Source organism: Salvelinus fontinalis, chromosome 9, assembly GCF_029448725.1.
Source record: "Salvelinus fontinalis isolate EN_2023a chromosome 9, ASM2944872v1, whole genome shotgun sequence".
Lineage (NCBI taxonomy): Eukaryota > Metazoa > Chordata > Actinopteri > Salmoniformes > Salmonidae > Salvelinus > Salvelinus fontinalis.
The window spans coordinates 9,397,515-9,602,112 of NC_074673.1; the positions used below are offsets into that span (position 1 = coordinate 9,397,515).

Below are 204,598 nucleotides of genomic sequence, written 5' to 3' on the forward strand. Positions count from 1 at the left end.
TGAATCAGGCCTTCATGGTCGAATTGCTGCAAAGACCCCTACTGAAGGACACCAATAATAAGAAGAGACTTGCTTGGGCCAAGAAACACGAGCAACGGACATTAGACCGGTGGAAATCTGTCCTTTTGTCTGATGAGTCGATATTTTAGATTTTTGGTTCCAACAGCCATGTCTATGTGAGACGCAGAGTAGGTGAACGGATGATCTCTGCATGTGTGGTTCCCACTGTGAAGCATGGAGGAGGTATGATGGTGTTTGCTGGTGACATTGTGATTTATTTAGAATTCAAGGCACACTTAACCAGCATGGCTACCATAGCATTCTGCAGCGACATGCCATCCCATGTGGTTTGAGCTTAGTGGGACTATCATTTGTTTTTCAGCAGGACAATGACCCAAAACACACCTCCAGTCTATGTGAGGGCTATTTGACCAAGGAGAGTGATGAATGTCGTGGGAATATTGGTTCAAATATTTCTCAGATACCGGAACTTGTGAATTCAAATAGACTTCATTACAAAAGTAACAAAGCCGAGCAATTCCATGGAAGAACTGATCTCTCCGGTCTCAGCACTCCCCTTTAATACAGTTTTACCCTTACATAACATAGTCACTCATGACGTGGCCCTTTCCGGGTATAGATCATGGCTTCCCACTCTCTCCTACACCCAGGTTCTGTTATCTCAGGTCGTAAATTCCTGGCGGAGACTCTCTCTCCCTGACCATGCAGAAAGACAGACAAATGGCGATTTCACATGGCCAACTCCTAAATCCCCAAATTGGGAATTTGAAACAAAATGTCCACTTGTGAGAAGGTGGGAATGGTCCGTGGACACTTAACCTGTTGGGGATGGGGGCGCTGTTTAGACTATTTATGCTAATGTGGCTAATTTTTTAAACGGCTTCCCACAAAATCCTTGATCGTACAATATGCATATTATTATTATTATTGGATAGAAAACAGTCTATAGTTTCTATAGGAGTTGAAATTTTGTCTCTAAGTGGAACAGAGCCCATTCTACAGCAATTTCCCTGACATGGAGTCAGATTTGAGAAACGTTGGCCACTTTTCTGAAGTCATTTAAACGGGCACTGTCGTTGCTATGACTATACGGACACTTCTTACGTCTTCCCCTGGATGCCTTTACGTGATGACGATTCCAACGGGCTCGATTGCTCGTTCACAGGCCCTACAAATGAAAAAAACCTTTAGCTAGCAAGTCTTTTCTTGCTGCGTAACGCGCGTGGAAGACACCGACCCTCTCCTGTTCCAAGCATTAGTTTAGCCTGTTATATTTCTCCGGTCATCTTTTCACTCGTTATAGGAGTTACAAACATCACAAAGTAGTTAATTTAAAGCGTTTTATAGCAATTTATATCCGTTTAGTGCGATTTTGGGACATTTATTTTTGCAACGATGTGAAAAGTTGGTCACGCTTTTCAGTTCATCCCGAACGTAGTTGACATTTCCACATGGCAAGAGGACAGCTTTCCACCAAAAGACGATTTCTCCCAAGAAAGGATCCTTTGCCCAAGATACTGATGGAAGAACAGCTCAAGGTAGGACATTTTTATTATGATAAATCGTGTTTCTGTCGAAACATTTTAGTGGCTTAGGACGCCATGTTTTTTGACGTAGCTTCGCTTGGCGCAAACTGTATTGAAAAGTAAGGATAAATTAAAAAATGTAATAACGCAATTGTATTAAGAATTAAATTGTCTATCAATCCCTGTCCACCCTATATTTTTTAGTCACGTTTATGAGTATTTATGTATAAGAGTAGATCACTGTCTAAGTGGCGCAAGGACGTTTTCTTTACCAGCTTGTCTACATTTCACATTGTCTAACCATGATTTTGGTGGCTAAATATAAACATTTTCGATCAAACTGTATATGCATGTTGTAATGTGATGTTACAGGAGTGTCATCGGAAGAATTCTGAGAAGGTTAGTGAAAAAATTAATATCTTTTGGCGATGTTGACTTTTATCGCTCACTTTGGCTAGAATCAATGCTGGGCTGCTAATTGCTATGTGCTAAGCTAATATAACGATTTATTGTGTTTTCGCTGTAAGACACTTAGAAAATCTGAAATATTGTCTGTATTCACAGGATCTGTGTCTTTCGATTCGTGTATGCTGTGTATTTTTACGAAATGTTTGATGATTAGTAGTTAGGTAAACACGTTGCTCATTGTAATTATTCTAGTCCATTTGTGATGGTGGGTGCAATTGTAAACTATGCCATCTACCTGAAATATGCACTTTTTTCTAACAAAACCTATCCCATACCATAAATATGTTATCAGACTGTCATCTAATGAGTTTTTTTGTTGGTTAGGGGCTATAAATATCTTAGTTTAGCCGAATTGGTGATGGCTACTGGTGTTGGTGGACAAATAAAAGATGGTGGAATATGCTAATGTGTTTTTAGGTAATAGATGTACATCTTTACATATTGTGTCTTCCCTGTAAAACATTTTAAAAATCGGAAATGTTGACTGGATTCATAAGATCTGTGTCTTTCATTAGCTGTATTGGACTTTAATGTGTGAAAGTTAAATATTTTAAAAAAATATTTTTTTTGAATTTCGCGGCACTGGTTTTTCAGTGGGGGGGGGGGGGGGAGTGCCGCTAGCGGCACGCTGATCCTAGACAGGTTAAGGGATGGGGATGACGAGTGTGTTTCATTTGGTGACCTCAGACAGGACAGGAAACACACATAACTATGTCTCTGAATGTGTACATTTCTCAATTATGAGGTTTGCATCTAATTCTTGTATAAAATGAATGAGTAAAGATGAAACTATTTGTGAAATTATGTAATGTGAGAGAATTGTATTCCCTTTAAAGTTTAACTAAGTCATTGGCCCGCCCCCGTGAGCACAGACATGATCTGGCGACATGGAACAGCCCTTTCCTATTGTTACAAATAAAAAACCCTCCTGAGGAAATCCTCTTCAGACCACGCATACCTCGTTGTCAGCTGGGGTGGCACAGGTTTGAGTACCAAGACTAAGCAAACCCACAGTGTGAGCTGCGATTGCGAATAGTTATTGAATTCTTAACCATACCACGTGGAGCATTGGCTACACGGCTGGAAATTGTTAAAGTCTGAGACTATCGATCCCTACAGGATAAGAGCAAATCTTAGATACTAATTACTAGTCCTCAGCTAGAAATTATGTAAACCTGGGATACGATTTTCCGACAACTGCCGAAACATCTTTTCTATTAAAACATATCTGAATGGTACTCTGAAGTATCCATTCTAACCATGAAACACTTTGATCTTCAGGGAAACAGAAAGAGACTCGGATGAACATTCCAGCAGACGGACTGACGATTCCAACAGAGATGATGATGACACACGGGCATAAATATATATCGATTGCGATTATTCCCGAATGAGTGATAGTTCATGTGCAAAGGATTAGCATTTAAATTAATATAATTATCAACTGTGTAGTGATCCCGTATGTCTTTCCCGCCTGTTCTCAGTCCACACCCACTTCTCTTTGTCCACCCAGCCTTCATGGGCTTAGCCCACTAGGGAATCTTCCCTATCCTTGTTAGTAAAATATATCTACTGTTTGTTTATGCATTTCTGTGATTATTTACTTAGTTAGTAAGTAAATAATTAAGACAATTGGTGTATGGATGATTCATAGTAAAGGTTGGATTCGTGCAGATAAACAACAATTTCCCACATTTGGAATGAGACTTACGTGAAATAAAGAATAATTAATTAATTAGAAGACTAATGATCAGATATTAAAATATCTGAAGAGTTATATTAGGAAAATTATAACTTTAATCTGAAGATTTTCCTTGGTGCCCCGACTTCCTAGTTAATTACATTTACATGATTAGTTCAAACACGTAATAATAATTACAGAGAATTGATTTGATAAAATAACAGTCTTCACTTTTAACCTCTCTGGGATAATCGGGACGCTAGCATCCCACCTCAACAACAGCCAGTGAAATTGCAGGGCGCCAAATTCAAAACAACAGAAATCCCATTCCTCAAACATACAAGTATTTTACACCATTTTAAAATGTAAACTTGTTGTAAATCCAGCCGTTTTATCCAAGCTACTCAATACTGCCCCCCAGTCCCAAATATGTTAATGACGCTAAAGACACGACACTCCACTTTATGTAAATGATTAATACCTTTTAGCCTTGGCCAGCCTTATCTTGTTGCCTTGCATAGTTTCCATTCTCTTATTGGCTCAGATATTAGGGCATAGATTCTATTAGTGGCGTGACATTGCAATGACACAAAAATAAACAGACATAAACACTCCTGCTGCAGGTGCATGTCTGATGGTGCCTATAACGGATTAACTAATGTTCCTGTCCAAAGGTCTTCACAAGTTCAGGCTGATGTTGTCTATGTATGATTAACCCATGTGCATGTTCAATAGTTTTCACAAGTTCAGATATGGCCCAGAACAGTCAAGTCTGTGTTGGTCTAGCTTGCCACATTCACATGGATTCTGCTTATGTTCTGTTATTACATGTCTAATGGCTAACTCTATGTTGATCCAGCTTTGTACATTCACATGGGCTCAGCCTTCATTCTGCTTACACATGTCTAATATTTAATCCCATATTGAGTCTGTTTCACTACTTCTGGGAAAACAGTATTGATACTGGAAAATCACTAAATCACGAGAAATGATCCTACATGGCATGCATCAGATGACAAGGCCTCCACAATCACCCGACCTCAACCCAATTGAGATGGTTTGGGATGCGTTGGACCGAAAGAGTGAAGGAAAAGCAGCAAACAAGTGCCCTGCATATGTGGGAACTCCTTCAAGACTGTGGGAAAAGCATTCCTCATGAAGCTGGTTGAGAGAATGCCAAGATTGTGCAAAGCTGTCATCAAGGCAAAGAGTGGCTACTTTGAAGAATCTAAAATTGAAAATATATTTTGATTGTACACTTTTTTGGTTACGACATGATTCCATATGTGTTATTTCATAGTATTGATGTCTTCACTATAATTCTAAAATGTAGAAAATAGTAAAAATAAAGAAAAACCTTTGAATGAGTAGGTGTGTGCAAACCTTTGACTGGTACTTTATATATATATACAAAATATGTTTAGAACCTATCAAATATGCTTCTTTAGAGGTTCCTACACAAGTACATATTTTTTATTGTCAAGTTATCTCCATTTAAAAAATGTATCTTACCCTTCACTCACACCATGCGCTCAGGTTGCTCTGCTTCTTGAAAGATAATATGGGGTGGGGGAGTGAGGGGCAAAACATTTTCTGTTGCCTGAGGGCAAGGGTTTGCAGTAGAGAGTTAAAGGGTCATTTTCCTCAAAAAAGCATTTTTCGCATCCACTGTTTATATGGTCTCAGAATATAATATTTTGCAAGTAATCCTCATAGCTATCCTGCTAGCAAGCCTCTGTTAACTTCCAGGTAAAATATCAACATAAAGGAACAAGATAATACAGTCATGGTGGCTCTCGTAATCACTGTGTGTGTGTCTCTCACACACTGAACACACACACGTCCCATGTGGATTGGGATTTGGAAACGGGAGGGAGACACCTTCACAACACCGCCCCTCCCCTGGTTACACAATCCTTCTCTTCCACTTCTTCACTCTGTCTCTCTCTCTCCCTTTCAATGTCTCTCCCATCTCACCCACTCTCTCTCTCTGTCTCTCTTTCTCTTAATTAAAGTCAATTTCAATTTAAGGGCTTCATTGGTATTGGAAACATTTGTTTACATTGCCAAAGCAAGTGAAGTAGATAATAAACAAAAGTGAAATAAACAATATTAACAGTTAACATTACACTCACAAAAGTACCAAGAGAATAAAGACAGATCATCAGCAAACAGTAGACATTTGACTTCAGATTCTAGTAGGGTGAGGCCGGGTGCTGCAGACTGTTCTAGTGCCCTCGCCAATTTGTTGATATATATGTTGAAGAGGGCGGGGCTTAAGCTGCATCCCTGTCTCACCCCATGGTCATGTGAAAATAAATGTGTGTTTTTTTTGCCAATTTTGCCAGCACACTTGTTGTTTGTGTACATCAATTTTATAATGTTGTATGTTTTTTCCCCCAACACCACTTTCTATCAATTTGTATAGCAGACCCTCATGCCAAATTGAGTCAAAAGCTTTTTTGAAATCAACAAAGCATGAGAAGACTTTGCCTTTGTTTGGTTTGTTTCTTTGTCAATTAGGGTGTGCAGGGTGAATACGTGGTCTGTCGCTCTCTCTCTCTCTCTCTCTCTCCCTCTCGCTCTCTACAGGACCACTACATGTGACAATCGACTATTGCTCACCATTGATTATTAGGATTTGATATATCGAGACAAGACATTTTTTTTCAATGTGACTGGGATGGAATGCAGCGAAGACGCTTGTCTGTGTCCACAGCAGCCCAGCGCCTCCTCATAGGTAGCCTGCCCTTGTGTGTTTTTTTAGTTACTCGTGACCTCTGCTAATCTTGATTTGGTATGTGACAGTCTGCATGACGACATGTGTGTCACATGCCGCATTCAAAAGAACTGTGAACCCTAAAAATTAAGAGGTAAAATCATGACGTCAGTGATTGTCACGACTTCCGCCGAAGTCGGCCCTTCTCCTTGTTCGGGTGGTGTTCGGCGGTCGACGTCACCGGCTTTCTAGTCGCCATCGATCCACTTTTCAGTTTCGTTTTGTTTTGTCTGTATTATCCACACCTGTTTTCAATTCCCCCATCTTGTTCCCTATTTAACCCTCTTGCTTTCATTTCTGTTTGTCTGTGATTGTTTGTTACGTTAGTGGTTGTTGTTATTTCTGTTTTTTTCCCTTTGTGGATTTTTGCTGTGATTTTGAGTAAACGTTTTATGTTTCGCTCAAACACCTGTGTCCTGCATTTGACTCTGCTACTTCGCTGCACACAACCCTGACAGAATCACGGACCAAACTTCAAATGGAGTCAGCAGGCACAGCCAGCCCCTCTCTCCAAGTCGAGGAGCAAGTTCAACAGCACGCGACCATGTTACACAGTTTAGGGACTGCCATGGATCGCGTGCTGCAGACAATGGACCGATGGGAGAGAGGAGGTCTCCCGGTAAATCAGACCCCATCAACACCACCCGCGCCTATCCCTACTCCACCGGTCATCCCTCCATCGTCAGGACCCAGTGGGATTCGGCTCTCGCTCCCAGGAGCGTATGACGGTACAGCAGCCGGGTGTCAGGGGTTCCTCCTACAGTTGGAGTTATACCTGGCAACTGTTCATCCGACCCCTTCAGGACGAGAGAAAGTGGGCGCCCTCATCTCCTGTCTGACTGGTAAGGCCCTGGAGTGGGCCAACGCCATCTGGGGAAGAGAGGGACAAACCCTGGATGACTATGATGACTTCTCTCGCCGCTTCCGGGCGGTCTTTGATCATCCACCTGAAGGGAGAGCGGCGGGAGAGCGTTTGTTCCATCTCAGACAGGGGATGAGGAGCGCTCAAGATTTCGCCTTGGAATTTCGTACTCTGGCCGCTGGTGCGGGATGGAATGAGCGGGCTCTGATCGATCACTACAGGTGTAGTCTACGAGAGGACGTTCGTAGGGAGTTAGCCTGCAGGGACACCACTCTTAACCTGGACCAGCTGGTGGACTTATCTATCCGGCTGGATAACCTGTTGGCCTCCCGCGGACGTCTAGATCGGGGTCCGCCCGTTCCATTACCCAGCCCCTTGGATCCTACACCGATGGAGTTAGGAGGGGCTGCTAGTAGGGAGACCGGAGGGAGGACCACTCCATGCACCAGCTGTGGACGCAGAGGACACACTGCTGTCCGGTGCTGGGGTGTTTCTCCTGGAAGTCGAGGTAGCAGGCGGAGCACTGATGGGTCATCTCCGGTGAGTAGGCACATAACTCACCCAGAGTCTTCTGTTGCGCACATGTGGTTACATATAGAATTTCCTGAGTTTTCCTCGCATCCTCAGCATAAGGCGCTAGTAGATTCAGGCGCAGCTGGGAACTTTATTGATCGCTCTTTAGCACATAGATTAGGGATCCCTATTATTCCTGTTGATGTTCCCTTCCCTGTACATGCCTTAGATAGTCGTCCTTTGGGGTCGGGGCTGATTGGGGAGGTCACAGCGCCCATCGCTATGAGAACGCAGGGGGATCACGAGGAGAGAATTAGTCTCTTTTTGATCGACTCTCCTGCGTTTCCTGTTGTATTGGGTCTTCCCTGGTTGGCCTCTCATGATCCGATTATTTCGTGGCAACACAGGACTCTCAAGGGATGGTCCTGTCAGTGTTCAGGTAGATGTGTAGGTGTTTCCTTAGGTGCCACTACGGTGGAGAGTCCAAACCAGGTTTACAACATGCACATTCCTCCCGAATATGCCGATTTGGCACTCGCCTTCTGTAAGAAGAAGGCGACTCAATTACCACCCCATCGACCGGGGGATTGTGCGATAGATCTCTTGGTAGACGCTAAACTTCCCAGGAGTCATGTGTATCCTCTGTCACAGGAGGAGACGGTGGCTATGGAGACATATCTCACCGAATCTCTGGGACAGGGATACATTCGGCCTTCCATCTCACCTGTCTCCTCGAGTTTCTTTTTTGTGAAGAAGAAGGATGGAGGTTTGCGCCCATGTATTGATTATCGAGGATTAAATAAGATCACGAAAAAATACAGTTACCCGCTACCACTCATAGCCAGTATGACCGAGTCATTACACGGGGCGCGCTTCTTCACAAAATTGGACCTCAGGAGCACTTACAGCCTGGTGCGTATTAAGGGGGGGGGTGAGTGGAAGACAGCATTTGGCACCACTTCTGGGCATTATGAGTACCTCGTCATGTCGTACGGGTTAATGAATGCTCCATCAGTCTTCCAATCATTTGTGGATGAGATATTCAGGGACCTGCATGGGCAGGGTGTAGTGGTGTATATAGATGACATTCTAATATACTCCGCTACACGCGCCGAGCATGTGTCCCTGGTGCGTAAGGTGCTTGGTCGACTGTTGGAGCATGACCTGTACGTCAAGGCTGAGAAATGTCTGTTCTTCCAACAGTCCATCTCCTTCCTAGGGTACCGCTTTTCAGCATCAGGGGTAGAGATGGAGAATGACCGCATTTCAGCCGTGCGTAATTGGCCGACTCCAACCACGGTAAAGGAAGTGCAGCGGTTTTTAGGGTTTGCCAACTACTACCGGAGATTCATCCGGGGTTTTGGTCAGGTAGCGGCTCCCATTACCTCACTGCTGAAGGGGGGACCGATGAGACTGCAGTGGACAGCTGGAGCGGACAGGGCGTTTGGTCACCTGAAGGCTCTGTTTACTTCAGCTCCCGTGCTGGCTCATCCTGATCCTTCCTTAGCATTCATAGTTGAGGTGGACGCGTCCGAGGCGGGGATAGGGGCTGTGCTGTCTCAGCGTTCGGGTACGCCACTAAAGCTTCGCCCCTGTGCATTCTTTTCGAAGAAGCTCAGCCCGGCGGAGCGAAACTATGATGTGGGGGACCGGGAGTTGCTGGCTGTTGTTATGGCTCTGAAAGCGTGGAGACACTGGCTTGAGGGGGCTAGACACCCTTTTCTCATTTGGACTGACCACCGCAATCTGGAGTACATACGGGCAGCGAGGAGAATGAACCCTCGTCAGGCAAGGTGGGCCATGTTTTTCACCCGTTTTGATTTCACCCTTTCCTACAAACCAGGTTCCCAGAACGTTAAGGCAGACGCACTGTCCCGGCTGTATGATACAGAGGAGAGGTCCTCAGATCCCACTCCCATCATTCCAGCCTCTCGCCTGGTGGCACCGGTGGTATGGGAGGTGGACGCGGACATCGAACGGGCGTCACGTTCAGAGCCCATTCCACCTGACTGTCCAGCTGGGCGTATGTACGTTCCGTTTGATGTCCGCGATCGTTTGATCTGTTGGGCTCATACGTCACCCTCCTCTGGTCATCCTGGTATCGGTCGGACGGTGCGCTGCCTTTCTGGGAAGTACTGGTGGCCCACTTTAGCTAAGGACGTGCGGGTTTATGTTTCCTCCTGTTCGGTATGTGCACAGTGCAAGGCACCTAGACATCTGCCCAGAGGGAAATTACAACCCCTTCCCGTTCCACAGCGACCATGGTCACACCTATCGGTGGATTTTGTGACGGATCTTCCCCCGTCGCGGGGTAACACCACGATCCTGGTTGTTGTGGATCGGTTTTCTAAGTCCTGCCGTCTCCTTCCTTTGCCCGGTCTCCCTACGGCTCTACAAACTGCGTAGGCTCTGTTCACCCATGTATTCCGGCACTACGGGGTGCCTGAGGATATAGTTTCTGATCGGGGTCCCCAATTTACGTCTAGAGTCTGGAGGGCGTTTATGGAACGCCTGGGGATCTCGGTCAGCCTTACCTCAGGTTTCCACCCCGAGAGCAACGGGCAGGTGGAAAGAGTAAACCAGGATGTGGGTAGGTTTCTGAGGTCCTATTGCCAGGACCGGCCGGGGGAGTGGGCAGCTTACATCCCCTGGGCCGAGATGGCCCAAAACTCCCTCCGCCACTCCTCTACCAACCTATCACCTTTTCAGTGTGTGCTAGGTTACCAGCCGGTCCTGGCACCATGGCATCAGAGCCAGATTGACGCTCCTGCGGTGGATGAATGGTTTCGGCACTCAGAGGAGACTTGGAACGCTGCCCACGTACGGCTACAACGGGCCATCAGGAGACAAAAGGCGAGTGCCGACCGCCACCGCAGTGAGGCCCCCGTGTATGCACCGGGGGATCGGGTCTGGCTCTCGACCCGAAACCTACCCCTTCACCTGCCCTGCCGGAAGCTGGGTCCGCGGTTTGTGGGGCCATTTAAAGTCCTGAGGAGACTGAACGAGGTTTGTTATAGGTTACAACTCCCCCCTGATTATCGTATTAATCCCTCGTTCCATGTGTCTCTCCTCAGGCCGGTGGTGGCTGGTCCGCTCCAGCAGTCTGAGGTGCGGGAGGTCCCTCCGCCCCCTCTTGACATCGAGGGGGTCCCGGCGTATACCGTAAGGGCCATCATGGATTCTAGACGTCGGGCGAGGGGCCTTCAGTACATCGTGGAGTGGGAGGGGTACGGTCCGGAGGAGAGATGCTGGGTACCGGTGGAGGACATCCTAGATCCATCCATGTTACAAGAGTTTCACCGTCTCCACCCGGATCGCCATGCACCTCGCCCTCCGGGTCGTCCCGAGGCCGGTGTCGTCGCGCTGCTGGAGCCGCGCGTCAGGGGAGGGGTACTGTCACGACTTCCGCCAAAGTCGGCCCTTCTCCTTGTTCGGGTAGTGTTCGGCGGTCGACGTCACCGGCTTTCTAGTCGCCATCGATCCACTTTTCAGTTTCGTTTTGTCTGTATTATCCACACCTGTTTTCAATTCCCCCATCATGTTCCCTATTTAACCCTCTTGCTTTCATTTCTGTTTGTCCGTGATTGTTTGTTACGTTAGTGGTTGTTGTTATTTCTGTTTTCTTCCCTTTGTGGATTTTTGCTGTGATTTTGAGTAAACGTTTTATGTTTCGCTCAAACACCTGTGTCCTGCATTTGACTCTGCTACTTCGCTGCACACAACCCTGACAGTGATCTTCAGGTTGGAAAGTCGGAGCTCTAGAATGAGGCCCGGGTTCCCGAGTTGGAATTCAGATTTGGAATCACTAGCACAGAGAGGCTGCTGCCTACATACAGACTTGAAATCATTGGCCACTTTAATAAATGGAACACTAGTCACTTTAATAATGTTTATATATCTTGCATTACTCATCTCATATGTATAATGTACACTGTATTCTGTTCTATACTATCTTTTGCATCTTAGCCTATGCTCTAAATTGTTCATCCATATAAATATATATATATATATATATATATATATGTTTTTTATTCCATTCCTTTACTTAGATTTGTGTGTATTAGGTATTTGTTGTGAAATTGTTAGACATTACTTGTTAGATATTGCTGCACTGTCGAACTAGAAGGACAAACATTTTGCTACACTTGAAATGGCATCTGCTAAACACTTATATGTGACCAATAACATTTGATTCGATTTTTTTTCAGAGGTCGCAGTTGTTTTGAACGCAATGACGTCGGAAGTTTGAGATTCCCCGAGTTACCAGTCCCCGAGTTCCGAGTTCCCAGTGGTTTTAAATGCGACACAAGGCGATTCACTTTATCTGAGAGCATAATGCTGTAGCGGAGCCATAGCACGTCCATCTCTTCTCTTCAATCAGGTAGACTGCTTCAGGCAACGCCATTCTCAAATATAATAGGCTAATGCATAGCCTACACAACACTTTCTCATTGAAGTGTTGCTATCCTCTAACCTAGACGACAGATAATGCTGAAACTAAAAGATATGATGATCACAGTGCAGAATAACTAAAACAACACTCAGCTATGAGTCCGCCACGTCGTTTGTTATGAAACGGACACATTTTGGACTGGATTGCTTCTCTGGTCGCCCAATGAAATAGCGCAACCCCGTCCCGCCCCCCATGTCCTAATGTCATAGCCCTCCATCCAATCGAAGAGGACGCGGCAGAGACTCGGCTGCCTGTCAGTTTCTCCCCGGCTCTGAGCTCCTGAGCGCCCGGCGATGCAGTGCTGTTGATCCAGGTGTGAGTCTTGAAGGTTAATCGGACGGACAGATCGTCTGCTATTGCTGGTAAGAAGATGAACAGCTTCATTGATTCTATGTATTATTGTATTATTTCTAGAAAATCCGGGTCTATGCAGCAATGGGCAAAAGCGAGGGAATCAGTGCTGTTTCCAGTGATTGAGATGGGAATGTAGTGATGGAACCTACCGCAATGCAGAATCGTAGACAATTTTGACAAGTTTGTGCAACATCTCGTTCTATTCTGCCCAACTGCAAAACTGACATTTTAGAGATGATCTTCAAGGGATGCTGTTTTCACGTAGATTGAAAACGTCATTCTGGGTGAAATGTTTTTCTTCAACAGACAGACAGCGCGCTGGCTGCATGGTTTTTGAGGGGAGGGATAGTGTGATTGTATTTGATCCACATTACGGATGATTAAACACCTGTGTGCTTAATTAATTATGTCATTCATAAATCCTTGAACGTATAAAATTGCCTACCGGTGGCATAATATCGATACCGTCAGGTGTGGTTATAGGTGGTTAATCTAGGGGCTATTTGCTTGTCCTTTCCGGATAATTTATGAAGCTAACATAACAGCCGACTACCCACTTCCAACAGTCCAATCCCTGCAAGATGAATATGGGTTTCATGATTATTCATTGCGTACGGCAGGAGATATAGGTCGCTGGGAAACCACCTCATTCCGCTATAATGTCAGACAGGTTGTCAGCAAAGGTACCATGGGCGCGTCCTGCCTGGCTTTTCTCGGTTTTCTAGCTACTGGAGGTGTACTGTATGCGTTATAAACGATACATTATAACTGGACACGCTGGACTATAAAATAATTATAATTCTGAATTCCTGCTTTAGTTAATTGCAGCTAGAATGTCTTTCTGCATGACGTGTACAGGTGCATCCAAGATCAAAGTCGTTACTGCAACCCATAGCAACACTGTTACACAGTAGCTGTAGTGAAGCCTTCTCCAGTCAACAGTGGCAGTGCTTAGCTGTCTATTAGCTAACTTAGCGTTCGTACAGTATTTGTTACATCTGAAAGAACTGAAAGACTGACATCTGAGATAACTGAAAGACTGACATCTGAGGTAACTGAAAGACTGACATCTGAGGTAACTGAAAGACTGACATCTGAGGTAACTGAAAGACTGACATCTGAGGTAACTGAAAGACTGACATCTGAGGTAACTGAAAGACTGACATCTGAGGTAACTGAAAGACTGACATCTGAGATAACTGAAAGACTGACATCTGAGATAACTGAACGACTGACATCTGAGATAACTGAAAGACTGACAACTGAAGGACCTGGGCAGTGTGTCAACATTGAACCTGTAGCAGATACATTGGCTTGTTTTGTAGGGGCTGAATTGTATTAACTGGACTACTAATGCATCTCCAGCTGTCCTATGACCTGCGAAGTAAGGCTCCTCCTGGCTCATGCTGCTGTTGTATACCATAGCAGACCTGGGTTCAAATAGTAGTTGTTTTCTTTCAGATAATTCAGCTACTCGATTGAGCTTTCTTGGCACTATGGAACCAATGTAATAGTTCCACGAGTACAAACCACGCCCATCCAGCGCTCCAGGCAGTCTCAATAAAACTCTCAAAAACATTTGAAATAAATCAATTACTCCTTGAACCCAGCCCATGTCTGCATCTTGGGCTTTACATTGCCAGGCAGAGCTGGATGGAGATGAAGTTTGGATATTTTACATAAGTTCTTCCCTCAGTGCTTTGGAACAGGGTCAGCCCGAGCAGTCTGTCAGCCAGGCTAGATGAGGAACACTTTAAATAACAGTCACTGGCCCTCCAAGACATGGCTGGCTCGGCCCAGGCAGCGCTGTGTGTCCTATCATGCATTTCAAATTGGCAACCTCAGTGGGATTGGAGCGGTCATTGGGTTTGAGGTGTCCTCTGTCAGTGTTACTGTGATTCAACTGAACCCAGAGATATGGTCAGATAGGACATCCCGTGAGAAAGGCTCAGCAACCCGAAATGCCAGGGCTGGCTAATTTTGAATTCAATAAATAAAAAAGTTGGCTAGGAAGAAAAAACCCAAATCCTGTGTGCATCGGCACCCTATCCGTTTTCACAGAGATGGGACAACAGAAACACCTCTCTCTTTCATTGGCAGTAGGGTCTGATTTTCATGATGAATTATAGGGATGAAACCCACGCAGAAGTAGAAGTGTTTGGTACGTGCAGAAGCAGAAGTGTTTGGTACTTGCAGAAGCAGAAGTGACTGGTGTTTGGTACTTGCAGAAGCAGAAGTGACTGGTGTTTGGTACGTGCAGAAGCAGAAGTGTTTGGTATGTGCAGAAGCAGAAGTGTTTGGTGTTTGGTGCGTGCAGAAGCAGAAGTGACTGGTGTTTGGTATGTGCAGAAGCAGAAGTGACTGGTGTTTGGTACGTGCAGAAGCAGAAGTGACTGGTGTTTGGTATGTGCAAAAGCAGAAGTGACTGGTGTTTGGTACGTGCAGAAGCAGAAGTGACTGGTGTTTGGTACGTGCAGAAGCAGAAGTGACTGGTGTTTGGTATGTGCAAAAGCAGAAGTGTTTGGGACGTGCAGAAGCAGAAGTGTTTGGTACATCACATCTATGCCTGTGGCATGGTTTCTGTCAACCTGTTGAGTAGAAGATACCACACTGCTACGAAGGGACCACACTCATTGGCTACGAAGAGACCACAGTCATTGGCTATGAAGGGACTACACTCATTGGCTACGAAGAGACCACACTCATTGGCTACGAAGAGACCACACTCATTGGCTACGAAGAGACCACACACATTGGCTACGAAGAGACCACACACATTGGCTACGAAGAGACCACACACATTGGCTACGAAGAGACCACACACATTGGCTACGAAGAGACCACACTCATTGGCTACGAAGAGACCACACTCATTGGCTACGAAGAGACCACACACATTGGCTACGAAGAGACCACACTCATTGGCTACGAAGAGACCACACACATTGGCTATGAAGAGACCACACTCATTGGCTACGAAGAGACCACACACATTGGCTACGAAGAGACCACACACATTGGCTACGAAGAGACCACACACATTGGCTACGAAGAGACCACACACATTGGCTACGAAGAGACCACACACATTGGCTATGAAGAGACCACACTCATTGGCTATGAAGAGACCACACACATTGGCTACGAAGGGACCACACTCATTGGTTACGAAGAGACCACAGTCATTGGCTACGAAGAGACCACAGTCATTGGCTACGAAGAGACCACACACATTGGCTATGAAGAGACCACACTCATTGGCTATGAAGAGACCACACACATTGGCTACGAAGGGACCACACTCATTGGCTACGAAGAGACCACACTCATTGGCTATGAAGGGACCACACTCATTGGCTACGAAGAGACCACACTCATTGGCTACGAAGAGACCACACTCATTGGCTACGAAGAGACCACACTCATTGGCTACGAAGAGACCACACACATTGGCTACGAAGAGACCACACACATTGGCTACGAAGAGACCACACTCATTGGCTACGAAGAGACCACACACATTGGCTACGAAGAGACCACACACATTGGCTACACCATAGATCTTGGCCCTGCTACATGGTTGTCACGTTCCTGACCTTATTTCCTTTGTTCAGTATTGTTTAGTTGGTCAGGACGTGAGCTGGGTGGGCATTCTATGTTATGTGTTTCTATGTTGGGTTCATTTGTTTGGCCTAATATGGTTCTCAATCAGGGGCAGGTGTTTGTCATTGTCTCTGATTGGGAACCATATTAAGGTTGACTGTTTTCACTGTTTGTTTGTGGGTCATTGTTGCCATGTCTGTGTTTGTTCGCCACACGGTACTGTTTCGTTCGTTTGTTCCTGTTCGTGCGTTCATGTTTTATGTGTTCTCAAGTTCAGGTCTGTTCACGTCGTTTTGTATTTTGTCAGTGTTCTGTTTTGTTGGATCATCATTAAAATTCAGCATCATGAACATTTACCACGCTGCGCCTTGGTCCTCCTCTCTTCCACCTAACGACGAGTGTTACAATGGTCCAACCAACCACACAATGGCAGAGTCATCAAAACATGGACCGTAAGTGTATTTTCAGACTGATATAGTTGGAGTGTTGCTGTTTTTTGTTGGACTCTTTCAGGTCCACAGCCCAGCACAGTTGACTTTATGTAATGATACTCACTAGAGACATGTTGTTGGTGTAATATTACTGAATTGGTACAGATTCCTAACAAACTGACTAACCCTCTTAGTTCTTAATCAGTGATTTCCAAAGCAGGAAAGTTGAGGTCCTGGACGGCTGCCATTTAAGATCAAGGTACTCTCTAAGGACTTTCTGTGAGATTAGATTTGTCCCAAGATGTTCCTTCCCAAATCCAAATTTTCCAAAGCTCTTTGGCAGAGAGTCAATGCATTAGCTGAGAGACAGCTAAGATAGCCAGTCTGGAGATTTGGGTTTGATAATGAAGGTACTCTGGGACTCCAAGTGGCTGGCACGCCTGGCATTTGGCATCAGAGGGGGTAAATTGTTAGGCAATGTTTGTTTGGTCACATGGAAGTAAATGTTGGCCATTCAAGAAGAAAGACGTCTCCAGATTTGTTGTTATTGAGAATGAACACACTTACTCAAGGGAGGTCTCTAATTGTGCTGAACGATCGTGCTGAACACAGCGTGCTGAACGATCGTGCTGAACACCGCGTGCAGAACGAAGGCAGACGAACGCTATATCCACATTCGGTGTGATTTGTGAGAGCCTTAATAAGGCTAAATTCATGGTGGTGGAGTGAACTCTCGGATCTCTTTAGATTGATGCTCTTGTCTTGATGATCTCTTTAGATTGATGCTCTTGTCTCGATGGTCTCCTTAGGTTGATGCTCTTGTCTCGATGGTCTCTTTAGATTGATGCTCTTGTCTTGATGGTCTCCTTAGATTGATGCTCTTGTATCGATGGTCTCTTTAGATTGATGCTCTTGTCTTGATGGTCTCCTTAGATTGATGCTCTTGTCTTGATGGTCTCCTTAGATTGATGCTCTTGTCTCGATGGTCTCCTTAGATTGATGCTCTTGTCTCAATGGTCTCTTTAGATTGATGCTCTTGTCTTGATGATCTCTTTAGATTGATGCTCTTGTCTCGATGGTCTCCTTAGGTTGATGCTCTTGTCTCGATGGTCTCCTTAGATTGATGCTCTTGTCTCAATGGTCTCTTTAGATTGATGCTCTTGTCTTGATGATCTCTTTAGATTGATGCTCTTGTCTCGATGGTCTCCTTAGGTTGATGCTCTTGTCTCGATGGTCTCCTTAGATTGATGCTCTTGTCTCGATGGTCTCCTTAGATTGATGCTCTTGTATCGATGGTTTCTTTAGAATGATGCTCTTGTATCGATGGTCTTTTTAGATTGATGCTCTTGTCTCAATGGTCTCTTTAGATTGATGCTCTTGTCTCCAAGGTCTCTTTAGATTGATGCTCTTGTCTTGATGGTCTCTTTAGATTGATGCTCTTGTCTCGATGGTCTCTTTAGATTGATGTTCTTGTCTCGATGGTCTCCTTAGATTGATGCTCTTGTCTCGATGGTCTCTTTAGATTGATGCTCTTGTCTCGATGATCTCCTTAGATTGATGCTCTTATATCAATGGTCTTTAGATTGATGCTCTTGTATCGATGGTCTCTTTAGATTGATGCTCTTGTCTCGATGGTCTCTTTAGATTGATGCTCTTGTCTCGATGGTCTCTTTAGATTGATGCTCTTGTCTCGATGGTCTCTTTAGATTGATGCTCTTGTCTCGATGATCTCCTTAGATTGATGCTCTTATATCGATGATCTCCTTAGATTGATGCTCTTATATCAATGGTCTCTTTAGATTGATGCTCTTGTATCGATGGTCTCTTTAGATTGATGCTCTTGTCTCGATGGTCTCTTTAGATTGATGCTCTTGTATCGATGGTCTCTTTAGATTGATGCTCTTGTCTCGATGATCTCTTTAGATTGTCCAGCTATTGAACAAAAGTCTCGATCAATAGAGAGAGGATCACTAATGGTACGGCTAGCTGTCTCGCTGTGAGACACACAGAGACATGACGTCTTCTTCTTCTTCTTCTCTGTTTGCTCAGACACAGACCCCTCCTCTGTTCAATTCAGAGCAAGAGAAAGACCCTCAGTCTCTTCTGCCATCTCTGTGCTCTGTGCTCTGGCTTATCTCTGAATGTGTATAGTCCCTCCCCCCCTGCCAATATCTGTCTGTGCTGCAGGCCTGTCATTATCTCTGTTTGTGGGTTATTCTTCACTCTCCTGTCTCAGAAGGGTTGGTCCCACTGGGCCACTGGGCCTCTGTTCAACCCTAGAGGGGTTGAAAAGGGACCCTCAGTGTCACGTCCTGACTTTAGTTATATTTGTTTTCTTTATTTTTTGGTTAGGTCAGGGTGTGACAAGGGTGGTTTGTTTAGTTATTGTATTGTCTAGGTTTTTTTCTTGTCTAGGGTTTTTGTTTATCTATGGGGATTTTGTATGGTCTAGGGGTTTGTAGGTTTATGGTGGCCTGAGTTGGTTCCCAATCAGAGACAGCTGTTTCTCGTTGTCTCTGATTGGGGAGCCTATTTAGGTTGCCATTTTCCATGTTGGTTTTGTTGGTAGTTGTTTTCAGTTTTGTGTGAGTACCTGACAGAACTGTTGCGTTTTGTTCCACTTTTGTTTTTGTTTCAGTGTTCATGTGATAATAAACATCATGAACACGTACCACGCTGCGCTTTGGTCTAATCTTTCTTCCTCAGACGAACATCGTTACACTCAGTCAGTTCCCAGTGCCTTATTTGTATCTGTATAGTCCCTACTGCCAATATATGTATCTATAGTCCCTACTGCCAGTTGCTGTATCTATAGTCCCTACTGCCAGTTGCTGTATCTATAGTCCCTACTGCCAGTTGCTGTATCTATAGTCCCTACTGCCAGTAGCTGTATCTATTGTCCCTACTGCCAATATCTGTATCTATAGTCCCTACTGCCAATATCTGTATCTATAGTCCCTACTGCCAATATCTGTATCTATATACCGTACTGCCAATATCTGTATCTATAGTCCCTACTGCCAGTAGCTGTATCTATAGTCCCTACTGCCAATATCTTTTTCTATTGTCCCTACTGCCAATATCTGTATCTATATACCCTACTGCCAATATCTGTATCTATTGTCCCTACTGCCAATATCTGTATCTATAGTCCCTACTGAAAATATCTGTATCTATTGTCCCTACTGCCAATATCTGTATCTATAGTCCCTACTGACAATATCTGTATCTATTGTCCCTACTGCCAATATCTGTATCTATTGTCCCTACTGCCAATATCTGTATCTATTGTCCCTACTGCCAATATCTGTATCTATAGTCCCTACTGCCAATATCTGTATCTACAGTCCCTACTGCCAATATCTGTATCTATTGTCCCTACTGCCAATATCTGTATCTATAGTCCCTACTGCCAATATCTGTATCTATAGTCCCTACTGCCAATATCTGTATCTATAGTCCCTACTGCCAATATCTGTATCTATAGTCCCTACTGCCAATATCTGTATGTGCCACAGGCTTGTTATTCTCTGTCTCCCACGGTTCTCCTCCACCCTCTGTCTCTCAGGGTTCTCCTCCACCCTCTGTCTCTCCCAGGGTCTCCTCCACCCTCTGTCTCTCAGGGTTCTCCTCCACCCTCTGCCTCTCCCAGGGTCTCCTCCACCCTCTGTCTCTCAGGGTTCTCCTCCACCCTCTGTCTCTCAGGGTTCTCCTCCACCCTCTGTCTCTCAGGGTTCTCCTCCACCCTCTGTCTCTCAGGGTTCTCCTCCACCCTCTGTCTCTCACGGTTCTCCTCCACCCTCTGTCTCTCACGGTTCTCCTCCCCCCTCTGTCTCTCACGGTTCTCCTCCACCCTCTGTCTCTCACGGTTCTCCTCAACCCTCTGTCTCTCACGGTTCTCCTCAACCCTCTGTCTCTCACGGTTCTCCTCCACCCTCTGTCTCTCACGGTTCTACTCCACCCTCTCTCTCTCACGGTTCTCCTCCACCCTCTGTCTCTCACGGTTCTACTCCACCCTCTGTCTCTCACGGTTCTCCTCCACCCTCTGTCTCTCACGGTTCTCCTCCACCCTCTGTCTCTCCCAGGGTTCTCCTCCACCCTCTGTCTCCCACGGTTCTCCTCCACCCTCTGTCTCTCACGGTTCTCCTCAACCCTCTGTCTCTCACGGTTCTCCTCCACTATCTGTCTCTCACGGTTCTCCTCCATTCTCTGTCTCTCACGGTTCTCCTCCACCCTCTGTCTCTCCCAGGGTTCTCCTCCACCCTCTGTCTCTCCCAGGGTTCTCCTCCACCCTCTGTCTCTCAGGGTTCTCCTCCACCTTCTGCCTCTCAGGGTTCTCCTCCACCCTCTGTCTCCCAGGGTTCTCCTCCATCCTCTGTCTCACGGTTCTCCTCCACCCTCTGTCTCCCAGGGTTCTCCTCCACCCTCTGTTTCTCACGGTTCTCCTCCACCCTCTGTTTCTCACGGTTCTCCTCCACCCTCTGTCTCTCCGGGTTCTCCTTCACCCTCTGTCTCTCAGGGTTCTCCTCCACCCTCTGTCTCTCAGGGTTCTCCTCCACCCTCTGTCTCCCACGGTTCTCCTCCACCCTCTGTCTCTCCCACGGTTCTCCTCCACCCTCTGTCTCTCCCAGGGTTCTCCTCCACCCTCTGTCTCTCCCAGGGTTCTCCTCCATCCTCTGTCTCTCACGGTTCTCCTCCACCCTCTGTCTCTCCCAGGGTTCTCCTCCACCCTCTGTCTCCCACGGTTCTCCTCCACCCTCTGTCTCTCACGGTTCTCCTCCACCCTCTGTCTCTCACGGTTCTACTCCACCCTCTGTCTCTCACGGTTCTACTCCACCCTCTGTCTCTCCCAGGGTTCTCCTCCACCCTCTGTCTCTCACGGTTCTCCTCCACCCTCTGTCTCTCACGGTTCTCCTCCACCCTCCACCTGGTTTGCGGCTTGAATTCAGATTCTATTTCTGGTGCCATTGTTGTGTTGCCTAGTGCCTACCAGTTTCCAATGACTTCAAATGCTTGAGTTTGTTGCTGGGACTTAGAAGGGCTAGTTATTGTTGCTGGGACTTAGAAGGGCTAGTTATTGTTGCTGGGACTTAGAAGGGCTAGTTATTTTTTAAGGTCCAATGCAACCGTTTTTATCTCAATATCCAATCATTTCTGGGTAACAATTGAGTACCATACTGTGATTGTTTTACATAAAAATTCTTTCAAAAATTGCATTTTTAGCAAAGAGCAATTTCTCAAGCAAGAATTTTGCTAAGTTTGTGGGGAGGGGAAAACTGAAAACTATCTGTTATTGGCAGAGAGGTTTGAAACTCTCTTTCTTATTTGTCTATTAACTAATTTACTGCCTGGTAATGTCACCAAGCAGTGCAAAACTTTCAGTTTCAGGAGGACTTTTCAAACAGCTCTTACACTAAAAAGGAATTATCATAATTGTCACAATTTCACAGTATTGTGAATATCTCATAGTATCTCATAGTGTGAAAATATATATATAATACAGAAACATCTAGTTTTTGACTGCACTGGACCTTTAAGGACTGTTATCAAGGCACTCAACTTGAAGAGTTAAACGGATGCATTTAGTGTGTTTTTCTGTAGTGTGTACTTCGGTATGATGTGTGTGTGCGCGTGCGTGTGTAGTGCACGTGTGACTCATCGAGCTGTGAAGCCCTGCATTCCATAATTTGTGTCCACACCATCTATATCTACACTATGATACAGACTACCATACCCCTGCAGAGACCTTTACACTATGATACAGACTACCATACCCCTGCAGAGACCTTTACACTATGATACAGACTACCATACCCCTGCAGAGGCCTTTACACTATGATACAGACTACCATACCCCTGCAGAGACCTTTACACTATGATACAGACTACCATACCCCTGCAGAGACCTTTACACGATGATACAGACTACCACCCCTGCAGAGACCTTTACACGATGATACAGACTACCATACCCCTGCAGAGACCTTTACACTATGATACAGACTACCATACCCCTGCAGAGACCTTTACACTATGATACAGACTACCATACCCCTGCAGAGGCCTTTACACGATGATACAGACTACCATACCCCTGCAGAGACCTTTAAACTATGATACAGACTACCATACCCCTGCAGAGACCTTTACACTATGATACAGACTACCATACCCCTGCAGAGACCTTTACACTATGATACAGACTACCACCCCTGCAGAGACCTTTACACTATGATACAGACTACCACCCCTGCAGAGACCTTTACACTATGATACAGACTACCACCCCTGCAGAGACCTTTACACTATGATACAGACTACCATACCCCTGCAGAGACCTTTACACTATGATACAGACTACCATACCCCTGCAGAGACCTTTACACTATGATACAGACTACCATACCCCTGCAGAGACCTTTATACTATGATACAGACTACCATACCCCTGCAGAGACCTTTACACTATGATACAGACTACCATACCCCTGCAGAGACCTTTACACGGTGATATAGATTACCATACCCATGCAGAGACCTTTACACGATGATACAGACTACCATACCCCTGCAGAGGCCTTTACACTATGATACAGACTACCATACTCCTGCAGAGACCTTTACACTATGATACAGACTACCACCCCTGCAGAGACCTTTACACGATGATACAGACTACCATACCCCTGCAGAGACCTTTACACGATGATACAGACTACCACCCCTGCAGAGAACTTTACACTATGATACAGACTACCATACCCCTGCAGAGACCTTTACACGATGATACAGACTACCATACCCCTGCAGAGACCTTTACACTATGATACAGACTACCATACCCCTGCAGAGACCTTTACACTATGATACAGACTACCATACCCTTGCAGAGACCTTTACACTATGATACAGACTACCATACCCCTGCAGAGACCTTTACACTATGATACAGGCTACCATACCCCTGCAGAGACCTTTACACTATGATACAGACTACCATACCCCTGCAGAGACCTTTACACGATGATACAGACTACCATACCCCTGCAGAGACCTTTACACTATGATACAGACTACCATACCCCTACAGAGACCTTTACACTATGCTACAGACTACCATACCCCTGCAGAGACCTTTACACGATGATACAGACTACCATACCCCTGCAGAGACCTTTACACTATGCTACAGACTACCATACCCCTGCAGAGACCTTTACACGATGATACAGACTACCATACCCCTGCAGAGACCTTTACACGATGATACAGACTACCACCCCTGCAGAGACCTTTAAACCTATGATACAGACTACCACCCCTGCAGAGACCTTTACACTATGATACAGACTACCATACCCCTGCAGAGACCTTTACACTATGATACAGACGACCATACCCCTGCAGAGACCTTTACACGATGATACAGACTACCATACCCCTGCAGAGACCTTTACACTATGATACAGACTACCATACCCCTGCAGAGACCTTTACACTATGATACAGACTACCATACCCCTGCAGAGACCTTTACACTATGATACAGACTACCATACCCCTGCAGAGACCTTTACACTATGATACAGACTACCACCCCTGCAGAGGCCTTTACACTATGCTACAGACTACCATACCCCTGCAGAGACCTTTACACGATGATACAGACTACCACGCCCCTGCAGAGACCTTTACACTATGATACAGACTACCACCCCTGCAGAGACCTTTACACTATGATACAGACTACCACCCCTGCAGAGACCTTTACACTATGATACAGACTACCATACCCCTGCAGAGACCTTTACACTATGATACAGACTACCATACCCCTGCAGAGACCTTTACACTATGATACAGACTACCATACCCCTGCAGAGACCTTTACACTATGATACAGACTACCACCCCTGCAGAGACCTTTACACTATGATACAGACTACCACCCCTGCAGAGACCTTTACACTATGATACAGACTACCACCCCTGCAGAGACCTTTACACTATGATACAGACTACCATACCCCTGCAGAGACCTTTACACTATGATACAGACTACCATACCCCTGCAGAGACCTTTACACTATGATACAGACTACCATACCCCTGCAGAGACCTTTACACTATGATACAGACTACCATACCCCTGCAGAGACCTTTACACTATGATACAGACTACCATACCCCTGCAGAGACCTTTACACGATGATACAGACTACCATACCCCTGCAGAGGCCTTTACACTATGCTACAGACTACCATACCCCTGCAGAGACCTTTACACGATGATACAGACTACCATACCCCTGCAGAGACCTTTACACTATGATACAGACTACCACCCCTGCAGAGACCTTTACACTATGATACAGACTACCACCCCTGCAGAGACCTTTACACTATGATACAGACTACCATACCCCTGCAGAGACCTTTACACTATGATACAGACTACCATACCCCTGCAGAGACCTTTACACTATGATACAGACTACCATACCCCTGCAGAGACCTTTACACTATGATACAGACTACCACCCCTGCAGAGACCTTTACACTATGATACAGACTACCACCCCTGCAGAGACCTTTACACTATGATACAGACTACCACCCCTGCAGAGACCTTTACACTATGATACAGACTACCACCCCTGCAGAGACCTTTACACTATGATACAGACTACCATACCCCTGCAGAGACCTTTACACTATGATACAGACTACCATACCCCTGCAGAGACCTTTACACTATGATACAGACTACCATACCCCTGCAGAGACCTTTACACGATGATACAGACTACCATACCCCTGCAGAGACCTTTACACGATGATACAGACTACCACCCCTGCAGAGACCTTTACACTATGATACAGACTACCATACCCCTGCTGAGACCTTTACACGATGATACAGACTACCATACCCCTGCAGAGACCTTTATACTATGATACAGACTACCATACCCCTGCAGAGACCTTTACACTATGATACAGACTACCATACCCCTGCAGAGACCTTTACACGATGATACAGACTACCATACCCCTGCAGAGACCTTTACACTATGATACAGACTACCATACCCCTGCAGAGACCTTTACACTATGATACAGACTACCATACCCCTGCAGAGACCTTTACACTATGATACAGACTACCATACCCCTGCAGAGACCTTTACACTATGATACAGACTACCACCCCTGCAGAGACCTTTACACTATGATACAGACTACCATACCCCTGCAGAGACCTTTACACTATGATACAGACTACCATACCCCTGCAGAGACCTTTACACTATGATACAGACTACCACCCCTGCAGAGACCTTTACACTATGATACAGACTACCACCCCTGCAGAGACCTTTACACTATGATACAGACTACCATACCCCTGCAGAGACCTTTACACTATGATACAGACTACCACCCCTGCAGAGACCTTTACACGATGATACAGACTACCATACTCCTGCAGAGACCTTTACACTATGATACAGACTACCATACCCCTGCAGAGACCTTTACACGATGATACAGACTACCATACCCCTGCAGAGGCCTTTACACTATGATACAGACTACCATACCCCTGCAGAGACCTTTACACTATGATACAGACTACCATACCCCTGCAGAGACCTTTACACGATGATACAGACTACCATACCCCTGCAGAGGCCTTTACACTATGATACAGACTACCATACCCCTGCAGAGACCTTTACACTATGATACAGACTACCATACCCCTGCAGAGACCTTTACACGATGATACAGACTACCATACCCCTGCAGAGGCCTTTACACTATGATACAGACTACCACCCCTGCAGAGGTGTGGAACATTAAACGCTGAATATCTTCCTCCAGTCGGGAAGTAGATTTTTATTTAGATCAGCTATTTTTACAATATCAAAGTCCCATTGCAATTTATATCCTTAATTCTCAATATCACAACAAGGCTATTTGATATTGATATTTGCAATTTACTGGTAAAAGACTGATGACTTAATGGATAACCGTTTTGCTGTTGTTGATGAAACGGCTTAATAGAGGAATATGCATCATAATCAGAATACCCGAGGAAGATTTGTTGCTAAGTCATGTGATGTTATGCATTTGTGTGCGCGTATGCTGCATCCCCCAGTCTTATCAGTGTGATTCTGTTTTCTGTGACTTCCTCAGTCATATGGAGGTAGTCCCTCCAAGTTGTCTTTCTGCCAACGAGACGTCTCATTCTAATAAAGTGATAATGCCAGAGAAGCCGGTGTTTGGAGGATTATCGTCGAGGGCCGTTAAGCCGTGCCAATACAGTATATCCTCCAAACACCGGCATTGGGGGCATTATCACATTTATACAACGGGTTACCAACAAATTCAAATAATGATTGACATAGTTTCATTAAACGTTATTTTGATTAATTTATTCATACTATTTCATCCTTCCACAAGATATAGTCCCGACACAAATCTAGGGTTGCTACCCAAAACGGCTGGTCATTCGTTCTATCGGTTCGGTTGCCAGAGACGCGACCCAGTAATTCAGTCTTTATGTTCTGTATCTTTGGACGCGACCCAGTCATTCAGTCTTTATGTTCTGTACCCAGTCGTTTGTTCTATGTGTGCCATTTCCATAGAGGCTGGCAACGTTCTTATCCCTTGCTTGCTAGCTAGCCAACTATGGCTAACTTACAGTCACGTCAAACAGGGCAGCTAGAATAACAACAGTAGCTGCATTTACATGTGTTTAAGCAGTTTTCTAGTGACATTTATTTAGATACATCCATAACAATGAGCTAATCAGGCGCCATTTATCCTGGTATAGAAAATGTGCTCTCTCGTCAGGACACTGTTGTTCAGAGGAGCTAGCCAACAACACAGCTAACACAATCACTTCAAACTGAAGCTGGAGAGACTGCAAACTAGCTGCACTTCATTTCATTTTTTTCTTTTTTCAATTGATGCCAGCTGATTCATGATTTCGACAGGCTGAGCAACACTTCTTGACTGTCTGTTTCGTCCCAACTCCCAACACGTTCATTACAACAGAACAGCTGGAGATCAAATTTGAATATTGATTCAATGTTGCAAATGTCGGAGAGACAGACAGCAACGTTTATACAAATCTCCACTGTTGAAAACGAAATGTTAGTCTAAAAGAAATTTGAAATAATGTCTATATGCTTTTTATAGAAGAGATCAAGTTTATAAATTGCCTGGCTGGGCTGAGGAGACAGTGGATTGCGCAGTAAATAGGCATTTTAATGTCATAGATTTAGCCAGTGGTAACTTGTGGAATAGACACCGTCTGGAATGCGGTTTTAACCAATCAGCATTCAGGATTAGAACCACCCGTTGTATGAATCAGATTACTGCCTTTCTATTAAGACAAAGAGGACTTTTAGGAAATGGACTCGTTATCTACCTCCATTGCTGCTCTCACAGGGTAAAGAAGATGACATTGACAGATGTCAGATACGTCTGGTGCCACATTGGCTGAAAGTATTAACTGGTAGTGATGAGGTTGATGGTAAATGGGAATTGTCTTTGTCCAGTAAGCCTATATCACTCATAGGATGAGTCCCACATGTCATCAAATCTAGTGCACTGTATAGGGAATAGGGGTACATCTGGGACGCGACAATATACAAGTAGTGATGTATGAAATGTTACAATCATTACTTTACATTTTGGTTTGTAACTGAGTGTTGGTTGTACAATTACTAAAATAGCCTTGCTTTCCATAACACTTGATGCAAACATAATCAGATTTGGACTGTTGGTTAGTACATTACTTTCTATGGGTCTGTTACTGGGTTAAATTTGACAGAGGATTGAACCTTTCTATGGTTCGTCTCTTGACTTCCAATCTGCCTCTGAGATATTTTTAGTTTTTACAATACAAAGTACATCTTTGGGGAGATGTGCACCTAATTTAGAAGTAGATTACAAAGGGTGGCCCTTCCACTGCTAATTTAAATTGTAGAGATTGCTCTCTCTCTCTCTCTCTCTCTCTCTCTCTCTCTCTCTCTCTCTCGCTCTCTAACATGTTATGTTCTGTACTCTTTCTCTCTCTCTTTCCCTTCTCTCGCTCTCTCTCATAATATTGGTCTGTGACCGCTAAATCCACATCAATGACAGCGTGAGTGCCAACTACTTTGGTGGCTTAGCATCTTACCCTTATCAGTCCTGGCTCCAATATTTTCAATTTCGTTCCCTGACAATATCAAAACCAATTTTGTTCCTTCTAATAGCTAATTCTATTTTGGTGGCTACATACTGGATGCTAAAGAGGTTACTCCATAACGATGATAAGAAGGAAACTCTGACCAAGTCAACAGGGAAAGGGGAGTTTTGACTAATTAGTAAGTCAATTTTAAGTCTCTTAATGTGGATGGTGTGGACATGTTAAATAACGTGGGTGCTTAAAGTGTCATGTTTACCCATGTGTACCAGCTTAGTAGCAGAAAGATTATTTTACATTACTCATTGTGTGGGCTGTATTCTCACTGGGGAGGCTAGAACCATCTGTTTAGCTGGATATTATAGGCCTAGATTTTGACCAATACATTGTCCAAACTGAATTTATTTGAAAAATGCACATATAGGTTATGTATATCAAGGTAGAGAAACTATATTCCTATGTCGTTTCCCCCCAAAACAAGTGTACCCTTACGGAAAAAACACGGGAATTTCACATGCTAACACGTAAAGTGTCCTAAAAAAACACGTGAATTTCACATGCTAACACGTAAAGTGTCCTAAAAAAACACGTTTTCATGTGATCACATGTGAAGTTAATGTAATAGCATGTGACAACATGAAACTACACCTTGAAGTGTTCCAAAAACACATTTTCACATGTGAACTTTCATGTGAAATAATGCGATTTTCCACATGTGAAAGGGTAGGGGTAAGACACTGGAGAGAGATGTTCTATTTTCTTACTCGAGAAAGAGTAAGCATGGATTGTTGACTGAGGTACAGTGCACAAAAAGCGACATACAGTGAGCTCCAACAGTACTGGGACAGGGACACATGCGTTGTTGTTTTGCTCTGTACTCCTGCACTTTGGATGTGAAATGATTCAATGACTATGAGGTTAAAGTTCAGACTGTCAGCTATAATTGGAGGGTTTTTTCAACCATATTGGGTGAATCGTTTAGAACATGCGTCAAACTCATTCCACAGAGGGCTGAGTGTCTGAGGGGTTTTGCTCCAACCTTGTACTTGATGGATGAATTAAGGTCACTAATTAGTAAGGAATTCCCCTCACCTGGTTGTCTTGCTCTTAATTGAAAGGAAAAAACAAAAACCAGCAGACACTCTCCCCTCCGTGGAATGAGTTTGACACCCCTGATTTAGAAATTACAACACTTATTTTTACATAGTCCCTCCGTTTTAGGGGACCAAAAGACAAATTCACTTATATGTGTTTTAAAGTAGTACAATTTTACTATTTGGTCCCATATTCTTAGCACACAATGATTACATCAAGCTTGTGACTCTACACACTTGTTGAATGCATTTGCTGTTTGTTTTGGTTGTGTTTCAGATGAATTTGTGCCCTATAGAAATGGTAAATAATGTATTTTCATTATGGAGTCACTTTTATTGGAAATAAGTATAAAATATGTTTCTCAACACTTCTACATTAATGTAGATGCTACCATGATTACAAATAGTCCTAAATTAATCGTGGATAATGATGAGTGAGAAAATTACAGAGGCAAAAATTGCTAATCTCCCCTGTTATCGCAATTGTGAGAGGTTAGCATATCTTGGGGGCATGACATTTGTGCATCTGTAACTTTTTGGGGGGAGCTCACTGTAAATGCTAATGAGTAGTGGACCTCTTGTCTAATCAAACTGTTTATATTCTCATCCTGGCAGTCACAGTGTAACAAAAAGGTTATAAACAACATGCAGATAAACTGTTGAATGTTGATTACTTGTCCAAATATTATGTGGCTAACCTAGAAGGAGTCCCTTTCTCACGCCCGAACAGAGAGGATTTTGTCTGATTAGTGGTTTGTGGGTTTCTGTTTGCTATTGCCTTCTCTATTCAAACAGCCACATCTGTCATCTCAGCTGTTGAGATATGATAAGAATTCAGACACCCTATTCCACCAGAAGCATGGTTTCTGAGCTCAGACTAGCTCCCTCTGAGAGGCTTTGTGAATACAGGCTCTGATGTGTTGCTGTGCATTTGATGAAGCTGTTAGTTAAATACTCATTCTCAGCAATGTTTAATCCTATTTAGATAAACCCTAATCCTTCTTTACTAATCTGCCCTCATTGTCATGATATCTGTACATGTATACGCACACCCTTATTCAGCGGTAGTTTATATTCCCGTATTCAGCGGTAGTTTATATTCCCTTATTCAGTGGTAGTTTATATTCCCTTATTCAGTGGTAGTTTATATTCCCTTATTCAGCGGTAGTTTATATTCCCGTATTCAGCGGTAGTTTATATTCCCTTATTCAGCGGTAGTTTATATTCCCTTATTCAGCGGTAGTTTATTTTCCCTTATTCAGTGGTAGTTTATATTCCCTTATTCAGTGGTAGTTTATATTCCTCTATCCAGTGGTAGTTTATATTCCCTTATTCAGCGGTAGTTTATATTCCCTTATTCAGTGGTAGTTTATATTCCCTTATCCAGCGGTAGTTTATATTCCCTTATTCAGCGGTAGTTTATATTCCCTTATTCAGTGGTAGTTTATATTCCCTTATCCAGCCGTAGTTTATATTCCCTTATTCAGCGGTAGTTTATATTCCCTTATTCAGTGGTAGTTTATATTCCCTTATTCAGTGGTAGTTTATATTCCTCTATCCAGCGGTAGTTTATATTCCCTTATCCAGCGGTAGTTTATATTCCCTTATTCAGCGGTAGTTTATATTCCCGTATTCAGCGGTAGTTTATATTCCCTTATTCAGTGGTAGTTTATATTCCCTTATTCAGCGGTAGTTTATATTCCCTTATTCAGCGGTAGTTTATATTCCCTTATTCAGCGGTAGTTTATATTCCCTTATTCAGTGGTAGTTTATATTCCCTTACTCAGTGGTAGTTTATATTCCCTTATTCAGTGGTAGTTTATATTCCCTTATTCAGCGGTAGTTTATATTCCCTTATTCAGCGGTAGTTTATATTCCCTTATTCAGCGGTAGTTTATATTCCCTTATCCAGCGGTAGTTTATATTCCCTTATCCAGCGGTAGTTTATATTCCCTTATCCAGCGGTAGTTTATATTCCCTTATCCAGCGGTAGTTTATATTCCCTTATTCAGTGGTAGTTTATATTCCCTTATTCAGTGGTAGTTTATATTCCCTTATTCAGCGGTAGTTTATATTCCCTTATCCAGCGGTAGTTTATATTCCCTTATTCAGCGGTAGTTTATATTCCCTTATTCAGTGGTAGTTTATATTCCCTTATCCAGCCGTAGTTTATATTCCCTTATTCAGCGGTAGTTTATATTCCCTTATTCAGTGGTAGTTTATATTCCCTTATTCAGTGGTAGTTTATATTCCTCTATCCAGCGGTAGTTTATATTCCCTTATTCAGTGGTAGTTTATATTCCCTTATTCAGTGGTAGTTTATATTCCCTTATTCAGTGGTAGTTTATATTCCCTTATCCAGCGGTAGTTTATATTCCCTTATTCAGTGGTAGTTTATATTCCCTTATTCAGCGGTAGTTTATATTCCCGTATTCAGCGGTAGTTTATATTCCCTTATTCAGTGGTAGTTTATATTCCCTTATTCAGCGGTAGTTTATATTCCCTTATTCAGCGGTAGTTTATATTCCCTTATTCAGCGGTAGTTTATATTCCCTTATTCAGTGGTAGTTTATATTCCCTTACTCAGTGGTAGTTTATATTCCCTTATTCAGTGGTAGTTTATATTCCCTTATTCAGCGGTAGTTTATATTCCCTTATTCAGCGGTAGTTTATATTCCCTTATTCAGCGGTAGTTTATATTCCCTTATCCAGCGGTAGTTTATATTCCCTTATCCAGCGGTAGTTTATATTCCCTTATCCAGCGGTAGTTTATATTCCCTTATCCAGCGGTAGTTTATATTCCCTTATTCAGTGGTAGTTTATATTCCCTTATTCAGCGGTAGTTTATATTCCTCTATCCAGCGGTAGTTTATTTTCCCTTATTCAGCGGTAGTTTATTTTCCCTTATTCAGCGGTAGTTTATATTCCCTTATTCAGCGGTAGTTTATATTCCCTTATTCAGCGGTAGTTTATATTCCCTTATCCAGCGGTAGTTTATATTCCCTTATCCAGAGATAGAAAAGCTGTAAGAGATCCATTAGGAACACAAGTCATCATCATGATATCTGTACATTTTGTACATTTCCTGGAATCCTATTCGACGCTATAGAATCACTGTGATTCCAATTAAGAACACAGCACTATTCCTGGGGCCTCTGCCTCTCTCTCTGTTGCCTGTTGCTATGGTGCCTGGAGGGAGCAGGACAGGGACATGACTAAGTCCCCCTCAACACCTCCACCACTTCGTCCATCATTTTCACATCTAGCCTACCTATGTTTTGAATCATTTCAGTCGTGTAAATCGTCCGAAACCAGTGTTAGGAACGTGCTGTGCCGTTAAGGATAAGTGATGATTGCTCACAAGGCGTGAGTGATCGGCTAGGTCGGGGGCAGATTGCAGAGCCGTGAGGCTGGAGTGCATTTGATTGAATGTTGAATGTGTGTTTGTTGAAAGAGGCAGGCATATGGGCTATATTGGATAACACCAACCCCTCCTGCATGACAGATGACAGGCCCTGCTGCATTTTAACTAGATGGTAATAAAGTCTGTAGTAGCTGTCTTGGTGAGGGGTTGAATAACTGACGGACTGGAAGGCTGCTCTAACTGTAATCAGGAATTAGTTGCTTCTTAAAGCCACCTTTCCCCCTATATACTGTATTACTTTTGACCAGCGTCCATAGGCTACAGAGTGGCATTTGGGATGTATCCGTAGACTAGCTGTATTGCTGTGTGACCTCGAGCCTCTTGTGGGGGAGGGTCTGTGATTGGGAAGCTGCTGCAGATGAAAGGCTAATAGCAGTGCCAGCCCTGCAGCCAACAGGCGAAGGTGTCACGTTCGTCGTAACGTGGAAGAGAGGAGGACCAAGGCGCAGCGTGATAACAATACATCTTCTTTTATTGAAAGCGAAACGAAGAACACTAATACAAACTAAACAAAACAACAAACCGACGAACGTGAAGCTATATAAACAATAAGTGCAGACACAAGCAACTTACACAGACAATCACCCACGAACTACCTAATGAATATGGCTGCCTAAATATGGTTCCCAATCAGAGACAACGATAGACAGCTGTCTCTAATTGAGAACCAATCTAGGCAACCATAGACATACAAACACCTAGACTGAACACTGCCCCATAAACATACAAAAAACCCTAGACAATACAAAACACATACATCCCCCATGTCACACCCTGACCTAACTAAAATAATAAAGAAAACAAAGACAACTAAGGCCAGGGTGTGACAGAAGGTGTGTGTGTGTGTGTGTGTGTGTGTGTGTGTGTGTGTGTGTGTGTGTGTGTGTGTGTTTGTGTGGAACACAGAGATGGACAGAATACTGCTCTTGGAGGAAGCCTCATTATACATTTAAAGCATCCTGTGTTCCCTTTCTTGTTTATGGATCAATGGTTTACCTTCCTACTGGCTCCAGACAGACTGAAGTGCATTTAAAACCCAGAAATCCCATTATTCCTGGCAAGGATGAGAAGCTAACACTAACACCGCTCACTCTCAGACAGAGAAATGGGCCTCACTCAGAAACGGTCATGGGTTCAAATACTATTTAAAATCTTTCAAATACTCCGAGGGCTCTATTTTCTGCTGGAGCTAATTAAGGTAGCGCTAGTGTCAAACGCAATTTCGTCACGTAAAAACTGCCGCATTGACATGTTGTTGTTTTGTTTAGAATTTGATTAGAATTATTCACTCTATTTTTAGGTATTATCAATAATTAATTTAATCTTGCTTATTGACAAAGTCTGGCATGTCCCTGCTCAGCCATAATGTACAGTACGCCCAGCCCCTATATCAGTGTGAATGCTATTGAAGACATACAATTACTTAGAACAATGTGGAATGCAAATGGATTCAAGTTAACGCAAAGGTATATATGTTTTTTTGTTTCTGTAAGCCTTTTTGTTTATTCATCAAAGCCCAAAGTGGAGCAGAAGGGCAAAAGCTCGCTTGATCTTGATTTTCAGTATGAATACAGACCGTGAAAGTGGGGGCCTCACGATCCTTCTGACTTTTTGGGTTTTAAGCAGGAGGTGTCAGAAAAGTTACAGGGGCACACGCACCAATTCCAGCGTGTGTGCCTATAATTGTAATAGTGAAAATAGCAAAGCTATTTCTGACAAACCCCTGAACCTATAGAGCTACCTCCTGCGCTTTGATTGACCATTGCGTTAGGTTCGTTAAAAATATAGCCAGGTGTGTTTGCTTTAGCCCAGCCTGGAGTGCCAGGTGGTTGGGGCTTGCACTTTTGGGACTTTTCTATTGGTTCCATTGCAACAGGCAGCTAAATCAAGCACAGATAAAGTACAGTTGAAGTCGGAAGTTTACATACACCTTAGCCAAATACATTTAAACTCAGTTTTTCACAATTAATCCTAGTAAAAATTCCCTGTCTTAGGTCGGTTAGGATCACCACTTTATTTTAAGAATGTGAAATGTCAGAATAATAGTAGAGAGAATGATTTATTTCAGCTTTTATTTCTTTCATCACATTCCCAGTGGGTCAGAAGTTTACATACACTGAATTAGTATTTGGTAGCATTGCCTTTAAATTGTTTAACTTTGGTCAAACGTTTTGGGTAGCCTTCCACAAATTTCCCACAATAAGTTGGGTGAATTTGGCCTATTCCTCCTGACAGAGCTGGTGTAACTGAGTCAGGTTTGTAGGCCTCCTTGCTCGCACAGTTCTGCCCAAACATTTTCTATAGGATGGAGGACAGGGCTTTGTGATGGCCTCTCCAATACCTTGACTTTGTTGTCCTTAAGCCATTTTGCCACAACTTTGGAAGTATGCTTGGAGTCATTGTCCATTTGGAAGACCCATTTGCGACCAAGCTTTAACTTCCTGACTGATGTCTTGAGATGTTGCTTCAATATATCCATATAATTTTCCTTTCCTCATGATGCCATCTATTTTGTGAAATGCACCAGTCCCTCCTGCAGCAAAGCACCCACACAACATGATGCTGCCACCCCCGTGCTTCACGGTTGGGATGGTGTTCTTCGGCTTGCAAGCCTCCCCCTTTTTCCTCCAAACATAACGATGGTCATTATTGCCAAACACTTCTATTTTTGTTTCATCAGACCAGAGGACATTTCTCCAAAAAGTACAATCTTCGTCCCCATATGCAGTTACAAACCATAGTCTGGCTTTTTTTATGGCGGTTTTGGAGCAGTGGCTTCTTCCTTGCTGAGTGGCCTTTCAGGTTATGTCGATATAGGACTCGTTTTACTGTGGATATAGATACTTTTGTACCTGTTTCCTCCAGGTATCTTCACAAGGTCCTTTGCTGTTGTTCTGGGATTGATTTGCACTTTTCGCACCAAAGTACGTTGATCTCTAGGAGACAGAACGCGTCTCCTTCCTGAGCGTCATGACGGCTGCGTGATCCCGTGGTGTTCATACTTGCATACTATTGTTTGTATGTATGAACGTGGTACCTTCAGGCATTTGGAAATTGCTCCCAAGGATGAACTAGACTTGTGGAGGTCTAAAAAAATAATTCTGAGGTCTTGGCTGATTTCTTTTGATTTTCCCATAATGTCAAGCAAAGAGGCACTGAGTTTGAAGGTAGGCCTTGAAATACATCTACAGGTACACCTCCAATTGACTCAGATTATGTCAATTAACCTATCAGAAGCTTCTAAAGCCATGACATCATTTTCTGGAATTTTCCAAGATGTTTAAAGGCACAGACAACTTAGTATATGTAAACTTCTGACCCACTGGAATTGTGATACAGTGAATTATAAGTGAAATAATCTGTCTGTAAACAATTGTTGTAAAAATGACTTGTGTCATGCACGAAGTAGATGTCCTAACCGACTTGCCAAAACTATAGTTTATTACCAAGAAATTTGTGGAGTGGCTGAAAAATGAGTTTTAATGAGTGTATGTAACCTTCTGACTTCAACTCTATATGAAATAATGTTCAAATAGTATTTGAACTCAGGTTCTGCTCTGCGAGTCCCTCTGCTATCCCCATGTTTCATAAAAGCCTGTGTGGTGTTCTACCATGGTCATTTGCTCCCTCCATCTGGAGCCAGCCGTGCATTATTAGATTCCCCATCTTAACAAGATTATTTGGATCATTTGGAGAGGTGTTTGTACACTGTGCTATTGGATCATTTGGAGAGGTGTTCGTACACTGTGCTATTGGATCATTTGGAGAGGTGTTCGTACACTGTGCTATTGGATCATTTGGAGAGGTGTTCGTACACTGTGCTATTGGATCATTTGGAGAGGCGTTCGTACACTGTGCTATTGGATCATTTGGAGAGGTGTTTGTACACTGTGCTATTGGATCATTTGGAGAGGTGTTCGTACACTGTGCTATTGGATCATTTGGAGAGGTGTTCGTACACTGTGCTATTGGATCATTTGGAGAGGTGTTCGTACACTGTGCTATTGGATCATTTGGAGAGGTGTTCGTACACTGTGCTATTGAATCATTTGGAGAGGTGTTTGTACACTGTGCTATTGGATCATTTGGAGAGGTGTTCGTACACTGCTATTGGATCATTCTGAAAAGGTTCAGCATTCAATCACATCGTTCTTCAGTGAGAGGTTGTTGTGGTGCTCAGTTGAATGGATGTGATGGAGGTTGTGATCACATTGTGTACGACAAATCACCAGGCCAGAGCTAATGTTTAATACTGGCATTTTGAATTACGAAAGTCACGACCAACATTGGGTGGTTATTGAGTTAACACTTATTTACATTTCACCGGTGTTCCTTTAAATGAGCTATGATGTTGTACAAAAGTGTGGCTGAGAAGAAACAGACAGGGAGAGAAAGAACAGAGCAGCAGAGAGAGAGATTGAGTTTGCAAAAGATGATCAGGCCCAGAGAGAGAGAGAGAGAGAGAGAGAGAAAGGGAGCGAGAAAGGAAGAGAGTGAGCAGATAGAGAGAGAGGGGGGCTTGAAAAAGAGAGAGCGAGTGAGGGAGTGAGAGAAAGAGAGAGAGAGAGAGCGAGTGAGGGAGTGAGAGAAAGAGAGAGAGAGAGAGAGGGGATGAGGGCCAGAAAGAGTGTTAATGACTAAGATAGAACAACTTAACCATGAGTAAAACCCCCGATCAATAGCTTAACCATGAGTAAAACCCCCGATCAACAACTTAACCATGAGTAAAACCCCCGATCAACAGCTTACCCATGAGTAAAACCACAGATCAACAGCTTAACCATGAGTAAAACCCCCGATCAATAGCTTAACCATGAGTAAAACCCCCGATCAATAGCTTACCCATGAGTAAAACCACCGATCAATAGCTTAACCATGAGTAAAACCCCCGATCAATAGCTTAACCATGAGTAAAACCCCCGATCAACAGCTTAACCATGAGTAAAACCACCGATCAACAGCTTAACCATAAGTAAAACCACCGATCAACAGCTTAACCATGAGTAAAACCACCGATCAACAGCTTAACCATGAGTAAAACCCCTGATCAACAGCTTAACCATGAGTAAAACCACCGATCAACAGCTTAACCATGAGTAAAACCCCCGATCAATAGCTTAACCATGAGTAAAACCCCCGATCAATAGCTTACCCATGAGTAAAACCACCGATCAATAGCTTAACCATGAGTAAAACCCCCGATCAATAGCTTAACCATGAGTAAAACCCCTGATCAACAGCTTAACCATGAGTAAAACCCCCGATCAACAGCTTAACCATAAGTAAAACCACCGATCAACAGCTTAACCATGAGTAAAACCTCCGATCAACAGCTTAACCATGAGTAAAACCTCCGATCAACAGCTTAACCATAAGTAAAACCACCAATCCAGCCCCTGTCCTGTGGCTGCTGTCCCAGTGCTGAAGGGCTGTGCACTGTGTTGTGCTGCTGCTGTGTGTTTGTGAAGTGCTTGTTGCTGGCTGCTACTTGGTATCCCGGACCCGGCCGTGGGCTGTGTGGGCCTGCACTGTGTTGCTGCTGCTTTGTGTTTGTGTAGAGCTTGTCTCTCTGCTGGCTGCTACTTGATGTCCCTGGCCCGCGGGGCCCCCTGGTAGAATTGGGCCTTAGAAGAGCCTATTGATGTGTGCCGCATTAGCATTCGATGTAGGCGAGCCTCCGCAAACAGTTCGGGCTCCAGTTTCACGCTACCTACCCTAAGAGTTTCCCACTGGATCCACTCTCAAGGGTCTGAAATGCCACCACCAGTCTCTCACTGCATACTCAATGAGAGTGGATAAAGGAAGGTAAAGAAGTGTTTGTCCTTGACTAAATAGCAGAGCCATTTGGATTGATGTGGCCCCCTGGATGCAAACAGGCTGGGTCACAACAGAACAACAGGACATTAGCTAGAGTGATGGAGTCAGGCCGGGTCACAACAGAACAACAGGATATTAGCTAGAGTGATGGAGTCAGGCCGGGTCACAACAGAACAACAGGACATTAGCTGGAGTGATGGAGTCAGGCCGGGTCACAACAGAACAACAGGACATTAGCTAGAATGTTGAGTCAGGCCGGGTCACAACAGAACAACAGGATATTAGCTAGAATGATGAGTCAGGCCGGGTCACAACAGAACAACAGGATATTAGCTAGAGTGATGGAGTCAGGCCGGGTCACAACAGAACAACAGGACATTAGCTGGAGTGATGGAGTCAGGCCGGGTCACAACAGAACAACAGGACATTAGCTAGAATGATGAGTCAGGCCGGGTCACAACAGAACAACAGGATATTAGCTAGAATGATGAGTCAGGCCGGGTCACAACAGAACAACAGGATATTAGCTAGAATGATGAGTCAGGCCGGGTCACAACAGAACAACAGGATATTAACTAGAATGATGAGTCAGGCTGGGTCACAACAGAACAACAGGACATTAGCTAGAGTCATGGAGTCAGGCCGGGTCACAACAGAACAACAGGACATTAGCTAGAATGATGAGTCAGGCCGGGTCACAACAGAACAACAGGATATTAGCTAGAATGATGAGTCAGGCCGGGTCACAACAGAACAACAGGATATTAGCTAGAGTCATGGAGTCAGGCCGGGTCACAACAGAACAACAGGACATTAGCTGGAGTGATGGAGTCAGGCCGGGTCACAACAGAACAACAGGACATTAGCTAGAATGATGAGTCAGGCCGGGTCACAACAGAACAACAGGATATTAGCTAGAATGATGAGTCAGGCCGGGTCACAACAGAACAACAGGATATTAGCTAGAATGATGAGTCAGGCTGGGTCACAACAGAACAACAGGATATTAGCTAGAATGATGAGTCAGGCCGGGTCACAACAGAACAACAGGATATTAGCTAGAATGATGAGTCAGGCCGGGTCACAACAGAACAACAGGATATTAGCTAGAATGATGAGTCAGGCCGGGTCACAACAGAACAACAGGATATTAGCTAGAATGATGAGTCAGGCTGGGTCACAACAGAACAACAGGACATTAGCTAGAGTCATGGAGTCAGGCCGGGTCACAACAGAACAACAGGACATTAGCTAGAATGATGAGTCAGGCCGGGTCACAACAGAACAACAGGATATTAACTAGAATGATGAGTCAGGCCGGGTCACAACAGAACAACAGGACATTAGCTAGAATGATGAGTCAGGCCGGGTCACAACAGAACAACAGGATATTAGCTAGAATGATGAGTCAGGCCGGGTCACAACAGAACAACAGGATATTAGCTAGAATGATGAGTCAGGCCGGGTCACAACAGAACAACAGGATATTAGCTAGAATGATGAGTCAGGCCGGGTCACAACAGAACAACAGGATATTAACTAGAATGATGAGTCAGGCTGGGTCACAACAGAACAACAGGACATTAGCTAGAGTCATGGAGTCAGGCCGGGTCACAACAGAACAACAGGACATTAGCTAGAATGATGAGTCAGGCCGGGTCACAACAGAACAACAGGATATTAGCTAGAATGATGAGTCAGGCCGGGTCACAACAGAACAACAGGATATTAGCTAGAGTCATGGAGTCAGGCCGGGTCACAACAGAACAACAGGACATTAGCTGGAGTGATGGAGTCAGGCCGGGTCACAACAGAACAACAGGACATTAGCTAGAATGATGAGTCAGGCCGGGTCACAACAGAACAACAGGATATTAGCTAGAATGATGAGTCAGGCCGGGTCACAACAGAACAACAGGATATTAGCTAGAATGATGAGTCAGGCTGGGTCACAACAGAACAACAGGATATTAGCTAGAATGATGAGTCAGGCCGGGTCACAACAGAACAACAGGATATTAGCTAGAATGATGAGTCAGGCCGGGTCACAACAGAACAACAGGATATTAGCTAGAATGATGAGTCAGGCCGGGTCACAACAGAACAACAGGATATTAGCTAGAATGATGAGTCAGGCTGGGTCACAACAGAACAACAGGACATTAGCTAGAGTCATGGAGTCAGGCCGGGTCACAACAGAACAACAGGACATTAGCTAGAATGATGAGTCAGGCCGGGTCACAACAGAACAACAGGATATTAACTAGAATGATGAGTCAGGCCGGGTCACAACAGAACAACAGGACATTAGCTAGAATGATGAGTCAGGCCGGGTCACAACAGAACAACAGGATATTAGCTAGAATGATGAGTCAGGCCGGGTCACAACAGAACAACAGGACATTAGCTAGAGTCATGGAGTCACATCTGGGCCAGGATTGGTCGGCCGTCGGTGATGTAATCTTACTGTGTCATAATGCCATAGCACATCTTCACAAATCCCCACTGAAACACTACAGCACATGAATGCCCCTTCCACAGAGAGACATTTTATATGTTTCTCTCTCCATCTAACTATATCACCATACAGTTCATCTGTGCTGCCCACATTGTTCAAAGTGAGTTATTCTGACATTACTACGATGCAATGCTCAAAGACCTATTCATTACTGCCTAAAGACATTTCCTTTCTTCCGTTTTGGAGCCGGAAAAAGCGTCTTTTGAATTCTGCAAATGCATGCTGCTGTTCATATTAATTGCATATTTAGTTAGCAACGGCAAGTTGCCTAGAGATGAAGTTCTAACATTACAGCCATGCAACATCAAACAACATCAAACATCCTTGTCTGCTATGAGTCCGTTTCAATAATGATGAGTCAGACTTATAGTTGAGTGAAACATCATACTGACATTCAGAGATGTTGTTATGTTTATGCGATTGAGGAAGTGGGTGTGTTTGCACATATTAACGTGTGTGTGTGCTTGTGTGTGTGCTTGTGTGTGTGTTTGTGTGATGCAGTACTCTTCGCTGTGTCCTTCTAACTTGCTGTAAGGACCTGTGTGACTGTGTGTATGCTACAGTGTGACTGTGTGTATGCTACAGTGTGACTGTGTGTATGCTACAGTGTGACTGTGTGTATGCTACAGTGTGACTGTGTGTATGCTACAGTGTGACTGTGTGTATGCTACAGTGTGACTGTGTGTATGCTACAGTGTGACTGTGTGTATGCTACAGTGTGACTGTGGAGATGTGTGTAGGAGATAACAGCCAGTGTGGATTCACCCGTCTCCTCCCCCGTCTCTACCAATCTACCTCCCTGTCTCCTCCCCAGTCTCCTCCTCCGTCTCCTCCCCCCGTCTCTACCCAATCTACCTCCCCGTCTCCTCCCCAGTCTCCTCCCCCCGTCTCTACCCAATCTACCTCCCCGTCTCCTCCCCAGTCTCCTCCCCCCGTCTCTACCAATCTACCTCCCCGTCTCCTCTCCCGTCTCCCCCCGTCTCTACCGATCTACCTCCCCGTCTCCTCCCCGTCTCCTCCTCCGTCTCCTCCCCCCGTCTCTACCCAATCTACCTCCCCGTCTCCTCCCCAGTCTCCTCCCCCGTCTCTACCAATCTACCTCCCCGTCTCCTCCTCCGTCTCCTCCCCCCGTCTCTACCAATCTACCTCCCCGTCTCCTCCCCGTCTCCTCCCCGTCTCCTCTCCCGTCTCCCCCCGTCTCTACCAATCTTCCTCTCCCGTCTCCCCCCGTCTCTACAAATCTACCTCCCCTTCTCCTCCCCCATCTCTACAAATCTACCTCCCCTTCTCCTCCCCCTTCTCTACTGGTCTCCTCCTCCGTCTCCCCCCCGTCTCTACCAGTCTCCTCCTCCGTCTCCCCCCCCGTCTCTACAAATCTACCTCCCCGTCTCCTCCCCGTCTCCTCCCCGTCTCCTCTCCCGTCTCCACCCGTCTTTACCAATCTACCTCCCCGTCTCCTCCCCCATCTCTACCACTCTCCTCCCCGTCTCCTTCCCCTGCCTCTACAAATCTACCTCCCCTTCTCCTCCCCCTTCTCTACCAGTCTCCTCCTCCATCTCCTCCCCCCGTCTCCTCCCCAGTCTCCTCCTCTGTCTCCTCCCCAGTCTCCTCCCCAGTCTCCTCCTCCGTCTCCTCCCCAGTCTCCTTCCCCCGTCTCTACAAATCTCCATCCCTGTCTCCTCTCCCCATCTCTCCCCGTCTCTTCCCCCGTCTCCTCCTCCCGTCTCCCCCCGTCTCTACCCCACCCGCCTCACCTCTCTGTGCCCTCTCCTCCATTCACTGTCATTACAGGTCTTATAGTTAGAAATAACCCAGCCAGTCTGTCATACAGCCTGAACCCCTTCACTACAGATACTGTGTGCTTCACCATCCTTTGGGAGGCATCCAATTCTCTGCCCACCCGTTTCACTTTCCCTCACAAATTAGAATCAAATATGTATCACTGTGTAGACTGCAGTATGTACTGACTCACTGTGTATCACTATGTAGACTACATAATGTACTGACTCACTATTTATCACTATGTAGACTACAGTATGTAATGACTCACTATGTATCACTATGTAGACTACAGTATGTACTGACTCACTATGTAGACTACAGTATGTACTGACTCAATGTGTATCACTATGTAGACTACGGTGTGTACTGACTCACTGTGTATCACTATGTAGACTACGGTGTGTACTGACTCTCTGTGTAACACTATGTAGACTACGGTGTGTACTGACTCACTATGTAGACTACAGTATGTACTGACTCACTGTGTATCACTATGTAGACTACAGTGTGTACTGACTCTCTGTGTAACACTATGTAGACTACGGTGTGTACTGACTCACTATGTAGACTACAGTATGTACTGACTCACTGTGTAACACTATGTAGACTACGGTGTGTACTGACTCACTATGTAGACTACAGTATGTACTGACTCACTGTGTATCACTATGTAGACTACAGTGTGTACTGACTCTCTGTGTAACACTATGTAGACTACGGTGTGTACTGACTCACTATGTAGACTACAGTATGTACTGACTCACTGTGTAACACTATGTAGACTACGGTGTGTACTGACTCACTATGTAGACTACAGTATGTACTGACTCACTGTGTAACACTATGTAGACTACGGTGTGTACCGACTCACTATGTAGACTACGGTGTGTACCGACTCACTATGTAGACTACGGTGTGTACTGACTCACTGTACTGTAAGCGGTATAATGATGTTGAATGCTGGCGCCGGAGGGGATGGCTGCCGGCTTATCGGGAGTGCGTGCTCAGTCCCCTCCTGTACTCCCTGTTCACTCATGACTGCATGGCCAGGCACAACTCTAACACAATCATTAAGTTTGCTGATGACACAACAGTGGGATCACCGACAACGATAAGACAGCCTATGGGGAGGAGGTCAGAGACTTGACCATGTGGTGCAAGGACAACAACTTATTCCTCAACGTGATCAAGACTAAGTAGATGATTGTGGACTACAGGAAAAGGAGGACCGAGCACACCCCCATTCTCATCGACTGGGCTGCAGTGGAGCCGGTTGAGAGCTTCAAGTTCCTTGGCGTCCACATCACCAACAAACTAACATGGTCCAAGCACACCAAGACAGTCGTGAAGAGGGCACTACAAAGTCTATTCCCCCTCAGGAGACTGAAAAGATTTGGCATGGGTCCTCAGATCCTCAAAAGGTTTTACAGCATCACCATCGAGAGCATCCTGACGGGTTGCATCACTGCCTGGTACGGCAACTGCTCAGCCTCCGACCGCACTACAGAGTAGAGGTTGACCGATTATGATTTTTCAATGCTGATACCGATACCGATTATTGAAGGACCAAAAAAAGTCGATAAAGATTAATCGGACGATTTTATATATATATATTTGTAATAATGACAATTACAAGAATACTGAATGAACAATGAACACTTTTATTTTAACTTAATATAATACATGAATAAAATCAATTTAGTCTCAAATATGTGTTGATGTTGATCTCTGATGCTGGATTATTCTGGTGGAGATGTGTGTGTGTGTGTGTGTGGTGGAGACTAGACTGTTGGTAGTGAGATGGGTATCTTCTCTGACATCATTATCTGTTCACTTCCTGATGATGCCTCTCTCTAATATCACACAGCATGGGGACAGGAAATCCTAATGGCAATATGGGGACCTGCACTATTGGATAGAGAGCGAGAGAGTGAGAGACTGAGAGAGCTAGACAGACAGACAGACAGACAGACAGACAGACAGACAGATAGATAGATGTGAGAGTGTAGCAGTGTATCTGACTGGAACCCATGCTGCAGCAGTATATAGTATGTGTCTCAGAGGAAAGGTCCTAGACACTCAACAAAACCCCATCTGTCTTTCATGATGCAGAATAGTGTGTAAAACATCCCTTAACCTACTTTAGCGTGGTTCTATTTCAACTGCAGGAATCAGAAGGATGGTGAATTGACACAGTTTGTGTATCCCAAATGGCTCTTTATTCCCTATATAGTGCACTACCTTCGACCAGAGCCCTGTATAGTGCACTACCTTCGACCAGAGCCCTGTATAGTGCACTACCTTCGACCAGAGCCCTGTATAGTGCACTACCTTCGACCAGAGCCCTGTATAGTGCACTACCTTCGACCAGAGCCCTGTATAGTGCACTACCTTCGACCAGAGCCCTGTATAGTGCACTACCTTCGACCAGAGCCCTGTATAGTGCACTACCTTCGACCAGAGCCCTGTATAGTGCACTACCTTCGACCAGAGCCCTGTATAGTGCACTACCTTCGGCCAGAGCCCTGTATAGTGCACTACTTTCGACCAGAGCCCTGTATAGTGCACTACTTTCGATCAGAGCCTTGTATAGTGCACTACTTTCGACCAGAGCCCTGAATAGTGCACTACCTTTGACCAGAGCCCTGTATAATGCACTACTTTTGGCTGCCATTTTGGACGCAGGCAGTGTACAGCATGGTTGGTGCAACTCAGGTTTTATTTTAGAAATAGACCCATACAGTTGGAAGATTACACTGTTATATAAAATAGTAATCTGGTGATCAGGATGTCCAACATTTCTGTTTATCTTCAATATGGTGCAAGGGAGGTGTTTTTCATATTTTCATGTGTTACAATACCTGCGCCCAAGATATATCTCATATCAGCTTTTCAGCTTTCCAAGTTTTCCATATGATGTAGGTGATTAAATTGATGTTATATCACCATGCATTCATACACACTGTTGTGTTGGATAACCCTGGTCTGACATGATGTCATCTATTTTCACAGGACTCTTTTAGCATCTACCTTTACACATACTGTATTCCTGTGTGAGTCAGACTAGCGCTGTAGTGGAAAGTGTTCTAACAATACACCTACACAGTATGGTGAGCCGTGGGTCCAACACTGTGACTGTGTGACTGGGCCAGAAACAGCTAGTGGACGGATGTTGACTCAGGTCTCATAGGCCTGGTCCCAGCCAGAGCTAATTGCGCATTGCTATTCTGAACACACACTGTTTTTAAAGATGGGGGGGGGGGGACTAAGGCCATGTATCAGCAGTGAATAGAAACAGCCTAAGAACAAGGCTCTGTCTCTATTGCTTGAAAACCTGTCCTTTCCTCGTCTCCTTCCCTTAATCTGCCTTCTCCTCATTCCCTTAATCTGCCCTTTCCTCATCTCCTTCCCTTAATCTGCATTAATTAGGAAAGACATGACAGTTGAAAACAATCTGGTGGACACTCATGATGGAAACCAAGCCTAGCTATCAATAACTAGCCTAAAATTGGAATTCGACTTGGAATTTCAGTTTACTTCCTGTCTGAATTGCCTGAGTTAAAATTGAACTGACCCCGAGCCTGGTTGCTGAACTGAGGAGGATTTGTGGTTCAATGTCTCAAAGAGACTGCACAGGATGAGAGGAATGTCATCATGGGGATGGATCCACATGAATATACATGTTGCCACTTCAGAGGGTTTTGGTCAGGCACTCAGTAGTCAATACAAACACAAGGCAGTCTTTGTCTTGTTCCCTTCAGAGCCTTGGGGAGGAAGACAGTTGCTCTTTTACCATTTTATCACAAAATAAAATACTGTAACAACCTCAGACACAGGTCTTAAAAATGTTAATTACGTAAAAACTAGGCCAGACAAGAACACAAGTCCACAAAGTGGAACCTCTTAGGAGGTCTACTAATCTGATCTGAAGAGCTTGTTAGAACTTGTTTTTGATATTATTTATTTATTGGTGTAATTTTCTCCATATTTAACCCGTTACGGGAGTAACACTGACTGTGATTTATTGAGTTGGAGTTGGTTTAATTAATAGTTAAAGAGGTTCAGATGTAAATTGAGATTTAATAGATTTAATAGAGAGAAAACAACTCAGCTTGATGCCCGTTTTCGAGATGCTCATTATAATATCTATCAACGTTTTAGAGATGCTCATTATAGTATCTATCACCGTTTTAGAGATGCCCATTATAATATCTATCACCGTTTTAGAGATGCCCGTTATAATATCTATCATCGTTATAGAGATGTCCATTATAATATCTATCATCATTTTAGAGATGTCCATTCTAATATCTATCATCGTTTTAGAGATGTTCATTATAATATCTATCATCGTTTTAGAGATGTTCATTATAATATCTATCATCGTTTTGAGATGCTCATTATAATATCTATCATCGTTTTAGAGATGTTCATTATAATATCTATCACCGTTATAGAGATGTCCATTATAATATCTATCACCGTTATAGAGATGTCCATTATAATATCTATCACCGTTATAGAGATGTCCATTATAATATCTATCATCGTTTTAGAGATGTCCATTCTAATATCTATCACTGTTATAGAGATGTCCATTATAATATCTATCATCGTTTTAGAGATGTCCATTATAATATCTATCACCGTTATAGAGATGTCCATTATAATATCTATCACTGTTTTAGAGATGTCCATTCTAATATCTATCACCCTCCCTGCTGCCGGTGGTCCAGTGGTATCCTAGACAGACCCACCACCCCCTCCCATCCTACTGTCTGATCTAATTCTAATGATCAAAGAAGATCATGATTCCTCCCTTATGGTTAGAGATCAGTTTATTTCCCCTTAGACTTGTCAAAGAATAATCTCCCACCCAGCTGACGTGGTGTCTGTTTGTTGTGTTGCTGCTGCTGCGTGTCTGGGTTGTGGAAAATCACCATATCACTTTAGCTATGAAGGCTTTGGGAGACCAGTTCCTGTTTGGTTCCTCCTATAGTTTCTAAGAATCATCTGAGATCCAGCTGCTTGAAAAATGTAGGATAAATACAACGTTAAAAGTGGTTCCTTCAAACCTGCTGCTCCTCAACTCTCCAGTGGTTCCTTCCATCCTGCTGCTCCTCAACCCTCCAGTGGTTCCTTCCATCCTGCTGCTCCTCAACCCTCCAGTGGTTCCTTCCATCCTGCTGCTCCTCAACCCTCCAGTCGTTCCTTCCATCCTGCTGCTCCTCAACCCTCCAGTCGTTCCTTCCATCCTGCTGCTCCTCAACTCTCCAGTGGTTCCTTCCATCCTGCTGCTCCTCAACCCTCCAGTCGTTCCTTCCATCCTGCTGCTCCTCAACTCTCCAGTGGTTCCTTCCATCCTGCTGCTCCTCAACCCTCCAGTCGTTCCTTCCATCCTGCTGCTCCTCAACCCTCCAGTCGTTCCTTCCATCCTGCTGCTCCTCAACTCTCCAGTGGTTCCTTCCATCCTGCTGCTCCTCAACCCTCCAGTCGTTCCTTCCATCCTGCTGCTCCTCAACCCTCCAGTCGTTCCTTCCATCCTGCTGCTCCTCAACCCTCCAGTCGTTCCTTCCATCCTGCTGCTCCTCAACCCTCCAGTCGTTCCTTCCATCCTGCTGTTCTTCAACCCTCCAGTCGTTCCTTCAACCCTGCTGTTCTTCAACCCTCCAGTCGTTCCTTCCATCCTGCTGTTCTTCAACCCTCCAGTCGTTCCTTCAACCCTGCTGTTCTTCAATCCTCCATTCGTTCCTTCAAACCTGCTTCTCCTCAAACCTCCAGTCGTTCCTTCCATCCTGCTGTTCTTCAACCCTCCAGTCGTTCCTCCCATCCTGCTGTTCTTCACCCTCCAGTGGTTCCTTCAACCCTGCTGTTCTTCAATCCTCCAGTTGTTCCTTCAACCCTGCTGTTCCTCAACCCTCCAGTGGTTCCTTAAAGCCTGCTGTTCCTCAAACCTCCAGTGGTGCCTTCAACCCTGCTGTTCTTCACTCCTCCAGTGGTTCCGTCCATCCTGCTGTTCCTCAACACTCCAGTGGTGCCTTCAAACTTGCTGTTCATCAACTCTCCAGTGGGTCCTTCCATCCTGCTCTTCTTCAACCCTCCAGTCGTCCCTTCAACTCTGCTGTTCCTCAACCCTCCAGTGGGACCTTCCATCCTGCCCTTCTTCAATCCTCCAGTGGTGCCTTCAACCCTGCTGTTCCTCAACCCTCCAGTGGTGCCTTCAACCCTGCTGTTCCTCAAACCTCCAGTGGCTCCTTCAACCCTGCTGTTCTTCAATCCTCCAGTGGTTCCTTCAACCCTGCTGTTCCTCAAACCTCCAGTGGCTCCTTCAACCCTGCTGTTCCTCAAACCTCCAGTGGTGCCTTCAACCCTGCTGTTCCTCAAAACTCCAGTGGTGCCTTCAACCCTGCTGTTCCTCAACCCTCCAGTCGTTCCTTCAACACTGCTGTTCCTCAAACCCCCAGTCGTTCCTTCAACCCTACTGTTCTTCAACCCTCCAGTCGTTACTTCCATCCTGCTGTTCCTTTCTTTATCTCTTACTTTCCCATTATCCTGTTGCTGCCTTCTGTCTGCTTGCTCCTGGCCTAGCCTGGTCTGTGTGAAAAGTGTATTGTTGTGCCTGGGCGGTGCCAGTCACAGAGTTAGGTCTTCTGGTTAGCCTGCTAGCTACTGTGATGTGATGTGTGTGTGTCTACAGTAGATCTTGGAGTGACATGCCCCATTCCTCACGACTCATGGTGTGTCTGGAAGGGGGAAAGGACCACTCTGCTGCAGGGATGGAGAGGCTGTCCTCATCTCCTCTTTACACTCCAGCCGACTGGCACTTACTGCACACACACACACGCACAAACTGCGTCTGCTCATGTCTCTCTCTCTCTCTCTTTCTCTTTCTCTTTCTCTTTCTCTCTCTCAGATCTGTTGTTATTATGTGGAGCAGTAGAAGAGACACACAGGGTATCTGGGTCCAGGCCCTGTGTGTGTGTGTGTGTGTGTGTGTGTGTGTGTGTGTGTGTGTGTGTGTGTGTGTGTGTGTGTGTGTGTGTGTGTGTGTGTGTGTGTGTGTGTGTGTGTGTGTGTGTGTGTATGTGTTAAGGGACGTGTCCAGACTCTGACCTTGTTTGCTAATTAAGTGTCAGACCTATTTTTCCACTTGAGAAAAAAAAACATATCTTAGAGATCGCCAGAAGGCTCTTGAAGCCTCTCGTTACTCAACCCTCTCAGCCTGACTGTTTGTGTGTGTTTGTTTGTGTGTGTACTCATATCATTAAGTAAAGATAACCATATGAAGGTTATTCTACGTACACCGTTCCTCTAAAACAACACATTGGACAATTCATATCACAGTACAGTACACAGCTTCTCACAGTTATTTCAATTCTTCTTTAGCCATATTTACAGTTGTTGCATCGCATTTAGCAGAAGGCTTTACATTGTAAGTGTGTTGTTCACCCAGCATGAACATTGCCCTATTTAACCACTAGCCTCCCATGCGGTTAACCATACACAACACGGCCCAGGGTTTTTTCGAAAGACCTATTCTACTCCACTGTACACTCTATAAAAGGTATTACAGTAAATAAAGAAATGAACTGTCAATTATTCAGCCATTGTGCTCATTTCTGTGAGTTTCCCCCCACCAGACATGTTATGTGTAGGCTATGACATAGATCTGTCAGTCTAATGTCAACCGTGACCTATATATGGGGACCTCGGTCAGAGGAGAGGCAGACAGGCTACAACACACTGTAGTAGATACCCTCAGTAATGACCTGAGAGTAGGACATACAGCACGTATACCACAGACAACAGAGAGTTCAGGGCCAGTGGGAACCAATGATGTAGTGTAGTGTATTGCTAGACTCTATGGTGGAAACCAATGGGGATGGGATTTCTAGGTTAGTGGGATGCTGAGGAGAACCCCTGGGGTTAAATGTTGTGGTTTATGTTTTGTGTACAATTTTACAGTGCTGCAGTGACAGACTGGCAGCAGGACTCACTATAGTAGTGTAGTGACAGACTGGCAGCAGGACTCACTATAGTAGTGTAGTGACAGACTGGCAGCAGGACTCACTATAGTAGTGTAGTGACAGACTGGCAGCAGGACTCACTATTGTAGTGTAGTGACAGACTGGCAGCAGGACACACTATAGTAGTGTAGTGACAGACTGGCAGCAGGACTCACTATAGTAGTGTTGTGACAGACTGGCAGCAGGACTCACTATAGTAGTGTAGTGACAGACTGGCAGCTGCTCTGGCTGGTAATGCTGTTTTAAAATCAGAGATGAAATGGAACCTCCTCCATGAGACAGTCTTGTCGGTACATTCTTGTCTATATCTCCATCACCTCTCTTTATTCCTCTGTTCTCCTCCTCTGATATCTCCATTCCTCTGATCTCCCCATTCCTCTGATCTCTCCATTCCTCCCATCTCTCCATTCCTCCCATCTCTCCATTCCTCTGGTATCTCCATTCCTCTGATCTCTCCATTCCTCTTGAGCTATCTCTCCCCACCTCTCTTGTCAAACCCCCTACCCCCGTTACCCCCTCTCTGACCGTGAACCGTCTCCCTCTTTCCCGCTCCCTCTCTCTCTCTCTCTCTCTCTTTTGCTCTCTCTCTCTCTCTCTCTCTCTCTCTCGGTGGAGAGCTCTGTGATTTGTTGACTGCTGTTCGGTGTGTGTGTGTGTGTGTGTGTGTATGTGTGTGGGGTGGTGATGGACTCCACAGTGAGAGAGGGGCCATTGTTCGTGGCAGCTCTCCACCGGGCGTAGTAAGTAGAGGGATATTGTCCTGGCCACACAGACGGGACCGGCTCCCATTCTGAGAGACAGAGGAGCAGTCTGTTGTGTCGGTGTGAGGCCTCAGGGGTGTGTGAGGTAGGTGGGACGGCTGGCTTGGTGTGTGTGTGTGTCTGGTGAGGTGGGATGAGATGAAAGAGGGCTAGTGGAGGGTATGGTAGGTGAGATGGCTGTCTGGATGCCTCTCTGTTTGGGATGAAGGTTGGCTCTGTTGGGAAGATAACCGTAAATGATCGACACTGACTATACCGATAACTTACCTAAGGCATTTTGCTGATATGGTTCATTAGGATAAGTAGCCTATACTAGAGAAATGTGAAGTTTTCAATGAAAGAAGTTTGCTAATATAGGTGATTGTTAATGGGACAATTGATGGTAGTACAACCATCACACTAGCAGTAGTAGTTTAAAGGATAATAAAATAACTGTGGTGCAGATTAATATTATAAACTAATCGTTCTGTTTATCGTTATCGCATCAATTCAGGTCATTTATTGTGGTATGGATTTATATCCATATGGTCCAGTTCTAGTTTGTGTGCTCCAGCCTACTGGCTCCAGCCTACTGGCTTCAGCCTACTGGCTTCAGTCTACTGGCTTCAGTCTACTGGCTTCAGTACAGCTCCAGCCTACTGGCTTCAGTCTACTGGCTTCAGTCTACTGGCTTCAGTACAGCTCCAGCCTACTGGCTTCAGTCTACTGGCTCCAGTCTACTGGCTTCAGTCTACTGGCTTCAGTCTACTGGCTTCAGTACAGCTCCAGCCTACTGGCTTCAGTCTACTGGCTTCAGGCTACTGGCTCCAGCCTACTGGCTCCAGCCTACTGGCTTCAGTCTACTGGCTTCAGTACAGCTCCAGCCTACTGGCTTCAGTCTACTGGCTTCAGTACAGCTCCAGCCTACTGGCTTCAGTCTACTGGCTTCAGTCTAATGGCTTCAGCCTACTGGCTTCAGTCTACTGGCTTCAGTACAGCTCCAGCCTACTGGCTTCAGTCTACTGGCTTCAGTCTAATGGCTTCAGCCTACTGGCTTCAGTACAGCTCCAGCCTACTGGCTTCAGTCTACTGGCTTCAGTCTAATGGCTTCAGTCTACTGGCTTCAGTCTACTGAATTCAGTCTACTGGCTCCAGCCTACTGGCTTCAGCCTGCTGGCTCCAGCCTACTGGCTTCAGTACAGCTCCAGCCTACTGGCTTCAGTGTACTGGCTTCAGCCTACTGGCTTCAGTACAGCTCCAGCCTACTGGCTTCAGTCTACTGGCTTCAGTCTACTGGCTTCAGAACAGCTCCAGCCTACTGGCTTCTGTCTACTGGCTTCAGTCTACTGGCTTCAGCCTACTGGCTCCAGCCTACTGGCTTCAGCCTACTGGCTTCAGTTTACTGGCTTCAGAACAGCTCCAGCCTACTGGCTTCAGTCTACTGGCTTCTGTTTACTGGCTTCTGTTTACTGGCTTCAGTCTACTGGCTTCAGTCTACTGGCTCCAGCCTACTGGCTTCAGTACAGCTCCAGCCTACTGGCTTCAGTCTACTGGCTTCAGCCTACTGGCTTCAGTACAGCTCCAGCCTACTGGCTTCAGTCTACTGGCTTCAGTCTACTGGCTTCAGAACAGCTCCAGCCTACTGGCTTCAGTTTACTGGCTTCAGTCTACTGGCTCCAGCCTACTGGCTTCAGCCTGCTGGCTTCAGTCTACTGGCTTCAGTACAGCTCCAGCCTACTGGCTTCAGTCTAATGGCTTCTATTTACTGGCTTCAGTCTACTGGCTTCAGTCTACTGGCTCCAGCCTACTGGCTTCAGTAGAGCTCCAGCCTACTGGCTTCAGTGTACTGGCTTCAGCCTACTGGCTTCAGTACAGCTCCAGCCTACTGGCTTCAGTCTACTGGCTTCAGTCTACTGGCTTCAGAACAGCTCCAGCCTACTGGCTTCAGTCTACTGGCTTCAGTCTACTGGCTTCTGTTTACTGGCTTCAGTCAACTGGCTTCAGTCAACTGGCTTCTGTTTACTGGCTTCAGTCTACTGGCTTCAGTCTACTGGCTTCAGTCTACTGGCTCCAGCCTACTGACTTCAGCCTACTGGCTTCAGTCTACTGGCTTCAGAAGAAGCTCCAGCCTACTGGCTTCAGTCTACTGGCTTCAGTCTAATGGCTTCTGTTTACTGGCTTCAGTCTACTGGCTCCAGCCTACTGGCTTCAGTGCAGCTCCAGCCTACTGGCTTCAGTCTACTAGCTTCAGCCTACTGGCTTCAGTACAGCTCCAGCCTACTGGCTCCAGCCTACTGGCTTCAGTCTACTGGCTTCAGTCTACTGGCATCAGAACAGCTCCAGCCTACTGGCTTCAGTCTACTGGCTTCTGTTTACTGGCTTCAGTCTACTGGCTTCAGTCAACTGGCTTCAGCCTACTGGCTTCAGTACAGCTCCAGCCTACTGGATTCAGTCTACTGGCTTCAGAACAGCTCCAGCCTGCTGGCTTCAGTCTACTGGCTTCAGTACAGCTCCAGCCTGCTGGCTTCAGTCTACTGGCTTCAGTCTACTTGCTTCAGCTTACTGGCTTCCATCTACTGGCTTCAGTACAGCTCCAGCCTACTGGCTTCAGTACTGCTCCATTCTGCTGGTTTCAGTACAGCTCCAGCCTACTGGCTTCAGTTCAGCTCCAGCCTACTGGCTTCAGGCTACTGGTTTCTGTACACCTCCAGCTTACTGGTTTCAGTGCAGCTCCAGCCTACTGGCTTCAATGTACTGGTTTCAGTGCAGCTCCAGCCTACTGGCTTCAGTGTACTGGTTTCAGTACAGCTCCAGCCTACTGGCTTCAGTCTACTGGTTTCAGTACAGCTCCAGCCTACTGGCTTCAGTACAGCTCCAGCTTACTGGCTTCAGTACAGCTCCAGCCTACAGGTTTCAGTACAGCTCCAGCCTGCTGGTTTCAGTACAGCTCCAGCCTGCTGGTTTCAGTGCAGCTCCAGTCTACTGGTTTCAGTGCAGCTCCAGTGTACTGGTTTCAGTGCAGCTCCAGCGTACTGGTTTCAGTGCAGCTCCAGCCTACTGGTTTCAGTACAGCTCCAGCCTGCTGGTTTCAGTACAGCTCCAGCCTGCTGGTTTCAGTGCAGCTCCAGCCTGCTGGCTTCAGTACAGCTCCAGCCTACTGGTTTCAGTACAGCTCCAGCCTACTGGTTTCAGTACAGCTCCAGCCTGCTGGTTTCAGTGCAGCTCCAGCCTGCTGGCTTCAGTACAGCTCCAGCCTGCTGGTTTCAGTACAGCTCCAGCCTGCTGGTTTCAGTACAGCTCCAGCCTGCTGGTTTCAGTACAGCTCCAGCCTGCTGGTTTCAGTACAGCTCCAGCCTACTGGTTTCAGTCTACTGGTTTCAGTACAGCTCCAGTCTACAGGTTTCAGTACAGCTCCAGCCTACAGGTTTCAGTACAGCTCCAGCTTACTGGTTTCAGTACAGCTCCAGCCTACAGGTTTCAGTACAGCTCCAGCCTACAGGTTTCAGTACAGCTCCAGCCTACAGGTTTCAGTACAGCTCCAGCCTACAGGTTTCAGTACAGCTCCAGCCTACAGGTTTCAGTACAGCTCCAGTCTACAGGTTTCAGTACAGCTCCAGCCTACAGGTTTCAGTGCAGCTCCAGCCTACAGGTTTCAGTACAGCTCCAGCTTACTGGTTTCAGTACAGCTCCAGCTACTGGCTTCAGTACAGCTCCAGCCTACAGGTTTCAGTACAGCTCCAGCCTACAGGTTTCAGTACAGCTCCAGCCTGCTGGCTTCAGTACAGCTCCAGACTACTGGTTTCAGTACAGCTCCAGCCTGCTGGTTTCAGTGCTGTGTGTCTTTTCTTCTGCAGATGCGCTGCCTCATTACCAGACAGACAGAGTGGACCGGTTTGCCTCTGCTGTATACTGTAGGGATGAGCCTGTTTTCTCTCTCTGTGTGTGTGTGTGTGTGTGTGTGTGTGTGTGAAGCCCATTAATCACCTGTTTATATTATAATTGCTCTTTAGTATTGATTACATGTTTTACTTGTTTAGGGGATACCTCAATAACTTTTCATATTCAGTGTTTTGTCTTCACATATTAGTCTGCCACACATAGCACTATGTATTATTAATGTAGAGTAAACCAATGATGCCAGTGAGAACCAATGATGCCAGTGAGAACCAATGATGCCAGTGGGAACCAATGATGCCAGTGGGAACCAATGATGCCAGTGGGAACCAATGATGCCAGTGGGAACCAATGATGCCAGTGAGAACCAATGATGCCAGTGAGAACCAATGATGCCAGTGAGAACCAATGATGCCAGTGAGAACCAATGATGCCAGTGGGAACCAATGATGCCAGTGGGAACCAATGATGCCAGTGGGAACCAATGATGCCAGTGGGAACCAATGATGCCAGTGAGAACCAGTGATGCCAGTGAGAACCAGTGATGCCAGTGGGAGACTAATGATGCCAGTAGGAACCAATGATGCCAGTAAGAACCAATGATGCCAGTAAGAACCAGTGATGCCAGTGGGATCCAATGATGCCAGTGAGAACCAATGATGCCAGTTGAAACCAATGATGCCAGTGAGAACCAATGATGCCAGTGGGAACCAATGATGCCAGTGGGAACCAATGATGCCAGTGGGAACCAATGATGCCAGTGAGAACCAGTGATGCCAGTGGGAGACTAATGATGCCAGTAGGAACCAATGATGCCAGTAAGAACCAATGATGCCAGTGGGAATCAATGATGCCAGTGGGAACCAATGATGCCAGTGGGAACCAATGATGCCAGTGGGAACCAATGATGCCAGTGGGAACCAATGATGCCAGTGGGAACCAATGATGCCAGTGAGAACCAGTGATGCCAGTGAGAACCAGTGATGCCAGTGGGAGACTAATGATGCCAGTAGGAACCAATGATGCCAGTAAGAACCAATGATGCCAGTGGGAATCAATGATGCCAGTGGGAACCAATGATGCCAGTGCATCCTTGTTCATTATCATATTTATTTATTTATTTATTTTATTTTATTTATTTTACCTTTATTTAATTTGGCAAGTCAGTTAAGAACAAATTCCTATTTTCAATGACGGCCTAGGAACAGGGTTAACTGCCTTGTTCAGGGGCAGGACGACAGGTTCCAGGTTGTGTGTAAGTGCTCCCTATATGTACTCAATGTTCATCCATGTGCTGTAACTATTAACAGTCAGAGAATTCATAGCCATAGAGAGTTGAATGTATTGCCTGCTAAGGGTGATGTATTTTCAATCCAGGTTTAAAACTGTAGAAAGGATTTTTCCACCTCAGAGGGTCCAGAGGCACTGCCACAGAAGCACCGTATGGGGTACGTCCCAAAAGGCACCCTATTCCCTATTTAGTGCACTTCTTTGGACCACTGCCCATAGATAGGGCTCTGGTACAATGTAGTGCACTATATATGGACTAGGGTGCCATTTGCGATGCAGACATGATGTGTTGTACTGTAGTGACATTTTATAATGAGTCTGTATGCATGAATCAAGTACTGTTATTTGATTAGCCATGTATGAATAGCAGCTGGCAGGGAAATGCTTCTTCTTTGGGGCCCTTGGGTTAGGCAGGTTCTTCTACTCCCTTCTCTCTCTGCTCCTTGAGATATCCATGAAAAAACAGCCATGTGTTACTAGGTCATATTAATGTTCCTATAGAAGGACATACCTCAATGCAAGTAAAGAACTGTGAATATTATTCATTGTTGATGAGCATAATAAAGGTTAATGTATGACCCTGAATGTTCTAGTCTGGATTTCACAGGTTGTTTTTTGTATACCAGCGTCGGTTTATTTAGTTTTTTAAATATTATTCAGAATATTATGAATGGGTGTTTGTTCGGTCTCTCCGAGCAGCCACTAATCCAATTATAACATAATCTGGTACCTCTAGCATCAAAAGACACATTTAAATAATGCACACAGATGGCACTTCATTATCCCACCAGACAAACTGGTTTGGCAGCAAAAGATCCCAGTGGTCAAATCTTGGCAATCATGGATAACGTTCCTGCTTTTGGCTTAAGCTAAATTCAAGGCTCTTGTCTGAGAGCTGAGGCCCAATGTTTTATTATCCATAAACAGCTACTCAATTACCCAGGATTGAATTAAAGTTAAGTCCCTGCATGCATACACTCTGATTAATTGGCTTGATTGTCTTAATGGTCGGAGGGAAGTGTTTTGGTCAATGTGGTTTCTGACTTGATACAGATATCAGATCATAATTTGATCACCCTGTTGCAGTAGAACTTTCCTTCTATGCAGACCATTTTACACTTGTAGTGTATTTGAGGTTTAAAAAGGGTTCTGAAGTTCAGACTTGATTTTCCCTTACGAAAAATGTATCAACCCCTCCAAAAATGTCCATGAAAACCTAAAATTGAACTACATTTAATCCAAAATGTAATCTACTTAATCCCTGAAAGTAATTATTTATCATGAGAGGACTGTAAACAAAAACTAGTAATACTCTAAGAAAGGTTCAAATCTCACCTTTTTGGTAAAACATTTTTATAAATTGCTTAGGTGTAGCCACTTCTGAGGACACAAGCTCAGGAACACAGTACAAATATGATGACAAAACTGTATGAATAAGGCTTAAAATTACTTATATGCTTTATAAATATTCTATAATCAAATTATAAGATTTCATCTTCCTTATGACTGTTAAATACATGTTTGTATGTTTTGTTAATATTTTCTAAAGGTCTCTCTTGATCAAACCATATGTCCCGGCCGCTGTGAATGTCACACAGAGCTCTAGCTTGGCTTCCTTGTCACGCCCTGACCTTAGAGATCCTTTTTATTCTCTATTTGGTAGGTCAGGGTGTGACTAGGGTGGGAAATCTATGTTTATATTTCTTTGTTGGCCGAGTATGGTTCCCAATTAGTGTAACTGAATTCTTCGTCCTCCTCTGACGAGGAGTAAGAAATGTCGGACCAAGATGCAGCGTGGTGAGTATCCATTTTAATATGAATACTTGAAACAAACAAACAAAATAACGAATAAACGAACGAAGACAAAACAGTCCCGTAAAGTGACAATACAAACACAGGATACAGGAACACAGTAACAGGAACAATCACCCACAACCCACAATACAAAACAGGCTACCTAAATATGGTTCCCAATCAGAGACAATGACTAACACCTGCCTCTGATTGAGAACCATATCAGGCCAACCACATAGAAATAGACAAACTAGACATACAACATAGAATGCCCACTCAGATCACACCCTGACCAAACAAAACATAGAAACATACAAAGCAAACTATGGTCAGGGCGTGACAATTAGAGTCAGCTGTCTATCGTTGTTCCTGATTGGGAATCATACTTAGGCAGCCCTTTTTCCCACTTTCTGTTGTGGGATCTTGTCTTTTTGTGTTGCAGGTTGTTGCACTCCTAGCTTTACGTTCGTTGAGTTGTTTATTGTTTTTTTTGGTGGAACATTTAATTTAATAAAGAAAATGTACGCCTACCACGCTGCACCTTGGTTCATTTATGACAGGGAGTTTGAGGACAGTGAGCGTAACATTCCTGAACTTGTTAGGAACTCGCCCTTTCATCTCATTTCAATATTGTCAATCTATGATAAACAGAAAGGGTTTTTGGTTTATTAACATCTATGAATTATTTATATTAATGGCTATAAATCCATCTCTGAATGTGCTATAGTGCTGAAACCCCTCTCTCCTGCTGCGCTACGATGTAAGGATTGCAGGCAAGTGCTTTGTCATCGGCTGTGATTTATGGTTCAGCCAAGAGTTGATTGACAGTCAGAAGAGAAAATGAAATGGTAGGAGGTACATCCCAGCTTCGAGTGGTTTCAGATTTCACTTCAAGTGGTTTCAGATTTCACGTCCTACGTCACACAGGCACAAGAAAAGATACTACTGTGTCTGTGGGAACCGGGGCTATTGCTCAATGCAAGCCATTTCGATCTGCGGTGTCCACGGATCAATTTATAAGCGAAAATGTCAATCGGAATCGGAACCGGTACCAGAACCACGCAGGTCCCGTTAAACAGGGGAATTTACATCTTAAGCTTTTCATTATAATCCACATAATAATTCACATTTCCTGTTGCTGCAGGATTATTCCCCAGCTGTAGAAAACTGTCTCAAATTAACCTTTTACTGCAGTGGGCTAAATCAAGGTCACAGAGTGATTATTGGCAGTCTTATTGTCACGTCTACACCCCCGCTCCTCTTTGGTGTCACGAGTTGTCTCATCATTACGCACACCTGTCACCATCGTTACGCGCACCTGTGCCTCATGAGACTCACCTGGACTCCATCACCTTCCTGATTACCTCCCTTATATATGTCACTCCCTTTGGTTCTTTTCCCAGGTGTTATTGACTTTCTGTTCCTATGTTTTATGTCTGTAAACTATGTGTGTTTCTTGTCTTGTTTAATTTATTATTAAATTCCCTACCTGTCCTTGCTTTCCGACTGCATGTGTGTGTATGCGCGTGCCTGCGTCCGTGTGTGTGTGTGTGTGTCTCTGTGTGTGCATGTGCATGCGTGCATGCATGAGTGTGTGTGTGTGTGTGTGTGGAGTACAGGGAAAGGATCCTCTTGTATTCCTGTCAGTGTAACGACTACATGGTACTGAGTCAGATAAAGCACCTCAGAGCAGTGTGTGTGTGATTGTGTGTGCAGCGTACTCAACACAAACCCTATGCTCAGCTATTATACATTACTACTACACTATGTGCTCTGCATAGAGAGAGGGTGTGTTGGAGGATTTCTGACTATGATTAGCTGGCATGGCAGCCTTGGTTTGTCAATGGGGCACCGCATAGTTAGAAACGTAATGAGTCTCAGAATGTTTACATGGCCACTCATTGGAACTCACTATGTAGTCTCAGGGAACATGCTAGATTCTGTTGACCATCATGCTCATGAGCTTTTCAATTATGATATTTAGTGGACTAGGTATAAGATGTTAGAGATTACAGTTGGTGGCTTTGACTGATGCACTTTTACTGAGTTGCATTTTCCTGTGAGAAAGAGACCGGTGACATAACTGGTGATGACTGGGGAGGATGATTGATGACAAACCTGTGGCTAATTGACATACTTAGATAATACAACATGAATAATAACGAAGGATTTCTTCCTGAGTCTGTCTTCAAAATAGTTACCTTCCTGTTGTTAACAGACATAGATTACTGGAATAACAATGATTATATCTTCCTGCTCTGTAGGATAGTCTGTGTCAATGTAATTCCTTCCAGACATGTTTTAAGGATTCTGGAATGAGCTAAGATCAATTAAGGTCCATTTCCTCATCTCACAGCGTACATTGCCTTGTTAAGATGGATGGTTGTGTGTGTGTGTGTGTGTGTGTGTGTGTGTGTGTGTGTGTGTGTGTTCAGTTAAGATGGATGATTTTGTGTTTGTGTGTGTGTTCAGTTAAGATGGATGGTGATGGGACACACAGACAGAGAGAACAACAAGGCTGGGAGCTAAGGCAATTATGGATGATTATGCAGACCATGACCAATAAATCCAATCATGTGTGTGTGTGTTGACTCAAAACACAAGGTGAGTTTTATCTCTAGACTGATTGCGTTATTTATCACCATGTCAGAGTAATCTGGCGAGGTCTTACGTCTGAAAGGAACAAATAAATTGCAAGGAATAATGCATTTAATACTGTAGTAATGGTAGTGAGGGAATAGCCTACAGCCTGTACTGTAGTAACGGTAGTGAGGGAATAGCCTACAGCCTGTACTGTAGTAATGGTAGTGAGGCAGTAGCCTACAGCCTGTACTGTAGTAATGGTAGTGAGGGAATAGCCTACAGCCTGTACTGTAGTAATGGTAGTGAGGGAATAGCCTACAGCCTGTACTGTAGTAATGGTAGTGAGGGAATAGCCTACAGCCTGTACTGTAGTAATGGTAGTGAGGGAATAGCCTACAGCCTGTACTGTAGTAATGGTAGTGAGGGAATAGCCTACAGCCAGTACTGTAGTAACGGTAGTGAGGGAATAGCCTACAGCCAGTACTGTAGTAACGGTAGTGAGGGAATAGCCTACAGCCAGTACTGTAGTAATGGTAGTGAGGGAATAGCCTACAGCCAGTACTGTAGTAACGGTAGTGAGGGAATAGCCTACAGCCAGTACTGTAGTAACGGTAGTGAGGGAATAGACAGTATCTATAGTATGTCTATGTTGAAGAGACTATAGTAATGTGGACTCACAGTCACACCGTACCCATTATCCACTAGTCTATTTAGCTCATACTGACCTAAGCAAGTTCACTGGAAATATATGTTCACAGTATTATCTCTCTCGCGTCGGAGTGCATGCTGGGAGCGAGTCGGGAAGCACGAGCGATTGTGGGAGCGAGTCGGGAAGCACGAGCGATTGTGGGAGCGAGTCGGGAAGCACGAGCGATTGTGGGAGCACCTGGAATTCTTTTCACTCTATTAGGTTTCAGTGTGTATACATATTTATATAAATGGAGTTGTTTTATGGTTGTATTGTCTCACTAACACTAAGTATGTATAGGGGTGGTAGGATCGTTGAGGTTGGTTATGTCGAGGGTGGAAGCAGCGGGAGGGCCTGGTTGTATTGTCTCACTAACACTAAGTATGTATAGGGGTGGTAGGATCGTTGAGGTTGGTTATGTCGAGGGTGGAAGCAGCGGGAGGGCCTGGTTGTATTAACCGCTGGTGGAGGTGTGGAGTTTGAAAAGCTTTGGGGTGAAGATTCCCGCTGCGACAGGTTGTTCTGTGGAAGAATGTAGTTTAGCAGTGGGCACTATCATTGGGTATGATAGCATAAAATCAGCCTCAATGATGAATAGTGCTGTGGTCATTTTCGTAGATTCCTTTGAAAAGGGGAATACGATAGGTTTGAGAGTTGTGTTGCGGGAGACATAGACATCGGTATTCCCTTTTATGAATCCGGCGAAGAAAGTTCTACTTTCTAATTTGCCTCCATTGGTTAGAGATTAAGTGTTGGAGTGACAGTGATCTCGTCATGGACAACTTGTATCTACAATAAAGTAATTTTTGGATGCAAATCTGAACTCAGAAAACACATCTCTTTACAGAGTTAAGACTGAAACTGATCTCAGAAAACACATCTCTTTACAGAGTTAAGACTGAGACTGATCTCAGAAAACACATCTCTTTACAGAGTTAAGACTGAAACTGATCTCAGAAAACACATCTCTTTACAGAGTTAAGACTGAGACTGATCTCAGAAAACACATCTCTTTACAGAGTTAAGACTGAGACTGATCTCAGAAAACACATCTAATTAACGGGGTTAAGACAGGTTAGATAGGTTTTATTGTTGTGAGCATCTCAGGTCTGTAAATCCAGTGTGATAAAACCCCAGTGTTCTGATCATTGTTTAGTAACAGAGGTGGTGGACATTAACACTGTAAAACCCCAGTGTTCTGATCATTGTTTAGTAACAGAGATGGTGGACATTAACACTGTAAAACCCCAGTGTTCTGATCATTGTTTAGTAACAGAGGTGGTGAACATTAACACTGTAAAACCCCAGTGGGATGTTCTGATCATTGTTTAGTAACAGAGGTGGTGGACATTAACACTGTAAAACCCCAGTGTTCTGATCATTGTTTAGTAACAGAGGTGGTGAACATTAACACTGTAAAACCCCAGTGTTCTGATCATTGTTTAGTAACAGAGGTGGTGAACATTAACACTGTAAAACCCCAGTGTTCTGATCATTGTTTAGTAACAGAGGTGGTGGACATTAACACTGTAAAACCCCAGTGTTCTGATCATTGTTTAGTAACAGAGTTGGTGGACATTAACACTGTAAAACCCCAGTGTTCTGATCATTGTTTAGTAACAGAGGTGGTGAACATTAACACTGTAAAACCCCAGTGTTCTGATCATTGTTTAGTAACAGAGGTGGTGGACATTAACACTGTAAAACCCCAGTGTTCTGATCATTGTTTAGTAACAGAGGTGGTGGACATTAACACTGTAAAACCCCAGTGTTCTGATCATTGTTTAGTAACAGAGGTGGTGAACATTAACACTGTAAAACCCCAGTGTTCTGATCATTGTTTAGTAACAGAGGTGGTGGACATTAACACTGTAAAACCCCAGTGTTCTGATCATTGTTTAGTAACAGAGGTGGTGGACATTAACACTGTAAAACCCCAGTGTTCTGATCATTGTTTAGTAACAGAGGTGGTGGACATTAACACTGTAAAACCCCAGTGGGATGTTCTGATCATTGTTTAGTAACAGAGGTGGTGGACATTAACACTGTAAAACCCCAGTGTTCTGATCATTGTTTAGTAACAGAGGTGGTGAACATTAACACTGTAAAACCCCAGTGTTCTGATCATTGTTTAGTAACAGAGGTGGTGAACATTAACACTGTAAAACCCCAGTGTTCTGATCATTGTTTAGTAACAGAGGTGGTGGACATTAACACTGTAAAACCCCAGTGTTCTGATCATTGTTTAGTAACAGAGTTGGTGGACATTAACACTGTAAAACCCCAGTGTTCTGATCATTGTTTAGTAACAGAGGTGGTGAACATTAACACTGTAAAACCCCAGTGTTCTGATCATTGTTTAGTAACAGAGGTGGTGGACATTAACACTGTAAAACCCCAGTGTTCTGATCATTGTTTAGTAACAGAGGTGGTGGACATTAACACTGTAAAACCCCAGTGTTCTGATCATTGTTTAGTAACTGTAACAGTCCTGACCTGTTTTATGTTGTTTTTATGTGTTTATGGTCAGGGCGTTAGTTTTGGGTGGGCAGTCTATGTTATCTGTTTCTATGTTGGTTTTGGTTTGCCTGGTATGGCTCTTGATTAGAGGCAGGTGGTTTGCGTTTTCCTCTAATTAAGAGTCATATTTAGGTAGGGCATTCTCACTGTTTGTTGGTGGGTGATTGTCTCCTGTGTCTGTATGTATGTTCGTACCACACTGGACTGTAGCGTTTGTTTGTTTCGTTTCGTTTCGATGTCGTCTGTTTCCTGTACGTGAGTTTATGTTTAGTTATGTAAGTTTATGTTCAGGTTTCGTCTACGTCGTTTTCTTGTTTTGTAGTTTTGAAAGTGTTTTGTTTTGTTTCGTGTTGCCGTCGTATTTATAATAAAGATGGCTTATTTCCCTGAAGCTGCGTTTTGGTCTGAAGATCCTTCTCTCCTCACCTCATCTGAGGATGAGGAGAGCACCAGCCGTTACAGAATCACCCACCACGCTAAGACCAAGCGGCAAGGGAAAACTAAACGGAGTAAGGGACAGGAGAGAAAGGAGCAATGGACATGGGACGATGTATTGGACGGAAAGGGTTGCTACACTTGGGAGGAGATCCTGGCTGGTAGGGATCGCCTCCCATGGGAACAGGTGGAGGCACTGAGGAGAGCAGAGGCTACCGGGGAGAGGAACCGGAGCTATGAGGGAACGCGTCTGGCACGGAAGCCAAAAAAGCCCGTAAGTAATTCCCAAAAATTTCTTGGGGGGAGGCTAGGAGGTAGTGGGCCAAGGGCAGGTAGGAGACCTGCGCCCACTTCCCAGGCTTACCGTGGAGAGCGGGAGTACGGGCAGGCGCCGTGTTACGCAGTAGAGCGCACGGTGTCTCCTGTACGAGTGCATAGCCCAGTGCGGGTTATTCCACCTCCCCGCACTGGGAGGGCTAGATTGGGTATTGAGCCAGGTGTCATGAGGCCGGCTCAACGCGTCTGGTCTCCAGTGCGTCTCCTCGGGCCGGCATACATGGCACCTGCCTTACGCATGGTTTCCCCGGTTCGCCTACATAGGCCGGTGCGGGTTATTCCACCTCCCCGCACTGGTCGGGCGACCGGGAGCATTCAACCAGGTAAGGTTGGGCGGGTTCAATGCTCAAGAGTGCCAGTACGCCTCCACGGTCCGGTATTTCCGGCACCACCTCCCCGCCCCAGCCTAGTACCTACAGTGTCTACACTACGCACTAGGCTACCAGTGCGTATCCTGAGCCCTGTTCCTCCTCCACGCACTCTCCCTGTAGTGCGTGTATCTAGCCCGGTGCCTCCAGTTCCGGCACCACGCACTAAGCCACCTGTGCGTCTCCAGAGCCCTGTACAAACTGTATCTTCTCCCCCTACTAATCCTGATGTGCTTGTCCTCAGCCCGGCGTCACCAGTGCCGGTGCCGCGCATCAGTTGTGGAGTAGGCTTTGAGAATACAGTGTGCCCTGTTCCTGCTCCCCGCACTAGTAGGAAGGTGCTTATCATTAGCACGGTGCCTCCAGTTCCGGCACCACGCACCAGGTCTACAGTGCGCCGTATCCGGCCAGAGCCATCCGTCTCACCAGTGCCATCTGAGCCATCCGTCTCCCCAGCGCCATCTGAGCCATCCGTCTCCCCAGCGCCATCTGAGCCATCCGTCTCCCCAGCGCCATCTGAGCCATCCGTCTCCCCAGCGCCATCTGAGTCATCCGTCTGCCAGGAGCCTGCAAAGCCGCCCGTCTGCCATGAGCCTGCAAAGCCGCCCGTCTGCCATGAGCCTACAGAGCCATCCGCCAGACAGGAGCCGCAAGAGCCGTCAGCCAGACAGGAGCCGCTAGAGCCGCCCGCCAGACAGGATCTGCCAGAGCCGCCAACCAGACAGGATCTGCCAGAGCCGCCAACCAGACAGGATCTGCCAGAGCCGCCAACCAGACAGGATCTGCCAGAGCCGCCAACCAGACAGGATCTGCCAGAGCCGCCAGCGAGCCATGAGCAGCCAGAGCCGTCAGAGAGCCATGAGCAGCCAGAGCCGTCAGAGAGCCATGAGCAGCCAGAGCCGTCAGCCTGCCATGAGCGTCGAGAGCCGTCAGCCTGCCATGAGCGTCGAGAGCCGTCAGCCTGCCATGAGCGTCGAGAGCCGTCAGCCTGCCATGAGCGTCGAGAGCCGTCAGCCTGCCATGAGCGTCGAGAGCCGTCAGCCTGCCATGAGCGTAGAGAGCCGTCAGTCTGCCATGAGCGTCGAGAGCCGTCAGCCTGCATGGACCTGCCAGAGCCGTCCAGCCAGGACCTGCCAGAGCCGTCCAAACAGGACCTGCCAGAGTCCTTCAGCCGGGATCTGCCCCTTGTCCCGGTGTTGCCCCTTGTCCCGGTACTGCCCCTTGTCCCGGTGCTGCCCCTTGTCCCGGTGCTGCCCCTTGTCCCGGTGCTGCCCCTTATTCCGGTGCTGGTCCTTATCCTGGTGCTGCCCCTTGTCCCGGTGCTGCCCCTTGTTCCGGTGCTGCCCCTTGTCCCGGTGCTACCCCTTGTCCCGGTGCTGGCTGTTTATTTAGGGGAAGGTAGTTTTAGGGTGGTCAGTGGAAGGGGTAGACAGAAGAGGGGAGTGACTATGGTGGTGTGGGGAGAGCGTCCTGAGCCGGAGCCACCACCGTGGTCAACTGCCCACCCGGACCCTCCCCTGGACTTTGTGCTGGTGCGCCCGGCGTTCGCACCTTGAGGGGGGGGTACTGTAACAGTCCTAACCTGTTTTATGTTGTTTTTATGTGTTTATGGTCAGGGCGTTAGTTTTGGGTGGGCAGTCTATGTTATCTGTTTCTATGTTGGTTTTGGTTTGCCTGGTATGGCTCTTGATTAGAGGCAGGTGGTTTGCGTTTTCCTCTAATTAAGAGTCATATTTAGGTAGGGCATTCTCACTGTTTGTTGGTGGGTGATTGTCTCCTGTGTCTGTATGTATGTTCGTACCACACTGGACTGTAGCGTTTGTTTGTTTCGTTTCGTTTCGATGTCGTCTGTTTCCTGTACGTGAGTTTATGTTTAGTTATGTAAGTTTATGTTCAGGTTTCGTCTACGTCGTTTTCTTGTTTTGTAGTTTTGAAAGTGTTTTGTTTTGTTTCGTGTTGCCGTCGTATTTATAATAAAGATGGCTTATTTCCCTGAAGCTGCGTTTTGGTCTGAAGATCCTTCTCTCCTCACCTCATCTGAGGATGAGGAGAGCACCAGCCGTTACAGTAACAGAGGTGGTGGACATTAACACTGTAAAACCCCAGTGTTCTGATCATTGTTTAGTAACAGAGGTGGTGGACATTAACACTGTAAAACCCCAGTGTTCTGATCATTGTTTAGTAACAGAGGTGGTGGACATTAACACTGTAAAACCCCAGTGTTCTGATCATTGTTTAGTAACAGAGGTGGTGGACATTAACGCTGTAAAACCCCAGTGGGATGTTCTGATCATTGTTTAGTAACAGAGGTGGTGGACATTAACACTGTAAAACCCCAGTGTTCTGATCATTGTTTAGTAACAGAGGTGGTGGACATTAACACTGTAAAACCCCAGTGTTCTGATCATTGTTTAGTAACAGAGGTGGTGGACATTAACACTGTAAAACCCCAGTGTTCTGATCATTGTTTAGTAACAGAGGTGGTGAACATTAACACTGTAAAACCCCAGTGTTCTGATCATTGTTTAGTAACAGAGGTGGTGGACATTAACACTGTAAAACCCCAGTATTCTGATCATTGTTTAGTAACAGAGGTGGTGGACATTAACACTGTAAAACCCCAGTGTTCTGATCATTGTTTAGTAACAGAGGTGGTGGACATTAACGCTGTAAAACCCACAAGTACATACTGGCATGTTAATATACCTTTTTTGAGTGATGCTCACTTCAGTAAATGTTTTAGATTTTCTCTGTGAGAGGTGGAGGTCTGAAAAGGCTAGTTTTATATCTCTTCAACAGTGGTGGGATATAGGGAAAATCCAGAATCAACAATTCTGTAATCAATACACGATGAATATCACCAGAGATATCACCAGATCAATGAACGCCCTAGAGTCTGAGATAGTGGAACGCCTGACGTTGGTTGAGACCACAGGAGATCGATGCCATATTCAGGCACTCAAGAGAAAAAAAGCCGCTTTGGCAGACCTGTTGGGTATCAGAGCACAGGGGGCATTGGTGAGAAGTACATTTCAGGGAATATCTGAAATGAATGCCTCATCCAATTTTTTCTTTGGTTTAGAGAAACAGAATGGACAAAGAAGAATTATTCATTGCCTCAAATCAGCTGTTGGACAGGAGCTCACTAGCTCAAGTGAAATTAGAATGAGGGCAGAATAGTTCTATGCTGAGCTCTACAAGAGTGAGTACAAAGAGGATAAAACAGTGACACAGCAGTTCCTTGGTGGGCTCCTACAGGTGGCTGCAGAAGCTCAGGTTGAGCTAGAGCAACCATTGTCTTTGCAGGAGCTAAACCCTGCATTAAAAGGCATAGAAAATGGAAAGGCACCGGGTATTGATGAGCTTCATGTTGACTTAAGTCTATTTGGGCTATGTTGGGAGAGGATTGGCTAGCAGTTGTTAACGTTAGTTTGACCGGAGCGTTACTACCGATAAGCTGCAGAAGGGCTGTCCTCACCTTACTGCCAAAAAATGGTGACCGTATGGAGGTGAAGAACTGGAGGCCGGTGGCCTTAATGTGCACTGATTATAAGATTCCTGTCCAAGGCTTTGTCCAACAGGCTGAGGGAGGTGATAGGGTAAATCATACACACGGACCAGTCCTGCTGTGTTCCCGGCAGGCAGATAGGGGATAACATTTCCCTGATTCTGGATTTTTTGGACGTCTCTAGGGCTGTTGGGTTGGATGCTGGTCTAATTTCAATTGATCAGGAAAAGGCATTTGACCGAGTTGAACATCAATACCTATGGGGCCACTTTGGAGGCTTTTGGTTTCAGCTCTGGTTTTATTGACGGTGGCTTGAGTGCTACTTTTAAAGTGTGTAGAGGAATTAGGCAGGGGTGTTCGTTGTATGGAATGGTGTATGTCATCGCTATAGAGACACTACTAAAACGAATTAGAAGTTGCATTGAAGGGGGGAACCTTTCAGAGGAAATTCCTCCTATTCGTCTCTCAGTCTATGCTGATGATGTCGTGAAAAATCAAGCGGAGGTGGATAGTTTGAGTCTCATGGTTGATCGGTTTAAGGGAATAACCTCTACAAAGGTAAACTGGGGAAAAAGTTGTGCTTTACAGATTGGGAAATGATCTGGAGGGATCATGGCTTTGCCAGGGGGTTGGAATGATGTGAGGGGGGGGGGGGGGTTCAAGTATCTTGGAGTGTACTTAGGGGATGAGGGGACAATGGAAATAAATTGGAATGCGGTGGTTGAAATGTTGGAAGGAGGATGAGGAGATGGCGTTGATTGTTATCTAGAATGTCATACAGGGGGCGTACTATTATTGTTAACAATGTGTTTGCTTCTGCACTGTGGCATCGGTTGTCATGTTTAGAGCCACTATCTGTCCTTCTGGCTAAGATACAGGCAATTATTGTAGATTGTATTTGGAATAAATATCACTGGGTTCCACAAAGTATTTTGTAGTTGTCAAACGAGAAGGGGGGGACAAGGTCTTGTACATCTGCTGCTTTCCGGGTTTAGTTTATTCAAAGGTTGCTCTATGGACCGAAAAATGTGGTGTGGAGAGGGGTGGCAGGTCTGGTATTACAGCAGGTTGGGGGATTAGAGTTAAATAAGGCTTTATTTTTGGTTGATAGTAGCCAGATTTCTAGGGATGGAGTACCTCCGTTTTACAGAGGCCTTCTTAGGGTTTGGAGTATAATGAAGGTGTCCAGACACACTAAGGCTGAGTCAGTGCATTGGCTGTTGTAGGAACCTCTGGTCTATGGGGCAAGACTGGATTGTACAGCTGAAGCTGTTCCACATTTCTCCAAGATGTTGGTGAAAGGAAAAATCATCACCCTAAGGATGTTAATGGACATGGCTGGGCCTAAGGCATCACCCTTAGGAAGTTAATGTACATGGCTGGGCCCACATTAATGGATGGAGGACGGGTGGCTGAACATTTGGGGGTGAGGTCAGAAAGGATTGTCGGACAACTGCTGGGAAGTTGCAGGAAGGCTCTGTCAACAGAAGAGGGGATTATGCTCAAGAGTTACAAGAAAAAGGCACAAGATTTCCCAGACTAGGGATTACACCAAGTACTCCAGTCCTACCGAAAGGCTTTATTAGTGGATTTGAGAGGGTTGGAAGAGGTGGGTTTGGATGAGGTGAATGGGAAGGAGTTATATAGGGGGTGTGTCAAGGTTTTAAATAAAGATAAATAGAAAATATACTACTTGGAGGGTAAAACTGGGCCTTGATGACAAGATAAAGCCAGCATGGAGAGCACTGTACAAGCCACCGTTACTAAAGGGGACTGGTGATATGTAATGGAGGGTGATGATGACAAGGTAAAGCCAGCATGGAGAGCACTGTACAAGCCACCGTTACTAAAGGGGACTGGTGATATGTAATGGAGGGTGATGATGACAAGGTAAAGCCAGCATGGAGAGCACTGTACAAGCCACCGTTACTAAAGGGGACTGGTGATATGTAATGGAGGGTGATGATGACAAGGTAAAGCCAGCATGGAGAGCACTGTACAAGCCACCGTTACAAAAGGGGACTGGTGATATGCAATGGAGGGTGTTGCATGGCATCATTGCAGTTAATGCTTTTTATCTGTTATTAATTCAGATGTTGGAGATGGATGTCATTTTTGTAACATAAGATCAACTATTTTTGACTGTTTTATGGAGTGTGAGAGGATAAAGCCTCTTTTTGAAATGTTCAAGTTTTTGTGATTTTCAATAACACTGTTTTTATTTTGGGGTTTCAATATAGTAAGCAACAGAAAAGAAAAAGTCAACTGTTAAATTTTATTTTTGGACAAGCTAGGATGTCAATTTTTACATTTTTCTGAGTTTGAAAAACAAGATAGACAAGAGATATGGTAAGGATGTAAGATGTTTTTTAAAGGATTAGTTAAAGCGAGAATAAAAGTGGATTTTGAGTTCTTCTCGGTTGTAAAAAATCTCCCATTGTTTGAGGAGAAGTGGATTTATGAAGGAGCGGTATGTTTTGTGGAGGAGGGGAAACTATTTTTTGTTGATGAAATTAGTTGAATGTAAATTATTTTTTATTTTATTGATTTGTTACTTTTATGTTTATTTAAGAATCACACATTTGTTGTGTAATTTCTGAAAAGGCAGTGTGACAATATTTGTGTTAATACTTGAGTATAAAATAAAGGGTTTTATAAAAACTCGCTCTCTCTTTTTTCTTCCCCTATTCCCTATCCAATCCCACTCCAGAGGTCTCGTGAGTGGGGAGTTCCCTAACAAGCATTGTGCACTTCCAGAAGATACTGTGTATCGTCACACCCTACCCATTATCTGCTAAACTATTCTCTTGCAAATCTTTATAGCTCTTGCTCAGCATTTTTATCATAAATGGTGACTGGATTATATCCCCAATGGAGAGCAAAGGCTGCGTCTACTTAGCTTGGGATTCTGGGCTGCAACATCTTGTATTCTATTTCAATGAAGTATTTTTTCCTTTTAATGCTTTTGCTTCTGCTTTCCCCTTAAGTATCATGTCACTGAGACTTGTTAGAGAAACTCAGGATATGACCTTCAAATCAGGGCAACACTCTCCAGACAGATAACTGATATGGGATGAAGGGAATACTTTACCACTGTGTGTGAGTGTGTGAGTGAGTGAAAAGATGGCACCACTGAATGTGTTTGACAGACTAAGTATCTCGAGGAGGTATTGAATTAGAACAACCCCAGGGAGTAAGGCTTAATGGCAGTGATTTAGTGAGATACCCATACTAATTACATCGTCTTTCACATCCTGTCCTCTCATGTTTAATGCTTGAAGGATGTTTACAAGTTGCTGAGTCTTGTTCTCTTGCTCATGTTTTTCATTCTCCAGGCCTTTATACTCTTGGACTTATAGTCAAATATCTTCAGTCAAAAATATTTGTGTCACAGCGAGCATGATGATGGGGATGGTGACGATGGTGATGGTGACGATGGTGATGATGATGATTATTTGACCCTGCTGGTCATCTATGAATATTTGAACTTCTTGGCCATGTTCTGTTATAATCTCCACCCTACACAGCCAGAAGAGGACTGGCCACCCCTCATAGCCTGGTTCCTCACTAGGTTTCTTCCTAGGTTCTGGCCTTTCTAGAGACTTTTTCTAGCCACTGTGCTTCTACACCTGCATTGCATGCTGTTTGGGGTTTTAGGCTGGGTTTCTGTACAGCGCTTTGTGACATCAGCTGATGTAAGAAGGGCTTTAAAAATACATTTGATTGAAATACATTTGATTGATGATGGCGATGATGATAATGATGGTGGTGGTGGTGATAATGATGGTGGTGGTGGTGATAATGATAATGATGGTGGTGGTGGTGATGATGATATTGATTGTGGTGGTGATGATGATAATGATTGTGGTGGTGGTGATGATGATAATGATGGTGGTGGTGATGATGATAATGATTTTGGTGATGATGATGATGATAATGATGGTGGTGGTGGTGGTTATGATGATGATAATGATTGTGGTGGTGGTGATGATGATGATAATGATGGTGGTGGTGATGATGATAATGATGGTGGTGGTGGTGGTGGTGGTGATGATGATAATGATTGTGGTGGTGGTGATGATGATAATGATTGTGGTGGTGGTGATGATAATGATGGTGGTGGTGGTAATGATGATAATGATGGTGGTGGTGGTGATGATGATAATGATTGTGGTGGTGGTGATGATGATAATGATGGTGGTGGTGATGATGATGATAATGATGGTGGTGATGATGATGATAATGATGGTGGTGGTGGTGGTGGTGGTGATGATGATAATGATGGTGGTGGTGGTGGTGATGATGATAATGATTGTGGTGCTGGTGATGATGATGATGATAATGATGGTGGTGGTGGTGATGATGAGGATAATGATGGTGGTGGTGATGATGATAATGATGGTGGTGGTGGTGGTGGTGGGGGTGGTGGTGATGATGATAATGATTGTGGTGGTGGTGGTGATGATAATGATGGTGGTGGTGGTAATGATGATAATGATGGTGGTGGTGGTGATGATGATAATGATTGTGGTGGTGGTGATGATGATAATGATTGTGGTGGTGGTGATGATAATGATTGTGGTGGTGGTGGTGATGATGATAATGATTGTGGTGGTGATGATGATGATAATGATGGTGGTGGTGGTGATGATGGTAATGATGGTGGTGGTGATGATGATAATGGTGGTGGTGGTGGTGGTGATGATGATAATGATTGTGGTGGTGATGATGATAATGATTGTGGTGGTGATGATGATAATGATTGTGGTGGTGGTGATGATGATAATGATGGTGGTGGTGGTGGTGATAATGATTGTGGTGGTGATGATGATGATAATGATGGTGGTGGTGATGATGATAATGATGGTGGTGGTGGTGGTGGTGGTGGTGATGATGATAATGATTGTGGTGGTGGTGGTGATGATAATGATGGTGGTGGTGGTGGTGATGATGATAATGATTGTGGTGGTGGTGATGATGATAATGATTGTGGTGGTGGTGATGATGATAATGATTGTGGTGGTGGTGATGATGATAATGATTGTGGTGGTGGTGGTGATGATGATAATGATTGTGGTGGTGGTGATGATGATAATGATTGTGGTGGTGGTGATGATGATAATGATTGTGGTGGTGGTGATGATGATAATGATTGTGGTGGTGGTGATGATGATGATAATGATGGTGGTGGTGGTGGTGGTGATGATGATAATGATTGTGGTGGTGGTGGTGGTGATGATAATGATGGTGGTGGTGGTAATGATGATAATGATGGTGGTGGTGGTGATGATGATAATGATTGTGGTGGTGGTAATGATGATAATGATTGTGGTGGTGGTGGTGATGATGATAATGATTGTGGTGGTGATGATGATGATAATGATGGTGGTGGTGGTGATGATGATAATGATGGTGGTGGTGGTGATGATGATAATGATGGTGGTGGTGGTGGTGGTGATGATGATAATGATTGTGGTGGTGATGATGATAAAGAGGAAGAGGAAACGGGATTCATTCAAAAGGTTTTTCTGCACCTGAGGCATCAAGGTCTTGCCCTCAGCCAAGGGTATGACAATAGAGATAGAGTGTGTGTGTGTGCACTGTTGTTCATGTTTGAGTGTGTGTCTGTCTAAGGGTCTATGAGACAGGGGCGTGGGTTTAAGAGATTAGACCTTCCCCTGTCCGCTGTGTGTGTGTGCGTGTGTGTGTCGCCGATCTCTCGGCAATGCAACTCTGTACGGCGGGGAGGCGTCTTTAATGGCAGGGTATTGGCATCACTCCTGTCCTGCTCCTCTCCTCTGCCTCTCTGACTGAGCGCTCCTCTCTTTCTCCTCTCTGACTGAACGCTCCTCTCCTCCGCCTCTCTGACTGAGCGCTCCTCTCTTTCTCCTCTCTGACTGAACGCTCCTCTCCTCCGCCTCTCTGACTGAGCGCTCCTCTCCTCCGCCTCTCTGACTGAGCTCTCCTCTCCTCCGCCTCTCTGACTGAGCGCTCCTCTCTTTCTCCTCTCTGTCTGAGCGCTCCTCTCCTCCGCCTCTCTGACTGAGTGCGCCTCTCTTTCTCCTCTCTGACTGAGCGCTCCTCTCTTTCTCCTCTCTGACTGAGCGCTCCTCTCCTCCGCCTCTCTGACTGAGCGCTCCTCTCCTCCGCCTCTCTGACTGAGCTCTCCTCTCCTCCGCCTCTCTGACTGAGCGCTCCTCTCTTTCTCCTCTCTGACTGAGCGCTCCTCTCCTCCGCCTCTCTGACTGAGCTCTCCTCTCCACTGCCTCTCTGACTGAGCTCTCCTCTCCTCCGCCTCTCTGACTGAGCGCTCCTCTCCTCCGCCTCTCTGACTGAGCTCTCCTCTCCTCCGCCTCTCTGACTGAGCGCTCCTCTCCTCCGCCTCTCTGACTGAGCTCTCCTCTCCTCCGCCTCTCTGACTGAGCTCTCCTCTCCCCTGCCTCTCTGACTGAGCTCTCCTCTCCTCCGCCTCTCTGACTGAGTGCTCCTCTCCTCCGCCTCTCTGACTGAGCTCTCCTCTCCCCTGCCTCTCTGACTGAGCTCTCCTCTCCTCCGCCTCTCTGACTGAGTGCTCCTCTCCTCCGCCTCTCTGTCTGAGCGCTCCTCTCCACTGCCTCTCTGACTGAGCGCTCCTCTCCTCCGCCTCTCTGACTGAGCGCTCCTCTCCTCCGCCTCTCTGACTGAGCGCTCCTCTCCTCTGCCTCTGCAGCAGCAGTAGCAGCCAGCCGCAGCAGCAGTAGCAGGCAGCAGCAGTAGTAGCAGTAATAGCAGGCAGCAGCAGTAGCAGGCGGCAGCAGCAGTAGCAGGCAGCAGTAGTAGTAGCAGGCATTAGCAGCAGTAGCAGGCAGCAGCAGTAGCAGGCAGCAGTAGTAGTAGCAGGCATTAGCAGCAGTAGCAGGCAGCAGCAGTAGCAGGCAGCAGTAGTAGTAGCAGGCATTAGCAGCAGTAGCCTGCAGCAGCAGTAGCAGGCAGCAGCAGCAGTAGCAGGCAGCAGCTGGCGGCAGCAGCAGTAGCAGTAGTAGCATGCGGCAGCAGCAGTAGCAGGCAGCAGCAGCAGTAGCGGGCAGCAACAGTAGCAGCAGCAGTAGCAGACAGAAGCAGTAGTAGTAGCAGGCATTAGCAGCAGTAGCAGGCAGCAGCAGTAGCAGGCGGCAGCAGCAGTAGCAGGCAGCCGCAGTAGCAGGCGGCAGCAGCAGTAGCAGGCAGCAACAGTAGCAGCAGCAGTAGCAGGCAGAAGCAGTAGTAGCAGGCAGCAACAGTAGCAGGCAGCAGCAGCAGTAGCAGACAGCAACAGTAGCAGCAGTAGTAGCAGGCGGCAGCAGCAGTAGCAGGCAGCAGCAGCAGTAGCAGCAGCAGTAGAAGTAGCAGGCATTAGCATCAGTAGCAGGCAGCAACAGTAGCAGCAGTAGTAGCAGGCGGTAGCAGCAGTAGCAGGTGGCAGCAGCAGTAGCAGGCAGCAGCAGTAGCAACACAGTGTTCTGCTCTATTTTCTATCTTGTTATGTTCAATGTCAGCCAATGAATCATCAATAATATATGATATGGCAGGTTGTGGTTTATGGATATTCATTGCACCAATGAATGTAAGCCCTCTGAAAGACAAAATACAATTAATCTCTATGGTTTGTGGCTCATTTGATCAAATCAAAATCAAATCAAATGTTATTGGTCACATACATGTGATTAGCAGATGTTATTGCGGGTGTAGCGAAATGCTTGTGCTTCTAGCACTGATAGTGCAGTAGTATCTAACAATTTCACACAATACACTCAAATCTAAGTAAAGCAATGGAATTAAGAATATATAAATATTTGGACGAGCAATGTCAGGGCGGCATAGACTAAGATACAGTAGAATAGAATACAGTATATACATATGAGATGAGTAATGCAAAATATGAAATATTATTAAAGTGGCCAGTGACTTCAAGTCTATGTATACAGGCAGCAGCCTCTAATGTGCTAGTGATGGCTATTTAACAGTCTGATGGCCTTAAGATAGAAGCTGTTTTTCAGTCTCTCGGTGCCAGCTTTGATGCACCTGCACTGACCTCGCCTTCTGGATGATTGCGGGGTGAACAGGCAGTGGCTTACGTGGTTGTTGTTCTGTTTGGCCTTCCTGTGACATCGGGTGGTGTATGTGTCCTGGAGGGCAGGTAGTTTGCCCCCGGTGATGCTTTGGGCAGACTGCACTACCCTCTGGAGAGCCCTGCGGTTGTGGGCAGTACAGTTGCCGTACCAGGCAGTGATACAGCCCGACAGGATGCTCTCAGTTGTGCATCTGTAAATGTTTGTGAGGGTTTCAGGTGCCAAGCCAAATTTCTTCAGCTTCCTAAGGTTGAAGAGGCGCTGTTGCACCTTCTTCACCAAACTGTCTGTGTGGGTAAACCATTTCAGTCTGTGATGTGTACGCCGAGGAACTTAAAACTTTCCACCTTCTTCACTGCTGTCCCGTCGATGTGGATAAGGGGGTACTCCCTCTGCTGTTTCCTGAAGTCCACGATCATCTCCTTTGTTTTGTTGACGTTGAGTGAGAGGCTGTTTTCCTGACACCACATTCATGTGATGAGTGAGTGCCCTCACCTCCTCCCTGTAGGCTGTCTCGTCGTTGTTGGTAATTAGGCCAACTACTGTTGTGTCGTTTGCAAACTTGATGATTGAGTTGGAGGTGTGCGTGGCCACGCAGTCATGGGTTAACAGTGAGTACAGGAGGGGGTTGAGCACACACCCTTCTGGGTTATGTCAAAGTGTTTTTTCTTTCTCTGTGGTTTCTGGGAATCTGTGGCCTAAGGGAATCTGTGGCCTAATGTTGGATTATTTTCCTTTAATCCAATAATGTGATGAATGGGGCTAGGTACTTGGAAGCCTTGACTTAGATTAATCTGTTTTATTGTTTGTCTCATAGCGTTAGCTGGCTAATGTAGAATAAATGGTATTGATGCCACTGTAGGATTCATTGCTCTTGTAATTTGCTTTGTTTTCACAGCACACTGATGTTCCCTCTTGGACAATGATTTTCTATTACATTCTATGATATTATATTCTATACATGCCACCACAGTGTAGCTGTCTTGAAGGACCAATCATGCTGTTGATGTGACTTGTGTTGCAGAAGCCTACAGATACTAGGTAGTCAGTGAGTGGGGGTTGAGATGTGCATTGTGTATGTATATACCTGTTATCCTATGGAGACGACTTAGCTGCTGTCTTCTCAGACCAGATGTGTCATATTGTAATAGGACGGTGTGATCTTTATTGCTTTCAGGGGTTCAGTCCTTCTTTGACCTTTGACCTGAAGCCCATTGATCATGACAGTCTTTCCATACCTCGACTCCATGGATAGATACACACGAGTGTCTGATTTGGCGTGTTTGGGTAGTAAACAGTACAGAGAGTAGGGTTCGTGTGTGTGCGTGTGCGCGTGTGTGTGTGACTATTGGATTGAAAGAATATCCCAGTTATCAGTGATTACTCCTTTGGAAAAATTTACCTCACAGCCAGTTCCCGAGTCATTTCTCCCCAGTAATTTACCCCCAGCCATTTACCTCCAGCCATTTACCCCCAGTCATTTACCCCCAGCCATTTAACCCCAGCCATTTACCTCCTGCCATTTACTCCAAGCCATTTACCCCCTCCCATTTACCCCCAGTTAATTACCCTCTGCCAATTACCCTCAGCTATTTACCCCCCGCCATTTACTTCCTGCCATTTACTCCAAGCCATTTACCCCCAGCCATTTACCCCCCGCCATTTACCCCCAGCCATTTACCTCCTGCCATTTACTCCAAGCCATTTACCCCCCGCCATTTACCCCCTGCCGTTTACCCCCAGCCATTTACCCCCTGCCGTTTACCCCCTGCTGTTTGCCCTCAGCCATTTACCCCCAGCCATTTACCCCCTGCCGTTTACCCCCAGCCATTTACCCCCTGCCGTTTACCCCAGCCATTTACCCCCCGCTGTTTGCCCCCAGCCATTTACCCCCTGCCGTTTACCCCCTGCTGTTTACCCCCAGCCATTTACCCCCTGCCGTTTACTCCCTGCTGTTTGCCCCCAGCCATTTACCCCCAGCCATTTACCCCCTGCCGTTTACCCCCAGCCATTTACCCCCTGCCGTTTACCCCCTGCCGTTTGCCCCCAGCCATTTACCCCCAGCTGTTTACCCCCTGCTGTTTGCCCCCAGCCGTTTACCCCCCAGCCATTTACCCCCTGCCGTTTATCCCCTGCTGTTTATCCCCTGCCATTTATCCCCTGCCGTTTACCCCCTGCTGTTTGCCCCCAGCCATTTACCCCCTGCCGTTTATCCCCTGCTGTTTACCCCCAGCCATTTACCCCCTGCTTTTTGCCCCCAGCCGTTTACCCCTTGCCATTTACCCCCTGCTGTTTGCCCCCTGCTGTTTGCCCCCAGCCGTTTTCCCCCCAGCCATTTACCCCCAGCCGTTTATCCCCTGCTGTTTGCCCCCAGCCGTTTACCCCCCAGCCATTTACCCCCTGCCGTTTACCCCCAGCCATTTACCCCCTGCCGTTTATCCCCTGCTGTTTATCCCCAGCCATTTATCCCCTGCCGTTTACCCCCTGCCATTTATCCCCTGCCGTTTACCCCCAGCCATTTACCCCCTGCCGTTTATCCCCTGCTGTTTACCCCCAGCCATTTACCCCCTGCTTTTTGCCCCCAGCCGTTTACCCCCAGCCGTTTACCCCCCAGCCATTTGCCCCCAGCCGTTTACCCCCCAGCCATTTATCCCCTGCCGTTTACCCCCAGCCATTTACCCCCTGCCGTTTATCCCCTGCTGTTTACCCCCAGCCATTTACCCCCTGCTTTTTGCCCCCAGCCGTTTACCCCCAGCCATTTACCCCCTGCTGTTTACCCCCTGCCGTTTCCCCCAGCCATTTACCCCCAGCCATTTACCCCCTGCCGTTTATCCCCTGCTGTTTACCCCCAGCCGTTTACCCCCCAGCCATTTACCCCCTGCCGTTTATCCCCTGCTGTTTATCCCCAGCCATTTATCCCCTGCCGTTTACCCCCAGCCATTTACCCCCTGCTTTTTGCCCCCAGCCGTTTACCCCCAGCCATTTACCCCCTGCTGTTTACCCCCTGCCGTTTACCCCCTGCCATTTACCCCCAGCCATTTACCCCCTGCCGTTTACCCCCTGCCATTTACCCCCTGCCGTTTACCCCCTGCCATTTACCCCCTGCTGTTTACCCCCTGCCGTTTACCCCCTGCCATTTACCCCCAGCCATTTACCCCCTGCCATTTACCCCCTGCCGTTTACCCCCTGCCGTTTACCCCCTGCCATTTACACCCTGCCATTTACCCCCTGACCGACATTTCAACATTTCATAGTCATGGTTCTGAAGCTGTGTGTGAGAGGGGACAGTTAGAAACAATGGGAGCATTATGAAAAGAGAAAGGTCAAGTGAATAAAGAACTGTGTCTCCATGGTGATGTGACAGTTAGTACTCTATAATGGAGATGGACCGTGAATTGACCGTACCAGTGAAAAAGCTTCACAGGCCTTCATAAAGAAAACATGTTATCACATGCCAGTAGCTCAGATTCCTGTTTACTGGAAATACTTTCATGGAATATAAACTATTGTAAATACACTAACATGATATTATACACTTCAAGTATGACTCCATGATAAAATAAAGGTTAAATAAAAAATGCATGGCTTAAATGCATGGCATGAATTGAGTGAATGATTGCGCTGCCGTTATTGATTATTGGTCAGCTGGTGTGCGTAGCCTTCGTGACCCTAAAGGCATTATGTTGACTGGAAGAGCAGGATAAGCAGCTTACATTACATTAGTGTGACAAGTAGTGGAGACTAGAGAGAGTGAGCGACACAGAGAATGGAGCATGACTGGGCCAGTCTACGATAGGATTACATCCCAACACTATGCCTGCTGTGTGGGGCATTCTTTGCAGTAGTCTAGTCACTAGGACGTGTACCGGGCCGTACCATTAGCTAGACCTACACAGAGGACAAAGCAAAACAGTTATTGCCATGAACGTCCCAGTCAAATCAATAATCAATCCAGTTGATTGTCTTGACGGGTTGGAATTATAGAGTTATTACTCTAGCATTATGGGTCTTTGTCTTCTCTATACACTGACAGTTTTCTGCTTAATAGATTGTCTAGTAATTTTTACAAGTGGTAAGTAGGATTGCAGGTAGCTAGAATTGATCTGTTAAGTCTCGGTCATCTTCAATAGGGCACAGCGTAGCAAAACGTTGGCAACAGAACTAGCTTTTACAGAGAACCAAACGGGCACAGTATCTATATCCTCATCCAACAAATAGACCCTGTTGTCAGAGCAACAAGGGTTCTCAGCAGACCGTGTGGGCCAGGGTGAAGCTCTATCTGCAGGTACTGTGCTCTGTGCTGTTCTATCTCCCGTCTAATAGGGTTGGATGGGCTGTGTCTGTACCTCCTCTCCTCTTTTAATAGAATCCACCATTCAGTGGGTCCACTGGGAGATGCTTCCCTGTGCTACAGGATGGTCTATGTAAAGAGATGGAAGCAGTGGAAACCAGAAAATAAATAGAAAGCCTCTATCGAGGATTCATTGGGGAGATGTAGTGTAAGGAGGCCACATTTTTATCGTCTGTTATCGTCTATATTCACAAGTCAATTATCTTTGATAAATAATTCATAGGGGAAGGCTATAATACGTAACACTGCTAGTGGATAGTTGAATAGCAGTGATTCAGCATTAAAACACTGTTGGCAGGTGCTGTACTGCAGTCTTGTAATACTCCAGTCCGGTCACAAGGTTTTTTAATTGTCTGGGTCTCGCCATGCTCTCTCTCGACATATTTTTACACATTTTTTACACTGCTAGTGGATAGTTGAATGGCAGTGACTCGGCATTAAAACACTGTTGGCATGTGGTAAACACAGTGGGGAAAGAGAGACAGCCCTATCAGATCCAAATCAGACTACTGGTTAATGAGACCCCCAAGTCAGCCACGTTACACAATCATCAGTATCGTGTCAATGGCAAGGTGACTGGGACCATGGATGAGTACAAACAGACCATGACAAGGTGACTGGGAACATGGATGAGTACAAACAGACCATGACAAGGTGACTGGGAACATGGATGAGTACAAACAGACCATGACAAGGTGACTGGGAACATGGATGAGTACAAACAGACCATGACAAGGTGACTGGGAACATGGATGAGTACAAACAGACCATGACAAGGTGACTGGGAACATGGATGAGTACAAACAGACCATGACAAGGTGACTGGGAACATGGATGAGTACAAACAGACCATGGCAAGGTGACTGGGAACATGGATGAGTACAAACAGACCATGGCAAGGTGACTGGGAACATGGATGAGTACAAACAGACCATGACAAGGTGACTGGGAACATGGATGAGTACAAACAGACCATGGCAAGGTGACTGGGAACATGGATGAGTACAAACAGACCATGGCAAGGTGACTGGGAACATGGATGAGTACAAACAGACCATGGCAAGGTGACTGGGAACATGGATGAGTACAAACAGACCATGGCAAGGTGACTGGGAACATGGACGTGTACAAACAGACCATGGCAAGGTGACTGGGACCATGGACGTGAACAAACAGACTAGCTACGACCTGCGTAATGCAAAGAGGCAAAACAACAGTACAGGGACAAGGTGGAGTCGCAATTCAATGGCTCAGACATGAGACGTATGTGGCAGGGACTCCAGACAATCACAGAGATCATAAAGGGAAAGCCAGCCATGTAACGGACAACGACGCCTCGCTTAACACTTTTTTTGCCTGCTTCAAGGAAAACAATGCTGGCCTTCTAGGCAGAGTTGCAAAGAAAAAGCCATATCTCAGACTGGCCAATAAAAAGAAAAGATTAAGATGGGAAAAAGAACACAGACAGTGGACAGAGGAACTCTGCCTAGAAGGCCAGCATCCCGGAGTCGCCTCTTCACTGTTGACGTTGAGACTGGTGTTGTGCGGGTACTATTTAATGGAGCTGCCAGTTGAGGACTTGTGAGGCGTGTGTTTCTCAAACTAGACACTCTAATATACTTGTCCTCTTGCTCAATTGTGCACCCAGTCCCTGGTCACTAGTCCCTGGTCACTAGTTCCCGGTCACTAGTCCCTGGTCGCTGGTCACTGGTTCCTGGTCACTAGTCCCTGGTCACTGGTTCCTGGTCACTAGTCCCTGGTCCCTGGTCACTAGTCCCTGGTCACTAGTCCCTGGTCACTGGTCCCTGGTTCCTGGTCACTAGTCCCTGGTTCCTGATCCCTGGTCCCTGGTTCCTGGTCCCTGGTCACTAGTCACTGGTCCCTTATCCCTGGTCACTGGTCACTAGTCCCTGGTCAATAGTCCCTGGGAACTAGTCCCTGGTCACTGGTTCCTGGTCACTAGTCCCTGGTCACCAGTCCCTGGTCACCAGTCACTGGTCACTGGTCCCTGGTCCCTGGTCACTAGTCCCTAATCCCTGGTCCCTGGTCACTAGTCCCTGGTCACTAGTCCCTGGTTCCTGGTCACTGGTCACTAGTCCCTGGTTCCTGGTCCCTGGTCACTAGTCCCTGGTCACTAGTCCCTGGTCCCTGGTCACTAGTCCCTGGTCCCTGGTTCCTGGTTCCTGGTCCCTGGTCACTAGTCCCTGGACCCTGGTCACTAGTCCCTGGTCCCTGGTCACTAGTCCCTGGTTCCTGGTCCCTGGTCCCTGGTCCCTGGTCCCTGGTCAATAGTCCCTGGTCACTAGTCCCTGGTCACTAGTCCCTGGTCACTAGTCCCTGGTCACTAGTCCCTGGTCCCTGGTTCCTGGTCCCTGGTCCCTGGTCACTAGTCCCTGGTCACTAGTCCCTGGTCACTAGTCCCTGGTCCCTGGTCACTAGTCCCTGGTCCCTGGTTCCTGGTTCCTGGTCCCTGGCTGGTGATTTAGTGTGAGGGAAGTGAGGTTCCCTCATCAGGTGCATTCAGACTGGTGCAACAGAGGAACCAGGAGCCCGAGGTGACCAGACCATATTAATACTGATTATTAGATTCACTACCCTGTCTGCTGTTATTCTGCTGTTCCTCTGCTGTCTCTTTGATTCTACAGTACATAGGACACCTTTCATAGAAAGAGAAAGGTAGAAGCCAGCCCTTAGATGTCTGTTTAGATCGTGAAATGTTTTTGAGGCTGTAATAGGTACAGGATACTGTATATGTGAAATATGTATTTGATCGATTATACTGTATTCTACAAGATGCACTACATATCCTCTTCTACAGATGTGCTATCTTAATTTGACCAGTTTCTCACAGCAGGAGATTTATCCTGCAGCAACAAGAAATGTGAATGATTATGTTGATTATAACTAAGGGATATTTTTGTAGGGGTTGATACATTTTTAGTTAGGATAAATCAAGTCTGAAATTTGAAAGCCTTTTTAAACCTCAGATACACTATAATTATAATTTCCTGCTGCGTAGGAAAAATCTCGGTGAAAACAGAGTGATCAAATTAAGATATCATATCTGTATGTGCACTTCTTCAATATATTCATGATTCATACCTTAATAATGTTGGAAAATGCAGGATCCCAGCTGTTTGCAGTGTATGAGAGTCTCTGGGTTGTTGTACTGTTGAGAGCCTTTTACTGTATCATCATGTTTTGTAGTGGACCAGGAATTAATGACCTGGGGCTGTAGGATCAGTTTAGTCTTTCAGATCATTATACATCAGATGACATGGACATGGGGACCTGATCCTAGATCAGCACTGCTACTCTGATATGCTTTATGAATACAGGCCCAGGTCCCCAACCTATGGTGTTCCGGTCTTAAATTAGTGTTTGCATAGTTTTTATTCACAGTCACAAAAGGTCCCTGCAAACACACAACTGCTCCCTTTGAAATCTGTTGCTAGGATACGAGTGCAGTGAAGATGAAATCCCCTCTTTGTTTCATTTCTCCAGCTGTAAAGCTCAGAAATTATGTCATCATCTCAATGGATAGGGTATGTGTGTGTGTGTGTGTGTGTGTGTGTGTGTGTGTGTGTGTGTGTGTGTGTGTGTGTGTGTGTGTGTGTGTGTGTGTGTGTGTGTGTGTGTGTGTGTGTGTGTGTGTGTGTGTGTGTGTGTGTGTGTAGAAAAAATAAAATTTGATTTAAAAAAATAATATATATAAAAAATATATATCTAAACTCAGCAAAATAAGAACTGTCCTCTCACTGTCAACTGTGTTTATTTTCAGCAAACTTAACATGTGTAAATATTTGTATGAACATAACAAGATTCAACAACTGAGACATAAACTGAACAAGTTCCACAGATATGTGACTAACAGAAATGGAATAATGTGTCCCTGAACAAAGGGGGGGGTCCAAAAGCAACAGTCAGTATCTGGTGCGGCCACCAGCTGTATTAAGTACTGCAGTGCATCTCCTCCTCATAGACTGCACCAGATTTACCAGTTCTTGCTGTGAAATGTTACCCCACTCTTCCACCAAGGCACCTGCAAGATCCAGGACATTTCCGGGGGGAATAGCCCTAGCCCTCACCCTCCAATCCAACAGGTCCCAGATGTGCTCAATGGGATTGAGATCCGGGCTCTTCGCTGGCCATGGCAGAACACTGACATTCCTGTGTTGCAGGAAATCACACACAGAACGAGCAGTATGGCTGGTGTCATGCTGGAGGGTCATGTCAGGATGAGTCTGCAGGGAGGGTACCACATGAGGGAGGAGGATATCTTCCCTATAACGTACAGCGTTGAGATTGCCTGCAATGACAACAAGCTCAGTCCGATGATGCTGTGACACACCGCCCCAGTCCATGACAGACCCTCCACCTCCAAATCAATCCCGCTCCAGAGTACAGGCCTCGGTGTAACGCTCATTCCTTCGTTGTTAAACGCAAATCTGACCATCACCCCTGGTGAGACAAAACCGCGACTCGTCAATGAAGAGCACTTTTTGCCAGTCCTGTCTGGTCCAGCGACAGTGGGTTTGTTCCCATAGGCGATGTTGTTGCCGGTAATGTCTGGTGAGGACCTGCCTTTACAACAGGCCTACAAGCACTCAGCCAGCCTCTCTCAGCCTACTGCGGATAGTCTGAGCACTGATGGAGGGATTGTGTGTTCCTGGTGTAACTCGGGCAGTTGTTATTGCCATCCTGTACCTGTCCCGCAGGTGTGATGTTCGGATGTACCGATCCTGTTTAGGTGTTGTTACACATGGTCTGCCACTGCGTGGGCGATCGGCTGTCCGTCCTGTCTCCCTGTAGCGCTGTCTTAGGCGTCTCACAGTACGGACATTGCAATTTATTGCCCTGGCAACATCTGCAGTCCTCATGCCTCCTTGTAGCATGCCTAAGGCACGTTCATGCAGATGAGCAGGGACCCTGGGCATCTTTCTTTTCGTGTTTTTCAGAGTCAGTAGAAAGGCCTCTTTTTAGTGTCCTAAGTTTTCATAACTGTGACCTTAATTCAATCAATTTTATTTTATATAGCCCTTCGTACATCAGCTAATATCTCGAAGTGCTGTACAGAAACCCAGCCTAAAACCCCAAACAGCTAGTAATGCAGGTGTAGAAGCACGGTGTTAATTGCCTACCGTCTGTAAGCTGTTAGTGTCTTAACGACCGATCCACAGGTGCATGTTCATGAATTGTTTATGGTTCATTGAACAAGCATGGGAAATGGTGTTTAAACCCTTTACAATGAAGATCTGTGAAGTTCTCTCCCCCTCTAACATTTTTGACCACGACCATTGACAATGCCCCCCCCCCCCACCACACTATCTCCTTGCCACCGCTGCTGATAAAAATCCTAGGGGTAACACTTGTCTCCTCTGCATCTGTGTGATTCATAGCCTCTCATATCAGACCCGTTAATCTCATTTAGTCCTGGTCAGGGTTAGATGAGGCATAGAGGGAGTGTTTGATGACCGTAGCATGTTACCTCTCCATTCCTCCAACTGATGTCAGCAGGTTGACGGTGATTGTCATGAGTTTTGTCCTGAAGGTAGAACTGAGCAATTTCCCTTTAGATAGGCCAACTGCAAAGTCAAAATTGCCTATATTGTCAAATTTCATAAAAACAAAAATGTGTTTTTTGGTCTTAATTTAAGGTTAGGGTTAGGCTTTAGGGTTAGCACTGTGGTTAATGTTAGGTTTGGGTTTAAAATCAGATTTTATGACTGAGCATATTAAATATTCTGGGAACCTATATCTTGTCATATCCCCACAATGTTCCCACAACCTACAGAAATGTTCTGGAAACCTTTTAGAGAACATACAACGTGTTCTGGGAACGTTCTTGTAACATCAGGCAAATTTTTTTTTGCACTGAAAAGAAACATTGTAGAATCATCCACACAGCTGGACAATTTTTGTGTTTTGGGAACATATATTTTGTGACATCCCCACAATGTTCTCACCAGACTGTTCCACCAACCTAATTAAACATTCTGGGAACTTTAATTAAATGTGTTCTAGGAACGTTCTTGTTACATCAGGCAAATGTTTTATGCAAACATTCTGTTTTCAACCGTTTTTGTGTAATGAGAACATTTGCCGCGACCTTACAAATGTTCTGGGATCTTTCCCAGAACCAATTTTGGTTTACTGGGTAGTGGTGAACATCATTACCTGGAGCCTATCTGTCGGTATGGCAGACGTCTCCAGGGATACGCAGCATCAGGAAGATGTCGTTTCGCTGTTCTATTCCTCTGTTCCGCTGCCTCCGAGGACCACCATTCTAGAGTGTTGCTGAAACAGCTGTTGCTTGTCGTATTGTGTTGCCTTGACGATGGGTTGATACGAGTGCAGTGAAGATGAAATCTCTTCCAGTTCGTCTCTGTTGTTGGTCTGGGGGGCAGTGTCTTGAGTGCCCACTCAGCTAAAACAGTGCTCTGGGAGGGTTGCTGCTTGTGACAACGGTCACCCTTTCAATCATGATGATGTCAACCTGTTGGTGGAGCTGCCCCCCTGCTGTGGTGCGTAGGAGGCTGACATGGTCATTACTGTTGTTCAGGACCAATGACGTGAATAATGGAAACGGTACTAGGACTGTACTGTGCCAGTGTTTTATTATATGGGCATGGGCAATGCTAGAGTATGGAACGTAGTCAATGAATTCACTCATATCATCCCTAAATTGGAGGCTACATATACCTCATGTGTTCTTACCTAACTTCGTCTTCTTCGTCCCCATTGGGCTCTCTTCTTCTTTCTATCCTTGGCCTTCCAGTGTGAAATGGTAGCACCTAGCAGGTCTATTGAGCCAGCCAAGTGACATCTAGTGTTTTGTTCTCATACCCTGTTGAACTGTTTATTGTGTCTACTGAAATGGGTATTTCGACCTGATGCCAACAAGGCCAAGCGTATTCAGCTTGATGCACTGGAATATTCCTTTAAGCTTATTCTTCATGTCCACGCTCAGTCGTTTGGTTTTGACGGACCAATGAGAATGTCATCCCTCTGTCAGGTGGATTAAACTGTAAATTAGAGAAATGTCACTGCTTTAAGTTTGAACTACTCGGTCACTACATAATCACAGCACTACTAAAAAGGGGTCAATATGTACTGTTCATTATGTTTAGACTTTAGAAGTTTATTATGAGGATGGCTGCCCAATGTTTTTTAATACCTTCTTGACCTTACTTACGGCAATTAAAATCGTGTAACTTTGTTAAGTTGATGACGTGTCTTTAGAAGACTAATTATACGACATCACAGAACGCTCCCAGTAGTGGAAACACATATGTTACGTCACATTATAGTGGTATTATGGGTTGTACCATGACTCAGATATTTACAGTATGCCTCTCCACTCTCTGTCTCTCTGTCTGCCTTGCAGGAAAAGCATCCTGTCCTGCTAATGTTCCATCATCAGCTTGGTTCTAATCATCACCTCCAGGGGGTTCTACACAGACCAACATGCTGCACTTCACTGTGCTCCTCTGCCTCCTGTCCCTGACTCTCACTTCCTCTGGTGAGTATCATATGGTAATCCCACTCAGGGCTTTTCCCACTACTGGACTGCACCCGAGCCGAGCCAAACCAAGCTGCACTGTGCGGGCCTGGTTATGCCTACACCGTGATTGCTGGAACTTTACTGAAAATAAAATAACATGTCAGTAGTTAGCACAGTTTGGTTCAGGCACGATGATGTGAAAAAGGCTACTACAGGTGTAGTATCTTAATTTGACCAATTCTTACAGCTGGAAAATAAACCTGTCTGAAAAGATTGAAAAATGGACTAAAGATGACCTGTCTGAAAAAATAGAAAATGGGTCTGAAATGACCAGTCTGAAACCACCTCCTTCAAAGTTCAGATTTCAATTCAGCTGAAGCAAAGAATGTGGTGTTTGGACTCTGGCTTTTTCTCTACTTCACATCACATATCCTCTAAACAGAGTTGGGGATGGTGGAGATTACATCTGCTCATAGGAAGTGTGTGAGTCATCCTCCCACTTCACCCAAAGGCAATGGCAACAGGGTGTGTGTGTGTGTGTGTGTGTGTGTGTGTGTGTGTGTGTGTGTGTGTGTGTGTGTGTGTGTGTGTGTGTGTGTGTGTGTGTGTGTGTGTGTGTGTGTGTGTGTGTGTGTGTGTGTGTGTGTGTGTGTGTGTGTGTGTGGGCATCCTGCCTCTTCCAAAGCACAGCAACAGAAGGCCAACAACGAGAAAGTTGTGACATCCAACTCGAGCCTGACGAAGACCTTCGGCTAGAAACGTTACGCAATAAAACTGCAGGGTTGATCAACAGTGTGCAAATTTCTATATTTTGTTCATCACATCAAAGCTAAGACGACCGTGTTGAGGATGACAGAGACGCCTCTCATCTCATTGTGTCATCGTTCGAATGGCCATAGTCTGTAGCCTTCAGTACAAGGCTGCTGTCAATGTCCCATCCCTATGACAACAGGAGCAGGCATGTAGGAAGCGGGGTCATCAAAAGAACTCAACACTCACTGAAGCGAATGTTTAGAAATGTCACCTTCAATTAACCCCTTGGTGTAACTTGATGGATTGAGGAATTTACGCACGCAGAAAGAGAAAGAGAGAAAGAGAGAGAAATAGAGATAAAGAGAGACAGTAGTTGAACACACTGCAGTATTAACCTTGCTGCTAGATTAATGAGGGATTGTGATCGTTGAATATGGTGAATCGAGGGGAAACTCCAGCACACTGATACTCCTGATGCTTCCAACAATGTAATGGATCTTCGAAATGAATATGTTGACACGGCTCTTCTCCTCCTGTCCCTCCTCCCTCTCTAAATGAATATGTTGACACGGCTCTTCTCCTCCTGTCGCTCCTCCCTCTCTAAATGAATATGTTGACACGGCTCTTCTCCTCCTGTCCCTCCTCCCTCTCTAAATGAATATGTTGACACGGCTCTTCTCCTCCTGTCGCTCCTCCCTCTCTAAATGAATATGTTGACACGGCTCTTCTCCTCCTGTCGCTCCTCCTTCTCTAAATGAATATGTTGACACAGTTCTTCTCCTCCTGTCGCTCCTCCCTCTCTAAATGAATATGTTGACACAGTTCTTCTCCTCCTGTCGCTCCTCCCTCTCTAAATGAATATGTTGATACGGCTCTTCTCCTCCTGTCGTTCCTCCCTCTCTAAATGAATATGTTGACACGGCTCTTCTCCTCCTATCGCTCCTCCCTCTCTAAATGAATATGTTGATACGGCTCTTCTCCTCCTGTCCCTCCTCCCTCTCTAAATTAATATGTTGATACGGCTCTTCTCCTCCTGTCCCTCCTCCCTCTCTAAATGAATATGTTGATACGGCTCTTCTCCTCCTGTCCCTCCTCCCTCTCTAAATGAATATGTTGATACGGCTCTTCTCCTCCTGTCGCTCCTCCCTCTCTAAATGAATATGTTGACACGGCTCTTCTCCTCCTGTCGCTCCTCCCTCTCTAAATGAATATGTTGATACGGCTCTTCTCCTCCTGTCCCTCCTCCCTCTCTAAATGAATATGTTGATACGGCTCTTCTCCTCCTGTCCCTCCTCCCTCTCTAAATGAATATGTTGATACGGCTCTTCTCCTCCTGTCCCTCCTCCCTCTCTAAATGAATATGTTGACACGGCTCTTCTCCTCCTGTCCCTCCTCCCTCTCTAAATGAATATGTTGACACGGCTCTTCTCCTCCTGTCGCTCCTCCCTCTCTAAATGAATATGTTGATACGGCTCTTCTTCTCCTATCGCTCCTCCCTCTCTAAATGAATATGTTGACACGGCTCTTCTCCTCCTGTCCCTCCTCCCTCTCTAAATGAATATGTTGACACGGCTCTTCTCCTCCTGTCGCTCCTCCCTCTCTAAATGAATATGTTGACACGGCTCTTCTCCTCCTGTCGCTCCTCCCTCTCTAAATGAATATGTTGATACGGCTCTTCTCCTCCTGTCCCTCCTCCCTCTCTAAATGAATATGTTGACACAGCTCTTCTCCTCCTGTCGCTCCTCCCTCTCTAAATGAATATGTTGATACGGCTCTTCTTCTTCTCTTGCTCCTCCCTCTCCTCCAGATGCATCAGTGTTCGGAGGGGAACCTGGCTTCTACTCAGGTAACGCTATGGATCATCTCAATTGAGTGTGTGTTTGTGTGTGTGTGTGTGTGTGTGTGTGTGTGTGTGTGTGTGTGTGTGTGTGTGTGTGTGTGTGATCAGTTTGGACTAATGAGGACATGTTGCAATGTCACCAAAACCAGAATCCTGTAACATACAGCAATACGTAGATTGACTGTTCAAATGGGGTTCAGTGTATACTTCAGAAGAGAAGTGTATTTCCCCACCAGCTGGTTGGGAACAGCATGCGTGCCATGAACATTAGACACCAGACCACAAGATGTTTTGTGAATCTGAGTTATGAGTGAATGGACGAATATTTAAGTCAGTATTTCATGTGAAAGACAAAACTGGAAGCGGAAGAGTAATTTAACACCACAGATGTTTTAGGTGGCAGACTGTTGCTCCTCACCATCCTGACTGCTTATCATACCGCATCAGTTCATGACTGTTATGGCATCAATTCAAGGAGCCTTCTGAGATACACTGGGTCAGAACAAAACAGAGCCCTTCCTTGGCCTGACAGCTGCATCCGGGTCCTGTTTATGGATTGATTGATTGACACGTAGTGAAACGTTTTGAAACAGAAAAATGAAAATCTGTGTTCTTATTGGTCAAGTTCAGCTAGTAGAATATTCTGTCAAAGAGCATTTTGTTAGACACTTAGCCCAAAAAGACTAGGAAGTCAAGACCAGGAAGTCCAAGATCAGAGATATTCCATTGGATTGATCTTTGCCGAATGGTATTTTGTAGTTGTAGTGGACTTGTAATTTAGTTGTCCTGGAATTGACATTACCCTCTGTTTTTGGATGTTTTTAGACAGCATTGGAAGACACACCATAGCCTGTGTGTCCCTCACTCCAGACCTTGTTAATAGATAGTTACTAGATTAGAACATAGCTGGGGACAGTTGTATTTTTAGAGAGATCTTGTGTTTGTTTTAGGAAACTTCGATCATTGCCAGTGTGGTCGAACGGCATCCATATCAGGAAGTCGTCAGTTTTCAGGCAAAACTCATTTCAGTTTGCCTGAAATCTGGTGACTTCCTAATATGGACGCGGTCACATCTGCAGCCAATGAGATGTGAAAGTGTAGCTGGCAGATGTGAAGACAGGGAATGAACAAACAGTTGTAAGAGCTAACTAGGTTGTAAACATGGTATAGACTTCCTACTGCATCTATCTTCACTGACCTGGAAATATTCTTGTCCCTGCTTCATTTTGATATTCATTTTTTGTGAGTCTCTGCTCTGACAAACAATGATACAACTGATGTAGTACAAAATCAATCAGCCCCTCCAGAATACTGCAATGCTTTTTGTGATACTCTGCACTTATAATACAAATCTCTCTCAAACAATGTAGTGTGTACGGCACAGTACATCACTGGGGCCAAGCTTCCTGCCATACAGGACATCCAGGACCTATATACCAGGCGGTGTCAGAGGAAGGCCCAAAATTTTTTCAAAGACTCCAGTCACCCAAGTCATAGGCTGTTCTCTCTGCTACCGCACGGCAAGCGGTACCGGAGCGCCAAGTCTAGGACCAAGAGGATTCTAAACAGCTTCTACCCCCAAGCCATAAGACTGCTGAACAATTAATCAAATGGCCACCCGGACTATTTACATTGACACCCCCCTTTTGTTTTTACACTGCTGCTTCTCGTTGTTTATTATCTATGCATAGTCACTTTACCCCTACCTACATGTACACTGCTGCTACTCTTTGTTTATTATCTATACATAGTCACTTTACCCCTACCTACATGTACACTGCTGCTACTCTTTGTTTATTATCTATACATAGTCACTTTACCCCTACCTACATGTACACTGCTGCTACTCGCTGTTTATTATCTATGCATAGTCACTTTAACCCTACCTACATGTACAAAATACCTTGACTAACCTGTACCCCCATATGCTATTGTGTATGTAGACCTACTCTGTAGCAAAGGGAATGGTTATAATGAAGTTACCTGGATGCATTGGCTATGCTATTGTAGATAGAATGAATGCATTTTGTTTGGAAGTCCTGCAGTCCATCAAGTTGTAATTGAGGAAATGAAAGTTGAGCAGAGCTTGACCATGAAGAGAGAGTGTCTTTCCTGATTAAGATGTTCTGCTAACAAAGAGAGACGTTTGTCTGTTGTACAGGGGGAAAAAAGGGTGATTCACTGGACAGTACGAGAATATGCAGAACAAGTTGTTTTCACAGCTTCTGGTTGAATAATAAGAACACAGAGAAATAACTGCCCTTGTTGAGCGTTATTAAGATTCGTTCATACTCCGGTCACGTTTTTTGTGCATTTGGAAAATTTCACACACACGAAGATGTCTTCCTGTCACGGAAACACAAGAGGCTTCCTAATTATCTATAGACGGGGTCAGAGACCTGCAATTCTTAATTTATCATGCGCTGTCAACGTACTCTAGAAGAAATATAGTAGATGGCATGTGTCCGAAAGTGGTTGATTGACCAATTTTATGTGTCACGTGGTTATGCCCATTTATGTACATCCTGTCCGGAGTGCTGATGTAACCTGATAGTGCAGCTGTTTTGGGTAAAGCATGTGTTTGCAATAAAGCTGTCCTGGTGATTGATGTGTAGTGACCTTGTTGAACTGAAAGAAGATGTGAAACAGTTGCGAAATGTGGGAATTTATGTAGTGAACTGGGGAGGCCTGAGTTTGACCATTTTAAATGGATGCAAATTTATGTAGTGAACTGGGGAGGCCTGAGTTTGACCATTTTAAATGGATGCAAATTTATGTAGTGAACTGGGGAGGCCTGAGTTTGACCATTTTAAATGGATGCAAATTTATGTAGTGAACTGGGGAGGCCTGAGTTTGACCATTTTAAATGGATGCGAATTTATGTAATGAACTTATGGAGCTTCTGTTTAGGGATCTTATGAAATGAAAAAGTATTTTCCGGGTAGGTCTGCCTGAGTATAAGTAACTGTTAGACCTGTCCTATTTGTATGTGTATTTATTATGGATCCTCATTAGCTGCTTCCAAAGCAGCAGCTTCTCTTCCTGGGGTCCAGCATAATGAAGGCAGTTAATACCATTTTAAAACATTACAATACATTCACAGATTTCACAACACACTGTGTGCCCTCAGGCCCCTACTCCACCACTACCACATATCTACAGTACTAATTCCATGTGTATGTATAGTGCGTATGTTATCGTGTGTGTGTGTGTGTGTGTGTGTGTGTGTGTGTGTGTGTGTGTGTGTGTGTGTGTGTGTGTGTGTGTGTGTGTGTGTGTGTGTGTGTGTGTATGCATGTGTCTGTGCCAATGTTTGTGTTGCTTCACAGTTGCCGCTGTTCCATAAGGTCTATTTTTATCCATTTTTTAAATCTGATTTTACTGCTGGCATCAGTTACTTGATGTGGAATAGAGTTCCATGTAGTCATGGCTCTATTTAGTACTGTGTGCCTCTCATAGTCTGTTCAGGACTTGGGGACTGTGAAGAGACCTCTTATGGCATGTTTCAAATCAAATCAAATTTTATTGGTCACATACACATGGTTAGCAGATGTTATTGTGAGTGTAGTGAAATGCTTGTGCTTCTAGTTCCGACCATGCAGTAATATCTAACAAGTAATCTAACAATTTCACAGCAACCACTTTATACACACAAATGTAAAGGAATGAATAAGAATATGTACATATAAATATATGGATGAGCGATGGCCAAACGGCATAGACAAGATGCAGTAGATGGTATCGGGTACAGTATATACATATGAGATGAGTAATGTAGTGTATGTAAACATTATATAAAGTGGCATTGTTTAAAGTGGCTAGTGATACATTTATTACATCCAATTGTTAATTATTAAAGTGGCTAAAGATTTGAGTCTGTATGTTGGCAGCAGCCACTCAATGTTAGTAATGGCCGTTTAACAGTCTGATGGCCTTGGGATAGAAGCTGTTTTTCAGTCGCTCGGTCCCAGGCTTTGGTTTGGTCACGTGTTATCTTACGGGTCAATGGAAATTGATAAAAAATGTATCACTAGCCACTTTAAACTATGCACTTTTATGTTTACATACCCTACATTACTCATCTCATATGTATATACTGTACCCGATACCATCTACTGCATCTTGCCTATGCCGTTCTGTACCATCACTCATTCATATATCTTTATGTACATATTCTTTATCCCTTTACACTTGTGTGTATAAGGTAGTAGTTGTGGAATTGTTAGGTTAGATTACTCGTTGGTTATTACTGCATTGTCAGAACTAGAAGCACAAGCATTTCGCTACACTCGCATTAACATCTGCTAACCATGTGTATGTGACAAATAAAATTTGATTTGATTTGACTTGCCTAGTTAAATAAAGGAAAAATAAATATGTTTTTTTTTTTTTTAATTTAATGTTCCACCTTGATTGTCTCCAGTGCATATACAAAAAATTATGCACTTCAACTATTGATGGATGGCGATGAAAATAATGCCAGTAGTCATGTTAAGGTTTTCAGTGTTTTATTGGTGGAGTTGATGGATTTGCATGTGGCTGTGCATTATATAATGCCTACATCGGAAAGAGGATCTGATCATGCCTATAAGTATTATTGATCAATTCTTGATCCAATAAGACATACATCTGCTTGCATTGCTTGGTAGTGCATTAGCATGGTATGAGACAACATAAATAATACAATGTAATACAAAATAACAGTATTATCCTAAATTGAGACATGAATACAAATGTGCTATCACATCAACAACAAAATCTTTCAGAATGTACCTGTTTTCAGTATAGAATGTATACAGATTATATTACAACTCTTTGTGTTTTGTCTTAATGATTGTTCTTTAGTAGATATGATACTCAACAGTGTGTTAGTGACTGTTCTTTAGTAGATATGATACTCAACAGTGTGTTAGTGACTGTTCTTTAGTAGATATGATACTCAACAGTGTGTTAGTGACTGTTCTTTAGTAGATATGATACTCAACAGTGTGTTAGTGACTGTTCTTTAGTAGATATGATACTCAACAGTGTGTTAGTGATTGTTCTTTAGTAGATATGATCCTCAACAGTGTGTTAGTGACTGTTCTTTAGTAGATATGATCCTCAACAGTGTGTTAGTGATTGTTCTTTAGTAGATATGATACTCAACAGTGTGTTAGTGACTGTTCTTAGGTAGATATGATCCTCAACAGTGTGTTAGTGACTGTTCTTTAGTAGATATGATCCTCAACAGTGTGTTAGTGACTGTTCTTTAGTAGATATGATACTCAACAGTGTGTTAGTGACTGTTCTTTAGTAGATATGATCCTCAACAGTGTGTTAGTGACTGTTCTTTAGTAGATATGATCCTCAACAGTGTGTTAGTGATTGTTCTTTAGTAGATATGATACTCAACAGTGTGTTAGTGACTGTTCTTTAGTAGATATGATCCTCAACAGTGTGTTAGGCCGAGAAACATTAACTAGATAGTTGTTTTATGTTTGTGAAACCTTGAAATGAACACAATGAGAAGAAATGAACACATTCTTGTAAGTTGGAGCTACTGTACATGACTATATGGGGCTGCTGTACAGATCTGAGCACCTGACATGATGTTGACATTTCTGGGTATATCTCACCTGTTACATAATAATAATAATGATAATAATAATGATTATGATAATAATAATATTGTTATATTATTTTATAATAACACAAATCTGTCAGTCAACCAAATGTATTTCTTAAAATCCCTTTTTTTTTTTTCATCAGCAGTTGTCACAAAGAGTTTTACAGAGACTAAAAACCTACGACCCATCAATGCATATGTCGAAGCACAGCCTCTAGGAAACACTCCCTAGACGCCATAAACCCAGGATTAAAACTAGAGAGGAACCATGCTCCCAGGGCTGTGCTGAGGGGACATTTAAGAGTACATGTGCCCCTTATTGTTATTCAAGATTGTCTTAGAAAATCATGTTTTCAGTAAGTTTCTCTGCTTGTAACCTAACGCCCTGCCACACCCACATGCTCACACACACACCCACGCTCACACTCACACACACACGCCACACCCACGCTCACACTCACACACACGCTCTCACACACACACGCACACACACACGCTCACACGCTGACACACACACACACACACACACACACACACACACACACACACACACACACACACACACACACACACACACACACACACACACACACACACACACACACACACACACACACACACACACACACACACACACACACANTTTAAATTCAAATGTGCCCCAACAGCTTTGTGCTGGTATTGTTCCAGCAGGACAGACAGACAGTGTTGTTGAATACTGTAGGTCCTGTTGTCTGGTAATGAAGTGGATCTTCTCTTCATAGCTCGACCCGAGAGAGAAGAGTCTCTCTGTGTGTGTGTGTGTGCGTGTGTGTGTCCATTGACTGCTCTGATTGCCTACCCCATAAAGCTTCACCCTTCTTTAACGGAGCCAAGTCGTGCCAGAAGATGAGACAAAAAGAGGGATTGAGATACAGAGGGAGTGACTTCACCAGATAGGCTTACAGAATAGTGTGGAGAGAGGAAAACAGAGAACGATTGACGTGTTTGGAGAGGGATATACAGGACTGAGAGAGATGGAGACAGAGAGAAACAATCTGTGTGCATTAGCAAGAGAAAGAGAGAGACAGAAAGATATAAAGCTAGAGAGAGAGAGAGAAATAGAGAGAGAGAGAGAAAGATGGTGCATCAAGACAGCAGAGAGATAGAGAGGAAGAGAGAGAGAGAGAGAGAAACCGTGGAAAGAGAGCAATCAAGACAGAGGTGGGAGAGAGAGAGAAAGACAGACTTCAACTATTTGCACATTGTTACAACACTCTACATAGCCATAATATAACATTTGAAATGTGTCTTTTGAAACGTTTGTTTCAAAAAGTATAACGTTTATTGTTAATTTCACTTTTTTATATTATCTATTTCACTTGCTTTGGCAATGTAAACATACACTATATGACCAAAAGTATGTGGACACTGCTCGTCAAACATCTCATTCCAGAATCATGGGCATTAATATGGAGTTGGTCCCCCCTTTGCTGCTATAACAGCCTCCACTCTTCTGGAAAGGCTTCCCACTAGATGTTGGAACGTTGCTGTGGGGACTTCCTTCCATTCAGCCACAAGAGCATTAGTGAGGTCGGGCACTGATGTTGAGCGATTAGGCCTGGCTCGCAGTCGGCGTTCCAATTCATCCCAAAGGTGTTCGATGGGGTTGAGGTCGGGTTTTGTGCATGCCAGTCAAGCTTCCACACCAATTTCGACAAACCATTTCTGGATGGACCTTGCTTTGTGCACGGGGGCATTGTCATGCTGAAACAGGAAAGAGCCTTCCCCAAACTGTTGCTACAAAGTTGGAAGCACAGAATTGTCTAGAATGTCATTGTATGCTGTAGCGTTAAGATTTCCCTTCACTGGAACTAAGGGGCCTAGCCCGAAACATGAAAAACAGCCCCAGATCATTATTCCTCCGCTATGTAGCGTTCTCCTGGCATCCGCCAAACCCAGATGAACTTGTCTGACTGCCAGATAGTGAAGCGTGATTCATCACTCCACAGAGCGCGTTTCCAGTGCTCCAGAGTCCAATGGTGGTGAGCTTTACGCCACTCCAGCTGACTCTTGGCATTGCGGATGGTGATCTTAGGCTTGTGTGCGGCTGCTCGGGCCATGGAAACATATTTCTTGAAGCTCCTGATGAACAGTTCTTGTGCTGATGTTGCTTCGAGGCAGTTTGGAACTCGATAGTGAGTGTTTGGTATTTGTGTTTATTATGGATCCTCATTATCTGCTGCCAAAGCAGAAGCTACTCTTCCTGGGGTCCAGCAAAATAAAGGCAGTTTATACAATTTTAAAAACATTACAATACAAGTCCTTTTTTTGTGACACCTGACCACAAGACTGAACAGTAGTCCAGGTGCGACAAAACTAGGGCCTGTAGGACCTGCCTTGTTGATAGTGTTGTTAAGAAAGCAGAGCATCGCTTTATTATGGACAGACTTCTCCCCATCTTATCTACTACTGCATCAATATGTTTTGACCATGGCAGTTTACAATCTAGTGTTACTCCAAGCAGTTTAGTCATCTCAACTTGCTCAATTTCCACATTATTTATTACAAGATTTAGCTGAGGTTTAGGGGTTAGGGAGTGTTTTGTTTCAAATACAATGCTTTTAGTTTTAGAAATATTTAGGGCTAACTTATTCCTTGCCACCCACTCTGAAACGAACTGCAGCTCTTTGTTAAGTGTTACAGTCATTTCAGTCATTGTAGTATCTGACGTGTATAGTGTTGAGTCATCCGCATACATAGACAGTCTGGCTTTACTCAAAGTCAGTGGCATGTCGTTAGTAAAATAAAATAAAAGCAAGGGGCCTAAACAGCTACCCTGGGGAATTCCTGAATCTAACAGCATTATATTTGAGAGGCTTCCATTAAATAACACCCTCTGTGTTCTGTTAGACAGGTAACTCTTTATCCACATAATAGCAGGGGGTGTAAAGCCATAACACGTACGTTTTTCCAGCAGCAGATTATGATCGATAATGTCAAAAGCTGCACTGAAGTCTAACAAGACAGCCCCCACAATCCTTTTATCATAAATTTCTCTCAGCCAATCATCAGTAATTTGTGTAAGTGCTGTGCTTGTTGATTGTCCTTTCCTATAAGCGTGCTGAAAGTCTGTTGTCATTTTGTTTACTGTGAAATAGCATTGTATCTGGTCAAACACAATTTTCTCCAGAAGTTTACTAAGGGTTGGTAACAGGCTGATTGGCCGGCTATTTGAGCCAGTAAACGGGGGCTTTACTATTCTTAGGTAGTGGAATGACTTTTGCTTCCCTCCAGGCCTGAGGGCATACACTTTCTAGTAGACTTAAATTGAAGATGTGGCAATATCGTCTGCTATTATCCTCAGTAATTTTCCATTCAGATTGTCAGACCCTGGTGGCTTGTCGTTATTGATAGACAACAATAATCTTTTCACCTCTGCCACACTGACTTTTCGGAATTCAAAAGTACAATTCTGGTCATTCATAATTTGGGCCGATATACAGCTCTAGCAGGGCAGCTCTAGCAGGGTAGAAATTTGATGTACTGACTTGTTGGACAGGTGGCATCATATGAGGTGCCACGTTGAAAGTCAATGAGCTCTTCTGTAAGGCCAATGTTTGTCTATGGAGATTGCATGGCTGTGTGCTCGATTTTATACACCTGCCAGCAATGGGTGTGGATGAAATAGCCGAATCCACAAATTTGAATGGGTGTCCACATAATTTTGTATATATAGTGTATGTTTCCCATGCCAGTAATGCCCATTGAATTGAGAGAGAGAGAGAGAGAGAGAGAGAGAGAGAGACACAGAGAGAGAGACACAGAGAGAGAGAGACACACAGAGAGAGAGAGAGACACACAGAGAGAGAGAGAGGAGAGAGAGAGAGAGAGAGAGAGGAGAGAGAGAGGAGAGAGAGAGAGGAGAGATGAGAGAGAGAGAGGAGAGAGAGGAGAGAGAGAGAGAAGAGAGAGAGAGAGAGAGAGAGAGAGAGAGAGAGAGAGAGAGAGAGAGAGAGAGAGAGAGAGAGAGAGAGCGTGAATGTTCCTGATTTCTCCAGGCTGTGGGCCTTATGTGGTCTGTTTAACACTCCTCCTCACCATCTGTCACTTCACAGTTAGGGAACACTTTAATACTAAACCAATAGCATTCATTTCACCAGACAGATTTCAGCTCTGTTCCATACTGTTACTGCTCTTTTATCCTCCTTCTTCTCTCCTAGAACATGGTTTCTCACTTAACGTGCCTCCATTGCCCCATGTATAGCAGAGCATGTGTAATTATCTCTGTCAAGCAGCAGTAATGTCTAGTGGTTGGGGTTTTGCAACCAGGCCAACAGGCTATGACAGTGTTAGGCACTTACACATCCTTGTGTTGGAGTGTGTGTGAGGTTCCGTTCGTCTCTCAACCTCGCCATTGCTGTCTTTCGGTTTCATGAAGTGTCTGATAAAAATCATATTTTTTACAGTCCAGGGCTTTATCTTGGTCTCTCTATGTGAAGTATTTTTTACAGTTTAAGTCTATCTCTTTCTATCTCTTTCTATCTCTTTCTTTCTCTTTCTCTCTCTCTTTCTCTTTCTATCTCTCTTTTTCTTTCTCTCTCTCTCTCTCTTTCTCTCTCTCTCTCTCTCTCTCTCTCTCTCTCTCTCTCTCTCTCTCTCTCTCTCTCTCTCTCTCTCTCTCTCTCTCTCTCAATGTGAATGAACTCTTAGGACATAACAGCTATTTTGCAGGCAGGATATTGAGAGACTATGAATCCTTTGTCCGGGGGTTTAAAGAGGGCAGCTAGTGTGTCAATCTGACATCTTTTGGGAATCTTTCAGAGACATCGCTTGCCTATTTAGACAGACATGAGAAGAGCAGGATATCACTGTCTGAGAGCGTAGCAATCCATGGTACTGAGGTGACAGCTGTGGTTTCTGAGAGATCACGCACACACACACACACACACACACACACACACACACACACACACACACACACACACACACACACACACACACACACACACACACACACACACACACACACACACACACACACACACACACACACACACACACACACACACACACACACACACCTGCAGACACAGGCAGGATCAGGGAAAATAATTAGCGTCTCAGGAACATTTTGCCTGATTGGTTATTCATGACCTCGTCTTGCATTGTTTTTCTGTCTCATGGAGCTCTGTGATGCATGTCTTTTTTAATGACTAATTGAGGCTAATTATCTGAGTGTGTGTGTGTGTGTGTGTGTGTGTGTGTGTGTGTGTGTGTGTGTGTGTGTGTGTGTGTGTGTGTGTGTGTGCGTGCGTGCGTGCGTGCTTGTATGCAGGTCAAATGAGGCAAGGCATTTCCATCAAAGACATCTCTCTGGGTTTAGCTCGCTAACTGCTTGTCTTGTTCTCTGGCTGATAATGATGACATCTGAAAGGGTTTTGGGTAAACACATGTTCATTTCCAATTTAATATTTAGCTTCTGAAAATAATGTAACCAATAGGAGTGCTGCATATACAGTGCCTTCGGAAAGTTTTCAGACCCCTTGACTTTTTCCACATTTTGTTAGGTTACAGCCTTATTGTAATATTCATGAAATTGTTTTTTTCCCCTCATCAATCTACACACGATACCCCATAATGGCAGAGCAAAAACTGTTTCCTACCGATTTTTGCTAATTTATTACAAATAAAAAAATCTGAAAAATCATATTTGCTTAAGTATTCAGACCCTTTACTCAGTACTTTGTTGAAGAACCTTTTGGCAGCGATTACAGCCTTGAGTCTTCTTGGGTACAACGCTACAAGCTTGGCACACCTGTATTTGGAGATTTTCTCACATTCTTCTCTGCAGATCCTCTCAAGCTCTGTCAGGTTGGATGGGGAGCGTTGCTGCACAGATATTTTCAGGTCTCCCTCGGGTTCAAGTCCGGGCTCTAGCTGGGCCACTCAAGGACATTCAAAGACTTGTCCCCAAGCCATCCCAAAGCCATTCCTGTGTTGCTGTGTGCTTAGGGTTTTTGTCCTGCTGGAAGGTGAACCTTCACCCCAGTCTGAGGTCCTGAGCACTCTGGAGCAGGTTTTCATCAAGGCTCTCTCTGTATTTTGCTCCGCTCATCTTTCCCTCGATCCTGACTAGTCTCCTAGTCCCTGCTGCTGAAAAACATCCCATCAGCATGATGCTACCACCATCATGCTTCACCGTAGGGATGCTGCTAGGTTTCCTCCAGATGTGACGCTTGGCATTCAGTCCAAAGACTTCAATCTTGGTTTCATCAGACCAGATAATCTTGTTTCTCATGCTCTGATAGTCTTTAGGTGCCTTTTGGTAAACTCCAAGCAGGCTGTCATGTGCCTTTTATTGAGGAGTGGCTTCCGTCTGGTCACTCTACCATAAAGGCCTGATTGGTGGAATGCTGCAGAGATGGTTGTCCTTCTGGAAGGTTCTCCCATCTCCACGGAGCAACTCTAGAGCTCTGTCAGAGTGACCATCGGGTTCTCGGTTGCTCAGTTTGGCTGGGCTGCCAGCTCTAAGAAGAGTCTTGGTGGTTCAAAACTTCTTCCATTTAAGAATGGTTGAGGACACTGTGTTCTTGCAGACCTTCAATGCTGAAGACATTTCTGGTGCCCTTCCCCAGATCTGTTTCTCAACACAACACAATGCCGTCTCTGAGCTCTACAGACAATTCCTTCGACCTCATTGCTTGGATTTTGCTCTGACATGCACTGTCAACTGTGGGACCTTCTATAGACAGGTGTGTGCCTTTCCACATCATGTCCAATCAATTGAATTTACCACAGGTGGACTCCAGTCCAGTTGTAGAAACATCTCAAGGATGATCAATGGAAACAGGATGCACCTGAGCTCAATTTCAAGTCTCATCGCAAAGGGTCTGAATACTTTTTTCTTTTTTTAAAATAAATGTAATACAGTTTTCACTTTGGCATTGGGTGTAGATTGCTGAGTTTAAAAAAAATGTTATCCATTTTATAATAATGCTGTAACATAAGGGTCTGAATACTTTCCCAAGGCACTGTATACTAGGTTATTAATGCACCTGAGACTGTAACTCTCTGTCAGAAGACATTACAATACTAAGAAACACCAAGGGGTTCTGGGAAAATACTGACATTTCATCATGTTGTTCTTCTACTGCCAGAATATAATTTGTCCATAACAAATGTTTTATTTTGTGAAAGAAAATAAACTCAACTTTATATCGCTTTCTCACATGTCTTATCCCAAGACCTGTGTCTTATTCATTAGGTACAAAGTGAAAGACAACAGACTGAAACAGGGTGGGACTATCCTGTCTGTCTGTCTGTCTTTTCTGACCTTGCAGGTCCTGAAACATTCACCCTGTGTATCTGTCTATTTATCTGTCTATTTATCTGTCTGTCTCTCTGACCTAGTAGGTCCTGATTCATTCACCCTGTCTGTCTGTCTGTCTGTCTGTCTGTCTGTCTGTCTGTCTGTCCTAGTAGGTCCTGATTCATTCACCATGTCTGTCTGTCTGTCTGTCTGACGTAGTAGGCCCTGAGTCATTCACCCTGTCTGTCTGTCTGTCTGTCTGTCTGTCTGTCTGTCTGTCTGTCTGTCTGACCTAGCAGGTCCTGAGTCATTCACCCTGTCTGTCTGTCTGTCTGTCTGTCTGACCTAGCAGGTCCTGATTCATTCACCCTGTCTGTCTGTCTGTCTGTCTGTCTGACCTAGCAGGTCCTGAGTCATTCACCCTGTCTGTCTGTCTGTCTGTCTGTCTGTCTGTCTGTCTGTCTGTCTGTCTGACCTAGCAGGTCCTGAGTCATTCACCCTGTCTGTCTGTCTGTCTGTCTGACCTAGCAGGTCCTGATTCATTCACCCTGTCTGTCTGTCTGTCTGTCTGTCTGTCTGTCTGACCTAGCAGGTCCTGAGTCATTCACCATGTCTGTCTGTCTGTCTGTCTGTCTGTCTGTCTGACCTAGTAGGTCCTGAATCATTCACCCTGTCTGTCTGTCTGTCTGTCTGTCTGTCTGTCTGTCTGTCTGTTTCTCTGACCTAGCAGGTCCTGAGTCATTCACCCTGTCTGTCTGTCTGTCTGTCTGTCTGTCTGTCTGTCTGTCTGTCTGTCTGTCTGTCTGACCTAGTAGGTCCTGATTCATTCACCCTGTCTGTCTGTCTGTCTGTCTGTCTGTCTGTCTGACCTAGCAGGTCCTGAGTCATTCACCCTGTCTGTCTGTCTGTCTGTCTGTCTCCTCAGACGATGCTACAGGTAATGTGCCAGTGTGTGTGTTACGATGATGTCATATACTGTTTGTCTAGACCGTTAGGTGCTAAGTTGTTAACGATGTCTGTCTGTCTGTCTGTCTGTCTGTCTGTCTGTCTGTCTGTCTGTCTGTCTGTCTCTCTCCTCTCAGACGATACTACAGGTTACGGGCCGGTGTTTGAGGATCAGCCGGTTGACACCATCTACCCCGAGGAGTCACCTGAGGCCAAAATCACCATGAGCTGTCGAGCACGAGCCAACCCACCTGCCACATACACGTAACAGTCCTCCTCTCACCCCTAAACCCCACCTGCTGTGCTGTGTTGTACTGTATGTCCCTCGTCTCTCACCGTCCCTCACCCCCCCAACACTCCCTAAACCCCACCTTCTGTGATGTGTTGTAGTGTATGTCCCCCGTCTCTCACCGTCCCTCACCCCCCAACACCCCCTAAACCCCACCTGCTGTGCTTTGTTGTAGTGTATGTCCCTCGTCTCTCACCGTCTCTCACCGTCTCTCACCCCCCCAACACTCACTAAACCCCATCTTCTGTGCTGTGTTGTACTGTATGTCCCTCGTCTCTCACCGTCTCTCACCCCCCCAACACTCCCTAAACCCCACCTTCTGTGCTGTGTTGTACTGTATGTCCCTCGTCTCTCACCTTCTCTCACCCCCCCAACACTCCCTAAACCCCACCTTCTGTGCTGTGTTGTACTGTATGTCCCTCGTCTCTCACCGTCCCTCACCCCCCCAACACTCCCTAAACCCCACCTTCTGTGCTTTGTTGTACTGTATGTCCCTCGTCTCTCACCGTCCCTCACCCCCCCAACACTCCCTAAACCCCACCTGCTGTGCTGTGTTGTACTGTATGTTCCTCGTCTCTCACCTTCTCTCACCCCCCCAACACTCCCTAAACCCCACCTTCTGTGCTGTGTTGTACTGTATGTCCCTCGTCTCTCACCGTCTCTCACCCCCCCCAACACTCCCTAAACCCCACCTTCTGTGATGTGTTGTAGTGTATGTCCCCCGTCTCTCACCGTCCCTCACCCCCCAACACCCCCTAAACCCCACCTGCTGTGCTGTGTTGTACTGTATGTTCCTCGTCTCTCACCGTCTCTCACCGTCCCTCACCCCCCCAACACTCCCTAAACCCCATCTTCTGTGCTGTGTTGTACTGTATGTCCCTCGTCTCTCACCGTCTCTCACCCCCCCAACACTCCCTAAACCCCACCTGCTCTGCTGTGTTGTACTGTATGTCCCTCGTCTCTCACCCCCCAACACTCCCTAAACCCCACCTGCTCTGCTGTGTGTACTGTATGTCAATCTGTACTCAGCATGCAGCGGTAGGAAAAGTACCCAATTGTCATACTTGAGTAAAAGTAAAGATACCTTAATAATAGAAAATTATTAAAGTAAAAGTGAAAGTCACCCTGTAAAATACTACTTGAGTAAAAGTCCCAAAGTATTTGGTTTAAAATATACTTAAGTATCAAACGTAAAAATGTGAATAATTTCAAATTCCTTTTATTAAGCAAACCGGACGACACCATTTTTTTTTACAGATAGCCAGGGACACACTCCAACACTCAGACATCATTAACAGATAGCCAGGGTCACACTCCAACACTCAGACATCCTTTACAGATAGCCAGGGGCACACTCCAACACTCAGACATAATTTACAGATAGCCAGGGGCTCCAACACTCAGACATCATTTACAGATAGCCAGGGGCACACTCCAACACTCAGACATCCTTTACAGATAGCCAGGGACACACTCCAACACTCAGACATCATTTACAGATAGCCAGGGGAACACTCCAACACTCAGACATCATTAACAGATAGCCATGGGAACACTCCAACACTCAGACATCATTTACAGATAGCCAGGGGAACACTCCAACACTCAGACATCATTTACAGATAGCCAGGGGCACACTCCAACACTCAGACATCATTTACAGATAGCCAGGGGAACACTCCAACACTCAGACATAATTTACAGATAGCCAGGGACACACTCCAACACTCAGACATAATTTACAGATAGCCAGGGACACACTCCAACACTCAGACATCATTTACAGATAGCCAGGGACACACTCCAACACTCAGACATCATTTACAGATAGCCAGGGACACACTCCAACACTCAGACATCATTTACAGATAGCCAGGGGCACACTCCAACACTCAGACATCATTTACAAACAAAGCATGTGTGTTTAGAGGCAGTAGGGTTGATAAGTGTGTGAATTGGACCTTTTTCCAGTCCTGATAAGCATTCAAAATGTAACGAGTACTTCTGGGTGTCAGGGAAAATGTACGGAGTAAAAAGTACATAATTTTCTTTCGGAATGTAGTGAAGTAAAAGTAAACGTTTCATTTGTTTTGAACTGTAATCTGTCCGTTCAGGGAACCTCTTTTGGCTCAAGAGCACATGTCCGTGTCCCCTCCTCTCTCCTCAGGTGGAGATTAAACAGCAGGAATATAGATCAGGATGAAGACAACCACTACACGTTGGTGGGAGGCAACCTGGTCATCTCTAACCCCATCAAGAACAAGCACGTTGGGAAGTACACCTGTAAGGCCACCAACGACTACGGCACTGTGGTCAGCAGAGAGGCCGCTGTCCAGTTTGGATGTGAGTGGACTGGATTGGACGTGATTGGATGGGATCCCCGTCCCCATCGTTACGTAACACATTATCATTGGCAGGAAGGATGAAAGGACTTTTTTAGACCAGCCCCTTAGGCTAAGCTGTCATGCCTATGTGAGTGGAGCTGTGATTGAGAGGCAGCCCTGGCACATCATAACAGCTGTGGAAATGGAATTTGAATGGTCAAAATTTTTGAGGGTAGCATGACATGGAATCACTTCTGCTGAATCGATAGTAAGTTCACTTTGAAAGATGACAGTTGCAAATTACAAGCCTGCCAACTAGTTAAATGCAGGTCCTGGTTGTGAAGTGGTTTTGAGAGAGAGGTTACAGGGTTTAAGAGTATTTGGAGGATCAGTGTTCTTACATAAATGAGGCGAGGGAGAGTGTGACAGTGGATTATCCAGGCTTGTTAATGAATCTGAACTCTCTCTGTCTTCCTCTCCCCAATCTCCCCCGTCACTCTCTCCCTCGCCTTCTCTCTTTCCCCCCCACCCTCTCTCTGTCCCCCCCTCTCTTTCTCCAGACCTGGACTTCTTCTCCTCTGAGGAGAGAGAGGCGGTGTATGTGAAGGAGGGCCAGGGGGCAGTGCTGCTCTGCGCTCCTCCCCCACACTACCCAGGTAAGTGCTAGGCTAAGCTAACGGCTAATTATATGATGCTAGGTCATTGTTATGGCTAACGCTAATGCTAGACACAGATGGTGTCAAATGTATCTTAAGATGTCTTGAATAGTGTCTATGTCATGTCTCAAAGTGTCTCAACACATCTCAACTGAAGTGTGAAGATGTGTGAGACATGGCTGGGTATAGTGTAGGATAGGATGAACTTAGTGTCCTGAGGGTCCTGAGGGAAGATTCAAACGATACATTACACATTCAACATAATACACACATTGCACACTTTTCATATAGCCACATAGATAATACATATTGCACATTTCCCTTACATTCAGTGAGTGGCCTACTAACCCAGCTCAGCTTTGCTGTTGAGGTATTTGATGGACATGGGAATGAAGGAGTGCTTAAACCTGTTTAGGGGACCCTATAGCGCACAGGTGTCAAACTCATTCCACGGGGGGCCGAGTGTCTGCGGGTTTTCGCTCCTCCCTTATACTTGATTGATGAATTAACATCACTAATTAGTTAGGAACTCCTCACACCTGGTTGTCTAGGGCTTTATTGAAAGGAAAAACCAAAAACCTGCAGACACTAGGCCCTCCGTGGAATGAGTTTGACACCCCTGCTATAGCGTCTGTCTGAGGGGAGGAGGAACAATATAGTGTCTGGGGAGAGGAGGGACCCTATAGTGTCTGGGGAGAGGAGGGACCCTATAGTGTCTGGGGAGAGGAGGGACCCTATAGTATCTGTCTGAGGGGAGGAGGGACTCTATAGTGTCTGTCTGAGGGGAGGAGGGACCCTATAGAGTCTGTCTGAGGGGAGGAGGGACCCTATAATGCCTGTCTGAGGGGAGGAGGGACTCTATAGTGTCTGTCTGAGGGGAGGAGGGACCCTATAGTGTCTGTCTGAGGGGAGGAGGGACTCTATAGTGTCTGTTTGAGGGGAGGAGGGACTCTATAGTGTCTGTCTGAGGGGAGGAGGGACCCTATAGAGTCTGTCTGAGGAGAGGAGGGACCCTATAGAGTCTGTCTGAGGAGAGGAGGGACCCTATAATGTCTGTCTGAGGAGAGGAGGGACCCTATAATGTCTGTCTGAGGGGAGGAGGGACCCTATAGCATCTGTCTGAGGGGAGGAGGGACTCTATAGTGTCTGTCTGAGGAGAGGAGGGACCCTATAATGTCTGTCTGAGGGGAGGAGGGACCCTATAATGTCTGTCTGAGGAGAGGAGGGACCCTATAGTGTCTGTCTGAGGGGAGGAGGGACAATATAGTGTCTGTCTGAGGGGAGGAGGGACCCAATAGAGTATGAGGGGAGGAGGGACCCTTTAGTGTCTGTCTGAGGGGAGGAGGGACCCTTTAGTGTCTGTCTGAGGAGAGGAGGGACCCTATAGTGTCTGTCTGAGGGGAGGAGGGACAATATAGTGTCTGTCTGAGGGGAGGAGGGACCCTATAATGTCTGTCTGAGGAGAGGAGGGACTCTATAGTGTCTGTCTGAGGGGAGGAGGGACCCTATAATGTCTGTCTGAGGGGAGGAGGGACGCTATAGTGTCTGTCTGAGGGGAGGAGGGACCCTATAATGTCTGTCTGAGGGGAGGAGGGACTCTATAGTGTCTGTCTGAGGGGAGGGACCCTTTAGTGTCTGTCTGAGAGGAGGAGGGACCCTATAGCGTCTGTCTGAGGGGAGGAGGGACCCTTTAGAGTCTGTCTGAGGGGAGGAGGGACCCTTTAGTGTCTGTCTGAGGGGAGGAGGGACCCTTTAGTGTCTGTCTGAGGAGAGGAGGGACCCTATAATGTCTGAGGAGAGGAGGGACCCTTTAGTGTCTGTCTGAGGGGAGTAGGGACCCTATAATGTCTGAGGAGAGGAGGGACCCTATAGTGTCTGTCTGAGGGGAAGAGGGACCCTTTAGAGTCTGTCTGAGGGGAGGAGGGACCCTATAATGTCTGAGGAGAGGAGGGACCCTTTAGAGTCTGTCTGAGGGGAGGAGGGACCCTTTAGAGTCTGTCTGAGGAGAGGAGGGACCCTATAGAGTCTGTCTGAGGGGAGGAGGGACCCTTTAGAGTCTGTCTGAGGAGAGGAGGGACCCTTTAGAGTCTGTCTGAGGGGAGGAGGGACGCTTAAGAGTCTGTCTGAGGGGAGGAGGGACCATTTAGTGTCTGTCTGAGGGGAGGAGGGACCCTTTAGAGTCTGTCTGAGGAGAGGAGGGACCCTATAGTGTCTGTCTGAGGGGAGGAGGGACCCTTTAGAGTCTGTCTGAGGAGAGGAGGGACCCTATAATGTCTGAGGAGAGGAGGGACCCTATAGTGTCTGAGGAGAGGAGGGACTCTATAGTGTCTGTCTGAGGGGAGGAGGGACCCTATAGCGTCTGAGGAGAGGAGGGACACTATAGTGTCTGGCTGAGGGGAGGAGGGACCCTATAGAGTCTGTCTGAGGGGAGGAGGGACCCTATAGCGTCTGTCTGAGGGGAGGAGGGACCCTATAGTGTCTGAGGAGAGGAGGGACCCTATAGTGTCTGAGGAGAGGAGGGACTCTATAGTGTCTGTCTGAGGAGAGGAGGGACCCTATAGCGTCTGAGGAGAGGAGGGACTCTATAGCGTCTGAGGAGAGGAGGGACCCTATAGTGTATGAGGAGAGGAGGGACCCTTTAGTGTCTGTCTGAGGGGAGGAGGGACCCTTTAGTGTCTGTCTGAGGAGAGGAGGGACCCTATAATGTCTGTCTGAGGGGAGGAGGGACAATATAGTGTCTGTCTGAGGGGAGGAGGGACCCTATAGCGTCTGAGGAGAGGAGGGACTCTTTAGTGTCTGTCTGAGGGAAGGAGGGAACCTTTAGTGTCTGTCTGAGGAGAGGAGGGACCCTATAATGTCTGAGGAGAGGAGGGACCCTTTAGTGTCTGTCTGAGGGGAGGAGGGACCCTTTAGAGTCTGTCTGAGGATAGGAGGGACACTTTAGTGTCTGTCTGAGGGGAGGAGGGACCCTTTAGTGTCTGTCTGAGGAGAGGAGGGATCCTATAATGTCTGAGGAGAGGAGGGACCCTTTAGTGTCTGTCTGAGGGGAGGAGGGACTCTATAATGTCTGAGGAGAGGAGGGACCCTATAGTGTCTGTCTGAGGGGAAGAGGGACCCTTTAGAGTCTGTCTGAGGGGAGGAGGGACCCTATAATGTCTGAGGAGAGGAGGGACCCTTTAGAGTCTGTCTGAGGGGAGGAGGGACCCTTTAGAGTCTGTCTGAGGAGAGGAGGGACCCTTTAGAGTCTGTCTGAGGGGAGGAGGGACCCTTTAGAGTCTGTCTGAGGGGAGGAGGGACCATTTAGTGTCTGTCTGAGGGGAGGAGGGACCCTTTAGAGTCTGTCTGAGGAGAGGAGGGACCCTATAATGTCTGAGGAGAGGAGGGACCCTATAGTGTCTGAGGAGAGGAGGGACTCTATAGTGTCTGTCTGAGGGGAGGAGGGACCCTATAGCGTCTGAGGAGAGGAGGGACACTATAGTGTCTGGCTGAGGGGAGGAGGGACCCTATAGCGTCTGTCTGAGGGGAGGAGGGACCCTATAGTGTCTGAGGAGAGGAGGGACCCTATAGTGTCTGAGGAGAGGAGGGACTCTATAGTGTCTGTCTGAGGAGAGGAGGGACCCTATAGCGTCTGAGGAGAGGAGGGACTCTATAGCGTCTGAGGAGAGGAGGGACCCTATAGTGTCTGAGGAGAGGAGGGACCCTTTAGTGTCTGTCTGAGGGGAGGAGGGACCCTTTAGTGTCTGTCTGAGGAGAGGAGGGACCCTATAATGTCTGTCTGAGGGGAGGAGGGACCCTATAATGTCTGTCTGAGGAGAGGAGGGACCCTATAGTGTCTGTCTGAGGGGAGGAGGGACCCTATAGCGTCTGAGGAGAGGAGGGACTCTTTAGTGTCTGTCTGAGGGGAGGAGGGACCCTTTAGTGTCTGTCTGAGGAGAGGAGGGACCCTATAGTGTCTGTCTGAGGGGAGGAGGGACCCTTTAGAGTCTGTCTGAGGGGAGGAGGGACCCTATAATGTCTGAGGAGAGGAGGGACCCTTTAGAGTCTGTCTGAGGGGAGGAGGGACCCTTTAGAGTCTGTCTGAGGAGACGAGGGACCCTATAGAGTCTGTCTGAGGGGAGGAGGGACCCTTTAGAGTCTGTCTGAGGGGAGGAGGGACCATTTAGTGTCTGTCTGAGGGGAGGAGGGACCCTTTAGAGTCTGTCTGAGGAGAGGAGGGACCCTATAGAGTCTGTCTGAGGGGAGGAGGGACCCTATAGTGTCTGTCTGAGGGGAGGAGGGACCCTATAATGTCTGAGGAGAGGAGGGACCCTATAGTGTCTGAGAAGAGGAGGGACTCTTTAGTGTCTGTCTGAGGGGAGGAGGGACCCTTTAGTGTCTGTCTGAGGAGAGGAGGGACCCTATAATGTCTGAGGAGAGGAGGGACCCTTTAGTGTCTGTCTGAGGAGAGGAGGGACCCTATAGTGTCTGTCTGAGGGGAGGAGGGACCCTATAATGTCTGAGGAGAGGAGGGACCCTTTAGTGTCTGTCTGAGGGGAGGAGGGACCCTATAATGTCTGAGGAGAGGAGGGACCCTATAGTGTCTGTCTGAGGGGAGGAGGGACCCTTTAGAGTCTGTCTGAGGGGAGGAGGGACCCTATAATGTCTGAGGACAGGAGGGACCCTTTAGAGTCTGTCTGAGGGGAGGAGGCACCCTTTAGAGTCTGTCTGAGGAGAGGAGGGACCCTATAGAGTCTGTCTGAGGGGAGGAGGGACCCTTTAGAGTCTGTCTGAGGGGAGGAGGCACCCTTTAGAGTCTGTCTGAGGAGAGGAGGGACCCTATAGAGTCTGTCTGAGGGGAGGAGGGACCATTTAGTGTCTGTCTGAGGAGAGGAGGGACCCTATAATGTCTGTCTGAGGGGAGGAGGGACCCTATAATGTCTGTCTGAGGAGAGGAGGGACCCTATAGTGTCTGTCTGAGGGGAGGAGGGACCCTATAGCGTCTGAGGAGAGGAGGGACTCTTTAGTGTCTGTCTGAGGGGAGGAGGGACCCTTTAGTGTCTGTCTGAGGAGAGGAGGGACCCTATAGTGTCTGTCTGAGGGGAGGAGGGACCCTTTAGAGTCTGTCTGAGGGGAGGAGGGACCCTATAATGTCTGAGGAGAGGAGGGACCCTTTAGAGTCTGTCTGAGGGGAGGAGGGACCCTTTAGAGTCTGTCTGAGGAGACGAGGGACCCTATAGAGTCTGTCTGAGGGGAGGAGGGACCCTTTAGAGTCTGTCTGAGGGGAGGAGGGACCATTTAGTGTCTGTCTGAGGGGAGGAGGGACCCTTTAGAGTCTGTCTGAGGAGAGGAGGGACCCTATAGAGTCTGTCTGAGGGGAGGAGGGACCCTATAGTGTCTGTCTGAGGGGAGGAGGGACCCTTTAGAGTCTGTCTGAGGAGAGGAGGGACCCTATAATGTCTGAGGAGAGGAGGGACCCTATAGTGTCTGAGAAGAGGAGGGACTCTTTAGTGTCTGTCTGAGGGGAGGAGGGACCCTTTAGTGTCTGTCTGAGGAGAGGAGGGACCCTATAATGTCTGAGGAGAGGAGGGACCCTTTAGTGTCTGTCTGAGGAGAGGAGGGACCCTATAGTGTCTGTCTGAGGGGAGGAGGGACCCTATAGCGTCTGAGGAGAGGAGGGACTCTTTAGTGTCTGTCTGAGGGGAGGAGGGACCCTTTAGTGTCTGTCTGAGGAGAGGAGGGACCCTATAATGTCTGAGGAGAGGAGGGACCCTTTAGTGTCTGTCTGAGGGGAGGAGGGACCCTATAATGTCTGAGGAGAGGAGGGACCCTATAGTGTCTGTCTGAGGGGAGGAGGGACCCTTTAGAGTCTGTCTGAGGGGAGGAGGGACCCTATAATGTCTGAGGACAGGAGGGACCCTTTAGAGTCTGTCTGAGGGGAGGAGGCACCCTTTAGAGTCTGTCTGAGGAGAGGAGGGACCCTATAGAGTCTGTCTGAGGGGAGGAGGGACCCTTTAGAGTCTGTCTGAGGGGAGGAGGGACCATTTAGTGTCTGTCTGAGGGGAGGAGGGACCCTTTAGAGTCTGTCTGAGGAGAGGAGGGACCCTATAGAGTCTGTCTGAGGGGAGGAGGGACCCTATAGTGTCTGTCTGAGGGGAGGAGGGACCCTTTAGAGTCTGTCTGAGGAGAGGAGGGACCCTATAATGTCTGAGGAGAGGAGGGACCCTATAGTGTCTGAGGAGAGGAGGGACTCTATAGTGTCTGTCTGAGGGGAAGAGGGACACTATAGTGTCTGGCTGAGGGGAGGAGGGACCCTATAGCGTCTGTCTGAGGGGAGGAGGGACCCTATAGTGTCTGAGAAGAGGAGGGACCCTATAGTGTCTGAGGAGAGGAGGGACTCTATAGTGTCTGTCTGAGGAGAGGAGGGACCCTATAGCGTCTGAGGAGAGGAGGGACTCTATAGCGTCTGAGGAGAGGAGGGACCCTATAGTGTCTGAGGATGGAGGGACCCTTTAGTGTCTGTCTGAGGGGAGGAGGGACCCTTTAGTGTCTGTCTGAGGAGAGGAGGGACTCTATAATGTCTGTCTGAGGGGAGGAGGGACCCTATAATGTCTGTCTGAGGAGAGGAGGGACCCTATAGTGTCTGTCTGAGGGGAGGAGGGACCCTTTAGTGTCTGTCTGAGGAGAGGAGGGACCCTATAGTGTCTGTCTGAGGGGAGGAGGGCCCCTATAGTGTCTGGGGAGAGGAGGGCCCCTATAGTGTCTGTCTGAGGGGAGGAGGGACCCTTTAGTGTCTGTCTGAGGAGAGGAGGGACCCTATAGTGTCTGTCTGAGGAGAGGAGAGACCCTTTAGTGTCTGTCTGAGGGGAGGAGGGACCCTTTAGTGTCTGTCTGAGGGGAGGAAGGACCCTTTAGTGTCTGTCTGAGGGGAGGAGGGACTCTATAGTGTCTGTCTGAGGAGAGGAGGGACCCTATAGTGTCTGTCTGAGGAGAGGAGGGACCCTATAGTGTCTGTCTGAGGGGAGGAGGGACCCTTTAGAGTCTGTCTGAGGAGAGGAGGGACCCTATAATGTCTGAGGAGAGGAGGGACCCTATAGTGTCTGAGGAGAGGAGGGACTCTATAGTGTCTGTCTGAGGGGAAGAGGGACACTATAGTGTCTGGCTGAGGGGAGGAGGGACCCTATAGCGTCTGTCTGAGGGGGGGGGGGAACCTATAGTGTCTGAGAAGAGGAGGGACCCTATAGTGTCTGAGGAGAGGAGGGACTCTATAGTGTCTGTCTGAGGAGAGGAGGGACCCTATAGCGTCTGAGGAGAGGAGGGACTCTATAGCGTCTGAGGAGAGGAGGGACCCTATAGTGTCTGAGGATGGAGGGACCCTTTAGTGTCTGTCTGAGGGGAGGAGGGACCCTTTAGTGTCTGTCTGAGGAGAGGAGGGACTCTATAATGTCTGTCTGAGGGGAGGAGGGACCCTATAATGTCTGTCTGAGGAGAGGAGGGACCCTATAGTGTCTGTCTGAGGGGAGGAGGGACCCTTTAGTGTCTGTCTGAGGAGAGGAGGGACCCTATAGTGTCTGTCTGAGGGGAGGAGGGCCCCTATAGTGTCTGGGGAGAGGAGGGCCCCTATAGTGTCTGTCTGAGGGGAGGAGGGACCCTTTAGTGTCTGTCTGAGGAGAGGAGGGACCCTATAGTGTCTGTCTGAGGAGAGGAGAGACCCTTTAGTGTCTGTCTGAGGGGAGGAGGGACCCTTTAGTGTCTGTCTGAGGGGAGGAAGGACCCTTTAGTGTCTGTCTGAGGGGAGGAGGGACTCTATAGTGTCTGTCTGAGGAGAGGAGGGACCCTATAGTGTCTGTCTGAGGAGAGGAGGGACCATTTAGAGTCTGTCTGAGGGGAGGAGGGACCCTATAATGTCTGTCTGAGGGGAGGAGGGACTCTATAGCGTCTGAGGGGAGGAGGGACTCTTTAGAGTCTGTCTGAGGGGAGGAGGGACTCTATAGAGTCTGTCTGAGGGGAGGAGGGACCCTATAGAGTCTGTCTGAGGGGAGGAGTGACCCTATAATGTCTGAGGAGAGGAGGGACCCTATAGTGTCTGAGGAGAGGAGGGACTCTATAGTGTCTGTCTGAGGAGAGGAGGGGCCCTATTGCGTCTGAGGAGAGGAGGGAATCTATAGCGTCTGAGGAGAGGAGGGACCCTATAGTGTCTGAGGAGAGGAGGGACTCTATAGTGTCTGAGGGGAGGAGGGACTCTATAGCGCCTGAGGAGAGGAGGCACCCTATAGTGTCTGTCTGAGGGGAGGAGGGACCCTATAGTGTCTGTCTGAGGAGAGGAGGGACCCTATAGAGTCTGTCTGAGGGGAGGAGGGACCCTATAGTGTCTGTCTGAGGGGAGGAAGGACCCTTTAGAGTCTGTCTGAGGAGAGGAGGGACCCTATAATGTCTGAGGGGAGGAGGGACAATATAGTGTCTGTCTGAGGGGAGGAGGGACCCTATAGAGTCTGTCTGAGGAGAGGAGGGACCCTATAATGTCTGAGGAGAGGAGGGACCCTATAGTGTCTGAGGAGAGGAGGGACACTATAGTGTCTGGCTGAGGGGAGGAGGGACCCTATAGAGTCTGTCTGAGGGGAGGAGGGACCCTATAGTGTCTGTCTGAGTGGAGGAGGGACCCTATAGTGTCTGAGGAGAGGAGGGTCTCTTTAGTGTCTGTCTGAGGGGAGGAGGGACCCTTTAGAGTCTGTCTGAGGAGAGGAGGGACCCTATAGAGTCTGTCTGAGGGGAAGAGGGACCCTATAGTGTCTGTCTGAGGGGAGGAGGGACCCTTTAGAGTCTGTCTGAGGAGAGGAGGGACCCTATAATGTCTGAGGAGAGGAGGGACCCTATAGTGTCTGAGGAGAGGAGGGACTCTATAGTGTCTGTCTGAGGGGAGGAGGGACCCTATAGCGTCTGAGGAGAGGAAGGACACTATAGTGTCTGGCTGAGGGGAGTAGGGACCCTATAGCGTCTGTCTGAGGGGAGGAGGGACCCTATAGTGTCTGAGAAGAGGAGGGACCCTATAGTGTCTGAGGAGAGGAGGGACTCTATAGTGTCTGTCTGAGGGGAGGAGGGACCCTATAATGTCTGAGGAGAGGAGTGACCCTTTAGAGTCTGTCTGAGGGGAGGAGGGACCCTTTAGAGTCTGTCTGAGGAGAGGAGGGACCCTATAGAGTCTGTCTGAGGGGAGGAGGGACCCTTTAGAGTCTGTCTGAGGAGAGGAGGGACCCTTTAGAGTCTGTCTGAGGGGAGGAGGGACCCTTTAGAGTCTGTCTGAGGGGAGGAGGGACCATTTCGTGTCTGTCTGAGGGGAGGAGGGACCCTTTAGAGTCTGTCTGAGGAGAGGAGGGACCCTATAGAGTCTGTCTGAGGGGAGGAGGGACCCTATAGTGTCTGTCTGAGGGGAGGAGGGACCCTTTAGAGTCTGTCTGAGGAGAGGAGGGACCCTATAATGTCTGAGGAGAGGAGGGACCCTATAGTGTCTGAGGAGAGGAGGGACTCTATAGTGTCTGTCTGAGGGGAGGAGGGACCCTCTAGCGTCTGAGGAGAGGAGGGACACTATAGTGTCTGGCTGAGGGGAGGAGGGACCCTATTGCGTCTGTCTGAGGGGAGGAGGGACCCTATAGTGTCTGAGGAGAGGAGGGACCCTATAGTGTCTGAGGAGAGGAGGGACTCTATAGTGTCTGTCTGAGGAGAGGAGGGACTCTATAGCGTCTGAGGAGAGGAGGGACTCTATAGCGTCTGAGGAGAGGAGGGACCCTATAGTGTCTGAGGAGAGGAGGGACCCTTTAGTGTCTGTCTGAGGGGAGGAGGGACCCTTTAGTGTCTGTCTGAGGAGAGGAGGGACCCTATAATGTCTGTCTGAGGGGAGGAGGGACCCTATAATGTCTGTCTGAGGAGAGGAGGGACCCTACAGTGTCTGTCTGAGGGGAGGAGGGACCCTATAGCGTCTGAGGAGAGGAGGGACTCTTTAGTGTCTGTCTGAGGGGAGGAGGGACCCTTTAATGTCTGTCTGAGGAGAGGAGGGACCCTATAATGTCTGAGGAGAGGAGGGACCCTTTGGTGTCTGTCTGAGGGGAGGAGGGACCCTATAATGTCTGAGGAGAGGAGGGACCCTATAGTGTCTGTCTGAGGGGAGGAGGGACCCTTTAGAGTCTGTCTGAGGGGAGGAGGGACCCTATAATGTCTGAGGAGAGGAGGGACCCTTTAGAGTCTGTCTGAGGGGAGGAGGGACCCTTTAGAGTCTGTCTGAGGAGAGGAGGGACCCTATAGAGTCTGTCTGAGGGGAGGAGGGACCCTTTTGAGTCTGTCTGAGGGGAGGAGGGACCATTTAGTGTCTGTCTGAGGGGAGGAGGGACCCTTTAGAGTCTGTCTGAGGAGAGGAGGGACCCTATAGAGTCTGTCTGAGGGGAGGAGGGACCCTATAGTGTCTGTCTGAGGGGAGGAGGGACCCTTTAGAGTCTGTCTGAGGAGAGGAGGGACCCTATAATGTCTGAGGAGAGGAGGGACCCTATAGTGTCTGAGGAGAGGAGGGACTCTATAGTGTCTGTCTGAGGGGAGGAGGGACACTATAGTGTCTGGCTGAGGGGAGGAGGGACCCTATAGCGTCTGTCTGAGGGGAGGAGGGACCCTATAGTGTCTGAGAAGAGGAGGGACCCTATAGTGTCTGAGGAGAGGAGGGACTCTATAGTGTCTGTCTGAGGAGAGGAGGGACCCTATAGCGTCTGAGGAGAGGAGGGACTCTATAGCGTCTGAGGAGAGGAGGGACCCTATAGTGTCTGAGGATGGAGGGACCCTTTAGTGTCTGTCTGAGGGGAGGAGGGACCCTTTAGTGTCTGTCTGAGGAGAGGAGGGACCCTATAATGTCTGTCTGAGGGGAGGAGGGACCCTATAATGTCTGTCTGAGGAGAGGAGGGACCCTATAGTGTCTGTCTGAGGGGAGGAGGGACAATATAGTGTCTGTCTGAGGGGAGGAGGGACCCTTTAGTGTCTGTCTGAGGAGAGGAGGGACCCTATAGTGTCTGTCTGAGGGGAGGAGGGACCCTATAGTGTCTGGGGAGAGGAGGGCCCCTATAGTGTCTGTCTGAGGGGAGGAGGGACCCTTTAGTGTCTGTCTGAGGAGAGGAGGGACCCTTTAGTGTCTGTCTGAGGAGAGGAGGGACTCTATAATGTCTGTCTGAGGAGAGGAGGGACCCTATAGTGTCTGTCTGAGGGGAGGAGGGACCCTTTAGTGTCTGTCTGAGGGGAGGAGGGACCCTTTAGTGTCTGTCTGAGGGGAGGAGGGACTCTATAGTGTCTGTCTGAGGAGAGGAGGGACCCTATAGTGTCTGTCTGAGGAGAGGAGGGACCTTTTTGAGTCTGTCTGAGGGGAGGAGGGACCCTATAATGTCTGTCTGAGGGGAGGAGGGACTCTATAGCGTCTGAGGGGAGGAGGGACTCTTTAGAGTCTGTCTGAGGGGAGGAGGGACTCTATAGAGTCTGTCTGAGGGGAGGAGGTACCCTATAGAGTCTGTCTGAGGGGAGGAGGGAACCTATAATGTCTGAGGAGAGGAGGGACCCTATAGTGTCTGAGGAGAGGAGGGACTCTATAGTGTCTGTCTGAGGAGAGGAGGGACCCTATTGCGTCTGAGGAGAGGAGGGAATCTATAGCGTCTGAGGAGAGGAGGGACCCTATAGTGTCTGAGGAGAGGAGGGACCCTATAGAGTCTGTCTGAGGGGAGGAGGGACCCTATAATGTCTGAGGAGAGGAGGGACCCTATAGTGTCTGAGGAGAGGAGGGACTCTATAGTGTCTGTCTGAGGAGAGGAGGGACCCTATTGCGTCTGAGGAGAGGAGGGAATCTATAGCGTCTGAGGAGAGGAGGGACCCTATAGTGTCTGAGGAGAGGAGGGACTCTATAGTGTCTGAGGGGAGGAGGGACCCTATAGTGTCTGTCTGAGGGGAGGAGGGACTCTATAGCGCCTGAGGAGAGGAGGCACCCTATAGTGTCTGTCTGAGGGGAGGAGGGACCCTATAGTGTCTGTCTGAGGGGAAGAGGGACCCTATAGTGTCTGTCTGAGTAGAGGAGGGACCCTATAGCGTCTGAGGAGAGGAGGGACCCTATAACGTCTGTCTGAGGGGAGGAGGGACTCTATAGCGTCTGAGGGGAGGAGGGACCCTATAACGTCTGTCTGAGGAGAGGAGTGACTCTATAGCGTCTGAGGAGAGGAGGGACCCTATAGTGTCTGAGGAGAGGAGGGACCCTATAGTGTCTGTCTGAGGGGAGGAGGGACTCTATAGCGTCTGAGGGGAGGAGGGACCCTATATTGTCTGTCTGAGGGGAGGAGGGACCCTATAGTGTCTGTCTGAGGGGAGGAGCGACTCTATAGCGTCTGAGGAGAGGAGGGACCCTATAGCGTCTGAGGAGAGGAGGGACCCTATAGTGTCTGTCTGAGGGGAGGAGGGACTCTATAGTGTATGAGGGGAGGAGGTACTCTACAGTGTCTGTCTGAGTGGAGGAGGGACCCTATAGTGTATGAGGGGAGGAGGGAGGGACCCTATAGTGTCTGTCTGAGGGGAGGAGGGACTCTATAGTGTCTGTCTGAGGGGAGGAGGGACCCTATAGCGTCTGAGGAGAGGAGGGACTCTATAGCGTCTGAGGAGAGGAGGGACCCTATAGTGTCTGAGGATGGAGGGACACTTTAGTGTCTGTCTGAGGGGAGGAGGGACCCTTTAGTGTCTGTCTGAGGAGAGGAGGGACCCTATAATGTCTGTCTGAGGGGAGGAGGGACCCTATAATGTCTGTCTGAGGAGAGGAGGGACCCTATTGCGTCTGAGGAGAGGAGGGAATCTATAGCGTCTGAGGAGAGGAGGGACCCTATAGTGTCTGAGGAGAGGAGGGACCCTATAGAGTCTGTCTGAGGGGAGGAGGGACCCTATAATGTCTGAGGAGAGGAGGGACCCTATAGTGTCTGAGGAGAGGAGGGACTCTATAGTGTCTGTCTGAGGAGAGGAGGGACCCTATTGCGTCTGAGGAGAGGAGGGAATCTATAGCGTCTGAGGAGAGGAGGGACCCTATAGTGTCTGAGGAGAGGAGGGACTCTATAGTGTCTGAGGGGAGGAGGGACTCTATAGCGCCTGAGGAGAGGAGGCACCCTATAGTGTCTGTCTGAGGGGAGGAGGGACCCTATAGTGTCTGTCTGAGGGGAAGAGGGACCCTATAGTGTCTGTCTGAGTAGAGGAGGGACCCTATAGCGTCTGAGGAGAGGAGGGACCCTATAACGTCTGTCTGAGGGGAGGAGGGACTCTATAGCGTCTGAGGGGAGGAGGGACCCTATAACGTCTGTCTGAGGAGAGGAGGGACTCTATAGCGTCTGAGGAGAGGAGGGACCCTATAGTGTCTGAGGAGAGGAGGGACCCTATAGTGTCTGTCTGAGGGGAGGAGGGACTCTATAGCGTCTGAGGGGAGGAGGGACCCTATATTGTCTGTCTGAGGGGAGGAGGGACCCTATAGTGTCTGTCTGAGGGGAGGAGCGACTCTATAGCGTCTGAGGAGAGGAGGGACCCTATAGCGTCTGAGGAGAGGAGGGACCCTATAGTGTCTGTCTGAGGGGAGGAGGGACTCTATAGTGTATGAGGGGAGGAGGTACTCTACAGTGTCTGTCTGAGTGGAGGAGGGACCCTATAGTGTATGAGGGGAGGAGGGAGGGACCCTATAGTGTCTGTCTGAGGGGAGGAGGGACTCTATAGTGTCTGTCTGAGGGGAGGAGGGACCCTATAGCGTCTGAGGAGAGGAGGGACTCTATAGCGTCTGAGGAGAGGAGGGACCCTATAGTGTCTGAGGATGGAGGGACACTTTAGTGTCTGTCTGAGGGGAGGAGGGACCCTTTAGTGTCTGTCTGAGGAGAGGAGGGACCCTATAATGTCTGTCTGAGGGGAGGAGGGACCCTATAATGTCTGTCTGAGGAGAGGAGGGACCCTATAGTGTCTGTCTGAGGGGAGGAGGGACCCTATAGTGTCTGGGGAGAGGAGGGCCCCTATAGTGTCTGTCTGAGGGGAGGAGGGACCCTTTAGTGTCTGTCTGAGGAGAGGAGGGACCCTATAGTGTCTGTCTGAGGAGAGGAGGGACCCTTTAGTGTCTGTCTGAGGGGAGGAGGGACCCTTTAGTGTCTGTCTGAGGGGAGGAGGGACCCTTTAGTGTCTGTCTGAGGGGAGTAGGGACTCTATAGTGTCTGTCTGAGGAGAGGAGGGACCCTATAGTGTCTGTCTGAGGAGAGGAGGGACCATTTAGAGTCTGTCTGAGGGGAGGAGGGACCCTATAATGTCTGTCTGAGGGGAGGAGGGACTCTATAGCGTCTGAGGGGAGGAGGGACTCTTTAGAGTCTGTCTGAGGGGAGGAGGGACTCTATAGAGTCTGTCTGAGGGGAGGAGGGACCCTATAGAGTCTGTCTGAGGGGAGGAGGGACCCTATAATGTCTGAGGAGAGGAGGGACCCTATAGTGTCTGAGGAGAGGAGGGACTCTATAGTGTCTGTCTGAGGAGAGGAGGGACCCTATTGCGTCTGAGGAGAGGAGGGAATCTATAGCGTCTGAGGAGAGGAGGGACCCTATAGTGTCTGAGGAGTGGAGGGACTCTATAGTGTCTGAGGGGAGGAGGGACTCTATAGCGCCTGAGGAGAGGAGGGACCCTATAGTGTCTGTCTGAGGGGAGGAGGGACCCTATAGTGTCTGTCTGAGGGGAAGAGGGACCCTATAGTGTCTGTCTGAGTAGAGGAGGGACCCTATAGCGTCTGAGGAGAGGAGGGACCCTATAACGTCTGTCTGAGGGGAGGAGGGACTCTATAGCGTCTGAGGGGAGGATGGACCCTATAACGTCTGTCTGAGGAGAGGAGGGACTCTATAGCGTCTGAGGAGAGGAGGGACCCTATAGTGTCTGAGGAGAGGAGGGACCCTATAGTGTCTGTCTGAGGGGAGGAGGGACTCTATAGCGTCTGAGGGGAGGAGGGACCCTATATTGTCTGTCTGAGGGGAGGAGGGACCCTATAGTGTCTGTCTGAGGGGAGGAGGGACTCTATAGCGTCTGAGGAGAGGAGGGACCCTATAGCGTCTGAGGAGAGGAGGGACCCTATAGTGTCTGTCTGAGGGGAGGAGGGACCCTATAGTGTCTGAGGAGAGGAGGGACCCTATAGTGTCTGTCTGAGGAGAGTAGGGACCCTATAGTGTCTGTCTGAGGGGAGGAGGGACCCTATAGTGTCTGTCTGAGGGGAGGAGGGACTCTATAGTGTATGAGGGGAGGAGGTACTCTACAGTGTCTGTCTGAGGGGAGGAGGGACCCTATAGTGTATGAGGGGAGGAGGGAGGGACCCTATAGTGTCTGTCTGAGGGGAGGAGGGACTCTATAGTGTCTGTCTGAGGGGAGGAGGGACCCTATAGTGTATGAGGGGAGGAGGGACTCTATAGTGTCTGTCTGAGGAGAGGAGGGACCCTATAGCGTCTGAGGAGAGGAGGGACTCTATAGCGTCTGAGGAGAGGAGGGACCCTATAGTGTCTGAGGAGAGGAGGGACCCTTTATTGTCTGTCTGAGGGGAGGAGGGACCCTATAGTGTCTGTCTGAGGAGAGGAGGGACCCTATAATGTCTGTCTGAGGGGAGGAGGGACCCTATAATGTCTGTCTGAGGAGAGGAGTGACCCTATAGTGTCTGTCTGAGGGGAGGAGGGACAATATAGTGTCTGTCTGAGGGGAGGAGGGACCCTTTAGTGTCTGTCTGAGGAGAGGAGGGACTCTATAGTGTCTGTCTGAGGAGAGGAGGGACCCTATAATGTCTGTCTGAGGGGAGGAGGGACCCTATAATGTCTGTCTGAGGAGAGGAGGGACCCTATAGTGTCTGCCTGAGGGGAGGAGGGACCCTATAGTGTCTGTCTGAGGGGAGGAGGGACCCTTTAGTGTCTGTCTGAGGAGAGGAGGGACCCTATAGTGTCTGTCTGAGGAGAGGAGGGACCCTTTAGTGTCTGTCTGAGGGGAGGAGGGACTCTATAGTGTCTGTCTGAGGAGAGGAGGGACCCTATAGTGTCTGTCTGAGGAGAGGAGGGACCCTTTAGAGCCTGTCTGAGGGGAGGAGGGACCCTATAATGTCTGTCTAAGGGGAGGAGGGACTCTATAGCGTCTGAGTAGAGGAGGGACTCTTTAGAGTCTGTCTGAGGGGAGGAGGGACTCTATAGAGTCTGTCTGAGGGGAGGAGGGACCCTATAGAGTCTGTCTGAGGGGAGGAGGGACCCTATAATGTCTGAGGAGAGGAGGGACCCTATAGTGTCTGAGGAGAGGAGGGACTCTATAGTGTCTGTCTGAGGAGAGGAGGGACCCTATTGCGTCTGAGGAGAGGAGGGAATCTATAGCGTCTGAGGAGAGGAGGGACCCTATAGTGTCTGAGGAGAGGAGGGACTCTATAGTGTCTGAGGGGAGGAGGGACTCTATAGCGCCTGAGGAGAGGAGGGACTCTATAGCGTCTGAGGAGAGGAGGGACCCTATAGTGTCTGAGGAGAGGAGGGACCCTATAGTGTCTGTCTGAGGGGAGGAGGGACTCTATAGCGTCTGAGGGGAGGAGGGACCCTATATTGTCTGTCTGAGGGGAGGAGGGACCCTATAGTGTCTGTCTTAGGGGAGGAGGGTCTCTATAGCGTCTGAGGAGAGGAGGGACCCTATAGCGTCTGAGGAGAGGAGGGACCCTATAGTGTCTGTCTGAGGGGAGGAGGGACCCTATAGTGTCTGAGGAGAGGAGGGACCCTATAGTGTCTGTCTGAGGAGAGTAGGGACCCTATAGTGTCTGTCTGAGGGGAGGAGGGACCCTATAGTGTCTGTCTGAGGGGAGGAGGGACTCTATAGTGTATGAGGGGAGGAGGGACTCTATAGTGTCTGTCTGAAGGGAGGAGGGACCCTATAGTGTATGAGGGGAGGAGGGACTCTATAGTGACTGTCTGAGGAGAGGAGGGACCCTATAGTGTCTGTCTGAGGAGAGGAGGGACCCTATAGTGTCTGTCTGAAGGGAGGAGGGACCCTATAGTGTATGAGGGGAGGAGGGACTCTATAGTGTCTGTCTGAGGAGAGGAGGGACCCTATAGTGTCTGTCTGAGGAGAGGAGGGACCCTATAGTGTCTGTCTGAGGAGAGGAGGGACCCTATAGTGTCTGTCTGAGGGGAGGAGGGACCCTATAGTGTCTGTCTGAAGGGAGGAGGGACCCTATAGTGTATGAGGGGAGGAGGTACTCTACAGTGTCTGTCTGAGGAGAGGAGGGACCCTATAGTGTATGAGGGGAGGAGGGACTCTATAGTGTCTGTCTGAGGAGAGGAGGGACTCTATAGTGTATGAGGGGAGGAGGGACTCTATAGTGTCTGTCTGAGGAGAGGAGGGACCCTATAGTGTATGAGGGGAGGAGGGACTCTATAGTGTCTGTCTGAGGAGAGGAGGGACCCTATAGTGTATGAGGGGAGGAGGGACTCTATAGTGTCTGTCTGAGGAGAGGAGGGACCCTATAGTGTCTGTCTGAGGAGAGGAGGGACCCTATAGTGTATGAGGGGAGGAGGGACTCTATAGTGTCTGTCTGAGGAGAGGAGGGACCCTATAGTGTCTGTCTGAGGAGAGGAGGGACCCTATAGTGTATGAGGGGAGGAGGGAGGGACTCTATAGTGTCTGTCTGAGGGGAGGAGGGACCCTATAGTGTCTGTCTGAGGGGAGGAGGGACTCTATAGTGTATGAGGGGAGGAGGGAGGGACTCTATAGTGTCTGTCTGAGGGGAGGAGGGACCCTATAGTGTATTAGGGGAGGAGGGACTCTATAGTGTCTGTCTGAAGGGAGGAGGGACCCTATAGTGTATGAGGGGAGGAGGGACTCTATGGTGTCTGTCTGAGTAGAGGAGGGACCCTATATTGTCTGTCTGAGGAGAGGAGGGACCCTATAGTGTATGAGGGGAGGAGGGACTATAGTGTATGAGGGGAGGAGGGAGGGACCCTATAGTGTCTGTCTGAGGGGAGGATGGACTCTATAGTGTCTGTCTGAGGGGAGGAGGGACTCTATAGTGTCTGTCTGAGGGGAGGAGGGACCCTATAGTGTATGAGGGGAGGAGGGACTCTATAGTGTCTGTCTGAAGGGAGGAGGGACCCTATAGTGTCTGTCTGAGGGGAGGAAGGACCCTATAGCATCTGTCTGAGGGGAGGAGCGACCCTATAGTGTCTGTCTGAGGGGAGGAGGGACCCTTTAGTGTCTGTCTGAGGGGAGGAGGGACTCTATAGTGTCTGTCTGAGGGGAGGAGGGACTCTATAGTGTCTGTCTGAGGGGAGGAGGGACTCTATAGTGTATGAGGGGAGGAGGGACCCTATAGTGTCTGTCTGAGGGGAAGAGGGACCCTATAGTGTCTGTCTGAGGGGAAGAGGGACCCTATAGTGTCTGAAGGTGAGGAGTTAATACTGAGTGGTGTACATGTCTGGGGTCTGATGTCATTTTCTGGGCTTATCTGTTCCACGGTCTGTTTTAAAAATAATCAGTGAGTATTGTGTCTGTAGGAATGCTATGGTCTGTAGCAATTTATCTATTACATGTGTCTCTATGGTAGTATCATATCCAAACCTAACAGTATGTTAAAAGTGATAGTCATAGCAGTGAAAATCAGTGAAAGTATGCCCCCTGCTGGTACATGGCTGTACTTCTCCTCAATGATATAGGCTCTGTGGCTGCCTCTGACACATCATATTGCATGCTATTTTCTCACACTGTTGCCCAGAGCTGAGTTTGGCACCTCTAGTCTCAGTGTAGGGCTGTATGAGACAAAATCAGCTGTTTATAGTGCTGTTTTATGTCTTTTTTATCGTGTCGCTCTGTATTTTTCGTAAATGGTACTTTACACTGATACGACTCAGAGAGGAAAACCTGAACGGGTCTTAGCCATATGTGGTCTCCTTTGGAACTGTCTAATTCTTCCTCTTTGATCATTGTTAAACAAACCTAATTGGGATCAAACGTGAGCTCTACCAGAATACTCTACAGCCGAAATTCATATTCATGTTATGCAAATTCATCCAGCCAAACCAATCTGTGAAACCATGGTAACGTCTTTCAGCTGCCTCCGTGGGTACAGAATTACAGTTCCTGAGTGAGATTTGTCCTTTTCAGCCCCTTACACAGCATCATGACGTCAGTTAGATATTAGAGCATCAAATGGTTGGGAGAGGGAGAGGGAGAGGGAGAGGGAGAGGGAGAGAGAGAGAGAGAGAGAGAGAGAGAGAGAGAGAGAGAGAGAGAGAGAGAGAGAGAGAGAGAGAGAGAGAGAGAATCAAGACAGAGAGAGAGAGAGAGAGAGCATCAAGACAGAGAGAGAGAGAGAGAGAGAGCATCAAGACAGAGAGGAGGGAGCGTGAATGAGATGAGAGAGAGCATCAAGACAGAGAGGAGGGAGCGTGAATGAGATGAGAGAGAGCATCAAGACAGAGAGGAGGGAGCGTGAATGAGATGAGAGAGAGCATCAAGACAGAGAGGAGGGAGCGTGAATGAGATGAGAGAGAGCATCAAGACAGAGAGGAGGGAGCGTGAATGAGATGAGAGAGAGCATCAAGACAGAGAGGAGGGAGCGTGAATGAGATGAGAGAGAGCATCAAGACAGAGAGGAGGGAGCGTGAATGAGATGAGAGAGAGCATCAAGACAGAGAGGAGGGAGCGTGAATGAGATGAGAGAGAGCATCAAGACAGAGAGGAGGGAGCGTGAATGAGATGAGAGAGAGCATCAAGACAGAGAGGAGGGAGCGTGAATGAGATGAGAGAGAGCATCAAGACAGAGAGGAGGGAGCGTGAATGAGATGAGAGAGAGCATCAAGACAGAGAGGAGGGAGCGTGAATGAGATGAGAGAGAGCATCAAGACAGAGAGGAGGGAGCGTGAATGAGATGAGAGAGAGCATCAAGACAGAGAGGAGGGAGCGTGAATGAGATGAGAGAGAGCATCAAGACAGAGAGGAGGGAGCGTGAATGAGATGAGAGAGAGCATCAAGACAGAGAGGAGGGAGCGTGAATGAGATGAGAGAGAGCATCAAGACAGAGAGGAGGGAGCGTGAATGAGATGAGAGAGAGCATCAAGACAGAGAGGAGGGAGCGTGAATGAGATGAGAGAGAGCATCAAGACAGAGAGGAGGGAGCGTGAATGAGATGAGAGAGAGCATCAAGACAGAGAGGAGGGAGCGTGAATGAGATGAGAGAGAGCATCAAGACAGAGAGGAGGGAGCGTGAATGAGATGAGAGAGAGCATCAAGACAGAGAGGAGGGAGCGTGAATGAGATGAGAGATATAGATGTCTAATAATCTTTACATACTTCTGTTCTGAGTCAACCCCAGCCAAACAAAGCTGTACTGATGGCCTGGTTATGTAACCACCGTAGTTGCTGGAAAGGAAAATATATATGCTATGGTTAGAATTTAAAGATGTGTACTATAGGCTAATATACTTGGTCAGGAGGAAGGTGTGAAACCGGTGTAAGAGCCAGCTCCTCAGCCTTCCTCCTTACTCCACCTCATATTGACTCACTCCCCTCTTCCTCCATGACTGATAGGTTGAGGGTTGTATATGTTGTCTCTGTAGACGAGCTGTCATTCCGCTGGATTCTGAATGAGTTCCCCGTCTTCATCCCTCTGGATAAACGTCGCTTCATCTCTCAGACGACGGGGAACCTCTTCATCTCTAAGGTAAACTTCTAACTTGTCTTGTCTTTGGCTGTGTCCCAAATCCCATCCCCTATCTGCAATGTCGTGGAGCATTTTCAAACAGTACATTTATATTTTCCATACATTTAGGTGAGGTTTTTTTCTCACCTGAGTAGCTTCGTTTCCCTGCCAAAAATACAATGTAACCATCTAGTGTTCAGTGAAATAACAACACAATGTCAAATACAGGTAGCCTAGTCAAATAAGTAACATCCAATCACATTAACCGTTACTCTCTCGCGGGAAACCTTCACTATTGCGCAGACATTTAGAAACGAAACATGACAATTTGAAAAATAAACCACAGGAGTTTTTTGAGCGAGAATAAAGACGACTTTTGAGTAGTAAGACATGTATAAAAGCAACAGATACCATTAATAAGAAGGGGCTAGAAGCATCTTATATGGTGAGCTGCCGAGTGGCTGGGACAGGCAAGCCCCATACTATTGTGGAAGATTTAATTCTTCTTGCTGCCGCGGATATGGCCAAAAAAACTATACAGACAATTTCTTCATCAAACAACACTGTTTCACGACGCATCAGTGACATGGCAGGAGACGTTTTGAGACAATTACTGCTTCGCATACAAGCCAGTGAATTCTATGCGTTACAACTGGATGAGTCAACAGACGTGGCGGGCCTTGCCAGCTCCTGGTATATGTCCGTTACGTTTATAGGGGGTCAATTAAGGAAGACATCCTCTTCTGCAAACCACTGGAAACCAGGACAACAGGAGAGGATATTTGTAAAGTACTGGACAGCTTTGTGACATCAAATGGACTTTGGTGGTCAAGATGTGTTGGTATCTGTACTGGTGGTGCAAAAGCCATGACAGGGAGACATAGTGGAGTGGTAACGCGTGTGAAAGCAGTTGCTCCCGACGCCACTTGGGTACACTGCAGCATCTACCGAGAGGCTCTTGCTGCCAAGAGAATGCCTGACAGCCAGAAAAACGTTTTGGACACAACTGTGAAAATGGTTAACTTTGTTAAAGCAAGGCCCCTGAACTCTCGTGCATTTTCTGCATTATGCAATGATGTGGGCAGTGACCATGTAACGCTTTTACAACACACAGAAGTGCGCTGGTTATCAAGGGGCAAAGTATTGACAAAAAAAATGTATGGAGAGATGAGCTTAAAGTTTTCTTTACTGACCATCATTTTCACTAGTCTTACCGCTTGCATGATGAAGAGTTTCTCACACGACTGGCCTATCTGGGTGATGTTTTTTCTCGCCTGAATGAAATGAATGTAGGATTACAGGGACTCTCCGCAACTATATTCAATGTGCAGGACAAAATTGAGGCTATGATTAAGAAGTTGGAGCTCTTTTCTGTCTGCATTAACAAGGATGACACACAGGTCTTTCCATAATTGTATGATTTTTTTGTGTGCAAATTAACTCAAGCTTACGGACAATGTCAAATGTGATATAGCGAAGCACCTGAGTGAGCTGGGTGCGCAATTACTCAGTTATTTTCCCGAAACGGACGATACAAACAACTGGATTGGTTATCCCTTTCATGCCCTGCCTCCAGTCCACTTACCGATATCTGAACAAGAGTGCCTCATCGAAATAGCAACAAGCAGTTCTGTGAAAATGTAATTTAATCAGAAGACACTGACAGATTTCTGGATAGGGCTGCGCTCAGAGTTTCTTGCCTTGACAAATCGCGCTGTTAGGACACTGATGCCCTTTGCAACCACGTACCTATGTGAGAGTGGATTCCTGGTCCTCACTAGCATGAAAACTAAATACAGGCACAGACTATTTGGAAAATGATGTAAGACTGAGCCTCTCTCCAGTACAACCCAACATTGCAGAGTTATGTGCATCCTTTCAAGCACACCCTTCTCATTAACCTGTGGTGAGTTATTCACATGTTTTATGAACAAATAAGGTTTTATATGTAAGATGGCTGAATAAAGATCAACATTATTGATTTATTATTATATTATTATTTCTGTCCCGGTCCTATTAGAGCTCTTTGTCACTTCCCACGAGCCGGGTTGTGACAAAAACTAAAATTAATAAATGTATTGTATAGGATGTGTGTGTGACAGGCTTAAAAATCTAAATTTGAGAGTGTGCTGACCCTGGTGCTAGAGGGGGTATGCAGCTGGAGGTTGAATGTTTGAAGGGGTACGGGACTATAACAACGTTTGGGAACCACTGTCCTATATAGCACATTAGTTATGTTTTCATGAATTGTTGATGTCTGTCACCAGGTGGACTCGTCTGACAGCGGAAACTACTCCTGCTTTGTCTCCAGTGCCTCCATCTCCAAGAGCGTCTTCAGCAAGTTCATCCCCCTCGTCCCCCTGGCAGAACGTTAGTTTCTGTTTTCCTCTACGTTGAGATAGAAACCTGTTATGTAATGGCTACCACAATATCCACCAGTCTGCACATACCATTTGTCTCCCTGGCTGAACGTTAGTTGCTGGTTTTGTTACCTATTAAAAAATAGGAATCAGTAAAGATAGTCCTCCCATTATTCAGCATCATGCATATACCCTACAACTTATAAGATCACCTTGATCACTATCTAAGTTTTAGTCCTCACATTACCTACTGTCTGTAGTTTGCTTCGTTTGGCTTAGGACAGAGTTTGTCCAAAGAGTTGGTCCATCTTAAGACCAGAGAACCACACATGAACCTAAGAGAGGATGAATCTCAGGGATAAGAGAAATAGGGTTAGTCGGGCGGACTCCATCTCTGGAGTCAGAGACCACAGCTGAAGTGTGGAGAGAGAGCCTTTTGTTGTATGTTTGTCTGAAGATGGAAAAAGCTTGACAAGAGAAAAAGATTAAGAGAATCCTAGAGCTCACCTAGATGGCTAACACTAACTCAAAATGCACCTATGTATCTTGGAACACTTTAGTGAATAGTCACATTTATTAGGTGGTTTTCTCAAGTTAGAATTCCAGATATTAGTTTAAATTATTCTGTTGGAGTTACTGTCAAAAGAACAGTACCATTTTAGGGAGGACAACATTTTTCCACCCCAAAATAATGTTAAGCCAAATGGAATCTGTGCCTCCCCACTTACAAGAAGGATGCGATCTATGCAATGTACTAGATTGAACGTTCTAGATTGAACCTGAAGTTCACCTGGAGTTCACCTAGAGCTCACCTAGAGCTCACCTGGAGCTCACCTAGATCTCACCTAGAGCTCACCTGGAGTTCACCTAGAGCTCACCTAGAGCTCACCTAGAGCTCACCTGGAGCTCACCTAGATCTCACCTAGAGCTCACCTGGAGTTCACCTAGAGCTCACCTAGATCTCACCTAGAGCTCACCTGGAGTTCACCTAGAGCTCACCTAGAGTGCACCTAGAGTTCACCTGGACTTCACCTGGAGGTCATGTGATGTTAGGTATGGGAATTACCCAAGGAGTTGGACAAAGCACAAACAGTATAGGGATCAGTCTAGCATGTTGTGTTGTAGTTGAGAAGGTTGTAGGGGAGAACAGTAGTGTACTTAACAACACTTCAGGAGCTCTATGCTCTGTCATGCATATGTTTTACCATGACTACATCACCACACTATAACAGGGGCCTCTGGCTGTGTCGTGGCCCATATCTAGCACTGCACTGTTACAACTCATCATGAAGGGCAAACTGAGCTGGAAGCATTGTGTGTGCGCGCGTGTCTGTGTGTGTGTGTGTGTGTGTGTGTGTGTGTGTGTGTGTGTGTGTGTGTGTGTGTGTGTGTGTGTGTGTGTGTGTGCGTGTGTGTGTGTGATGCAACGCAGCTAACCTATCCTACCGGAGACAACCATTTACAATGAAGTGCCTCCAACCAAATGCATCTCCTTGTCACCACACAGAGTGAACTAACGTATTGCTGCTGGTCTAAGTTGTGTTATGAATAAACAGGTGACTCACATCCACTTGTTTCTATTTCCTGTTTCTCCACCAACCAGGCCCAATAAGGAAGTACCCTGCTGATATCAAAGTCAAGTTCCCAGACACCTTTGCACTGGTGGGCCAGAACATCACACTGGAATGCTTCGCCCTGGGAAAGTAAGTCTCGATATAACCAGTGCATTGTTACAAGTACATTTTGAAGTAGACAGAGAATCAATGATATTATGTATGCAAACTATTACGGACTACAAAGGGAAACCCAGCCGCGAGCTGAACAGTGACATGAGTCTACCAGACGAAGTCTACCAGACGAGCTAAATGCCTTTTATGCTCTCTTCGAGGCAAGCACTGAAGCATGCATGAGAGCACCAGCTGTCCGGATGACTGTGTGATCACGCTCTCCGTAGCCAATGTGAGCAAGACCTTTTAACAGGTCAACATTCACTTGGCCGCGGGGCCAGATGGATTACCATGACGTGTACTCAGAGCATGCGCGGGCCAACTGGCAAGTGTCTTCACTGACATTTTCAACCTTTCCTTGACCGAGTCTGTAATACCCACATGTTTCAAGCAGACCACCATAGTCCCTGTGCCCAAGAAAGTGAAGGTAACCTGGCTAAATGACTACCGACCCATAGCACTCATATCGGTAGTCATGAAGTGCTTTGAAAGGCTGGTCATGGCTCACATCAACACCATCATCCCAGAAACCCTAGACCCACTCCAATTCGCATACCGCCCCAACAAATCCACAGATGACGCAATCTCAATCGCACTTCACACTGCCTTTCCCACCTGGACAAAAGAAACACCTATGTGAGAATGTTATTCATTGACTACAGCTCAGCATTCAACACCATAGTGCCCACAAAGCTCATCACTAAGCTAAGGACCCTGGGACTAAACATCTCTCTGCGACTGGATCCTGGACTTCCTAACGGGCCACCTCCGTGTAGTAAGGCTAGGTAACAACACATCTGCCACACTGATCCTCAACACAGGGGCCCATTGTGCACCGCCCTATGGGACTCCCAATCACGGCCAGTTGTGATACTGCCTGGATTCGCACCATGGTGTCTGTAGTGATGCCTCTAGTACTGAGATGCAGCTGCACTACTCAGGAGCCCCAGTCTTGAAAGAGTTTTGAAGGAGTTCTCACATATGCTGAGCATTTGTTGGCTGCTTTTCCTTCACTCTGCGGTACAACTCATTCCAAACCATCTCAATCGGGTTGACGTCTGGTGATTGGGGAGGCCAGGTCATCTGATGCAGCACTCCATCACTCTCCTTCTTGGTCAAATAGCCCTTACACAGCCTGGAGGTGTGTTGGGTCATTGTCCTGTTGAAGAACAAATGATAGTCCCACTAAGCGCAAAGCAGATGGGATTGTGTATCGCTGCAGAATGCAGTGGTAGCCATGCTGGTTAAATGTGCCTTGAATACTAAATATATCACAGACAGTGTCACCAGCAAAGCACCCCCACACCATCACACCTCCTCCTCCATGCTTCACGGTGGGAACCACACATGGTGAGATCATCCATTCACCTACTCTGCGTCTCACAAAGACACGGCGGTTGGAACCAAAAATCTCTGATTTTGACTCATCAGACCAAAGGACAGATTTCCACCGGTCTAATGTCCATTGATTGTGTTTTCTTGCCATAAGCAAGTCTCTTCTTCTTATTGGTGTCCATTAGTTGTGGTTTCTTTGCAGCAATTCAACCATGAAGGCCTGATTCACACAGTCTCCTCTGAACAGTTGATGTTGAGATGTGTCTGTTACTTGAACTATGTGAAGCATTTATTTGGGCTGCAATTTCTTAGGCTGGTAACTCTAATAACCTTATCCTCTGCAGCAGAGGGAACTCTGGGTCTTCCTTTCCTGTGCTGGTCCTCATGAGAGCCAGTTTTGTCATAGCGCTTGATGGTTTTGCAACTGCACTTCTCTTTGCTTATTTGAGCTGTTCTTGTCATAATATGGACTTGGTCTTTTACCAAATAGAGCTATCTTCTGTATACCACCCCTACCTTGTCACAACACAACTGATTAGTTCAAACGCATTAAGAAGGAAAGAAATTCAACAAATTAACACACAACTGTTAACTGAAATGCATTCCAGGTGACTACCTCATGAAGCTGGTTGAGAGAATAGGAAGAGTGTGCAAAGCTGTCATCAAGGCAAAGTGTGGCTACTTTGTTTAACACTTTTTTTGGTTACTACGTGATTCCATGTAGAAAATAGTAAAAAATAAAGAAAAACCCTGGAATGAGTAGGTGGGTCCAAACTTTTGACTGATACTCTATATACGAAGTGGTGTCAGAGGAAAGCCCAAAAAATTGTCAAAAACTCCAGTCCCCCAAGTCATAGACTGTTCCCTCTGCTACCGCACAGCAAGCGGTACCGGAGCACCAAGTCTAGGTTCAAAAGGCTCCTTAACAGCTTCTACCCCCAAGCCATAAGACTGCTGAACAATTCATAAAATGGCCACCCGGACTATTTACATCGACCCCCCCCCCCCCCCCCTCCCAATGATTTTGCTGCTACTTGCTGTTTATTATCTATGCATAGTGACTTTACCACTACCTCCATGTACTTTAGTTTATTTAGTTAATATTTCCTTAACTCTATTTGTTAAACTGCATCGTTGGTTAAGGGCTTGTAATAAGCATATTCGGTGCATGTGACAAATAACATTTGATTTGATTTTGATTTGATCCTTGCTCAGACCTAGAGTATGACGTGTTTTATTGTAATGCACTGTGTATAAATATTCACATGACAAAGCTATGTGTTTACAGTGGCTTACGAAAGTATTCACCCCCTTGGCATTTTTCCAATTTTGTTGCCTTACAACCTATACTTTTTTGGGGGAGTTTGTATCATTTTGATTAACATAACATCCCTACCACTTTGAAGATGCTAAATATTTTTTTCTTGTGAAACAAACAATAAAAAGGACAAAAAAACTGACAACTTTAGCGTGCATAACTATTCACCCCCCCCCCCAAAGTCAATACTTTGTAGAGCCACCTTTTGCAGCAATTACAGCTGCAAGTCTCTGGGTATGTCTCTATAAGCTTGGCACATCTAGCCACTGCTCCAGCTCCTTCAAGTTGGATGGGTTCTGCTGGTGTAGAGCAATCTTTAAGTCATACCACAGATTCTCAATTGAATTGAGATCTGGGCTTTGAATAGGCCATTTCAAGACATTTAAATGTTCAACTTAAACCATTCGAGTGTTGCTTCAGCAGTATGCTTAGGGTCATTGTCCTGCTGGAAGGTGGACCTCCGTCCCAGTCTCAAATCTCTAGACGACTGAAACAGGTTTCCCTCAAGAATTTCCCTGTATTTAGCTCCATCCATCATTCCTTCAGTTCTAACCAGTTTCCCAGTCCCTGCAGATTAAATGCATCCCCACAGCATGATGCTGCCACCACCATGCTTCACTGTGGGGATGGTATTCTCGGGGTGATGAGAGATGTTGGGTTTACGCCAAAAAGCTACATTTTAGTCTCATCTGACCAGAGTACCTTTCCTCCATATGTTTGGAGAGTCTCCCACATGCCTTTTGGCGAACACCAAACGTGTTTGCTTATTTTTTTCTTTAAGCAATGGCTTTTTTTCTGGCCACTCTTCCGTAAAGCCTAGCTCTGTGGAAGTGTACGGCTTAAAGTGGTCCTATGGACAGATGCTCCAATCTCCGCTGTGGAGCTTTGCAGCTTCTTCAGGGTTACCTTTGGTCTCTTTGTTGCCTCTGATTAATGCCCTCCTTGCCTGGTCCATGTGACACTTAGATCATGTGACACTTAGATTGCACACAGGTGGACTTTATTTAACTCATTATGTGACTTCTGAAGGTAATTGGTAGCACCAGATATTATTTAGGGGCTTCATAGCAAAGAGGGTGAATACATACAGTTGAAGTTGGAAGTTTACATACACCTTAGCCAAATACATTTAAACTCAGTTTCCACAATTCCTGATATTTAATCCTAGTAAAAAATCCCCTGTCTTAGGTCAGTTAGGATCACCACTTTATTTTAAGAATGTGAAATGTCAGAATAATAGTAGAGAGAATGATTTATTTCAGCTTTTATTTCTTTCATCACATTCCCAGTGGGTCAGAAGTTTACATACATTCAATTAGTATTTGGTAGCATTGCCTTTAAACAGTTTAACTTGGGTCAAACGTTTCGGGTAGCCTTCCACAAGCTTCCCACAATAAGTTGGGTGAATTTTGGCCCATTCCTCCTGACAGAGCTGGTGTAACTGAGTCAGGTTTGTAGGCCTCCTTGCTTGCGCACGCTTTTTCAGTTTGTTCCACAAATTTCCTATAGGATTGAGGTCAGGGCTTTGTGATGGCCACTCCAATACCTTGCCTTTGTTGTCCTTAAGCCATTTTGCCACAACTTTGGAAGTATGCTTGGGGTCATTGTCCATTTAGAAGACCCATTTGTGACCAAGCTTTAACTTCCTGACTGATGTCTTGAGATGTTGCTTCAATATATCCACATGATTTTCCATCTGTTTTGTGAAGTGTACCAGTTCATCCTGCAGCAAAGCACCCCCACAACAGGATGCTGCCACCCCCGTGCTTCACGGTTGGGATGGTGTTCTTCAGCTTGCAAGCCTCCCCCTTTTTCCTCCAAACATATCAATGGTCATTATGGCCAAACAGTTCTATTTTAGTTTCATCAGACCAGAGGACTTTTCTCCAAATAGTACTATCTTTGTCCCGATGTGCAGTTGCAAACTGTAGTCTGGCTTTTTTATGGCGGTTTTGAGGCAATGTCTTCTTCCTTGCTGAGCGGCCTTTCAGGTTATGTCGATATTGGAATTGTTTTACTGTGGATATAGATACTTTTGTACCTGTTTCCTCCCGCATCTTCACAAGGTCCTTTGCTGTTGTTCTGGGATTGATTTGCACTTTTCTCACCAAAGTACTTTCATCTCTAGGAGACAGAACACGTCTCCTTCCTGAGCGGTATGATGGCTGCGTGGTCCCATGGTGTTTATACTTGCGTACTATTGTTTGTACAGATGAATGTGGTACCTTCTGGCGTTTGGAAATTGCTCCCAAGGATGAACCAGACTTGTGGAGATCTACAAAAAAAATGATGAGGGCTGATTTCTTTTGATTGTCCCATGATGTCAAGCAAAGAGGCACTGAGTTTGAAGGTAGGCCTTGAAATACATCCACAGGTACACCTCCAATTGACTCAAATTATGTCAATTAGCCTATCAGAAGCTTCTAAAGCCATGATATCATTTTCTGGAATTCTCCAAGCTGTTTACAGGCACAGTCAACTTAGTGTATGTAAACTTCTGACCCACTGGAATTGTGATACAGTGAATTATAAGTGAAATAATCTATCTGTAAACAATTGTTGGAAAAATTACCTGCGTCATGCACAAAGTAGATGTCCTAACCGACATGCCAAAACTAAAGTTTGTTAAAAAGAAATTTGTTGAGTGGTTGAAAAAACGAGTTTTAATGACTCCAACCTAAGTGTATGTAAACTTCCGACTTCAACTGTATGCACGCACCACTTTTCCGTTTTACTTTAAAAAAGAATAATAATTGAAACAAGTTATTTTTTACATTTCACTTCACCAATTTTGATTATTCTGTGTATGTCCATTACATGAAATCCAAATAAAAAATACATTTAAATTACAGGTTGTAATGCAACAAAATAGGAAAAACGCCAAGGGGGATGAATAATTTTGGAAGGCACAGTATACTGTATGTCTTAACTCCTCCCCTCTCCACAGCCCCATCCCTCAGATCCACTGGAGGAAGATGGATGGAGAGCTGCCGGCCAATCATGAAGTCAGCTTGGCAGGAGCCCACCTCCAACTGTACCACGTGCAGTATGAGGACGAGGGGACGTACGAGTGTGAGGCCCTCAACTCCAAAGGGAAGGACTGGCACCGGGCTCGGGTCTCTGTAGAAGGTAGGGCCCTGTCTCTAGTCTACTAATTAAGCAATAAGGCCAGAGGGGTTGTGGTATATGGACAAAATACCACGGCTAAGGGCTGTTCTTATGCACAACACAACGCCTGTATACAGCCCTTAGCCGTGGTATATTGGCAACCCCCTGAGGTGCCTTATTGCTATTATAAACGGGTTACCAATGTAATTAGAGCAGTACAAATACATGTTTTGTTATACCTGTGGTATACAGTTTGATATACAATGGCTTTCAGTCAATCAGCATTCAGGGCTCGAATTTATAATTAAGCAATAAGGCCCGAGGAGGTATGGTATATGGCCAATATACCACGGCTAAAGGCTGTTCTTAAGCACAATGAAACGAACCACCCAGTTTATAATACAGTATATACTCTCCAGCTTTGTAGTTGCAAATTGTTATTATTCAGCACCTCTTCTCTCAGGGCTTGGTCCTAATTTGAGTCATTCACTCTTAACTCAGATTTTCACATGAATCATGCATTGATTTTGTGCGCTGATCTCAAGTTAGGACTCAGGCCTCGTACACGTGATCACAAGTTAGGACTCAGGCCTCATACACGTGATCTCAAGTTAGGACTCAGGCCTCGTACACGTGATCTTAAGTTAGGACTCAGGCCTCGTACACGTGATCTTAAGTTAGGACTCAGGCCTCGTACACGTGATCTCAAGTTAGGACTCAGGCCTCGTACACGTGATCTCCAGTTAGGACTCAGGCCTCGTACACGTGATCTCAAGTTAGGACTCAGGCCTCGTACGCGTGATTTCAAGTTAGGACTCAGGCGTCGTACACGTACTGTACAGTCTCCTTTCCTCATCTCCATTCCAGCCTTCCCAGAGTGGACAGAGTCCATCAGCAGTACAGAGCGGGACATCAGCAGTGACTACTCCATGTCCTGTGAGGCCAGCGGCAAGCCCAAGCCCCACGTCCACTGGCTCAAGAACGGCTACTCGGTAAGTCCTTTCACATACCCTTTTAACACTGCTGGGCGGAGCTGAACAGAGCCGAGCAGAGCTGGGCGGAGCTGAACAGAGCCGACCAGAGCTGAACTGAGCTGAACAGAGCCGAACAGAGCCGAGCAGAGCTGGGCTGAGCTGAACAGAGCCGAGCAGAGCTGAACTGGTTAAGCACCCACCATAGCTTTTGTACTGGAAAATACTATATGAAAGTAAAATACTATATGTTGACAAAATACTATATGTTGACAAAATACTATATGAAGACAAAATACAGTATGTTGACAAAATACTATATGTTGACAAAATACTCTATGAAGACAAAATACTGTATGTTGACAAAATACTATATGTTGACAAAATACTATATGTTGACAAAATACTATATGAAGTGTGGTTTGGGTTAGCAGGCAATAGTGTTCCAGCAACTATGATAGATGCATAACCAGGCCAGCTTGGTTTGGCTCGGTTCGGCTCAGTAGTGTGAAAAGCCAGGTCCCTTAGATAGAAAAGCACTACCCTCTCTACCAAGGTCAGCAGACAGCATCAGGGTGGCACAGTTGTGACAGGCTGCTGGCAGGGGTACTCCTCAGACTCTGAATTGTCTGAACACAGGGCACAGTGTTAAGACTCAGGAGAAGATAGTTCTTGTTGTTTCTCAGAGAATGCCAGAGAGGAAAGGAGAGGAGAGGAGGAGAGGAGAAGAAGAGGAGAGGAGAAGAAGAGGAGAGGTGAAGAAGAGGAGAGGTGAAGAAGAGGTGAAGAAGAGGTGAAGAAGAGGAGAGGAGAGGAGAGGAGAGGAGAGGAGAGGAGAGGAGAGGAGAGGAAATGTACCTCTTGTATTTTCTGAGTGTGCCAGCCCAGAGGTTGTATAACTCACTGCCATAGTAACTGTCACACCAATCCTCCTCCTGAAAGAGACTCAGGAGAGAATGCAGGCAGGCAGGCAGGCAGCACAGAGTGGGAGGGAAGACTTTGATGTCAATGTAACTTGATACTTCATTATGTATTAATGATGTTTTCATCAAGTCAGATAAACCCAATGCTGAGGGATGCTAGTTAATTACATTTTGCATGCATTTAGTATTCCTACATTTCAAAAGCATTTTGATGTTTCAATTTCAACATTGTCAACATTACCCTTATTGTCATTGAGACATCAACATGCCCTATTATAAAATGTAGTAATACCAATGAAAAAAATATGTTATTGTAATTTTGAAATGCGTATTATAATTGTTTCATATTTATTTATTCCGTTTCCACAGTACGATAAGCATGATCTGAAGTTCAGAGGGCTGACGTTTGAGGACTCTGGGATGTACCAGTGTAGAGCGGAGAATCGCCATGGAGTCGTCTATGCTGACGCAGAGCTGCGTGTGATTGGTGAGTCAGATAGTCTGATTATGGCTGCGTCCAATGCAGCGTTGCATGTGTTAAAGTCTCAGACGGATTGTGATTGGCCAAAGATGAAAGGTCCCTACACTAGCTGACTAATTAACTCTGTGTTATACATGTTGAAGAACAATCAAACAAACAACATATTCCAGTGAACTGACAGCTCAGTTCAGCGGTGACTTGATCCCAAACTGTTTCTAATTATGGTAATGAAGCATGAACCGAAGTAAACACACACTCACACACATACCGTACACTATGTATACACAAGTATGTGGACCCCCCTTCAAATTAGTGGATTTGGCTATTTCTGCCACACCTGTTGCTGACAGATGTATAAAATTGAGCACACAGCCATGCAATCTCCATAGACAAACATTGGCAATAGAATGGCCTTACTAAAGAGCTCAGTGACTTTCAATGTGGCACCGTCATAGGATGCCACCTTTCCAACAAGTCAGTTCGTCAAGTTTTTGCCCTGCTAGAGCTGGTCAACTGTAAGTGCTGTTATTATGAAGTGGAAGCTGGAAGCAACATCAGCACAAGAACTGTTCATTGGGACCTTCATGAAATGGGTTTCCATGGCCGAGCAGCCGCATACAAGCCTAAGATCACCATACGCAATGCCAAGCGTCGGCTGGAGGGGTGTAAAGCTCGCCGCCATTGGACTCTGGAGCAGTGGAAACTAGTTCTCTGGAGTGATGAATCTGGGTTTGGTGGATGCCAGGAGAACCTGCCCCAATGCATAGTGCCAACTGAAAAGTTTGGTGGAGGATGGATAATGGTCTGGGGCTGTTTATCATGGTTCAGGCTTGGCCCCTTAGTTCCAGTGAAGGGAAATATTAACATTACAGCATACACTGACATTGTAGACAATTCTGTGCTTCCAACTCTGTGGCAACAGTTTGGTGAAGGACCTTTCCTGTTTCAGCATGACAATGTGCCCATGCACAAAGCAAGGTCCATCCAGAAATGGTTTGTTGAGATCGGTGTGGAAGAACTTGACTGGCCTGCACAAAGCCCTGACCTCAACCCCATCAAAAACGTTTGGGAGCCAGGCCTAATCGCCCAACATCAGTGCTCGACCTCACTAATGCTCTTGTGGCTGAATGGAAGCAAGTCCCCGCAGTAATGTTCCAGCATGTGGTGGAAAGCCTTCCCAGAAGAGTGGAGGCTGTTATAGCAGCAAAAGGTGGATCAACTTTATATTAATGCCCATGATTTTGGAATGAGATGTTCGACGAGCAGGTGTCCACATACATTTGGTCATGTAGTGTACCAACATGCTTCTGTCTGATATATTTTTCAAGACGTGAATAAACAGATGAATCAATTATATTATTTTATATATATAATATATATTTTTAAATTGTGCCTGCGTTATTGTTTCCCACATGGCCTTAAATGTGTTTTTCTCAGTCGCGCATGCCTTTTCAATATTACAATTCTCTTTCTGACTCTCCCCAGCGTGCGCCCCTACGTTTGAGCATAACCCAGTAAAGAGGAGGATCCTGGGGGCTAAGAACGGCCGTGTGGTCCTAGAGTGTAGACCCAAAGCTGCTCCCAAAGCCTCCTTGTCCTGGAGCAAGGGTTCTGAACTACTCTTCAACTCCAGCAGGTCAGCACCGGGTTGGGATGGGCCTGTGTTTATTTACTGAGGCCCGTTCACTATTCATGGACAATAGTCTATTGACAACTCCTCTCTGTGCTCATAACTCCTCTAAATATTGACAACTCCTCTCTGTGCTCATAACTCCTCTAAATATTGACAACTCCTCTCTGTGCTCATAACTCCTCTAAATATTGACAACTCCTCTCTGTGCTCATAACTCCTCTAAATATTGACAACTCCTCTCTGTGCTCATAACTCCTCTAAATATTGACAACTCCCCTCTGTGCTCATAACTCCTCTAAATATTGACAACTCCTCTCTGTGCTCATAACTCCTCTAAATATTGACAACTCCTCTCTGTGCTCATAACTCCTCTAAATATTGACAACTCCACTCTGTGCTCATAACTCCTCTAAATATTGACAACTCCTCTCTGTGCTCATAACTCCTCTAAATATTGACAACTCCCCTCTGTGCTCATAACTCCTCTAAATATTGACAACTCCCCTCTGTGCTCATAACTCCTCTAAATATTGACAACTCCTCTCTGTGCTCATAACTCATCTAAATATTGACAACTCCCCTCTGTGCTCATAACTCCTCTAAATATTGACAACTCCCCTCTGTGCTCATAACTCCTCTAAATATTGACAACTCCTCTCTGTGCTCATAACTCATCTAAATATTGACAACTCCCCTCTGTGCTCATAACTCCTCTAAATATTGACAACTCCCCTCTGTGCTCATAACTCCTCTAAATATTGACAACTCCCCTCTGTGCTCATAACTCATCTAAATATTGACAAAACCACTCTGTGCTCATAACTCCTCTAAATATTGACAACTCCTCTCTGTGCTCATAACTCCTCTAAATATTGACAACTCCTCTCTGTGCTCATAACTCCTCAAAATATTTTTTGGGGGAAAGGTTTTGTATTTGTTTTTAAGATAATGTGTTGACATTTTGTCTTGTTTAGACTCTAGTAGGAAGGTTTCTATTCGTTTATGAGACACATTTAGGTCATTATAGTGTAGCGTATAATGTCTCTGAGAATCCATTACTTGTGTGTGTGTGTCTGTGAGCTCTGCTCTGCTTCACACTTCTCCCTGTCAGTAGCTGACATTAAGCCTGGTCTGAAGCTCATCAGACAGGACAGAGAGAGTCTGGCTGTGTAAGCCCCTCCACTCCTCTGCTCCTCAACCACTAAACAAGGATAATCTGCCTTCACTAAGAACCACCACTCAGCCATCTCCCCTCTTAAACTACCCACAGCACTCTCAGCCATCTCCTCTTCTCCAACTACCCAAATGACTCTCAGTCATCTCCCCTTCTCCAACTACCCACATCACTCTCAGCCATCTCCTCTTCTCCAACTACCCACATCACTCTCAGCCATCTCCTCTTCTCCGTTTCCCCAAATTACTCTCAGTCATCTCCCCTTCTCCAACTACCCACATCACTCTCAGCCATCTCCCCTTCTCCAACTACCCAAATGACTCTCAGTCATCTCCCCTTCTCCAACTACCCACATCACTCTCAGCCATCTCCTCTTCTCCAACTACCCAAATGACTCTCAGTCATCTCCCCTTCTCCAACTACCCACATCACTCTCAGCCATCTCCTCTTCTCCAACTACTCACATCACTCTCAGCCATCTCCTCTTCTCCAACTACCCACATCACTCTCAGCCATCTCCTCTTCTCCAACTACCCAAATGACTCTCAGTCATCTCCCCTTCTCCAACTACCCACATCACTCTCAGCCATCTCCTCTTCTCCAACTACCCACATCACTCTCAGCCATCTCCTCTTCTCCGTTTCCCCAAATTACTCTCAGTCATCTCCCCTTCTCCAACTACCCACATCACTCTCAGCCATCTCCCCTTCTCCAACTACCCAAATGACTCTCAGTCATCTCCCCTTCTCCAACTACCCACATCACTCTCAGCCATCTCCTCTTCTCCAACTACCCAAATGACTCTCAGTCATCTCCCCTTCTCCAACTACCCACATCACTCTCAGCCATCTCCTCTTCTCCAACTACCCAAATGACTCTCAGTCATCTCCCCTTCTCCAACTACCCACATCACTCTCAGCCATCTCCTCTTCTCCAACTACCCAAATGACTCTCAGTCATCTCCCCTTCTCCAACTACCCACATCACTCTCAGCCATCTCCCCTTCTCCAACTACCCAAATGACTCTCAGTCATCTCCCCTTCTCCAACTACCCACATCACTCTCAGCCATCTCCTCTTCTCCAACTACCCACATCACTCTCAGCCATCTCCCTTTCTCCAACTACCCACATCACTCTCAGCCATCTCCCCTTCTCCAACTACCCAAATTACTCTCAGTCATCTCCCCTTCTCCAACTACCCACATCACACTCAACCATCTCCCCTTCTCCAACTACCCACATCACACTCAACCATCTCCCCTTCTCCAACTACCCACATCACACTCAGCCATCTCCCCTTCTCCGTTTCCCCACATCACTCTCAGCCATCTCTCCCTCTCCAACTACCCACATCACACTCAACCATCTCCCCTTCTCCAACTACCCACATTACTCTCAGCCATCTCCCCTTCTCCAACTACCCACATCACACTCAGCCATCTCCCCTTCTCCGTTTCCCCAAATTACTCTCAGCCATCTCTCCCTCTCCAACTACCCACATCACTCTCAGCCATCTCCCCTTCTCCAACTACCCGCATTACTCTCAGCCATCTCTCCCTCTGTAACTACCCACATCACACTCAGCCATCTCCCATCTCCAACTAACCAAAACACTCTCAGCCATCTCCCCTCTCCAACTACCCCCACACTCTCAGCCATCTCCCCTTCTCCAACTACCCACATCACTCTCAGCCATCTCCCCTTCTCCAACTACCCAAATGACTCTCAGTCATCTCCCCTTCTCCGTTTCCCCAAATTACTCTCAGCCATCTCTCCCTCTCCAACTACCCACATCACTCTCAGCCATCTCCCCTTCTCCAACTACCCACATTACTCTCAGCCATCTCTCCCTCTGTAACTACCCACATCACTCTCAGCCATCTCCCCTCTCCAACTACCCCCACACTCTCAGCCATCTCCCCTTCTCCAACTACCCACAACACTCTAACATCAGGATGTTAATCTGGGAGGATGGTAGTCTGGAGATCATATGTTGTGTTACCTTCATCAGGATGTTAATCTGGGAGGATGGTAGTCTAGAGATCACATGTTGTGTTACCTTCATCAGGATGTTAATCTGGGAGGATGGTAGTCTAGAGATCATATGTTTTGTTACCTTCATCAGGATGTTAATCTGGGAGGATGGTAGTCTGGAGATCATATGTTGTGTTACCTTCATCAGGATGTTAATCTGGGAGGATGGTAGTCTAGAGATCATATGTTGTGTTACCTTCATCAGGATGTTAATCTGGGAGGATGGTAGTCTAGAGATCATATGTTTTGTTACCTTCATCAGGATGTTAATCTGGGAGGATGGTAGTCTAGAGATCATATGTTGTGTTACCTTCATCAGGATGTTAATCTGGGAGGATGGTAGTCTAGAGATCATATGTTGTGTTACCTTCATCAGGATGTTAATCTGGGAGGATGGTAGTCTGGAGATCATATGTTTTGTTACCTTCATCAGGATGTTAATCTGGGAGGATGGTAGTCTAGAGATCATATGTTTTGTTATCTTCATCAGGATGTTAATCTGGGAGGATGGTAGTCTAGAGATCATATGTTTTGTTATCTTCATCAGGATGTTAATCTGGGAGGATGGTAGTCTAGAGATCATATGTTTTGTTATCTTCATCAGGATGTTAATCTGGGAGGATGGTAGTCTAGAGATCACATGTTGTGTTACCTTCATCAGGATGTTAATCTGGGAGGATGGTAGTCTGGAGATCATATGTTGTGTTACCTTCATCAGGATGTTAATCTGGGAGAATGGTAGTCTAGAGATCATATGTTGTGTTACCTTCATCAGGATGTTAATCTGGGAGGATGGTAGTCTAGAGATCATATGTTTTGTTATCTTCATCAGGATGTTAATCTGGGAGGATGGTAGTCTAGAGATCATATGTTTTGTTATCTTCATCAGGATGTTAATCTGGGAGGATGGTAGTCTAGAGATCATATGTTTTGTTATCTTCATCAGGATGTTAATCTGGGAGGATGGTAGTCTAGAGATCACATGTTGTGTTACCTTCATCAGGATGTTAATCTGGGAGGATGGTAGTCTGGAGATCATATGTTGTGTTACCTTCATCAGGATGTTAATCTGGGAGGATGGTAGTCTAGAGATCATATGTTGTGTTACCTTCATCAGGATGTTAATCTGGGAGGATGGTAGTCTGGAGATCATATGTTGTGTTACCTTCATCAGGATGTTAATCTGGGAGGATGGTAGTCTGGAGATAATATGTTGTGTTACCTTCATCAGGATGTTAATCTGGGAGGATGGTAGTCTGGAGATCATATGTTGTGTTACCTTCATCAGGATGTTAATCTGGGAGGATGGTAGTCTAGAGATCATATGTTGTGTTACCTTCATCAGGATGTTAATCTGGGAGGATGGTAGTCTGGAGATCATATGTTGTGTTACCTTCATCATGATGTTAATCTGGGAGGATGGTAGTCTGGAGATCATATGTTGTGTTACCTTCATCAGGATGTTCATCTGGGAGGATGGTAGTCTGGAGATCATATGTTTTGTTACCTTCATCAGGATGTTAATCTGGGAGGATGGTAGTCTGGAGATCATATGTTGTGTTACCTTCATCAGGATGTTAATCTGGGAGGATGGTAGTCTGGAGATCATATGTTGTGTTACCTTCATCAGGATGTTAATCTGGGAGGATGGTAGTTTAGAGATCATATGTTTTGTTACCTTCATCAGGATGTTAATCTGGGAGGATGGTAGTCTAGAGATCATATGTTGTGTTACCTTCATCAGGATGTTAATCTGGGAGGATGGTAGTCTAGAGATCATATGTTTTGTTACCTTCATCAGGATGTTAATCTGGGAGGATGGTAGTCTAGAGATCATATGTTTTGTTACCTTCATCAGGATGTTAATCTGGGAGGATGGTAGTCTGGAGATCATATGTTGTGTTACCTTCATCAGGATGTTCATCTGGGAGGATGCTAATCTAGAGATTATAAATTGTGTTACCTTCATCAGGATGTTAATCTGGGAGGATGGTAGTCTGGAGATCCTGAATGTGACCAGGGCAGACGAGGGGCGCTACACCTGCTTCGCTGAGAACGACCGGGGCAAGGCCAACAGCACAGGCTTCCTCTCTATCACAGGCAAGCTGCATGCACACACACGCACACACGCACGCACGCACACACACACACACACACACACACACACACACACACACACACACACACACACACACACACACACACACACACACACACACACACACACACACACACACAGACAGACACAAGACAGACACAAGACAGACAGACAGACACAAGACAGACAGACACATGACAGACACACGACAGACACAACACAGACAGACACACGACAGACACACGACAGACACACGACAGACGCAAGACAGACACAAGACAGACGCAAGACAGACACAAGACAGACGCACGACAGACACAAGACAGACACAAGACAGACACAAGACAGACACAAGACAGACACAAGACAGACACAAGACAGACACAAGACAGACACAAGACAGACACAACACAGACACAAGACATACACAAGACAGACAGACACACGACAGACAGACACACGACAGACAGACACACGACAGACACACGACAGACACAACACAGACACAACACAGACACAACACAGACACAAGACAGACAGACACAAGACAGACAGACACACGACAGACACACGACAGACAGACACACGACAGACACAATACAGACAGACACACGACAGACACAAGACAGACAGACACACGACAGACACAAGACAGACACACGACAGACACACGACATACAGACACACGACAGACACACGACAGACAGACACACGACAGACACACGACAGACACAAGATAGACACAACACAGATACAACACAGACACAACACAGACACAACACAGACACAACACAGACACAACACAGACACAAGACAGACACAAGACAGACACAAGACAGACACAAGACAGACACAAGACAGACACACGACAGACACACGACAGACACACGACAGACACACGACAGACACAAGACAGACAGACACACGACAGACACAAGACAGACAGACACACGACAGACACAAGACAGACAGACACACGACAGACACAAGACAGACACAACACAGACACACGACAGACAAACGACAGACACACGACAGACAGACACACGACAGACACACGACAGACACACGACAGCCACAAGACAGACAGACACACGACAGACACACGACAGACAGACACACGACAGACAAAATACAGACAGACACACGACAGACAAAATACAGACAGACACACGACAGACACAAGACAGACAGACACACGACAGACACAAGACAGACACACGACAGACACACGACATACAGACACACGACAGACACACGACCGACACAAGACAGACACAAGACAGACACAAGACAGACACAAGACAGACACAAGACAGACACAAGACAGACACAAGACAGACACAAGACAGACACAACACAGACACAACACAGACACAAGACAGACACAAGACAGACACAAGACAGACACAAGACAGACACAAGACAGACACAACACAGACACAAGACAGACACAAGACAGACACAAGACAGACACAAGACAGACACAAGACAGACACAAGACAGACACAAGACAGACACAAGACAGACACAGACAGACAGACACAACACATACACAGACACACACAGACAGACAGACACAACACATACACAGACACACACAGACAGACAGACAGACACATACACATACACATACACAGACACAGACACATACACATACACAGACACAGACACAGACGCACACAGACAGACAGACACAACACATACACATACACATTCACAGACACAGACACAGACACAGACACACACAGACAGACAGACACAACACATACACATTCACAGACACAGACACAGACACAGACACAGACACAGACAGACAGACAGACACAACACATACACATACACAGACACACACAGACAGACAGACAGACAGACAGACAGACACAACACAGACACAGACACAGACAGACAGACAGACAGACAGACAGACAGACAGACAGACAGACAGACAGACAGACAGACAGACAGACAGACAGACAGACAGACAGACAGACAGACACAACACATACACATACACTACACACAGACACTGCTCTTCTCTGAACCAGACTCATAAACTCATTATTCACACCTAGAAACACCCATCTGACCTCCAGCCCGTCAGCCTCCTCTGACTGAGTTATGGACCTCAGGGGACCAGTGATGAGGGTTAAGAGCCTTGCTCAAGGGCACAATGGCAATAGGTAGCACATGGCATATTGAAGCCAGTAACCCTCTGGCTGCTGGTTCATCTCTGGGATTCAAACTGGGAAACATTGTTACTGAGTCGCCTTGAGGCTAGCGCCACTTCACCATCATCACTACCATCGCTCGCACACAGAACGCCTATCTGACCTCCATCAGTCTTATGAGACAGAGTTATGGAGTCTCAGGGGGTGTGGTCTCAGGGGGCAGGGTCCCAGGGGGCGGGGCTTCAGGGGGCTTGGTCTCAGGGGGCGGGGTCTCAGGGGGCTGGGCTTCAGGGGGCTTGGTCTCAGGGGGCGTGGTCTCAGGGGGCTGGGCTTCAGGGGGCTTGGTCTCAGGGGGCGGGGTCCCAGGGGGCTTGGTCTCAGGGGGCAGGGTACTCACCCCTCATAGCCAACACCTCAGATGAGATCTGACAATGTTTTTTTTATAGGATGTACAATTTTGAACTAAATGCACTGTAGACAGATCCCTGTTGTGATCAATACCCTACCGTTCACCCCCCTCTACTGGTCAGATATGATCACTACCACTGCCCACTGCTCCACCTCTGGTTCACATCAGTACATTCTTCCACAGACTCTCTCACTCATAGGATGTTGGTGGCACCTTAATGACTGGAGTGGAATTAGTGGAATGGTATTAAATACACCAAACACATGGTCTCCAGGTGCCATTCCATTTACTCCGTTCCAGCCATTATTATGAGCCGTTCTCCCCTCAACAGCCTCCACTGTTCTCACGCTATACAAACAACAAATATTTCCCTACGTTTTAGGCCTGAAAGACCAGGCTGGTATTAGTGGAGAATTCTTGATCACGGTACATTAAATGCTGATTTTTTGCACATTGTTCTTCTTATCGGAAGGAACACACACATTGCTATTAAGGCTGACCACCCCTTTTTCTCACCAGAGGCCACTAAGATCACCTTGGCTCCGTCCAACGCGGACGTGACGGCGGGCGAGAGCGCCAGCATGCAGTGTGCCGCATCACATGACTCAACGCTGGACATCACGTTTGTCTGGACCATGGACGGCCGCTCCATCGACTTCGACCGGGACGGATCCCACTATGAACGCAACCCGGTAAGAGAAAACATGTCAACGTTTTTTATAATCAATCCTCAGGTTGTTTTTAACATAAATAATCGATAATATTTCAACCGGACGGTAAACTATTAAATACAAGACTTCTGGGTTGGATTTCCTCAGGTTTTCGCCTGCAAAATCAGTTATGTTATACTCACAGACAATATTTTGACAGTTTAGGAAACTTTAGAGTGTTTTCTATCCTAATCTGTCAATTATATGCATATTCTAGCATCTGGGCCTGAGAAATAGGCAGCTTACATTGGGAACGTTATTTTTCGAAACATAAAAATACTGCCCTCTAGCTTCAAGAGGTTAAAAAAGCAGGCTAGAAATCTTAGTGTTGACTGTTCAAATCCTGGGTATGGCTGAAATATTACTTTGGTGTAGTGCTGTACTACTTATAATACCAGTTGATCCCTGATACCCATTTAGCGTCAGTTACTAAAAGACCCATGGACTGCTGGCTGCTGGTGCCCTGTATACTATATCAGTTTAACTGCAGTTTCCTTTCTCATACATTATGAATGACGTGACCCACTCTCTGCCAGAACAGTCTCAGCACTAAGCAGCAGCTAGCATTCATCATCTGTCATTCCACAGACGGGAGTTATGCACAACTCTCTATAATGCTTCTGATTGATGACCTTGCATAGCTGTGTACAAGGCTTATTTCTCCCGTTCATAAAATGGCCACCTTCTCCAGTTGATGTTATTTATGTGTCATCAGAATAGTAGAACTCATTAGAGTAAGTGAGTTAATATAATGCTTCTATTATATTCTCAATGGGAGCATTTCATACAAGGGAAAATATGTCTGTCATTGTAAATAAGAAGTTGTTCCTTACTGACTTAAAGTTGGAATCCGTAGTGGTGAAACTGCCACGTCTGTTTGGAATATTACAACAACAAAGAAGTTACCGCAAACAACCAACACAGTTTTCTCCCTTTGACATCATTTCACGAGCAATAGAACAGTGGAATGTGTTTTTACCACAATGCGCTCCACCGTTTAGTCAACAAAACAAAGGCGCTAAGGTGAACAGGGGGCTATTTCCCCTAATGCGGATTCCAAATTTAAACAAAGGTTAAATTAAGTAAATATATGTATTATTTTGTATTTTTCTTTTGGAGGTAGAGTTAGCTAGCGCTGGTCGGCTATACATGTTCCAAAACTCCGGTATTTTTTAATCTATAGCTTGTCTCCATCTTCTTTTTAAATAGTTAGCCAACATGTTTTCAGCACTTTTATTTACATGACTGATCAAAACTCGTTTTCTCATGTTCTCTCTTGTCTCTCTGCAGCAGACATAGAGTATAGTGAGCAATATGTTTGGAACATCAAATCTGAATAAAATTGTAGTATTGAATTGAAATACATATTTCATCGTGAGAATCGCAATACATATTGGCACCTAAGTGACAGTGATAATATTGTATCGTGAGGACCATGGCAATTCCCTAGCCCTAACAAACAGTGAAAGGCTACTGCAGATATTCTGCAGGCCACTGTGGTCAAATACGCTGTCTTTGAAGTCTTCCCATTGATAATACTACAGATCCTCTATGTTATATTCTTCAAACGATGGGCAGGAGGGTTGACGGCCCCAACGGTAAAGCTCCCTGTAGTTCTCCTGATCTGGATGTTCAGATCGCTGTATTCCTCCTATATGTAGTACCATGAGTCTGGCAAACAAGACTATATCCCCCAGGACTCAGGAAGTTGCAGTCTTGATACAGTAGCTCCCATGCTAGCCCCCAGGACTCAGGAAGTTGCAGTCTTGTTACAGTAGCTCCCATGCTAGCCCCCAGGACTCAGGAAGTTGCAGTCTTGGTACAGTAGGTCCCATGCTAGCCCTCAGGACTCAGGAAGTTGCAGTCTTGTTACAGTAGCTCCCATGCTAGCCCTCAGGACTCAGGAAGTTGCAGTCTTGGTAAGTAGCTCCCATGCTAGCCCTCAGGACTCAGGAAGTTGCAGTGTTGGTACAGTAGCTCCCATGCTAGCCCCCAGGACTCAGGAAGTTGCAGTCTTGTTACAGTAGCTCCCATGCTAGCCCCCAGGACTCAGGAAGTTGCAGTCTTGGTACAGTAGCTCCCATGCTAGCCCTCAGGACTCAGGAAGTTGCAGTCTTGTTACAGTAGCTCCCATGCTAGCCCCCAGGACTCAGGAAGTTGCAGTCTTGGTACAGTAGCTCCCATGCTAGCCCTCACGACTCAGGAAGTTGCAGTCTTGGTACAGTAGCTCCCATGCTAGCCCTCAGGACTCAGGAAGTTGCAGTCTTGTTACAGTAGCTCCCATGCTAGCCCCCAGGACTCAGGAAGTTGCAGTCTTGGTACAGTAGCTCCCATGCTAGCCCTCAGGACTCAGGAAGTTGCAGTCTTGGTACAGTAGCTCCCATGCTAGCCCTCAGGACTCAGGAAGTTGCAGTCTTGATACAGTAGCTCCCATGCTAGCCCTCAGGACTCAGGAAGTTGCAGTCTTGTTACAGTAGCTCCCATGCTAGCCCCCAGGACTCAGGAAGTTGCAGTCTTGGTACAGTAGCTCCCATGCTAGCCCTCAGGACTCAGGAAGTTGCAGTCTTGATACAGTAGCTCCCATGCTAGCCCTCAGGACTCAGGAAGTTGCAGTCTTGGTAAGTAGCTCCCATGCTAACCCTCAGGACTCAGGAAGTTGCAGTCTTGGTACAGTAGCTCCCATGCTAGCCCCCAGGACTCAGAAAGTTGCAGTCTTGGTACAGTAGCTCCCACGCTAGCCATCAGGACTCAGGAAGTTGCAGTCTTGGTACAGTAGCTCCCATGCTAGCCCTCAGGACTCAGGAAGTTGCAGTCTTGTTACAGTAGCTCCCATGCTAGCCATCAGGACTCAGGAAGTTGCAGTCTTGTTACAGTAGCTCCCATGCTAGCCCCCAGGACTCAGGAAGTTGCAGTCTTGGTACAGTAGGTCCCATGCTAGCCCTCAGGACTCAGGAAGTTGCAGTCTTGTTACAGTAGCTCCCATGCTAGCCCTCAGGACTCAGGAAGTTGCAGTCTTGGTAAGTAGCTCCCATGCTAGCCCTCAGGACTCAGGAAGTTGCAGTGTTGGTACAGTAGCTCCCATGCTAGCCCCCAGGACTCAGGAAGTTGCAGTCTTGTTACAGTAGCTCCCATGCTAGCCCCCAGGACTCAGGAAGTTGCAGTCTTGGTACAGTAGCTCCCATGCTAGCCCTCAGGACTCAGGAAGTTGCAGTCTTGTTACAGTAGCTCCCATGCTAGCCCCCAGGACTCAGGAAGTTGCAGTCTTGGTACAGTAGCTCCCATGCTAGCCCTCACGACTCAGGAAGTTGCAGTCTTGGTACAGTAGCTCCCATGCTAGCCCTCAGGACTCAGGAAGTTGCAGTCTTGTTACAGTAGCTCCCATGCTAGCCCCCAGGACTCAGGAAGTTGCAGTCTTGGTACAGTAGCTCCCATGCTAGCCCTCAGGACTCAGGAAGTTGCAGTCTTGGTACAGTAGCTCCCATGCTAGCCCTCAGGACTCAGGAAGTTGCAGTCTTGATACAGTAGCTCCCATGCTAGCCCTCAGGACTCAGGAAGTTGCAGTCTTGTTACAGTAGCTCCCATGCTAGCCCCCAGGACTCAGGAAGTTGCAGTCTTGGTACAGTAGCTCCCATGCTAGCCCTCAGGACTCAGGAAGTTGCAGTCTTGATACAGTAGCTCCCATGCTAGCCCTCAGGACTCAGGAAGTTGCAGTCTTGGTAAGTAGCTCCCATGCTAACCCTCAGGACTCAGGAAGTTGCAGTCTTGGTACAGTAGCTCCCATGCTAGCCCCCAGGACTCAGAAAGTTGCAGTCTTGGTACAGTAGCTCCCACGCTAGCCATCAGGACTCAGGAAGTTGCAGTCTTGGTACAGTAGCTCCCATGCTAGCCCTCAGGACTCAGGAAGTTGCAGTCTTGTTACAGTAGCTCCCATGCTAGCCATCAGGACTCAGGAAGTTGCAGTCTTGGTACAGTAGCTCCCATGCTAGCCCCCAGGACTCAGGAAGTTGCAGTCTTGGTAAGTAGCTCCCATGCTAGCCATCAGGCCTCAGGAAGTTGCAGTCTTGGAACAGTAGCTCCCATGCTAGCAGGCTAATTAAAAAGTGCAGGGGGCACAGCTGTCATAGCTGGAGTTCATGCTACTGTTTCCAATGGCCATCGTGTTACTATTATCAAAAACCTATAGATTGTACCAATAGACCGTGTGACACCGTGCTACACTTGCAATAACATCTGCTAACCATGTGTATGTGACCTATAAAATGTGATTTGATTTGACATAAAGATTGTTGTGGAAGAGTAGGTGTCTGCAACAATTCATTTAAATTCAGTCAATTCAGGAAGTAAAATGAAATACCAACCTTGGCTTGGCACTAACTGAAATTGTTGTACTAATTGAAGATTGTACTGTCCTGTTCAGAATGGAGGTTCCAGTGGAGAGCTGATCATCAAGAACACCCAGCTGAATCACTCTGGACGTTACACCTGCACCGCTCAGACCCCTGTGGACAACGTCTCCGCATCCGCTGACCTGGTCGTCAGAGGTATGTCACACGCACACGCACACGCACACGCACACACACGCACACACACACGCACACACACACAGAGAACTAGAGTTGGGTGGGAGGTGGGTGAGTGCTGGACAGAGAGTAAGAGATGATTGATGCACATTTTCTCACTCTCTCAGTCCACCCTGTGTTTTGTCTCATTTCTGCTCCGTCTATTGGTTTATTAAACAGACATCTCATTTATGCTTCGTCTATTGGTTTATTAAACAGACATCTCATTTCTGCTCCGTCCATTGGTTTATTAAACAGACATCTCATTTCTGCTCCGTCTATTGGTTTATTAAACAGACATCTCATTTCTGCTTCCCATATTAAGGTAAGATGAGCTGCCCTCTGAAGGACACAGCAGCACCTTTAAACTAAACTCTTAGCACAGAGGGGTGTCATAAAATAGCCTGCAACATTTTTATTTTTACTACTTTATTGGGCACGAATAATTTTATGAAATGTGTGTGTGTGCATGGGTATGCGCGTGTGTGTGTAAGGGGTTATAAGTCTACCCAGAGTAACCAGACCGTGGCTGCTTTACTGGCTGATCTGTCAGCTCCGTGGCTCCGTCACAGTGGTGGAAATACCACTGTAGGAGTAAATGTCTTCTGTCCTGGAGCCTGGTCAACCACTGGGGAGGAGGCACATGTTACAGTCTCACACCATGGCATTCTTAAACACACTGCTGTAGATATCTGAAAAAGGTCTCCCGGAAAGGTCAGGTTTTTTATGGCGTCTCCTCAAAGAGCTTGAGAATGAATTCTCCAGTGTTTGTGTTTACATTTACATTTAAGTCATTTTAGCAGACGCTCTTATCCAGAGCGACTTACAAATTGGAAAGTTCATACATATTCATCCTGGTCCCCCCGTGGGTATTGAACCCTGGTCCCCCCGTGGGAATTGAACCCACAACCCTGGCGTTGCAAGCGCCATGCTCTACCAACTGAGCCACACGGGACCAGGTGTTCTTTGGTAGCCAGAGAACTGTCTCTCCTTAGTCATTTCTGCTTGGCATTCTATTTCCCTTGAAGCTAACATGTGTGAACTAAACTCATACAGTACGTTTCCAAGGTGATGTCTGTCATACTGTACTCCGTAATGCCGCCATGATGATTCATGTTTTCACCTCCACTATACCTGCTGAGTGAAGCTTTGTCTTACAGCCCCTACACTACTCCTATAGGCCCCTAAATATAACCAATCTCTCAGTGGAAAAAGTCTCTTTAGAATGAGGCTAAGAGCTCTAGCAGAGAAAGCAGTGATCTGGAAATGTCCCAAATGGCACCCTATTCCCTATATAGTGCACTACTTTTGACCAGGACCCTGGTCAAAAGTAGTGCACTATATAGGGAATAGGGTGCCATTTGGAACGTAGAGTCTGTGTGCGGTGATCCTCATCGTGCCCTGGTGGTGGTTCTTTTGAAGCAGGGGCTGACAGATGGGCAGGTAAATGGGCTCAGGCTACGACGACGATCCCAGGGTACAGTCGAATCAAAACAAGGCAGAGACCCCGGCTTTTAGGCATGCTTAAATGGAGTTTCAACACACAGACAGGAAGGAGATGAAAGATGACCATTTATCAATTCTGACAAGCAGGAAGTAGATTTAGATTACACCAGAGAAACAGCACACAGCACTTGTATTTTACTATCACCATCTCATTATTATTATCTTATTATAGCTCTATGATAATAATACGAGCTGTATCTGCATATAACTGCGTATTACAGCAACGTATTGCTGTCTTTCAATGGGGGGAAAAACAGAAAAACGCAGTGGCTTAGAATTTTGTATTTGACTGTTAAATTATACTTTTCTCCCATATGCCATTCATACTAAACTAGTCTGTCTCTGGAGCTTGTCCCATTGCACAGACCCTGGCCTGCACCGAGACATGGATGCAGAGCTTGCTCTATTCACCAGTCCGCTTCCACACAACAATACAACAAGCCTGAAAATTGAGTCATTTGTGTAAAAGATGCCACCAATATGTTCCAGTAAAACGACTCCGGGGTTCTTCTCACACACACACACACACACACACACACACACACACACACACACACACACACACACACACACACACACACACACACACACACACACACACACACACACACACACACACACACACACACACACACACACACACACACACACACACACACACACACACACACACACACACACACACACACACATATATATCTCTCGCTCTCCTTGACAGTCTAATCACCTTAGTTCTCTGGGCTGAATCTGTGGCAAACATGAAAGAGCAAATCCTGCTGTATTTCTGGGGCCGTCTGAGGCTAAGACTGTGGGTTGAGAGAGAGGCAGAGAGGGAGTGACTCACCCCAACAGTCTGGTTTTTCTATTAGACAGTCTTTCTAGTCCTCTCTCTCTCCTCCAGGAAGGGCAAAACTACCAAGAAAAACAGTAGATTAAAAATGTCTCTCCCCCTGGCTTTTAGGCTTGGTTGATATGTCAATTGCCCTAAGTAATGTGTTAATCCACCAATCTAAGACTGAATGATCTGGTAAAAGTGTAACTTCAGTGGAAATGCCTGGTTTTGACGTGCTGTTTTACAGCCTAGTTTTGATGTGCTGTTTTTGACGTGCTGTTTTACAGCCTGGTATTGATGTACTGTTTTTGACGTGCTGTTTTACAGCCTGGTATTGATGTACTGTTTTTGACGTGCTGTTTTACAGCCTGGTATTGATGTGCTGTTTTTGACGTGCTGTTTTACAGCCTGGTATTGATGTGCTGTTTTTGACGTGCTGTTTTACAGCCTAGTTTTGATGTGCTGTTTTTGACGTGCTGTTTTACAGCCTGGTATTGATGTGCTGTTTTCGACGTGCTGTTTTACAGCCTGGTTTTGATGTGCTGTTTTTGACGTGCTGTTTTACAGCCTGGTTTTGATGTGCTGTTTTTGACGTGCTGTTTTACAGCCTGGTATTGATGTACTGTTTTTGACGTGCTGTTTTACAGCCTGGTATTGATGTGCTGTTTTTGACGTGCTGTTTTACAGCCTGGTATTGATGTGCTGTTTTTGACGTGCTGTTTTACAGCCTGGTTTTGATGTGCTGTTTTTGACGTGCTGTTTTACAGCCTAGTTTTGATGTGCTGTTTTTGACGTGCTGTTTTACAGCCTGGTATTGATGTGCTGTTTTTATGCATCAAACAGATTCCATTATTGTAGTCTTAACAGGCAAGACATCTTGCCAAGTCTTCTTCCACGAGCAGGATATTGAAACGTTGGTTAATCTTGTTGGTTTTGTTTTGGATTATGCAACGTGTGTATGCCTATTTGCTGTGTATTTTTGTAACAATTATCACCCATCAAACCTCTCAACCCTCTCCTCTCCCCTCCGTTCCCCCTCTTCCTCCTCCGCTCCCCCCTCTTCCCCCCTCTGTTCCGCCTCCTCCCCCCTCCGTTCCCCCTCTTCCCCTCTCCAGGTCCCCCTGGGCCTCCAGGTGGGGTACGTGTGGAGGAGATCAGGAACAAGAGTGTCCGTCTGATCTGGAGCAGGGGAGCAGACAACCACAGCCCCATCTCTAAATACACCGTCCAATGCCGGGACTGGTTCTCCCAGGAAGACTGGAGAGATGCCACCACATGTGAGCTAAATAAATACCACCATCCATATTGTTTTCTGGTCAAATAAATACCCTAAATGTGTAGGTCTGATCTTGCAGTTTGTGCCGCCACTTTTAGAAACCCTACCAGTGTCTCCTCTCCAAGCTTTTCTGTCTCTCTCCTACTGTCTGTCTATCCAACAAAATACATCAAATAAACCCCATGAACACCAACGACTGGTCAAATAAACCCGGAGCGTCGAACAGAGCCGGCTCTGGTGCCAGCTCTGGCTAAGAGCTGGGTACATAGATAGACACATGGTGGATCTCCTAAAGAAGCAAACCGTGCAGAGACTGAAACCACACATCAGTTCTTCACAGGCGCCATTTCATAAGTCCTAGGTCAGCATTTACACAGAATGCAAAACAAAGTTCTGTACGTTAGTCTTTAGGTGCTGTACTGTAGCACCGGAGTAATCCAACTTGTATGAACAAGACGTCCACGTGCTGGCAGCGTGCTGGCAACGTTTTAACACACAATGTTATGCTGATTTCTCTGATACTTCTCTGGGGTGATACTATGGGTTTCTGTGTACAGTGCATTTGGAAATTATTATATTCTAATATTAATAAAATGTTTTTTTTAAATCCTCACAATCTACACACAATACCCCATAATTCAAAGCAATTCAAAGTTAATTTATTTTTTTTTGCTAATTTATTCAAAATAAAAAACTGAAATATCACATTTACGTAAGTATTCAGACCCTTAACTCAGTACTTTATTGAAGCACCTTTGGCAGCGATTACAGCCTCGATTCTTCTTGGGTATGACGCTACAAGCTTTGTACACCTATATTTGGGAAGTTTCTCCCATTCTTCTCTGCAGATCCTCTCAAGCTCTGTCAGGTTGGAAGGGGAGCGTCGATACACAGCTATTTTCAGGTCTCTTAAGAGATGTTCGATGGGGTTCAAGTGCGGGCTCTGGCTGGGCTACTCAAGGACATTCAGAGACTTGTCCCGAAGCCACTCCTGTATTGTCTTGGCTGTGTGCTTAGGGTCGTTGTCTTGTTGGAATGTGAATCTTTGCCCCAGTCTGAGGTCCTGAATGATCTGGAGCTGGTTTTCATCAAGGATCTCTCTGTAATTTAATCCGTTAATATTTTCCTCAATCCTGACTAGTCTCCCAGTCCCTGCCACTGAAAAACATCCCCACAGCATGTTGCTGCCACCACCATGCTTTACCGTAGGGATGGTGCCAGGTTTCCTCCAGACGTGACGCTTGACATTCAGGCCTAAGAGTTTCATCTGACCAGAGAATCTTGTTTCCGTTAGATGCCTTTTGGGCAAACTCCAAGATGGCTGTCATGTGCCTTTTACTGAGGAGTGGCTTCCGTCTGGCCACTCTACCATAAAGGCCTGATTGGTGGAGTGCTGCAGAGATTGTTGTCCTTCTGGAATGTTCTTCCATCTCCACAGAGGAACTCTGGAGCTCTGTCAGTGTGACCATCAGGATCTTGGTCACCGCCCTAACCAAGGCCCTTCTCCCCCGATTGCTCAGTTTGGCCGGGCAGCCAGCTCTAGGAAGAGTCTTCGTGGTTCCAAACTTCTTCTATTTAAGAATGATGGAGGCCACTGTGTTCTTGGGGACCTTCAATGCTGCAGAAATATTTTGGTACCCTTCCCCAGATCTGTACCTCGACACAATCCTGTCTCGGAGCTCTATGGACAACTCCTTCAATCTCATGGCTTGGTTTTAGCTCTGACAGGCATTGCCAACTGTGGCAACCTTATATAGACAGGTGTGTGCCTTTCCAAATAATGTCCAATCAATTGAATTTACCACAGGTGGACTCCAATCAAGTTGTAGAAACAAGGAGGATCAATGGAAACAGGATGTACCTGAGCTCAATTCTGAGTCTCAAATCAAACTTTATTTGCCACATGCGCCGTATACAACGTGTAGACATTTCACGGTAAAGTGTAGACTTTACCGTGAAATGCTTACTTACAAGCCCTTAACCAACAGTGCAGTTCAAGAAGAATGTAAATTGTCAGTGTAAATTGTTCGGTGGCAATTTTTATGAGTTGTTCAGCAGTCTAATGGCTTGGGGGTAGAAGCTGTTGAGGAGCCTTTTGGTCCAAGACTTGGCTCTCCGGTACCGCTTGCTGTGCGGTAGCAGAGAAAACAGTCCATAACTTGGGTGACTGGAGTCTCTGAAAATGTTATGGGCTTTCCTCTGACACCGCCTATTATATAGGTCCTGGATGGCAGGAAGCTTGGCCCCAGTGATGTACTGGGCCGTTAGCACTACCCATCTGTAGCTCCTTACGGTCAGATGCCGAGCAGTTTCCATACCAGGTGGTGATGCAACCGGTCAGGATGCTCTCGATGGTGCAGCTGTACAACCTTTTGAGATTCTGGGGGCCCATGCGAAATCTTTTCAGTCTCATGAGGTGGAAAAGGTTTTGTCGTGCCCTCTTCACGACTGTCTTGGTATGTTTGGACCATGATAGTTCGTTGGTAATATGGACACCAAGGAACTTGAAACTCTCGATCCGCTCCACTACAGCCCCGTCGATGTTAATGGGAGCCTGTTCGACCCGCCTTTTCCTGTAGTCCACGATCAGCTCCTTTGTCTTGCTCACATTAAGTGAAAGGTTGTTGTCTTGGCACCACACTGACAGTTCTCTGACCTCCTCCCTATAGGCTGTCTTATCGTTGTCAGTGATCAGGCCTACCACTCTTGTGTCATCAGCAAACTTAATAATGGTGTTGGAGTCGTGTTTGGCCACACAGTTGTGGGTGAACAGGGAATACAGGAGGGGACTAAGTACACACCCCTGAGGGGCCCCAGTGTTAAGGATCAGCGTGGCAGACGTGTTGTTGTCTACTCTTACCACCTGGTGGCGGCCCGTCAGGAAGCAGGATCCAGTTGCAGAGGGAGGTGTTCAGTCCCAGGGCCTTAGCTTAGTGATGAGCTTTGTGGGCACTATGGTGTTGAACGCTGAGCTGTAGTCAATGAATAGCATTCTCATATAGGTGTTCCTTTTGTCCAGTTGAGAAAGGGCAATGTGGAGTGCGATTGAGATTGTGTCATCTGTGGATCTGTTGGGTCAGTATGCAAATTGGAGTGGGTCTAGGGTGTCCGGGAGGATGCTGTTGATGTGAGCCATGACCAGCCTTTCAAAGCACTTCATGGCAACCGACGTGAGTGCCAGGGGGCAGTAATCATTTAGGCAGATCGCCTTCGCTTCTTTGGGCACAGGGACTATGGTGGTCTGCTTGAAACATGTAGGTATTACAGACTCGGTCAGGGTGAGGTTGAAAATGTCAGTGAAGACACTTGACAGTTGGTCCGCACATGCTTTGAGTACACGTCCTGGTAATCCGTCTGGCCCAGCGGCTTTGAATGTTGACCTGTTTAAAGGTTTTGTTCACATCGGCTACCGAGAGCGTTATCACACAGTCATCCAGAAAAGCTGGTGCTCTCATGGATGCTTCAGTGTTGCTTGCCTCGAAGCGAGCATAAAAGGCATTTAGCTCGTCTGGTAGGCTCACGTCACTGGGCAGCTCACGTCTGGGTTTCCCTTTGTAGTCCGTAATAGTTTTCAAACCCCGCCACATCCGACAAGCGTCAGAGCCGGTATAGTATGATTCAATCTTAATCCTGTATTAACACTTTGCTTGTTTGATGGTTCGTCTGAGGGCATAGCGGGATTTCTTATAATCGTCCGGATTAATCTCGCGCTCCTTGAAAGCGGCAGCTCTAGCCTTTAGCTCGATGGATGTTGCCTGTAATCCATGACTTCTGGTTGGGATATGTACGTACAGTGGGGACGACGTCATCGATGCTCTTATTGATGAAGCCAATGAATGAGGTGGTATATCCCTCAACGCCATTGGCTGAATCCCGGAACATTTTCCAGTCTGTGCTAGCAAAACTGTCCTGTAGTGTAGCATCCGTGTCATCTGACCACATCCGTATTGAGCTAGTCACTGGTACTTCCTGCTTTAGTTTCTGCTTGTAAGCAGGAATCAGGAGAACAGAATTGTGGTCAGATTTGCTGAATGGACGGCGGGGGAGAGCTTTGTATGCATCTCTGTGTGTGGAGTAAAGGTGGTCTAGGATTTTCTTTTCCCTTGTTGCACATGTCTCCGGCCACTAGGAACGCCGCTTCTGGGTGAGCATTTTCTTCTTTGCTTATGGCCTTGTGGAGTTGGTTGAGAGCAGTCTTAGTGCCAGCTTCGCTTTGTGGTGGTAAATAGACGGCTACGAATAATACAGATAAGATCTCTCTTGGTAGATAGTGTGTTCGACAGCTTATCATAAGGTACTCTACCTCAGGCGAGCTATACCTCGAGACTTCTTTAATACTAGACATCGCGCACCAGCTGTTATTGATAAAAAGACACCCCCCACACACCTCTTCTTACCAGAGGTAGTGTCTCTGTTCTGCCGGTGCATGGAAAATCCCGCCAGCTCTATATTGTCCATTTTTTCGTTCAGCCACGTCTCGGTGAAACATAAGATGTTACAGTTTTTAATGTCCCGTTGGTAGGATCATCTTAATAGTAGGTCATCAGTTTTATTTTCCAATGATTGCACATTAGCAAGGAGGATGGAAGGCATTGGGAGTTTACTCGCTCGTCTCTGGATTCTCAGAAGGATCCACGATCTGCGTCCCTTTTCCGCCGTCTTTTCTTCACGCAAAATGCGTGGATCTGGGCCTGTTCCAGTGAAAGCAGGATATCCTTCTCGTCGGACTCGTTAAAGGAAAAGGTTTCTTCCAGTCCGCGGTGAGTAATCGCTTTTCCAGAAGTTATTTTCGGTCATAGGAGACGGTAGCAGCAACATTATGTACACAAAAAGTAAAAAAATAAGTTACACAAAACGCAAAAAGAAAATAACAAAATTGCACAATTGGTTGGGAGAATGTAAAACGTCAGCCATGGTCTTCGGCGCCATCTTTAAGTCTCATAGCAAAGGGTTTGAATACTTATGTAAATAAGGTATTTCAGTTTTTTATGTTCAATACATTTGCAAAAATTACTTAACCTCTTTTTGCTTTGTCATTATGGGGTATAATATGTAGATTGATGAGGATATATATATATTTTTTTTTACATCCATTTCAGAATAAGGCTGTAACTTGGAAAAAGGCAAGAGGTCTGAATACTTTCCGAATGCTCTGTATCTCTGTCTTTGTAGCCCCTCCGGATGTGGAAGGCAATGCAGAGACAGCCACCGTGGTGGACCTGTTTCCCTGGACAGAGTATGAGTTCAGGGTGATAGCCACCAACACCCTGGGGACAGGAGACCCCAGCAGCCCCTCTCCCAAAGTCACCACGTTGGAGGCAGGTAAGGGTAACGGAGCTGTTGCTGAACCATCATGGCATCCTGAGTCACCTTGCCTTAGTTCTGAAGTCTTCACTACCCCAGCTAATGCCTAGGCTACAGCTCAGCAGACTAACACAGGGGATCTGGTTTTAAGTTTAACATTTGAAAATGTAGGCCTAAAGTAACAATTCTAAAAACAATTATATTTGCTTGAACACGTCTTACTAAACCAGTGGTGGGAAAAGTGCCCAATTGTCATACTTTAGTAAAAGTAAAGATGCCTTCATAGAAAATGACTCCAGTAAAAGTGAAAGTCACCCAGTAAAATACTACTTGAGTAAAAGTTTAAAAGTATTTGGTTTTAAATATACTTAAGTATCAAAAGTAAATGTAAAATATTAATAATTTCTAATTCCTTATAATAAGCAAACCAGACAAAAAACTGCTTAAGTAGTACTTTCAAGTATTTTTACTTAAGTACTTTACACAACTGTACTAAACCATGACTGATGAGATAACAGAACACATCTTACTAAACCATGACAGATGACATTAGAAGATCGAAAGCCAGTGTGACATCGGTACCATAGGAACATTTAAGGTGTTGAAATTGGCAGCACTAGTGACATTGATGTTATATTTATAAAACTGATGCTGCATCAGTACTAGTGCCAACTGAAGGGTACAGTATATGTTGTTTGGCATTGTGCTGTGTGGACAATGGCCAGTGTTCACGAAGAGTCTCAGAGTAGGACTAGGATCATTTTGACCTTTTTTGATCGTAATGAATATGATTATATCGACAGGCAGGACCTGATCCAGTGCTTTGTGAATACTGGCCTGTGAATGTGAACTCAAAGCTTGGCATCTCCTGTCTCGTTGTAGTTCCCGTGGTGGCGCCCTCAGACATTGGCGGCGGTGGCGGGACCAGCAAGGAGCTGACCATCACTTGGACGGTAGGTCTAGCCAAGACGCCATCTTTATTTCTGTCTCTGCCAGTGGACCGTGGCCACAAACTCAGCTTTTCTCCTAAATCTGATCTGACAGCAGCCAGGAGCAAGCCAATGTAGACAAGCAAGAGTAGAAGTCATTCAAATTAAACTGCAGCATCTGCAAAATACATGTCGTTTTTGCAAGGCAGTGCTGAATAGCTATTTTTACATTTTAGCAGATGCTCTTATCCAGCGCCATTAGAGTTACCTTGCTCAAGGGCCCATTGGCAGATTTTTCACCTAGGGATTTGAACCAGCGATCTTGCGGTTACTGGCCCAATGCTCTTAACCGCTAGGCTACCTGCCACCCGTTCCTAGAGGAAGCTATGTTCCTGGAAGACGAGGAGAGAATAGACGTCAGACCACAGCACGCCCATAACGGTACGGTTTGAAGGAATGACTTTCAACCAGAAGTGCTTTTGTATCTGCCTTTACTCTCTCTCTTGATTAGACTCACAACACAATCACCAGCAAATCACCAGCAAAACAATAAGTGATTGATATCAACCATTAGCTAGCCTCCGTTTCTGTGTTTCCCTATTTGACAAATTCCTATAGGTGTCTTGGGCAGATTGCCTGGCAGCATCAATCCTACAGCAGTTGGTTGATGTGATGAGGCTTGTGTTTAAAGGTCAGCTGTGTGTGTGTGTGTGTGTGTGTGTGTGTGTGTGTGTGTGTGTGTGTGTGTGTGTGTGTGTGTGTGTGTGTGTGTGTGTGTGTGTGTGTGCGTGTGCGCGCGTGTTAGCAGTGCCTGATGCATGTACATCATGCAGAACATTTGGTTTGATGGGGTTAGAGCCAAGCTAGGAGATGAGGCTGGACAGGCTGGTCTAATAAATCAAGGAAGTGAGGCAGGGGAGAGGGTGGTCAGGCTGGTCTAATAAATCAAGGAAGTGAGGCAGGGGAGAGGTGGTCAGGCTGGTCTAATAAATCAAGGAAGTGAGGCAGGGGAGAGGCTGGTCAGGCTGGTCTAATAAATCAAGGAAGTGAGGCAGGGGAGAGGGTGGTCAGGCTGGTCTAATAAATCAAGGAAGTGAGGCAGGGGAGAGGCTGGTCTAATAATAAGGAAGTGAGGCAGGGGACAGGCTGGTCTAATAATAAGGAAGTGAGGCAGGGGAGAGGGTGGTCAGGCTGGTCTAATAATAAGGAAGTGAGGCAGGGGAGAGGCTGGTCTAATAAATCAAGGAAGTGAGGCTGGACAGGCTGGTCTAATAATAAGGGTGTCATAACTTTGGAATTAACAGTGTCTCAGAGACACAATCGTCATGATAACTAGAATAATATTAATATTATATAAACCAGTTTTAGAGAGATTATAACTCCTTATTTTGATCCTGGACATTTTCTTGTCACTTGGCATAACTCTGTCAGCAAAGATGGACCATCAAGAGGTGACACCGCCTGTCGATAGACAACAAGGTCCTGTGTGGATCGTTCTCTTATTGTTAATTGTTCAACTCTATTTCCCGTTGCCTCTGCCACCAGCCGGTGCAGCCGCAGTACTACTACGGCCGCAACTTTGGCTACATCATCGCCTTCAAGCCCCACGATGTCTACGACTGGATGAAGGTGACTGTGGCAGACCCTGAGGCTAAACACTACGTCCACAAAGACTCATCCATCCCCGCCTCCACAGAGTTCCAGGTCAAAGTCAAGGCTTTCAACAGCAAAGGAGAAGGACCCTATAGTCTCACGGCTGTTATCTACTCTGCACAAGACGGTAAGCACAGATCTAGGATTAGCTTACTCCTCATGGAAAGCCCAAACTTAATTATACGTGGGAAAACAGAAAAACAGACCACAGATCATTCTACTCTGTCCGCAGCATAGAGACGGGGGTCTCTTCAGAAACCCACACCTTCCTATCGCTCAGCTGTTTCAATCTGTCAGTGTCAATTACTTATCAGCACCGTGAATTTTTAATTGAGTGTGAAATACTTAATAACTAAAGATGAATGTGTAGAATTGTAATAGCTTTAAATTGCAAACCTTTCCTACCCAAACCTTCCTCCCTCATTTCCCTCCCTCCCACCCTCACCTCCCTCCCACCCTCACCTCCCTCCTCACCTCCCTCCCTCACCTCCCACCATCATCTTCCTCCTACCCTCCCTCATTCACTCACCTCCCTCCAAACTCCCTCCCTCCCACTCTCACCTACCTTCCTCCCACCCTCACCTCCCTCTTACCTCCTACCCTCACCTCCCTCCCTCCCACCCTCACCTCCCTCCCTCCCTCACCTCCCTCTTACCTCCTACCCTCACCTCCCTCCCACCCTCACCTCCCTCTTACCTCCTACCCTCACCTCCCTCCCACTCTTACCTCCTACCCTCACCTCCCTCCCACCCTCACCTCCCTCCCACCCTCACCTCCCTCTCACCTCCTACCCTCACCTCCCTCCCACCCTCACCTCCCTCTTACCTCCTACCCTCACCTCCCTCCCACTCTTACCTCCCTCTTACCTCCTACCCTCACCTCCCTCCCACCCTCACCTCCCTCTTACCTCACCTCCCTCCCACCCTCACCTCCCTCATACCCTCCCTCCATCTCAACCCTCCCTCCCTCACCTCCCACCCTCACCTTCCTCCTACCCTCACCTACCTACCTACCTACCTACCTCCCTCCCACCCTCACCTCCCTCCCTCCTACCCTCACCTCCCTCCCTCCCACCCTTCCTTCCTCCATTTCTCCCTCCCTCACCTCCCTCCAACCCCCCCCCCCTCATCTCCCTCCTCATCTCCCTCCCTCATCGCCCTCCCTTCTCCATCCCTCATCAGAGTGGGATTATCTTGATCTCTGTAGCAGCATGAACCAGAAAGCTGATAATTCGCCCCCAGGGATGTCAAGCATTCAGCCCACTTATTAACTTCAGCTGACAGACAATCAAGATAACCATGGGCAACCCGGAGTTTCGGAGAGATGCTCAGTTGCCGTGGTAACGCTGTTTGGGAGTGTAAAAGAGGGTAGAAGTGTTAGGTTTGAGCCGAGCCTGATGACGTGTGGACATCTCTCTCTCTCTCTCTCTCTCTCCTGGAGTGGATACACTGGGAGTGTGTCATGGGTCATAACTCAGAGGAAAGTGTTGGACAACAGAAGGAATATGGGGAAAGATATTTCTGTCGCTGAGCTTGTTCTAGGCAATGATTAATGCCTCTTAACAGATGCCTCCTTACCAAGACTGAGAGAGGACTGCTTGGGCAGGGTCAGACTGGGTACCAACATGAAATAAAGGGCAGATTACACTCATAAAAATCAACAGTTACTGTAGGTGGGTATATGGAGGGAATACTTGGACAGGGGCTTTACTCTGCATGGGAAACATATGTTAACATTGCCAAAGCAAGTCAAATAGATAATAAACAACATTTACAAAAGTCTCTCGCTGTCTCTCTGTCTCCTACTGTCTCCTACTGTCTTAAATGATTTCTCTGTGTGTGACACCAGTGCCATCCGAAGCCCCTACCAGTGTGGAGGCGAGGGCGCTGTCTGCCTCTGAGGCCATTGTGTGGTGGCTCCCTGTCACCCAGCACACTGTTGAAGGATACCAGGTCAGTACTACTGTGTCTAGAAGGAGTAACATGACTGTATATTAGATAGGAGGAGAAGAAGCAACCTGTATGCATCAATCCAGAGACCTCAAAACACTCGACTAACTCTTAGTTATGTCGCTGGAGTACTCCATTGTATTTGCACCTGCACGGTGAGGGACAGAACATTTTCTTGACCCTTTTTATCTTAACAGGACATTTTTTTGACACTTTTTATCTTACCAGGACATTTTCTTCAACATTGTTATCTTAACAAGGCCCTGTAATAGTGTACACAGTATATTGACTTTCTGTGACCCTCTTCCCCCTCTCTCCTTCTCTCCCCCCTCTCACCCCTCTCTCCATCACCTCCTCCTCTCGCCCCTCTCTCCTCTTCTCCCCCTCTCCTCCTCTCCCTCCTTTTCCCCCCTCTCTTCCTCGCTCTCCTCCCCTCCTCTCTCCTCTTCTCACCTTCTCCCCTTCACCCCCTCTCCCCCCCTCCTGCCAAGGTGCGGTACTGGAGGAAAGTGGAGGACAGAGAGGCGTCCAGTCAGAGGGTGGTCGTGTCCAGCAGAGAGAACCAGACAAGGTTGGAGAACATGAGGCCAAACTCCCCCTACCTCATAGAGGTCAGGGCCTACAATGCAGCCGGATATGGACCCCCCAGCCATCACTTCCAGATCTACACCAAAAAAGCCCGTATGTACATCGCTCTCAGGGCCGGTTCACTGGACACAGAGGAAGCCTAGTCTTTGACTCAAAAACATTATAAATGGAGTTTCTCTATTGCAAAGCGTGCCTTAGTGGAAGACTAGGCTTTTTCTATGTCTGGGAAACTGTCCCTCAGCTCAGTAATCTTCAGCATATTCTGAGAGGGATTTGGCGATATACCGTTGATACCGTATACCGGGGTGTTTCAAAATACTGACGGTATGATTTTCAATACTGTTTAAACAAGACACATTATTATTTGTATTTCAGTTTTTGAGGTTTGGGGCACCCCTGCATCGCGGGGGCTGCGAGTTACGCCTTATAACTAGAATAATAATGTATTTTTTTGGGGGGGGGGGCGGGGTAGTGCCCTGTGTGTGCACTTCCAGTAAAACCGTATACCCCGATATGGTACAGAAACGGTATGACGGTATGAAACCCTAATCCTGTGTTTCTGATTGTCACATGATCTTTACACTGTACAACTATTTGACTTGTGTTTTTCTCCAGCCCCAAGCCGGCCTCCTAAAATAATCAGTAAAAAGCTGAAAGGAACGTCAGTGAACATCGCCTGGGAACATGTCGAACCCTTGGCCAACGAGTCAACAATAGATGGATACAAGGTGTGTGCTGTTTTACCAAATACATGGGAGCTTGTAGTGCATTTCAAGCTGAAAGTCTGTACTTTAGCAATAACTGATGTGTCTCTCTTGAGCATTCGTCACATGCTGTACGTACATTTGACGTAACAGGTTTAAAGCCGCAGCATTCAATACACAACCGAGTTAAAAAGTACATCGTACTGAACACAACATACAGTTTACTCAAGTACCTTCCTTGTAGTCACAACTCCTTAGAATGACCATATGAACAGATCTAAAATGCCTGTCTATCTGTCTGTCTCTGTCTGTATATCTGTCTGTCTCTCTCTGTCTGTTGGTCTCCATACAGGTCTTGTACAGGAAGGCTGGCCTCTCCACAGGTATACTGTATACCACAGGGAAGCGATCCATAGACCTGCCCATGCCAAGGGACGGGGACTGCGTAGTGGAGGTCAGGGCCCATAGTGAGGGAGGAGATGGGGCTGTGGCCCAAGTACGCATCTCAGGTAAACATCAATCAAAACCCCTCCACCCATTTTATATGACTGTAGACTCCAAAAAAAAAATCCACCCATTTTATATGACTGTAGACTCCACTAAAGACCCACCACCAATCTTATATGACTGTAGACTCCACTAAATAATCCTGCTATTTTATGACCGTCAGGACAAGGAAATAATCCTGCTATTTTATGACAGACAGGACAAGGAAATAATCCTGCTATTTTATGACCGACAGGACAAGGAAATAATCCTGCTATTTTATGACCGACAGGACAAGGAAATAATCCTGCTATTTTATGACCGACAGGACAAGGAAATAATCCTGCTATTTTATGACAGACAGGACAAGGAAATAATCCTGCTATTTTATGACTGTCAGGACAGGGAAATATTCCTGCTATTTTATGACCGACAGGACAGGGAAATAATCCTGCTATTTTATGACAGACAGGACAGGGAAATAATCCTGCTATTTTATGACCGACAGGACAAGGAAATAATCCTGCTATTTTATGACCGTCAGGACAAGGAAATAATCCTGCTATTTTATGACCGACAGGACAGGGAAATAATCCTGCTATTTTATGACAGACAGGACAAGGAAATAATCCTGCTATTTTATGACAGATAGGACAAGGAAATAATCCTGCTATTTTATGACAGACAGGACAAGGAAAAATCCTGCTATTTTATGACAGATAGGACGCGCGTGCATGACGCACGTGCACGCACGCAGGCACGCACGCACACACACACACGCACGCACGCACGCACGCACGCACGCACGCACGCACGCACGCACACACACACACACACACACACACACACACACACACACAGAGAATCCTGCTATTTTATGACTGTCAGATAAGGGAAATATTCCTGCTATTTTATGACTGTCAGGACAGGGAATGAATAATAGGCACTTCTCTGACCAGGCAGCTCACAAATGCCTTTTCAATGGAATGGTATTGATATAAAAACAAGCCTTTATGATTGTAGGATTTGTGGATTGAGCAGAGAGAAAATTCCCTTAGAAAATAAATGTAGTGTCAGCCACAAGCATCAGCCAGTAATTTACATGTCATCGATCTGGCACTCATATTTTGCCACTAGGAAAAAACTGTCTATTGTCAGACATCTTTCAAATCCAATCTTTGGGTTATTGAGAACATGTCACATCATATCACACACACACACACACACACACACACACACACACACACACACACACACACACACACACACACACACACACACACACACACACACACACACACACACACACACACACACACACACACACACACACAGACAGACAGACAGACAGACAGACAGACAGACAGACAGACAGACAGACAGACAGACAGACAGACAGACAGACAGACAGACAGACAGACAGACAGACAGACAGACAGACAGACAGACAGACAGACAGACAGACAGACAGACAGACAGACAGAGAGAGACACAGAGAGAGACACAGACACAGAGAGAGAGAGGCCTCTCAGAATGGTACATAGGATGATATCATTAACCATGAAGGATGAAGACCTACACAAAGTGGTTGAAACGTTGTCTCCACTTAGGAGCATAGATTGCAGTATGTTCTCTTTTTACCATTTGCTGTAAAGTTACAGTAAAGCAATTTGTAACAAATGTCTCCCCACAATGTCTCTAAAACGTCTCCAACATGCTTTGTGTCTCTGTACAAATGTACTCGCACATCATTGAAACATCACAATATTGGCTTTGTGTCTGTAAAACTGTAATTAAATGCAATTAAATCATAATCGAAACGTCACCACGGTGTCTTTGTGTCTTTGTCTATCTCCATCCAGGTGGAGCCGTCATGGTCACCCAGTCCCTCAGCCTGGCCTCTCTGCTCCTGGTGACGATGTTTTGCCTGCTGGCCCTCTGAATGTAGTGCATCTTTCTCTGTCTACACTGCCCAGTCCAGTAAAGGAGACTCTGTGAGGTTGACGCCTATGATGACTTTGGTTCCCACAATCTTTGGTTTCACCCTGAAGGCCAAAGGCTCGTGTTCCCACCTCGAGGAATAGGGCTTTGTTTGTGGGGGAAAAACACAATAAGAAATGTGTATAAAGGACAAAGAATGACATCTGGAATATCTCTTAAATCATCCCTACAATATCTTTGAAGGAGGAGCGTCAAAAGGAAGTCTTTCAACTTTTTCAATATGCCTTATATGTAAACAGTTACACTTATCTTTCACAATGCCATGACTTGCTCCTAACTGGGTGAGGTGTGAGTGCTCAAGTAGTGCACAACGTTTGTAAGTAACTGTTTTCAAATATATTGTGACAAGGGCCTTTCTTGTTCATTCGTAAAGGTGCAGTAGCTTGGAAGTGTGTGTTTCATTTCATGTAGGACATTATGAATCATCAATACAACGTTTGCGTTCCATATAGAAAGCATAAGCTAAGCAGGTGATATAGTTGTGAGGGATAAGTCTACAAGTTTACGAAATTGTCTTTATATTTCAATTGCATTTCAGTGGCTTTTTCTTAGTATTTTTAGATATATTTTTGTTCAAGGTGAAACATACCCTCCTCCCCTTACAGAGATAGTCAAATCAAATCTCTACTCAAGGTCCTTGGCATACATCAGAGTTTTATTATCAAACATCAGACAAAAGAGGAATTTATGTCATGCTAATATAATATATGCAATAACGTTTATGGTTTTGCCATCTCACAAGTACATATAGCATACTATTAACGCTGTAACATCGTTGTTCCGAGAAACATTGATTTTATCTCCCCAAAAAAACATGCTTATTTCCAACTGACAACATTCTCTAAATTAATGGGAGACCAGTTTGCAAGTGTTTGCATGTATCTGAAAGAGTTTACTGACAAAACAAGATACACTTCTTAGCCGGAGTGATGCCTGCATCTTTAGCACATGTACATGTGTGTTTGTAAAGTTGAATGTATTGAATAACTGTGGAAATGAGCTTTAAAACATATCAGACCTGCAGTTTCTAACATGATATATACAATGTGTGACAGTGGTGCATTTGGTTTGGTTGTCAGGACACCCAGCTGTCCTGTGACCGTCGTGTGTCCAATGTTGTTAAAGTGTCCAATTGGAGGAACCATGATTAAACTGAGTTTGGAATCATAAATAGAATTCTAGAATGGGGATTTGCCATTCTTTTTGTCCTGTACTTAGGATTCTGTTGCTCTGGTTGGAATATATATCTATATATCCCATGGAAGAGTTGAGCACAACAAGTTGTTTGTTTTGACTGTATCGTTAAGACTTCCGTGGTAGACTATAAAATGCTGGTGCTTTGTAAAGAATGTTGCCATCTTTTTCATGTCTTAACTCTTTTATATGTTTTCATATCTTTATTATTCAATGTCTCAGTGTGAGTCGCAGTGCTAACAGTTCTGCAGTAATACACACTCGGTCCAGTAACATTACAATGTCTGTCTGAATCTTCAAATCGTTCTTTCTATTTTATTACATATAACACAACCTGCCTAGCGCCTAAAACAGTTATGCTGTTATCGCGTATCATTGTCTATAAAGTGGTGCAAAGCACAGGAGAAACAAAATCAATATCTGAGAATAACCATGCGAAGCTCATACATTTGTCCTACTATTTTTGCAACATTGTTTTGTATTTTTATCAATAACATGAGTGTGATCAGAGTTATACTGTATACAGGATGCATTATCAATTGGTGTTGTTGTTTTTGTTTATGTTTGTGATTAATATATTTCATCCTGATGACCCACCACTGGTTCAACAGTAGATGTTTATTACGATCATGTACCACGGAAAATTCTGTGTTTTTGATTGCTCTGCGAATACATGTTCAGTGTGACTGAGTGATGCTAGCCATTCTTCTACCAGCTCTGGTCCACGGAGATACGTGTGGCTTGCTAACGCAAGGCTCAGGTAGCTCCCTGGACCAGAAGCTATGCTTCTTCTATATACATTGTGACTATATCAACAAAACATCCACCACAAAGTGCTTTCCCAGTTTCCCCTCATGCAACAAATCATCGAAAGAGTTGCCAAATGCATGACTGCCTTGAACTTATTTGTTATTTCGAAGGAAACGGTTGCTAAGAAAACGATTGCTATGGAAACGGTTGCTATTACTACATCCTCTAACATGCATGACATTGGAAACGAATGGTATAGGCCTGTACGGTAAAAAAAAACTCCATCCATACATTGCAATGAGTCAACGTACAGTCATACATCATTCAGGCAACTTCCAATCGGCTTCATATGAACTCAACTGCCTTTGTGGTAAACAATAATAAACATTCATTCCGTCATGAGTGAAATCCCTTTATGTCAGAGACTGTATAATGTATGCATACTGTACTTACTCTAGATAAGCCTAACATGTCCGTTAGTTGCCTCAAGCCAGTCATCTCAAGGGGAAGTCTATGTAGGGCAGTTTGTTGTAGTTGTAAAATGACAAAACCTTTCAATAAATGACCAGATTTTTTTCCATCGTAATGGGGGTTAAAAACCTTAACTGGCTTAAGGAATCTCAGTCATTCAGTAGGTTCAGTCCTGGTCAGTCCTGCAGTCTCATTCCTTACTGTAAGATTGGTTGGGGTTTGATGACATTCCCGCTGTGGTTGATGATGCAGCAGTGTTTGGCTGGATAATGTTCAGTGCTTTGCTCATACTGTAACGAATAGGAATCACACATGTTGAGAGGGAGGGGTGAAACTGGACTCTCATTGTCTGGACATAAAAAGAACAATAAAATAATAGTTACTGTAACTATTAATTTAAGGTGAATTTTCTCTTTTGTATATATTGAATGTATGTAGCTACTGAAACTGTTCGTGATTTATGAGAAAACTAAGATTATGACTTCAAGCTACAAGACTTTAAGTTATCAGTATTGAAAGATTTCGTAGTTTGAAGTCTCAAGTCCAATACATAATGACCTCGTCAATAGGTGTAACATTTAAATTGGACCTGGGTTTGAGTCCCAGTTGGGGCTACCCACTGAATTTGCTACATTGGTGTTAGAATCGGGAAGGTGCCTGTTAGGCCATAGGAGATGGGTGTAATTTACACTTAAACATATATTTTTATTTGAACCTTTATTTAACTAGGTAAGTCAGTTAAGAACAAATTCTTATTTACAATGACGGCCTACACTGGCCAAACCCAGACGACGCTGGACCAATTGTGTGCCGCCCTAATGGGACTCCCAATCACGGCCGGTTGTGATACAGCCTGGATTCGAACCAGGGACGCAGTGCCATAAACCGCTGCACCACTCGGGAGCCCCACTTGAGGGACTAAGTACAGAGAAGCATGAGGACACACTCTCCTGAAGGAAGTGGGTAGAAGCAACCTTAACACAACACCTAGCAAGCTTGTCAAGAGGTTTAGAGCTCTTGGCTTAACATTTAAGGTCTTGGCTGGACCCAGGTTTGAGTCGTGATCAGGGCTAAACCCCCTGAATTCTTCACATCCCTCAAAACACTGTTTCCTGGATATCACCATCTGGTCCAATATTAGGTCAAATTGACTTTCCCAACTTTCACAGCAATCAATAACTGTGCGCACCTCTGGCCAAGGACGCCTTTTGGGAGAGCGCAGGAAAACAGCTCATCAGAACCAGGAAGTAAAAGTGAGTTTAAAATGATCGTTAGACTGAGCAAAACAAACTTGTAAATTACAATCGTATTTCCCAATAAATGTCGACGTCTCTGTGTTTCCTACTGAGTTGCACAATGTGTTAGAAAAAGCTATTTAGAAAAAGCTATTTAGAAAAGCAATTAAATTCCTAGATCTTAACCGCTGAGGGTGTGGGGTGGTCGGCTCTAGAACTGCTGATGTGCAGGCCTTGTACAGCACTCTTGGTATGCATTAGGTTTTAGTCAATTGGAAAGCTCCATTGAGGAAGCAGTTTTTCCTCAGTAATACTGTTACATTGTGGCAGACCTCTTACTGCTGTAATCAGGCTTTTATCCACATTGCAGGTTTGGGATTCAGGACATTTTCATGGAACAAATCAAATTTAATGAAATGTTACTTGTCACATGCTTGGTAAACAATAGGTGTAGACTAACAGTGAAATGCTTACTTACGGGCCCTTCCCAACAATACAGAGAGAAACAAAGAGAAATAGCAGAAAGAAAAAAACACAAGGAATAAATACACAATGACTAACGATAACTTGGCTATATACACAGGGTACCAGTACCGAGTCAATGTACAGGGGTGCAAGGTAATTGAGGTAGATATGTACATATAGGTAGGGATTGAGTAACTATGCAACAGGGTAGACAATAAACATTAACAACAGTGTATGTGATGAGTCAAAAGAGTTAGTGCAAAAAGGATAAATGCAGAGAGTCTGGGTAGCTATTGGTTAACTAGTTAGCAGTTTTAAGACTTGGGGGTAGAAGCTGTTCAGGGTTCTGTTGGTTCCAGACTTGGTACATTGGTACCGCTTCCCACGCAGTAGCAGATAGAACCGTCTATGACTTGGGTGGCTGATGTCTTTGACAATTTTTAGGGCCTTCCTCTGACACCGCCTGGTATAGAGATCCTATATGGCAGGAAGCTTGGCCTCAGTAATGTACTGGGCCGTACGCACTACCCCCTGTAGCGCCGTGCGGTCGGATGCCAAGCAGTTGCCATACCAAGCGGTGATGCAGCCAGTCAAGATGCTATCAATGGTGCATTTGTATACCTTTTTGAGGATCTGAGGGCTCCTGCTGAATCTTTTCAACCTCCTGAGGGGTAACAGGCATTGTCGTGCCCTCTTCACGACTGTGTAGGTGTGTTTGGACCATGATAATTCCTTAGTGAAGCTCTCATTTTGTTCCACTACAGCCCATGGTTGATGTGGATGGGGTCACCGTCATCGGTGATCAGGCCTACCACTGACGTGTCATCTGCAAACTTAATGATGGTGTTGGAGTCGCGAGCGACCACCTAGTCGTGGGTGAACAGGGACTACAGGAGAGGACTGAGCATGCACCCCTGAGGGGCCCCCGTGTTGATGGTCAGCGTGGAGGATGTGTTGTTGCCTATCCTCATCACCTGGGGACGGCGCGTCAGGAAGTCCAGGATCCAGTTGCAGAGAGAGGCGTTTAATCCCAGGGTCCTTTGTTTACTGATGAGCTTGAAGGACACTATGGTGTTGAACCAGGAGCTTTAGTCAATGAACAGCATTCTCATGTAGGTGTTCCTTTTCTCCAGGTGGGAGAGGGCAGTGTGGAGTGCAATAGAGATTGCCTCATCTGTGGATCTGTTAGAGCGGTATGCGAATTGGAGTGGGTCCTGGGTGTCTGGGATAATGGTGTTGATATGAGCCCTGACCAGCCTTTCAAAGCATGTCATGGCTACAGATGTGGGTGCTACGAGGCGATAGTCATTTAGACAAGTTACCTTGGCGTTCTTGGTAACAGGGACTATGGTTGTCTGCTTGAAACATGTTGGTATTACAGCATGGGTCAGGGAGAGGTTGAAAATGTCGGTGTAGTCACTTGCCAGCAGGTCAGCACATGCTCTGAGTACGCGTCCTGGTAATAAGAATTTGTTCTAAATTGATGTGCCTAATTAAATAAAGGTTAAATAAAAAACTTGAACATGTATTAAAAAAATTGCATCTGGCACTGCGGCCATGTGAATGTTAACCTCTTACATCGGCTATGGAGAGCATGATCACACAGTCCTACGGAACAGCTGGTGCTCTCATGCATGGTTCAGTTCTGCTAGCCTCAAATCGAGCATAGAAGGTATTTAGCTCGTCTGGAAGGCTTGCGTCACTGGACAGCTCGCGGCTGGGTTTTCCTTTCTAATCCATGATAGTTTGCAAGCCCTACATACATCCGAGGAGAGTCAGAGCCGGTGTGGTAGGATTTGATCTTGGTCCTGTCTTGACGCTTTGCCTGTTTGATGGTTCGTCAAAGGACATAGCAGGATTTATTATAAGCGTCCGGATTAGTGTCCTGCTCCTTGAAAGCGGGAGCTCCAGCATTTAGCTCAGTGTGGATGTTGCCTGTAATCGATGGCTTTTGGTTGGGATATATACCTACGGTCACTGTGGGGATGACGTCATCGATGCACTTATTAAGGAATCTGGTAAATAATGTGGTACACTCCTCAATGCTATCCGATGAATCACAGAACATATTCCAGTCTGTGCTAGTGAAACAGTCCTGTAGCGTAGCATCCGTTTCATCGGACTACTTCCGTATTGAGCGTGTCACTGGTACTTCCTGTTTGAGTTTTTGCTTGTAAGCAGGAATCAGGAGGATAAAGTTATGATCAGTTTTGCCAAAAGGAGGGCGGGGAGAGATTTGTACGTGTCTCTGTGTGTGAAGTAAAGGTGATCTAGAGGTGTTTTTCACTTCTAGCTGCACAGGGGACATGCTGGTAGAAATTAGATAATATGGATTTCATTTTTCCTGCAAGAAAGTCACCGGCCACTAGCTTATCATGAGGTATTCTAAATCAGGCGAGCAGAACCTCGAGACTTTCTTAATATTAGATATCGCACATTAGCTGTTATTAACAAAGAGGGACAACATCTGATTGTGAAAACATATACAATATTTTCACTAAAATATTAATTTAAAATATTTTAACTCTGAACTCTTGCTTCTATATACATAATTTATGAATGGTACTGTATCAAATGATGGACTGTTTTTGTGGTAATATCTCTATTTAAAATAACACTTTCTTCAACATCTCTGGAGAAAGCTGACACTTTTCATTACCAGAGGGTAGAGCTGATGAGAGATCAGAGATATTGTTGCAACTCTGTGTTCCATTATAGATAACACAAGATAGTGGCCTATTTATTTTATGCCAGAACCTGAAACAGCAGTCAACATTTTTTTGCTTCCCAACTTGTATCCAACAATGATTTCAGATCAAAATGATTGATGTCATTTCCCCTTTGGTAAATAGTCTATCTATTGGTTAGATTTAGATTAATATTAAGACAAGGAAAATTCCTGCAAGTCAAAAGGGCTTCAATAGTTCTTAGTTCTGCACACACATGAACATACACGGGAGGATTATGGGAAAAGGAAGGAGATGAACAGCCTTTCCTTGAATGTGTATCACATCACTTGGCTTATCAGCTGGAACATATGGCCTCTCTGTGATATGTCAAATCCCAGGTGGTTTTCTGGCAATTGCACTGTTTTGTTGTTGTTGTTGTTGACATTATTTGTTGCTACACCTCCTAAGGGAAATCAGATTGTCAGATTTACAGATACGTCCCACTGAGTTTAATCTGAAAGAATCTGCAAGAACCAGAGTTCAAAAAGTACACTTCAGTTGTGATGTACAACAAACTTTGATTGTCTTACAAGGAAGTTAATCTGACTGCGTTGGTTAGATTTATTGACAAGGAGGATTTTGTATCATTGTTTTACTTTCTCCTCAAATGTATGAGGAGGACCATGAGCAGTGTGGTGTGAAATCACTAGCAGGGCTTGACTTGGACTGAAATAGGCAGAGTGCTGGTAGTGTGTTTATATTTAGGTGCAGGAACTCCGCCGTACTTTAAGGTCTATTCTATAAGAGGTGCAGGAACTCAAGCAGTAGAAAATGTGAGGTGCCGGTATTCAGTTCCGGTGAGCTCCTGTACAAGTCAAGCACCAGACACCAGGCAGACAGGTACACTCATACCAGTGGCAGCAGTTAACACTATAGTATAACAGAGACATATGGCCTAGGTTAGTATACGTATTTCTTCAGACAGTTGGAAACATCCCAGGTCTGAGAATATTGTCTTTGGAAATCTATACCTGCCAGCCTCTCTCTCTCTCTCTCTCTCTGACATGTCAGACAACACAACGCATGCCCAGAGTGATGCCACCTAGTGTATGTTTACTCTAGACACACACTCAGATTGAGGTGCCTGTACTCTGTCATGCTGAGTTTGACAGTTAGACAGTGGGTAGACAGAGGGCTATAGGCCAGTAAGTCATGGGTTTAGGCTTACTTAGAGATCCCTGTTCAGATATTATATTACAGAGATTTGGTGTAAAGTACGGGGTCCCAAAATACCATCTGTGATGATTAGTCATCATAGTGTCACATGCTACAGTGCAGCCTATTTTGTAGAGCATTCAAACTAAATTAGAAAAGATAATTAATTCTTATTTTTAAATAAGTGTTTACATACTGTAGGTAGGTCTATGTTTAGTTGTGGTAGTTGTGGTAACTAATTAATCCAAAAGTCTGCAAACCATGGTATCTGAAGGCTTGGGCGACCTCTGGTGGTTCTATTGAAAATAATAAATGAATGGAAATCACTGTATTGTAGCCCACTATGTCTAAAATGTATTCAGTGCTAGGCATATACTAGCGTGCCACCAAATTTTTCTTCGTTATTATGGATAGGGAAATGTATCCATGACGCAGTATCTCTTGCTCTCTCTTCATATTGAGAATAGACAAGGATAAGCAAGGATGAGTAGACTACAACTCCAGCAACAAGTGGGAGGTGAAAAGTGATTCAGTCCATGTATCGTTAGCAAGTGACGTCGACATGAAGCGCATATATTTCTATTGCCTGCGTTAATATAGGCTGCTTTCAGATTTAGATTTTACGCACATTCAGTATAGTCTGCATCTTCATCCGTTTGTTCATCTACACCTGACCAAACTTCTGACAACTTTTTTACGTTGCAACACCGTTCAACGCGACTCCGGAACCGCGACGAGAATTGATCATGTGCGCCGACTGCCTGAATCCATGCAAGGACAGAGAAAGTTGCAGAAAGGTTTTGAACTCAGGCGAGATGGACAATGAGCCGCGTATGATGAAAGAAGAAGAATCCAACTTTGACCATAGAGATGTTGGTATCTGTCAGAAAGGATGCGGGCTTCTCTTGTCCCATGCAGACATTGTCCAGGGAGACCATTGCTGCTTGGATGCGCTTCGTATGCTGAATGATGGGCTCCAGGAGAGAAGCGCTACCATGGAGCACGAAGGCCGAATGCAGAGGCTCAGGTGGGGTAGGAGAGAGCAATCCCTCCTCGCCCAGGTGTCATCCATCCAGAGCGAAGCACAGCTGACTGCTTTGAAGTACAAGCGAAAGTTACACCAATACATGTTGAATATCAACAACATAACCGAACAGGTTATTGGACGTTACAAGCAGGTGAGGAATATTAAACACTTGCAAGTATTGATTTGATATAGCATGTTTCACAAAGCTTAGGTAAGCTACTGTACTGTATTTGAGATGGTGACATAAATACTTGATATTTCATTCATTATTGAGCTAAATTATTAGCTATTTTTAATAAGACATAGAAGCCATTAATTGAAGAGTATACAGTTTTGACACCAAGCCTCCATCACTTTTCCCTTATGATAATGTACAGAGTAACTCGGGAGCCCCTGGACTCTGTGTGTCCCAGGTGTCTGATCAGGGTCTAGCTGATGCAGTGTTCGGGCTCCAGGACCTGGAGGAGCATGGCGGGGTACCAGAGGTAAACCATCACAACACTGTAACTCAGGGGATTTCACAGCTGTACTGTGGCTTTACCCGCTCAGCGTATTACTCTTCTGTAAGGTTTAGGCTTTTCAGAGCACATCGTCGACTCCTTGTGACTGAGGGGATTCCGTCAGTAGCTATCATCAGACCTATTCAATTCAGCCTATTGCAAATACCTTGTCTTTCCCCCTGTCAGACAAGCCTTTGTTCAAACATTGACTTTAGGGATCCCATCCACTGTGTATGGTATTGAGTGGTAGTGTTCTGAAGCTTAGTTAGAGTTTATAGACAGTAAGCTCAGTTCACACCCTTTCCTTCATTGTTTTGTGTGGTAAATGTCATGCTGAGAGTGTTTTGAATTCCTCTTTTATCTCTTCAGGAAGTAGGCTAGTTACATTTCATAGATGATAATAAAATGGTGGCTTGGGGAATTATTATGTCACAATTTTCCATCCCAAAGCAGACCACTTCAGGTTGTTAAATTACGAATGGAAACAAACACTAAATGTGGTGGCTTATGCTTCCTGGGGAGCGATGGGCCTAAGTACGTATGGAAATCTTACTGTGCTTTCAATTAATGGATAAATCAAAGTCTTTCCCACTAACAGTAAGCTTGTCATTTAAAAATTGTCTGTGGGAAATTCCATAGCTTTTAATGTGACCATGTGATTCAAGCCCAGCCCTGTTTCTGACCTTTAACCTGTAACTTTTACACAGAAGTGAACAAAGTGACAGACAAACAGTACATGACAAACTACTTCTCCTGCTGAGTTTTGTTCCAACTTCAAATGAGAAACATGGCCCCAAAGAATGGTCTTTGATGGGTCACAGAGGATCAGGTGTATTTCCTGGTCACGTTCATACAGGTCATTGTGGCTGTTTTCAGGGTGTTGGTATCAACTAAACACCCGATCAGATTTCATCCCAAGTCATTACAATGATTGATTGTTCAGATGGAGAGGAATGTGAGGCGAAGTTGTAATCTTGTTTTCTTTGTTTATGGACTAGTAAATTAATGCCTGTTACTTTGCATTTAGACTAAGTCATTAATGGAATATTTCCTTTGTCCAATTTGCTAAATTCCTCAAGTTGTTTTCAATTCTTAAACTATGTCTACACTTATAATAGTTTGATCTAACTGCTATTGAATGAGTGTGGTCTAGGGGTTTCAGCCCATATTAAACCACCTCTCTCTTGGCTCCTGCTACTTTCTATCCTGACAATAGACTTTCTGTCAGAGAACACTGAGGTAGATTATGTGGCTGCATCCCAAATGGTTCCCTATTCCCTACATAGTGCACTACTTTTCCCCTTATGGGTCCTGGTCAAAAGCTGTGCACTAGGAAATAGGGTGCTATTTGGGGACATAGCCTGTGTTATTGGCTTTCTCTGACCAGGGAGACAGTGTTTTGTTTGGGGCCAAGGGGGACAGGGGAGGGTGTGGGTAGTTTTAATTGTGGTAATGGTCACATAAAGTATGTTTAATGGCCTCTAGCATGCTGTGAGAGTGCAGCTAGACTCACTTTTGATTAATAGAGAAAATTGTTTACTCTGTGCTGGCAGCTCTGGAGAGGGACACACACAGACACACACACAGACACACACACAGACACACACACAGACACACACACAGACACACACACAGACACACACACAGACACAGCTACTTCCAGACTTTTATCATGGCTAAACAGTTACACTAGATAAGCCAGATAAGAGTGGATCTGTAATTGTCTCTGCTGTTATTTTCATTAATGTGTTTGTCAATACCTGAGTTTCCTCCATTTTGTCAAAATCCCAAAGGAATTGTCTTTAGGTTTTGCTCTGTAATGATGAGGAACTGTAGAGATACAATATCATACTATTTAATTCTGTGACATGAACTGGTAAACATCTTCACAAGCTGTTAGGATTTACCGTTAAACCTGGTGTTGCTTTGTCTTTTATCAGATTCTCTCTTCGTAATCTCCACAGTTGTAGTGTTGGTTGGCTCAGTCAAATTGGCTGGGAAGTTGTTGTTACACCTCACTAATGGTAAGAGCTCACTTCATTTGGAATGTTTGCCAACTGCCACTTTTTGAAATGAGCTAGAGACAAAAGTGCAGGGTTTCTGTGATGGTGAAGTACCCTGAACACTGCTGGAGTGAGTCCTTGTCTACAACCAACAGCACTAGTCCATGAGGAAGTCCATGAGGAAGTCCATGAGGAAGTCCATGAGGAAGTCCATGAGGAAGAGAGGCTGTGCTGTGACAGGGGGAAGCCTGTAGTATAAGCCTGCCAAAGTCCCATCTCGTGTGTGTGTGTGTGCGTGACAGTTTGTTGTGAGCAGTGATACTGTACGTTTCTATACAATGAGCCAGGTGGTGTTGTTTTCATGCATCTTGAGAACATTGGATGTAGATGCTGCAGCTGATAGTCTTCACACTGGCCTCGCCCAGAACACTGGCCTCGCCCAGAACACTGGCCTCGCTCAGAACACTGGCCTCGCTCAGAACACTGGCCTCGCCCAGAACACTGGCCTCGCCCAGAACACTGGCCTCGCCCAGAACACTGGCCTCGCTCAGAACACTGGCCTCGCCCAGAACACTGGCCTCGCCCAGAACACTGGCCTCGCTCAGAACACTGGCCTCGCCCAGAACACTGGCCTCGCCCAGAACACTGGCCTCGCTCAGAACACTGGCCTCGCTCAGAACACTGGCCTCGCCCAGAACACTGGCCTCGCCCAGAACATGAAGTCAATGAGGACAGTCAGTCAGTTCTTTTGTTATCGAAGAGGACTAACTGAAGTAAGACAAGTATGATTTGGACAGGCTGAGTCACTCCTGCCTTACAAAGGATCCATATCCCCTACTAGATGGGCAGACTAAAACTGGGTGAGGTTAAATATGCCTTCATTGTTATTCATAAAGCTATAAGTCGGCCACTAGTACGGCATGGTTTGGATATGCTTCCTTAAACAGTCATCTTCCAATAGCATACTTTCAGTATACTGGTTAGGACACATGTAATGCTGTTTTTGTAATGATGATATATTAAGTATTTCATGCATCCATCCACTTCAGTTTCATTAGCTCAGATTGTAGCCCAACTGCTCTTGTCAAGTGGCAAAGGACCATAGTTTAGAGTGTTGCTGATACTGTAATGCTATTCTGGAGAGGTACTATTGACTAAAACAAAGTCAAAACTAAAGTACTATCAGGCCTTTTCACTTGACAGAGAGTGATTCTACAGGAGTTGTAGCTGGTGTCATTGATACCGTAGCCTGTAGGAAGGGAAGGGTGGGTGGGTGGGGGGGGGCGTAGCCTGGAGGAAGGGAAGGCTGGGGGGGGGTAGCCTGGAGGAAGGGAAACTAGGGGGGGACGTAGCCTGGAGGAGGGGAAGGCTGGGTGGGGACGTAGCCTGGAGGAAGGGAAGGGTGTGGGGGGGGGACACGTAGCCTGGAGGAAGGGTGTGGGGGGGGGGGGGCGTAGCCTGGAGGAAGGGAAGGGTGTTTGGGGGGGGGGGGGCGTAGCCTGGAGGAAGGGAAGGGTGTGGGGGGGGGGGGGGGGCGTAGCCTGGAGGAAGGGAAGGGTGGGGGGGGGGGAGCCTGGAGGAAGGGAAGGGTGTGGGGGGAGGGGCCCGGAGGAAGGGAAGGGTGTGGGGGGGGGTAGCCTGGAGGAAGGGAAGGGTGTGGGGGGGCGTAGCCCGGAGGAAGGGAAGGCTGTGGGGGGGCGTAGCCCGGAGGAAGGGAAGGCTGTGGGGGGAGGGGCCCGGAGGAAGGGAAGGCTGTGGGGGGAGGGGCCCGGAGGAAGGGAAGGGTGTGGGGGGGGGGTAGCCTGGAGGAAGGGAAGGGTGTGGGGGGGCGTAGCCCGGAGGAAGGGAAGGCTGTGGGGGGGCGTAGCCCGGAGGAAGGGAAGGCTGTGGGGGGGCGTAGCCCGGAGGAAGGGAAGGGTGGGGGGGGGGGAGCCCGGAGGAAGGGAAGGGTGGGGGGGGGTAGCCCGGAGGAAGGGAAGGGTGTGGGGGGGGGTAGCCCGGAGGAAGGGAAGGGTGTGGGGGGGGGTAGCCCGGAGGAAGGGAAGGGTGTGGGGGGGGGGTAGCCCGGAGGAAGGGAAGGGTGTGGGGGGCGTAGCCCGGAGGAAGGGAAGGCTGTGGGGGGGCGTAGCCCGGAGGAAGGGAAGGGTGTGGGGGGGCGTAGCCCGGAGGAAGGGAAGGGTGTGGGGGGGCGTAGCCCGGAGGAACGGAAGGCTGTGGGGGGAGGAGCCCGGAGGGAGGGAAGGGTGTGGGGGGGCGTAGCCCGGAGGAAGGGAAGGCTGTGGGGGGGCGTAGCCCGGAGGAAGGGAAGGCTGTGGGGGGGCGTAGCCCGGAGGAAGGGAAGGCTGTGGGGGGGCGTAGCCCGGAGGAAGGGAAGGCTGTGGGGGGGCGTAGCCCGGAGGAAGGGAAGGCTGTGGGGGGGCGTAGCCCGGAGGAAGGGAAGGCTGTGGGGGGGCGTAGCCCGGAGGAAGGGAAGGCTGTGGGGGGGCGTAGCCCGGAGGAAGGGAAGGCTGTGGGGGGAGGAGTCTGGAGGAAGGGAAGGGTGTGGGGGGGGCGTAGCCCGGAGGAAGGGAAGGGTGTGGGGGGGCGTAGCCCGGAGGAACGGAAGGCTGTGGGGGGAGGAGCCTGGAGGAAGGGAAGGCTGTGGGGGGGCGTAGCCCGGAGGAAGGGAAGGCTGTGGGGGGAGGGGCCCGGAGGAAGGGAAGGGTGTGGGGGGGGGGGTAGCCTGGAGGAAGGGAAGGGTGTGGGGGGGCGTAGCCCGGAGGAAGGGAAGGCTGTGGGGGGGCGTAGCCCGGAGGAAGGGAAGGCTGTGGGGGGGCGTAGCCCGGAGGAAGGGAAGGCTGTGGGGAGAGGGGCCCGGAGGAAGGGAAGGGTGGGGGGGGGAGCCCGGAGGAAGGGAAGGGTGGGGGGGGGGGAGCCCGGAGGAAGGGAAGGGTGTGGGGGGGGGAGCCCGGAGGAAGGGAAGGGTGTGGGGGGGGGAGCCCGGAGGAAGGGAAGGGTGTGGGGGGGGGAGCCCGGAGGAAGGGAAGGGTGTGGGGTGGGGTAGCCCGGAGGAAGGGAAGGGTGTGGGGTGGGGTAGCCCGGAGGAAGGGAAGGGTGTGGGGGGGGGTAGCCCGGAGGAAGGGAAGGGTGTGGGGGGGCGTAGCCCGGAGGAAGGGAAGGGTGTGGGGGGGCGTAGCCCGGAGGAAGGGAAGGCTGTGGGGGGGCGTAGCCCGGAGGAAGGGAAGGCTGTGGGGGGAGGGGCCCGGAGGAAGGGAAGGCTGTGGGGGGAGGGGCCCGGAGGAAGGGAAGGCTGTGGGGGGAGGAGCCCGGAGGAAGGGAAGGCTGTGGGGGGGCGTAGCCCGGAGGAAGGGAAGGCTGTGGGGGGGCGTAGCCCGGAGGAAGGGAAGGCTGTGGGGGGGCGTAGCCCGGAGGAAGGGAAGGCTGTGGGGGGAGGAGTCTGGAGGAAGGGAAGGGTGTGGGAGGGGGCGTAGCCCGGAGGAAGGGAAGGCTGTGGGGGGGCGTAGCCCGGAGGAAGGGAAGGCTGTGGGGGGGCGTAGCCCGGAGGAAGGGAAGGCTGTGGGGGGGCGTAGCCCGGAGGAAGGGAAGGCTGTGGGGGGGCGTAGCCCGGAGGAACGGAAGGCTGTGGGGGGAGGAGCCTGGAGGAAGGGAAGGGTGGGAGGGGGCGTAGCCTGGAGGAAGGGAAGGGTGTGGGGCGGCGTAGCCTGGAGGAAGGGAAGGGTGTGTGGCGGCGTAGCCTGGAGGAAGGGAAGGCTGTGGGGGGAGGGGCCTGGAGGAAGGGAAGGCTGTGGGGGGAGGGGCCCGGAGGAAGGGAAGGCTGTGGGGGGAGGGGCCCGGAGGAAGGGAAGGCTGTGGGGGGAGGGGCCCGGAGGAAGGGAAGGCTGTGGGGGGAGGAGCCCGGAGGAAGGGAAGGGTGTGGGGGGGCGTAGCCTGGAGGAAGGGAAGGGTTGGGGGGGCGTAGCCTGGAGGAAGGGAAGGGTGTGGGGGGGCGTAGCCCGGAGGAAGGGAAGGCTGTGGGGGGAGGGGCCCGGAGGAAGGGAAGGGTGTGGGGGGGCGTAGCCTGGAGGAAGGGAAGGGTGTGGGGGGGCGTAGCCCGGAGGAAGGGAAGGCTGTGGGGGGAGGGGCCCGGAGGAAGGGAAGGCTGTGGGGGGAGGAGCCCGGAGGAAGGGAAGGCTGTAGGGGGAGGGGCCCGGAGGAAGGGAAACTAGGGGGGGGCGTAGCCTGGAGGAGGGGAAGGCTGGGTGGGGACTTAGCCTGGAGGAAGGGAAGGGTGTGGGGGGGGGACACGTAGCCTGGAGGAAGGGTGTGGGGGGGGGGGGCGTAGCCTGGAGGAAGGGAAGGGTGTTTGGGGGGGAGGGCGTAGCCTGGAGGAAGGGAAGGGTGTGGGGGGGGGGGCGTAGCCTGGAGGAAGGGAAGGGTGGGGGGGGGGGGAGCCTGGAGGAAGGGAAGGGTGTGGGGGGGGGTAGCCTGGAGGAAGGGAAGGGTGTGGGGGGGGGTAGCCTGGAGGAAGGGAAGGGTGTGGGGGGGCGTAGCCCGGAGGAACGGAAGGCTGTGGGGGGAGGAGCCTGGAGGAAGGGAAGGGTGTGGGAGGGGGCGTAGCCTGGAGGAAGGGAAGGGTGTGGGTGGGCGTAGCCCGGAGGAAGGGAAGGGTGTGGGGGGCGTAGCCCGGAGGAAGGGAAGGCTGTGGGGGGAGGGGCCCGGAGGAAGGGAAGGCTGTGGGGGGAGGAGCCCGGAGGAAGGGAAGGCTGTGGGGGGAGGGGCCCGGAGGAAGGGAAGGCTGTGGGGGGAGGGGCCCGGAGGAAGGGAAGGCTGTAGGGGGAGGGGCCCGGAGGAAGGGAAGGCTGTGGGGGGAGGAGCCCGGAGGAAGGGAAGGCTGTGGGGGGAGGAGCCCGGAGGAAGGGAAGGCTGTGGGGGGAGGAGCCCGGAGGAAGGGAAGGCTGTGGGGGGAGGAGCCCGGAGGAAGGGAAGGCTGTGGGGGGAGGAGCCCAGAGGAAGAGAAGGCTGTGGGGGGAGGAGTCCGGAGGAAGGGAAGGCTGTGGGGGGAGGAGCCCGGAGGAAGGGAAGGCTGTGGGGGGAGGAGCCCGGAGGAAGGGGGGGGGGGAGATGGAAAAGGTCATTATGTTCGGGCCCAGAACACAAACATGACATGAACAGATAACTCTGACCAGAGAGAAAATAGATTCATCACCTTTACTTTCTAGTCGGTTGATATGATACATTTTTTCCCCCTTTCTTGTGCTGAAACGAGTCTGAGCTGAGACCCCAAACAAAAGATGATTGCTGATGGAAAAATAGAATAGGATTTGTTCCCCCTCAGTAAAAACAATGTTTTACTGATTTTGGCTGTGTTTCTGTAGAAACAATGTTATGTTGTTGCTTTGCTGAGAGATATTATCAGAGAACCATCACCTCTGTGGTGACAGACAGACAGACAGACAGACAGACAGACAGACATTTACATTACATTTACATTACATTTACATTACATTTAAGTCATTTAGCAGACGCTCTTATCCAGAGCGACTTACAAATTGGTGCATTCACCTTATGACATCCAGTGGAACAGCCACTTTACAATAGTGCATCTAAATCTTTTAAGGGGGGGGGGGGGGGGGGCAGAAGGATTGCTTTATCCTATCCTAGGTATTCCTTGAAGAGGTGGGGTTTCAGGTGTCTCTGGAAGGTGGTGATTGACTCCGCTGTCCTGGCGTCGTGAGGGAGTTTGTACCACCATTGGGGTGCCAGAGCAGCGAACAGTTTTGACTGGGCTGAGCGGGAACTGTACTTCCTCAGTGGTAGGGAGGCGAGCCGGCCAGAGGTGGATGAACGCAGTGCCCTTGTTTGGGTGTAGGGCCTGATCAGAGCCTGAAGGTACTGAGGTGCCGTTCCCCTCACAGCTCCGTAGGCAAGCACCATGGTCTTGTAGCGGATGCGAGCTTCAACTGGAAGCCAGTGGAGAGAGCGGAGGAGCGGGGTGACGTGAGAGAACTTGGGAAGGTTGAACACCAGACGGGCTGCGGCGTTCTGGATGAGTTGTAGGGGTTTAATGGCACAGGCAGGGAGCCCAGCCAACAGCGAGTTGCAGTAATCCAGACGGGAGATGACAAGTGCCTGGATTAGGACCTGCGCCGCTTCCTGTGTGAGGCAGGGTCGTACTCTGCGGATGTTGTAGAGCATGAACCTACAGGAACGGGCCACCGCCTTGATGTTAGTTGAGAACGACAGGGTGTTGTCCAGGATCACGCCAAGGTTCTTAGCGCTCTGGGAGGAGGACACAATGGAGTTGTCAACCGTGATGGCGAGATCATGGAACGGGCAGTCCTTCCCCGGGAGGAAGAGCAGCTCCGTCTTGCCGAGGTTCAGCTTGAGGTGGTGATCCGTCATCCACACTGATATGTCCTCCAGGCATGCAGAGATGCGATTCGCCACCTGGTCATCAGAAGGGGGAAAGGAGAAGATTAATTGTGTGTCGTCTGCATAGCAATGATAGGAGAGACCATGTGAGGTTATGACAGAGCCAAGTGACTTGGTGTATAGCGAGAATAGGAGAGGGCCTAGAACAGAGCCCTGGGGGACACCAGTGGTGAGAGCGCGTGGTGAGGAGACAGATTCTCGCCACGCCACCTGGTAGGAGCGACCTGTCAGGTAGGACGCAATCCAAGCGTGGGCCGCGCCGGAGATGCCCAACTCGGAGAGGGTGGAGAGGAGGATCTGATGGTTCACAGTATCGAAGGCAGGTCTAGAAGGATGAGAGCAGAGGAGACAGACAGACAGACAGACAGACAGACAGACACTGGTGTCTCAAGGGTCATATCCATTGTGGAGAGAGGCTGCTACTGGATGTCAAAGGCACATACTTACACAGCTAATCGAGACCGGTTAACTGTGTTCTCCGTCAGTTCCCTACAGTACTTACAGTCCCTTGTCTACTTCTAACAGACCCAAGGTCAGCATTTAGATAACTCAGCTGGAGGGTGTTGTTTACATTTCATCCTTTCACAATTGGTAGATGAAGAAAACTTGATTATACTTCTTTGTCAACAAGTGCATGGTTGCATAGGGGTGCAAATGTGGGGTGCATAGTGTTACTGTTGTACGTTCCAGATGCTTGGGCTGTTTTCTGTACCTGCTATGCTCTGTGAGCAGGGTAAGTGTTTACTCTAGCTCCTGCTCATAGAAGGGACCGCCCTCTATGGTATTTCCTATTTCCTGTATCGTTTGACTAATATGCACAACTGCCTTCTAGTTGGTCAGGTAGCAGCTCAAACATCCTTCCTCATGGCTTTATTTAGATAGTAGTGAAGGGTAACTTTTTATGTTTAGATAGTAGTGAAGGGTAACTTTTTATATTTAGATAGTAGTGAAGGGTAACTTTTTATATTTAGATAGTAGTGAAGGGTAACTTTTTATATTTAGATAGTAGTGAAGGGTAACTTTTTATATTTAGATAGTAGTGAAGGGTAACTTTTTATATTTAGATAGTAGTGAAGGGTAACTTTTTATATTTAGATAGTAGTGAAGGGTAACTTTTTATATTTAGATAGTAGTGAAGGGTAACTTTTTATATTTAGATAGTAGTGAAGGGTAACTTTTTATATTTAGATAGTAGTGCGGTGGTGAAGGGTATGAGAAGGCAGTATATTGATACATCAGGTGTGTTACATAATTGTGTAAAAGAAGATCCTGGTCACTGGGCTTATCAGTATCACTAGTTGATTTCATGTTACGTTTCAGACTCACTGCCATCGTCAGAGAACTTGTGATTCTTCAGTTCTCTGTGTCGTTTAATGTGCTCCTGATGAAGGGTTAACTCAAATCTTAGATTTGATATTGAGCTAAGGAATTCTCAGTGTTTATTTCCTTGTCAGATTGGCTAACCTTCTGTTGATCTTAAGCTTTGAGGCGTGTGGCCTTAAAAGAGGCAGAGGTTGAGATGTCATCCTGACCACAGAGTGTGTTGCTATGGAGCTGGACCACAGAGAGTGTTGCTATGGAGCTGGACCACAGAGAGTGTTGCTATGGAGCTGGACCACAGAGAGTGTTGCTATGGAGCTGGACCACAGAGAGTGTTGCTATGGAGCTGGACCACACCACCAAGGTCGTTCCATGTCAACGAAGGCATGCCTATTGTGTTTGGTGGTGTGTGTTGACTCTGTCTCTTTTCCCTCCTTGGCGGCGCGTTATAGTGTGTGTTGACTCTGTCTCTTTTCCCTCCTTGGCGGCGCGTTATAGTGTGTGTTGACTCTGTCTCTTTTCCCTCCTTGGCGGCGCGTTATAGTGTGTGTTGAGGGCTGTTGTTTTAGGCAGTCGTTGTGAAACAGGAAGCAGTTCCACTAAAGCCCACTGTGGTCATACAGACACAGGTTTTTTCTGCATAAAAAGTCTTGGGCGGGTTTTTTTTTCGGTCCGACTATATCCAAATAGTATAAAAAATATATATATTTATACTATTCACTATATACTGAACAAAAATATAAATGCAACGTGTAAAGTGTTGGTCTCAGGTTTCATGAACTGAAATAAAATCCCAGTTTACATCCCTGTTAGTGAGCATTTCTCCTTTGCCAAGACAATCCATTAACCTGACAGGTGTGGTATACAATGGCATTACACAGGTGCACCTTGTGCTAGGGACAATAAAAGGCCACTCTAAAATGTACAGTTTTGTCACACAACACAATTCCACAGATTTTTGAAGTTTTGAAGGAGAGTACAATTGGCATGCTGACTGCAGGAATATCCACCAGAGCTGTTGCCAGAATTGAATGTTCATTTCTCTACCATAAGCCGCCGCAAGTTGTTTTAGTGAATTTGTCAGTACCTCCAACTGCAGACCACATGTGGGCGAGTGGTTTGCTGATGAACAGAGTGCTCCATGGTGGTGGTGGGGTTATGGTATGGGCGGGCATTAGCTACGGACAACCAACACAATTGCATTTTATCAATGGATGTTTGAATGCACAGAGATACCATGACGAGATCCAGAGGCCCATTATTTTTTTAAAGTTATCTGTGACGATCAGATGCATATCTGTATTCCCAGTCATGTGAAATCCATAGATTAGGGCCTAATTAATGAATTTAAATTGACTGATTTCCTGATATGAACTGTAACTCAGTAAAATCTTTACAGTTGTTGCATGTTGTGTTTTATATTTTTGTTCAGTATAAGATCATCTTTCAGTACCAACAATCACCAAAATAAAAGCTAGACAAACCCCCATTGATTTTGTTATAACTTTTGAGTCACTCAGATAGCATAAGCCATGGCAAAATGTGTAGAATTGCAGGAAATTAGCTTTAAAACTGCTACATTTTGTCACTGCGGCTAAAAGGAGAGCCTCTAAAATTTGCAGTCTGTGACCGCGCCAGTGGCCACACCCCATTCACGGCCACCATCTAAGCCCAATTTTGACCCAGACAAAACCCTGAGTGAGGGTTGCTGGGCTTTTGGCTTGAGCTTTTTGAAAGGCTCCTTTCAGCAGTTGGAGTTCTGGTTATTTTGGTTGGGGTGTAGCTTATGACCCAATCTTCAACTAATCACATCAGTTGACCCTTACGAACTACCCTTTAAATCCACTTTGGTAAAATCTAATTTTATTGGTCACATATATATTTAGTGGATGTTATTGCGGGTGTAGAAAAATATGACATTTGACGCTTGTTCATCAACATTTCTCGTGTGTGTGTGTGCGTTTCTGTATGTGTGCACATCTGCGTTTATTGTGTGTATGTGATGGTGAACCTTACAGCACAGTAAATTCCCTCTGACCTCAGACCAGAAGATTGGCCCAGCTTTCAGGTGCTCTGAGCTGAGGGAGTCCCATTTGACTGGAGCAATTCATGATCCCCACTCAACTAACAGCAAAGGGCTCTGTTCACACCTTAATGACTGCAGGCTAAAGACCCCCATAACCCCTCCCCTGAACCTGGGTGGCATATATCAGATCAGAGCTCAACACCCATGGCTGCAGCAGCTGGGAAAGAAGTCTAATGTCATAATAGCACAGTTTAAAGCCATTACATACTGTGAAAAATGAGCCTAAACAAACCAGGCAGTTGATTTAACAGATTGAGGGACTGTATTTTGAGGGACTTTTTTATACAGTTCTTAGGAAAACATAAAAAAATATAGCAAAAATAAAACACAGCTGTGTCTGATAATTCTTTCACCCCTCTGTGAACTGATGGCACTAAAGGGTCTACCCTACCGCATAGACGTTCCCTCGTGAGACCAGCTCTCTCTATCTCTGTGATGAGTAGACGTCTTTGTAATGACGTGATTCACAGACCAAATAGCTGCTGTGGTTGACTGTTAACCCCCCCACCCCTCAAGTCTTACTGCTGGGGGGTCCGTTAGTCATTGACCCGGTGGTTCTCTTACCGTCACAGAAAACGACACACTCTTACGGTATCTCAGACAGATGTGGCGTAATGTCCAGCTGTTACAGGATGATTAGGAAAGTCCTGATTCAGCACACACACACACAGCTTGCTGCTTATCATAAAAGCTCTCTCAGCAGTGTGAAAGGAATGTGTGGCCAGGCATGCCTGGTGGGGGAGTGTTACCGACGGGACCATTCTCTAAAGCCTCATGGCCAGCACCGTTTGAATGACATTAATTAGGGCAAAATACCATCAAAATAAATGTATTCTCTTTACAGTATATAACCCTTTTTATTTAAGCTCCAATCAGCAGCATTTCCAGTCTCAGACAGTCTCTCTCTTCAGAAGGAGGGAATCCTAATTAGGTGAGGGTGAAGGAAGCCTTTCGATGCAGAGAGACTGGGAGGAAACAGGATATTACAGCACATCGGAAGGGGCTGAAGGGAGGGATAAGCCAAGGTAACATGCCAGGTGCACTGGGGGGTATTAGTCCATTAAGCTCTGCACTGTACTCCTGCCAAGGGGGAAAGCCAATCGGCCAAAGCAATCCTTGCTTTTAAAAACCTCTTTACTTTCACTACATGTTGAAGGTGGTTAACCCTTCAACACGTCGCTGAATGAAGAGGTGAAAACTACGTCACACTTTGTTTTGATAGTCTTTTCACTTACCCTGGCACTTCAGTGGAAAGACTTAGAGAGAAGCCAGCTGTCTGACTTCATCCATGTCTGAGGGAGAGGGTTTTGTGGGAACCTGTCGTAACCTCTTGTAAGGCACACAGGTTAGGTTACTCTGTGTTTACGTCCAAGTAAAAGATACTCCTCAACTATCTGATAAAGTGCTTCCTCATCAGCTTTTCAGGTTTCGTTCGTCAGGAAGTTTGATTCGACCCCTGTAGAGGAAGACATGTAGCTTCATACACACTCATCCCACCCTAACAGCTTCACAGGCATCTGCCTTGCCATGCCTGCCCCTCCATTAACAACAACTAATGAATACTAATGAATATTGATGAATACTAATGAATAAGCATAGGCCTATTGTTTCTCCTTTCAAAGAATCTTTCTAGTCCCACAAGTTGAGTAGAAAGACGTGAGTTTGAACAATAACAGTGTGGAAGCTTATACGGGAGGTTTGACAGATCTTCATTCATCAATGGTGAAGTGTGTGTGTGTGTGTGTGTGTGTGTGTGTGTGGGGGGGGGGGGGATTCCTCAATCACAACCCACCACTGACAGCTCTGTATTATATGGCCTCGTAAGAGGAAATTAATAGAGACGAGCTTTGTGTGTGTTCTTATTTAAATGTTATTAAAGCCAGATAGAGCTACCTGATTTACACCCCCCCCCCCACCCCCCGTCTCTTTAGTTTGGCTGCTGTGGGAAGGGAACAGGAGCTGTGATGGATTTGATTTTAATTCGAGAAATTAGGTGAATGGAGTCTGAGGAGATGAGTGAAATGATGAATGTTCATCACGTAGAAACAGTCCTATTGTTTCCTAGATCGTCCCTCTTGTCTTTTGATCGTCATTCTTCTAACCCTCACCTAAAGGAGGAAGATTACCGTTTACTGGTTATCAACCAGTTCCAAGTAGCTGATTAGGTTGTCTGAGATTGGAAGTGACTGCGTACAGCAATACATTTGAGTTGTCTTTTCAAATGTAACCTGGGGTGGGGTCTCTCTCGTTCATCAGAGGAAGTATTATATTTGGTCCAGCAAGTCTGTGTGTGTGTGTCTTTTCATTTATGTAGTTTTTCTACATGCACGTCTGTTCTTCAGTGTTTTCTCTCTGGGCGGTACAAGTACGTCAGTGTTTCTTTGCTCCATTTCTCCCTAATTGACCTCCACTGTGCAGGGTGGGACGCAGATAGATATCTGTGTGTTTGTGTGTGTGTGTGTGTGTGTGTGTGTGTGTGTGTGTGTGTGTGTGTGTGTGTGTGTGTGTGTGTGTGTGTGTGTGTGTGTGTGTGTGTGTGTGTGTTTGTGCTGAGTGACCACAGTGAGGTCACAGCCGTACAGTTGGTACCAGGCCTCCCCACCAACAGACAACCAGGCCAAACTATGATTGGATCAGATTGGATTATAGCCAATCAGATCCAATCCATTTAATTGCATCAGTTCTGCCAACGTTAAGATCGTATTGTTCATTATTATACGTCATTTGTTTAGTAAATTGTTATACCCTGAAGCAAACCATCCTGTATGAGTTTTGAATGAGGTAGGTAGTGTGACTGCAGTCTTCGTCCAGCAGATGGCAGAATACACATTATGTGCAGGTGAAAACCCCCCAGTCCTCACTAGACAGTACAGGGGGAGGACACATTGCATTCTAGGAAATTAAATTAGTTAGGGGCTGGGATTGTTCTGGGACTGTCTGAACATCTGTTAGTATTCTTTCTGTTTAGATATATATGTTTATTACTGGTTTAATACAAGTAACTGTATGTTAGGCTAGTCTTTGGCAGCACATGGAATGCTCTCTTTTCTTTGCCAAACAACTTCGGGACATGTCTAGGTAATCTGCCTGCTATGTGTTGTCTGTCTAGGTACGCTGTCTGTGGTAGGCTATAAGTGGAGGGTCTCTTCAAGATGTCAAAAAACATTTGTAGGGTATAGGCTACTGCTTGTGCTTTCCCCTCCTTGCTCATCTCCCTTCCTGACTCATCTCCCCTCCTCTCTCATATCCCCTCCTCTCTCATCTCCTCTCTCGTCTCCCCTCCTCTCTCGTCTCCCCTCCTCTCTCGTCTCCCCTCCTCTCTCGTCTCCCCTCCTCTCTCGTCTCCCCTCCTCTCTCGTCTCCCCTCCTCTCTCGTCTCCCCTCCTCTCTCGTCTCGTCTCCTCTCTCGTCTCGTCTCCTCTCTCGTCTCGTCTCCTCTCTCGTCTCGTCTCCTCTCTCGTCTCGTCTCCTCTCTCGTCTCGTCTCCTCTCTCGTCTCGTCTCGTCTCCCCTCCTCTCTCGTCTCCCCTCCTCTCTCGTCTCCCCTCCTCTCTCGTCTCCCCTCCTCTTTCCAAGATTTCCAAGAGATTCTGTGCATTTCCATCCTTACATAACACTCACCACCACGTTAAGCCTTCATATACTGTAACCTTCACAGAAAGAGATGCTTCATTGAGATCAGATGCTGCTTTCTAGCAGAGAACTAGTTAAGGTTCCTCCAAATTACACTGTTACAATCTTACTTAGTGAAGAGTCCTTAATTTCCCACCAAAAAACTGTAATGACCAACTTGATTTCCTCTGTTATCGTAATCTCCTATAGCGCTTGAAAAGGGCTGACATTTCTTATGCAGCTCCCTCAACACTTTTTTTTTGTGTGTGGGTGGGGCTCTTCCAGTCATAAACATAGCAGACCGTGGGGTAACCTAACATAAGCTACCCCCACACACATTGAACCACTGGGAAAACTTCCAGAGTCATTCAAGCCTCCTATTTGCTAGACAGCCAGTTGTTGATTTTGAGTTCCAATTGACCAGCAGTAGGTCGTCTCCTCTGGGTTAGACCTGATGAAACAACAGCAGTAGGTAGTCTCCTCTGGGTTAGACCTGATGAAACAACAGCAGTAGGTAGTTTCCTCTGGGTTAGACCTGATGAAACAACAGCAGTAGGTAGTCTCCTCTGGGTTAGACCTGATGAAACAACAGCAGTAGGTAGTCTCCTCTGGGTTAGACCTGATGAAACAACAGCAGCAGGTAGTTTCCTCTGGGTTAGACCTGATGAAACAACAGCAGTAGGTAGTCTCCTCTGGGTTAGACCTGATGAAACAACAGCAGTAGGTAGTCTCCTCTGGGTTAGACCTGATGAAACAACAGCAGTAGGTAGTCTCCTCTGGGTTAGACCTGATGAAACAACAGCAGTAGTAGGTAGTTTCCTCTGGGTTAGACCTGATGAAACAACAGCAGTAGGTAGTCTCCTCTGGGTTAGACCTGATGAAACAACAGCAGTAGGTAGTTTCCTCTGGGTTAGACCTGATGAAACAACAGCAGTAGGTAGTCTCCTCTGGGTTAGACCTGATGAAACAACAGCAGTAGGTAGTCTCCTCTGGGTTAGACCTGATGAAACAACAGCAGTAGGTAGTTTCCTCTGGGTTAGACCTGATGAAACAACAACAGCAGTAGGTAGTCTCCTCTGGGTTAGACCTGATGAAACAACAACAGCAGTAGGTAGTCTCCTCTGGGTTAGACCTGATGAAACAACAACAGCAGTAGGTAGTTTCCTCTGGGTTAGACCTGATGAAACAACAACAGTAGGTAGTCTCCTCTGGGTTAGACCTGATGAAACAACAACAGCAGTAGGTAGTCTCCTCTGGGTTAGACCTGATGAAACAACAACAGTAGGTAGTCTCCTCTGGGTTAGACCTGATGAAACAACAACAGCAGTAGGTAGTCTCCTCTGGGTTAGACCTGATGAAACAACAGCAGTAGGTAGTCTCCTCTGGGTTAGACCTGATGAAACAACAGCAGTAGGTAGTCTCCTCTGGGTTAGACCTGATGAAACAACAGCAGTAGGTAGTCTCCTCTGGGTTAGACCTGATGAAACAACAGCAGTAGGTAGTCTCCTCTGGGTTAGACCTGATGAAACAACAGCAGTAGGTAGTCTCCTCTGGGTTAGACCTGATGAAACAACAGCAGTAGGTAGTCTCCTCTGGGTTAGACCTGATGAAACAACAGCAGTAGGTAGTCTCCTCTGGGTTAGACCTGATGAAACAACAGCAGTAGGTAGTCTCCTCTGGGTTAGACCTGATGAAACAACAGCAGTAGGTAGTCTCCTCTGGGTTAGACCTGATGAAACAACAGCAGTAGGTAGTCTCCTCTGGGTTAGACCTGATGAAACAACAGCAGTAGGTAGTTTCCTCTGGGTTAGACCTGATGAAACAACAGCAGTAGGTAGTCTCCTCTGGGTTAGACCTGATGAAACAGCAGCAGTAGGTAGTCTCCTCTGGGTTAGACCTGATGAAACAACAGCAGTAGGTAGTCTCCTCTGGGTTAGACCTGATGAAACAACAGCAGTAGGTAGTCTCCTCTGGGTTAGACCTGATGAAACAACAGCAGTAGGTAGTCTCCTCTGGATTAGACCTGATGAAACAACAGCAGCAGTAGGTAGTCTCCTCTGGGTTAGACCTGATGAAACAACAGCAGCAGTAGGTAGTCTCCTCTGGGTTAGACCTGATGAAACAACAGCAGTAGGTAGTCTCCTCTGGGTTAGACCTGATGAAACAACAGCAGTAGGTAGTCTCCTCTGGGTTAGACCTGATGAAACAACAGCAGTAGGTAGTCTCCTCTGGGTTAGACCTGATGAAACAACAGCAGTAGGTAGACCTGATGAAACAACAGCAGTAGGTAGTCTCCTCTGGGTTAGACCTGATGAAACAACAGCAGTAGGTAGTCTCCTCTGGGTTAGACCTGATGAAACAACAGCAGTAGGTAGTCTCCTCTGGGTTAGACCTGATGAAACAACAGCAGTAGGTAGTCTCCTCTGGGTTAGACCTGATGAAACAACAGCAGTAGGTAGTCTCCTCTGGGTTAGACCTGATGAAACAACAGCAGTAGGTAGTCTCCTCTGGGTTAGACCTGATGAAACAACAGCAGTAGGTAGTTTCCTCTGGGTTAGACCTGATGAAACAACAGCAGTAGGTAGTCTCCTCTGGGTTAGACCTGATGAAACAACAGCAGTAGGTAGTCTCCTCTGGGTTAGACCTGATGAAACAACAGCAGTAGGTAGTCTCCTCTGGGTTAGACCTGATGAAACAACAGCAGTAGGTAGTTTCCTCTGGGTTAGACCTGATGAAACAACAGCAGTAGGTAGTCTCCTCTGGGTTAGACCTGATGAAACAACAGCAGTAGGTAGTCTCCTCTGGGTTAGACCTGATGAAACAACAGCAGTAGGTAGTCTCATCTGGGTTAGACCTGATGAAACAACAGCAGTAGGTAGTCTCCTTTGGGTTAGACCTGATGAAACAACAGCAGTAGGTAGTCTCCTCTGGGTTAGACCTGATGAAACAACAGCAGTAGGTAGTCTCCTCTGGGTTAGACCTGATGAAACAACAGCAGTAGGTAGTCTCCTCTGGGTTAGACCTGATGAAACAACAGCAGTAGGTAGTCTCCTCTGGGTTAGACCTGATGAAACAACAGCAGTAGGTAGTCTCCTCTGGGTTAGACCTGATGAAACAACAGCAGTAGGTAGTTTCCTCTGGGTTAGACCTGATTGTGAGCATTATGACGAATGCGTGGTCCCATGGTGTTTATACTTGCGTACTATTGTTTGTACAGATGACTGTGGTAGCTTCAGGCATTTTCAAATTGCTCCCAAGGATGAACCAGACTTGGGGAGGTCTACAATTTTTTTTTCTGAGGTCTTCAAATTTATTTATATAGACCTTCTTACATCAGCTGATGTACAAAGTGCTGTACAGAAACCCAGCCTAAAACCCCAAACAGCAAGCAATGCAGGTGTAAAAGCACGGTGGCTAGGAAAAACTCCCTAGAAAGTTCAAAACCTAGGAAGAAACCTAGAGAGGAACCATGCTATGAGGGGTGGCCAGTCCTCTTCTGGCTGTGCCGGGTGGAGATTATAACAGAACATGGCCAAGATGTTCAAATGTTCATAAATGACCAGCATGGTCAAATAATAATCACAGTAGTTGTCGAGGGTGAAACATGTCAGTGGCTCAGGAGTAAATGTCAGTGGCTCAGGAGTAAATGTCAGTTGGGTTTTCATAGCCGATCACTAAGAGTATCTCTACCGCTCCTGCTGTCTCTAGAGAGTTGACAACAGCAGGTCTGGGACAGGTAGCACGTCCGGTGAACAGGTCAGGGTTCCATAGCCGCAGGCAGAACAGTTGAAACTGGAACAGCAGCACGGCCAGGTGGACTGGGGACAGCAAGGAGTCTTCATGCCAGGTAGTCCTGAGGCATGGTTCTAGGGCTCAGGTCCTCAGAGAGAGAGAAAGAGAGAATTAGAGAGAGCATACTTAAATTCACACAGGACACCGGATAAGACAGGAGAAGTACTCCAGATATAACAGACTGACCCTAGCCCCCGACACAAACTACTGCAGCATAAATACTGGAGACTGAGACAGGAGGGGTCAGGAGACACTGTGGCCCCATCTGATGATACCCCCAGACAGGGCCAAACAGGCCGGATATAACCCCACCCACTTTGCCAAAGCACAGTCCCCACACCACCAGAGGGATATCTTCAACCACCAACTTACCATCCTGAGACAAGGCCGAGTATAGCCCACAAAGATCTCTGCCACACCGTCTTGGCTGATTTCTATTGATTTTCCCATGATCTCAAGCAAAGAGGCCCTGAGTTTGAAGGTAGGCCTTCAAAAACATCCACAGGTACATCTCCAATGGACTAAAATGATGTCATTTGGCCTATCAGAAGCTTCTAAAGCCATGACATCATTTTCTGGAATTTTCCAAGCTGTTTAAAGGCACAGTCAATTTAGTGTATGTAAACTTCTGACCCACTGGAGTTGTGATACAGTGAAATAATCTGTCTGTAAACAATTTTTGGAAAAATTACTTGTGTCATGCACAAAGTTGATGTGCTAACCGACTTGCCAAAACTATAGTTTGTTAACAAGAAATTTGTTGAGTGGTTGAAAAACGAGTTTTAATGACTTCTGACTTCAACTGTAAATGGAAGCACTCCGGAGTAGAGAAAGAAAAAACATTTCTTACATTTTTTTGTCCATTATATTTCTCTTCTTTGATTACTCGATTACCATGTTGTCTGCAGCACTACTTGACCTTCAAATGGAGTCCCCCTTAGACAAGTAGCGATGAGTGTCAATTGGGAGAATTGGTCCTGCAGTCTGGTTGACATTCGCCATCATGCAGAGGGAACCTATAATGTGATATTCCCTTCAACTGTTTAGGAGGGAGTATAATTCATCTTATTAGCTAGACTGTTCAAGTAGCATCTGATTTCTCTCCCACTCTCTCTCTCTTTCTTTCTCTCGCTCTCTCTTTGTCTATTCTTTCTGTATCCTGCTCTTTTTCTTTCTCTCTCTCCTGCTCTGTTTCTCTCTCTCTCCTGATCTGTCTCTCTCTCTCTCTCTCTCTCCTGCTCTCTCTCTCTCTCTCTCCTGCTCTCTCTCTCTCTCTCTCCTGCTCTGTCTCTCTCTCTCTCTCTCTCTCTCTCTCCTGCTCTGTCTCTCTCTCTCTCTCGCTCTGTCTCTCTCTCTCTCTTTCTCCTGCTCTGTCTCTCTCTCTCTCTCGCTCTGTCTCTCTCTCTCTCTTTCTCCTGCTCTGTCTCTCTCTCTCTCTCTCCTGCTCTGTCTCTCTCTCTCTCTCTCTCCTGCTCTGTCTCTCTCTCTCCTGCTCTGTCTCTCTCTCTCCTGCTCTGTCTCTCTCTCTCCTGCTCTGTCTCTCTCTCTCTCTCTCTCTCTCTCTCTCTCTCTCTCT

At 46.5% G+C, this 204,598-nt stretch overlaps 3 protein-coding genes across 5 annotated transcripts; 1 reads left to right on the forward strand and 2 right to left on the reverse strand.

Annotated features, from left to right (window-relative positions):
- Nucleotides 1-12,196: 12,196 nt before the first annotated feature.
- On the forward strand, nt 12,197-176,822 carry LOC129862033 (contactin-1a-like). Of its 3 annotated transcripts, none has more exons than XM_055933345.1 (25): nt 12,198-12,665; nt 89,537-89,671; nt 92,214-92,252; nt 106,228-106,354; nt 108,547-108,722; nt 109,264-109,359; nt 129,951-130,054; nt 132,301-132,403; nt 133,997-134,096; nt 139,721-139,902; nt 140,749-140,873; nt 142,145-142,262; nt 143,742-143,892; nt 149,071-149,198; nt 152,296-152,468; nt 156,904-157,027; nt 160,499-160,660; nt 165,832-165,981; nt 166,846-166,916; nt 168,438-168,672; nt 170,394-170,497; nt 170,986-171,175; nt 171,698-171,810; nt 172,139-172,295; nt 174,135-176,822. In XM_055933345.1, exons 2-25 carry the CDS (start codon nt 89,617-89,619, stop codon nt 174,212-174,214), a joined length of 3,063 nt encoding a protein of 1,020 aa, XP_055789320.1. In that variant the 5' UTR covers nt 12,198-12,665; nt 89,537-89,616; the 3' UTR covers nt 174,215-176,822. The 3 variants fall into 3 exon arrangements, with proteins under 3 accessions (XP_055789323.1, XP_055789320.1, XP_055789321.1); XM_055933346.1 differs by lacking the exon at nt 12,198-12,665 and adding an exon at nt 52,308-52,401; XM_055933348.1 differs by lacking the exon at nt 92,214-92,252 and having other exon boundaries at nt 12,197-12,665.
- On the reverse strand, nt 71,056-74,761 carry LOC129862944 (uncharacterized; the record flags this gene model as incomplete). Its single annotated transcript, XM_055935048.1, has 2 exons — nt 71,056-71,188; nt 74,268-74,761. Coding segments are annotated over 2 exons (627 nt in total), but the record flags the coding sequence as incomplete, so codon positions are not given.
- A 9,137-nt stretch (nt 176,823-185,959) lies between the features above and the next one.
- Nucleotides 185,960-190,916, reverse strand: LOC129862945 (basic proline-rich protein-like). Its single transcript, XM_055935049.1, has 5 exons — nt 190,343-190,916; nt 188,913-190,163; nt 187,867-188,639; nt 186,215-186,506; nt 185,960-186,033 (listed from the first exon to the last, which is right to left on the reverse strand). Exons 1-5 carry the CDS (start codon nt 190,914-190,916, stop codon nt 185,960-185,962), a joined length of 2,964 nt encoding a protein of 987 aa, XP_055791024.1.
- Nucleotides 190,917-204,598: the final 13,682 nt, after the last annotated feature.

What these genes read in the sequence shown, in the direction of transcription:
- LOC129862033 (XM_055933345.1), top strand. Translation starts at nt 89,617, where the DNA reads ATGCTGCACTTCACTGTGCTCCTCTGCCTCCTGTCCCTGACTCTCACT. An exon ending in CCTCGTCCCCCTGGCAGAAC is followed by an intron (nt 132,404 to 133,996) that starts GTTAGTTTCTGT and finishes TCCACCAACCAG; the next exon opens with GCCCAATAAGGAAGTACCCT. An exon ending in GATCTACACCAAAAAAGCCC is followed by an intron (nt 171,176 to 171,697) that starts GTATGTACATCG and finishes GTTTTTCTCCAG; the next exon opens with CCCCAAGCCGGCCTCCTAAA.
- LOC129862945 (XM_055935049.1), bottom strand. Translation starts at nt 190,916, where the DNA reads ATGACCTTTTCCATCTCCCCCCCCCCCTTCCTCCGGGCTCCTCCCCCC. An exon ending in ACACCCTTCCCTTCCTCCGG is followed by an intron (nt 188,640 to 188,912) that starts GCTACCCCCCCC and finishes CTCTCCCCACAG; the next exon opens with CCTTCCCTTCCTCCGGGCTA. An exon ending in CAGTGTTCTGGGCGAGGCCA is followed by an intron (nt 186,034 to 186,214) that starts GTGTGAAGACTA and finishes CCCCTGTCACAG; the next exon opens with CACAGCCTCTCTTCCTCATG.